Consider the following 288,358-nt stretch of genomic DNA (forward strand, 5'->3'; position numbering starts at 1 on the left):
AGTAAAATTCCAGATACACGTACACGAATTGTGCAGTGACTTAGGGGGAACCGGATGCAGAACAGCTGTCTGCCCCGCTGAGCAGGTGCTGGTCCTCGGCCAGTCCCTCCAGTGGCGACAAACTGAGGTCGCTGGGAAAGGCAGCTCTTGCTCTTCCTGTCACTTTCCCATCATCTGAAAAACGCTGCTGTGCTGTTCTGCAGGGAGGCAAACACGCCTTCACGGAATCGCAGAAGGATATGGAGAACTCACAAGTCCAAGGGGCGCTGCAACCCTGGGAAGGTACATGCGCCCTTTACCCTGTGTGCTACTGCATTTCCAGGATGAATCCGACTCAGGCCGAGCCAGACTCCAAGCTGCCTTCTCCGTGCCCAGCAGCGTGTGGAATTAGGTGGTGACTCAGCTTTTTCTTAGAGAGACAGGGCTCCACTGCAGAAAGCCAGCCTGCCGCTCGGCAGCCCACCGACCGAGACACTCAGCCACCGAGTGGATGGCAGGAAGGCATCTCTGGGAGGCAGCGCAGAGGCAGCCAAGCTCCCCTTTGGAAATAGCATCCAGTTCCATCCAAGACATTCCTCGGGCTTTTCTGCTACATGTGCAGCAGTGAAGGGGGTGTTGCAGGGGAGACAGAAGAAGGAAGATGGGGTGCTTGTTGCAAGGGGCTCGCAATCAGAGATGTTCTTTGCTTCAAAAGCGAAGAGAGGCGAGAAGAAAAAGAAGTCCCATTGATTGTGCAGCTAAAATAAGCCTTCACCTTCCTTGCTTACAAAATTATCATCTACTAGTACAAACACCAGCGATTTTCAGAAAAAGATGGAGAGCATGAATAAAGGAATGGGTACGTTTGTGGGTGTATTTTTATCAGTGAAGAGAGAAAAGGTGTAGAACAGACATTGTTCCCGAACATGGAGAGCTGGGGGAAGTCAGGCCTCTCATCCGCAAGAGATGTCTCTGGGGAAGTGTTGCTAGCTTCCGGGTGTTGACACTGCGGTGGGGTGAGCTGGACCAATGTCAGCCCAGAAAGATTGGAACAGCCCGTGTGTATCTGGAAGCAAATACTCCACAGATGGAGAGAGAAGTGGGAGGTTAGCTCAGACCACTTGATTTTAATTAAACAGCTTTCAATTCCGTGAGCTTGGAAAAGGCAAGCAGAGCTGATAACGTCCGTGTGACTTTGACTCTATTTCTTTAGCACTGTTTTTCTTTAACTCTAGTTTTCTAACCTAGGTCAAAAAACGAGAGCCTCGCCTATTCGTGCCAACCCTGGCTCTCTGCTGTGGTTCCCTTTCCTAAGGAGGCTAGTGTCTCTATGGCCGGGACCAAGCGTGAGGTCTCTGAGATGCATAGACTCATAGGAGGGAGCTTTAGTAATTGTTGGCTTGGGTCCTCAGAGAGGGTGGATGTGGCCTGGATGTGCTGTTTAGGGATGTTTGACAGAACACCATTGAGGGAGGGAACATGGTTCCATGGTTAGGGGAACAGACGGACTGGGGCACCGCCAACCTGCTCCCTCCATTGCCTCCAGCGCTCGTGGGTAGCACTCAGAGTGCAGATATCCAGGGACATCGTGAGGCCAGATGCAGGAAGCTTGCCAGGGCCCAGGTGCACACAAGGTTGGGGGTGGACTGGTGTGTTGCTTAGAATTAACGCTGGCTCAAGTTCGCTTCCTGCTGAAGGCTTTCTTAGACTCTGGGGAAGAAGAGAGAGAGAGAGAGAGACAGTCTTTCCCTCTTCCGTCTTCATTCTTGTCCCAACCTTATTAATGCCTCTTCTCCCACTTCAACTCAGATATTTCTTACTCAGAATTGATTAGCCAGAAAATGTAGTAATAGCTGTATTGACATTCTAATATTAAACATAAAATGTTGCCCTAACTGGTTTGGCTCAGTGGATAGAGTGTCAGCCTGTGGACTCAAGGGTCCCAGGTTCGATTCCAGTCAAGGGCATCTACCTTGGTTTCGGGCACAACCCCAGTAGGGGGTGTGCAGGAGGCAGCTGATCGATGTTTCTAACTCTCTATCCCTCTCCCTTCCTCTCTGTAAAAAAATCAGTAAAATATATTTTTAAAAACCCCAAAAAACAAAAACATGAAATGTCTAGACCAGTTGTCTTCAGATGGAGGCGATTAACCCATCAGGGAGACATCTAACGATATCTGGAGATGTTTGGGGTTGTCACAGCTGGGGAAGGGGTGCTGGCATGTAGAAGGAAGATGCAGCTAAATGTTCTACATTGCACGGGACAGCCCCTCACAATTAAGAATTACTGGGTAGTGCCGAGGTCGAGAATCCCTGATCTAAGTGAAGACCTGACTTTTGCAGACAGAAGCCTGGAATGGTTGAGTGAGGTTGGATGAGGTTGTGCTGCCAGACCTACTTTTATCACATTTGCTTTAGACTTTATTCCATTGGCCATTATGTATTAGCAGGCAGTTTTTATGATGTTTTTATTACCGAGATTTTTCTATCACCCTGATTATATTTTTTTCTTTTTAAGAAAAGTTGCTAATTGTACTTGTGAGAGGCATCTTGGTTCTGTTTGTGACTGACTTTGAGGTAGAATGAAATTTCCTACCTAGCCCTGTAATCTAAATTCTCTTTTTTGGCTCTGTGTGGAGAATATCCCTGTCTAATAATGATCTCTTTTTTGCTCCCAAGGAGATTATATCCTCATTGAGAATCAAAAACATATTTAGAGGGCTATTGCTTGAATACTTATTCTATTTTTTTCAATTAAATGAAAATATTTTTATTTGTAGTACCGTTATTCATACCATGAATACATTGGCTCAGTAAAGTGAACCAAACAAAAGACTTTACTTACAACCTGCAGATGGTCCTACACCTGACTTGTCTGCTCTTCCCTCTTGCTGTCTCAGAGTGACCACTGCTTCTTGGGTGGATGGATTCACTGTTCATCCTACTGGGCTGAACGCCATCATTTTGTATATGGCAGAGATTTTGAGGCTTAGTGAAGATGCCCATATATTAGTTGACCTTGAATAGAAAGCACTCTTATTGAGAAGATCCTTATTTTTTTTCCATCTTTAACATATGTTTAACATCTTTAACATGAATGTTTTTAGGGGCTGTGGATAAAATAATTAACTAACTAAGATATCCAATCAATGTAGTTCTATCTGCACACTTAAAATCTAATCATTACATAATATAATCATTGAGAAGCCCCTTTTCCACTTCTAACTTTTTCAAGACAATTGAGTCCAGCGTACCCCATGAATCTTTAAATAGTGGATCTTCATCATCACCAGAGCTACATTTGAGCTCTCTCCTATCATAGTCCATGATTTTTGAGAAGTGGTCTCTTTGAATTATATATGATGTTGTCATTGGAAATGTCACCCCATCCCATTAATGTCCACTCACATACCATTAAAATTACTTTCTTCATTTATTTTAAGTGTATATTTATAATGTTCACATGTAATTGGTCATATATCTCTAAAATAATGATTATATTTGTTAAAAATTTTAAAACAAATTCTGCAGGGTAACTTCTGTAAGCATCTAAAACTAGCCGTGATAAAGGTCATTATGGTAGAATGTATCTGCCTACAACCACACGTTGTTGCTTATAATAGAGTAACTGAGATGGCATTCTTTAAGCTAACTGACTCTAAAATCTGAAATAGAAAGTGGTTTCCTCCTTCCTAAGATGGAACTTTTAAGGGAAGAAATTTCTGACCTTAATACAGTGGGGCCTTGACTTACGAGTGTCCCAACTAACAAGTTTTTCGAGATACGAGCCATCTCTAGGCTGATTTTTTGCTTTGAGTTGCGAGCTAAAATTCAGGTTACGAGCCAGCTTCAGATACCCCACCGCTAGTTGGCGCAGCAAACATCACAGTGAACGCCACAACATCAGCCCAGCATCACATGCCATTGTAATGGTGAAAATTGATTTGACATACGAGTAATTTGAGTTATTAGCTCCATCATGGAATGAATTAAACTCGTAAGTCAAGGCCCCACTGTATTTGAGCACACAAAGCATGTAAGTGTACATCTATCTAATTTGTTTCATGAGGGGCGATTATGAGACTTATACTAAGCTCTACTATAACTTGGATACACTGAGAAGAAGCTAATTTTATAGTAGGAAGCTGGTTTCAGCAATAAAACTACATATGTTCCTATATTTTAAATTCTAAACACAGTTAACTTTTGCTTAAATAACTCTTTGCAAAGTTATTACCTACACTCATTCTAGCCTCTGTTCCAGTCCCTAAAGTGGAGAAAGACCCTTGCTTATTGCTTAAATAAAAGCTCCCTGAATGATGGCCACATGGGAAACCACAGAGCCCAGGTGCTCGCTCCTATGACTTCATCCTGGAAACGCCACATGTTTACCCCCAGAGAGGTAGCAATATGTTTCCGAAATAATATGCAAATTAAAAAAAAAAGTTTTAAGGCACAAAATGAATAAAATATTAAGCCAGAGGACGCGGTTTCCAGGTGTGTACCCAAGACAGCTTCTGACAAATGTAAATATTTTCTGAGTAATTACCCTTACTTTATGATGTGTATCCTCAAGGTCATTTAAACAACATAAATGCAAATAAGGCAGAATAAAAAGAATTCCACCTGGATCTCAATCTCATCACCACCATTTAGCACCTGGGTGATCTTGGATAAGTCATAGCTTTTCAACTTTCTTTACCTCTAAGGATGTTCCTGAAGGTGAGTGCCAAAAACACTGAGATAATATACTTGGAAATGCCTGACACACCAATGTCAGTTACTGATTAGCAGAAGTATAAAACTTTCCTTAGTTGTATCTCTGATTGCCAATCATTTATTCCTACTATTTTAATAGTAAGGGTGTAGAATTATTTTGAGGGGCTGCAACAGTATTCTATATTTATAATTTGGGAAAAATATATAAAACTTTGCTTTCAAAATCTGGAACAATGAAAACTAATAATGTATAACCCACTTCAGGCTTTTTCGAAGTGCGGTTACCCCTGGGTCCAGTGTTCAACGAAGATGGGGCTATAGAGGTTGGCTTCCAAGTTGTGGAGAGCTTTGTTTCCTGGAAACTTTTCACACTAAGGCATTCCTTGTTTTTTCCCCACCTATGACTATATCTAAATCAGGTCAGAGTAAAAAACTTTGACCAATGTGCTGAGGCTTCTGGACAAGATGACTGACTAGCCCAGTAGGCTGGCTCCCCACCCTGTGTTCAGCTTGAAATTCTACACAAGCAGCTGGGAGGAGGATGGATAACTGTGGCAACAAAGGAGGTTAAGGACATATTCTGGGAGGTGAACTGCAGTCCAAACCTGGAGAGTATCAGATGCCACTAATTGAGGATGCTATGAAGACAAGCTTTCTAATTGTCCATATCTCTTCATCCTTCATTGCCCTGGATGGATCATTGTTTCCCCAATGCCCTGGAGTGAGGGGACATAGCAGCCCCATGTCAGTAAGAGTGAAGGAGGCAGTTACACGACAGTGCTGGATGGGAGCACTACAGATACAATCTCAAATGAGGAGTCTGAACCCTCTTCTTGTTCAGTGGATAAGATAATTACAACAGAGGGAAGAAGACCCCAGAAAGAGCAGTTCCTGGGCAGAAGTAATTGGGAGTTCAGTGAGAGGCAGGACTAAGACTTGGGGTGGAAGTAGAAGTTTCCAGATTTGCAATAACAGATGTTGTCTCTCTAGGTCGTTTTCATGCCTTCTACATGTAACCAGTAGAAAAGCACATGCAAAGTGTAAGCTTTTATCCCTATTCCCAAATAAGTACTACTAACCAGGAAGAAAAATAAAAAGGTACCTGAGGAGGAATACTAGCTTTTTAAAGGAAAAATATATGTACTGGAGAACCTTATCTGATGGGGCTGAACTATGGCCCAGAGGAATAAAAAGTTTAAAATGGGTATTTTTAGAGAGGAGGAGAAGATATTGCAAGTATGAAGCAGGAATTACCAGTGAAGAAGAGTCAAATGGGGATAGGAAGGGAACATGTAATAGCAGAATGGATATAGCAAAAGAACAAATCAGTGAGATCAAGGATCTAGGTATGAACTTCCTAGAAGGTGCAATAAAGGCATGGAAGGATGGGCAATTTTGAAGAACAAAATTATATAGGAAAGATAGAAGGAGAAAGGTCAACTTTGTTCTATTAGATAAAGCTAAAGGGAACAGAATTTGTGGTTGTTGTTGTTGAAATAGTGGCCGAGAATGAAAGAAAAATAGAAAAATTAGGTCAAAAGGGCCCATAGAGCACCAGACTACATTGATAAGGAAAACCTAAAATCATGACACATTATATTTAATTTAAAATATCAAAGACCACATTTTAAAAGTATCTAGAAAAGAAATAGACACTTTGGCAGCTGCTGGAGAGACACGGAGTCCTGTGACTGAGCCTTCGAGCCCATCCTCCCCCAGGTGAGCCTTCAGATGAGACTGCACCCGATGGTCACAAACATGGACTGCAGGCTTTTGAGAGAGACCTTGAGGCAGAGACACTCAGCTAAGCACACCTGGAATCCTGACTCACAGAAATGGTGAAATAACTGTTGGTGGTTTTAACCTTTGGTGTAATTTGGTATGTAGCAGTAGATAACTAATGCAGACAATTAAAATAAAATAAACAGCAAGCTAAAGAGAAATGTTCATGATTAGGTGCTTCAAAATGAGAACTATGATTTACTTAGTGTCCTATGGGCCAAATAAATAACCAAAAACACAAAACAAAAATCTCATCACATTTTCATTAAGACCTTGGAATCATTGGGTCTACTTGATCTAATTGTCATGAGGCGTGGCAGATACTGTAGACTGACTCATTGAATACTCATTTAAACTCCCTAATTCCTTGCCTTTTTGAACCATGAAGCTGAAAAAAAAATATTGAATTTCCAGCTTTTCTTGCAACTAAAAATAATCAGGAGCATAGTTCTGGACAACAATACAAAGGCGAAGTTTCCCAGGAAAGTTTCACTTTTCAGATTAAAAACCAAATTCTTCCCAGGAAAAGCGTTTCGTTTGGCCTCTTCTGTTCTTCCTGCCTTGAACGTGAAAGTGATGCTTAAAAGTGCAGGACATGATCATGGGGAGGAAAGACCACATGCTAAGAACGGTGGAGTAGAAAATAAAAAAACTCCCCCCCACTACCCCCCCTCCCCCCAAAAAGAATGGTGGAGCAGGAAGCTGGAGGTTCTTTGGTTCCTGAAAGCATTGTTGGGGTGAAGCATTAGTCTAGACTCCTTGTTAAAGTGTCAAATATTCCACTCATTGTCTAAGCCACTGTGGTAGGATGTTCTACTATTCACAGCTGAGTGTATTCTTAACTGAAACCCGAGAATGATTTTTTTTTTTTTTAGATTTTTGTATCAAAATTTCCTATGACATATAAACTTAATTTAAACTGGATACTCTGGAGGAGGCATACATTTCTTCAGGTTATGCCAGTCATTAATGCATAAAATGAGAAGAATTTCATGATGTTTATTCCAGATACCATTTTTGCTTTAGCAGAAATTTAACAGAAAAAAAAGATATGAAAAATTAGTCAAGAAGTACTGAAGACCTAAATCTTCCTTTGGTGTTGGTTTACTTGTAGAAGGTCCAAGGAACATGGACTGAACTGTACCTGATTCCAGAAGTTTCAGATTCAATCCAGGTATATGACTGTGTTTAACTCCAGGCTTATTAAATGGAATTCCTGTGACTACCTGAAATCTGGTGTGAGAATGAGACCATTCTATCTAGTATAATGAGTCCAGCTCTGTTTTACCTGTTACTTTTGGTTGCTAAGGAATATATGCAAGTTATAAATTTAGGGTAGCTTCCAGCACTATCCAGAAAATGGTACAATGATAGTCTGAGAGTCCAATCAATCTCCCTGTTTACGCAGGGTACTTGTGGCTAGAAATAGAAACCCAACTCTGGCTGGTTTCAACAGAAAATATTTTATTGAAAGGATGCTGGGTAATTCACAGAATTGCCAGACTAGATGGAGAATCAGACAAGGGAAACGGGCAGGGACCGAGGGAGGCGATGAATATCAACCACAGCCAAACTTCCATCTGGGCCAGTCTGGCAGGGATGCTTTTGTTATCACAGGGGACAATGCACGGTGGTGCTGGTCCTGGATGGTGCCACCAGCGCAGCCCTGGGAACCATCTCTGGCTCGACTGTGCTGGAAAGAGAAATGTTCCCACTGTCTCTGGAACAAAATTGTCCTCTGACCCAGCTTCTTTGCTCACTTGCTCCAAACTCTTGGGCGTCAGCATCTGACTGTCTGAACCCAACAATAAGATTCAATAACAATTTTAAAAAATGAAAAGGGGACTCGATTTAACACTTACTCTGTTCCAAATCATGTCTAAGTTACTCCCTCATCCCCAGATTGTTTTATTAAATATGGGATGGTGGAAGAATAAGGCAAACAAAATAATTTAAAAACTATGAAAAACGATCGGTTGTTGAATAATTAAATAAAATAGTCAAAGAATGCCAAAGACTTCAGTGTATTACGCATATAGAGCAAGAATCTAGAAGGAGACTAGTGCATCTGTTGGAGTGATTTGGATCTGAGCACAGTGCTGATGCAGAAAAAATAAACAACTATCTTAATTTTCTCCTCCACCCTGTTTCAGGCAACTCAATCGCATGAGTTTTTAAAATCCCCATGGTGACTGGGCATCCAGACTTATTTTTTTTAAAAAAAATACAATTAGATTAAACAATTTAGAAACCCATGTTCCCCTTTTCCCAATACCCTTGCACGGTTATTTATACAGTTTAGTATCTTTGGCAAATTGCTTGAGCTTTTAGTTTTACTTCCTCAAGACATTTTCCCTTCCTTTTGGTTAATTTTGAATTAAGCTTCTTTTATTTTCCAGCATTTCATTTAACTGAGTTCACATGGTGTTCTGAGTAAGAACTTACTGTTCTGTCATCTGGATGACTCCTGTTTGTGTGGGAGAGTCACAAAAGTTTTTACCAGAGAAGAAGCTTGACCAAGTTTGCATTATTCATGTGCAAAGCCAATTCACAAATGCTTAGAGTTGGAGAGAAAGAAAACCAAGAGTTTGGTCTAAAGGCCTCTCTGTAGACCTGAGGAAGACAAATAGCCTGGAAGATTTTTGGTGTCAGATCTGAACTCTAATCAGTCAAGGAGCAATATTTGCAGAACTGGGTGGTCAAAACAGCACCCTAGGAATTTTTAGAGTTGCATTCTGCAATAGGAGAGCCTGAAAGACAATTCAAAGAAATGCTCACCCTCAAGCATTTTTATGCAAAACTATGCAATTCAGAGAAAAATTGGAAACAGCTAATTTCTGGGAATTTTACACAATGAACTAACTGTGGTGTGATCATTATTTGTGTTAACACCATTAAATGTTTTCAGAAATTAGGTTTGTTTGACTAAAACCAGGATTCTTTCTTTCCCCAAATGACTTAGGTCCTGTCCATATGTTTTCTCACAGTATTCCTTCATTGTGTTAATCACATATATATTTCTTTATTGTCTATCTTCCTCCACTAAGTTTGTAAGTTTTAGAGGGCAGGAACTAGTCTACTTTGTTAACTCCGTGTTCCTGTCACCTAGCAAATGCTTGGCACATAGTAAGTCCTTCATTATTTGTTGATTGATTGGCAAATAGAATCTTGGAGACAAATGAGTTCTATTTAGAAAATTTATCCTGAAGATAGGCACTGAAAGTAGAAGGCAGAGTAACATAATTCTTCTAGTTAACTTGGTCTCATTTCTTGACTCCTCAAGGCTCTTGCTAGTTTTGACTCACTTCCATGATTCTATGTCTGGTTTGTGATTTTCCACTGCAAATCCTTGGAAATGACTAACCCTTGTGTCCAATAGACTTTGTATAAATATTTATTATTTAGACTAGAGGCCCAGTGCACGGATTCGTGTGCTGATGGAGTCCCTCAGGGTAGCCTGCAGCGATTGGGCTGAAACCAGTAGTCTAACACTGCCTACTGCTCTTGCCTGCCACTCCCTTTCATCCTGGCTTGCTGCACTTGCTGCGGGCTCATGCCCAGTCTGTTCTGATCGGGAGAGGCTCTTGCTACCACAGTGGCCCTTGCCAGCCATGAGCCTTGCCTGTCGGGTCAGCTGAGTGGCACTCCCACAGTGGGAGCACACTGACCACGAGGGGGAAGCTCCTGCATTGAGCGTCTGCCCCCTGGTGCTCAGCGCCTGTCATAGTGACCAGTCGTTCCCAGTTGTTCTGCCATTAGGGTCAATTTGGATATTATCCTTTTATTATATAGGATATTTACCTTTTTATAAAAATAATGATTTTCTTGGATTGAGCATCTGGGCAAATAATGAAATGATGCAACTGGTGAAATAATGTCTACAAATATTTAAAAAAATTATGTCCCTTTTACAATATTTATACTTTACTCCTTATGTGGTTCCTACAGAATACATTAATAATGGGAAGTATATGTGTTTCATGCTTGCTTATATAAAACTAGAGGCCCGGTGCATGAAATTCATGCACTCAAGGGGAGGTGGGGTCCCCTCAGCCTGGCCTGTGCCCTCTTGCAGTCCAGGATCCCTCGCTCCTTACCGCCCGCCTGCTCGCTGCTCCTTACTGCTTGGTTGGCTGCTCCTTAGCGCAGCCACAGAGGCGGCAGAGGCTATTGCCACTGTGCTTGTCAGCTATGAGCCTGGCTTCTGGCTGAGTAGTGCTCCCCCTGTGGGAGCGCACTGACCACCAGTGGGCAGCTCCTGCATTGAGCATCTGCTCTCTGGAAGTCAGTGCGCATAATAATGACTGGTTGTTCTAGTAGTTCTGCTGTAATGGCCACTTAGGCTTTTATTATATAGATTAGACTTGATAATCTGAGAACAAAATAGAATTACATTAAAAATAGAATCAAGAATAGTGAAAGAAGTTAGGTCACTTTAATAGCAACAATTGGTGCCTGTAAGACAACATTAAAAACATGCTATGGCTATTTGCCATATATTGAATGCAGGAGCACAATGGGGTTTACACATTTATTTATTTTTGAAGTTCACTTTAATGAGCCTTAGGATGGGACAAGACACCTTTAATCTACTGTCTTTTAAGGCAAGCCCTTTGGATCACAAATTGACAATAGCATGACATGGTCTCAATAAAGCAAAAATTGATTGGGTTTCAATAACATTTCATTCAGAAATTCTTAAGGTGAAATTGATAATTTGTTGAGTCAATATCAGTTGAATGTTGGGATATCATGGATCTCTTTTTATTGGATTTTGAGAGCATGGAGAACAGAGACAGGTAACCATATTCTTCTGAATTTCCTGCTTGTGACAAGATACAACCATGGAAATATTGATCTGCTAGGGGAAATAGTATTTTCTCAACATTACCAAGCTGTACAGAATCAAGAAATAGCATAAAACCCATTAATACCTCTCCTAAAGGTTTTATATTTCTTTAACTGCTAACTGAGTTACTCTAGTAACATAAGGGTGAACTCAGCAGAGGTTTTTTCCTCTAAATTATATTCACAGGGATCCATTAAGATAGATTTCACTCTCTTGGAAAAATAGGAAGCTTCTGAAAACTATCTGTAGGTTTCTTTTTGAAGAACATGCTAGAGGCTCTTGTGATCAGCCACCTACAAACTTGTGATAGTCCTGTCGAATCAATTTCAAGGTGAGACCTTTAGAGAATAGTTGAAGAAGTGTTCTGTTAGGATAAAGATTTATTTCCAAAAGTGAGATGACAAAGACCCACAATATCAAAAGATTCAAGTAGGGCAGCTTACGTCTAACTTAAAATGGGAATAGTAGTGTCAAGTATAAAGAAAAAAATGTAACTGTGCTTAATGTTTTGTATAATATAGGCATATATGGTTCTGCTTAATCTGTTAAATGTACATATATTTAACATGTTAGTCATATATGAGGTCCTAGAAGTGGTTTTCATCCTTAAATTCTACGTATGGTAAAAAACACATTTAGGCTTTGCTCATGTAAATGGAAATGAAGAAATGAGAAAATGAAATGGATAACTACTTTTAGAAAAACTGATTTTTATTTGAATCGATTGGAAAGTGACACGATTTCCCTACTTTTATTGATATATGTAAAAAATGTTGAATGGTAAAAAATTCTCAAAAGAAGATGAATTTTTCCTGCATCTATCAGTTTGATAAACAAATTCTGAGGATAAAAGTTGAGTATTCTTAAACATCATTTATTAAGGAAATTTTCCTCTGGAGTTCTTCAATAAATTGTATAAGTCACAAGAGGTTATTTAATGTCAGGAAGCATAATTCTTAAATCTCAAGACTTTTGCTTAAATTTGGATATGCAAAATATTCTTCTGCACTGATACTGTAATATTCTCTATGTACAATTAGGAAATAATTGAGTACATTCTTATTATAACTTGGTATTCTTCAATTTAATTTACACACAATTTATTGATTATAGATTAATGAGTGTTGGTCATTGTTTGGCTTCACATAATTCCTCAATATACTTTGCCTGAGAAACCACTTTACAATGTAATCCACATCAGAAATGCTACCGATCCCATTATAGCAGCTGGCCCAAGGTTCTGCACACATTTTTCCAATGTGCAGTGAGGCAAAGGTAAATGAAATACTATACAGTGGATAGATTTGGCATGGAATAAACCAAAAGTCCTACTGGGGTATGGAAAAGCTTCAGGCTGGGTCAAATAGGAACTCACAACAATCCAATAAAGGAAAGATAAATTTCACACAGGCAGTCCCCACCCCCTCTATTTAATAAAACTTTAATGAAATTCTGTGGCATGATTGGATTGGCAGTGTATAGAGTATCATATAGTCTTTTGGGAATTAATTATTCCTAAATGTGATAGGAAGAAATTTCCTTAGAGCTTCTGTTTTCTCCAGATAGCTATAAAATGCACTATGCTTGATTACAAGGAAGTGCAATGACTTTTCCATATTCAACTGTTTCTTAGGCACAACTCAAATTTTAGCCAGTCATGGATTCCAGTGACTAGAAAGGGGATTGCATATGAACAGCACTACAATAAATGTTTCCCACTTCTTATAATTATAGAGTAGTAGAATGGACAGTGACCACAGAAATACTTTGATTGATTGATACTTTACTTAATAAGTAGTTGAAATGTTAAATAAAAGGGTGTGTGTGGTAACTCCTAACTTCACCATCTTCATCCCCTTTCATATGCCCAGTAGATATTCTGTTTCTCATCCTTTCTTTTCCCATCCAAGACCCAGATTTGCACCGTTTGAAATCAGGTCTCCATAAACACATCTGAGATTCAGGGGAAAAGACAAGGAAGTGGGGGTTCCTTGAGACTGTTGTCTTGATTTTTGGACTGAGATCAAACTGTTCACCAACTGTTTTCCTTCAGGCTGTGGTCCAGTTCCCCGTCGGAGTGGCCTTTCAGTGGAAAGCCAATTTGTGAAAACACAGTGAGAATATAGCAGGATGTCTCTGAAGGCTTGTTTACCTATCACAGTGGTTCTAAAAATGTGATCTATGGTCCTTTGCGGGTTTCTGGGAGTAACTTTCAGGAGATCTGAGAGTCAAGACTATCTTCATGGTGATACTAAGGCATTATTTTTCTTTTTCACTAATATTTACACTAGGGATACAAAAGCAATGATGGGTAAAACAGCTGGCACCTTGGTACAGATGAAGGCAGTAGAAAATTGTAGTGGTAGTTATTGTAATCTTCACTGCCATACACTTGCATTAAACACACACACACACACACACACACACACACACACACACACCTAGTTTTGCTTAAGAATATTCTTGATGAAACAGTAAAAATTATTTATTTTATTAATCTCAATCTCTGAGTACATGTCTTTTTAATATTTCTGTGGGAAGAAATGAGACATACACATAAGGCATCTCTCCTGCTTACTGAATTATGATTGTCCTGAGGAAAAGTCTTCCAGCAATTGTTTGAGTTGCAGGTTAGTTCATGGAATAGAACTTTTACTTGAAAGAGTAAGTTACAGATGGACTATGGCCAATCAGAGTTGCATACTTGGTACACATTTTTTTAAATGAATAAAGCAATTGTGGCCCCTCAGGGAAAGGAACTAATAATGTTTGTTGCCAGTGAAAATCAGAATTTTGGAAATCTTGTGTCTGTCCCTGTGAACTTGACTTTCTCCCTAATACTTAAAAGCTTTTCTGTGGCAATATTAAACGTGATTTTTAAAAATATTAACTAATGGAATGTGTCAATATTTGGAAGATTTATATATCTCATAAATTAATATTTTCCACATGGAAATGTATGACATTACAAAATCATGCCTAGGAAAAAATGCATTCAAGTTGTAAGAGGGAGCTGGGAATTTTAATATACCAGAGTATACAGAGTTCACTGGTATGGTTTCAGATTCCACATTGCCACTATCCTTTAAAAACTACCAATTGCCAAATTTTGGTGTAGCAGTATAAAAGACCATCCATAATGATCTTAAAAGGCAATTAAAATGCTCATCCCGCCCTGACCGGTTTGGCTCAGGGGATGGAGCATCGGCCTGTGGACTGACGGGTCCCAGGTTCGATTCCGATCAGGGGCATGTACCTTGGTTGCGAGCACATCCCCAGCGGAGGGTGTGCAGGAGGCAGCTGATCGATGTTTCTTTCCCATTGATGTTTCTAACTCTCTATCCCTCTCCCTTCCTCTCTGTAAAAAATCAATAAAATATATTTTTAAAAAAATGCTCATCCCGCTTCAGATATGAGTGAGGATGATTTTGTTAAACCAAACCAGTTTTTCAGCTCTTCTTCTATTGTCAGACTCTACAGAGAGTTGCAAAATGCAAAATAATACCCTTCTTCTCATTATTTTTTTTGAAAAATATGGCTATTTTGAATGAAAAGATATTCTATATGTTAACATGCATTAGGTTACTATTACCTTTAAATAAATAACAATAAATATTTAACATATTCTTGTATTAATTTCTAGCACAGTTAGGATGGGTAGATACCCACATAAACAAAAGTTTCTGTGATCCTCAGTATTTTTTTCAGAATGTAAAAGGGATGTCCTGAGACTATGAAGTTTAAAAACTGCTACTTTATCCAGATATTTTGGAAAAAATTTTAGAGTAAATTAAACAAAAAATTGTCTCATTTTAATATTCCACAATGTTATCAAACCTGAGAGCAAAGAATTATTTTGTAACATTTCATTGTTTCATTCATAAACCAAATTTCATGTCATTTACCACAAAATGAAGATACATATTTTTCTGTTAAGTTCCAAATGATTTCTATAATTATCATTTTGTAAGATAATATGTAATTATGCAAATTACAATGAGAAAGATATCATAATCAATAGACTAAACAAATTGTCTTTGGAGGTAGTTTTTATTGGTTTGTTTGTTCCCTTGATTAAGTCACCTATAGTAGAAACTATGGGTGCCCTTTGCTGTATTGGGGCTCCCATCCTCCACCTGTATGGGTGTTGGCTGCTAAGGGCCCACAGCTTCAGTCTTTTTGAAGGATTGCCCAGGAGGTTATGTGTCACTCTTGGCAGGTGACTGCCAGTGGCTGACATGATATATATATATATATATATATATATATATATATATATATATATATATATATATATATAATGCAAATCGACAGGAAGGCAGAACGACCAGCTGGCTATGAGGCACACTGACCACCAGGGTGCAGACATTCAATGCAGGAGCTGCCCCCAGCCCAAAGGCCCCAATCGCCCCTTGGGGAACTGGGAACCAGGGGTCGGTGGCAGCAGCGGTGGGCGGGGCCAGCTTCCGGCAGCTGGGGAAGATGGCCCTGGTGCTAGGCCAGGCCTAGGGACCCTACCTGTGCACCAATTTTTGTGCCAGGCCTCTGGTGTGGTATAAAAGTCCAACCCTTGCCTCCAAGCAAGACGTACTCTAGGCAGGACCTCCTCTGTGTGCAACTTTTATGTTCCAGAGTTTTTCATGGTTCAGGCTGAAGCTAGATCACAACAAAAATCACTTCTTTTTGGGTTTTTCTCTTTCCCTATCCTGTCCCCTCACTTTCCTTCAGATTCCTCCTGGAATCAATCCCTCAGAGCCTGGGACAAGCGTCCTTGTTTTAGATACCCCACCTTAGACATCCACTTTAGACAAAATTTCATTTGTTCTCAGGGGTGAGGGAGTAGGAAGAGCAGATGGTGCATTTTGGGTACCTGCGTTGAAATCAGTGGAGTGAGAATGTGCCCACTACAACCATCATCCTTTCATTCTATCTCCTAATGATAACTGTAACTTTATAACCTAAATTTTCGTTGTCATTCAAATGATGACCATAGGGGTTCATTATAAAAACAAAGTATAACTATTCAATTTGTGCCAAGGTGCCAGTTTTGCCCATCATTGTTTCTGTATTATTAATATAAATATTAGTGGAAAAGGCAAATCATGGTTCTGAAATGGAATAATTTGCTCCCCCAGAGACATTTAGCAATTTTTAGTTGTCATAAATGGGAGGAAGATGCTATTGGTTTTGTTGGCTAGAGGCAGGGATTCTGTTAAACATCCCACAATGCAGAGAATAGCTACCTAAAACAAAGAAGTATCTGGCCTGTAATTTTAATAATGCTGAAGCTGAGAAACTTGATTGAAATAAAAAAAAAATTCTGATACAGTGTTATTAATGGAGTAAGGCCTTTCCATAAAAACTATTTGGTAACTCAGACTTTATAATACTTGTCCCCTTTAGGAGAAGGTATAATAATGTATGTTTTCTTTTTCTTGTCTCAGCGCATAGAAACTCATGGGATAACATAATCAATTTCAACACCCCTACAATCTGCCCCTGAAATTGGCAAAAGTAATGAAAGCAGGAATTCTGTTTGTTAGCTTCAAAGTTCTGGTTTATGTCAAATTAATTTGACTAAAATGATGAGACCAAAACTTTAGGCAAGTACATTTCTCATTTCCTTATGTTTTTAAGACACAGCCCTGGAGAAAATGTTGAACAGGCGATAGCTTTTACTCTCAGAATTTTATGGGGCCATTCTGAGCACTGAGCATATTAGCACGTTTAGCACAAAGCCACTGTGCTTACAGTAGTTCATGAGATAATTGCCTTCGAGACCTTTCTGTTCTGGTTTAAATAAAAATGAATACTTTGAAGTGCTAGGATGCACTTAATTTTTAAAGAATAAAACATTCTTTAAAATGTTTTAAATCAATTAATCAATTAGCCTTTGCCTTTGACCTTGAATGTCTCATACTGACTGCCAAGTATTCATCATGGAAAACATGGACTTTTCATTTCTTTTCATTGTTAGCAGGGCTACTTGTTGCAGCCAGATATTTTTTTTCTCTAACTTGTTTTTATCATGGTGATATGTCCACTGCATGCTATCCTTTTTGACTCAAGGCATTTTCAGATTCTTTGAAAAGAAAGCTGTTTCTTCACCCTCCCCCACCCCCCATAAAAGTTCTTCTAATGATTTGTCCTCACTCGGTTCTATCCCTAAATCTGGGAGCAAAAACTCCTTTTGGTTTGCTTGTTCATGAATGTGTTTATGTATGAATGGTCTCACTTTTACCATAAAAGACTAATTGGCAATGGGCCTTTTGGCTCAAGTGTTCGTCTTTTGTTCTATTATCTGTCCTGGCCCAAGTTCAAGCATGTCCTTTAGCATCTCCTTCTGTGATGTGTCCTGTCTTTGCAGGTAAGAACTCTAGATGTCTGGTCTTAAGCCAAATATTCTCACCCCGAGTAGAACTGGTCCCACAAATGCCTTTGATCCTTCTTAAAGAAGCTCATCTTCACCTCCTCTTGTTTTACTGTGGATTACATATTGCAAGGGTTTGGGTAATGGATAAAGCATGAACATGTTCCAGGCATTTTGAAAGGAAATATACTCTGTAAGAATTGAATGGTGGTCACATTTTTTTCCCCTGCAAGAAATTTTTCAGTCACGGCCTTTCAGCAAATTTGCAAAGAAAAGACGATAAATACAAATGGAGTCATGGTTATTTCAGCGCTTTGAAATGTCTTTTTTTTTTTTTTTAAGCAAAGGTTTGCAGTTTGAAACATTGACAATCTAGTATTTCCCCCCTTAATCTCTAAATATAATGGGTTTCTGTAGCACTTTCTAGTTCACAATTCAGAAATGGATTAGAGATCATTACATTTCCTGTATTATTTAAAATGTGCATTGGTGATACAAAGCTTACCTATACTGGTCATGCTCCTAGCTATGATTTGTGTAGTAATATATAAATTATAGGAGTTTGTTAAGGTTGGAATATTAGAAATATTTTTGTAACTCTAACAGTATGCCATTATGGGAATCATCGATAAGCTGTATTAGAAATAAAGTGTATTTCACATGGATGATTAGCTATGACCATTTGAGACAGAGACTGCGTCTGTCACATTGTACAGTCTTCTCTCTCACCATGTTTAGTAACGAATAAACTTTACTATGTAAAGATTTGTTGATTTAAAAGTCAAAGCATGGCAATCTTTCCGATCCATTTTCCCCAGCAGCTCGTTGATTTGGATATTGCTTATTTTGCAGTTCTTCCTCTTTTCCCTCCCCGACAAATGATCAAAGGCAAATGATGGATGGTTGCTCAACTTCTTATAAATGCAGCATGTTTTAGCACTTTTTCATACCTGACTTTCATCGCTCGTGTTGATTGATGTGATGTTATTTACCAGACAGTGAGGGGCTATAGTTTCTAACATTCAAGGTGAAACATGTGAGGCGGTAAGCAAGGCGGAGATGTCCTGCTGGGGCAGGTTAATGGCCCATCGCGAACTGTGCACGCTGGGAATGCTTCCTATCTTCTGAGGCCAAGTTTACGTGTGGGGTAATTTTTCTATCCTTTTGCAGATTTTCATCTTTAATTGCCTTCAGTTTCTTTAGAAGGGGGATTTGGGACGATTGGTCTTGAATGGTCTGCCTGCTGAAAACACCTATACATAACTGGTATTTAGGAACCAGATTCCTCTTTCTCTTTCCCTGTTTTGGCAATATTATTGCATATCAGCACCTACCCAGTATTTGTGCAAAAGGGAGTAAATTTGTTGTTTGTACTGCAGAGCCAGAGAACCATCTACTTCATTGATGTTCTCTGAGGACTTAACATAATTTTGGTTACGTGCTGAGAACAGAACTCCTAAGCGCTTTGCGGTTAAATGAATGACAGGCAATGAACAACTTAAATTCTAATTTGTCAGTCTCACTTTGTCTTTCCATTTTGAGAAAATGAGAGAGGGCATCAAACATGTAGTTAAAATATGATGTATAGACTCTGGATTTAGCTTTATAAATTGTTGTTTGCTTTGGTTATACCATGACGACAGAGAGATGTTTGTGAATCAAAGCAAGGAAAAATAGAAAATTTATGTATGTAGGTTGAAGTAACACACAATCTTTTGATGGGGTAAGTGTTGGGAATAACAGTTCCATTAGTCTCTGCTTTGTTAATCTAGAACTTTGAATTTCTTTATAGTCGGTTTTAAGGTCATATTTTAGTTTTATGGTGTGTTTTTTTATGATAACAAATTAATTGAGCATTAGAAAACATCATTCATTTTTGGATGATATAGCATTTCATGTAATCATGCTTAGATCCTTGAAACCAAAGCAGTACAAACAAACCAGAATTTCCATAAGATTGACATAAACGAATGAAATATCATTTGTTGATTTTTAAATGAACTTCAGATTGGTTTGATTTTGGGTAGAAGACCCTTTAGTAGGCAGGCTAAACAGAGCATTTGCTGGTGTTTCCAAGAGTTTACAACAGAGAGAAATTAATATTTAGTGTGCCACTTCACAGGCATGCACAGATTTAAAAGCTGCAAACATACTGAAATAATCTAATATGAATTTATCATCAATTTCACAAAATGATGAAAATTGGTTTTGTTCTGTTTTAAGGAAATACTATCACAACATAATGAACTGTATGCAACATTAAAGCAGCATTCTGTAAATAAATTGTCAGGTATGTAGTTACAGGTTCAAAGAAGGACTAAAGACCAAGGAACTTTCATACAGTGGATAAGAATTTATAACAAGTTCTAACAGCATTGTAAACTGCTTAAAAATACTTAATGAGGTTGCTAGATTTATTAATGGGCACTTTTAAAGAAAAATTGGCAATAAAACAATAGCATTTGTTTAAACAGAAAAAAAATCTCCTCTGCATTCCTTCTTTTGAAAGGAAACAGCCGCGTTATGGGTGTTCTCATAGTTTTATGTTGAAACAAGGCACCTTTTCAAAAACTGTCAAGTTTAGTGTTTCAAAGACATGTTGAAGAAACAAGACAGCAGGTACCTAAATAAATGTGCTGATTGCATAAAAACTGCTTCTAGTTTTGTTTAGGTGATGTGAGAGCTTCTGAATGGAGTGTGGTTTTAAAGGTTAAATATTCAAAGGCAAAGTTTTCCTTTTGGAATAATGTATATAACAAGTGACCTTAAGGATTTCTGTTGTCTAGGTAAGAATTCTGGTCAATTCAGAAATGTAGTTTAACCCCCATTCTTTAAATTTCTAAACAAGAGTATTACAAATATTCCAAAATATTATCCATTGATATAAGAGATTACAGTTTAAGTTTAGTTACTTTCAAAATAGAAGAAAATTGGGTTATCAAGCAAAGCTGGTTCTTAAAACACCCACTATATTTCCACAATGACATGAACGACCTGAAGAGAAGTAAAAGACACTGTTCTTTCACTCAAGTAACTTGTCATTTAATTGATAACATGAGATTAGTATACAAAGCCATTAGGGAAATAAATGAGTAAATAGTCAAGTAGTAGTTAAAGCTTTGGAAAATATATCTCAGAGATTCTATCTGTTGTATGTCGTCTAGGAAGTTCAGAAGATCATTTTATGTTCAGTTGATTCTAGCTTGCCTTAAAAATTAAACAAACAAAAATCCAATCAACAATGAAAGGGGGGTCCCTCTACCCCTTGGCAAAACAAACCAACAAAAAATCCCAACAATAAAAATAACAACAAAAAACAAAGTGCTCAAACAAATGACTGGAACAATTTTAAAAATTGAAAGTTTGTGGGCTTGTAATTAAATTTAACTTCACTAAAAACAGACAAAAATAATCTCAATGGACAGGGTTATTTCTAATGAGGTTAAATCCACTAACATAGAATTGACCTTTTTAATGTGTATAATTCAGTGGCATTTAGGACACTCACGATGTTGTGCGCCCATCAAGTCCGTCTGGTGCTAAAACATTTTCATCAGCTCCAATAGAGATCCCGGACCCATTAAGCAGTCCCTTTTCATTCTGCTCTCTTTACAGTCCCATCAACAATGAACCTGCTTTATGGCTATGTGGGTTTACCTAGTCCAGACATTTGAAATAAATGGAATCATCTATAATAATAAAAGGGTAATATGCAAATCAACTGAAGGGCCGAACAGTGGAACAATCATCCCGACAACCATGCTATGACAACCACTGGCGCCAGGCCAGTTAAGGCTGGTGCTATGCAACTGGTTGGGGGCCCCGCCATGCCCCATGATCGCCTTGCAGAGGGAGACTCAGGCCACCAGCTGGGGGGGTGATCAATTGGGGGGCTCCAAGATTGCCTCAAAGAGGGAGGCCCAGGCCACAGACCTGTGGGCTACGGTGGGTGGGCAGGGCCTACTTCTGTGGGTGATTAATTGCGGTACTCCTGCACTGCAAGAGGGCACAGACTGGCTGAGGGACCCACCACCCCAGTACACACATTTTGTGCACAGGACCTCTAGTACACTATATAATCTTTTGTGTCTGGCTTCTTTCACTTAGCATAATATTTTGAAGGTTCATCCATGTGAAAGCATTTATCAGTACTTCGTTCCTTTTTATGACTGACTAATATTCCATTGCATGGATAAGTCATTAATAGACAGATGCTTTGCAAATATTCTCTTCTATACATCGTTTTTCACTTTCTCGAGAGTGTTCTTTACCACATTGTAATTTTGATGAAGGCCAATTTATCTATTTTTTTCAGTTGACTGTGCTTTAGGTGTCCTATATAAGACTTTATTGCAAAATCCAAGGTCTTCAATATCTGTTTTTTTTTTCTAATTTTGGAATTGTTCATTTTTAGTCCATAAAAACACAAATGCTTCTTGCCTGTTGATCTTGTAACTTTGTTGAATTTATTAACTCTAATACATTTTTTGTGACTTCTTTAGGGTTTTTCTACATATAAAATCATGTCATTTGTAGAATGAAACAGTTTTACTTCTTTCTTTCCAATTTGGATGCTCTTTCACTTCTTTTTCTTTTCTTTTTTTTTTGTTTTGTTGTTAATCCTCACATGAGGATATTTTTCCATTGATTTTTAGGGAGAGAAGAAGAGAGGGGGAAAGACAGAGAGAAACATCAGTGTGAGAGAAACACATCGCTTGGTTGCTTCTTGCAGGCCCGGACCAGGGCCTGGTCCAGGGAAGAGCTGGAAACCAAGGTACATGCCCTTGACCGGAATCAAACCCAGGATCCTTTGGACTGTAGGCCGACACTCTATCCACTGAGCCAAACAGGCTGGGGCTCTTTTTCTTGTCTAATTACACTGGCTAGAACTTCCAGTACAAGGCTGAGTAGAATTAGTAAAAACAGCCTCTGTATGATTATTGATCAGAAAGTTTTCAATTTTTCACCATGGATATGATGTTTGTAAGCTGTGAGCTTTTAATAAATGCCCTTTATCAGAATGAGGAAGTTCACTTGTATTCCTTGTTTGTTAAATGTTTTTTATCATGAAAGGACGCTGGATTTTTTTTCAAATGCTGTTTGTGATCACTGGAAATGGGCACATGATCCTCCCACCATTCTATAATGTGGTGTATTGTATTGATTACTTTTTGTATTTTGAACCACTCTTACATTTATGGGACAAATTCCACTTGATCATTGGTTATAATCCTTCAAATATGCTTCTGGATTTGGTTTGCTACTATTTTCTTGTGTATTTCACATCTATATTCATGAAGCATATTAGTCTATGGTGTTCTTTCTTTGGGATGTCTTTGCCTGGCTTAGTATGAGGGTAATTCTGACCTAATAGACTGAATAAAGAGATATTCCTTCTTCTTCGACTTTTTGGAAGAATTTGAGAAGGATTGGCATTAATTCTTCCTTAAATGGTTTGTTGCATTTACCAGTGTCGTCATTTTTAGAAGTTTACTTTTATAAGTGGGTAAATACTGATAATTAAATTGAAGGTATGAAAATTTAAATGAAAATGTTTGGGATTTGGCAATAATAAAAAATTCACAAACACTAACCCTTTCTGCCAAAACAATGGCTCATACCACTTTCAAAATGAAATGATATATTTAGAAATATAGGAGAGGGGGATAAAAATAATTTTATGCCATAGACAAAGCTTAGCTTCTATTAGGTAGACTCTGCACATATAAAATATGTTGACAATATGAGGTAGTTATCCAAATAAATAGGAATATAATTGAGAAATGAATGTTATAATGTATTCAGACATCTACCTTGATTTTCCATTTCACTTAACCATACACAAATAATCAGAGTTACTCTTAATTGGAAGTTTGTTTAAACTAGAAAGAGAAAAATATTTTACAGTTTATTTTCTCAGTTAGATTCATTTTTCTGAAATGTCAAGTTAATGTTTTTAAAAAGCATATATATATATATATATATATATACACACACACATATAACTATATATATATAAATATGTATATAGTTGGTCATATTTAATAGTTGGTCATTCAGATAACAAACTAACTCAATTTGAAAATACAGAGCTATCATTTATATGTCACATATACATCTCCTAGATACCAATATTGATATTATCATCGTGAATATTAGTTTCAGAAAGAATGTTTGAAAAGACACATGGATAGTAATGCTTTCAAGGTTTTGAGTGATGATGGTGGACAGCCATTAGAATAACGCAACTGCATACCAATTTATTTTTGAGAAGGTGGAAATGATATTAATGTTCCTTTCAGAATTAAAGAGATACATAAGCACAGACCAACCTTTAAAGGCAGGAAGTTGGTAATTTCGCCACCTCTTAACATAAGTATACCATACGAAAAGCAATATATGCCTGCTTGAAATTTCAAAAATGTAAGCACCCTGAATTGGCATAATGTTTTGGTTACTGGCAGCCCTTTCAGAGGAAAACATTTAGAGGTAGCTCCTGGGTGAATTATACTAGAATTTCTCAAGATAAGGGATTTGTATCAGAAGGTTTGACTTACTATGACATTTTATGTAGTTTTTCTATTATTAAAACAACTGTGAATATCTTTTGAGCCTTCTTTTCTGGGTGTTACCTGGTAGTAACATATTTCAGTCCTTGGACTTTAAGGTACTTATAAACCAGGATTACTCAGTAGTTGAAATGTCTGGCATACATACAGGCAAGTGTGCAGTAAATACGTATTGAATGAATAATCTTATAGTGAAGACAAAGCATGAACTGGACAGAATCAGTAAATTTTAGGGTCATGTTATGAACTATGACCATTTAGATCTGAAATCTTAACTTGCCTAGACTTAAATTTCCTTGAATTAAGGAGTTGGGTTAGTGTATTTCTTAAGCCCCTCTAGCTCCTAAATGCTATGACATGGGTTCAACACTAGACTTGTTAGTACCTTTTCAACTGAACTCAATTCTCAATGTCTTACACCAAATCTTATAAGAAGTAAGGCATGGAGTGGTCTTACTATATCACCTGGATTTATTTTCCTTACTTGAATTGCTATAAATGTATTAAAATTAATCACCTATAAGTGCAGGTACTATACTCAGACATTTTCTAAGTATCATACATGGTCTCCACTCTCAAGGAACTTATAATCTAGTGTAGAAAAAAGAAATTTACAGAGTGAGATAAAAGGAGATTTACAGTTGTTTGGATGGAAAATAATAATGCTGGAATAAACTCTGTGCCTCATGTACTCATGACTGTAGACCTACTTTTGCCCCACCCTGCATACAAAATGATGCAACTAACACAAGGAAATACGGGGAGATGGACATGTTTCATAATTTCTTTGTTGTGAGTCTAGACTTAGTTGAAACTTGAAATGAGTAAATTACCTATGAAGAAGGAAATAGCAGAAGCTTTAGACAAAAACAAAACAAAACAACTTTGTGAAGAGAAGTAAGGAACCTTGTATTTTAAAGAGCATACCCCATACTCTGGTTTCTCTTCAGATCGCATAAATCTTTCGCCTTTTACTAAAGAGCATACCCATTTTCCCCTGAATCCATTCTAAACCCTTATTTTTCCTGTCTAATCTTTCTCCAGATAAAACAGCCTTTAGGGCAGTCTGTCCCACATTTTGATATTTATGGTCCCATTGAATCATAGCCACGATTTTTTAAAAATATATTTTTTATTGATTTCAGAGAGGAAGAGAGAGGGAGAAAGAGATAGATACCTCAATGTTGAGAGAGAATCAACATTGGCTGCCTCCTGCACGCGCCACACTGGGGGGTCAAACCCACAACCCAGGCATGTGCCCTGACTGGGAATCGATCCATGAACACAGGTTCATAAGTTGACGCTCAACCACTGAGCCATGTCGGCCGGGTGCCATGATTTTTGTTATACCTTTCCCCTATGCACTTAATGTTTCCCTATACACTTTCTTATGTACTAATGTTTTCCTTCAATTGATTTACTATTTTTACTTAAGCAAATGCATTTGAGAAGAAGTTTGAGTAGAAACCCAAATCATTATATATGGAGATGATTATCTATATATATATATATATATATATATATATATATATATATATATAAAAGCCCAAGTGACCATCTCAACTGAACAGATTACCGAACAGGATGCATGGGCGACCAGACCAGCAGGGGCGTTAGTGAGGGCTGACCAAATGACTGAGCAGCAGGCTGTATAGGGCGACCAGGCTGGAGAGGATGCAGTTGGGGGCTACCAGGCCAGCAGGGGGGCAGTAAGAGGTGACCAGGCCAGCAGTGGATGCAGTTAGGGGAGACCAGACCGGCGGTGGGGGCAGTTGGAGGTGACCAGGCCAGCAGGGGGAGAAGTTAGGGGCAATCAGGCAGGCAGGCAGGTGAGCAGTTAGGAGCCAGTGGTCCTGGATTGTGAGAGGGATGCCCGACTGCCAGATCGGGCCTAAACCAGCAGTCAGACATCCCCTGAGCGGTCCCAGATTGGAGAGGGTGCAGGCTGGGCTGAGGGGACCCCTCGCCCCCATGCATGAATTTCATGCACCAGGGGTCTAGTTATAAAAATAAAAGAATTGCATTATTTTATTTCTGTGTCCTGATGCCTTCTTGAAGCTTCTGCACCTGAGACCTGCTCTTCTGTTTATAAAATGGAAACTTACCATACACTTAGGGAGGTTATTAAAAATGTACTGTTCCCAAATGGAGACTTCCTCCTAGAAGAACTCAGAACTAATGAGAAGCACTGAAAAAGAATGGAAAGAGGGTAACTGTGGCTGTCCTCTTACAATACAAGGCTGTGTTTATGCATATTTCTTCTGAAAGGAAGACACTGCTTATCTTCTGGGGAGGCTGGAGGAACCATTGTTAATAGTCTTTCCTTGGCTTTTGTCAGATGTTAAACTTGCAGAGATACTTTGTGGTTTAGTGACTCACAGATTGAATATCAGTATTAGGGCTACTACCAGTCAGGTTTTCCAGGAAAATATAATTGCATTGGACTCTCTACCTGAAGCTGAGTCAAATGGGAAAATGTGCTGTTTAAATTCTTTTTCTTTTGTCATCTGTGGTGAATTTTTCCAATGATAAAATGAATTGATTTTACTGTGTAATCTATGACAGTAGGAGAGGTCAGGCAATAAATAGAAGAAAACCAGGAGCTGAATGTGATTTGCAATGCTTGCAGTTCACAGAGAGCAGTGATAGAAATTTGGGCTTTAAATAAATACAGTTTAAAAGTTTAATTTTGTTAAAAGCAAGATATACACATACTAGTAGGTCATAAATAACTATCCCAACTACATTTACTAGCCCCTGATCAGCAAGAGCCCGCTTGCTTAGAAATAGCTGTTATTCTTATTTAACACTAGTAATCACCAGCTGGGAACTTGAATTCAAGTCCAATTATAATTGTTATCATCATTGTTATAGAATAAATTAAAATATTATCTTATTTATTCAATTTGCCTTTCAACTCAATTAGGTGACTCACATACATTATATGGTTTAATTTTCACTAAAGCTCTGTGATATGGATATTATCTTTATTTTTTACAGATGATAAAATAAACCCTCTTAAGGAGCTTGAAGAAACAATTTATATCAATCTAGCAAGACACTTATTTCTGTTTATTACCTAGGTACCTTTGAGAAAGAGTGAGCTCATAAATATTGCATAGTTACATGCAAAGTCATAGAACATCTCCCACATGAGAGTCCTAAGTAGTTCTTCCAATCCTTAATATTTGGTAATAAAATGCAAATGATAACAAGAAAAGGGCCAGGGGCAATTTAATTATTATTGTTAATAACAAATTATAAATGTTTTCTATAAAAAGCAGCATATTAAGAATTGCAGTCATACGTGAGATGGTCATCAACCATTTTTCAGGATGCCACATTTCAAGTGGAGCTATTAATAATTCCATTTCTTGTGTATTTCAATCTCATTTCACAATGTGAAATTGTTAAGAGATATACATTTATCAAATATGTCCCATAATATTACTTGTTTGTCATTACTTCCCTCAGTACATAGGATTTTTGTTACATGATCAATAGGACAGTCTTCTCTTGAGAGAAGGCAGCTAATCTCCCTGCCTAGTTTGAGGTGGGTGACATAAAAACATTAAAAATTTTTCTCTGGTTACTTTTCGTTAATCATTGTTTTTTATTATCTTCAGACCCCTTTATCAATAAGTCTGCTTCTTCAATGTGTCCTCAAAACATGAATGTTTACTGGACCATCATCCTATATAATAAAAGGCTAATATGTAAATCAACCTAATGATGGAATGACTAGTCACTATGACGTGCACTGACCACCAGGGGGCAGATGCTCAATGCAGGAGCTGCCCCTGGTGGTCAGTGCACTCAGTCAGAAGCTGGGCTCACTGCTGGTGAGCACAGAGGCATTGGCGGGCATCTCTCCCACCTCCATGGCAGCGCTAAAGTGGTCCGACTGATGGCTTAGGCCCCACATCCCCCGAGGGCTCCTGGACTGCGAGAAGGCACAGGCCTGGCTGATCCCACCCTCCAGTGCACGATTTTCATGCACCAGGCCTCTAGTATTTAGATAAAATAGCTGTTACAGTAATGTAACAAAGCGACCTCAGTTTGGTCTGGACTCAGAAAATTATTTTTAACCTGACATGAGGAGAGATTAGAAAAATGGTTCATAAAAATTATAAAAAATGACTTTGCTAAGAGAAGTGTATTAGTCAGGGTTCTCCAGAGAAACAGAGCCAATTGGATTTGTATATATACAGAAAGAGATCTATTTCAAGTAACTGGCTGCTCATGTGATTGTGGAGGCTTGGCAAATCCAAAATCTGATGGGCGTGACTGGAAGGTTGGAGACTCAGGAAAGAGTCGAAGTGTGATTCCAAAGGCAGTCTTCTGGAGAATTCTCTCTTGTTCAGAGCAGTCAGTCTTTTGTGTTATTTGGATCTTCAACTGATTGGACTAGGCCTACCCACATTACAGTCTACTTTACTCAGAGTCCACAGATTTAAGTGTAAATCTCATCCAAAAACACCCTAAGAGAAACATTCAAAATAATGTTTGTCCAAATATCTTGGCACTGTGGCCCAACCACGTTCACACATAATTAGCCATCACAAGGAAGAATCCATCTTTGAGGTATATTTTCCTGGAAAATCATTTTATAGTTACATTTAGAGAAAATTCTGATCTGGAATAGAGAGGTTTAAAGTGATGCCTCCAAAGAACTAAACTGCTCTGAATTCTATTGTTCAAGGCAATCTCCACAGATTTTGCTTTCTTTTCAGAACTATTTGTTTTCAAAATCTAGATTTAGACGGTCATACGTATTTTTATTATTGCTTGTTCTTGGTCTGTGTGTCTTGTCTGTCTAGCTAATGTCTGAAGTCATTGTTCCCTGGAGATTGAGAGCCAAGTATCCCAGGGAGGTCCTTGAGGTAGTCTTGGGAAAGGGGATGGTGGTATGGGACTGCACCATCTTTGTAAGTTATCCTTTGTGTTACTTTCCCCTATTGTAGGAACTTCAGCAGATCCCCTTACAAATAACAGCCCCTTGTTGGTTGTGCTGTGGAGGTTTAAGTGGGAAGGACAACACTAGATGGAAATACTCCCTGTGAAAGGTATTCCCTGGACAAGAGTATAGTGGATGCAGATTTTGGATTGAATCTTCATGTTTTTCCAAAATTCAATGTTGAAATTATAACCCTTAACATGATGGTACTAGAGGTCCAATGTATGAAATTTCATGCACTGGAGGGCGTGTCCCTCAGCCCGTCCTGCCCCCTCTCACAGTCCGGGAGCCCTCAGGAGTGGGAGGCAACCCGGTGATCAGGAGAAGGCAACGCCCCCATCACACCTCTGCTGCTGCCACTGCTGGCCCTGGTTACCTGAGCCTCAGGTAGCCCTGGGCGGTTGGGGGGCTGAGGGTGGTCTGGCTGCACTGTGTGCCTGCTGCCCCCTTGGCTAGGTTGAAAGGACTGTGGGACTCCGATGAGGCTGAGGGGACTGGGTGCCGCCATCTTTGTGACAGTGTGATGGTTAATTTGCATATTCTGTCATTTTTCGATGGGATTAGGAGATAAGGCCTTTGGGAGGTAATTAGTAATGAAGGTGAAGTCCTCATGAATGTGATTAGTGGCCTTCTGCAACTCAGGAAGCAAGCCCATCAAACACCAGATCTGAATGCTCTTTGATCTTGGACTTCCCAGTCTCCAGAACTGTGGGAAATACATGTTTGTTAGTTAAGCTCCCAGTCAATGGTGTTTTTGTTTTAGCAACTGAATGGATCCAGACAGCGCAGCAGTGGCGGTTACAGGTGTAGCCGACACATTCAGACATTGAATACATCTTTACTATATTTTGTCCCCTCTGCTTTAGGAAGAGCACAGGGGACAAAAACAGAACTAAATAGAACACAGTGTCTATGCTCAGGAAATTTGAATTCTAATGTGGAGATACAGAGAATAAGCAAACAACAAAAAAAGTCAAAGAATAATGAGTGCCGGGAAAGAGAAGCAGAGTATTGTGGTCAGCACACTAGAGAGGCGCTATTCAAGAGAAAGTAATTTGAATTGGCTTCTCTCAGAAAGAGAAGACGTTGAGTACAGACTTAAGTGACGTAAGGGAACAACCTGTTGGACTATCTGGGGCAAAAGTAAACTGTCGATGCAAAAGCTCTAAGACATAATAATATGTCGTAATGGTAATGATATGGGGAAACCAGATAGTGGAGCCTCAAGCAGCACTTTGGGTGGGAGATGAAGTAGACTTGTCCCCCACCTCGCCCACCTCAGGTGGTGCTATGTAACTAAGTGGGAAGGTCTTTTGTTTTATATGGTTTTGTTGGGTTAGTAAGGGCAAGGGGTTAGGGATCACCCTCTCATGTTGGATCAACTGTAGACTTTACTGAGAAATCTGCTCAGGAAACACAAGTGAGAAAACAAGTCACCCTGATGTCAGCAAAGACTGATTTTCTGAAAGTACACGCTTACCGACCAATGGAAAGTGTCCACCTCCCAGCAAGACTGGTGGTTCAGAGAGAGAACCTCCTGGGATTTAAAGACATGGCGTGTGTGTGTGTGTGTGTGTGTGTGTGTGTGTGTGTGAGTGTGTGTGTTCAACATCTTTTTACAAATTACAAAATTCGGTGCTTTCTTAAGGAACAAAACAAATCGTGGCTCTAGAAAACTATTTACTTGTATTTTGCTCCATATCTCTAGTGCATCTCCTGCATCTGAAAATCACAAGCATCTTTCCTTCAGATCTTTCTTTGGCTTATTACCCCATAAGCACTGAAAAGTCCAGGCTGTTCTTACTTGCAATTGCGGGGCAAATGTCAGCCTTTTTTCTATTCTGAGGGGAAATGTGCAATGTGGAAAAGAGGTCCACTTTGGCGCAGGTTTATCTTAACCTAAATTGAAGGGTTTTTGTGAAGATTACTGAATTGATGTTTTCAAAATTCTTTGGCATCTTCAGATAAAAACACAAGGGTTATTTTTACTATGATGGCAGTACTATATTAAGCAGACTTTTTCATTCTTTGCTATTAAATTTACTGGGGTGACAGTAGTAATAAAACCGTACATGTTTCAAGTGTATAATTCTATAATACAAGACCTGCATACTGCTTCATGCCCTCACCACCCAAAATAAAGGCTCTTCCTGCCACCATTTATTTTCCCTTTGCCCTCTCCCTCCTCCCTTCATGCGTCTATCACCATACTGCTGTCTTGGTTGGGTGTTTTTAAAAAATATATATTTTTATTGATTTCAGAGAGGAAGGGAGAGGGAGAGAGAGAGAGAGAGATAGAAACATCAATGATGCGAGAAACTCATTGATCGGCTGCCTCCTGCATGCCTCACACTGGGGGATCGAGCCCGCAACCCAGGCATGTGCCCTTAACTGGAATTGAACCTGGGACCCTTCAGTCTGTAGGTCTATGCTCTATCCACTGAGTCAAACCTGCTAGGGCTTGTTTGGGTATTTTTTGAGTTTCAACCCCTCCCACCTCCAATGGAGCAGTTGTGGTTAAAATGACACATGTTCTCACTTGTGAGGTTATGAGAATATTTTGAAATATTTAAGATTTTGAAGGTAAACTATGCATGCATATAATGCCTTATTAAATTTGGAACATAATTTAGGATGGGAGATAAAGTAAATATCTATTTCTGCCACTTACACCATGCTTCAACAAAGAATTTTCTTGGCCATTGTCCTCAGTGAATTTGAGCTGGGATGTTTCACTATATAGAACATACTGTAGTTATCAAGTGAGAATTCCAATAGGATGGAGCTGTTCCATTCTACTGCCTCTCTAACCACTCCAAAGTTTCTTGATGCATCCAGCTCATGACAGTAAAGAGAAAAACACGCACCCAGAAACCAAAAGGCAGCTTTAGGAAATTATGTACATTTTATCTATTAAAACCTTTTAACCTTGGGGGTTGAGAAAACTTTCCTTTTCTTGTCTTTTAAAGCTGTGTTAAATAGTCACGCTGACCCACTTAATGAATCTTGAGCATATTATGCTGTGTTAGGTAAGACATACAGAGAAAGACAAGTATTGCATGATGTCACTTATTTGTGGAATCTAAAAAACCAAACTTATAAAAGTGGAAAATAAAATGGTGGTTGGGGGATGGGGAGGAAGGGCGGATGTTTAAGGGCATACACTTGCAAAGAGTAGGAAATAAACCCTAAAGATCTAATGCACAATGTAGTGGATATAGCCAGCAATATTATATTGTGATCATCAAACTTGTTAAGAGACTAGCAGGTAATGATTCCAACCACAAAGAGGAAAGTTTGAGTTCAAAATCCATTGCTGGCATATTCAAGGGATAGGAGGTGAAACTTCAAGCCCTAAATTGTAGGTCTATTGCTGTGTGGGATCTCTTCCTTTTCCCTTCCAGATACCCTCTCTACCCTGCTCTGGAGGTTGACCAATGGGTTACACATCAGTGAGTCTCTCTTTACTTCAGACTTTGAGTTGGGCCCAACCTATAAAGAGAGTGGAAGGAAAGCAGTAAGCTAGCTGCGCCTCTCCACAAAATTTCTCTCTCTTGCCTCCCATCCCAGGACCTCTGTAAGCCTGGAAATGGTAATTGAACGCCACCATTCCTATCTCCAGAATACTGCTCTGACTCTTATGGTTTCCTATCATCTTGCCCTCACCTTATAAATAGTCCCTTTATTACACTTTTGGCAGATTTATTGCCTCCCCACTGACTGCTTGATACAAACTTCAATCACAAAACTTCCTACTTATTTGGCCCAAGAGCTGATAACATCTGTTATGCATCCATTGTCTTTGAGGTGAACTACTTATTTGCAAGATAATCAGAAAATTTATCATCATCATGGGACAGGGGAGGAAAAACAAACATTAATTTGTTCAAAAGAGTAAAATTAAACATGATTTTAAATACGAAATTAAGATTTTCAATAAAAACCTTAATAATATGGTGTTGGGTACAATTTATTTCCAATTTCAAAAGCACCTTAAACGCAACCATATCTCATGGTTCAGTTGAGTTCAGGTGAAACAAAGATCTGTATGAGAACACATCTTGAATCAAAGAAGCTGATGGATAGTTCTGAAGAAAGGGATATTAATATCTACTCTAAAAACAGATATTGACAGCATAACTATACTATAATATTGTGATATGACAATATGGAAACCATAGGCAAAGTAATTCTATTCAAAGTGATTACGGGGCCATTCTTCACTTATCCATTGGCCTGGAAAAGATCTTGAGACATAGGGCTACCCTTAAGGATCCCAGACACATTAATAGAATTTTAGAGTTTGCTAAAAACTTAGAAAATATTATACACTGAGTTGGTGTGATCTGATATTGCATACATGGTAATTAGGTCTGTTATGTTTGATCCAAGGAAGGCTTTCTGACACTGCTCAACTGAAAAATCTTGAATTTTTTGAGGAATGCCCATTAAATTGTATAACACTAAAATACAGACTTAAAAATATATACCACTTATCTAGTGTATTTCTTTTCTTGAACCTAATGATTGGGGATATGATGCTAGTCTAGTTCTCATTATACTTTTGTTGTAGAAAATAAAATATGTGTATTCATAGCACTGTGGCATCTCAGTCAGCAAATGAAAATGGGACTTCTCGGGTCCTCCTTCTGAGAGGAGATTCAGCAGCATTTTCCTTTGAAAATGGGACTGTAATTGAAACAGGATATTTTTCTTCTACCACATATGAAGATGAGGGCTGATATTTTCTAGAGCTAAAACAAGTACTGAGAGTTGCTCTAGTGTCCATAACTTTACACATTAAGTTTCTTTCTCCTGTGGCAGGAAGCAGAGAATATGTGCCATTAGTCAATGCCCGCTTGCTAGAGGCAAATATCTCTGCAAGTGCCACACCTGGACCCACTGTGGCACTACCCTGAGAAAATGCATCCTGGCCTGGAGTCCCCAGTCCTTCCTCCTCTGCACAGTCCACTCCAGCTTCTCAGTCTGGCAAATCGGTCCCAATGGCCCTGAGGACAGAAGTTGTCATTCGGTGCTTTGTCTCTGGGTGTGCCAAATATTTCTGTGATGGCATTCTCACACTGCATTTTTATGTGTCCATTTCCAGACCACACTGTACATTTATTCATGGGACTAACCCAGCCGTGGGCAAACTACGGCCCGCGGGCCTGATCCAGCCCATTTGAAATGAATAAAACTAAAAAAAAAAAAAGACCGTACCCTTTTATGTAATGATGTTTACTTTGAATTTATATTAGTTCACACAAACACTCCATCCATGCTTTTGTTCCGGCCCTCCGGTCCAGTTTAAGAACCCATTGTGGCCCTCGAGTCAAAAAGTTTGCCCACCCCTGGACTAACCCTTGTCTTTGATGATGAGCAAACTCATTAGCAGGCCATATTGCTGACCTATTCAACACGACTCTGATTCTCATTTATCTGCAGAAGAAATGGAGTAAAATAACTTGTACTGAGTTGGTGGGGACCAGAAATTTGACAGCAGCGTAGTTCTCAAACATGTCAGCTGACAAAGAGAAACTGTCTTGTTGCTGATTGTATCCTCAGACAACTGTATGTCCACTGAGCACCAATAAATATTTGTTGACTAAATTAAGAGAAAACAAAACAAAGGACCCCCAAACCTTTACATGTATCTTGCCTCATGCTATAAAAGCCATCAGAATTTCCACTAAAATAACAGTTTTTAGCCATTTGCTGATTTGTGCTTTCTTTCAAGCTTTGAACATTTCTCCGGGGACAGGTTCACTTTCCTTTCAATATATTTATTTTTTTTATATTGAAATTTGGGGGTGGGGTCCCTCAGCCCTGGCTGCACCCTCTTGCAATCCGGGACCCCTCGGGGGATGTCTGACTTGCCTGCCTGCCTGATCGCCCCTAACCGCCTCTGCCTTGGCCCCTGCCACGGTGGGTTCATCTTGAAGAACTCTGGAATGATGTCTGGAAAGTGGTTTAGCTGTATGGTCTAATTAGCATATTATGCTTTTATCATTATAGATTAAAAAAGAAAGCAGTATACGTGTGTGTATGTGTTGTGTGTATTTGTGTGTGAGTGTATGTGGAGTGTGTGTGTGTGGTGTGTGTGTATGGCATGTGTATGTATGGTGTATGTGTTTGGTGTGTGTTTTTGTGTATGGTGTGTGTGGTGTGTGTGTATGGTGTGTATGTGTATGGTGTGTGTTGTGTGTATGTATGTGTTGCATGTGAGTGTATGTGGAGTGTGGTTATGTGTGTTGTGTGTGTGTTGTGTATGGTGTGTGCTGTGTGTATATGTATGTGTTGTGTGTATGTGGAGTGTGGTTATGTGTGTTATGTGTGTTGTGTGTATGTGTTGTGTGTGTTGTGTGTATGCATGTATGTGTTGTGTGTGTATGTGTTGTGTGTGTTGTATGTGTTATGGGTTGTGTGTGTGTATGTGTTATAGGTTGTGTGGTGTGTGTGTGTGTACACACACAGTCTACCAAAAAGGAAAAGCAGTTCTTCCCTTGATCATACTGAGTTCACTGCAGAGTCCTGATGGCCACTCAGTTGACATCTGTTTCATGAAAGCAAAGGAGCGAGCAAGGTTGTCCCCATCTTTCTCTGCAGGTCTTTCCTTCTGTGTCACAGAGAGTGTCCGCCACTTCTGCTGCCCGATGAGCATCTGTTTTCTTCTGCTCTTGACTTCCTTGGTGAAGCCTCAGGGTTGGAAGAAGCTGGGCGTGGGGGAGGGTTTGCCCCTGAATTTACGAACTGTCCATGGGAGGAACTTAAGTGCTGCAGTTCTCCAGTCACCATCGCTGATACAGGCAAAATAACCCTTGTGATCACCCCACAGTCCATAAAATGAGTGCCTTTTAATGGTGTGGGCATAGGAAAGGAAATATTAAGTTAATTGGACAGGCACCCAGGGGAGGTCTCAGTAGTAACTGCCTGTGCGTTGCTTTGACTTTCTCAGACGTTGTTGAGAGAACTCCCAAATATATTCTTGACAAATGTGATTTCTTTCTTTCATTTCTTTTTTTTTTTTCAAAGCTCACCCCTGCCACTGAACCTTAACAATGACATTAAAAAGGCTTTTTTTTTTTTTTTTCATGTTCTTGTGGCCTCACTGAAAACTGTTTGCTCTTTTGTAAGATTGCAACACTTGGCACCAGGACAGAGGATTATGGCGACTAAATTCCAAGACTTCTTTTATGTACTTGCTTCAAAGCGGGCTTGTATTTTCTTAGTATCCTTTACTAGTAGACCAGTCACCAATAAAGTAGAAGAGGATAATCCTGACCAAATTAAGAGGCGGTTTTCATGGTATATCTGATAATGCCCTTTACAGATAAAGGGCAATATGCACTTAAAATAATCTCTTAAAACTCTTTCTCCGAAACTTTTTTTTGGATCAAGTCTTACATTACATTTCCTGTATAAGAGTCTGTAGTGTGTATAATAAAGGCATAAACTCCCTTTCCAGTGACTGCTCTGTCCAGGCTTCTCATTTTATTTTATTCCTTCTGTTTTATGGACTTTACAACGCTGACTTTCAGTTAACCTTGTGGCCCTGAGGCTAACCTTTTGATTTAAAGGTTTGACACTTAGAACTGTGTGGATTCTGTAGTTGCCTAGAGATCCATCTAAGGATTCGGGGGACTCAGTGTGAGGAGGAAGTGGAGCTTTCAGATCTGATGCGGGTGACCAGCTCCTGGCCCCACGGGGTGCAGAGAAGGTAGCACCAGATGGCTGGGAGTTTGAGTGTGTTCCCTGAAACTCCATGATGGGGCCAGAGAGCGCCTCTTCCAGGATCAAGTGATGCTATGGACGCACTTCCAATAGCATGCAGCCCATTTCTCTAAGCTTTTGGCTGAGCCATGCATCAGAGACCTTCCATGTAGCCAAGCTTCTCTCTGCTCACTCTGCATGGTGGGTGCTAATGTGTTAGGGCAGGTGCACCCTGAACTGCCTTCATGCTCTCACCCTCCGGATGCTTGACTCTTTCCATATTCCCTCAACCCAGGAGTCTTCTTAGGGCTTCCTTCCAGGCTCTGCCTCTTTAATCAGTCAAATAATTCTCACCAACACCTCCTACTTATTTTCTCCTTACTCTTCGATTGTGATCACTGATCCAGTTCTGAAGACTAACCCCCTTTTCCTCCCCATCAATTCTCTCTGCTATTACACCAAGTGTAAAAGTCTCGAGAAATGTCTATCCCTCAGTGGATTGATTAGACCCAGTAGCCGTGTCTCCCTCTGTCAATAAATAATTTGTAACCCCACGTCACACAAAGACTGATGTCTTCTCTAGAAACTCTTGTTTTCCTAACTTGCCCTGTCAGCTCTGTCTCTAGGTCTTAGCTTGATTCTGAGTTTGATCCCAGCTACTGAGAAAATGGTGCTCTGTTGATACTCTTATCACTTCCATCGTAAACTCATGTGTAAATTCAAATTTATCTCTCATTTAATACAATGCATTTAACATGATATATAGGTAGAAGGAACCCATAATTTGAAGGCAGAACACTTGAGTTTGGGACCTAGCTTAACTTCTTGCAAATTCTGTTCTATAATCATTGAAAGTGAATAGCATTACCTGTATGACATGTGTTATCATAGTATTTTTGTAATGTTTTTCCTCTTCCCTTTTATTCTCCTTATGAGGGCTCTAGGTCATCTATTTGTGGAAATACCAGACATGTCTTTGTAAAATACTGCTTTGATAAAGTACTTGCCCAAAGTCGAACTCCTTGGTGTAATGCTTAAGAACTACCACATACTTATTCTAAATTCTCTGCTCTCACCAGACCTCATTTCTGAGCCCAGTAAGGAACTGGGATAATTCTCCAGTCATACCTCCGCTAACTGCCCTCTTTTTGCCTGTCTTAATCTAATCTATTATTCAAGTCCCCAAGCCCCATCTTACCTTGATTTCCCAGATATCAATGTATTCATTTCATTTAGTAACAAATTGAAGCATTCACACCATCTAGAATTTTGCCTTGTTCATAGTCTAGAGGCCTGAATTATGTTAGTATTGTATTAATTGTTTTGTAGCCCACTGATTACTGCTTCACAACGTATGCTTAAGAAAACCTTCATTTTCTTTGCTTTGGTTTTCTGATACATAGAATGAGGAGCATTTCCTTTTTCTTTTCATAGGTCTTCATGAGATTTTATCAGTTAATGAAAGCATTATGAAAGGTTTCATTTTTTAAAAATCCTTACCTGAGGATATGTTTTTTATTGATTTTATAGAGAGGAAGGGAGAAGAGAGAGAGAAAAATGGATCCGTTTCCTCGCATGCATGCCTCAAACTGGGGATTGAACTCAGCCTGCAACCTGGGTATGTGGCCTGACCAGGAATCAAACCTGCAACTTTGCTGGTCTATGGAGTCAAGGCTCCAACCAACTGAGCCAACTGGCCAGGGCGGAAATATTTCTTGAAGAAAGATTAATATACATATTTATATTTGGCTGCCAGTTTTATTTTTCTGTTTCTTATTATTATTTATATCAAACTGCTTTTGAGAAATTTATTCTTTTCTCAGCTTTAAAAAAAATGGAACAGACTGTGGAATCTCAGAGGGAAGACTGGGGAAGGTGGGTGGGTGGGAAGAGATCAACCAAAGAACTTGTATGCATATATGCATAACCCATGCACACAGACAATAGGGTGGTGAAGGCCTGGGGCTAGGGGGGCGGGGTGGAGGCAGGTTAAAAGAGGTCAATGGGGAAAAAAGGAGGACATATGTAATACTTTCAACAATAAAGATTTAAAAACAAACAAACAAACAAGGTATTAATTAAACAAATAATTTTTCAATAAAAGGTCAAATTGTGATCATTGTTGTGTAGAGTAAACCAGAACAGTGCATGATATGAAGTTCTTTCTCTGTTTATGTGCATTTCTTATAGTAAAAAAGGAAGGAAGGAAAGAAGGAAAGGAAGAAGGGAAGGAAATAAGAAAAAAGGAAAGGAAAAAGTTCTAAAAGCAAATGATAAAGAATTTGCTAGCAAGTTTTTGAGGAACTCATTTACTCAAACTGTGAGTTAAAAACAGAATATTTTATAATAGGACCATATCGGTCTCAGAAACCTAATTGCATCTTGTGTCCTGGAATTAAGTAGATACAGTGGTGCCTGTTTAAATGCAATCTTAAAGAAAAGAATTAAATTGCAGCTGAGTAACAGCACCCAGTTCTTAAAAACCTTATTTTTCCCAAGATGAAAATCTTTTCTATTCTTCCAGCAAGCTTTCTTTATCTGGTGACCAATGAAGGAATGTGATGATTTCATACACTGAAAAGTTATTGGGAAAATATACATTTCAAATGGAAGGCCTATAAATAGGATTAGGTTTGTCTGAGCAAAAGGAGCTTCTCTTTTCTGAATCCCCCTGCTCTAGCCCTGATGCTAATTTTGGTAAAGGGAGGCAATGTATGACCTCTTATTCTCTTTGGGTCTCTGGTCCCTTCTGGAGGTAAAGTTCTATGATGTTATGCAATAGTGATTCTCAGCCTGGTTGGGAAATCAATATTTATAGGAATCTGATAAATGTTATGAATTGTCTTCCCCATAAAAATATATATACACGGAGTGGCCAGATTATTATGACCACCCCATCAGTACTTCGTCTTCAATACTGCAGTATTCAACACTGATTCTTCTTGGCATTGACTCCACGAGACGTTGAAAGGTGATGAGAGGAATCTGACACCATACCTGATGAATAGCACTGTCCAGTTCTGTGAGATTTGATGGTTGTGGAACCAGCTGCCTGATGGCTCTTTTAACTTCGTCCCACAAATGCTCAATTGGATTGAGATCTGGTGATTGTGGGGGCCACCTAAGCAAGGTTAAGTCTCCCTCATGTTCTTGAAACCACTCCTGCACAATATGAGCACCGTGGCATGGCGCATTGTCTTGTTGGAAGAAGCCATCTCCATTGGGATACGCCATCAACATGATAGGATGAACTTGATCAGCAATGATACTTAGGTATGTTATCCTATTCAGATGTTGTTCCACACCAGTGGTTCTCAACCTGTGGGTTGCGACCCCTTTGGCGGTCTAATGACCCTTTCACAGGGGTCGCCTAAGACCATCCTGCATATCAGATATTTACATTACGATTCATAACAATAGCAACATTACAGTTATGAAGTAGCAACGAAAATAATTTTATGGTTGGGTCACCACATGAGGAACTGTATTTAAAGGGCCAGAAGGTTGAGAACCACTGTTCCACACAGATTAAAGGGCCCAAATCATGCCAGGAAAACATGCCCCAAACCATAACACTGCCCCACCAGCTTGAAGGGTTGTACTCATGCATGTCGGGTGCATGCTTTCATGCTATTTCCGCCAAATTCTCACTCTGCCATCTGCATGATGCAACTGGAAATGTGATTCATCGGACCACATGACTTTTTTCCAATGCTCGACTGTTCAATCCTTGTGTTCTGTGTGAATTGGAGACGTTTTATTTTGGTAACTGCAGGCAGCAAAGGCGTTCGAACAGGCAAACAGGCCTTTGGCAGTTTTGCTGATACTCGCTCCATGGCTCCTAGTGCCAACAATCATCCCACATTCAAAGGCTATTAAATCACATTATTTACCCATATCTTCAGAAAAAAATTACTCATACTGTCGTGGTAAACAACCTGCTTCCCTATTTATAATGGTCTTGCCCTCTAGCAATTTCAGTGCGAAATTATAGCCGATTTGCCTACAAACGTCAAGTGGTCATAATAATCTGGCCACTCAGTCTGTATATATATATATATATATATATATATATATATATATATATATGTATTTCAGAGAGGGAGAAAGAGATAGATACATCAATGTTGAGAGAGAATCACTGATGGGCTGCCTGCCTCCTGCACACCCCACACTGGGGATTGAGCCCACAACCCAGGCATGTGTCCTGACCAGGAATCGAACCATGATCTCCTGGTTCGTGGGTCAACGCTCAACCACTGAGCCATGCCGGCCCTGCAAAATGTACTGTTTCTTAAACAATAAGTATATGTATGTAATTATATTCATATAATTATGTTAAATACATGTGTTTCTTTTCTTTAAAGCTGCCAGGTGATGGTGACTTCTGTTGGGTGAGCAGTCTTTGTGCAAGTTTTCATGCCAATCAAGCCCGCCAGCATGGAACCCAGAGTCTGCCAAGGCCCTGGTGCTCCCTAAGCCTGCATAGGTGGGATGCTGGCATCCTGTCCAGTCCTGGGACTTTGAGTCCATAGCTACTCTTACAACAAGACAGAGATTGCTTTGCCTTTATTCTGGAGGCACAAGTGGGAGCAGCATTCAATGTTCCAGACCAGCCAGAGCTGTACTGTCAGTGGTGAAACATTGTGTCTGTCAGCAGTGGGGTCCAAGCCAGTCTCTTCCTGTGGTCTGATTTTCATTATTGTTTTGGATGCCTAGTTTCACTTGGTTTTATAATTGATTTCTAGGCTCGACAGTATTTTTCCATGAAATTCTGCAAACTATCGGATATCCTTTCAGTAAATTTCTTTCCTGCTTAAGTTCACCGAATTGGTTTCTGTTGTTTACAATTCACCTAATATACATAAAGGTAAGAAAAAAATTTAGCCTATAATTTCAGTGTTTGAATGAACCTCCTTAAGTCACCTATGAATTCTGCCTTTCTCATTCAATCCAGCTTTGGGGGCTATTAGGATAGAGAAGTAGCAGGGAGGGCTGTGTAGGGAGTGGCTGTAGGGCCAAGCCTCAGACTGACCTGTGGCAGCACCACAAACAAGTCCCAGCTTGGAGGGCAGAGCCTTCCTAGCATAATTAAGCTTGACCTTATAGTCCTCCCTAGTTCCTTCCTAGGTAGCTAATGGGCTGTGGGAGGTGCAGCAAGTGCTGCCAAAACAAGTTGAAACTGATAAGAACATTGTAAACATGTTGACCACTTCCCTTGTTTTGCTTTTTGTGCTCTGACTGTAAAATAAAGCTTCGGTTTTCAGGCTGAGTCACTGTTTCCTCATCCAGGCACAGTGATCCCACCTAGCTCCAGCTGTATTCTCTGTGTGTCTTTAATCCTTCACCACTCCTCTTCAGGTTCACCCTTGGCCGTGCTGGCACAGCACAAAACTAGTTAAAAATGCCTCTCTGAAGGACGTCAAGTTAATTGCTAAAGAATTAGGGGTCTGAAAACTTGTCTTCTCATTGTATTAATATAAGGTGAAGCATCATGAGCTTGTGCATATCAATTCTAGACAGTCAAGTTTATTGAAAAGGCATACATTTATAATCCCAATTTTATTTACTTTAAACTTCGGTTCTTCTCATTTTTGAACTGATGAATAGGGCAACTCTCTCTTCACTGAACAAAGTAAGTCAAGGAGGGAGCTTCATAAATTCATTCTTTGTAGTATGTAATGAGGATATTTTACTAGTGAAGGATAAAAAAAAAAGGCCTGATATGTGGGTTATCAGGGGACTCGCCTTCATCTGACCCAGGTCTCCCACACTGAGTCTTTTCATGAAGAATTTTAGAGGTTCTGCTCCGTATGTTAGTCTGCCCAGTATATTCCACAAAGATGAATTGTAAGAGTCCACCTCAGAATGTCTACAGAGCAACAGATGGCTTGCAGTTGAAAGCCTGACTTAATATATAATAACATAATATATAACATATAACACATAACATGTAATATAATATAACATATAATATAATGAGCCTACTATGTATTTGAGTGGCCAGTTATGCAGAGACATTTGAACATTTTGTTAAAATATAAATGACTGACACTGAAGCTAAGAAGATGAATCAACAGTGGAGTGTGTGCTTGTGTGGGTAAAAACTTTTTTCTCTTCAGTCATCAAACCCTCCTAGTACCATGAGGCAGTCATTCCTAAAAATATTATTCCAGAATAATTATTCCAGAATAACCAAGAAATGAGAAGGTATGGGATCCAAAGAGTAAGTGAGCAGGGCAGGTGAGATGACTTCAGAAAATGGAGACGAAAGAAAATCAAATCTTGGTTTTCTTGAACCCCTTTTGTGCTTTCTCATGTTTTGATTACGTGTTTTTTTTCAGACAGTCCAAAAAAAAAAAGTTCAAAAGTAGACTTTCCTTTTTTCCGTTTAGAGGCCAGTTTCTTTTGAAACACAGAGACAGAATGCTGGCTGTACTATTTGCTTATTAAAATCCACTGTTGTATCACAGCATCATCTTTTGTGTTCACTGTACTCCTTGTCTGCCACCAGCAAAGTCAAAGTCACTCCCAGGGGCAGCAGAGGAAGCTTTTGGTGAGAATGAGTCGTTCTGGAAATAATTTATCTTTATGGCTTATGTTAGTCTCCGAAGTCAAGTCTATTCTCCAGACGGGCATTACGCAGAGCAGAGCAGACCTTTCCACTCGGGCTGGAGTTGAACGGTCATCTCCATGAGGGAGTGTTTTATGGCCATTTACACTTTTTGTAAAATCAGGACACCCGTTTGAAAGAACTGAGCTCACAACACAGAGTGTACTACATGGAAAACAGTGCAGATCATACATATACCCAGATAAACTTCTTGGTACCTTAAAGCCACAGCTTTTTAAAGAGGCTAACCCGACTTACAGATTTTCTAGTATATATTGCATTCATTTTAATAAGGAGTTATTATAGCTGAATAAATAATTACTTTATAGCAGGTGTAATGGATATCCTGGGAGTGGCATCAATGAAAGTGTTTTATCCCTGCTTTTCCTGTGTCACGATGAATAATCAGAGGCAGAGCTTAAAGGAAATAAATGAGTTCCATTAGTGAAGCAAATGGAAGCTTCAGTGAGACTCGATAGCAGGAATGAACTAGCCTAGGTGAGAAACAGCAACTTCATTGACGTGATTTGTGTGAAATGAGTGACTAAACCAAAAAGAATATCTGAGTCCGCCCGGGGCGTCTCCCCCCGGAAGAGCCCAGTGCGTGGGTTGCTTTTCTCTTTTACTGGTTGGCAGGCACACAGGGAAGGTGAAGGCTTTCTTTCGTCGTAATTTGTGACTGCCACAGAGGACGTGACTGAGAAATTAAATAGGTCAAGTAGGAAATTTCTCAGACTTCTATGGGTCTAGATGGAGGTAATATTTAAAATTAAAGACTAAAATCAGAATGTGAAGGTATTGATTTTTCAAATGCCTGCAGCTAGGAATGTTGACTCATATTTTTTTAGAAGATTAGGAAGTCAAACTAACTGTAATAGGAATTTACTAGTTCCCCAGGGTCATTGATAAGTAGAACTTGATGCAAAATATCAAAGTAAAAGGAACCATCAATCAAAGTACTGAACTCCGAAATTACCAAATTACCAATCTTCTCTTTGATTATACACATTTTTTGATTATATCTGAATATATATATAATTATATATATATATAATTATATATATTTGAATGTATACGTACAATCAGATATACTTTTTATATAATAATATATATTTAAATATATGTATCTTTAAATACATACTCTTAGAAGCAGTTGACAGAATCATAGAATATTTGGAATATTATAATTTATAGAGGTTTTAAGGGTCACATTATCACATTATTTATCTTTCATTTTGTAACAAAAACTAAGGCCAGAGAATTGAGTTGAGTTGTTTAGTTTCCATAGTTAATGGCCAGGGGTAATGCTTCTTTAAAGTACAATTATGATATTTGCACATCAATGATACTCTTTATGTCTCTCCTTGAAAACTTCAGCTTAACTCACTGTGAAAAACACATTTTAGTTTGGCCTCAAATTTAATCTCTTTATCACCAATATAGAGGACATCTGTGTCGTCATGCGGAGTAAAAAGTTAATAGAAATTGCTTCTGAAGTTCATTTACTAGTTAGTATGCATATTCAACCTTCATTATCTTGCAAGTAAAAATGTGATCATATTAACATTGACACTCAATTCTAATTACTCCAATGCCCACCTGCCCACACAGAACCTCAGGGCCAGTCCCTTCCCAAGCAACCTCAAGGATCCTCAAAACGATGACTTACTCAGGAACACAGCTCTTAATGTTCTTTTCTTCCAGATTCTTCCTTGAGATCTGCGGTTCCCAAGTCCAAAGCCGCTGCTTTAAGATGCTGCTGTTATGTTCCGTGTTCTGTGCCAAGCAGGGCCACTCTCTGTGGCTACTCACTGTGTGACCACTTGGGTCCCAGGGCAGTACTTTTAAAATGTATTAGAGAGAGAGAGAGAGGAAATAGGAGAGAGAGAGAGGAAAGAGAGAGAGAGAGAGAGAGAGAGAGAGAGAGAGAGAGAGAGAGATCTCAATTTGTTGTTCCTTTTATTTATGCATTCATTGGTTGTTTCTTGTATGTGCCCTGACCAGGGATCAAATCCACAACCTTGGAGTGGGATGATGCTCTAACCAACTGAACTACCAGGCCGGGGCAGATCCACATAACACCTTCACACACTTTTACTGAATCCTTGAGAACCAGTACTCAGATGCCATTTTTCTCCTTCCTTTTACTCTCTCTTTGTCCCCCAAAGCCTTCCCTTTTCAGAAAGTATTATCAGGCAAACGGATATTTGCAGAGGAGGATGGTGTTGCTTACTCATCTGTCACCTTTGCTGACGGTAACTGGCAAGATGACTTTTCAGGGATATTTTGAGATACATTTTACTTTCTGAGAACTGGCACTAAAGATGGGTCATCAACACTCTAATCACTTCTATTTGTAAGAAATTAAGAAATGCTTACAAAAAATCTATTAGTTATTCCAATAAAAACCCATCTCTGCTCCTAGTGCCTTACTTGCTGTAAATCCTAAATGGACCCCAAGCCTTTTTCTGAGCTGTAGACATGGAAAATGATAGTTGGCAGTTGACGGTCATTAAAAACATTCTTGGATTGCTGCTGCAGCATTGGGCCCTATTACTGTCATGTCTTGAGTGGAAAAGGAAGAATCATAGTATTTCAAAAATGGATGAGAACTTAGAAATAATTTTGTGCAACTCCATTGCCTTATAGATAAAAGCAGTTGTGAAACAATTTGTCATTGTATACCCAATTTAGAAGCTTGCAATATTCTTCTGTAAAATGAAAGCATGCTATCAAATAAGGCACTATTCCTTGCAGACACCTACATCAGCACCGCGTTTCTATTCTATTTACCCCCTGCACTGGTGGATGCAGTGGTAATTCCCACCTGGAATTTATAACAACCCCAGGTGCATTTTAGACTCCATCCATGAAGTTATTAAAACATCTCAAAAGGAATTCACATTCCAGTAAAGAATCCCGCAAAATATTTTCATAGTAAAGGAATATATTGCAGTAAAATCAGACTGCGTAGATAAAGCAGCTCCTAAGATAGTGGGATTCTTAGAGCACTGATACAATTAGTTGAAGTCTGAATGAATAACTTGAGTGGGTGAGGAGAGAAAATAAAATAATTTAATTTTTAAGAATAAATGCAATAGCATTTAAGTTTATGAAAAGTCTATTTGGATGTTCAAAATCAACTCTAACTGGTTTGGCTCAGTGGCTAGAGCGTCGACCTGCGGACCAAAGGGTCCCAGGTTTGATTCCGGTCAAGGGCACATGCCCAAGGTTGTGGGCTTAATCCCCAGTAGGGGTGGGGTGCAGGAGGCAGCCAATCAATGATTCTCTCTCATCATTGATGTTTCTATGTCTCTCTCCCTCTTCCTTTCTCTCTGAAATCAATAAAAATATTTTTTTAAAAAAAGATGTTCAAAACCATTTTGAGCTCAACTGATTGCCTTGTTTCCTTTGTATCATGTGAAAGCAGCCCTGACTTTTCATGGCTCCCCATGAATTTCCAATTCCTTGTCCTTTCTAAGAACCATCTGTTGTACGTAAGTTTCCACTGGATCTGCCATAAACATGTATGTGGGAAATTCATCTTGAGGAAAGCCTCTGCATAATAAATCCCTGAAACTCTGTGCCACCTAACACATAGTTACTATGTTTATTTTGCTGAAAATCTCTTCTCTGACAAAGCAGATGCTAGCACACTAATTGTTTCAATTAATTAAAAATGTGAAAATTGTTATTAAAGCATTAGTGGTCATCTGAGAGCCCAAGATGGTAAGAGCTCTTTTCTAAGGGATTGAAAAATCTCTAATCAAGCAAGCAAAAATGGTCACATGAATTGAAAATAGACAATATTCTTCCCATGAGTCAAATTCAGATGATGGAGATGCACTAGGGCAGCGATTTTAAACCAGTGCACTGCAAGAATCTTTAAAAGATGCAATATTAGTCAGGGGCACTGACTTCTTTTCCCTTAGATTGTCAAAATTTTTTTAAAAAATGACAATAGCCAACATAACCATAGCTATCTGGTATGAATGAATCAAAATCATACCTATTTTTTTTTGTCAGATCAGCAAAAATTATATTTTTTTGATGTGCTGCAGAATTTAAATAATTAGTTTATGTGCCATGAGATGAAAAAGGTTGAAAAATCACTGCACGAGAGAGATTGTATTGACATAGGGGGCCATCAAGGTACCATTGACCAGAGGCAAATTGGTTATAATTCACTTGAGAATGTTGTGGTGCCTGTGTTCATTGTCTTGTGAAGTGGCCTTATAAAAGCAAATCCGTATCCTCCTGGACATACTTAATAAAACATTCAAGCAGGCATTTTGGCACATCCCTTTGCGACAGCATTAAACAGAAAGATATTTTAAACATTAATTTTGATGAATGGCATGTAGGTAATGACCTTGTTCAAGCCACAGAGCCTCATCCACAATAAAAGCATTGGCTATGAGAAAATTTATTATTGTAAGATGGAAGTCATTGTTGCTACATTGGACATTTATTTGGCTCAGTGTGTTATGTCAATTATAGAGAGTTTTTTTTCCTAATTATAAAATTAATACATGTTTATTGTAAAAATTAGGAAAATACAAAAGAAAATATAAAGGGAAAATAATTTAAAAAAATAACTTGACTCTAAAAAACCCCACTATTTCTATTTTGATCTAAATCCTTTTAGATAAAATATGTAGATATACATTTATTTTTTAATTTTATATGTATTTAATTTTATTTTTAAAATTTAAACAGAACATACAATTGTATAATTTAGCATTTGTATACAGTGTATTTAATGGAAGTATTATGTGAATCCTATACAATAAAAGCCCAGCGACTGAGATCGTGGAATGACCAGAATGACCAGAGACCAGAATGACAGCGGCCCCTCGCCCCGGCCAGCCCTGCCACCCAGTGGGGACCCCATCCTGATCTGGGACCCCCATCAGGGCAGGCTGGCCAGCCCCCACTAGTGCACTGGGCCTCTATCCTTTGTAATAAAAGGGTAATATGCAAATTGACCCTAATGGTGGAATGACCAGAACGACTGCTTGACCATTCACTATGAAGTGCACTGGCCACTTCTTGGTTCCTTCCCCTGGCCAGCAGGCTCTGATCGCCCAATGGCAAATGGGGAACTGGGGGTGGGTGGTGGCAGGGGGCGGGGCCAGCTGCAGGCAGCTAGGGAAGATGTCCCTGATCACAGGTCAGGCCTAGGGACTGTACCCGCACACGAATTTCCTGTGCCAGGCCTCTAGTTAATTATATAAAAAGATAATTTATTTCTCTAACTATAATTGGGCATTTATGTAGTATTTCTTTTTTGTTGCTATTATGAGTGATTCTTTGATAAACATTTGTGTACTTAAGTCTTATTAGTCCCTTTTTAATTATATAAAATTTAAGCATACCACATTATGATTAGGTCTTATGTCAACTTCCTAGAAACAGATATTTGGATAAAAGGATGGGAGAACTGCCCTGACTGGTTTGGCTCAGTGGATAGAGCGTCGGCCTGCGGACTCAAGGGTCCCAGGTTCGATTCCGGTCAAGGGCATGTACTTTGGTTGCGGGCACACCCCCAGTGGGGATGTGCAGGAGGAAGCTGATCGATGTTTCTCTCTCATCAATGTTTCCAACTCTCTATTCCTCTCCCTTCCTCTCTGTGAAAAATCAATAAAATATATTTAAAAAGAAAAAAAGGATGGGAGAACTATTAAAACACTGTATACGTACTAAGTGGACACATTTGTAGGTTTTATTGGTTTAAATTGCTGTTTTCTCCTCAGGTTTCTCTGCCACTCTCTCAGTCAAGTAAATATCTCTATAACTACTCTTTAGACTACTTTCACACCAAATAAAATGGCTAACTTTGATGTCATTCACTTCAGCCACTTGGACACTACAATTGCATTCTTTTTTCTGTAGCTACTTTCAGGTCTAAAAGTTGGTATTTCTTCAGATGTTATAGTACCAATAGTACCTTTAATAACATGGTAAGTTTAGAGATGTCTTCTGGGGCTACAAAAGAGTTTTGTTATAACAACTTTTCATTTTAAGAACACCAAAAAAATTAAACTACTGAAATATATATGAACATATGTATATATAATTAACAAAGTATGTACTTGTAGGTAAGTTATGGTTCATGGTGGGTCTTCATAATAACATCTTTTTTGTGTAGCAATTCATAAAACACTTAGTGTACAATATTTCATTTACTTATGGCAATAATCTTTCAGAGGCAACATAATTCATATTTTATAAATGAGGAAATGGAGGCTCAGGGAAATCAAACTGTTTGTCTTAACGTACACAGCTTATTAGCAGCATAATCAGAGCCAAAATTCAGTTATTTTTTTGCTGTAAATCTAACATTCTTTCTACTACATTCTACTACCTTATGAGTTTGATATTTTTGAAGTTTTTAGTATTGACTACAAATAATAATTATAGTAAGTTAGTTTTAAAAGAAAATGTTTTAAAGGGTTTTGTCAATTTTTGATAGACTAAAAGCCTCTGACTTTCAGAATATCATAAAAACTTAATTACGTAAATGTTGAATAGTTAGGTTCTATAATATTGAATCACCATTTCCATCGACAAAAATGTATCAATGCCTTCTAATTCTCTTATTTTACATCCCATTTTCATCAACAAATCTGAACTGCATGATGTGGTGCAAATTCCTCTATGTATTTGGTAGCCCATTGAGTTTTGTGCCATGTATCCAACAACTGCCACCACCTCCAACCTGCAGAAGCAGATGCCTTATGAATTATAGATTTTTGCATAACAGAACTCAAGGGCCACATGTCCATTTGGACTTTAATAATTCAGGAATTATCTTCAACAATTAGAGTAGGACAAATCCACCTTACATGGCAAAAGAAGAAAAGGTAGGCAAACAGGATTAATTTGGCTTATTCAGAAATATTTAGTAGAGGTAGAAATTAGAGTCTACCAATTTCATCCATCAGTATAAACACTGTGTTTCCAAGACAAAAAATCAGGTATACATGACAAAGATTTGCTTATTTTATTTCCATTAATAGTAAAATATAGACTCTTTTGCAACCCAGAAATCATTTGCTGTATATCTATAGAATATAAAATGTCGTTCAGAATATAAAATGTCTCATAGTAGTGTGATTGTTAATTTTATGGGTCAGCTTGACTGAGCCAAGGGAAGTCTAAGCTAGTTAAGCATTATTTCCTTATTATACCTGTGAGGGTATTTCTAGAAAAGATGAGCGTTTGAATTCATGGACTGAGTAAAGCCGATGGCCCTCCTCAGTACTAGTGGGCATCATCCATTCCATTGAGGGCTTAATAGAACAAAAAGGTGGAGGCAGGTTAGATTCGTTTTCCTCCTGATAGCTTGAGCCCAGACATCAATCTCTACTCCCTTTGATGCTCCTGGCTCTCAGGCCTTCAGACCCAGACTGGCATCTGTATAATAAATTCTCCAGCTTTCAGGCCACCAAACTACACCACTGGCTTTCCTGGACCTCCAGCTTGCAGATGGCAGACTGGGGGACTTCTCAACCTCCATAATCATGTGAGTCAGTACTATACATATATACACATGCATATATATATACATATATATATATATATATATATATATATATTTGTGTGCATATAAAATAATACAATAATTAAAAAGTAATAATACAAGAATAAACTCTGTGTTTTGCATATTCACAACTGTAAACCTACTTTTGCTCCACCCTGTATATACATGGAGATTTAACATACATAGTAAAGTATTTAATTAAAACATTATATATATTTTATTAGTTCTGGTTCTTAAAGAACCCTGCCTAATCCTATCTAATAATAGACAAACATGATAATTGACCATACCTTCACTATGCCTCCCATTGGCTAATCAGCACGATATGCAAATTAACCTCCAACAAAGATGGCAGCTAATTTGCATACTGCAGGCATGCTGCAGGACAGCGCCATCCTGCCTGCCCTGCCACCATCTGGGCCTGCTATTTGCGACCCGGGGCGGTGGGGCGGGACAGCGCCATCCTGCCTGCCCTGCTGCCATTGGGCCAGCTATCTGTGACCCAGGTGGCGGGCATTCATGTGCGACCAGACCCGGGGTGGCTGGGTGGTGCAGCAGTGATCGGCCAGCCTGCCCGGCCTCCATCCGGGCATCCCGTGTGTGACCCACCCGGGGCATCCCGTGTGCGACCCAACCCGGGGCGGCCAGGCGGGGCAGCAGTGATTGGCCACCCTGCCCGGGCGTCCCTTATGCGACCTGCCCAGGGATCGGGCCTGCCATCTGCCACCCTGGAAGTGGGCCTAAGCCAGCAGGTGGTTATCTCCTGAGGTGTCCCAGACTGTGAAAGGGCACAAGTGGGGCTGTGGGGCTGAGGGACACACCCCCACCTCCCCTCCCCAGCCAGTGCACAAATTTTTGTGCACCGGACCTCTAGTACAACTATAAACACCCTGACTTGGTGGTTGTGCTGGGTTGAACAATGATCTTGCAAAAAAAAAAAAATCCATATTTTAACACCAGAAAACTGTGAATGACTTTATTTGGCTAAAAGGACTTTGCTGATGTGATGCAGGTGAGAATCTCGATCTGGAGAGATTATCTGGGATGCTGCTGGTGGTCTCTACTGCAATCACAACAGTCCTTAGTAGAGAAGGGGATAAGGAGATTCTATTACAGAAGGCACTGTGGTGACAGAAGCAAGATGGAGGGAGGGTCACCTGCCAAGGGTAGGGGACACCTGCCTCCAGAAATGGGAAAAGCAAGGAAATAGATTTACCCTAGAACTGTGGTTGGCAAACTGCGGCTCGTGAGCCACATGCGGCTCTTTGGCCCCTTGAGTGTGGCTCTTCCACAAAATACCACAAAATACCACGTGCGATACAGTGCGATTGAAACTTCCTGGTCCATGCGCAGAAGTCGGTATTTTGTGGAAGAGCCACACTCAAGGAGCCAAAGAGCCGCATGTGGCTCGCGATCTGCAGTTTGCCGACCACTGAAGAAGAAACCAGTCTCTAGAAGGAATCAGGCTGCTGACATCTTATCTTCAGTCCAATGAGACTGATTTTGGCCTTGTGACTTGTAGAACCGTAAGAGAATACATTTCTATTGTTTGAAGCTACTAAGTTTGTGGCCCTTGGTGATATACAGCAACACCAGAAAGCTAACACAGTAGTGGAGCCTATTCTGAACTTAGTTCTCTTCTCTTCTCCATAAAATCCCTATACTCTGTGTCCCTTAGGTATTTCACATGATGCATTTGCTTCTGGACATCCCAATCCCTTACTCTGAGCACTCACCCTGACAAGAAGGCATGTGGATAAAGCCAGGTATAGGTCCTGGAGCTTGGTGAAAATTTCACTCACAGCTTCTGGAAAGGTCCAGGGGGAGGCAATCAACAATCTGTGGGTCCGGCTGGGCTCTAGGCAAGCCTGCCTGTGGGAGCTGGACATGGCATTCTGCTCAGCACACGAGGTCAGTGGCCAGTCCTCAGGAGGGAATGATACAGCCTGGGTCTTGGCAGCTGGTCTCCTGCTCATTCATGCATATGTATAAACAAGCAGATGATGGATAAACCAAGAGGAGAAGCTACATTCTCCAGTGAAATTCCCCTACAAAGTGCAGTAAATTCCTGAAAACATTTGATCAAAGAAGATAGACAGCCAGGATGAGGAAGCCCAGAAATTGTCCAGGGAAGGAATTTAGCATAATGTAAGAACAGGTTTGGGGGTATATTTTAACAGGCAAGAGGTGGAAAAATTGGTATAACATCTAAAGTCTGAAGTTTGGACATCTACTCTTTATTTATCCTGGGTCACATCCTTAGAATCCTCACAGGTCAGAACTGACAAGACAATGGCGACCCTGAGTTGCTCTCTTGTGAAGCAGGTTGGCCACAAGAGGCTCAGTCCACCAAGGTAGAAATACCAACTCTCACTTCTTTATGGGTGGCTTAAGACTTGGTAAGTTGTTTCATAAACCAATACATCTCAATGACAAGCACAGATCTTCATTTCTGATCATAGTCTGTTTATCCGAGGCTGTTCTGATTTTGGCTTGACTCACCTCTGCTCTGCCTTGCTTCCCTTTGAGTCCTAATTCACTTGAGGTGACTCTGCTGTAGATAATTCTGGTGGTGCACACACTGGAGAGGGCAAGAACTGAATGGTTATACCAGTCTCTGGGTCTCGGGTCCCTGGGCATTTGAAATTATTGCCAATGGTTATCAATCAAGATATGCCAAGGAAATGGTCATCATTTATAGATTGAATAAATAATATATATCATTTACTTGTGCTACTAATTTTCAATGATACAAATTTAATCTTAAATGCTAATAAATTAATATAAATCCATTACTGTTCTGTTGTTTATTTGTTCCCCAATTTGCCATAGTAAAAGTAATAGTACCATCATGTGGCTAGTGGGAAATCAAAGAATTCTTATTCCTGCAAATTTTTTTAAAAAATAAGAATAGGCAAACTCTGATACCTTGAAAGAAGTGAATGTTTTGTTGAATAAATGGAGCCATAATTTTCCTACAATCTCTGTCCACACAACATAAACCTGTCATTGGATGGATTTTGTTCATTCATGAACATGTACATTTGGGAATTAGCCTATTTTATTTATTTCAAAACCATTTGTTTGTCATCAGGTAAGCGTGTCTTTTAAAATTAAGACATAAAAATATATTTTTTTTCTGCTTAGAAAAACTGTACATATTCTTAAAAATTTATAGATAAGGAAAGGGGGAGGGATCCTTTTAGAACTTTTAAAATAAACATGCTTTTATATATTATTTGTAAAAAGAGATCTTTTTCTAGACTCTATTTAAAGCCTGCTGTCTTTTTTCTTTCATTTACCAACTTAGAATCAACATTTTCCCATGAGAAGACATGTTCCTAAAATTTAGAATTCCTTACTAACTCATTTTCAAAGGAATCTGTGATGGAGGTAAATCCAGTCTTCTAAAGAGAGGAAGGGAATTCTTATGTTTCTCTTTGAAATCATGCCTGGAAGGTATGGCAAGCTAATGTGACTGCACAGATATTTTTTCAAGCACAGCTTCCTTCCAACTAAAGAATGATGATTTTTTGCCTTATGTCACATCTATTTTTATGCTCTTTAGTCTTTGTCTGTAATTAAAACCTCTTTAGTTAGGAGCTAGAAAATTCACTCTAATTTAGGATTCATTTAAAATTTACTGGAGTGGACTTAAATTCTAGTCTTTCACTGCCTGTGTCCATGTACTAGTGTGCTTTAAAGAATACATAGCTTCCTATTTCTAAAAAAAAAAAAAAAAAAAAAAAAAAAAAAAAAAAAAAAGGTTCCTCAAAAGCCTATTGAAAAGGCCCTGAGGAGTGCAGAGATATTAAATAACATGCCAGTATTTTATAGATTTTAGTTTAAATGACATAGGACCATGTGAAGCAAATTTCCTTTAATAAAAACACAAGCTTACAAATTACAGACGCTTGTTTCTATGGGCTATCACCCCAGGAAGGGCAAACTACATCTTTGTAGGATACACTTCAGACTGAAAGAACAATGACATGGACTCAGGGGAGAGTAACAAAATAATTAAAGGCTTAGAGAAGAATATCTATAGAGCAATTGACAATTATATTCATTGCCTTTGGTAAAGTGGCTATTAGGTGATTACAAACAGCGTTTGCAACGGTAAATACATTTTATGTTGGAGGGTGACCAGCTGTTCACCAATGTGGTGAATGAAGTAAGAACTGGAAGCCTTAAAATACTGACTGAGGCAATACACTTAAAATGGGACTTGGGGACTTTAAAAAATAAAACCAAAGTCATTTCTTAGAAAGACAATGAATCTGATGGAAAGAACATTGACCAACTGGAAGTCAATAGGTCTGAGTTCTCTTTGGGCACGGCCACTGACTCACCAGGCCATCCTCCATCCATCTTATCTCCCTGGGTGAGAGCTGACTCACCTTAGCATGACTGATGGGACTGAGGGATCGCTCATGTGCACCTTCCATCAGCCCTCACATGCTCTGATCTGTGTCATATTCTTATCCATGTGGCAGGGACTGTCAGCTGCCTTTTCTAACACTATCTTTCCCTTCCACTTCAGAAACAAATCCTGATATTTTTATCTGGGCATATTTTTTTTTCCTAGAAAAAAAAACCACACAAAAGCCCACACTTCTGAGTTTTCCTGTGGCATACCTAGGGCAGTGAGTAACTAAAATCAGGGAAGGAAGTGGAAGCAGACGAGTTGCAGGGACTTTGAGAAGGTAGCTTACAGGGAGCCCACTTAGTTTTAAGGGGCCCTTTTGTCTTTCTTTTTTTTTCTTTTAAGCTCATGACTCAGATTACCTAGTTTAAGCTTTAGAAGCCACCTTGCACCAACAGCTGACCTTGACAATCAAAGCCATTATTCAGAGGATGGAAACATCTTGGGCTTCCCTTAATGACACCCCGGAGTCCCCACATCTGTCTTGGAGGCCTGCTTTGTGCTGCTTTTTGATGGAGAGAAGTTCCTATCTATCGTCCGTAAGCACCGCTAATATTTCCCCCGAGGGGCAGCTATGTCAAATCCTAACTGATGCGGTCAATAAAATGTGATTGCTTGTTGTTTTAAAATATCTACAGCTAACAATTATTTCACACTTAATAGATGTCAGACACTGTGCTAAGCGTTCCATGAACATTGTCTGATTGGATTTGCACAGTAAGAATACGTTTGAATTAGGTCTTATTATCTATAATTTACAAATGAGGAAGTGTGAGCTTAGAGAAATTAAATAGTATCCAGAGGTCCTGTAGCTCAGGGTGACAGATCCTGGGTTTTACAGCAGGTTGGGATGACTCCAATACCTGTTCTCTCAGTCACTGTCATCAGCTTGATACAGTCATTATTTCCTACGGGTGAAACATGCACAAGAAACACACTCGGCTAATATTTCCAAGGATTGTCAAGAGACAGACCACATGCAGTCCAAGCTGGTCCCTGAACAAAATGAGGAAGCAAAGGCCTGGCAAAGATCCATCGTGTCCACTGAACACAGGTAATGACGACACCAGGAGGGAAGGGGAGCGCTGCTCCATGCTTGCTGGGAGCACAGAGCACAGCTCTCGTGGGAGCGGTGGGCCAGGCTAGCTGTTTCTCTACAAAGTGGGCACTCCACGGAGCACATCTTCACAGACAGCTGTCCATCACTCTCTGGGCAAATGTTCATTCTTTGGAAACCTTGTTTCATAAGAAAGAAATAATAAAACAGTGCAGCATGAAAACACGAGTGTTCTTATACAGATAGCATTCATTTAATTCATTCGGTCACTAATCATTTATTTAGAACTCTATTGGAAAGCTGTCCTCAATTTTTAGAAGTGCACAACTTTGAAAGCCTCATGCAAAGTTTTAAACGAGCAGAAACACTTCCCCATCTTCCTCATTTCCTTCCCCTCCATGTCAAGTCTTATCTGAAGTTAACAATACTCATATGCCACTTTTTCCATTTTTTAAATACCCCACATTTCCCCCATCTTGGATGGAAAGTGGATGGTGCTACCCTCCTGCTTTTAGGCTACTAGTGATGAAGGATCTATTGGCAGCCTTGGAGGGCATTGCTCACTGTCTTTAACCTTACACAGTACGTTCTCTCCCTCCACTTACTGCCCCAGGAAAGGAATGCCCTGCCTGGCGGGCGGGAGCTTAGGAAGTCTGTGCAATCCATGAGAGCCTTCGGAAAACATCTTCCCAGGTGGCAGAACAAACATGTAGCCAGTCACTATATTGTTTTCCAAAGAGCTGGGTCCTTTCTTGCTTACTAACTGCCATTTAAAAAACACTAAACAAAAAACAAGCTATTGAATAACTCTCTTTTTTTAAAAAGATAGCTGTTGGGGGGTGAGGAGTGGAGGATGACAGTGGGTATGTGTGGGTGAGTTATTAAATTGTGGCTTTGAAATCAAGGTCAATTTTCTTTGATAATAAGGTGTGTGTAAATCAGAAAGGCTGTGGTTGCTACAACAGAAAAAAGATTATAATGGATTTGGTGGTTTAATTGTGCTTATGTTCTTTTTTTCTTTCTTTTTTTTTTTAATAACTGCATTCTTTGAAGGAAAATATCAAGTTCTGTTTAGGTCTTGTAGAAAATAATTTCAGAAGACCTACTATGTCCCTTACTTGAGTATTTCTCTCCCCCTGCCTTTTCTTTTGCCATTGCCCTAAAATTCCCCTGCTTCCCTGCCAGGATGATACCATACATAGCAGTGGCGTTAGCTCAAGCTAATAAGGCAGAGCTGCTAGACTCCAGGGCCTGTGGAGTTCCAACTATAGCCCCTGTATACAGTTCCACACCGGCCATCACATCCAAGTCTGTTATTGCAATGCCTGTCTGATTACTTCTTCCTCTGGGCTCCTATAGCAATTGGTATGTAACTCTATTGTAGAATTTATCAAATTGCTTAATAACTAGCTGTTTATATGTCTTCAATGCATACACATTTTGGTGTCAGGGAACACTATTGCAGTAAAGTTTTTGTTCCCAGTGTCTAGAAGAGTGCTTGGCACATAGTAGGTGTTTAATAAAATTTTATTGAATGAATGAAAGCTCTCTAGTCCATAGCCATCACTTGCAGCCAAAGATCTTAGGGTGTGATTGGATTTAACATCTGGTCTTTGGAAGTAGTTAGTGAAAGCAGCCCAACAGTAAGGGAGTGCAACACTCCACTTTCTTTAATAAAATAAAGTGGGAAAACATTTAGTGTCACGTACAGGAGTGCGTTCAACCCAGAGAATCGCTTCCTTTTCCACAATGCTGTCTGGATGTGATGCCCTAGCTCACACTGGGTTGACACCAAATCCTTCTCCTCCATTTTTCCCCTTCTCGGGTGCTCTTGTTAAGCACCAGGCCAAAGAGAGAGCTGGGTGCCACGTTCCCTTGCACAGAGCATCTCTAATTTGAGTGTGGACCACCAACCCCCATCAGTTCTATCAACGTGTACAGTAAAATCCTTGCTAGTGCCTTTAACTTTGTTTCCTTGCTAGTGTGTACAGTTAAATGTACAGCTAAATCCTTGCTAGCACCTTATCTCTGGGTTTTTAAGAAAGGGAGCACTTTGTAGGTGTGGCATTGCTTCTGGGAAGCCGTGGCTCTGAGTAAGCTAGGGTTGCTCCTTGCACTGCTGGCAGCTGTTGGCTCAGAGAATGTCATGCTTGCTGAATTAGTCATGTCTCTGCTTTGCTGAGTCAAGCTGGTCTAAGAGGATGCCCAGAAGGCTTCATTGTTGTGGAAGCCATGAGTGCACACCCATTAGGACAGAGAGATATTTATTTATTCCACCAACTTCCGGGAGTGCTGGCAGCTGAAGGATTGGCAAGCCTTTGCTGCAACTCACACTCATACTTTTCTATCTACCGGATCCTACTCTCTTGAATTCTCCAGGGGTATCAATCTTGCAGGAACCTACCAATAAGCTTCCTGCCTGTAAATCTCCATCTCAGACCTGTTTTTCAGAGAACCCACCAAAGATGGAGAGCACCTTGAACCTTCCTGTGTATTGAGACTCAATGAGGGAGTTAGAGAGTAAAGGAGGGAGGAGGGAATCCAGAAGTCAATCCCATTTGGAATCCTCACAATTAGCTCTGCAGGCTCATGCTCACCCTCTGGAATTGACTCTCAGCCCATAGTGGGAGAGCTCTGGCCTCAGCTATAGCCAAAGTCCCTGCCTCTCACAGGCTAAGATTGTTTAGTCAGGGCCATAGCAAATGTCCCGAGCTGAGGCCTATAAAGCATTTACCAAAATCCAAATCTTTACAAATCACAGAGAGAAATAGAAAAGCAAAGTTTTTAACATCAAGAAAACTCAGGTTTCAAATCCTTGCTCTTGTAATCATGGAATCAAATATATGAGGTTACTTATTTCACCTTTCTAATTTTCAGTGTCTTTGTCTGAAAATAATAATAGTGAAAACCACCTCAAATGACCATTGTGATGTTTAAGACAGAAAATTTATGCAAAGCATATATCACAGTGTCTAACTTATAAGAGTACACAGTCTCTTTTTAATTGAGAGATTCTAGCTCCTGGCTTAAATACAGTATACCATTTGCTTCGTGTTTAAAGACTTTGTGGGATATGTTTAGGAATCCTCATCTCAAATCAGCCAAGTTCTTGTGACTTTTATTATAGAGAACTTGTCTTTGCAGCTAACCAAAAATCTCTGTAGCAGTTCGTGCCCTTTCTGCTTTATCCTTTCTTTATATTGATGTTCTTCTAGCTTTAACCTGGAGTTATGAAGCCTTATTCAAATCCTCAGTGAATTAACCAAACTCCAAAGAGACTATTTCCTTCTCTGTTCAATGAGTTCTCTCTTTTCTGGAAACTCATGAAAACCAATTATTTATCTTTGGTTTTCCTCTGCTCTGAATGCTGTTACTTTTAAGGCAATCAAATGTTTCCATGCCAGTTAATATCCACACTTTTGATAGAACTCTATAGTTGCCTTTGTTGTAGCTTAAGACTGGCCTGGGAACATTGTTTCTGTGCCCATGAAAAAGGCACATGAGTGCCAAGCCCACATACCAAATGCTCCAATGCCTGTCATTTCAAGGAGACATCCGTCTACTCCACCGGGCAGGATACACAGCCCCTGGGATCCCACGTGAGCAAAGGGAAGCCCTACTTTCCTTTACTCTTGGGCATGAGTTGGTTGTGGTCACAGGCATCCTCACTGGGGTCACCTATCTCCCCAGGGCCACATCTCCAGGGTTCCCCATTCCCTTAAAAAATTATTATGTATTGGTTTCAGGTGTATAGCTTAGTGGTTAGATAATCATCTACTTTATAAAGTGTTCCCCTGATATTTCCAGTATCCCAATCGGCACCATACATAGTTATGACAATATTGTTGACTATACTCGAGGCCCAGTGCATGACATACATGCACTGGTAGGGTCCTTAGTGGCTGCTGGCTGCCAGCTGGGGCCTCTCTCCCTTCCCCTGGCCAGTCCCGTCTCCTGGTCGAACTCCCGGATGAACTCCTGGTCGAGGGGACAATTTGCATACTACGCTTTGATTATATAGGATTTCCTATGCTTTATTTACTTCCCCAAGACAATGTTGTAACTACCAATTTGTGCTTCTTTATCCCTTCAACTCTTGTTTGTTTATTTATTTTGTTCTTTAAATTCCACATATGAGTGAAATCATATGGTATTTGTCTTTCTCTGACTGACTTGTTCCACTAAACATAATACCCTGTAGGTCCATCCATGCTGTTGTAAATGGTAAGATTTAATTCTTTTTTATGGCCCAATGATAATCCATTGTATATATGTACCATCGTGGTTTTTTGTTTTTTTTTTACCTACTCATCTATTGATAGGTACATGGCTTGTTTCCATAGCTTGGCAATGGCTATCATCAATGAATTCACAAATAACAAGTGTTGGCAAGCTTGTAGAGAAAAGGGAGCCCTTATGCATTGTGGGTGGGAATACAGGTTGGCACAGCCACTGTGGAAAGCAGTATGGAGCTTCCTCAAAAAATTGAAAATGGATCTGCCTTATCACCCAGTGATTCCCTTCTGAGGATTGATCCGAGGAAATCCAAAACACCACTTTGAAAGGATATATGCACCCCATGTTCCTCATTCCCTCTTAACGGTAGATCCACCTGGGTTGCTTCCTGACTGAGAGAGTTATGAAGACATTGGCATTGTCCCAAGGCACCGGGCTGGAAGGCCGCTTCTTCCCATCCACCCAGCACTGCAGACTGGCTGGCGTCTCCTGCTCCCAGCATGCTCCTTTTCTTCTTTAAAGATACCATATATATGACTTATAAGGAAGTCAGACGGGTAATACCTATGCTAATATCTTTCCGGTGAGATGGCAAATGTAGGAGAGATAAGGGTTAATGTTTACCTTAGAACTCATCTTTGGAGTCTTTATACATGTATTTATTTATTAGCTCTTGTCCACGTGGGTGGGGCTGAGGGACAGGAGGGAGGTGGGAGGAGAACCCAGTGGGGACTCCTGCAGAGCGCCCTCTGCTGGAGCTCAGAGGCCCTGCTCTAGGCTGAGCCACAGCAAGCTAGCTCTTCCTTCCTGTGGGCTGTCCCCGCGCCCCCCACCCCCCCCCCGCCCCCGCCCCGCCCCGCATGCACCCAGATGTGGGGAGTAAGCTTGTTCTCTCACTGCCAATGGGCATTTTTAAGCTGACTGGTTGTCTGTGCCTCTCCTCTCGTGTGTGTGTGTGTGTGTGTGTGTGTGTGTGTGTGTGTGTAAATCACAACTGGAAGTGGGGGAAATCTTCATTTTTAGGAAGTTAGTTTTTTTTTTCACAAGGTCAGTTTATGCCCATTAGTCACGGAGAGGAGGGCAATTTGAGCAAATGATCACATTTAATTAGAAAAAGAATGAGGCTTGGTTCATAATGGCAATGGGCACTTTGAGTGATTAAAATTATTTTAGAAAAGCATTGACTTCTTTTAAATTAAAATATGCCCAGAGCTTATTTATAGTTTATATATATATTCAAATAACTTTTCTGTTACTCAGCCTTTCTCATTTTAAGCCACTTGTGAGCTAACTTTTCTATTTATGCTGGAGGATGTTCTGTATCTCAGAATAATAATTGGGGATGCCCCATAAATACTTTACATTTATGAGACTTTCTCTCCCTAGCTAAACCACATTTCCTTTGGTGGGCTACCTGGGGAAAAGCAGAGCAGAATTCTAGAGGAAGCAGTTCTTGGCTTTAACTTCTTTATGTTCAGCAGCCTTATTATTGTTGAAATTCCCCAAATTAAAATGCAAAAGTCGGCTTGGCTGGGCTCGCTTACTTAACCTTAATAAAATATAAGGGTCTGTTTCATTAATCTGAAACACACCAGACACGGTGCATGAATTTTATCTCCCGCTTCGTCCTTTGTATTTCAGAACGATGATGATAATAATAAAAATCCTCGGATTTGGCAGCCAGAGGGTTGTGTTCTCTTTGTTTCTACCATGTTCCTATGCAAAATGAATTTCTCAGACAGACTAAATGCCTTCAGGGGCAAAATTCCTATGATCCTCTCTCCTGGAAATCTTTAAAAATAGAACAAACTTTCATTTGTCTGGGTGTGGTTTAAGCACAGTCTGTCTTTGGCGAGAGCTGTTTAGTTGACCTATTGACGTTGCTTTAAGCTGTGTGATCACTTAGGGGGAGAAGTTTCCCCCTAATCCTTGCCAGATTTAATTTATCACAAGAATTCATGTTCTTATGGATGTAGTAAAACAAAAACGGGGTGCAATCTCCTTTTCCATTGTAAAGTAATAAAACAGTTTATTTCTCAAATTAGAGAAAGTAAGATTAAATCAGAAAAATGTCTGATGTGTTTCCCCCTTTTAAAACTTCTATGGAAAGATAGTGAAAAATGATAAGTAGCATGTTACTGAAGACAGTAGGTTTTCAAACAGCTGGACCAGACCTGCAAAACGGAACCATATGTTACATCAGGACCACCTTCACATTCCTCAGGTGACTTAGAAGCTGGGAACCTGGTCAGAGGAGGGGACTGGGGACAGAGATATGGTCACAGCCTGGGTCAGCCCAGGCCCGGTTCTGCATACATCACCCCTCCTGCTGGCCTCCAGACACTGTGCGCAGGCGTGAGTTCTCTGCTGCCCAATCTCTCCCTCCCCACCCTACATTGTTCAGAGTGATTATGTCATGAAAGTTTTCATTTCATATTTCTAAGAAATGCCAAAAGAAAAGAATAGTGTTATCATTTCAGGACATCGATCATCAATACACATAGATGCAGAGAGGCATCGTGGTGAGTCAGTGTTTTAAAACTGCATTTTATCCATAGTTGAATTCCAAATCATACTAATTCAGGCATTTGTCAATTCCTTTTCCCCTTCTTTCTTTCAAGAGGGAATCTAAAGTTTGTTTTAAACAGATCAGTTTTATTGAAGTACTAGAGGCCTGGTGCACGGATTCGAGCACATTGAAAGGAAATTAATTAGAAGGTGGCCAGACACACCCTGGAGCCAAACTCCTGTGGTTCCTCCCTGGATGGCCGAACCTGGGGTGGTGCTGGGGCTCAAAGGGCATCTGTGGAGTGAGCAGGGCCCTCTGTCAGGTGGGGTCGCTCGGCCTGTCCTGCGGGGATCAGGCCAAAACTGGCAGCCCTACATCCCCTGAGGGGTCCCAGAGTGTGAGAGGGCACTCTGCAAAGTTGCTGTTGCTCGGCAGTTCCTGCGTTAAGCGACTGCCCCTGGTGGTCAGTGCACATCAGACCTACCGGCTGGTCAGCTGGTCACTTAGTCTTTTATATATATAGATTATTTATTTACTTACCTGAAAATGCAGGTATGCATTCAGATCAATGTTTTGTAGTGAATTAATGAAACTGTCATCATTCCTACACCCCAGTTTTAGGGTGTTCCCATCACCCCAGTAAGTTTCCTGTGCCCATTTGCAGTCAATCCCCTCTCCAGACCCAGCCCTAGGCAAGAAATGACTGCTTTATACTCTATAGATTTGCTTCTGCTAAAAGTTTTAAATAAATCAAATAATCCAATATGGGGTCTCTTTTGAATGCTTCTTTCACTTAGCATAATGTTTTTGAAGTTCATCTGTGTTATAGCATGGTTAAGTAGTTGTGTCTTTTTATTGCTGAATAAATATTATTCCAATGCATGGTATACCATATTGGGCTTTTTTATTAATTCACCAGTTGATAGATGTTTGGGCATTTTCCAATTTTTGGCTATCATGAATACACTGCTGTGAACATTCAGGTACAAGTCTTTGTGTAAATGTCAGTTTTCATTTCTCTTGAGTGTATGACCAAGAATGGACTTTCTGTATCATATGATAAGTTTATATTTAACTTTTTCTAGGAAACAGAAATAGTATTTCAAATTGACTGTATCATTTTACATTCCCTTCAGCAATACTGAGGGTTCAATTTTTCCTTGCCAATGCTTGTATAGCCAGACTTGAGGGTATAAAAGGTATCTCACTGTAGTTTTGATTTGCACTTACCTAATGATTTATGATGAGCATTTTTTCATGTGTATATTGGAGATATAATCTTATTTGGACAAATGTTTATTCAAATCCTTTACCCATTTTTTAATTTAGTTGTTCATTTCTTTATTATTGAGTTGTAGAATGTCTTTATATATCCTGAATAAGTTTTTTAAGATGTATATTATTTGAAAATATTTCCATCATCTGTTACTTGTCTTTTAATTTTAATGGTGTCTATTGAAAAACAAAAGTTTAAAAATTTTGATGAAGTCCAACTTATTAATTTTGTTTTATAGATCATTACTTTAGTGGCATATCTAAGAAATCTTTGTCTAACCCAATTTTAAAAATATTTTCTTTCATGTTTCCATTAGAATTTTTAGTTTTATCTTTTACATTTAACTCCATGCTCCATTTTGAGTTGACTTTTGTATATGGTGTGTGATTTAAGATTATTATTAATCTTTTATATGCACTCTTTAGCATATGGATATCCCATTATTCTAATATCATTTGTTGAAAATATTATCCTTTCCCCACTGAATTTCTTTGGCTCTTTATCAAAAATCAATTGACCATAAATATAAGGTTTCATTTCTGAACTTTCTATTCTGTTTCATTGATTTACATGTCAGCCTTTATGCTAATCACACTGCCTTGATTACTGTAGCTTTATAGCAAATTTTGAAGTTGGGTATTGAAAGTCCTAATACTTTATTCTTTGTTTGTAAATGAAACCAAATAATTAGCCTAATATTACTCCTCCCACTATAGGCCATGGTTTAATTTCCACTCCTGAAAAAACCATAATGAAAAAGGGAATCGTCTTTGGCTCTGTAAATGTTAGGCTCTTTTTATTGACTCTTGTATAAGTTAGCTTTTGCAACATAATAGTCCTCAAAACTAGTGGCTTAAAAAGAGCAACCATTTATTTAGCTCACAGTTCTACGAGTCAGCAATTTGAGATGTGCTTAGCTGAGGATTTTTTCTTCGACTCTCTGTGATGTGTCTGTGGTCAGCTGCCAGTCATCTTGGCAGTGCTGCCCCTGGGGGTTAACTGGATGTCAGTGGGAGCAATGGTGGGTGACCAGGCTAGGTGTTTCTCATTATCCATCTGACTGGCTTGAGCTTGTTCCCATGGCGGCAGGGTGTCAACAACATCAACAGGGAAGGCTTTTCAAGTCTACTATCTCTCCTTTTCTGATTGTCCACTGGTCAATGCAAGTGACAATGCCATAACAGAGTCAACTTGGAAGAGTTCTACTGAAGATGAGTACAGGGAAGTATGGACAAATTGAAGGCAAAACTGGGGTCAATTCACTACAGTTTTCAGCAACAGGGAAAAAGTAGCTGATTTGAATGTGAAGAGAACCAAGTTTCTGGTGAATTAAACTAGTTTACCAAACCAGCTATTTCAAAGCAATAGTTTTCGGTCATTGAGACTTACTCTATATTCTACAAATTCCCAATCCATACAGCCCCACATCCTATTCATTAGTTAACACTAGAGACTAGAAACTAAAGTTAAAGAGAAACAAAATGGTTCCTTATGATTTTCCTTAGGATCATAAAACTTTGGGGAAACCAAAAGAACCCCCACTATTTCCTCAATAATCACAATTGGGAACCCCAATTCCACCCCTTCCTAACGTAACATTATTTACTTTTAGAACAGGGTAATTTTAGAGATCTTAGTAGTCATGTAGCTGATTCTGAAGGTTGAAACTTGAGCTGCATTGAAGGTGCGGTGCTCTTTACATGAGGAAGTCCAAGCGTCAGAGCATCCCGACATTAGGACACACTAACTCCTGTATGAATGACCACATCACACAAGTGTTCTCCAGTAGTTTTCTGGAAAAAAAAAATACAAGCAGTTGCCTTGTTTTTAGTGGGTGACAAAGCATTATTTCCAAATCCAAAGTAGTCAAAATTAATTCATTACTGGCTCTGTCTGTGGTGTGGATCCCCATCTGCATTAGAGTCTCCGCTGCCATGGTTGTTATGAGAACACCTGAGATATTCTAGCAAAGAGGTGGGATTGAAAGTAGAGGAGGGGAAGGAAGCTGAGTAGTCTGGGCACTGCCCCGTAAGTATTGGTGACCTGCTTCCAAGCTGTAGAGTTTGGTGGGTAGTTTTAATGTTAGTTATGGATTAAATATACTCTTTGAGACAACCAGGAAAGCCCACTGTCAGTGGCATTATATTAGAAAAAGATAATTGAGCAAATAGTTTTACAAATACAATTCCTTGGCAAATTGAGCTTAATCTGAGATGTGTTTATTTCAGAATCTATACTAATAAAAGGCCAGGTGTCACGCCCAGAATGACTATGAGGTGCATTGACCACCTCTCTGTCCCTCCCCACAGCCCGCAGGCTCCTATCGCTGGATGGCCAATGGGGAACACCGGAGCGGTACTGGGGACTGGACTCACTGGGTGGCACCAGAGCGGTACTGGGGACTGGACTCTCAGGGCAGTGGCAGCTTCGTGGAGTGTCGTGGGGCAGCGGCAAGCAGCATCGCAGAACGTTCCAGGGTGGCAGCTAGCAGCATGGCTCTGATCGCAGGCTAGGTGATTTCCTGTGCTGGGCCTCTAGTATATTAATAAAAGCTGAATCTATATGAGAATTTAGATAGACTCTTTTTAAAATACATCTTTAGTGTTGAAAGTATTACAGATGTCCTCTTTTTTTCCCACCATTGACTCTCTCTACCCTACTCCCACCCCCTCTCCAGGCTTCACCACACTACTGTGTTTTTAGCTAAACCAACCAATTAATTCAATTCCATTCCGGCAATGCAAACAAGGCTTCTTAATTTTCTCCTTATCTGTCAAGCTTTTGGTTAAAATGATTACTTTAGTATATTATGTTGGGATCATGGATATGGAATGTGACCAATGACATTTAAGTTATTGCAAGCCCAGATCACTTCAGGTGCTGAATAAGAGAGTAGTTTCTTTGTGCTTATGGTCATAGCTGTCATTATATAAAGAAGCTTCTGAGGAAATGAAGGCTTGCCCTTGGTCAGAGATGGGTGTAACTCCTGCCTTCTAAAATGATACTTAATTGATTCACCTGCAGGCTTCAGACTCTGTTTAAATAGGTGGATGAAGCAAGAAAGATGATGCCTGACAAAGATGAGTGGCTTTGTTAATTAAATTAGCAGTGGGAATTTTACTAGCTTTAATTAGTGTAAAATAAACCACAGAAATAAAGATAGTAATTAACACATGCTAATCTGATTAGAATCACAATATGTGTTATAGGCTAATTGACAACACAGAATCTGCAGAGTAAGGCTGGGGAGACGCAGAGACCTGTTTGAAAGAAGCGGGTAGCTGCATAGGGCACCCAAGCGTGGAGCTGCTGTTGTCCGATGGACAAATCATTTGGGGGCATTAGGCCCGATAAACACTTGAGATTATGGGGCATTGTTGAACTGATAAAAGCCTTCTTTCTAAGAGAAGGGCTTTAAAATACACAACCCTCTGCAGTGAAGGGAACTAAATCTACCAGTAATTCAGTGTTTTTGCTAGCTGAGCAAGATTTTCACTGATATTGGCCCAGCCTCTTAAAGTTTCAAATTTATGGGAAGTCTGTAGTTGAAAAATGGCAAGATGTCCATACATTTTCCCCCCAGACGCACACAATGAAAGCAGAGTCCCTGGGAGACAATATAGATGCAGGATGTCCAAGCATCTTGTATGTTGAGAGAAGTGCTATTTTGTTCAATTCAAGACAGTGCAAACCATACCAAATAAATTTCCATGTATATCCTCTCCAATTTTCAGTTTCTTGGTCTAACTGAGCATAGAACTAATTTTGGTTTATGAGTGTAGAGAGATGGAACTACCCGTTTCTTTCCACCCATTCCCAGTCCTCCTCCCCCACCCCCCCTTTTTCTAGTTTGTCAAAGTTCCAATCACCTCAAAGCCTGGATGCTAAAACAGGTCATTGTCTTCATTATTTTCTATGTGAGTATGCAGTGCATTGTCGATGAGGTTTCCATAATATTTAGATAAGTCATAAACCCACAAAAACCATAGCAAAACTTCGCCACCAAAACCAATCATAACCAAAATTCTTAGAAGGTACCCAATTATAAATTAAATTAAAATGGCATAGCTTATATTGACTTAGGCTTCTAATATTTGGCATCGACTATTTAAAACTTTTATTCCTTCAGTGTGGGCTTATTATAAGAATAGATTTTCCTTCAGTTTTACAAATGCTGAGGCATAAGAAGAAATTCATTTTAAGTGGCCAGTGTTATGACAGAAGGTTATGGCCATTTCAAATCAAATCGTTTTTTTAAAAATAGACATGTTATTGTCAATTTGATGGCAAGATTTAAACCACAATTGTGTCACCCTGCCTATTGAAATGATTTAGTTCAAAATAAAACATTATTCACTACAGATTTTTCATTAATATATCTACTGAAAGAAAATAACTTTCTTTGGTTCTGATAGCCAGAAGACAAAAGGGTGATGTGAACAATTGCAGAAATATACTTGAATTGAATTTATTAATTCAATCACTTGTATGCATCTAATTCATTAATTATAATTTATAATACATAATTTATGGCTCTCACAAAATATAATGTGAAGTTCAATTTCAATTGAACTAGTATGTATTTGGTAACAGAAATTTTTTTCTCAACTAATTAAAATTTTTTGAGAACCCAGAAGATGCATTATTCTGTCCAGTGTGTTTGATATCCTTTTTCAAGAATTATATATGATGTGGAGGCAGATAGGATACTTGTCTTTCTTAGATTTTTAATAGAGACATACTGATAATATGTTTTCAATAAAGACACTTCAAGATACAAACAATTAGTAGGTAGAACACTGGCTCTCCTCTAAGTCCAGAGTCTGTTCTTTTCCATTCCTCCTTCCTTCTCAGTCTGAAAGCCTTTAGATGGGGTTGAGCACGATAGTCACTTGCAGTGACACGTACAGGTGTTGTTACTTGAGCGGGTTGTGGATGTCTGTGTCCACTAAGGTGGGTTACTAAAGCCCATTCAGAGCAGCAAGGTTTCTGCACTGGGAGGGGCAGGTGGGATGCTTGTGGAAGCCCCAGTGAGGGTGTTGGAGTCAGGAGTGGCGAAGACTGACTCCTTGCAAGGAGACAGAGGTCCTGGTGGCCCAGTGATGTGTCTAGAAGGGGGAGGACGGGAAGTCCACATGTAGGACATGGGGAATGAGTGTGGCCTGGCCTGGGGAGGTGGAGCTCCAGTGGGTGCAAAGGGCAGGTGCAAAACTTGTCAAGGTGTATCAGAGCCCAGAAGGGAGGAGGAGGCTGCCTGTGTACCGGCGCTGGTGGGATGCCCCACCGAGGGTCATCAAGCCCGAGAACTGGGTGACGAGAGCATCCTGATGGAAGACAAAGTTGATGGCAGCAGCATGGTGCATGGGTATTGGGGCCGAGGCTGTGTGTGTCTCAGCGTTCAGGGAGCGTAGCTGGGAGAGGTGAAGAGAGCAGCCACATGGAGATCGGTGGTGGGGGTGGTTTCGTGGGAAATGGGTTACTCTCAGGGGACTAAGTGAATAAATAAGTATGATGAAGATAAAGAGAGACGGGTTTCTCATTGTAGAAGGAAGATAGCGGAAGGGAGAAAACCGGAGCAAACCCTATGGTGTTAGTTTAGAATTCAGGTATGTTCTGAAGTCATGGTTTTCAATATATAGAAATAGATATACATATGTAAATACATATTGATATGGATGCATGTGTGTGTACATATACATGTGTAGTATGTGCATGTACATACGTGCATGCATTTACTAACTCTGTCTAGAGAGAGGGCCTGAGAAGTTACAAAATAAATGTGAGGCACTCATTGTGCTAGAAAATAAAGAAGCACTCAAAGGATGATGGGGGCATATCAAAACGACATAGAAGACAGTGGCCAAAGAGGGGACAATTTTAATATCAAAATAAATGATACCAAACCTTTTCCTTATAGTAGACTACCAACTGATTAATGTATAAGGAACAAGAAAATCATTTGGAAGCCATAATAACTCAGGTAAGGAGCATCAATGCATGCTAAAATTAGTGGTAGAAGTTTGTTGAGGAATGGGACATTGTCTTACAGTCTCTTCACAAAGGGACAAAGAGTAACAACAGCGGAGGAATTTGGCAGACAGCAACTTAACCAAGTTACCAAGGGGCAATTACCAAGTGGGACAAAGCAAAATTATGTAGCACCTGAGAGTGTGCAAGAGGACACAGCATCACATTTATGATATTCCTGCCCCAAATATACAACCTCAGTGTAGTCATGAGGAGAAATCAGACAGCCAGAATGAAGGACATCCTTCTACATAACTGGCCTGCAGTCTTCAAAAGTGTCAATGTTGTGAAAGCTAAGAAAACTTTGAGGATCTATTTGAGATTGAATGAGATGAAAGAGACCAAATAGGGTCCCAGATTTGGACCTTTTTGCTAAAACACATATTCCTGGTCAATTGGTGAAACTTGTATGTGAATTAAATGGTAGTAATATGTTAATACTAAATTCTTTATGTTGATTTTTAGATTGGGGCTTTGTAGGAAAATGTATTACTTGTAGGAAATACATTCCAACATATTTGGAGGCAAGGAGGCATCAAGGCAGCAAAACTGTTTTGCAAAGTTTAAATCCTTTCAAAGGAAAAAGATAAGTTAGGATTCTAAAACAGGCTATTTTCCAGGACTGGCTGTGTTATGATCTGGCTGTTCCCATTTTTTCATCTCTTAAATGAGGGATAAATTATCTTAAATCCCCTGCAGATCTAATACCTAAGGTTCTCAGGTGCCCATCAAGAACATTGTACTTAGGGGTTAGGCAAGAATGAGACAAGTGGTAAAAAATCTCTATGGTTGCATTCTGTGAGGATTGGATGAAGGAGTGTGAGGAAAGAAAATGCTCCAAGCAAACAAGTTAAGGAATGTTACACAACAGGAAGACAAGAAAATTTCGTTTTTCATTGGCAGGTTTCTTTCTTTTCTTTCTTTCTTTCTTTCTTTCTTTCTTTCTTTCTTTCTTTCTTTCTTTCTCTCTTCCTCTCTCTCTCTCTCTCTCTCTCTCTCTCTCTCTCTCTCTCTCTCTCTCTTTCTCCCTTCCTTCCTCTCTCTACTTCCTTCCTTTATCGAGCAAATAGTTATTAAGCATTTTCCATATTCAAGGCACTAAGTGAAATACTGTGGGGAGTAAAGGCAAAAAAAATTAATAAATTAATTTCTGTTCTTGAATTACTAGTATTTATAGTTCAGTAGGAAAGGAGAGACACATAGACAAAAACAAAACAAAAGAAAACCAATGAACAAAAAAGTTTGATTAAACTAAATTGTTCTTCTGCCACTCTGATGGTTATGAAACAGGAACTTTAGGGGGCTATAAGGCAGGGTTAGGGAATTTTTAGAATTGGGGTCCATGGAAAACACAGGGCTACAGACTGGGAGAAGGTACATTTCCATAACCCAAGGAAGCCCGGGGCAGCTACATTTCCATAAGACAAGGGAACTGGAAGTAGCTAAGAAAGGCCTATATTTACAAAATAAAGAAGGAGGAAGAAAGCCCAGAAGGAATGGAGGGATGATGAGGGAGGAGGGCCTCAGGAGTCACCATAGTAACCAATTTGAAAGGGCATATTGACCAATCAGAGAGGATATCAGGGAACAGGAACTGCAGCCATAAACCATGGAGACAGGAAGTCCGGGAGACTCTTTCCCCCTCCCCTGTGGGAGTCCTTTCTGCTGGACACTTTTCCTCTCCCTATGTGGGCATCTGTACTTGTTCTTCAGTAAATCTCCACCTTTGCTATACTACCCTCTGTCTGTAGATTCACTCTTCAACGCTGGTGGACAAAGAATCCAGGTTCGAGACCAAAAATTTCGTTTCAGTTAGAATTGAATCAACCCCTTGATCAACAATCTTCACCCCTTCCCTCCCCCAACACATCCTTTCCCCACTCTTTGGTTTTTATGGACTAGGTGGCCTGGGCCAGCTTTTCATTGATGGCTATAAATATTATCAGGGAAAGGAAATGCCTGAGTCACGCTAGCAGAACTCCAGGGACTTTATTTGCCTAATGACTACAGGGATAAAATGGAATTTATTTCTTTGATTCTTAAATCTTAAGAAACTCTGCATTCCCTTTCCTATCATAGGGAAGGCTGCAATTTAACAACTTTTGTGTGAAATGAATAATTTTATTAGCATAAAATTGTGAAATACAGTATGAATTGGGCTCCTCTTTAGGATGCAAACTACCTTTGTACGCTGGTAAAATATAGAGAATGTGTAGAACATGCAATATTGGTTCTATTATAATATTCTATTATGACATTGTATTAAAATGTCAGTGAATTTGTATGTATGCCACTGAGAATCAGTAAAGGAGTTAGTTAATCCTTAAAATCCATGTTATTTTCTTCATGGGTAGTTTGGGAAGAGACATGGAAAATATATTGCTTGAATAAAATATGTTTTCTTAAATGAATTTCCAAATAAATTTCCCCTAATGTGCATCCTTGTTCATTAAGCCTACATAAAAGGGACTGATGCAGCCATTAAGTGGGTTCAATGGCCCTCTGTTCAAAGAGCATGCTACTTTCCAACCAATAATGTGTCCATTGTCTTGGAAAATGCTAATTGTTCCATTGATTGTGATATTCACGTTCCGACACTCCAGCTGAGCACTCCACAGAGTCCCCCATGATGACAGAAAAGAGCGTGTTGCTTGATGCCCTGTGATAGCAGGTCCACATCGATCTCAATTGTGAGAGGTTGTTTCAGGCCATGGTTGTTTTCCTAAATGTGAATGGCTTGCACCAGAGAAGGGCAGTGCAGGATGTTAAATTATGCTTTATTCTTTTCATTAGTGAAGTTGCCCAGATTAAAAGATGCTGAGCAAGGCAATTACATTTTGCATGTCTATAATGGATTCCGAGAGCAGCGGAGAAAGCCAGCGTGGCATGAGCGTGCACGGGGCCGTAGGAGTTGGGAACATGATTCTGGTCCTGCCCTGGCCCTCTTTGGCTTTGTGATATTGGAGAGTTATTCTTTGGGATTTCATCTAAGAAGAAAGGATTTGGACAAAATGCTTTCTGAACCCCTTCCAGCATTTTTAAATATAAAATATCACTATGGCAGGCTTCTTGCTTGGTACTCAAGTGAATATGGGAAAAACTGACAAACAACTTCCAGCTAGTCTTTCATCAAATAGTTATTAAGTCCCTTTTTTGTGCTAATAGATGTGCTTATACCAAAAGTACATTGATTAATAAAATATAGCATGTGTTATCAGGAGTTTATAATCTAGCCCAATACTGGGAGACTAATAACAAAATTAGCAAAGCAATGTTATAATACATCACAATGTAACTAAACATAATTTAAGATCCTGGATTTGATGCTGAATCAGAAAAAAAAAAATGAGCGCTATAATGAAAATTGTAGAAAAACTGTATTTGAGTGAATGTTAAATTTACTGCATGTAATAATCATTATCACGGTTATTTAAGAGAATATCCTTGTTTTTAGGAAACATGCTGAAGTATTTGGGTTACAATATCTGCAACTTAGTCTCAAATCATACAGCAAAATAATATATTCACAAATATACATATATACACATACATATAGGTATATGTCTACTTATATTTGAGAAAGAGAGAGAAAGCAAATGTGTCAAAATGTTACAATTGTTGAAAGTCATATATTGGTAGTTCTTTATGATTTTTACAACTATTCTGGATTTTTGAAAAATTTCAAATTAAAATAGAAAAAAATGTGATGTACTGCTGCAGGAGTGCAAGATAATTACATTCAAGATAAGTATAATAGCTAGTCCAATGAAGCAAGATATTAAATTATATTATTCTATAAGTTTGAGGCCTTAAGATGACACATCATGTTGAAAAATGTCCAATGATTCTGAAAAATAGCATTTATCACACACCTGCCCAGGACCAGGTATGAGGTGCCATGATCTCATTCAGCTCCTCAGTCTCTCCCAGCTCATTGAGAAGAGGAAGGTTATTCGGAGGCACGGAGTGGTTATGTAACTTGCTCAAGGTCACATATTAGGCAGCGGAGCTATGGAGTCAAAATCACATTTTGCCAAGCAACTTCCTGCCTCACCTCTTCTCTATACTGCCTGTAAACATGGGTTAAACTCAGGATGTTTCATGTTAGACTGTTTCATTTCATTATTTTTGTCTACTTTTTCAATTGTTATTTGGAATGAAGATTCCAAAGGAGCCCAAATTATTGCTTGATTATTAGTGAATTAATCAAACTGAAACTTTGCCTATCTGATTTACTGTGATAGTCCTAATTATTGTGATTTGTCCTGTCATAATGATGATAAGTGACTATAAATGATTTGTCTGGTCATTGATTTTGAAGACTTTCAGAGCAATCGGATCTGCTAGGTGCAACTTGGATCTTTAAAAATGTTATATATTTTAGTACAGGTATCTTAAAGGAAATAATAACCATCCGATTTATAATAAAACTGACATTAAAATACAAAAAGAGTGATATTGAGCAAACCTTCTGCATGCCCTCATCCAAGATGCTTTTCTCACAGGAACAATATCACAAGAAAGATCCACCTGAGGTAAGACAAGATTTCTTGTGTTTTTTTGTTTGTTTGTTTGTTTTAAATATATATTTTTATTGATTTCAGAGAAGAAGGGAAAGAGAGAGAAAGATAGAACTATCAATGATGAGAGAGAATCATTGATAGGCTACCTCCTGCATGCCCCCTACGGGGATCGAGCCTACAGCCCAGGCAAGTGCCCCTGACCAGAATTGAACCAGGAACCCTTCAGTCCACAGGCCAATGCTCTACCCCACTGAGCAACCGGCTAGGGCAAGAGTGCTTGTTTTGAGTTTAGGAGAATATAAGACAAGGCACAGTTACCTTGTTAGATAAAGATATTTTGGGGAGAAAACTGAATACCATAATACGTTTAGAAACATTTTCTAAAAGAGTGCTTTCCAATTAGAAAAAAAAGAGGTGACAGCATAGCATAGGATGAGAGAGGCTACTAGACTTTAAGATGGCAAGCTTTGGATTCTGCAATTTGGCATAAACCAGTCTTGCATTTTGTTCCTCTGATGTTTTGTTTTGTTTTTCATTGTGAAATTCCAGCCTTCAAAGCTGAGCCTGACAGGTTATGCTCTGTTAATCTAGCCTCTGGGAAACTGTCTTCAGTTGAAAAATAGCAACACATCTATGAGCTCCCTCTTGCTCTCCATGCTCATTCATCTCAACCAAGTGGCAACGGAGAAGTCCAATGAGTCACACGGAGTGCCTCTCACAAATAACTTCAACTTGGAGTTCTGAACAGTGACCTTTAGGTTCTTTATAAAAAAGTTTCATTATGTTCATCATGGAGCCTAATAGAAGGTATTTTGCATTTTGAGAAGAGGAATTATAATGTGAAAAAGTTTCCGACTCTAAGTGATTTCAATGGTAATCTGAAGAAATTTCTTCTCAGAAGTAACATAGAGGCTCCATTGTGCATCATCCCAATCAGAAATCTTGCACAAATGTCCATAATGCAGAGTGCTGCCATGAATTCTTTATAGATCATGTGTTCCTTATGATATTATCCTGTGACATCTGTAGGCTATAACATGATGTCGGCTTTGGTTGTATTGATTTGGTCATTTACTAGATAATGTTTGCCTTATTTTCTAATTATTCTATGTATGCAAGTATTGTTTCTCCTCAGTTGTGAGACATGCTGGGACCTCAACAGATAGGGAGAGAGAAAACAGTGTAGTCAGAATCCAGGCTAAGGGGATTCTCCTTGTCGAGAGCTGGTCTCTGTGTGGGGAAGGCTGGTGTTTCACACAGTAGTGCCCGGGGAACACTGGTGACTCTGATGACAACCAGGGTTGGGTTCTTGTCCCAGAGATTTAATCTGTTGAACAGGAAATCAAGCAGGAAAGGGGTAGGAGGGGTTAGGGAGTGCTCACAAGAGAGGGGTAGGAGGCAGTTAGGGAGTGTTCTCGCCTTAATTTCAGAGAGTTCTAACTTTAGGGAGGGTCCCAGCTCCTGGTACAAGGACAGAGGGAGTAGGTCTAACCTTTGAGGCTAGAGGGTTGATAAAAGCTTTATGGGTTCATAGTCCAGCCCAAAGAGCTACATTTCAGAGCAGAACTCCAGCCCCAGTGGCAGGAATAATAAGTTTTCTCAGAAAGGCAAAAGGTCAGCCTTAGGAGAAACTGAGGCCTTATTCTAACCCTAGTGGACACTGGATTATAGATACGGGGTCTGGGGCAGAAAAATAAATTCATTCTCTTCTGATGATAGTCCTGGGCTTCATTGTCAATTAGATTTGTTTAAGTGCTTGGAGAGGCTAAATTTTAAAATAAAGAATCATTGGTACTGGGTAGCCCTTCAGCAGGCGTGAAAACATCTATATATATATAAAAGCCTAAGCGACCATTCAACAATTCAACTGTTCCAGTAGCTATGATGCCCACTGACCACCAGGGGGCAGATACTCAATGTCCAGGCATGGAAACATGAAACAGACTGATGAATCTCAGAGGGAAGGGGGGGAAGGGGAAGGTGGGAAGAGATTAACCAAAGATCTTATATGCATACTAGAGGCCCAGTGCACGGATTTGTGCACCAGTGGGTTCCCTCGACCTAGCCTGCAGGGATTGGGCTGAAACTGGCTCTCTGACATCCCCTGAGTGGTTCTGGATTGGGAGAGGGAGCAGGCCAGGCCGAGGGACCCCACAGATTCGTGCACCAGGCCTCTAGTCAATTACAAGAGTTCAAGGATAAATGTATCTATTTCTGTCTCTGCTCCCAGAGCCTAGCACAGTATTAGTACAAGACAGATGCTCAGAGGAGGTATTGAGTTGATATTTATGAATTGTGCAATGTGGTTCCCTAAATATTCCCAGGTATCTTGTCTATTTAGGATGGTTTAGGACCAATTCATACTAAAGACATAATTTGTCCTCTTAATTTTGAAAATGGTCTTTAAAAATATTTCCTTTTAATGTTATATTTACTACTCTCATAAAATAATATCAATCTTCTTTAAAATTAAATTAATCCCCAATACTCACTTCTCTGCATGTGTGGATTGGTTACTAAGAATTCAATCATGGTGAGGTTTGCCATGTGGAAAAATTAACATTACTGAGGCTATAGTTCTGCAAAGTTAAAAGTTAAGATACTTCTGTCTTTATTACAATGAGTTATTTTTCATAAATCCAAATGATGCTACTAAAAACTAGTGAAAGAAGTGCCCCTTGAACACTACCAGTGGGGATTTGTCTCATGCTATTCATATTCCCTCCACTTGCTGGTCTTATGAATATTGGGTGGACTTATAGTTAGTGGTTAATTTTGTCATCAGGGGATAGTATAGGGTGGGACAATAATTACTAAATAATAATACAGGTATAAACTTGTGTTTTGTGTACTCACAACTGTAAACCTACTTTTGCCACACCCTGTATGCTTCTTTCCACTGGCTCACATTACCAATTCACAATTAAGTACAACCAAGCATATATATTTTCCATTTCCTTCCTTTTTTCTTCCTTCCTTCCTTCCTTCCTTCCTTCCTTCCTTCCTTCCTTCCTTCCTTCCTTCCTTTCCCCTTGCATAGTGGCTCTGTGAACCAGGGTTTTCTTTATAAAATCTGCACTTTCTGAAAATTCCTTTACATATATGAAACCGATACTTTTGGCTAAGAACCAACAATTACCATTGCATGAATCAGATTTACTAGTTTCAAAACTAGGTTTCTTTGTTCATTTTTTAAAATATCACCTATCTTCGATTTGCAAACCATTGATAATGTAAGTACTTGTTTGAAATCTTTTTTTTTTTTAATATATTTTATTGATTTTCCACAGAGAGGAAGGGAGAGAGATAGTCAGAAACATCGATGAGAGAGAAACATCGATCAGCTGCCTCCTGCACATCCCCCACTGGGGACGTGCCCTCAACCCAGGTACATGCCCTTGACCGGAATCGAACCTGGGACCTTTCAGTCCGCAGGCCGACGCTCTATCCACTGAGCCAAACCGGTTTCGGCTTGTTTGAAATCTTTATCATCATCTACAACCAGTAGATTTTCATAATCCCTACTGCATGCTTCTCGCCTTTTGGACTGTTTATTGTTATCTAATTAAGTCCATTGTCAATCTATACAAAAACATACTGCTTGTTTTTGTTTTGTGGGAGGCATCAAAAGTTATACCAGAGACTGATTTCTGTCTTTGCCAATAATTTATTTAGCATAAGTTTGCTGTGGGAAGGCATATAATTTCACAAGACAATTGCGTACAGGGTAATCTTTCTTAATAAGCCAAATAAAGAAATAACGTACTCCAAACAAATGACAGATTAATCACACCACTGTTCCAGGTGAGGGGAGATGGGAGGAATGAAGTCCAAATTTTAACAGAGGTGTACCTTTTATATGAGGAGGCGCTCAGGAGAGATGGCAAGCAATATAGAAGTGATTTTCTGCCAGCTCTACAGTAAAAGCACCCTGTTGCTAGAGCACATTGCTAGGGAACTAAGACACAAATGTGGCAGGTGTACTCATCTCTTCACATGCACTGTGGTGCTTATCACCACTGTCTACAAGGAGCACCTCTCTAAAACAGGAGTAAATGCCCCAAGGATCTTCAGAGCATTTTTTAATGTTAGCAATGAGTCTCCTGGCCCCAACCACAACTCTTTAATAGTCCTCTCAGGATTTATCATCTAAATGTCCCCTTGCTGTAGTTGCTTCTCCACCTGTTCTTCTGGATAAGTCCCGAGTGGGCCCCTCAGCAGCCTTGTGCGGCTGCGGAGATGCTTGTCAGGGACAATAGATAAAGAATGATGACATTCTGGCATGACTGACTTTATTTTTTATATAAAAATGACTTTACTTCTAATAAAAACCAAACCACACCCTTTTTTCTGTGTCATATTCATATTCAAATGGATTTGAATCATTTTAACCTATACACAGCCAAGCTAGATATCTTAACTACTCTGTAACAGGTTTCCTACATATCAACATGTAGCAGCACAGCTTCATGAAATTAAATACTCAAAGGAAAACTTAAAAAAAAATCAGGCAAATATCCAAATGTCTTATAAATTCCCACATTTATGGCATTTTGTGGAGGAACTCTCCTCAGCGCTTAAGGTCTTTGCCCTTCTCGCGAAGATGCCATCCATATAGATTCTTCCGAAGTCTCCCCCATGTTCTTCTGTATAAGACACTGAAGACGAATGCTGCCTCTCCAGAAATATGAGGTAATTAATGGTTTAAAACTGATCTTTCTCATTACCTCATCTCTTACAATGTAACTACATTTACATTTATATGGGCATTGTGTTCTCAACGGTATCTTCAGATCTGTCTCATCAATTACTTACATGGCCATTAAGCCTATTATTAATTTAATACCAGCAGAAAGAAGATGAATAATTACCAAGCATTACCAATTAATATGTACCTAAGGCCACAAAGTTATCTATATCTATATCTGTCTATCTATCTATCTATCTATCTATCTATCTATCTATCTATCATTTATCTATCTATCTTTCTCTGCCTACCTATCACTTCCTCATAGATGATATTGTGTTAATATCATCCTAAAACTTGTTTCCTTTATTTAAAATCATATTTTGGCCCTAACCAGTTTGGCTCAGTGGATAGAGCGTCAGCCTGCAGACTGGAAGGTCCTGGGTTTGATTCTGGTCAAGGGCATGTGCCTTGGTTGTGGGCACATCTCCAGTAGGGGGTGTGCTGGAGGCAGCTGATCAATGTTTCTCTCTCATCAATGTTTCTAACTCTCTATCCCTCTCCCTTCCTCTCTGTAAAAAAAATCAATAGCATATATTTTTTTAAAAATCATATTTTATATGGCAACATACCCAGCAGTTGACCTTGTTTAAGCATCTCTTTTAAAGGGATACTAAAATTGTCACAATTGTTATTTGAGTTGAATTCAAATTTATGTCTTTACTAATGCCTCAAGGAGTTATATTGTCTCAGGGTTTTATAAATTATTTTTATCAAAGTAAAAAATAGTTAAACTTATACCACAGCATACTGAACAATACTTAGCTTATTAAAATGTTAACATATATATATATATTATCTTAATTTATAAAAATTATATATGTGATTCATATAACTAAACATGTATATGGCCAATCATCTATATATGCATACTCTTGATTATATATTCAACACATATTTACTAAGCACTCACTGGATTCCAGGCACGGTGCCAGGTCAGGAAATATAGCATGAACAAAACATGGCGTCTGCCCCCATTGATACTGCCAGCACCAGGTTTTCTGTTTCTAACTCCTGTTCCCTTGGAAGACATCACTAATCAACAAGGGCACTATGACTGGATCAGAACTGGCATGGGGATGAATACCTATTTGCCATCCCTGGCTGGGTTTTTACATGTATATGTAAATGTTTCGCCCTAAAAAGCCAGGCACAGTAGACAACAAAAACCTAAGTAAAGTTTGACACAGATCATTAAGAAGAAAATTACTGATTCAAATTTAACTTTATTTGTGAGAACAAGTTACACGATTTTGGGTGTCTTTGCAGAGGCTCTTTAACAAGATCAAAAATCAAAAGTTGAGCAAAGCTGGGAGAGAATTTTGTGAGCTCAAATTCTATGTAGAGGTGGCAGGAAGAGCCACACTCCCCATGCGGAGTGATAGCTCCTTCACCCTCATGTAGGCTTCTGAGGGGCTCTTTCATAGACAACTTGGCAGATTTACAGTCAAAGGGCACAATCACAATGGAAAGCCTAAGTGACTTGCATGGAGGAGGAGAACTCTGCCGCTTGGGAGCAAATGCATTACCCACCAATGCAAGTCAATAGGGGTGGAAACACGGGGTAAGAAGGCATGAAACTGATGCCATTTACAAGTAAATCTTGCCCAAGGGGTTTTGCTTCCAAGGTAAGGGGACTCAAGTGGTAACAGGCTAAAAGGTACAGAAGCTGAAGTGAGATGAGAAGCTATAGACTCAAGGAGAGACACTGCCCATGTCACAAAGTTGCAATGGATGGAACCTAAAGGAGGGAACTTCAAAGAATGCACAAGAAAGCCAGCTTTAAACCCACTGCAAGGTCTAGAAAGCATGACATCGACCTATGGATTTAGGCTGGGGAGGAACAGAGATTTAAATTCCAAACAAGTCAAACTTGATTTAATTTTATCTGGGAAAAGAAATTTAAATTACTTGAGATCATATTGTTACTTAAAGTTCCCATAGGCTTTCTAATATCTAAGAGTGAACAAAAAGGTTGTACGAATGTCTTCATTGTCACGCCAGGGCAGGGGATGGACTACAAGTAATGACTAGGTTTAATGGGACAGAGGTAAACAAACAAAAAAAAATGAATAATTCATTCATCCATTTATCCACATGTATTTATTAAACACCTACTACGTTCTAGGCATTGTTCTAGGTACTGTATATATGTCAGTGATGACAACATATTAAAAAAAATCTCCTGCTTCACAGAGGTTTATAGTTAGGGCATGTATGGTTAATGTCCTGGAGGTGTGTACATGTAAGCATACATAGACTTCGTGAAAGATAATAAAGTAAATCATCCAGACATTGTATTTATTGTCTATTACTTTTTTCAAGTATTGGTGAGACTCTCTAAGCCAGTGATGGCGAACCTTTTGAGCTCGGCATGTCAGCATTTTGAAAAACCCTAACTTAACTCTGGTGCCGTGTCACATATAGAAATTTTTTGATATTTGCAACCATAGTAAAACAAAGACTTATATTTTTGATATTTATTTTATATATTTAAATGCCATTTAACAAAGAAAAATCAACCAAAAAAATGAGTTTGCGTGTCACCTCTGACACATGTGTCATAGGTTCGCCATCACTGCTCTAAGCTATGTGGCCAAAGGAAATGTTGTGTTTCTGGTCCTCTCTGTTGACTTAATTATATGTGAGGTTGTCCTTTTAGTTTCTATGCTAGTCTGCATTCTAACGGTCATATTCTTGTTTCATGGTTGCTAAACTGATTATAGAACTTCTCTATTCTGTCTGTGAAGTTCAACTTTCCTTATGTTATGTATATAACTCAATTATTTTAGAATTTTCTGCAATGTTACAAGTTTTGGCTTAAAATTGTTTCTGAATGATGTGTTACATAAAAATAGGCCATTTTCCTGCTCTTTAGTATGCAAGATCATTGAGAAAAAAAATTGGATTCTAGTGATAATTTTTTGTGGGTTTCCCAGCAGGGATGAATGGGCAGGATTTGTATTATATGTGATATAGTCAGGTTCTGGGCTGGTAATTTACTTTGGCCACTCTTGAATACTCACACCAATCATCCCCAGGCACCTACCAGTACATTTATACACAACCTGACTGGATCCTATTTATACAGGACTAGAAGAAAGATCATTTTGACTTACGCTGGGAGAGAAAAATGTTCATGTCCAATGTTCTTCCACTGTGTAAAGTCTGTATAGCTGTCTCTCTGAAAAGTTTGCTATGTAATTATTTTGTGCTCATCTGTGTGTGGTGGGTCAGACACAAGACTGTTGGAGTGTAAATTTTAAAGTTGAAAGATTTTTACTATTTAGTGGAAGGAAAATGAAGGCATCTTTTATGAAAACATTAAAGTAATTATTAATTGGTATTTAAAATAATAGATTTATGAAACATATAATGCTTTAAATTCTACCATTAGGTATTTACTTACTAAATAACCTTTTAGAAAATATTATGCCAATTTACTCATAACATTTTAGCTGTTGCCTAGTTTTGATTCCATAAACTTCTTGGAACACCATGTTGATGTTCTTTATGCTGTCATTATACATTTTTAAGTTTTAGTTCTTATGTGTAAAGTAAGAGCCATTCAATGTTTAAGTTAATACAATTTAGCCATTATTAAAAGCCAATTTGGCTGAGCAGTGTTTATTGTATTTGGGCACTTCCACCTGAGAGTAAAGATAAATAATCTCTTACCATCAGTTTAAGTTAGTTCAACAAAAGCATTCTTGCTTTCTTGCTTTGTGAACACAGTACTAGTTTTTGTGTTGGCTAAAATGTAGCACCTGCCTTCAATAAATTTATCATCTAATGTGTGGTGAGAAAAGATATATGTAAATTTATAATGCACACTCTATAATGCGTAGGATATAAATGTATAATTTCAACAAAATGTGTTTAGAGCTATGGTAAAAACACACAAATTATGACCTATGTCATTCTAATTTCTTTTAAAAAATATTTTTATTGATTTCAGAGAAGAAGAGAGCAAGGGCAAGAGATATAGAACATCAATGATGAGAGAGAATCATTGATTGGCTGCCTCCTGTACACCCCACAGTGGGGACTGAGCCTGCAACCTGATTATATGCCCTGACTGGGAATCGAACCATGACCTCCTGGTTCATAGGTCAATGCTCAACCACTGAGTCACAATGGCCGGACATAATTTCTAATCTTTGCTTAATTCCTATTAATATCAGAGTGAGCACTTTGACATGATACAAGAGGTTATAAGAAAAGGTTTCCCATAGAATTAATAGTGGGATACCAGAAAGATTATACATGCTGATGTAATATATGTAAACTGTGAAGTGTGAATGTTAGTCCTCAAGAAATATGTGTTAATAAACAACATATAAGATCACCAACTCACACCATACACAAAAATAAACTCAAAATGGATAAAAGACTTAAACGTAAGACGGGAAACCATAAAAATACTAGAGGAATCCACAGGCAGCGAAATCACAAACATATGCTGAAGAAATTTCTTCTCTGATAATGCTCCTAGGGCAATGGAAACTAAAGAGAAAATAAACAAATGGGACTACATCAAAATAAAAAGCTTTTGCACAGCAAAGGAAACCATCAAAAAAACAACAAGAAGACCCACTACATGGGAGAACATATTTACCAATGATACCACCGATAAGGGTTTAATTTCCAACATATACAGGGATCTCATGATACTTAACAAAAGGAAGATAAACAATCCAATAAAAAAATGGGCAACGGACCTAGATAGACACTTTTCGAAAGAGGACATACAGAAGGCAGAAAGACATATGAAAACCTGCTCAAAGTCACTAATTATACGAGAGATGCAAATCAAAACGACAATGCGTTATCATCTCACACCTGTCAGAATGGCTATCATCAACAAATCAACAAACAACAAGTGTTGGAGAGGATGTGGAGAAAAAGGAACCCTTCTGCACTGCTGGTGGGAATGCAGACTGGTGCAGCCACTGTGGAGAACAGTATGGAGCTACCTCAGAAGACTAAAAATGGAACTCCCATTTGACCCTGTGATCCCACTCCTAGGAATATATCCCAAGAAACCAGAAACGCCAATTAGAAAGGATATATGCACCCCTATGTTCATAGCAGCACAATTCACCATAGCTAAGATTTGGAAACAGCCTAAGTGCCCATCAGCAGATGAATGGATTAGAAAACTGTGGTACATCTACACGATGGAATACTATGCTGCGGTAAAAAAAAAGGAACTCTTGCCTTTTGCAACAGCATGGATGGAACTGGAGAGCATTATGCTAAGTGAAATAAGCCAGTCAGAGAAAGATAAATACCACATGATCTCACTCATTTGTGAATTATAGAGAACAACATAGACTGATGAAAAAGGACAGACCCAAAGACTGAGAAACAGCGATCAGGCTATCAATCCCCAGAAGGAAAGTAGGGGAGGGCGGGGGTAAGGGGAAGAGATCAACCGAAGGACTTGTATACATGTATATAAGCCAAACCAATGGACATGGACAACGGGGGGATGGGAACATGAGTTTGTGTGTGGGGGGGGGAGGTTGGGGGTTAAAGGGGGGGATGAGGACACATTTGTAATACCTTAACTAATAAAAAAAAATTAAAAAAAAATAAACAACATATATTAAATATACTGATTAAAACTCTGATGAATCATAACAGAAAATGCTCTAAAGGCATTAAATTGAACTTTTAAAGAATTACTACCTGCTTGAACCTTTTTAATTTCTCACTGCTCCTAATTTATTATGTACTACTCACTAGTTTTTGAAATCACAAGAGTATTTCAGACATTTAAAAAACACATAACTAGAGACAAACTAAGAAAGTGATAAATCTCTCTTCCTACAACAATCCAGCTTACCTTTTTTTCTCATCTTAATTGATAGTTAACTATTATGCACAAGTAAATCTGTGGAGACATTGTTATAGCACAGTGCCTAATTTCAGAGTGTGTATTCACACAAAATTATATACATCAAAACATATTTCAGGAAAAGAGAGTATGTCAGCCTGCTACCATAGAAGATATTTACATAGTAAATGGAATCCATAAACTCAAGTCGTGTTCTCAGGGCAATAGAAATCTATTTGTTATGGGGCCAGGAGACTTGAGAACTTAAAATATCTGCAGACCTTGGCTTCATCTAAACATCCGTATTTTATAAACTATAATGATACATACTCTCAGTTTCATGAGTAAAGTTAAGAGATTTTTGGATGGGGGGACCATGTAGAGATTGAAGTTAATGTCATCCACAGACTTTTGAAACCATGCATTTCTACCCACAGAGCATAAGTAAAATGGAAATTTTCAGTTTAGTGTGTGGGTGAACATTTCAACATAAATAATATTACATCAGATGGGGCTACTTTAATACGTATTGCCATATCTTTGTCCTGCTCACTTTCCATTTTCTATTTCTATTACTTCCCCTCCCACCCACCCCTCATGGAAACAGAACCAGAGAATCTGAGAGGGTACTATATGTCTGTGCAAGAGATGGGAAAGGGAAGGAAGTGAAGTGTAAGGGTGGTCCCAGGAGAGAACAGAGTCCAGTATAAACAATAGGAAGATGGAATCATACTTTTTATTTTTACATATTTCAAGGTTGATCTTGAGTTCTATTTTTAAAGAGCCTTTGTGGTATTCCTTAGATCTGAACCAATGGAGCAAATGTTTTGAGGGATGTTCTATGTATAGTGCATGTAAATCTTCATTCTCGTACAAATATTTTTAAAACCACTAGCCAGCTGACTATGTGTGGATCACAGTCATTATTGCCACTTTCCCAATGTTGGATGAAAATATGAAGTCACTTGATGCTCAGTCATCTGGACTTTCATGCTTCCTTTCTCTAGCCTAGGAGATATTTTAAAATATGATTTATTAACCTAAAGCTGAGAAAATATTATTAAGCAGCTCTTAAATAGTTTTTAAGAAATGTATATTATAATGATTCAATGCTACTTTTCTCATCTAACCCTAAAACACTTTCTTTTAGCCTGTTGTTGCCAACAGTTCTTTGTATATAACATTTAAGCAAAGGACTATAAGAAGGAAATGTGAAATTAGTTGTAGAGATAAAGGCCATTAATGTAGATCTTAGTGGTTTGGGAAGTTGGATGTTCTGGGCACATTCAACAGGTAGAATTCTGTTAGATGGAATCAAACATCTCACAAATAAACTATCCCTAAAAATATGTAAGTTTTATAGAGGAAATGGCTAGGTTTGTGGAGATTCAGTTGGACAGAGACTCATTTGGGTGCGTATGCACTCACACAGAGAAATAAACTCGTCATCTGAGCTAAGTTTTAATAATAAGACTGTGGAAATATCTTTGGAACATATAAACATTCTTTGTAGAGGACGTATTCATTTTCCATGTCTATTTAAATTACTCTCTTGCAAAGCATTCGGTAGACTTTCTGGACATGCAGGATGGTAGATAAAAACCTAAATTATATTCTAATATCTTTGGAATGTGCCTATCTTGGACATATCACAATCACTTCAAAAGAAGTAATTCATGTTGCCTCATTTGGAGCTGTGTGATGTAAATTCTGAAGTTGCACAAATTGACCATGATGGTTATTACAGTATTAACATCGCTGTACATCTCTTTAGTTAGTTTACATGATTAATTAATCAAGTTTCATTTTCTCTCTGGCTTTTAGAGCAGTTTCTCTGACTTTTAAATTAAATGATTGGTGAAAGCGAACATCCTCTGAGGACTCACGACTTCTCCCATCTTTACAGAAATTCCTTCTCAGAAGAGACAAATTGGCTCCTCATTGAAGCCAAGACCTGCACGAGTGGGGCTGGATGTGAAAAGTCAATGCTGACAGCAACTTCAAGATCAAAACTTTTGAAGGATGTTTCTGACACTTACTGTGTGGCCTATGGGACTGTACTTCACCTTTCTTTGCTTCATTTCACTTGTCACTTAAAAAGGGCATAATCTTTATATCTGCGGTGCCTTGTAAGTCACTTTTTGATTTTAATGAACACTTTCTTCATATTAAAGCAAGGCTGCATTATTAACAAATGATACAGTCACAGGGAAAACTCCCTGCCTACTTGGGGAGCCCAGGGGACAGCTTTCTCGCCCATCATTCCACTTCACTCCTTTGCAAATCCATCAGCCTTGGACCGCACTAAAGGTCACTACACAGAGGATTTGCAGACTAAGCCCAAAAGGATCAAGTCCTAGATTTCAGTCTACCTACTCAAAACACCTCTCTAGTCCCCAGAAGAAATAAAACCTGGAAACACTTAGGGAAGAATAAAATCTTATTTTTTATTATTATCTTTTTATAAAATATATTTTATTGATTTTTTTTTTTTACAGAGAGGAACGGAGAGGGATAGAGAGTTAGAAACATCAGTGAGAGAGTATCATGAATCAGCTGCCTCCTGCACACACCCCACTGGGGATGTGCCTGCAACCAAGGTACGTGCCCTTGACCGGAATTGAACCTGGGACCCTTGAGTCCGCAGGCTGACGCTCTATCCACTGAGCCAAACCAGTTAGGGCTAAAATCTTATTTTTTATTGAGAGCCAAAATGCACAGCATCTGCTTCCTGGGACATAGCACTCAACAGCCACACAAGAGAAATCCGGCTTTGGATGTAACGCTCCAGGTTCACAAATGTTCTGAGAGCCAGTCTTCATCACTGTGAACAGCTCCAGAACCAGTCTCTTACATCTGTTTCTTCACATGGAGTGATTAATTAGACTCAGAGAATCTAATATTTGAAATATCTAGCCATTCATTCCTTTTCTTACCTTCTATCTAGCGTTCCCACTCTAATGGCGAATACCAAAAAGAAAGATCTTAAATCCAGATCTGTCAATTCTAATTGTCATTCACAGAGCAAACATATTTTAGGGAGGCAAAGACTTGAACAAAAGACTAACATTAGATTTGGGAACTATTTCCCTTAGGATCATAAACTTTCTTCACCTTATTATTAGCCTACATTCTTTAGTCGTAATGAGTATTACTATGACTATTGCTGTCAGTCCCATGACTTCAAATTTATTTATTGCTTTTTATGTAGCACCAAGCACTGAACTAAGAGTTTCACATGCTGCACAAACCCATCAGGTGGCCATTGTTATCACCCTCCTTTAATAACTGTGTAACGAGGTTAAAAATACTTTTGAGATCTCACCACTGGGAACTGGGGGCAACAGCATTCAAATCCAGCTTTCTAACTTGAAAATTGTGCTCTCTTAATTACTAGGCAACATCCTGTCTGCTAAATAACACAATGCAGTATTTTTTAAATATCTTTTATACAAAGGTTTGCAGATGTAGGATTAAAATCATTTTATAAAATAGATTTTTGATGTAATAAAAATTACCAATGTATTCTGCAAACTTTATTGTTTAAAGAGTAGAAGAAACCATTCATCCTTTCCATGAGCAGGAGTGAGTATTGCTCTTCTTTTTGCAGTTTTCTTCTGCCAAGTTGTCTCAAATCTGTAGTTTCTGTGTTTAAAAACTCCAAGGAATTCTCTAATCTTCTGTGGGGACAGGAGGAGGAGCTGGGAAGAAAGACATATTGACTATGTGAGAAGAGGGATTGAAATGATAGACACAACTTGTCAACATTTTATATTATTAATTATGAATACCCAAACATTAGTCAGACATTCTTTTTTTTTCTTTATTGATTAAGGTATCACATATGTGTCCTTATCCCCCTATTGCCCTCTCCCCCCCACTCATGCCCTCACCACTCTGGTGTCTGTGCCCATTGGTTAAGCTTGTATGCATGCATACAAGTCCTTTGGTTGATCTCTCTCCCTTCTTCTCTTCCTCCCCTATCTTCCCTGTGAGGTTTGACAGTCTGATCAATGCTTCTCTCTCTCTGAATCTGTTTTAGCAGCACAATTCACCATAGCTAAGATTTGGAAACAGCCTAAGTGCCCATCAGCAGATGAGTGGATTAGAAAACTGTGGTATATCTACACGATGGAATCATTTGCAGCGGTAAAAACAGAAGGAATTCTTACCATTTGCAACAGCATGGATGGAACTTGAGAGCATTATGCTAAGCGAAACAAGCCAGTCAGAAAAAGATAAATATCACATGATCTCATTCATTTGTGGAATATAATGAACAACATAAACTGATGAACAAAAATAGTCAGACATTCTTTTGTGTGTTTCTCAAAATGTAAGTTTCTAATAATTTACTTTTAAAAGAAATTCTTATTTTCATTTAAGTAACACATGCATATAGTAAATACTTAAATAATGAATATAAAAGGAGATATAGTAGGAAATGTTTATCTCCTCCATTCATCTTTCTCCATTCTCTAGAATTACTGTCTAGATTGAAAGACATTTGATTCCTTTAGCTCATTCCATTGGTGGCAGGCCTTCATATCTCTCAATAATATGCTTATGAGGCCAGCACTTGACTTTTTAACTGCTGACATCTATTTCCATCCTATTATAAGAAGCATGACATGAATATAATTATTTCACAATTTGGGCTAAGTCAGCATAATATAATATTGGTCACTGATGAATTAATTATTCTCTAGAAAACTAGTACATACTTTGTATGTTTTTTAATATAAAATTTTCTTCTCAATTTTCTCTATCTCTAGAATGCTTATTCTTTTGATTTCCTAAATCAATTCTCAAATTAAAAAAGATTATTTTATCTTTTTAATATGTATTTTTAGAACTATTCTTTTCTTCCCAGCTTTTCTGCTTATTAATTTTATGTATCCATTTTCAAGTACCATTTCATGATGGTTCTCTAATGGTGGTCCCCTGGTCAGCAGCATCAGCAACACATGGGAGGTTGTTAGAATTGCATATTCTCAGACTCTAACCCACACCTACCACTGAATCAGAAACTCAGGGAATGGGGGACAGTAATCCAATGTGCTCTGAAGTTCAAGAACCACTGACCTTGAGAGTTCACAGTGCAGATGATAAAAAATATAAAAAATTGTACTTTATAATTATGTTATAAATTATAGTACAGGGAAAGAAATAAGGAGCAATAGAGGATGTGACCAAATGTGTGCATACTAGACATCAGTAATTTATTCAGGTACTTAGTAAGTTATATTAAAAGTGATGACTGGAATCGTTATATATTTTTCCAAGTGGCTAAGACAAACTTCCATTCTTGACTATAATTCCCCAAAACCAGACTGTTGGACAATGCTCAGAAATGACAACATGATGTTTGCTGTCTCCTGGAAAATTAGAAAAGTGAATACTTTTCATTATAGGTCAATGAATAAAGATAAATGCCAAAATGAGATCTTAGTTTAATCCTGGTGTACTTGTAGCTTTCAGTAAGAGGAAATACTTAGACTGCTGCCTTTATCCCTCCTAAAAACTCGTGGGGAGGTTCAATAGCGATGGAATGATACCCCTTTTGGTGCTGAGTATATGCTGGACAGATGCAAACACTTTCCATCATAATCTCTTACCATTGCTGAGGGAAAATTGCATTCTTGGCTGTTTCTCTTTTAGTTATACATCAAAATTATATTTCCTTTTTACATATAGTAAAAACCTCAGATTAAGAATATGGAGAATAGAATGCTTTAGACGCTGTGCTGTTTCTTAATAAGCTGGGCATCATTGGGAAAGTCACTGCTCCCTGGTCCTCATATTTTCTCATCAGCAAAAGAGAAATTAGATTGTATGGTCCTCCAGCATCTAAGGTCCTGAATATTAGTGATAAAATATAGAAGGAACCTAAACATAAGAAGGTGCCTCCAGGACATTGGTTCCTCACTCAAGTTGGAGAAACTCCAGAGCCTACAACATTCTATCCTCTCGCCTTTGGGAGAAACCCATGACTCACAACTTGTCTTATCTTTCTTATTTTCCTTCCACAGCAGGGTCACATCTCTTGAGCTGCACCTAATAAAACTCATGCCAGAGAGGCAGTCAGCTGGGTGGTTCTCACCGTGGAGGAGTGACCAGGTCACCCCAAGGGTTCTGCTGTGGCTCCTGGTTAGTGAGGAGGGATGCAGCTGGAAGGTGCTGGCCTGACTAATCCTTAGCATTCTCTACAAGGCAAGCTTTTAAATCGACTGTGCCATGCTGGCTAAAACTAGGAGGGCAGGCAGCACCGCCCCAAGCACACTTCAATCTCCTAATTTGAAAAGCACAGGATTATAGAGGGAAAATGTGATGTGATGATATTTCTCATTAAGCTCTAGGCATCTTCGGACTCATAATTTGAGTGAGAAAGATGCAATTATTTTACAGCCCAATGAGCTCCAGATTGTTTATTCTACTCAGATCTTTGTTGCTTTGCCCTTACTAATTTAATAAGCAATCTGTACCATTAATACAGAAGATAAATAAGTTTTATAGGGAAGACCTAAAAACTGAAGTAGTAATATAAAAAAACACCGAGAACACAATTTATTTTTCTCAGTGGCAGATTGTATTTTCTGCCACTTCCACATAAACAAGACAACATGGTCTTCTGAAAGCCAGAAATGGCGAAAGAAAATGGTAGAGTCTCCACTGACTGGACTACTGGGGCCACGGTAACTTGATTTTTTAAAAATGTAAATTCTTTATTGTTTAAAGTATTACATAAGTCTCCTTTCCCCACCCCACCCACCCCATTGACCTCTTCCAGCCGCTCCCACCCCTCCAGCACATACCCTCACCCTGCTACTATTTGTGTCCACTGGCTATGCTCATATGCATGCATACAAGTCTTTTAGTTGATCTCTTACCCCACCCCTTCCCTTTTAGGTTGGACAGTCTGTTTTATTCTTCTATGACTCTGGCTCTATTTTTGTTCATCAGTTTATGTTGTTCATTATATTCCACAAATGAATGAGATCATGTGATATTTATCTTTTTCTGACTGGCTTATTTTGCTTAGCATAATCCTCTCCAGGTCCATCCATGCTGTTCAAATGGTAAGATTTCCTTTTTTTTTTTTTTATAGCAGCATGATATTCCATTGTGTAGATGTACCCCATTTTTTAATCCACTCATCTGCTGATGGGCACTTAGGCTGTTTCCAAATCTTAGCTATGGTGAATTGTGCTGCTATGAACATAGGGGTGCATATATCCTTTCTGATTGGTGTTTCTATTTTCTTGGGATATGTTCCTAGAAATGGAATTACTGAGCCAAATGGGAGTTCCATTTTTAGTTTTTTGAGGAAACTCCATACTGTTCTCCACAGTGGCTGTACCAGTCTGCATTCCCACCAGCAGCGCACAAGAGTTCCTTTTCTCCACATCCTCGCCAGCACTTGTCATCTGTTGGTTTGTTGATAGCCAATCTGACAGGTGTGAGGTGGTACCTCATTGTTGTTTTGATCTGCATCTCTTGGATGATTAGTGACTCTGAGTATGTTTTCATACGTCTCTTGTCCATATGTATGTCTTCTTTTGAAAAGTGTCTATTTAGGTCCTGTGCCCATTTTTTTTTATTGGATTGTTTATCTTCCTTTTGTTAAGTTGTATGAGTTCCCTATAAATTTTGGAGATTAGGCCCTTATCAGAGATAACATTAGTAAATATGTTCTCCCATGCAGTCGGTTTTCTTGTTTTACCAGGAGCGACTATTGGAGAAGGTAACAAACACGTGGAAACATCTGCAATACTTTCCCTTACATAGTTTTCCCTAAACACATTGCTTCTGCTATGGAAAAATCACTTTTCTGAAATAGCATTTAATTAAAAAGCATCTGTTCCTTTAAACAACTGTACATTGAACAATAACTACATTAATATGAGTAAAGCCTCCAAAGAATAATTCTTTGGCATCATTTTCTTTGAAAAGGTCTCTGGGAGCCATGCCAGGAAAATACAATAAAATTTACTAGCTTAAAAGTTGTGTCCTTTCTTCCCCTCTCTACGTATCCATCGTCTATGCAGTTCTTTTTTTTTTTTTTTAATCTTCATTATTTTATCGGAAATTTGAGAGCCTTCTTTTAGTTCATTTGAAAACTGCCTTATATTTTCAGTGTTATTGCTCTGTTTCAATGGTATGATATTATCATCTCTTTTCAAAACCATCCTCTTCCTTTGAAGTTGATTCCACACATTTCCAATGGCCTATATTTTCCAGATAGTGATGCAAACCCTTCATCACTGAACTTCACAGGGCTCTCACCCCCGCCCCGCTACATTTCTTCACATGATCTCTTCCTCTCTTTGAATCATAAGTCATGAGGAGGCAGGGCCATCTCCAAAATCAATTCCTGGCAGAAGAGAAAGGGCCTCCATGCATCAGGAAACCATTTCAAAGGTTAACAGTTTATCCAAGGGCATTAATTAAACCTCTTTAATAAATAACGATTCCGCGCTGTCAGAAGGTGGAGTGCATGAGCAGACAATTCCAGGGCTACAGCTTCCCTTGCAGAAAAGAAGCAAAGCTCTTCACAGGGAAAGCCTATTAAGCACATTCACTTCCAGCTTGTTAGACGTAATAAATGAGGAGGAGAGACAGGCAGCGGAAGAGCCTTTAATTCAAGGAACAAAGGGCGTCTTCTACATTCTCTGGAATTGTCTTGTCTCTGAAAAATTCAAAGAGCACCAAAGATAGGGATAATTAAGCAAATGATTGATACCAAACCAAAGATGACTTTTTAGGTTCATTTGCTATCAATTTCCTTCAGGGAGAGTTTCTGTTTATTCCTTCTAGCATCGATCCCCACGTATTAGATTAAAAATGACACAGCCTTTGTTAAACTGTTTAAAAGAATTAGAAAATTTTCTTTCCTAGGCATTGACTGATGAGATTCTTTGTCAATTTATGAAAGGAGAACAGTGAAAAAATTATAGAATAAACCATTATAGTAACTTTAGTTAGGGAATTTTTATATTTATGTCCCCTATCAGCACTTGACAAAATAACATCAAAGGCAAGGAAATCAACAGCAGCCTGATTTTTGTTGGCACATGGTACTAAGACATATCAAGAGGAAGTGTAGGCATTAGAAAATTGTAAGGGATTGTTGGATAAACAGAGACCCAGAGTAGTGAATCTACTCATTGCTCTGTACAATGTCACATATTTTTGAGAGGTGAGTAAGAGATATGTCATAGGAAGTACATGATGCAGAAAGAAAAGTCAGCTTAAAATATACTTAATAAAAATTCAAAAACTTACGAAGTATACTTTCTGTATTGAAATTATTCAATCTAGTTTTAAGTGGAGACATGATAGCCACTAAATCTATCTATCTATTATCTATCTATCTATCTATCTATCTATCTATCTATCTATCTATCTATCATCTATCTATCTATCTATCTATCTATCTATCTATCTATCTTCATCATCATCATCATCATCTATCTATCTATCATCTATCTATCTTTATATCTATCTATCTAATCTATCATCTACCCATCTAATCTAGTGTAGTTGATACACAGTTGCTAGAAGGAAGCCAAAAATCTTTTCTCTAAGTTAAAGAGCCAAAGCAAAGAGAGATATGACCATTTACAAGAAATATAGCTTCCAGACAATGAATACAACTCAATTGTTTAGGAGAATCAATAGTTTTCCTTCATTTTGAAGCCTGAAGAAATGTTTTCCATTAGTCCTCTTAAGGTGATCCCTGCTGATGTACCAGGCAATGTCTTTAATATGATCACCTCAGTGAATAGTGATTGATGAGCTTATTCTCAATACTCAATGTCTCTCAGTGTGTCTTAACAGCAGAGTGCTGATGCTTTATTCAGAGTGTCTGTACAAAAGTCTACAAAAACAGTATACTGGTAAACACACATTTTCTGATGGTCAGTCATGGCCTTAGGATAAAATTTAGAATATGCAGATATATGGATAAATTCTAGTTCCATCTTTAATATGAATTGGAAAAGCATAAACTTCAAGATTTCAATCAAAGGCAAGAACTGAAAAGTTAAGATATTTTGTGTTGCAATTTTAAAAGAGGTCCATAAAGTTAAAAAAATATATATATATCAAAAGGACAGAAGGTAGAATCAAGGTTCTTTTATTCAAATTAAGCATGATATTAGATGCTTTACTAGTACCAATGTAGACAAACTATGACATAAAGAAGTCATTTTTGAAAGTGGGGAAAGGTGAGTAGCCTCATCCTCCAGCAGTGGTTTCAGCCAATGCCAACTGCTAGCTGTGCATTATAGTCTTGTCTGTGAATACAAAGGGCTTGGATGGCTGCCATAGCTCTCCAGTGCCCATGGTTTCAGTTGTAGTGAGTTCCTCTCCTTGCAACTGTTCATTTCATTTTGAACTGAAAATTAACTATGCAAGGTGATCAGAAATGAATAGCATCTGTTTACCTTTTCTTACTAGTAGCATATCTATTGTCGGAAGGACAAGTTTTACTTTCTTCAAACCCAAATAAACTTAAGGGAACCTTTCTTCCATGTGCTATTAATGACTAGATAATTATTTTCCAATTAAAAAAGTTTTTATTACATCTACTCTCTTTTCCTTTTAATTCCCTTTAAATTTCTGAAAATATATTTTTTTCTGTCATAGCCATCTTCTTTATATATTTGATCTTCTGGAGTACTTGAAAAACAGACTTTCTGTTTCTGTAGCCTATTGGCAGAGCAAAACCTCATTTTCTGCTCTGCATTCTCCCCAATATGACCAAAAGGAACATAAAATCGTGGGGATTTATCGAGGGAGATTGTCAGTCTTTTCTTATTTACTTGGACTGTGAGATATAAATTGACTTTGGGGCCCTTTCTTCAAGAATAAGTTGTTTGTTATCAAATATGTTCACGTTAGTGGATCAGGCATGGCTAATGTGTTTCTACTGCAACCTTGTTAAGTGTGTTAGAGTGCTCTGAGCTTGGGAATAATGGTTTGCTTTCTCGAGCAAACTTGGCTTTCATTTCTGACTACCTCATTTCAACACCCTTGGTCTAGTGGATAGTAAATGCCTTTTCATATAAAACTGAACAGTTTGAAGAGAGCTGAACTATGTATTGCAGCCATTCTAATAGACAGCAGATTATTACATGATTGCCTCAGCTGTTGTAGTCATTACTGATTGAAAAGACAGTCGAGGAGAGCCGATTATTAATGCTGTGGCTGCTCTGTGGCTTGCCCAGCTCACGTGACCTGACTCAGTAGTAATTATGGTGCTCTGGTGTTCAAGCAATAATCAAGACTTAAAATAAGCACTGACCAGTTTGGCTCAGTGGATAGAGCATCGGCCTGTGGACTCAAGGGTCCCGGGTTCGATTCCGGTCAAGGGCATGTACCTTGGTTGCGGGCACATATCCAGTAGGGAGTGTGAAGGAGGCAGCTGATCGATGTTTCTGACTCTCTATCCCTCTCCCTTCCTCTCTGTAAGAAATCAATAAAATATATTTTTAAAAAAAGACTTAAAAGAAAAATGAAAAGATAATAAAAACTACTTTAAAATATGAATGTGGCATAAGTTCCGATAAATCAGTCATCCAGATTCTTCAGCTGACTTATGCAGTATTTAGGTAATGATTCCAGTCACAAATGGAAATGGTAGGGCATCTGATATTACTTTAAAAGTGTTGAAAACATTCACATATGTGAATAAAGGATTAGCCAAAATAATTAAAATTCAGCTGCAATTACAGAAGAGCATATTGCCTCCTGTATCTCAGCACCGTTATGTTTCTTTGCTATGGGACTTATTTATGTAGTGACTAATCTGGGGTATTCAGTAATTTACAGTGGGACTCCTCATCATCAGTGTGAATTAACAAAGAGGTTCTGTGGTCCTTAGTAATTAGTTTGAGTAGAAAATGAGGAAAAGACAACACATTTTGAGGGCTGCTTGATACTACCTTTATCTTTAGTCAACGTCTGTTAGCTAAATATGGAATTTTAATTTCCTCCCTAATTATCGAGGAGTCCTTTGCTAAATGGGCATAGCTCCCTGGCACAATTGCTTATTTTTACCTCACTCTTTTGAAATGTGTTATTTATGAACTTGCACAGTAGTTCACGAACAGTTCTATGGATAAAAAGGGAAAAAAACTAACCAGTATTAAATAGCGACTAAAATTATTTAGCCTGTTCTGGGCATCTTTGGTGATGTTATCTCATTTGGTCCTCCCAATAGCCCTTCAAAAATGAATATAAGGAAATGTGTTTTGCCAAGAGAAAACACGATTGTTAAAGTCGTTACATCCTTAGCATCCCAGGTCTGGATGGGTAAACTGAGATTTGAACTTATGTCTAGTTCTAAAGCCCACAGTCATTGTGACAAAGCAGCACATTCTTTCATTTATCCTGAATTGGCTTAGATTTGACCATCTCATCAGCATTTCCTCTTAGTTGCCACTTGGAATATGATGCTTAATAGTTTTCTTGTCATGGAAGGGATATTGAAGCTCATATGCTTCTATCTCCCCTAGATTCTATGAAGACTAGTTCTGTAGTAATAAACATTCTTCTTATGTTGATATCAATCAGTTTCAGTTCAAATTGAATACCTGAAACTTGTCTTAAAATTCTTTTTAAAGTGTGTACCTGCAATCCAAATTAATCTAGCAAGTTAGGTAAACACTTGTCATTTTGGTTATTGCCAACATAATAACAGTGTTGACACTTCACTGCTTGTGAAGTATATTCTAGGCTTCCATCACACAAAAACATGGCCACGTTGGTTATGATCATCCAACTTTCTCAAATGAGAGAAATGTGGTGTGGGAAGGTGAAGAAACGCACCCATGGTCTTACAGCTGGTAAGGGGCAGTGTTAAACTAATATTTATACTTGACCATTGTTGGTTAACATTTCCTATTTTTCTGGTATTAGTTACATGTAATATTCTCTCCAATTTGGTATTGTATTTATTAAGACTTGTTTTTGTTTGTTTTACCAAGAATTACAATGGAACTGCAACAATTCTTTCTACAAGGAGAATGTTAACAATCTACAATACTTCATCAAACATATTACTAAGAAATTAAAATACAGATCCTAGTCTTGCTGTTCACAGGAAAGGAAAACAGCCCCTTATGCTTTCTAACATGTTCTCCCATGTGGTGTCCACTGCAGACCTTGATAGACTATCTCTGAATTTCCAGACAAGTGCTGTTCAGACCATGCTTTTTGTGTCTTCCCCAAATCTCACAGATGAAAAGGTTGTGGTGCCATTCACATGGATAACCAGCAATGAGGAGGAATTGATGTGAACTTAGATTAAAGCAATGAAAATGCCATCTGCTTTGTGGTTAGATTATTAATCTTACTATGATCAATAGTCACATACAGCGATCTCTCTGTAGCTTTAGAAGGGAGATTCTGATTAAGCCCAAGTGTTGATGATGACGTCTGTAAATAGCCAAAGCTTACTCCAAATTGCCATTTACCAGCCCCAAAAAATCTTGAAAGGAGAAAATTATCAGAAGATTTATTTAAAATGGCTAAAAATCATATTTTAGGGACAGAAGATACTCTTACCCAATGGTCTTCCAAAACTAACTGTACAATGCTAGTTTACACATATTTTTACATTTTCTCATTCATGCACATTATTAAATATAAACAATAATAGAAAGTAAAAATTATGAAGTAAAATATAATTTTCCAGTACTCCTACTGGGTTGTTTTATGACCTCTTTCCTCTTGGATTTTTACATTCCAATATGGAGACTATTGCTTAATCCAAACTTTCACATAAATTAATTAGCTCATACAGCCGGTATAATTGGGTATTTTTAGTCCTAATCTCATCATGTTAGGTAAATTGTAGATTTTTCCTAGGAAAATAGCAGGCAGGAAATAAGCCACTTGTTTTTACAAATTCCCCAAACTGTGATATAAACCGGAGTGGAGCAAAATGTTCCTATTAATACTCAGCATCATTCATACACCTTCTGTTGAATGTGTATTATGCCAGCTTCAAAGAGATGATTCAGCCAGGCTTTGTAAAAGAGAAAGGCATTTGAATGGTATTTCTCTGCCAATTCATAGCCACCACTTCTAAATCATATTCTTTTCTCTGAGATAAATGCTGGAAGAAAGGAAGATAGAAAAAATGGGAGGAAAAGGACAGAGAAAGAGGAGAGGAGTGAGAACAGTTGAGGGCATTGTGAGGACATTATTTACTCTAGAGTAGGGCAAAGTGGAAGCAAGACCCAGACATTCCTCCCCTTTAGGAACCTTCAATGAGCTGATGGCTTTTCCCAGTTGAGTGGGCAAGCCAGTTGCATGAATTGCCCAAAGTGCTGTTGAAATTTATCTCCTGGCGGATTCTGGAACGCGTCTCTATTTGAAGGGGCTCCTAACTGTGACAGTGACAAATATCCTCCCAAGTCATTGAGAGATGGTGGAAAACGAGAAATCCAGAGTTTTCTGATTCACAGAATACAGAATGTATGCCTATTGATTTTTCTTTTCTTCTAAGAAAATGTCCCTTTGATACATTGTGGCTGCAAAATTGGAATTGTGCAGCTTGTTTTGTTTTGTTTTGTTTTGTTTTGCATTGATTTGATTGATTTTCCCAAAGGAGAACTGATTTATGGATTCCACTGAGGACGGATAGTTGTCATGTCAAGTGTGACACGCCTATGAGTTATCTGGGCCTTAAGGCAATTGGCATCTTTGACACATGAGTGATGTACACATCCCATAAAAGATTTACTGTTTTCTTCCCCCCAAGTTTCAGAGGGATTAAAAAGTACCATGAGACAGGAAATGGTAATAATAAATTTCACTATATTTTTAAGATAAATATTATTCTCATTTTCATATAAGGAGACTAAAACTCATGAAAATAATCCACATATTAATGCTGGTCACATCTTTCTCATCCCATATTTTGTGAGGCAAATTGATCTATCATCTATCTATCTATCTATCTATCTATCTATCTATCTATATATCTATCTATCTATCATCTTTACCCCTATTTCTAAGTTCATAACTGCTATTCTTGGCAATTTTTTTTTAGTGGTTGAAAAGAAATAAATAATAGTCAGATTTTTTGTTTGCTTTAAAATGTAGTATTTTAATGCAACATAAATACTACTTTTATATATGTGATTTATGGCATTTGAAAATCACCTTTGCTGGCTGTTTTTAAATGTATGTACTCTTGATGCTAACTGAAATCTAAGTGAGAAAATAAACCAAAAAATTGAGACTAGTTATATTAAGACAAGTATTCACAGCCCTTTAAATCGTTATCTACATGATGAATTGCACAGAAAGGAGCAGCGGCCATTGAATATAAATTAAGAGGTTTCTGCAATAGTTACATTTTATAATTCCCCTTTGACACCTAATTCCTAGTGTGAAGTAACTTTGGCTCTTTATTAGCTAACTTGAATATATTTTGTGGCCTATATGAAGTAAATTCTCTTAGGAGTTTAGAATCCAGAAAGCATTCTTGGTACTTTAAAACCTCTTTGGAGTGATGGATGTTTTTTTTTCATCCAGGGCTAGACTTTTATAAAGGAAATTATTATCAAGTCAACTGTTCTGTGAATGCCAGAAAGAGAATGAAATCTGATTTGCTGAAATGACAAAGAACTCAAAATTTTGTTTTAATCTCAGGTGTTCTTAAACAAATAAACTTTAAAACAACCTTGGAAAAATCATTTAATATCCTTTACCCAATCATTAAATAGAGTGGGATTGTACTTAATTTATAGCACAAAAAATTTTGTGAGACCCATAATTATTAATAATATAAATCAGGATGAAAACAAAAACTAGCTCATGTATTACACCTTAGAAATCAGAATTTGCTGACAATTAAGTAGGAAATTAATTTTGTAGCTCTTTTCCCCTTTATATCTCATGAGTATTTGTGATTACAAAAGACTCATAAACTTTTGTAACAGGAGAAACCTTAGAAATAATCTATTTTACAAATGAGGAAATTAGAATAAGTAAAATGGCATGTTCAGATTCATACAGATAGTTGAAATGGAGCCTATGTAAGTTTGCTGTCTTCATGCTGAATTTATCCTCTTTAGCACTCAAAGACGGTTGAAATGATGATCACATGCCACCATGCCTTCTTTGAGCAAATCCCATGCAAACCTTATGATTCGGAATTTGGCGTGGCAGAGCTTCCATGTTCTTTGGTGCAATGCCTTCTTGGCAGTAGTTGGTTGGTCTAAAGATGATGATGATGATGATGATGATGATGATGATGATGATGATAAAAATAGCCATCACTTGTTCAGGGCTTACCACAGCCTTACAATCTTTGAAGCCTTTATGATGCTAACTTGTTCAATCCTACAATGCTTTGGGATAGCTGCTATATTCTCTACATTTTCCAAATGGAGAGATTGATACAGAGAGGTTAAGTACTTTATCCAAGATCTGGTTAAGGGCGCAGCTGAAATTCAGTGTGTCTCTAGAGTTTGTGCAATCTCTCTCTCTCTCTCTCTCTCTCTCTCTCTCTCTCTCTCTCTCTATATATATATATATATATATATATATATATATATATATATCTCCTATATAATAAAAGCCTAATATGTTAAGTGTTCAGTCAGCTGGTCGGCTGTTCAACCAATCAAAGCATAATATACTAATGATATGCTAAGGCTGCTCAACTGCTCGTAGTGATATACACTGACCATCAGGGGGTAGACAGTTGACGGGTTGATCAGTCGCTATGATGTGCACTGACCACCAGGAGGCAGATGCTCCAACCAGTAGGTTAACTTGCTGCTGGGGTCCGGCAGATTGGGACTAAGTGAGATGGGCAAGACACACCCTGGAGCCCTCTCATGGTCCCTCTCCGGCTGGCCAACCTCTCAAGTCCCTTCCCTGCCCCGATCGTGCACCAGTGGGGTCCCTTCGCCTGGCCTGTGCCCTCTCACAATCCGGGACCCTTCGGGGGATGTCGGAGAGCTGGTTTCAGCCCAATCCTGCAGGGCAGGCCAAGGGATCCCACCAGTGCACTATCAGGGCTGGCAGGCCAGGGAGGGACCACCGCAGGAGGGCTCCAGGGAGTGTTCAGCCCTTCTCACCCAGTTCCAATCTGCCAGACCCCAGCAGCAAGCTAACCTACCAGCCTAAACATCTGCTCCCTGGTGGTCAGTGTGTGTCAAAGCACTGGTTGAAGTGTCAAATGGTCAGACACTTAGCATATTAGGCTTTGATATATATATATATATATGAAAGCATATATATGAAAGCACTATGTTATAGGGCAATCACAGTACACACTCCTTATAGGATGGACCTCAAAGCAGTATTGAGAAGAAAAATATGTCATATTTTGAAGTGCTTGGCATTTTATTATTTTTTTCTTTTGTGTTCACTCATTTAACTTATTCATGACCACCTCCTCTGTGCCAGGCTCTAGGTTCTGGGACTATTGGCAGTGAGCAAAAAATAAACATGGGCCCATCCCAACAGAACTCACAAATTCCTGGGGAGAAGCTAAAAATAAAGAAACAAGCGAGTAAGTACATGGTAGTTATAGGCACTCTGATGGAAATTGTGGTGGGAGAAGACAAGGAGGCTGAATTTGAATGGTGAAACAAGCCAGCCACCTGAAGAGCTAGGGCAGGGATGTTCTTGGCCCACAGGGTGTCTATAGCAAAGGGACAGTGTCAGAAAGGCACGTGCTGCATTTGAGGAACAGGAGGTAGGGCTACGTGGCTATGGATAAATGAGCTCGCTGGGAAGGAAGGTTGGAGGAATGAGGACGGAGAGGGAGGCTGGAGCAACAAATTCAGATTTAATTGTGATTGAAAGTCACTGGGGGGTTTGAAGTGGGAAGTAATGTGACTTGATTTATTTCTAGAACAGAGATAGATATGCATTTTTTGTAAAGAACCTGATAGTAGATATTTTAGGCTTTATGGAGTCTATTGTGTGGACTTCATTGTAACTACACAGTTCTGCAGCTCTAGTGCAAAGGCAGTTAAGGGCAATATGTATATAAACAGATAGGGCTTCATTCCAGCACAATTTTATGTACAAAGCAGTATGCTGACCCCTCTTCTAGAAGATCATTCTGGGTGCTAGGTAAGTATGATGATCTGATAATGAAAAAGAATCGGAATCCCCTACGTAGTTCAGCAGGCATGCTCTCACTGTGGGTCATGTTCAAAGAAATGTCAATCCCACTCCAAAATATACTTGTAAATCTTTGCTGAGGTGCCTCAAAAAGGGCCAAGGAATATTTCCATTCAAAATAAACAAACTCTCCTAAAATCCTTGATCATCATTGTTTTTCATGTATCTCACATACAGAGCTGCCCAGGGATTGGTCAGGAAGAGACAGACTTCTCTGCACCCATAGTCCATGATTACATCCCTATTTTATTCCAATAATTAAGAATAAAGCCACTTTTACTGAGTTTTCTGATGTGTTTTTTTTTTTTTAACCAATCATCTAATTTACCCTTCCAACCACCTTGGAGTGTGAGTTATTATGATGGAAACTGTATTTAGCCTGTCTGCTATCCTCTCCTTCAGAGAGCAACCCTTCCTTATTCTGCAGTAATTCATCTGGAACCTTGTGGGCCAGTGGGATTGATCCTGACTCCCTGGACCAAATGCTAGACCCATGGCCTGAGCAATCAGAATTCTCCTTCTCCCTGGAAACCATGATTGGCTCAAGGCTGGCCCCATGATCAAAGTGTGACTAATTGGTCCTCCCTGGGAATTTAAGAGTAGAAAAGTGGCTATATTTTTCTCTGACAGTCTTGGAATTATATAGAACATTACAGCTTACAGTACAAAAAAAAAAAAAAAAAGGAAAACGAAGAAAATACTAGCAAGCTAGCAACATTCCCACCGTGTGTTAGGATCCCTGGCTCCTGGCTGGGAATGAAGCCAACCTGGAAGGAGAGAGAGAAAGAGCCATTGTTTGAGCACATGGATACTGCTGAGGAAGTTAGCACTTACCATCTTTAGCACTTTTCAGTAATGGACAGAAATAAGTTCCTTTTTCTGCACTTATTTTGAATTGCACTTCTAAAACTTACATCCTATAAAGTCTTAATTAATTCAATTACTTTTCTCATTTTACAGTTTGAGAAAATGAAGCTCAGAGAAGATAAAAAAATTTGCCAAAAAGGAAATATTTGAGCAAGTCTCTCTGATTCCAGGCCCTGTGCTCTTCTTACTCATTATACTAGATTTCAATATGCCTGCACACTCAGGAACTCTTCAATGATTATAGCCTGAAATGCTCCTTTGAAAATTCGATTCTAATGATAAATAGTATCTGTTTAATATGGACTAGCATTTCAATTGTTTTGATGATTCTTTTTAGATTTTTTCTTCTACTTTAAATAAAATATTTTATTAGATATTTTTTTCTTTGGTGTATATCCAAGTTTTCACACAGGAGAAAACATTAGCATGATACTTTGAATTTTATATATCTTTTATTCTAATTATCTCAAAACTCATTGTTTAATCACTGGAAAGAAGCTCAACTAAACGATGGAATTAAAGCAATTGGAAATTATGCAGAATTATATGAATATGAATTATATGAATATCAAGAGAAGGGTTTGTAAAATTTGAAAATCAATACAACTGAAGTAAATGTGCAAAGTTGATTATTTTACTAGGAAAGTGTACTGTCTTTTAGGGAAGTAAAACATAAAAAAATCATCCTCTCCTATATTGGGGCATTCCAAAGTACATAGAATGAATATGAAAGACGAATAGACTTGTAGGTAGGAAACAATGAAAGGTAGTTAAATTCTCATTTCACACTACTGGTAAGTATGCCAGAATGCACAAATAAGCAAAACCAACACTAGGTAATGCAGGGATGATTATGCATACGCAGACTAAAGTGTTCTTTGACTCACAGGAGAGGTTGTCAGAACTCAAAGGTTATGAATATTGAATCGTACCACATTAGCAGCCCCACCATATATCTCATTGTGCTTTTATAGATGGATATACTGAGACTGTCCAAGCAAGCAATCAAATCAGAAAATGTGGCCACCTTAGATTTCTCCCTTTTGGGGTTCACCTTCTCTTTCATTACCTTTTCAACCTGTCCCTCCTGTCTTATGAATACCCCCCTTTTTTTAGCTTTATTGAGGTATAATTGACAAAATTAGTGTTAAATATTTAAAGTGTAGTGTGTGATGATTTGATATACATTTTAAAAGGATTCCCCCATTTAATTAAGTAGCACATCTACTGCCTCACATATTTATTCCCCCCCCCCTTTTTGGTGAGAATATTTAAGTTCTACTCAGCAAATTTCAATTATACAATACAGTGATATCAATACAGTCATCATGTTATATACTGATTGTCAGCTATTCAACTGAAAGTTTGTATCCTTTGGCAGACCTGTCCCTATTTTCCACACCCCCTACTAATTCTCAATGTGATTGGCATTGCCTTCATTCAGCATCTCTTGCTGGCGGTCTTGTAGTGTTTCATCTTCTTATTAAGCTTTAATAGGTTCTGCCTATTATTACACCACTGATAAGTGGTTATTTAAAAGCACAGAATTGGCCATGTTACTTTCATGTTTAATATTCTTGAAATCCCTGTTACTTGAAGAATAAAGTTTAACAATATGATCATCCAACAAGTATCTACTTACCATGCACCTTACTTGGAGATAGGATACAATATGGAATAAGATATGGGCATTCCCCTGAAGGAAAATGAATATACATGTGTAATGGGAAGTCAGTAAAAAATAGATCAATCCTGCATAGTAGGAGGTTACAGTTCAGTTCTTGGTCAGGGCAAGTGCCTGGGTTGCCAGCTTGATCCCCAATGTGGGGCATGTGGGAGGCAGCCAATCAGTGATTCTCTCTCATCATTGATGTTTATATCTCTCTCCCACATACTTCCTCTCTGAAACCAATAAGAATATATTTAAAAACACACAAAAAACGAGATCATTCCAATACAACATGGAAAGTGTTATTGCAAAGGGAACCCAGAGTGTAATACAGCTCAGTGGAGGCCAACTTTGCCCAGATAGATCTTCAGGAAGCTTTCTTGGAGGATTGATGCCTGAAATGAGGCATCACCCAGGCTCAAAAGTAAGGGGAGAATAGATGGTTATCTAGGCAGATAAAGGAACAGGAGAAAAATGTATCAAAGGGTGTAGCATAGAATTTCTCATAGTCACAAGCAATTCAGTATTCTGAAAACATAAAATATGAGGTAGGAAGTAGAAGTTCAGAAGGATGAAGAAGGAAGTAGAAATGAGGTATTATGAAGATTACATACACCATACAGCCATTCAACCACTATTGATTGAATGCTTACTGTATAACAGACATTCTGCTGAGGACACAGAGTGAACCTGCAAAAAAGCTACCCCAGCTCTCTTTTAGCTTGCAATCTACAAGTTGAGCCAAATACATAAAATTGATGAGATACAGAAGTACCTCACTTGCAAGGCCTTGTAAGTGTTAGTGAACTAAACAAATTTTATTTCAGTGACGAACCTTTGGGTGGTCTTAAACAAGCAAGCATAAGCATGACATGGAGTTTGGATATATATCTTGAGTAATGGGGAATCAATAATAGATTTTAAGCAGGGAAGTTTATAGTTATATTTAAGATGATTCAATTTTAGTGGTTGGCTGAAGAGTGGAATAAATGTCTGGAGGTAAAAACATTGATTGGGAGGATTTATCAGTTGTGCAATGAACAAATGATGAGATTGGTATTTGTATAAAGGAAGAATAACATTAAGAAATATTTAAGAGTAAAACCCAGAATTTTGTGATTAATTTTCTGAGGGATAGTACACCAAGGAGCATGATGCAGTCTAGCATAATAATAGGTTTTGTTATGATACAGTGAATATATATATATCAGTTCAAACCGTAAGTGAATATGAAATTACTCATGCAAAGTGTATAAAATGAGAAGAAAGGTGAACAATGGGCTGAACTCTAATGATACCAAAGTAGTAGAAAGTATAAAGAACATCTGTGATACTAAGAATTGCAATACAAGATCCCACTGAGATAAGGATATAAAGGTGTCCCTTTCCTAGAATTGGCAACAACAGTTTAGTGATGATATTTGTCTGAACAGAGAGGGTGTGATGGTGGAGCAAAATTTCAATTGCAGTGGAATTTGGAGTGAAGAGCGGAGAAGAAACAATTATTCTAAACATGGATCAATCTTTATGAAGTGAAATGTAGAAAAGAGAGAGTGTGATGACTGGTGAGGGCCACCCAAATGTTTTAATTTTGCAAGATATTTGGCATTTAAACACAGGAACAAAGGAAAGATTGATGATAAAGGAGATAACTCATTAAGCATGATCCCAGAGAAGTAGCAAAGGGTTGGGAGCAAGGTCCCTGGGAAGGATGGCAAAGAACATTGATCTGGAAGTAGAAATTAATCATAGAGTAGCATTGAGAGGTTAGCAGTCCAAACTCCTCAACATAGTAGACAAGAACATTTACAGTCTGTTCCCAGTATACCTTGAAGTCTCATTTTCCACCACTGTCCTCTGCAAATTTTATACCCCTTTCCTTACCTGCACAGTCTGCTTTAATCACCAAAGAATAAAGTTTCCAGAAAATACCATACATTTTCATGCTTCTATTATGCTATATTATTTACCTTGTTTTCCTTTGACTGTCCCCACTTTTATTTCTACACATACCCAGCTTAGCCTAATATCCACCCCCTCCCAATCAAATGTCATGTGGAGAAATATCCTAACCAGCCTCTATAGCTTATGAAAATGCTCCCTCAAATTGCTCATCTAGATGTGTATGAAAAACTACTGTTTTCCCTACATTCCCATAGATTTGTAGATGATTCTGTCCAATGTTTGTACACCTTGCTAAAATAGAATTTCCATAAGGCCAAAAGGCATACTTTCTCTCAACCCTTGATGTCTAGTACCATGCCTGGAACACAAAACTTTTTTTACATTTTGTCAAATGACTAAATAAATTGCCACAGCATCCATGTTAAAGATGGAAGCCTTGATATAATCTCTTAAAATTATTCCTCTAATTATTTAGACATATTCTATAGCTTGGAAACTTTTTTTAAAAAGTCTTAATAACATTCAGATCTCCTTGGAATTCTACTGGATGAATGCTATTCTTTTGCATCTTCTCATAGTATTATTTTATGATATTGAGTTAGATAAGAGTCTGTGTAATTAACAAAATATGCAGGTAGTTGTGTCATTATCTTTCAATTACAAATCAGAATGAATAATTGTTACACTTAATGTATTTGGTTGTATATATTTCTTCAAATGATTCTTATCTCAGAAATTAATTGTATAGATCACTGCTCCATGCACTCATCAAACATTTATTGCCAGGCATACGCTATCAGTAAGAATAGACCTTCTTTGTCATACATTAGATCCTTAGATTTTGTTTACTTTATAGCTGAAGTTTGTACCCTTTTCCACTCTCTCCCTATTTTCTTCACTCCCCAGCCTCTGGCAACCAATTTTCTCTCTCTGTTCCTATGAGTTTGACTTTTCTTTTTAGATTCCACATATAAATGATACAATGCAGTGTTTGTCTTTGTTAATGTGGCTTATTTCATTTAGCACAATGACATTAAGGTCCATCCATGCTGTCATAAATGTCAGGATTTCATCCTTTCCCATGGCTGAATAATATTCAATTATATGTCAACTCATGTGGTGATGGACACATAATGACTATAATTATAAAACTGTATAATTAAAATTTGCTAAGAGAATAGAACTTAAATGTTCTTACAAATAAAGATAAATAGGTGAGGTGATGGGTGAGATAACTAAATGGGGAGAATTCTTTCACAATGTATATGTACTAGTATATCAGATCATCATGGTGTACCCTTTAAACATTTTACAATTTTATTTGTCAATTATACTTCAATAAAGATAGAAAAAATCGACCTTCCCCCCTCCCCCCAAGGAAAGTGCAGCTTGGCAGAGAGCACTGGGAAATAATCTTGAAAGTGTTCTATTTAGTAAAACTTCTGCCTTCTGAGCAAAGTATTCCAATTCTAGGTGGTTGCCCTGGAGATTCTTTGTTGGTGAGATCCCCCAGATGGGTGGGAGTCCTTGTCTGGAGTTTCCTAATTCCCCCTTTAGCTGCTACAGAGAAGACATATGAAACTTGGGCTGTGGTGGGACAGCCTGGAGGGAAGCGGGCACCTCTGTCTGTCATTGCAGGGGAGGAGAATAGGGCTGAATTCTCCAATACCCTGTAAACCCGCAAAAGAGGAAGGAAGGTCCTGCCCCTCTGTCCACAACTTCCTTTGTTCAACAAGTGGATAGAATACTAATTTGATTGTCTCAGATGTAAGAGATATCTGTTGGCCATATTTACCTATAAATGTGTCTCATTGGCTTTCTATAAGATAGTAGAAAGCTATCTTTCATCTCTCTCTCTCTCTCTCTCTCTCTCTCTCTCTCTCTCTCTCTCTCTCTCATTCATGAGTGGAGCGGAGTGACTTGCAAACCAAGAATGAGTGGAAACAAGGCATCTTGATGGCTGATCCTCCCTGAAGAACTCAATGCTCCCAGGATTCCTTTTCGTTGTTGTTGTTAATCCTCACCCAAGGGTATTTTTCCATTGATCTTCAGAGAGTTGAAGGGAGAGTTGAAGGGAGTCAGAGAGAAACATAGACGTGTGACAGATACATCAATTGGTTGCCTCCCACATGAGCCCTGACCAGGGCCAGGGATTTAGCCTGCAACCGAAGTACATGCCCTTGGCTGAAATTTAACCTGGGACCCTTCAGTCCATGGGTCAATGCTCTAGCCACTGAGCAAAATGGGCTAGGACATTCTCTTTTTTAATTTACTTTTGAACACTGGCTGCTTTAATTTCTTGTGGCCATCTGGCAGGGAGGAATAGATTCTACTTGAACCTAGCTTTAGCCACCAGCTCAGTTCACTTTATCAAATTATTGGGTTTTGTGGTTTAGCCTAGTTAATAATAAAATGACATTTTGATTTCCCTTTTATTTCTACCTCTTAGGTATCCCAACAGAGAGGGGATGGTCAGACCATGACAAGAGTCAGGTGTCCCTTGGAACTTTGGGAAAAATAATAACTTTTTGACCTCAGAAGCTTTAAATGCTCCCTTATCAGCAGGGAGTGATAAAAAATAAATCTTGTTATAGTTATGCATACATTGGTGTAATTATCCAATCAAAACAATTAGACTGATACACAGTCCATTTTTTATCTGTCAAATTTTTCAGCCCAGCCAGTGTGGCTCAATGGTTGAGCATCCACCTGTAAACCAGGAGGTCACCGTTCAATTCCTGTTCAGGGCACATGCCCGGGTTTCAATCTCAATCCCCATTAAGGGACATGCAGGAGGCAGCCAACCAATGATTCTCTCTCATCATTGATGTTTCTATTTCTTTCTGCCTTTTGCTCTGAAATCAATAAAAATATCTTTAAAAAAAGAAAAAATTGTTTCATGTTATATATGTGACTGATTTGATTATGATTAGTGATTCATATGGGGTTCTTCTCCCTTACCCACTGTAATAGACTAACAAAGACGGCCCATTTGAACAACGTGGAGACCAGGCCATGGTCACAGACTATCCTCACACTTGTTATAAGACAGAAACATTTACCCAAAAGCCTTTTAAGGCATTCAAAAATGGGAATTAATTATTTCTCTTCTGGGAGAAATGATAAAAACTGGAGTAACTATTTTATTACATATAACAAAAGCTCTTAAATCCAGCTATTGTTAGAGTTTAGCAATAATTATCAAGGGAAATGTTAAGCTTCCTTCATTAAGAAGTTGTCGAAATTATCTTAGTTAGATAGAGTTCTTTCTGAAATAAACAGCATTACTTCTATGAATTTCTGTGTTTCCTTCCAAAATCAAAACACTATGTCATATTAATATTCTTATGATTACATTTGATACTCCATATTCCAAGAAAAAATTATAACTTAAAAACCTATTTTTCTCAAATATATACACTATATGTGTGTGTATATATATATGGGGATCTAATGGGGATCTAATCTATGTACTCCTTCCCCAGTACAGTTAATGCTGGCTCCATTCCCTGAAGTGCTCACTAAACCAACTGTTTCATTATGCTGATGACTTGATTAACAAACCTGCTAACTTCACAAAATGTAAAGGTTTAAACATACACAGAGAGAGACTGTGGATTCTAGATGGATTAGTTTCTTCACATCAATTAAGAAAAATCTTCACAGCTCCATGCATATACTGAGGAATAAATGTGTGTCTTTGTTGGGATGTGGGAGGTGGACAGTAGAATGATGGCTATTAAAACAGAGTTTAGTTTTACCTTTGTTTCCTTGGAAAACAACATACCTGCCTTAGTTTCTCCTTTAATCTTTGAAGTACTTCTTTTCATACAATCACATTTTATGATTATGTGGTGACTTTGCAAAATAGCGGGTGGGTTCTACAGATTGTACATTTCATTTTAATTCCAAACCTCAAATAGTACATGATTTCTTGGACTATTATTATTCTGAAGCTTAGCAGTTTTCAAAGATTTGCTGCATTATAACAGTGTGGTTACTTAATATCATGATAAAAAGTTTTCAATAAGTTGGATAAGAACATGAGCAGCATTAACGTAACCTCTTCCCCCCTGAAGCTCTGTTGACTTCATGAAGTCCTTTTGTGTTCATAAATAAAACACTATTATACCCATCACAGATTGACTTGAATTTTTCTATATTCTCTTTAACAAAAATTGAAACACCAGAGCATATAAATTTCATACCTAATGTGATATAGCCACATATAAATTTTAGACTTCAAAAATTATATTACAGCAATTGGTATGACTGATAAATAATTACAAATAATTCATGTACATGCATGTGTATGCATACATGTGACAAGTTCATAAAATGATATGAAAAATATGGAGATTCTTTGTGCCAATCTGATGAGTAGGCATACAGACAGAAAAATAATTTAAGGTATTATCTTTGATAAGAAAATGAACATTTAAAAATTTACCTAAATCCAGATGAAATATTTAGAAGGTTGAAAGGAAAAAATGGCCATTTACTTTCTTACATTTGTACTCTATCCAGTTCAAGATTGGAAGCAAAAATTAGGAACTACCGAGAAATCATTACATTGGGTTATGAAATCTAACCCCAAATTATATAGTATCTTTTTCTTGATCATCACCCCCTATTTACTAACTAAATGACTTCCAGAAGCCAAATCATTCTTCTTCAGTAAACCAGGCGCTTAGGAAGATACGCACATTGTTTGAAGTCCCTGAAAGAATTCTATGCCCTGTGTGTGGGGGGGTGTTCTACATGGTGGGCATTTGAAGCAAACGCTCAAAGATCTCTCACTGCTCTGCTCTGCTCCAGGTCCTCTCCAGAACTCCTAGAACTATCGACCCAACCTGAGGCACTGTCATGATGCCAGGCCTCATGGGCATGATCCACCCAATAATGTGGTCTCTCCAGGTTTTACTCCTGCATGCTGAGAGGATCTTACTCATCTTAGGGTCGAGCCTCACCCTCATGCTTTGTGCCAGACCTGGTTGTAGCAACAGGGCTGTCTCTTGATGAGCTTCTCCCGATGATGATCAGAAAGCAGCTCTGCAGCCCGTGTCTCTAAAAATAAAGAACAAGAGAGCAAAGAAGAAACACGCTGTCTGTGCTGCAGAGCTTTTGTCAATATGTCCTGTGGGTTGAAAGCACTGTGCCATGTGTTTGGACTAAAATAAGAAACATTGATTTCATCACCGGATTCCAGATGTTTGTCTATTTGTTGTCATGTAGTCTTCTCTAAAAGTGGGCTTTTAAAAAGAAGGTCCTTTTTAGCTCGCACCTTCATTTTTCTAATTACTCTTCCCTACGTGTTCAGGTTTCATGGCTCTTGGGAAACAGACCTGGAGAGCTCTACAAAGATTTTTGACTGTTTTGTCTTATGATAACATATTTTAGCTTTCAAATGTCATGCTTTACTTTGAAAAAGTACAGTCTAACATCTGTATGGTCTCTGCTTTTCCTCCTGTTTTCTTCAATCTTTTACTCTCCCCCAACCTAGGACCTCCCCGAACTAGAGAAAATTGAAGGTTTTATTAGATTCCAAGAATGCCTTCTTCTTTCTTCTCTCTCTGTCTCTGCATTTTAATGTTCACAGGAGTAGGAAACAAATTCGTTTTACTGTACATGGAATTCAAATTTTTAAATGTGCTTGGAAATAAATTTAATGTCTAAGGGTTAAACAAGTTCAATTTGAACATTTAAAATGTGTGAAAATGAAGAGGACTAATTAATTCTATTCAGAGTGTGTGTGCGCACGCGCACGCACGTGTGTGTGTGTGTGTGTGTGTGTGTGTGTAAAATGTCATTTTAGAATACAATTCAAGACTATTTGCTCTGCGTGTGTGTGTATTGTATTGTGTTTCCTGCACATCAGAGTGGTGTTTGCAATAGATCTTTTGCACCAATCAGTAATAGGCCACAACAGAAAAACCTTTGTTTGTCTCCTCTGATTCTGCCCTATTTGCCCTCCCTCGGATCTCATGAACATGAAGGACAAAACAGAGCCAACGCTGGGTCAAAGCACACAGAATCCTTCTGAGAGGACCACGCCGCACCCCGTCGGATCCCTGGCTCCTCACTTCTCTGACTACTCGAGCGTTTTCTGGGGATATGTAGGCAGTTTTTGTTAGGGTCTTATCATTGGTGCTGCAGAGTTAGGAGGAGAGAAAGAGAACAGCATTTTGTCTGCCTCCTGAGCACTGCAGTCTTGAATGAGTTTGCAGGTTACCAAGAGCCTGAGTTGCACATCTTGTTTTAGCTTCCTGCAAAGATGCTTTCTTTCTACAGCTCAACTGTTTGGCCCTGGGGCTGCCAGCTGTTGTGCACTGGCTGGGCAAAGGTCATGAAGGGATGAGTTGAACTTAGGGAAACTGTTTAATATATATTTTATATACCGCAGATCAGTAATGGGAGCTCCACCAACATATCAATTTGAATATTTACCCCCGGGGCTGTATTTCTGTTATGAGTGTTCTGGTTAAGAGCAGGGATCAAAAAACTAAGACTGCATTTGTTTAAACACACCTGACTGACCGATTGGAAACAAAAAGTGCAAGTATTCTGCACTGATTTTGTCAGACAAAGAGAAAAATTGACCACAGTTCCATGTATGTCCTCAAAAGAGTAAACATAATTTTTTTTAAGCAACAGAAAAATATTATCCAAAAGGAAAAGATACCCATTTATAAAAGCAATCTGCAATTAACTTTATTTTTGTAGAATGTGTCTTTATGGCATGATTTTGAAAGTGTTCAGATGAGGTCAAAGTGACCAAAATTATATTTTAAAAAAATGTCTATGTGGCCACTTGAAAAAACACTAATATGTTGATACTTCAATGAAATCCAAAAACTTTAATACATCGCCTGAATTTTACATGTTGCTTTGGGTAATTATTACATCGTCCCTTTCACATGAGAGAAAGCTATAGCTCACAAGGGCATTTGGTTCAGGTCACACTGTTAGTCAACAGTAGGCCGAGGACTAAGGAGGTTCTGTTCAAGTCACCGAAACTCTTTTCTGTGTTTGGAATTTATTGAGAAATTCAATTGTTCTTTTTTCCTCTGTGATGTGACGTGGCCACATCGACCACAAAGAAAGAGACCGACTCAGAAGGGTTTCTTCTAAGACTTTCTCCTTGGACTTGACCACGGACATATGTGCTTGTCTCTGAGCTCTCTTCACACCAGGACTGAGTGAGTCCCGGCAGCTCCTACAACTAAAAGGCTTATAAAGTGCCATATCAGAAAAGAAATGAAACATCCAAGAAGCATCTATGAGCGGCAACCTGGTGATACAGGGGACGCAGTCCTTTCCCATCCTGCCGGCGTCTGCCGCCTCTCGTGCCCATGGAGGATGGTTAGACAGTCGGCACTTCACTCAGCCCAGCTACTTGGTTGGAAGCAAATTCTGAGAGAAATCCAAACCCTGAGAAGTAGAACCCTTTACAGCAAGATGGGGAAGTCAAAGGGAGAGAAGTACTCTAGGCAGCTCAGGCTTTTCAGGTGAAAAGAAGATGCTTATAGGTAGTAGCTTCTCAAAAAATGAGAAAACAACACAAAACAAAACTGAAGAATCCTTGACACTTCCTCACTTCAAATCGACCCACTGGCTCGAGTAAAAAATGACTGCCATGTCGACTGTAATGGAGCTGAAAGTAAAATCCAGCACTTGTGTCTTTGCATTTTGCTCAGTTCCCCAAACATCACTGCCTCTTTGGATCGCACCATTTTATCCCTTCTGCTGCAAATTTTAAATGACAAAGGTCCTTGCATTGTTTGTTTTTCCTTTGAGCTACATAGCCATCCTAGAAATAGCAAGGCAACATGAAAGAAAATGAAAATAATTACAAATCCAAATGAAATTCCAAGGAGTAGAAGCAAGAGAGAAACTTCTCTGCATTGTGTTCACATTTGAGCATAATATTCCAATGAAAACATACTAAAACTGACATATACTATTTTTAAGAATAATAATATAGAAACACTGATGTGGATGGTTTAAAAAGCAGCCTTGTTCCCTAGGAAAAGCACAATTAGTTGAGAGTTAAAGTGTCATAGCACAAGCAGCAAGACTTGCCCTCTAAGCCATGGATCTGTTAGCTCTGCCTCTTTCTAAGTGATTTGAAGCAAATCACTACATCTCTTTGAGCCTTGTTTACAATATATATTAAAAAGGGGGAGATAATACATGGGAGAGTGTAGATTGTGGGACACATACTTATGTGTGGTTCTATTATTATTGTTTATCAGTAGGTACCTGAACTCCCCTATTGCAATGGCCTGAAAAATTTAAAGAAGATGAACTCCTGGCTTCATAGTTATTAGAATTTCTGGACAACTAGTTACAGCATTCTTGTCCCATAACAATGCCACATCTTGGTCCATTCCTGCAGCTGAGTGACAGAAGCTGGGAGGTGTTTCCCCAAAGCCACTGAGTGGAAAGTGCTCTGCAGAAAGCGTTCACCCCATCACTTTTGCCAGGAGGGCAGCAAACACCCACAGCCCTGTCAGGCTCAGGCTCTCACCACCCACGCCCACCTCGCCCATGGCCACCAGAAGAGGCATGCTTCCTGGGCCACCTGAGATTCCCTGCCACTTCTTCACTGTGCTGTCTGGTGTGATATGACATTTGGATGAGCTCTTTTTCCATAACCCAGACTACAGATAATGAGGTTTCCCAAGGCCCTCCTGCTTAACTCCCCTGTGGTGCATGACCCAAATTGCACAGTCTTTCAGTGCAAATGAGACATTCTTTCAGTAGGGGTGTGTGTGTGTGTGTGTGTGTGTGTGTGTGTGTGTGTGACACATTAGAAACCCAAGACATGAATAGGCATATTTTTTTAAAAAGCAACTAACCTGAGAAAACACTTAAAACAATTAAAACCTGTTTAGAATGATGAAATAGGCCTAGAGAGGGAATGCTGACTTAAAGGGCCACCTGCCCCATCTGTGAGCCCTGGGAATGATGCCTCCGCATGTGCCAAGCTCTCCCCATCTGAGTGAGCTTGCTGCTGATTCAACCCTCCCTGGTTACACATGGTGAGAGGAACGTTAATTATTGCCTGTAATCTGCACAGTGCCCTGGAGAAAATAGCAAGGGTAACCGTCCTCATCTGAGAGAGATAAACATTTAGAGACGTAAGTGCGTACTCAAGGGTAGGGGTGTTTCACATGCATGAATTAGGCAGGAATGTGGGCCCTCCCATCTTATTGGGACAGGTAGGCACCTGAGACCCAGATGCACGCAGCCAGAGAATGTTAATGCTGGTGCTCTAACGCTACAGGGATCTGAGCACCCATCTATTCTCCCAGCTGAGGACCCTAAGGCTTGGAGAGGCTGTGCCATTTGCCTCATTTCACAGAGATAATAACTGTTTAATGGAGGAGCAAAAGGGGGAACAATTCTGAATTTTTTCCTTAAGGAGAGTTCTTCCTTAAACAGTTTAATTCATTTTCGTGCTTTGCTGACATTACAACACATGCATCCTTTTCTCCTGTTTTGTTGGCATCTGAGACACGGATGTAATTCTCTTGCCTGGATGTGGTAGATGCTGAAATCCAGTTCTCGGTGTGCATCGCCCACTCTCAGGGGATGGCTGGCTGATCTCATCCTTGTCGCTCTGAACTTTTTAGCTTCAAGATGTGATAAATTAGGGGACAAAGGGCACTCCCCCACCGGACAGCAGCACTTGGGGAGGCTGACATGCCTCTGACTCAAGGTCGTCATTACGAGAAAAGCAGGATAGGAAGGGAGGCTTTACCTTCCCACCGTTGAAGACAGTTTGTCAGGACGAGAAGTAGACCTGCAGGACGTGCACAGACCTGCACTTCTGTTCAGCGATGAGTAGGGTGAGGGTTTCGCCCAGGCTCTCTTCCAAACTCGGCCTGGATACAAAATGACAAGGCGTTCCTGGAAAATGATTCTGTTTGAAAGGCCAAGAAAATGTGATGGGTTTTTAATGCCCTTTTGGGCATCTTCAAGCTTTCCTATAACGAGAATAGAGATGTTCCTGAAAAGTTGTCTATAGAGAAAAAAGCAATCTGGTTAAAATCCCATTATGTGTTTCTTTGGCCTGCACTGGATAATTGAAGATGTCTTCAAAACAGAAACAGACCATTCCCTTATGGTGATGGAAGCGGGGCGGGGGGTAATACGTCAGACTGCATAGAAACAGAGAGTGCTGTCACACCCTAGGTAAGGAATAAATCACTTTCACCCACAGAGCTCCTGCTGCTGCCTGTGTCTCCTTCAGAAACCGATCCTTCTGACTTCCTGTCACCAGAGTCACCTTCCCCAATTGATTTGGACTGGTTTCTATTCTCAAAATCCTTTGCTGCTTCTTTTCAGTAGAAAATTCAGAACCAGCCCTACTATTTCCCCAATGCCTTTCCCTCCCTGATTGTCCAATCACTCTGCCCTTGTAAATCTCACTTAAAAACTATTTCTGGGGCTTGGCACAAGTTATTTCTTTTGCCCAAACTGTTTTAACCATTCTTTCCAAGTTCTTTCCATCTTCAAAGTTTCATTCAGTTCCCAGGTCTTCGAGCAGCCACACTTCTCCAATTTTCTTGCATGAAATGAACATGCCCATCCAATCAGGACCAGTCGCCTGGGTGTGTGGCTGACGGAGTCACGCCGGGCCCTATGCTCAGAAGGGCCAGGCTTGGTTTGATGCTCGGCTGTTGCCATCTTGAAAGTTGAACAGGTGCTTTGCGTTCTGTTTTTTCAGTGGACCTGCAAGTGATACAGCCTGGCCTTTAGTGCTCCTGAAGTTAGCAATTCCACATCTGTTCCAAAATGATCATCCACACGCTGTTTTAAAGTTATTTTTGTGCATATCTACTCCCACTTCTGAGAGAGTTCTAGGAATCCTAGGTCTCCTTGTTTGGTGCCCACAAGCACCTGGAAGAGCAGGCTACAGAGTAAAGGTGTTGATGAGAAGGCCAGAATACACCTCGGAGTTCTTTGGGAGAGAAATGAATAAACCAACATCCATTGGGAATAATAGTAAAATAAATAAAAAAAATAATAAAAAAGCTAAAAAGCTTTGCATACAGAAAATGCACTAATCACTGTGCTGGGCACCGCACAAGCAAATCTAATCTAATCCTCCCAATGAGGGATAGCTACAATTATGACTTTGTTTTCCAGACCAGGAAACTAGGGTTTAAGGGGAAGGAGTCAGCGGTCACAGAGGAAGTGGCGGAACGCAGAGTCAGAGTCAGGCCTGGCTCATATAAAACTCAGTGAATCCATGTTCTTAACTCATAGAAAATAGTGAAATTTTCAAGCAGTAAAAAACCTAAGTATACGCTTACTGGAACCAAGGCCAAGGCAACGGCAACAAAATTGGCCTCTCGAGCTGTTCTAATCCTAAATTTATAAAATCTGGCTATACACACCCAGACTTTTAAGTTGTCAAACCAGTTTCTAAAAAGAAGTCATTTTTTTAGTTTATGTAAACATTTTACTAAGTCGGCCTGCTGCCCCTCCCTGAGCCATTCCTTCAAGACATGTACTATCTTTGTACTTTAAAGTTATTTTTAGTCATAAAATTTTATATGTAGGGAGAAAAAAGTGTTTCAGACCATAAAAGACAGAAAATCTAAGGAAAAAGGAATAATATGGAAATAGCTGAGCAAGCGAATCTAATGGAAAGTCAAACCCATGCCAGCTTTCCTCACCAGGGCCCTCAGCCAGATCCATAGGAAGGCCACAGTTCTCCTTCTAGACAAGGGCCCTCAGACACATCCATAGGAAGGCCAAAGTTCTCCTTCTATACAAGGGCCCTCAGACACATCCTTAGGAAGGCCACGGTTCTCCTTCTATACAAGGGCCCTCAGACACATCCATAGGAAGGCCACAGTTCTTCTATACAAGGGCCCTCAGACACATCCATAGGAAGGCCAAAGTTCTCCTTCTATACAAGGGCCCTCAGATACATCCATAGGAAGGCCACAGTTCTTCTATACAAGGGCCCTCAGACACATCCATAGGAAGGCCACGGTTCTCCTTCTATGCAAGGGCCCTCAGCCAGATCCATAGGAAGGCCACAGTTCTCCTTCTATACAAGGGCCCTCAGACACATCCATAGGAAGGCCACAGTTCTTCTATACAAGGGCCCTCAGACACATCCATAGGAAGGCCACAGTTCTTCTATACAAGGGCCCTCAGGCACATCCTTAGGAGGCCATGGTTCTCCTTCTATACAAGGGCCCTCAGACACATCCATAGGAAGGCCACGGTTCTCCTTCTATACAAGGGCCCTCAGACACATCCATAGGAAGGCCACGGTTCTCCTTCTATACAAGGGCCCTCAGACACATCCTTAGGAAGGCCACGGTTCTCCTTCTATACAAGGGCCCTCAGACACATCCATAGGAAGGCCACGGTTCTCCTTCTATACAAGGGCCCTCAGACACATCTGTCATAAGGTCACTGTTCTCCATCCTCACCAAGGGCCCCAGACATACCCATAAGAAGGCTACAGTTCTCCATACTCTCCAAATATTCATAAACAGCCCAAATTTGGGGAGACTCACTACCAAAGATTAGTGTAAATGAACATTTTTCCGAGTTGAGTCCATTAGTAGCTTTTACTTATTTATTGTTAAAATGATGTTTCATATAATGAACCAAGTAGGCCTTCTGTTTTACTGCTCAATCAAAATAATATACCATGAATGAGATATATGCAATACTTTGAATATGTTTTACTTTAAGAATCTGCATTAAACATATCAAGACTACTTCAAATCCAATATATGTATGCCATCGCCTTGAGTATGTACTATTTTCTTTAACACAACGTATTATTTTTAATAAAGAAATCTGTGTGTCTGCCTTTCATGTTCTAAGCTAATTAAGAGTTCAGAAGCTGGAGTTTTCTACTACCGTTATCTACCTTAATAGTTTTCCGTAAAATATTCAACTTTTTTCTCTTGTTCTGGAGGGACTGTTATTGCCACATTCCTGAGCTTTCTGTAACTTTGAGTTTTTTCCAACATTATTTTTTAAACTCTTAAATGAATTTCTTCTCCTCCTCCTCCACCCTCCAAAGAGCATGCTATGAAGAAATAAGAGGTTTGGCTTTCTACTTAGATAAAAAGGGCATTGATACTGCCTATGTCCACTTTTGCAGCCTTGATCTAAGCTACCTAGATGCCTACTTTGTCTCAACCCATGAAAATCAAAGTTCTCTTTTGATAGTGACTCTAAGGACAAAGTACCCTAGTTTGATTCTTGTTGGGTACTTAATTTTAGTAACTTGAAACTATGTATATAATGACTGACAATAGCTAACACTTAACAAGAAATGATTTTTATATCACATTAATGTTAATTTTGTTTGCAATAGGAAATTTATAAGAAGATCCATTACTATCTTACCCAAGTACCTTTGGTGGTTTATATTTTTTTTTTTTCTGGTTAACTAGTCCTCTTGGAAACAAAGACTTATTTTACTACAGAATCAAATTTACCTGGACTCCCACTTGAGATAGTAAACAGGTCATAAGGCACCCAGAAAAAATACTGCCATATAAAGAACAGCTATGGTTGTTGTATATATTTTTATTAATGCCAAACCAATTGTAATCCAATTTACATCCACATTTCAAGATCACAATAAGAATGTCAGAGATATATTTCCCAACCAGACTTTGGATAATGTATTTGCTACCTTGCCAATGCATTATTTGAAGGAAATCTTTTGTAGAAAAGGACAATTAGAACCTGAGATGCTTTAGACCCAGAAATGAAAAAAAAATATTAAAACTGTAAGTTTGTGAGAAGAACCATTCAGAGAAAAAAGAGAGAAGAGACCACACATTTTATTCAAGATCCACCTACTATTCTTCTGGGCGCTGCAGATGTTAATTTAACTTTAGAAGAACCAAAGGGCAGGGATTCTTAGTTCTTTTTGCAGAAAGAGGAACTGAGGCTGAAATTAAGTTACTTGCTCAAGACAAGACAGAAATCTGGTTTATCTAATTCCATAACTTAAGGTTTTTTTTTACCACACACTGGCAAGAATCATTCGATCTTAAAATTGCTTCGGGTTTTTTAGCACATTGATCTTTACCTTCATAAGTAAATAAGAACTATGATATTCTGTATGTGTTTATCTTTACATGGCAGATAATAAAAGGTTTTTATTTGTCTATGAATTTCTTAATGGCCACATTTGTAATAATAATCTGGACATGATGAGGATAATGCCTTTTAGCTTTCCATGCAAGCATCCAGACAATTTTTCTTTTACATCTACATTCTTCATCTACAGGTGGTATTTAAATTAAAGTTATCAGCAGTTCATACTGGGAATCAGTCTGTGCCACAAGGCAAAATAAATCGACTGTATTAGAAGAAAGGTTAATAGTCACCTTTGCTAACCCCAGTTTTCACTAGGTTTATTATCATTGTTGAAATAGAATCTGCACGATCAATTCAAAATATCAGAGCATAGCATACACTCTACAGGGAACCTGAAAAAAAAGAAACAGAGGAAGCAATAGGTCTACCGTTAAGAAAACCACAGTTCTGATCTTTTGTGGAAACCATCAAATTAAACCTGGTCTCGGTGTTGACTCAGCTTCTCCCGAGATTCGGCTGAAGTTGAAACTTCTGCTCACTCCCTGGAGTGAGGCCTTTCTTCCCCCCTGTGGCACCTTTGTTGGCAACACAGAATTGAACAGGTGCAGACTTTCGGGGAAGCTTACTAGTACTCATTTCTTCAGATTTTCAAAATAATTCTTGCATCTTAAACAACTGATAATTTGAAAAAATCAAGAGAGTATTCTTTTTTTTTTTCTATTTTACAAAGTAATCTCAGGGCTGAGAACATTCCATTACAGAAGGATTTTTTTTCCCTATGTTCCCAGCGTGGTCTTTAGTCTTCTGTCAAAGTCTTGCTCTCATCTGCTTCCTTATCTCTTTTATCGCTGCATGGCTCTGTATTCCTCACACCCAGGGCGGCTTCACCACATCACCTGTGTGGTCTGACGCACACTGCTTCCGCTACACCCACGTCGAAGGGACAATCGATTTCTCTCTGTGTGTAGGAAGGTTGGAGACACAGAAGGTGATGTTGAGAGGGTCAATGTTGTCAGAGTGGGTTGGAGAAGTCGGCGACTTACCACTGACAGACCCCAGATATACTCTGGAATTCCAGGAGAAAACATCATTGCACAGGTGGCAAAAATGGTGCATTCTGAAACCACTGGGGTAGCCAGCAATTTGGGATCATTATTTCACCATGTGAGTGGTGCCAAGAATTTGTATTTTGAGTGGATAAGGTTGTCATAGTTCCACAGTATCTGAGGGAAGCAGACTTGCTGAAAGAAGGAAGGGCTGTGGAAGAGATACGGATTCCATAGATATAGGCAGACTTCTAGAGAACACTGACACATAATCTGACGCCATGAGAAAAGCTCAGCCAGCAAAGCTTGAGCAACCAGTGGAGCTGACATTTCCTCATCGCCTACTGTGTGCTTGGCGCCGTGCCAGGGACTTCGCATATATGATTTATTTAAATACAGACAACCCTCTTATTAAGTATTTTCTGGTTGCCAAACTGGAAGATGATGGCCCCCAGTGATCCTTACCTCCTGGTGTTTGCGCCTTTGTGTGGTCTCCTCTCTCAGTGACTAGGGCTGATCCATATAACTCAGAGATGGTGTAGAAATGATGTGTGTGATTTCCTAGATCATTCAAGTCACATGGTTCCAGCTTACTACTCATTTTTTTTTAAAAAAATAAATCTTTATTGTTGAAAGTTTTACATATGTCCCCTTTTCCCCCCCATTGACTCTGTCTAGCCTGCTCCTGCCCCTTTCTCCATCCCCCCACCCCTGGCTTTCCCCACCATATTGTCTGTGCCCAAGGGTTAAGCATATATGCATACAAGTTCTTTGGTTGATCTTCTCCCACCCATCCATCCACCCACCCCTGCCTTCCTTCTGAGATTTGACAGTCTGTTCCATGCTTCTATGTATCTGGATCTATTTTGTTCATCAGTTTATTTTATTCATTAGATTCCACATATGAGTGAGATCATGTGATACTTGTCCTTCTCTGACTGGCTTATTTTGCTTAGCATAATACTCTCCAGGCCCCTCTATGCTGTCTCAAAGGGTAAGAAATGAACCACTCTCCAATGGAAGCCGGCTGCTGTGGCAATAGGTCACTCAGGCAACTTTACGAAGAGGACCACTTACTGAGGAACTGAGCCAAGCATATGAGTGAGCCGTCCTGGAAACCATACTCCAGCCCCCGGTAAGCCTTCAGATGACTGCTGCTCTAACCTATTTCTTGACTGCAACCTCATGAGAGACCTTGACTAGAAGTCCCTGGTTATAGTAATCCAGCCAAGCCCATCCCAGATTCCTGACCCAGAAAAAGTATGCAAAATAATACATCTTTTTGTTGTGATAAGGCACCAATTTTTTAAAAAATATATTTTATTGATTTTTTACAGAGAGGAAGGGAGAGGGATAGAGAGATAGAAATATCAATGAGAGAGAAACATCGATCAGCTGCCTCCTGCACCCCCTCTACTGGGGATGTGCCCGCAACCAAGGTATATGCCCTTGACTAGAATAGAACCTGGGACCTTTCAGTCCACAGGCTGACGCTCTATCCACTGAGCCAAACCGGTTAGGACAGGCACCAAATTTTGAATCAATTATTACTCAGCAGTAGCTAACTAATAAAACCTTGATTACTGTCGTTTTATGGATGAAGACGTCAAAGCTTTGAGAGCTACAGGTACAAAATACTAATACTTTTGTTTCTTGAGCACCTGTCAATGAAGACTTAGACATTAGACATTGGCTAAAACACAGTGCCGGAGCCAAGGAGGAGAGCAGTAACAGTGGATGAAGAGGCAGAGCTCATTTATTCATTCATTCAACAAATAATTCTTGAGAATCTCCTATGTTCCAGGCTCTGTTCTAAGCCATGAGGATGCAAAGGTGACTGACCGAGATAAAATTCCCTGCTATCTCAGAGCTTACATTCTATTGATGGGTGATTGATGATTTAAAAAGAAACACACTAAAAAGATAAATTAGGAAATGTAATAGAGTTGAAGGAGAAGCAGGTATAAGAAAGAGCAAGACTCTGAGAAAGGCAGCCAACTATTGCCGCCTCCTTCCTGTACAACATTCTTACAACAAAGTCCTTCCTCTGAGGTTGCCTGAATGCTCGGCTTTGCCCTGAAACACGAAGCATATTAGATGGGGATCATTTCTCTCTCTTGTACTCTCATGTATCCCCTGTGCCTAAGAGCTAAGCCTGGCGCATAATATGTGTAATGTAAATATTTATTTCAGTGACTTCAATTCTCAGAAGAGTAGAATTTTTAGTGAATTTAACTGCCTAAAATGTTTAACTTTTCCCACTCTTTTAGAGTCAATATGTTATTTGAGAATGAGTGAATTCTGCCACTGTAACTCCTTTTCCAATACTCATTGTATAATAAATATGATTTTATTCTCAATGGCCATGCTAGAAATTAAAAGTACTCAAGGTTTTACATTCTAAGACCAATGTGCTCCACATGCGGTAAGGATCCTAGGTTCCTCCTAGAATCAAAATAGGACGAATAGTTACAAGATTCCAAAGCAAAATGATCAGAATTAGGCATCATTGAGATGAGAATGGCTTCCGCCCAGGAAACAACATGGGAGTGGATTTAGCAACAAGAAATAAAAGCTGAACCCCTGGAAATCAGGATGAGAACGCTTTCCCTCTGCCAGACTGTCAGAGAAGCTTTAATCTAGAAACCTGGTTAGTTGCGTTGTGTGTGTCCATAAGTGGATTTGTGTGTGCACAACTGTGATAATATGCCTTTCCTTTTAGGAGAAGGAGTTGCTGGTCAGCCCTTGATTAGAAAAGGAGGCTGAAGTCAGGCAAAGCCAGTACATCTTGTGTTTACTCTTGCAAACATAATACATGGCTTGCTTTATTCAAGCTCACTATCCCTACACATCTATGATAAAAAGTGAGATTCATTTGTATACCATAGGTCATATTTGTGCTCAAATAGCCATCATTGATAGATATTTAAATCTCTAAAATGTCTACATCTATGAGTGAAAATGTCTGACTACTAAATATTTACATCTTCGATTGTATTGGAGTGGGATATATCACTATATGTTTGTGGTTGCAGGACAATGGCCCCTAAAAAAGTCCCTGTCATTATCCCTGCAACTTTATGAATATGATAAATTACATTGCAAATGGGAATAAATGTAGAAGATGAAATTAAAATGGAATCTACTGATTTTTAGATGGAAATTATTTTGGATTATTCAGTGGACCCAATGTGCTCACCAGGATGCTCAAGTGCAGAAGACGAAGGCAGAAGAGTCAGAAGCAGAGTGACAGAGTGTGAGAGCGGCTTGACTGGCTGTTGCTGGCTTTGAAGAGGAAGGGTGTTTTGAGCCAAGGATTGAGGATGGCTTCTAGAAGCTGGAAAGGGCAAGAGAACAGATTTTCCCCTGGAGCATCCAGAAAGGAACAAAATCCTCCTGACACCTAGACTTTAGCCCAGAGACCCATTTCAGACCTTTGATCTCTGTGATATCCTATATAATAGAGGTAATATGCAAATTGACTGTCACATCCTCACACAAGATGGCCATCCCATGTGTTCACAAGATGGCCATCACAAGATGGCTGGCAGGGGAGGGCAGTTGGGGGGGGACCAGGCCAGCAAGGGAGGGCAGTTGGGGGCAACCAGAACAGCAGGGGAGAGCAGTTGGGGGCGACCAGGACAGCAGGGGAGCAGTTAGGCGTCGATCAGGCTGGCAGGGGAGTGGTTAGGGGGTGATCAGGCTGGCAGGCAGAAGTGGTTAGGGGCAATCAGGCAGGCAGGCAGGCAAGAATTTGGGAGCCAGCAGTCCTGGATTGTGAGAGGGATGTCCTGTAGGATCAGGCCTAAACCGGCAGTCAGACATCCCTCAAGGGTTCTAGATTGGATAGGGTGCAGAGTGGGCTGAGAGACACATCCCCCCCCCCCCAGTGCACAGATCTCATGCACCGGGCCTCTAGTTAATTCATATTGTTTAAATCACTAAGTTTTTGGTAATTGTTTACAGCAGCAACAGAAAATCAGCACAATTATATGCATGTTTTAATTTCATGAAAATACAAGTGATTTAGAAAAGTGAAAAATTCAGAAGATATTTAGCCCATATTCTGAGAAGTTTCATCTGCAAGTCAGCATCCAGGAATAGGCTTTTCCACCCCATCCAATACCATAATAAATAATACTTATGTTATCCGTGTATACTCATTGACGCCTCACAAGCTGCACACCATACCATATATTTCCTCAACAGAACATTTAGAGCAATGCTTTCCATTTAAATGCCACTTTTTACACACATCTGTTTTTTTTTTCTTTCTTTAATGCATTTTAATTAAAGGTAAGAAGAGAATAAAAAAAGAGATAGGAGAACTAAGGCAGCTGTAATGGGTGAGTGTAAAATATTGCAATCTAAAAGCCTTATGCTCAATTTGAAGATAGAAAACAGTGATTATAGATGTATTTCTAAATGAAATTCTGCATAAATTCTAGCTTTGAACATGAGACTTTATAGAAGTAAAAAATATACTGATTCTTTGAGTATACATTCTGGGTGTGTGTGTGTGTGTTTGATGTTTAATTAATTCTAATGATGGAAAATTATGTCATAAGTGCTCACTCAACAGAGAGACATCTTATTTAAAAAATATAAACAATTACACAAATAACTGTTGGGTAAGTGCTTGCAATTATTAATAGCAGTGGCAATTTTGAACATAATATTATTATGCACAGAATTACTTGCCCTTGCTGAACAGCGAGAAAAGTGGCAAAATAAAACAATCAATGTGAGAATTAAAAACTATACAAAAGGAGAATCAATTTAACACTGGCTTCCTTCAGGGACACTCTCTTGTATTTAGACCAGTGGGAACGTGCTCAAAGAAAACAAACTCATTTTAACATTAGCATAAGCAAAACAATCTACCTCAAAAACATTCCACTGTAAAACCTCTGAGTCATCCACTGCTTTAGGGAGATGTTGGTATCTTTTAGTTACCACAAGGGATCATAACCCGGTTAGACACATTACCAGTAAAATGGAGAAGCCAATAGCAAAACTAGAATAAATACTATTTTGTTTCCTTCATCATTAGGCTAACAGAAAAAGGCAATTTGGGGGAATTGCAGTAATAGCTGGTGTATTACTGTCATTCATTATTAATAGTAATAATTTTCTTGCCATGTAACCAGTAGCTAAGCCCTTATCTTAAAATACGATAAGTCTCTCTGCTCTGTATCTCCCCCATATACAACTCTGGTATTTCCCATCATTTCATTCCTCTCTGTACTGTAAATTCTACTTAAGCCTTTCAATATCTGTATAGAAATTAATATCTTACTGAATAGAGCTGAGGGGGTTATTTTTTTTAATTTATACAATAAATATATATAAAAATGAAAGTGAGGCAAACATACGTACTTCAGTTCTGTTATTTTAACAGTCAAAAAGGGAAATAATACATTAACTTATTACAAAGAGTGAAATGATATAGAGCAACAGAATCTTGCTCCATCTATTCCTATCTTGTTGCATGGTCTGGGGCAAGTTACTTGTTGTACTTGAACCTCAGGTTTGTTTGTTTTGTCAAAAGGTCAAAATAGTTGCCTACCTCATAGGTCCATTGTATTACACATGTCCATCTAAATTAGACTTATCTACACTGCCTACCCCTGACCCTCTTCTCTCCAACAACACCTCTGACTTTGGTCTTAGGGTGTGAGGCAGGAACGGTAATATAGGGAACAGAGGCCCTGGGCCTCCCTCCCTTCCCCCCCTTTTCTAAGTTAGAAGACTGCAGGTATGACTTGTAGCTAGACACCTGTCCCCTTGCTGCCCCCGCCCCAATTTCCTATGGTAAAAATAGTTGAGACAAATAAAAAACCAGTCTCATCCAGAGTGGGCAGCCATGTTGACCTATGTCACATTTAAAAAAATGTTTTTATTGATTTTAGAGAGAGGGAGACAGAGAGAGATAGAAACTGCAATGATGAGAATCATTGATGGACTGACTCCTGCACACCCCCTACTAGGGATTGAGCCTGCAACTCAGGCATTTGCCCTGACAGGGAATCTAATCATGACCTCCTGGTTCATGGGTCGACGCTCAACCACTGAGCCACACCACCCTCCAGATCCAGGCCACCATTCAGGGACGAGGGACTGAGATGAGCTACAGCACCTTCCCCCACCCTCTCATCTCCCCCCAGTGTCAGAGACCATGAACCACCCCACTCCCTCCTCTTGCTCATAGCTGATGAAAACCTCCTCTGCATGACCTCCTCTGCATGACTCACACTCTGAGTTCACCTGAACTCCCCTCCTTGTGGAGTGCATACTTCACTGTAATAAATCTGTGGGCTTCACTGAATCTCTGTCTCATTCCTGAATACTTTCTTGCGTGGTGACAAGAACCGGGACACTGTCACTGTGCTGAGGCTTCCCTTAGCTTCCCCGTGAGCCCTCTGCATCAGTATTAGAGGTATTTTCTAGAGGTGGGTCTGATGTTCACTGGGCAATGAGATATACGGGGAAAACTTCTAGAGCCTTCCTACAAAGAGAGAAGGGGACAAGGAGACTCTTTGCCTTCCATTCTGCCACCTGCTGCCTGCCTTTGCACACCACTGCATGAAAACATGGTACTTAGGATTGCTCCCCCTTGTAGCGACTGCAAAGGTGAAGAGAGGTCACAAAAACTGCCTACTTCCAGAATCGCTGTGTGGTGGGGGGAAGCCCGACTTGCTTTAGGGCTGTTGGTAGAATATTCTGGTATTTTTGGCTGAACCCCACACCCAGAGGGGATTCATGGATTTTCATGCACCACACATGGTAAATGTTATTTTAATATACTATTAACTATATCACAAGATGTGTTGATAATATGTTTTGGTAAGTTCCCATATGCAAAAGAGAATTCCAGTAAGGAAATCATGGAAGACTTGAGGAGAGCTCAATCCCCTTGGCCTGTGATGGGCCTTCTGTCTTTGAGCATGGAGAGGTTAGAAAGGGCATGTGGAGGCATTCCATTAGGAGGGAGCAGATCCTTCCCTGCAGGTGCTACCATGCTCCAAACTTCAGTGGAACTAGAAGAAAAAGGGAGAAATGTGAAAATTTGGAGCTTCTTACTCAAGACTACAGGGTTGCCTTCTCTGCCAAAACTCTTCCAAATATATTATCACTAGAGGCCCGGTGCATGAAATCGTGCGTGGGTAGGGTCCCTAGGCCTGGTTGGCGATCAGGGCCGATCTGTGGGGCGACGGGCAGGGCAATCAGGGCCCCCGTCCCCCCCCCCCACCCCTAATCCCCCGCTCGAATCTGCCTTGGCCTGGCACCGCCCACTCATCTGTTCTGCCATCCTGCTGTGGTCCTGCTCTCATTGGGGTCCATTGCCAATGCCTGCCACATTCTGCACTGCCCCCTGGTGGTCAGTGTACGTATAACTCTTGGTCAGTCAAACTCCAGCCCATGGGGACAATTGCATATTAGCCTTTTATTATATAGGATTGGGTTATCTAGGGACTTCGATCAAATGATGCATAGGTATAGTTTGGCTCCATATTGAACATTTTGATAATTGACTCTAATACGTTTAGAACATATGTCATTTTGCTTGAATTACTTTCTGGTTTTATTTTTTAAAAAAGAAAAAAGTTGTTAATTTAGTTTGTAAATTAGTAAAATATATGCGGGATGTCTCCCCAAAGTGTATACACACTTTAACAGCTGGTAGTTCAATTTTGAAAATGAATTGTGTTTTAATAAACACTGTCTTTATAATTATTCAGAATGTATGTATAATATATACGTATTTTGGGGGACACCCTATATATTGTCCAGGGCTTATTTTTTGTCCAGCAAAATATTCAGAGTATTATGATTTGTGCCAATGTGCATAGTCAATTAAAAAATTAGTGATCCTTAGAGCTTACACAGCTGATTTCAATATCACAGTATAGATGTAAAAGAGGGAAATGGGCAAAGAAGTATTGGAGTACATGTGCCTCCATTCAGTTATCCCCACAGCATCAGCTGGGCACGGCTGCTCTCATGCACCATGGCTCAGGCTCCAGGCCAGAGCATCCTCCAAGGCTGATAGGCTGGCATTAGGAGCCAGAGCACTCTGGTGCCAGGATGAGACCCTCCCTCCACCATGTTGTAGGGGAGCCTAAAATTGACCAGGGCACAAGTAGCAGGAACATAGAAAAAGATCTTCAGGCCCAGCAACACAGCTAGCGTGTATGAGATCACGTTAGCTGTTGACTTTTTTTGTGCTCTGGCTGGGCCTGAACAAAGTCAGAAATAGAAAAATGGGACTTGCTCACTGCCACATAGCATCTCATTATCATGTCATCTATTTTGGAACATTTCAACTCTTCTTCAACTTTAAAAAACATGTTTATATTTTGGGATTTTTTCCAATGAACATTTTTAGAGCTTTTCTCTATTTTGTGGATATCTATTTTTGGAAATAATCTTTGATTGCCTTGAATAATTAGAAATAAAAATAATGGTAAGAAGAAATTACAGAGTACCTAATAGACAGGATGGTGGCAGTTATTAAATATTATTTTATTAGGTAGTCTCATTTTTTAGAGGGTGGTACTATTAGGTCCTACTATTTTACAGATGGATAATTTGCTTAGAGTTACCTGTTAGTAAGAGGTAAAGTTAGAATATAAGTTAGTTCTGCCTTTTTCTATACATCATGCAAGTCTACCACAGCTCTGTGCTTATGGGCATAGTGGAACTAACAACAGAACAATACTAGTAAAATAAAAGGACTACAGTTTAAACTAAAAAAAAAAAAATCTGCTTTTTAATCAAAGGGAGTCAAAAGAGGTCAAGTACAGAGGAATATTTGATTGTTATCAAAATAATTAATCTTTTAAGCCTGTGCATTGTAAATACCTCCTGTGAGAAACTTAGTGACACACAGGCATGAAAACAAAAAAAAGTTCCCAATCTAATATATTTACCTTTAAATAGAAAATACATGCAACAATCATTGGTTGTGTGTCTACTATGAACCAGGAACACTGCAGATAAAGATGTAGTGCTTGTCTTTACTTGAATATATTTTGTCTCTACGTTATAAAGTATAATTTTTACAGTATTTTGAAATAGGTAAAATAGGTATTAATTTAAGACCAGAAAATATATATTTGGGATCAATTCTCACTTTATAACAAGCAATTAAGGCCTGGGATAATTAATAACTTTAGAAGAGTAATCAATGTTTAGTTTAAAAAGATTTTCATATAAAGACTACTTTAGGCTTAAAAATTACTGTTTAAATTTTTAAAAAATTAAATAAATATGACATTTAAAAACAGTGTGATTTTCCTTTTAGTGTTGGATTGTATTATTTTTGAATAAAACCATTAACTAAAAATCAATTTTAATTGGCCTCAAATATTTGCTATAATTTTAAGAGCACTCTGTAAGAGGGAAGTCATCATCTTGAAGAGCATTGCTTGGGGGATGCAGTGTACACTTAAATTGCACCCACCCATGATTTATTCCATAAGTTTGATGAACTTAAATGCATAATTCTCTCTTTTTAATATAAATGGAAGTGTTCTAAACTGAAGGGGAAATAGAATTAAAGGAAGCAACACCAATATCCTTATCTGGGCTGTTTTGAAATGCTTTGTTTCTTCTCTTTAATTAAGTGAAACTTCCTTTCTATAATTGAATAAGAATGGTTATACTTGAATCATTTCATTCCCCCCAATGTATACGTTTTGTTGGTAATGTATACACATTACAGCATAATATATACTCTATGAAAGTCTTTTAGAACAAGTAGAATTTTATGCTTTTCATTTCCTCCCTGACCCCATCAGATTTATAACAATATGAAGGTAGAATTTCAGACTAGTCTCATTTTTTTTTCCACTGTGTCTTTTCTACTTCCAGAGGAGGAGATCATATAATTTACTTTTTCTGTGGTTTTTATTTTTGTGTTTCCTGAACTTTTAAAACATCAAAATATACACATTGTTTATAATCTGAAAAATAAAGCTCTTTAATTTTGAAAACAATCGTTTTATTATTAAAACCATATCAGAATGAGGGTGAATGCTTGCCCCTTTTATTGTGTAAACACATTATTCATTGAGGATGACTTCTTAGGGAAGACTAAGTCCATTATGCTCTGAGGTTAACCACTTATTGGGCTGGGTGCGTGATGGATAAGCTCCTAGGCCCTGGCATGGGAGCTCTGAGGTTGAGAGGGATTTCTGCTACTTGTTAGCTGTTTTACCTTGGGTGAAACAGACACTCAATGTCCCTTCTCCTCCACCCACTTTCTATAAACGGCTATAAAAACAGTTTCAACCGCATAGGGCTGGTATGGGGATTCAATGCATTAAGCCATACAAAGCCCCTAGAATAATGCCAACCCACTGTAAGCTCTATAATGCTGTATTAGGCATTATTATGAGTCACCTATAGGAAACACTCTAGAAAAATCAAGTTCAAATAAAGGGAATTATAGAAATCTTAAAAATAACCCAACACATCCAGTGGCGCTTTCACCCGGCCCTGCTCTCTGTGGGATCAGTAGGGCCAGGGAGTGTTTGTGCTGGGGACAGAGATGGATGACGCCAGCAGATCCATCCATGAGCACCCACATGTACAGGTAATTCAGAGAAAAGGAAAAGCAAATAACTAATTAACAATAAAAAGTTTTCAAGCCGCCCTGGCTGGTTTGGTTCAGTGGATAGAGTGTTGGACTGCAGACTGAAGGGTCCCGGGTTCGATTCCGGTCAAGGGCATGTACCTTGGTTGCGGGCACATCCCAGTGTGGGGTGTGCAGGAGGCAGCTGATAGATGTTTCTCTCTCATTGATGTTTCTAACTCTATCCCTCTACCTTCCTCTCTGTAAAAAATCAATAAAATATATATTTTTTAAAAAAGTTTTCAACCCTATTTTTCTTTTTTTATTGATCTTTAGAGTGAGAAGAATTGAGAGGATAGAAAGATAGAAACATACACTATCGATAAGCTGCTCCTGCACGCCTCCTACTGGGGATCGAACCTGCAACCCCTGCATGTGCCCCGACCTGGGTAGAATCACTGACTTCTTTGTTCATGGGTTGATACTCAACCACTGAGCCACACAGGCTGGGCTCAACCTTATTTATAATCAAGGAATTGCAAATTGAAATAACAATGCGATTCACTTATCAAATTAGCAAAGGTTATCAAATAAAGGCTAACATCCCAAACTTTAGAGTCAGAGGCACATTTTTATATGTTACTGATGGGAGTGGACTTCGTCAAACCTTTTGAAAAACAATTTAGCAACATACAGAGAAAACGTTTAAATGCTCATGACTCTGAGTGAGTAACTCTCTTTAGGGGGAGTTATGCTAAAGAAATACAGAAAAAGACATGCATGGCAGCAGTACTTATAACAAAAAATCCGAAATAATCTAAACTTCTAAGAAGAGGTGATTAGTTTAATAATTTATAATACATCCACATGATGGATACAGTGCAACCATTGCAATGATATTCATAAGTAGTTGTAATGACTCACATTAGGGAATACTACTTCATCAATTATTTTAGGTGCAGGGACTCTCATATATGTGGTCTCCTGTCTTTCATCTGCCCCGTTACTCATGCTGCTCCTTGCATAACAGGCAAATATGGGATGAAAAACTAGACATGCTAAGCTCTGTCTTTTTTATTCTGTCCCCAGAGACAGAATCTTTCTCTGACACATGAGAAAGGCTATTCCATCAAGTGCTGCCCAAGACAGGGTCCAAGTCTGCCTACTGCTGAGAGTCAGTTAGAAAGATGATTTGGCTATCACACTAAGCTTGGTTTGTATGAATAAAAGTGAAATATTGATTTCCAAGCTACCAGTCCTGTTTTAAATTATTTCTTTTTAAAAAACATGTGGAGAAAGAAAGTGTTACACCCTAGGAAGACTCTCCAGATACTCCAACATTTGAAACTGCCCATTTATAAAAGCTACATCATAACTTACTCCCTAAGGAAGAAGTAATCTGAAATCAACAAACATTTATTATCTATTAGTTGCTGTGGGTTCAGGAATCCATGAGTGGCTTTGCTGAGTGCCACAGCCTTAAGGTTTCTCACAAGGTTGAAATTCATTTTGGGCCAAGGGTGTGGTCTCATCTGATGGTTTGATGGGGAGAATTCATTTCCAAGATCATTCATGTTGCTCTTGGAATTTATTTTCTTGCTGGCTGATGGCAGGACACCTCCATCAGGTCCTTGGCACATGAGCCTCTCCTTAAGGTAGTTTGCAACATGGCAGCTGGCTTCCCTCAGAGTCAGCAAGAGAGTAACTCTGGGTGTGCAAGTCTGAAGCCAGAGCCTCTTTGTAGCCAATTATTAGAAGAGTATCCATCCCTATTACTTTTGCCATAGTTTGTTCTCTAGCAGTGAGTGCCTGGAAGCAATTCATATTAAAGGGAGGATGAGTTGAAGGTTCACTGAGGGGTGCAGCTAGAGAGGTAGGAAGACAACCTATCAGGTGACAGAATGAAGAAATTTCCAGATGAAAAGAGCAGGCAACAGTGTTGAATGAAGGTGAGAGGTTGGGTGAGTTAAGCAGTGACGATTGCCCTTAGCATTTAGTGCAGCCGTGGGCAAACTACCCGCGGGCAGGATCCGGCCCGTTTGAAATGAATAAAACTAAAAAAAAAAAGACCGTACCCTTTTATGTAATGATGTTTACTTTGAATTTATATTAGTTCACACAAACACTCCATCCATGCTTTTGTTCCGGCTCTCGGTCCAGTTTAAGAACCCATTGTGGCCCTCGAGTCAAAAAGTTTGCCCACCCCTGATTTAGTGACAAGAGTATTGGTAAACTTACAGTCTTTACAGGTTGGAGTGGATTGACAAATTAATGGTAAGAGGAAACAGAGACCATATTTACAAGTAAAATTTAAAAGATATTTGGCTGAAAAGGAGAGAGAAAAAATAATACAATATGTTGGTTGTTGAAAAGTGAAGTCAAAGATGGGTTCTGTATGCTTTTATTTTTTTAATATGAGAGAAACTGCAGTTGTTGACATAATTATTTTGATCTTGTAGAGAGAAGGGAGGTTGGCTGAAATGGGGAGCATGAGGCAAAAAGTGGCCCAGTGCCTGAGAAGGAGGCAGGGGGAGTCCACAGGAATTAGAGGAGACTGAGCTTCATGAAGGTCCTGTTGAAAGGCCTATTCCTGTGGTCCTTCTCTCTTTCAAGGAAGCAAAGCAAACATTTAAAATGTTTAAAAATGCTTAGCATTTGGGATCCATGAAATGCAAACATCATGCCTGAAGATATTGTCATTACTCATCTCAATTTTTGAAGCACTTTTATATGAATTTATAATTTTTATCCCCATGACAGCCTGGTGAGCTTGCCAGAACATATGCCAATCATTCATGTGACTTATCTATGGCAACACATTGTCAATCTTACTATTTATAAAGTATCAAGAGACCCAGGTCTCTTGACTGTCACGCCAGTGCACTTTTTGAACCACATGCATCGCCCTAGTCTCCTAAATCCATTAAGTATAAACACAAAGTTCAGAGCTTGAAAATACAAGCTGAAGACAGGGAAGGAAACACCAGAGAGAAGGTTTAGCATGCTGACATCTCCAGATCCAGTTAAATGTTTTTCTTTGTCTCACCTGAAAGAAATTACTTTAAAAATAATATATAAAATATGCTCATGAAACACACATACAGTGTCTTCTACATGAATTGGAGCATATTGTAGATAACTGTCTACTTTTGTACTTTTTCAAAGATTTGCCTTCCCACTACTGTTGATCTATACCAGTCCTGGGAGACAAGTTCTTGGAGAATTGATTCCCTCAGGTTCTGAATCAAATTTTGAGCCCCCTTATGCTTCTTGTTTAATAATATAAGCTACCCAAAGTTTAGGCAGCCTTTGTAGTTTGAGGGAACTGTATATTTTTTTCACTAAGTTTGTGTGTGATAAAATGCTGAGCTATTTGGAGGTAAGTGATAGCGTGAATAAAATTAAATAAATGATATCAACACTTATCGGATACCTACTATTTTCTATTTTCAGCATATTGAGGCAATCTGTTATCTATTCTATTTTTAATGCTTCACCAAGAATACAGCATTAATCCTACTGGCCCACATATGTAGATCAGAAACTTTTTGGAAGCACAGGTAATGTAGAGCATAGCCAACTTTTTAGAGACAGTTAAAGCTTTTTTTTAACACATGATAAAAGGGCCGGGAAAATAACATCTTATTATTTTCAACTCATCACTTTTCTCTAAGACATTCAAAGTGTACTCAGTTATCCTCCATCCTCTTCTCTAGACATTTGGAACTGAGCCATGTTCTCTTTTAAGTTCTTGCAGTTGCAAATCCTGTTTCTACCCCTTGGGATGCTCTTTGTCTCAGCTCTCACTTTTAAACCCCACCTTAACCTTCATTACTCTCAATAATTCCAACTCACCCTTCAAGGCTCTTTCTGGAAAGTTTCTTCTAAACAGTTATCCTAACTCCAAGGCTGCACGAAGAGTCTCTGATGCCTTCCTAAGGCACTCTCTATCTTCATACCACCCCCAGCAAGATGCCTAGAAGCTTCTTGAAGACAAAACTTTTGTCTTTGTCACTGTTGATTGTCCAGAGCCTAACACAGTGCAGGTGCAGGCACATTTAACATTTGAATCCAGGACCATTGTTGGGCATTGGGCCATTGGCTGCTCCGTCTTATACTAATTTTGTTTCCTATTTAAATAATACTATCTACTTTGCAAGGCAACATTAGTGAATGTTCATTGTGCAGCAATTTATCATCATTTCATGTGAAAATTATTTTACTTTGGACCAGTGGTTCTCAACCAATACAGGTGCCATTTGCTAATGCCTGGAGACATTTGATTGGCCCAACTGGGGACTGCTGGCATCTAGTGAGTGAAGGTCAGGGATGCTGCTAAACATCCTACAATGAACAGAACACAAAAATTATCTGAGCCAAGATGTTGAGATGGAGAAACTCTGCTTTAAGACTGTTCTCAGTCTTTTTTATGTGAGGCCATTATTTCTTCTCTGCTGTAACTCACCAGCTTTTCACAGCACTCACCGACATTATTTCACTTTGCACCTACGCTGCTGGTACGTAACAGGGCTAGTGTGGTTGGCAATGGGATTTAGTGCCTAAGAACAATTCTTTTAAAACTTTGAACTGTGGCTGTCGAATCAGGCATTCATTATGAATGGACTAATTAGCACACTCTAATATTTTAAAATAATCACATACAAAATGTTGTAGAAACTTATCGAAATAAATTATTAGTAAGAATTCCATTGATTTAACTGTTCTTAGTTACCGTGGCAGTGTAGGGAAGAGGGAAACAGCAGAGGTCATGAGATACAGTTTAATCTTTCTTTCCATGCAGGTTTGGGACTGGGATTTACCTCCAAATGTTGCTGCTGTGCTAAATTTTTCAAACAAGCATGCAGATATGTACTCAAATCTCTGGAAGCACTTGAAAGTACATTTTATTTGATCTCAAGTCATGTGAGGAGTTCAGTTACACATCATGCACGTAGATATGTTTGAATCCTGTCCTGAAATGATTTGGCTGCTAATCATCTTGCAGTGATTTTACAGTCATTCTTAAATTTTTTTTTGCCCCATTGTATGAATTGTATAGAACTTCTTTTGAAGAAGGCAACATTCTGCCTGTGAGGATTGGATATTCCACTATAAACTCTTGCTCACGATTTCTAAGGTATCATTCTTCTTTCTCCATTGATTCCTTTTTTCATAACGAAATATTTCATAAGGCAACACCTGGTAGTTCAAACCAGGTTGATATCTGATGCCCAAACTACTGTGGTTTGGTTCATTCTACCAAACAATTCTAAGATCCAAGTCTACTTCCTACAATTTGTTCTAACTTAACTGACTGGCCGAATGGGTCAAAACAGCAGTTTTGTTAGCCAGGGCATGCAGAAGAATAAATGAAATAGAATCCTTGGGGTCTGGAGTCTGTGTCCCATTTTCACTTGTAATTAATTGCTTTCAAATATAAATCACGGAAAGTAGGAAGAAAACTGAGATAAAGGAAAGTCTAGTTAAAATGGGAAACCTAGGGAAGGCACAGCTTCAGGGTTGGTTTGATTTGGCAGCTCATCCTTGCACATGAAGTTACTGGTTCTTTCTATTTCTCTTCTTTGCTTTCCGTAGAGGTAGATTTGTCCTAGGACTGACTGCTTCCATGATGGCAAAACGCTGCAGTTCCAGGCTTTGATCTGTGCATCACATAGATCAGAAGAGAGACTATTTCTTTTGGTAGCTCCCAAAGCCTGAGAAGACTCCTTTTCCAGAAATCCCAGCAAAACGCCCCTGGTGTCTCATTGGTCCTTGAACATGGCACATAACCTTTTCTAAAACCAGTGTTTTTATTTTTAAAGAATTTTCTCCTTTGTTCTATTAGGGTTTGCTGCCCTTCATTGTAACAATATAAATTCTATACAAACATAAATAAAAATATTTCTCCCATCACATTCTTACTTTTTATTTGTTTTCTCTAGCTTTGGACGGCCACCTCCTTGAGGACAAGAATTAGGCTTTATTTATCCTGATGTCCAATTACTCAGCACAGTGCCAGATGCATAGGCTCAATACTTTCGTTTTCTTTTAATGGATGAGGTCCAGCTTGCCTACAACCAACCCTGAAAAGACTTAAAACATTCTGAAAAAAAAATGACATATAGACAATTTACAAATGTTTCCAATGTTCCCCTCTAATGATGTTGGCAATAAACTTAGCATGAGAATTAGGAGAGAATTCTAAGGACAGAGCGTATCAACATGGCCAAGGGCAAGGTGAGCGATACATGTGGCTTTTCCCCAGTCTACAGTACCAGGGACAAATTGCTAACTGATAATGACACTTTCTCACTGAGCCAAGACTAAACTTGAAAATCTTTTTCAGCCAAGCTTTCCAAGCTGTCACAGCTAATTGTCTGGGGTTGGCATGTAGGATGAAATTTAGATGCTGTCCTCAACTGAGTATTCCCCTTCCTCAGATCTTGGCCCTCTTGGTGAAGAACATGCATTCCCCTTGCCTTTGGTTAACTCACATTGTTGTAAAGAATACCAATCTTGCCACTCTAAACTTTTGTTTTAGATTTCACATTTGTTTTCGGAATCCTTTGATAAAGTCCTTTACTTCAGCTATTTCAATTTTGATGTCGTTTATTCACTTATTTTCTATAATAGTTTGTTTCATGGATGGACTGTATTGTAAAATTTGTCTATGAATGACCATCCAAATGTCTAGCTATTTTGATCTTTTCTTCTCTCAGTTAGTTCTCTTCACTACAGCGACAGCTATGCTTTTAGGTGGATTTTTTAAATTGGTTTTACTTGCATTTGTTGAGTCTCTTCCTACATCTCCAAATTGGCCAAATTTCCGGCCGGGAAAGAGAAACAGCTCTGGGTATGTCTTTACAGGAAGTCATTGAGCACAGGAAGCAGAAGTTTACGAAACCATCGGAAGCGCTGGGCTGTGTTTTCGGCCCAGGAAGTTGTCTTCAGTCTTCAGGAAATCAGCTCTAAGTGACGCCCAAGAGGACGCGTGTGCCGTCTAGCAAATGTCACCTCCGCGGTCTGCCAAGGCCACTGCCTCCCCCTCATGCAGGATGAGCGAGGCTTCTTGTTCTCCTAGCTTTCTAGATCTTGCTCAGCTGCCTCCCAGGCAGTCAGTCTAGGAATTGTAGTCTCCAGGCTTCCGGTCTCTGCATAACAAGAAGCAGAAACATGGCAGAGACACTGAGACAGTCCCACTGATTAATTCACAGTCAGGCGGGCAGGAGTGGGGTGTGAATGCCATCATTTGCTGCTCTGTGAGTATGGCTTTTTTTTTTCTGGCTTGGTCTCCTACGGAACGAAATCATATGCGGTGGAGGTATGCTGATGAGCAGGTCCTCTGTCCAGTAAGTGGACAACGAGCTAGCTGTTGGACTGCAAATCCCGCAAAGCACAGAGCAAAGAAAGATTTACTCTGGAATGTCAACCTCCCCGTTAGGAACATCGGCTTTCCCCAAACCGTTAAATCTTTAGAGAAGACCTTCTGGGGTCTGGCACTGGGGTAACATAAGCTTTTATTTGCTTTTCTTTTTGGACAAGGATTGAGGGATATCAGCAATGATTCAATTCACCTCTTTCTTCCGCTGCACGTCGCAACCTCAGCCCCCAGCAGTAGCTACTGACCCGGGCCCTTCAGCGCCTCGTGGGCGGACAGGCCCTGCCCTGCCCGAGCCTCTCAGCCGCACAGCAGGCCTGGCACGCCCGCCCTCACCGACTTCAGAAATCTGTTGAGATCATTCCTCACTCTGGTCCCTCATCTGCCATCCTTGTTTTCATAGTTTAGCTTTATTCCTTTTTGCAAATCGGGGCTCTTATGTCATTGAGGCACTGGTGCCGCAGAAGACAAATGCAAAGGACTAGTCTGCCGTTTAATTTAGGAAGTTTTGCCAGCTTTCGATGGCATAGTCAGGTCCTTGGTGTGGGCCTCTAGCTGATGTACATAGCCTGATTTTCTACAACTGTTCACTGCATGTGCAAAATCCTGTTTTTCCAAACTCGCCCGCACTGCCTTCCAAGCTGGGATGCTCACTTTTGACTCAGTTTCTTTGCAGCCTTGGAAGACATATCTCCCCATTTCTTCCTCTGAGTAGATGAATAACCCATCAAGGCCAAGTAAATGCCTATTTCCTTTAATTGTGACTTTCTCTCTTCTTTGAACTATAACTGAATTATTATTACATGATAAAGGCATATGTCTATATAAGAAAATGTTATTAAATATACTCTTTATTATATAACTAGGGGCCCGGTGCACAAAATTTGTGCACTGGGTGTGTGTGTGTGGGGGGGGGAGTGTCCCTCAGCCCAGCCTGCCCCCTTTCACATACTGGGAGCCCTCAGGCGTTGACCCCCATCACCCTCCAATCACTGGATTGGCCCCTTGCCCAGGCCTGACACCTCTGGCCTAGGCCTCCGGCCTGGGCAGTGGGGACCTGCAGTGGCAGCAGGGGGTGAGGGGGGGGGGGCCGCGATCGCGTGGGCTCCGCCCCGCCTCTGCAGGATGCCTCTGGCTGAGGCGTCCAGCCTGGGCAGCGGGGACCCACAGCTGCAGCGGCCCCACGATCGTGGGCTTCACTTTAGGCCCAGGCAAGGGGTCCCTAGCTCCTGGGACTGCCAGCTTCGACCGTGGCCAGCTCCCATCGCTGGCTCCACCCCTACTTCCTGCTATCACTGGCCAGGGCGGCAAAGGCGCCTGATTCTCTGATCATGGCTGGGGGGCAGGGCAAAGGCGGCCCCAGGGCCGCCTTTGCCCTGCCCCCCAGCTCTTAGCTCCCCCCTGGGTTTCAGATCACTGTCAGTGGCAGGGGGCTTCTTCCTGCTTTCCCTTTCGCCTCCCTGCATTGTGCCTACATATGCAAATTAACCGCCATCTTGTTGGCAGTTAACTGCCAATCTTAGTTGGCAGTTAATTTGCATATAGCCCTGATTAGCCAATGAAAAGGGTATCGTCGTACGCCAATTACCATTTTTCTCTTTTATTAGTGTAGATTATTCATGTGGTCTAAGTAATTAACTAATGCCTTGCTTGATTCCAGACATTAAGACATGCCATGTATATCCTCACTGCTATCACATTTAATCTGCTAACATCAGTGTCTCTTTTAAGGCACAGCATGGCGCTGTAGGTATGGTAACATATCAATACACACATGTACAATTTATTGCTTGCATGAAATTTATACTACAACCAATTCCCCTCTCTCTTGCTCCTACACACACTTTATTATTATTTGCTAATCTTTTTTTTTTTTCCTTTTCTGAATCTTTCAGGGGAAATAGCTGAGGTAAAAGAAACTATCAGAAGAGATTGAAAAGGAAGTTGAAACAGAATTGTAAAAGGTATTGAAAACTGATACCCAGCTGGCCTCTCTTCTCTCCTTTATTATTTTCAAGAACTGTGTTTATTTTTATTTTTATAGCAATGAGCATTAGCATTCTTCTATGGTAGGTTGGTGAGAGATCGTTAAATAAGCATTCTTATAATCTTTAGGCGATTTCATAACATGCCCTGTTAAATTAACATAATTTAAAACAGTTAAGCACTTGTTCTATGTACTATATTTTTATATATACAAAAAAGAACTGTCTCATGAAAAATAGTGAAATGAAACTATCTTCATTTTGATGGTGGGAAAAGAAGTGGGACCAGTATTTCTACTGTGTGAGTCTATCTCTCCTGCCAGACACTGTAGACATTGCTGTGGGTTTTAACAGACTTGCTGAATGATTAAAGTCAAACTTTATCATAAGAGCATACAGCACTACAACAGCAATCCCTGTAGGAAAGTCTTCTTCCTGTTTTTGGCTGGAGGCAGCCCTGCGTCTCTGAAACTATTATTTTGTTTGTTAGTAAGAAGCTCCCTGGACAGCTAGCAGCTCCCCTCTGGTGTCCGAGCACTGATCCTGAGCAATTTTATAACATGTTATTTAAGGGTCGGTAAAGCAAGCTTTGAGCGTTTTTCTCAGCTAGCATTCATATTGAAACTAAAAGCTAGAAGTTATGACTATCAAGGAAGGGACATTTAAATAGAGCCAATATTTACCACGTTTCACTCTGTTTCAAGAATTTTCTCTTCATTAGCAGAGGTGTTATAGTGCATGCATTTTCTTAGTCTTCCCTTCTTCTCTCCAGAGTGTAGATTCAAACTTTATAGAAAAATTAATGTATGTTTTAATTAACATACCATAATGGCAAAGCATTATTTATAAATTTTATATATATATTTTTAAGACAGGTAATACTACCATATAAATTATGAATATTATTTGTATATCCACCTATAATTTACTTATAACATGAATGAAAATAGACTATACAGAATACTCACATGTCACCATTTTATGTACCATGCAACTTAGATTTAGGTCTGGATGTTGGAAGAAAGCTAACTAAATCCCTAATTGAAATGAACGCTCTCAACAATGTAACTAGAGATTATCACACTTTGGCACACGTTGGGAAAAATCAGTGGGAAATATAGCTACTAGGAGTGCTTGAGCTTGAAGGAGAATTTAGTAAACTCGAACTGAAGAAACAGGAATTTGGTATAAGACATCTGGCTATTTAATATTCTGTGCAAAAAAATTAGGTCCTTTATTTTCCCTTTTCTTTTGGCCTTTGTTGTAGCAACTCCTAAAATCTATTCATTGGAATACCTAAGTGGTATACATTCATATACTTCTTTAGAAACCTTTTTTTTCTTTAAATTCTAACATTTAATGCTATAGACCAGTGCTGTCCAATAGAACTTTCTGTAATGATAGCCATACTCTACATCTGCATTGTCTAATAAGGTAACCACTAGCCACACATGGTTATTGAACACCAGGAAAATGGCTAGTATGACTAAAGAACTGAATTTTTATTTAGCTTTATTTCATTTAAATTTACTAGCCATATGTGGTTAATGGCCACTATATTAATGAAGCTTTTGACTATTCCCTGCATCAATTTGCAGATTTTAAGACTAGCTGAAGAGTAAGATGTTGCTTAATTACACAAGAACAATTTTTTTTGAAAAAAAATTAAGTACTTCTTATCATTCATGCATAGACTTAATTTTAAGGTAGTTTTGAAGTAAAGCAGATATAAGTAAAAATATTTATTTCTGGAAAGTTCATAAGACTTGGTTATACAATATTATATAAAACCTGAAAAAATTGTTATAAAGTTACATGGATAAAATACTGGTGCATATCTAGCAATGAAACACAACAAATTTAATTTTAAAATAAGTCCTACTATACATGCAATTACCCAAAAATATGGTGGCATTGCATTTCACTGTGTCTTGGTATCTAAAAAGTAAGGCAATATAAAATTAATCTGAATGAATTCCTCTTAAGGTAACAATAACTCATGAAGACAATCCACCACAAAGCAGTAGTAAGTATATACAAAGTAGTAATTTTTGAAGAAAAGTCAATGTTGTGCTCTGGCATGCATAAAAGTAAGTATATCATTCATTATCTATAATAATAAAAGCGTAATATGCTAATTAGACCAGACGTCCTTCCGGATGACCTTCCAGACGAAGCCAGGGCTGCTAGGGAAGCCAGTGCCAGCAGCCAGGGGAAGGAAGGCCTACTCTTGCATGAATTTTGTGCATTGGGCCTCTAGATATTATATAAATACTAACAGGTAAGCAAGTGTAAATTAAGTAACACATTTTATCTCTGTTCAGCTTTGTGAAATAAGATTTAATGTTTAGTTTTAAGAAAATAAAATGATGAATAAACTAAAATTCTTGTGTTTGCGATGATGCTGTGTGGTACTTTGCACCATCAGCAGGTGTACCATGTCCTCTCCACAGTTCATCGTTGATGCTGAACTGACTTCCTGTATTAATACTTGTACCTCATTAATTTTTAGAAAAGAGATCTTATTTACTGGCAAATATATTAATGTATGGATCTTTCACACCTACCTATACTCTAATCAGGGTCTAAACCAGCCGTGGGTAAACGGATTCGGCCCGTTTGAAATGAATAAAACTAAAAAAAAAAAGACCGTACACTTTTATGTAATGATGTTTACTTTGAATTTATATTAGTTCACACAAACACTCCATCCATTCTTTTGTTCCGGCCCTCCGGTCCAGTTTAAGAATCCATTGTGGCCCTTGAGTCAAAAAGTTTGCCCACCCCTGGATTGCTGTAGGTTTGTATGTCTCCATGTGTGTGCGTGTGTGAGGGGTGTATTTGGGAAAAAAGGTGAAAAATGTTTCATTTGCCGGAGTCATGAGTTAAATGATGCAGGTCTGAATCTAGTTGCAGATATTATGATAATGATGAGCAAAATCCAAGACATTGTGATAGGTTGCCGTTAAAATATCTATGGAACCACGCAGAAACTTCGCCTGCAGTTGGAACAGTCAGCAGCTAGTTCCTGTAGTTTGGAATACATTTCTTGATTGCAGCTAAATCCATTTCTACAGTTTGAAACGGTGACAAAGAATTATGTGTTTGTTTGTTCTTACAACATCTAGTTTTAAATTTCTTTGCAAGACAGTGCTTTGGAGAAAGCACAATACAGAATCCTTAATTTACACCTCACAGCCGAGAGGGCCAGAGCTCTGAAATTGTTCAGATAGTGTCATCCAATTGTGTGCTGCCTGGCATTCCACCAAAGCACGAGTCACGTGTTACAAATATTTAAGGACATAGGGTTTTGCTAGTCAGGTGCATCTAACTCTACAATAGGTAGGTATTTGCTAAGTGGTCTAGATACCGGAGTCAAACTTGCCTATCTTTACAAAATGCAATTATTTGGATCAAGTAACAACATAGAATATACCTTCTGAATTTAAAACACATTTTATGAAATTATGTCTGTTGTGGAGAGAGAGTAAGTTAATTTGAGGGGCAGGGCCAAAGAATTATATCAAAGGTCTTGATAGGAGAACTGAGATTTAAGCACGTCCATCTTTATTCTCTGCAGCTTATGCACATGCAATTCTTCCTCTCTATGGATACCAGAGAGACAAGGATCCTGAAGCAAAGTAGAATATATATATTTGGGCAATCCACATTATTAGTGAAATTAATTTTTGTGAATTCACCTACTTGCTAAAATGTGTTTGTTATCCCCAAACCAATACTCGTGTGCTGCTTCCATCGTCATTCGTGGCCATGGGCAGAGCGGCAAAACATTTGAGTCTATCTCTGCACATGTTCCTAACATCAGTGGAACAAGGTGATGCCGCCTCCTCCTTTCTGCTCAAAATACTGTAATGAAGTGTCCTTTTTTGTTGTCTATTTGGTGCTTTTAAAAAAACATGTTCATGCTTTCTGTTGGTTATTTTGCAATTTAAAATGGTCCCCAAAGTTATTGCTGAAGGGCTGTCTAGTATTCTTAAGTGCAAATGTATGTTAGCTAACAGAGAAATTCCTTGTGTTAGGTTCGCTTCCTTCAGGTATCAGTTACAGTGCTCTTTTGTTGGCTGTGGGCTCAATGTTAATAAACCAACAATATGCATGAAATAGGCAGCCTTTAAATAGAAACCCATATAAAACAAGGGTTGATCAGTTGACAGAAATATGACAGAAGACTAATCTTATATTTCCCCAAGAGCAGTATTTCAATATACCCTAATTCAACGTTCACAGTAACTGTATAAAATATAACTACCATGAATAATGACAATCAATGGGATACATATCCACATGCACAGGAATGGAGTTGGACCCTTCTCTTACACCATATACAAACATTAATCAAAATGTATAAAAAACTTAACATCAGATCTAAAACTATAAACACACTTGGAAGAAAACTTAGGGGAAAAGCATAATATTGGATTTAGCAACGATTTCTTGGATATGACATCAAAAGCATAGGCAACAAAAGGAAAAGATAATTGGACTACATCAAAATGACACAATCAATATAGTGTAAAGGCAACCCAATAAATGGTAGAATATATTTGCAAATCATGCACTTATTAAGGGGTTAATATCCAGAATATATAGAGAATTATTAAAACTCAACAAATAAAAACTTGGGTGAAGAACTTGAATAGACATTTTTCCAAGAAAGATATATAAATGGCCATTAAGCATATGAAAAGACTCTCAACATCACTAACCCAGAGAGAAATGGAAATTAAAACCTCAATAATGTACCACGTCATGCTCATTAGAATGGGTACTATAAAAAAACAAAAAAAGATGAGAAAGAAAAAAAAAGTGTGGGTGAAGATTCAGAGAAATTTGAACCCTGTGCACTATTGGTGAGAATGTAAAATGGTTAAGCTTCTGTAGGAAACAGTATGGCGACTCTTCAAACAAAAATTAAACATGGAATTGCCATATCATCTCTCACTCCCACACCTGCATTTCTAGGTATAGATCAAAAGAACTGAAAGTAGGATTTTGAAAAAATACTTGTACACTCCTGTTCATAGCAGCATTGTGCACAATAGCCCAAATGTGGAAGCAATGTAAGTGTCCATCGAGGGAGGAATGGATAAAATGTGGTATATACATGAAATGGAATATTATTCAGCCTTAAACAGAAAAGAAATTCTGAGACATGCTACATCTTGAGGACAGTATGCCAAATGATGGAAGCCAGCCACATAAAAAAAGACATATATTGAGTGATTCCACTTACATGAAGTTCCTAGAGTAGTCACATTCATAGAGACAGAAAGAGAATGATGGCTTTCAGGGGCTGGGAGAGAGAGAAATGGGGAGTTACTGTTTAACAGAAGTTTCAGTTTTGCAAGATGGAAGGAGTTCTAGAGATGGATGGTGGTAATTAAGGACAATGTGACTGTACTGAATACTATTTAACTGCACGCTAAGGATGGCTAAGATGGAAAATGTATGTTATGTATATTTTTCCACAATTAAAAAAAAAAACACGGCTTACTATAGTGGGATTTAACACAATAATACATTCTTCTCCTGTCATTTTAACCAATAAAACCACATCAGTTTCAATGGCTTGTAAAAAGATATAGAAAAAAAACCCACACAGAAAAATCTATAAAATCTAATGTTTCATATAAATATTTTCTGAACTCAATATAATATTTGAAAGGAAAAATCCTCTTAAGAAATGACACTGGGTTATCTCATTCCTAACACACTGGGTTCTGAGAATGAGGTTCAATGTTTCAGGAAAGTATATGCATTTGAGGAAAAAAATCCTGCTCTAATTTGCTGTTCAGAGAATTTTAAGAAAGGTAATACACTACCTCCTTCAAAGTGCACACAAGAAGATCAGCTGTAAAATTCTTGGAACCAAAGAGATGAAACATGAATGTTCTAATGCTTATTTGCACAGTTCATGCCTGTGTGGCCCCAATCTGCATTTGCATTTTGCAAATGTGTTTTTAAAAAGTTTGTATGTGCTGCTCTTTATTTTGCATATTTCAACTCATGTTGGGCATGCATAGCAGCCTGTTCACAGTGAGTGACTGTTATTCACGCTGATATTTGCAAGTCCTATTGGTTAACATAAACGTCCCTTCGGTCCACTGGTTACCATTCTGCTCAGCCATGAAACCCTGGAGAAGGGGTGCCTTTGAGAGCCTAGTTAGGAGTGGTGAGGGGCATGAAATGCTTTCTTATCTTCAGTTGATCGCAGGTGAAGTGCCTCTGGGAACTTTTCTCAGGTTACAGAGTAAGCTTTCGTGTTCCAGGGAAGGAGCTGAGGTGTGGAAGAAGAAAGCAACCCAGAGCCTCTGTAGCTGTATGTATCCTAATGCGCTCCCTTACAGCTTCAATGGGAGGCCCTGAAGGCGCTTTTCAGGCAAGCAGTGACATAGTGGAAAGAAGAGGGGCTTTGGTGATAGACAACTGGGGTTTGAATTGGGCTCCTTTGTTTAAGGACTTTGTGGGCTTGGTTCAGTCAATTAACCTCACTGATCTCCAGGCTCTTCAAGCTGGAGATAACAAAACCCCTACTTATGAGATGATGGTGTGAATGAAAGGACATGATGTATGAAAGCTGGTGAAGAGCTTGACATGTAGTATGCGCTCAATGAATGAGACCTGACACTGCCATTCTAATTTTACTCCTGTTGAGTTTGAGAAGGATCTCTAGGGAAGGGAAGGTGTTCTTTCATAGTTCAGAAAAGACCCTCACCCTTGAGGGATGAGACAATCACAGAGAAAACTGGCTCTTTACTTCCTGTAGCAGAGAGCAGTCAAACAGAGATTTGATAGACTCAGAGCTTTTCATTACAAGCTGATCATTTCAAAGCACGCTGAAAACAAGATGGAAAACTTCAGAGACCAGTCTCTGAAAATAGGTTCATCTCAGGGATTAAATACGAATTCCGGGAGGGCAGACCCAAGGTTGCCAGTAGCATCTAATTCTTCTCTGCCACTTTCCTATGGGGAGTCAAATGCCCCCTGTTAATTGAGTGGAATTGAGTTCCTGGGAAACATAAGATTGAATTACCATGTTTTTGCTACGAGAACTGCATGGAGATATAAACTTACTGCTCTACATGAAATCTGCTAGAGAGATTTAAATTTATCAATCCTCTTAGCTTTGCTGTTTTTAAGAGCACACAAAAAATGGCCTGTCTCCGGGAAACCTTGCATATTACAATTCAGTTTTTAGACAAGGCAGGAGCTCATTTATGGTAGAATTTATTTCACATTACATTTGGGGCATGCATGAGATTTAAAAGCAATGCTTTTTCTCTAAAGTACTCACTACAAAAGATATATCACACATACTCAGGCTATTTAAAACTCAGCAAGGGAAATATCAACAGATTTTTCTCCAAGTGTGCTCTCTGATCAGCTGGGGAAATAAAACCTTTCTTATGAAAAGCAGAGAATTGAAACAATTCTCCAGCATTGAGGCCTAGGGGTACCTGTGATATTGGGTTGGATTTTTTGGCAGCTTCAAATATAGAAGTCGTGTTAATGTAGGTGTAAATGTATTTGAATGTTATTTTTGCCCCTGTGAGTGGTTTTCTGACTTAGACACCTTCAGTGCTTTCCAGAATATTTATGAAAGAACAAAAATTCCATTAATGATTTTTTTTGGCTTGGGTTACTTACGTACTACTCAAGAGTCCCTCAGAAATCAAACTAATTTTATTTTTCTTAGAAAGAAAGTTTATAGATCCTCCAACTGGGACATTCAAGGGATATTCAAGCTTCAGACATGATATGATTTGATTCCAAATTATCATAAAAAATGCCTCTTCTCTAGGGAACCTCCTGTGTACTTTGGTGGGAGTATAAATTGGGCAGGCAGCCACTATGGAAAAAAAAAGTATAAAGGTTCCTTAAAAAGTAAAAAAAAAAAAAAAAAAAAAATAGAACCGCCATATGATTCAGCAATCCCACTTCTTTATCTAAAGCAAATAAAACAGAATCTTGAAGAGATATCTGCACACCCATGCTCATTGCAGCATTATTCAAAATGGGCAAGATATGGAAACAACCTAAGCATCCATCAACGGATGAGGGGATAAAGAAGATGTGGTGTATATACAATGGAATATTACCCAGTCATGAGAAAGGAGATCCTTCCATTTGTGACAGCATGGATGAACCTGGAGGGCATTATGCTAAGTGAAACAAGTCAGGCAGAGAAAGACACATACTGAATGGTAATACTTGCATGTGGAATCTAAAAATAAAGTCAAATTTATAGAAATATATAATAGAACAGTGGTTGCCTGTGGTTGGTGGATGGAAAAAATAGGAAGAGGTTGTTAAAAGAGTACGCGTTTTCAGTTATTAGATGGACAAATATTAGGATCTAATGGAAAACACAGTGACTATAGTTATAACACTGTGTGTATGGTTGAAATTAGTTAATAAAGTAGAACTTAAATGTTCTCACCAAGAAGAAAAAATGTTAATCAATGCCACGGGGTGATCTTTTCACAATGTATACATATATCAAGACATCACGATGTAAAATTTTGTCAATATACCTCAATAAAACAGAAGAAAAGAAATGCTATTTCTTGACTATACTCTGAAAAAAAAACCCCAATAGGAAACATATAGATAGATGACAGATAGATAGATAGGTAGACAGTCAGATACATAGATAGACATATAGATGATAGGCGAGTTATTGGTGGGGAGCGCTTCCTGTCCCCACCTGTTGCTGGGGGATGTGGGTTTTTTGAGAAGACACAAGAAGAAGAATTTTCTAAGATGTGCATGGGAGAATGAGTGACATTTATTTTCATGGAGTTAAGTCCCTGAGTTTCCAAGGTCCCATTTCCCTCCGTCCTGCCATGGAAGAAGTATCACTGTGACTTCAGTAGAGCTAGGATTAAAGCTGTTGCCCAGAATTTCCATTCCATGTTGGAGCATAGCCAAACCCAGCATCACACTGGATTAGTTTGTGTTCCCAGTTGCAGTCCATCAGTCCATTGTGTGTGGAGTTCACAGGGAACACAGGCAGGAGCAAAGCCAGAGGAACAAAAGAGCCCCAAGAGCCAAGAGCCAAGAGGAGCCAGGGAGCAAACTCCTTGTCTGGGGGATTATGAATGCCCACATTTTCACGGGTTTACAGTGGCTCCAACCCCTCTGCCCAGTCCATGGTTCCCCAGGCTAGATTGGCAGGCAAGTACCTTCCCTGTGACTCCTACTTCACTGCTCATGCGCCCATCTCCCCTTTGTTCAGTCCCTTTCCGCAGTGATCTGCAGGGAATGGACTGATGGTTCCTTGGGGAGTGTGAAATTGAAGTTTCCTGGTGAAGCTGCCCAGATGGCCATGCTTATAATGTCTGGCTCCCTTTTGCTCCTTTCCTATTATTAATAACTAGCTAATTACAACCATATCAGAGAGACAAGGCAGATGATAGATGGATGCACAGAATACTACAGGGCAGGCCAGCAGGCTGGAAACCCAGGGAGGAGTTAATGCTACAGTTTGAGTCTGAAGACAGTGTGGCGGCAGAATTCCTTGGGGATCTCAGTCCTTTTACTTTAAGGCCTTCATCTGAATGGGGTAGGCCCACCCACTTTATGGAAGGTAAACTACTTAAAGTCTAGTGAGTTCATTGTTAATCATATCTTTAAAATACCTTCACAGCACCATCTAGACTAGTGTTTGACCAAAAACGGGGTAGCATAGCCTAGTCAAGTTAACCTGTAAGATTAACCACCATGTTATCCTTCTCAAGAAGATCAGCATTTGTAGTCACACATGTGGTGACTGGGAGCCCCAGGCCTACATTGTCCTTATGGTTTAGGACTCCCAGAGAAAGGAAATGCCACTCGTCAGACGTTTGCCACAGATCCTGGGGCGACTTGGCTCATGTGTCTGAATTAAGAACAGGGGCTGGGAGCAGAAAGCTGTCATTTCCCCATTGCTGTTACAGAGAGCATCGTCATAATGTGGGAAATGTTTTCCTCATTGAAAAGGGCCTGTCCCACAAGGAGAGACATGGGGAGCCATGCTGGGCAGATGAGAAATTACTTCCTACTGTCTTTTTGGGCAGACTGTGCAAATCAAGCCAGCCCACTGTCTGTTTTTATGTGGCCCACGAGCTAAGAGTTTAAGTAGCTGAAAAAAGAATCAAAAGAAGACTATTTCTAGGTGTGAGAAAATTACATAAAGTTTACATTTCAGGGTCCTTAACAAGATTTTATTGCATCACAGCCGGGCCACTCATGATGTGGTCTCTGTGGCTGCTTTCATGCTACAGGGAAAGAGCTTAGTGGTTGTGACAGAGACATCGTGACCTACAAGTCTAAACTGTTTGCTATAGTAAATATTCCTTTACACAGAAAATTTGCTGGTCCCTGTGTTATAGCATTACTATATTACTGAAATTTGGAATATGAATCTTTTCAATTAGTATTACAAGTACTTGTTCATATACACGTTTGTTTATTTATTCTCAATTTAGTCCCCTAAGAGGGTATCAAAAATTTCAGTAGTGGAGAAAATTATAAATTGAAATGTTAACTTGTCTTCCCATTTCCATTCTCAAATCCTTCTTTGTAGATGTAATCATTCTAACCTTGTTTTAAAATTTTTATTTCTTTTTGGTGATTATGGCCCCAATTCAGTGTTATGTTTTCTTCTTTTTCCTTGTGGATCAACATTAAACATTAACTACAGGCCATAAAGATGGGAGATTTTAGTTCATTTAAGCCATCTATTCTTCTTTTCTCCTTATAATATTTTATGGAATATTTTAAAAATTTAAGCACACTTATTGGCTGTGTTTGTAGCTCCATATAATAATTCTTAACCCTTTATTTTTTGAATCATGAACTTTAGGAATATGTCTTGTCATCTTGCTCTGAAGAGAGGCTTTGTGCTCCTGTGTCTCCATCCACCTGGGCTTGTCTTCATATTCCACCTCCTGCTCTTATTATTTTAACGTTTTGAAGGTTGATGACATTTATGCAGTGTTCTATGAAATTAGTTGCACATTCTTTATCTCTAGATTGATTTCTAGCTTATTCAGTGGTTGGTGAGCCCATGTCATATAAAGATGTATATCTTTTCCAATTATTACCTTGATTATTTCCCCCCTATTTTAGTTTTCTTTTCTCTGTAATCCCCATTAGGTTAGTCTTGGACTGACATTCCAAGTTATAAATTTTCTTTTTTTCCTGGGAAATTTACTTTACTTTGATTTTGTAAACTTTTTGATATTTAAATAAAAACAACTTTTGCTATTAGAGTTTTAATATCCATAATTTTTTTCTTATTTATTTGCTCCTTTCCACAGAAGCCTATTATGATCTTCATATCTCTTTGTCAGAGTCTATCTTCCCTTTTTCCTCTTCAATCTCTTTGAGGTTGCCAATTAGTACATTACTTTAACCTTCTCTTCTTTCCCTCAGCTGCATTTCCTATGGTGTGAGTTGTTCTATCCACTTCTCTTGCTTCTTTTCTTTTGTATGACTGTTATCTCCAAACATCTGCTGATCTTTGGTTGTCCCCTCAAATCTCTAAGGCCAAGTTCAGGCCTTCAAATATTGGGAGACTCAGTCTCATCTGTCCGGTGAGGAGTAATAGATGTTTAAGTGGACTGGGGTCTAGATTAATACAGATTGTTTTCCTCTGCTCATTCTTCGCTGAATGAGAAGCTGGCTAAAACATCTGTGCGTGCTTTCTGGACTTGTGTTCTGCCAGGTTTCCCTGAATGATGCAGACAAACTGTACCTCTCAGTATCAAGAATGTGGCCTTACTCCAGTGGGCTGATTCCCACTCTGATGTGCCAAACTCCTAACAAAAATCTTGGTTGAGTTGGCGAACAAAACCTGCATGAATGGAGCTAGGTAGGTGGGTATATTACTTTGTGTAACCAACCACTGATCTAGTCTTCAGATTTTCTTTAATCCATTCCCTCTCCACGTTCCAGTTCTGGGTACCTACTCACAAACGGGGCTCTGTGTGGAAATAGCTCCTTTCTGCACCGCAGCTGTCTCCAGCATTTTCTGAGCTGTAGCTCTCTTTTCCGATTTAGCCACAGATGTACCAACAATAATAGAAATTATTAATTGAGTGCTGACAGAATTGCAGGCCTTATGCAAAGGAGTTTCGCTGGATCTTTTTTTTCTATCCTCATAACAACCCCAGGAAACAGGCCTTACTCTTATTCCCATTGTTACAGATTCAGAAACTGTGCTGTAAAGAGCTTACGTAACTTGTGGAAAGGCACACAGTGTGTGGTGGCAGGCAGAGTCCACATTTTAGAAATCTAAGTACAACTTTTCCAAGATAGGGCATTTCCCATTTCTCAAAAATATGAAATGTTAAATAAGGACTAGATCTACTGGTGTGAGGTCTTTACATAAATACACCAAGTCATTTAACCATCTATACCCTTCACTGACAGGTGAGAAAGAGTCTCAAGCATTTGAAGCCCCTTCCCTCAGGCTCAGAGCCAGTCAGTTGGGATTCAAATTCAGGTCTTTCTAGCATAAAACCACCTTCCCTGTTAGGTATGACAGTCCTATGTTCTAACTTCATACATAGAAAAGACTTCACTTGCTTTCAAAATTATTTCTTTGAATATTTATAGTAGAAATTCTGATATGCTGAAGTACCAAAAACATACATAGTATTTGGGATATGAAGTTACTGAGCTCTGGGCAAGTCATTTAGACTTTCTGAGTTTCAGTTCATTATAAAAAATAAAGACAATAAAGCTTACCTCATGTGAAGACTAAATGAGATAAATAAAGTTGGTTTATTCATTATGTTTGATTTCCAGCAAGAGTTGGACAAATGGGAGGTTCTGGTCCCATAAAACCCGCTGCTGAGTAGTACCACCCCCTACATATTACAAATGAGATTTCCTCTTGAGTTGAACACCAGATGTCCTTCAGGATACAAACATCCATCACCTGGAGGGTTAAAGATTATTTTTCATAATCTCATGGGCAAATTATTGTTATGCCATGAACATGTATCTGACATAGGATCTCTAGATGGAATTTTTATAATGAAAAAGGAGAAGAAGGGAATTGGGAGCCTAGGGTCCTGGTGATGGGGAAAGCAAATTTCCTGGAACTGGCATCTGGGCGCTATATGCTGAGTGAGAGAGTGATTTCCTAGGGAAAGCTGGACAGGGCCAGGAAACAGCTCCGTCTCCATTGCATTTGTCCAGGGCTCTCTGGTGACCAGCAGCAGACCTGCGGCACACTGCTCTGGGCTCCCCTCTGCAGCCATCACCCAGCTAGAATGGCAGGATTTTTTTGGGGGGGGGGAACATGCTGTCTTCCAATCATGAACTGGCGGTGACTGGTTCAGGGCCCTGCTTTCCACACTCTCCACTTCAGTCAGTGTTTGCCTGTCTCCACCCCTTTCCTGTGTTACTCTTAAAGAGGGAAAGGGGAGGAAACATGGGGGACAGAGAGGCGGGGTTCCCACCAGCACTTGTTCCTGGAGAAAAAGAGAAGCAGGTAGACTTCCCTCCGTGGCTTCCTTCATGGCCTTCCTCCAGGATACTGCACCCAACCTCTATCCCCGAGTACACATAAGACCATATGCATTTGTCTTGTTCTATAAAAAAGGAAAGTGTAAACAATACACATCCACTTTGTAGTTTTATGTTGTATAAAACAGCAGATAATCCACTGAAAGTTTCCTGATGAATTCTTAGCCCCGTAGTCTTTGTATATGAATGGTTTTCATCTTATAGTTGGACTGTCCTCTAGGAATTCAATTCTCAGTTGGTTTTCTAAAACTGGCAAGAATCTCTACTTTCTTGGAGTTTAATTGCAGAATGTTGAGCGTTGCCCCCCTCCCACCATGCACGTAGGTTAGGATGAGCAGGGTTACTTCATTTTTTCCCTGATCAGCAAACTATAAACATCTATCTGAAGCTCTGGAATGTCAATTGCAAATAATATTTCTTCTTCTATGCTAAACATTGGTTTTTCTATGAAAATAAGCACAGGAACATGGAGTAAATCTGACATTAAATTCTTGTGACCATTTTGCCTTTGATATCTAGGAAAATCCTTGCCCCATCTCCTATTTCCAAGAGTGTTATCTTGGGTCTACGCAGAAGGTAACCGCTGCATGTCTCTGTCCACATATTTCTCTCTCACAACACTTCTGTGATGCCACAGCAGGGGAATTCAAAACCTGGGTACCTGTTGGCAGTGGAAGTGCCTGGTGAGAGGTGGCACCCCAAACACTCATTTCTCACACACTGTTTTTGTTGTGGTTGTTTGGGCTGAAGGGTCTTTAAGTGGAAAGCCGGATTTGATGTGATTAGACCATTTGCTTTGTCCTGTTTCTAGAACCGTAGCTGTTTCACTTGGAGGAGATCTCTAGTTCAAATCCCCATATTAAAGACAAGGAGCCCAGCTGGCACCGCTCAGTGGTTGAGTGGCAACCTATGAACCAGGAAGTCATGGTTCAATTCAGGTCAAGGCACATGCCCAGGTTGCAGGCTCGATCCCTAGTGGGGGAAGGCAGGAGGCAGCCCATCAATGATTCTCTCTCATCATTGATGATTCTCTCTCACTCACCCTCTCCCTTCCTCTCTGAAATTAATAAAAGTATATTTTAAAAAAATAAATAAAGAGAAGGAAGCTCTCCTCTTCATGGAATGAACTGAGTGGTTCTGGACAGACAGGAGCCATAGTCCAAACCTGCTGACCTCTCCCATAGGCCACACTGCCATTCGCCTTCCATATACGACCCTGCTCCGTTGATGGAGAATCAGGTCAATAGCCTGTCTATTGTGAAAATGGCCAGGTTGGAAACGTTGCAACTCCATTTCAAATTCAGTTCGGCAAGTCTCGGCGACCTAAACTGAAATACTGAAATACGTAGCACTAGTAAACAGGGCTCAAATGCTCCGTCCATCACATCTGAAGCTCTTTCATCAGGGCGACTAGTGAACTTTCTTTATTCAGGAAACCTGATCAGCAATAAGGAGCTGGCCTGATCAGTGGAATATGAATTTTACTGCCGCATGGAGACAGGGCTTTATTGTTCTGTCAGGGAAAATGAGATCTAATTGGGAATGATTGACTTACTTATAATCCTTGCTGCATCATTCCACTGTCCATTAAGGTGCCGAGCCAAAGACTGCTTCCTCTTAGACTCGATCTGATTTTTAAACTGTCACTGCATTTCTTGTTTCCCTTAGATCCTGTATCCAACATTAACCTAATGCATCTAGCACACAATTTGGCTACCTAACAGTACTTAAGAAATTCCTTTTTTTTTTTTTTTGTGGCTGAAGGTTGTAAAAAGACAAAAAAAAAAAAGATATGTGTGTAGTGGAAGACATTTAGAAAGTGTCTTTTAGATGGCCAATTCAAATTGATCAATAATTCAATGTTAAAAAATGTAACCCTCTTTCACTTATGGGTCTATTTTAGGCAGAGTAGATTTGGCGTGGCCGTAATGACCCAACTTTCCTCGTCCTGAGAGCCTGGAAGGTGCTGATTCAGGCTTCACACATGGGGCACTTCTGCTTGAGCCAGGAAAGGAGTGAAAGGAAACTGACCAGAAAGCAGGTCCTTCCCAGCATTCCTTTGTCCTCTCCACTCAGTGGGTCCCCTATCCAAGTGGATGTGCTCCTGAGAAAGGCAGGATTATCAGAATGTCCCTTTCCTCTGGCAGGCTAGCTGCTCAGATGGCTTCCTCTGAGATTTATCCAAGTCCCATCTCCCTCCCACCAGCAATGCTGTTGTTTCCCACCGTGTTGACATATGCTTATGTTATGTTGCATTTTACATGGAGACATTTCTAAACAGCTATGCCCCCATTCATGTGTGTGCTGTTGGAAAAGTACAATGACTGCATCCTACTGATGAAAATAATTGCTGAGAGGGGCAAAAACCTCATTTCCAATTTTGCAAGATCAAGTTGACCATCTAATTAGCCTCGGTGAATGGGAAAATCTCTGGCTCAGGAAGCAATGTTTTCTGATCTGGAGCAGTTGAGCAGGTTTTTAAATCTCACGGGAGCAAAAGACAGAGGAGCCTTCCAAGTGCATCCAGAGAAAAAGCAGATTTCTTGTCCACAATCCAACTGGAAGGAGAACCTCCAAGGGCAGGCATGGCCATCCTCAGAGATTTTGCCGTTACTAGAAGCCAAGTTCAAAACAAGACCTTCTTAGTGGGAAATGCACTTAAACATCTTCTAATGGAATAAACAGGCAGGGACATTGCAGCTTTCTACCCAAGAACAGTAAATAAACATAACTGAACCCAACTTTGTCACCTGAGCTGACTCCCCCAATCTGAGGAGTCCCATTGGAAGTGGCGAAGGGACCCCTATCCCTGCACAATATGGGTAATGAGAGTGAAATTCGAATGAAATAGCAAGTCCAGGAAAACACACCCAAGCACTGAAACAGGGAATAGCAAGTGCCGCCTTGCCTTGCATATCCCTCACAAAGTTACAGCCGCGTACTAAAATTAGAGCTGAAAGGGGTAAGGCAAATGCTTTGTAAGACATTTGACGTCATGTGATTTTTCTCTTTGCAGTATAAAAGTAGCAATAAAAACAGTAAAATACATTTTCTTTCTTCTGTAGAATTGCACCAGATTCAAAATAAAAATGGAAGCTGTACTATCCAATTAAATTGCAAAGCAAAGCAACTAGGATTGAGAAATATCATTTTAGGAGGTAGAACATTTAAACCAGTAATCAGTAGTAGAGAAGTAAACTGAACAGGAAGGCAGCTAGTGTTAAAAAGTCCTTTTAGAGCTTAAAAGAACTCACTCCAGTCCCACTTCTATTAAAAAAGTTATTATTTGATCTTTGTAATAGCACTTAATCTTTTTAAGTCCCAGGTTTCCTTATCTACAAAGTGAGGTCAGTAGAACCAACGGCTTCCAGCTCTAGTATTTCTCTGATTTTTAAAATGCTAGATCAAACAAATATGGGCTCAAATTTAGGGAAGTTGGCCTAAGTTAATTCAGAAATCTGCTTTAATGTTGCACATCATTAATAAAGTGTAAATTAAATACTCATAAAGAGTAAGAAGTTATTAGGAGTTATTCAACAAATTAAATTCATAATTGAAATAATCTTAAATGGTGGAAAACTTCCTTCAAGCATTCTAGGAAGATAAGAAGAACATCTAAAACTGTCATTTCTGCAAAGTCTCAGTCTGACTACAGAACTGAGGATTTTGTGCGAAAGGAATTTTAGTTTCTGTTGTGAGAAATGTTTCTTCAAAGATACCTTCATTTAAAGCAAATGTTACAAAAAGAGATGGAGGAAATAAAAAGCAAGCATGGGATTTTTAAAGGTACAGCAGAAAGGTCCCAATTAACTTCTCTGACACCAAATGACAGTGTTTCATGTCACTTTTAACCCTCACCTTTAATATTTTCTTTATTAATACATACTAGAAACATTGATATTAAATGATTTTGCACATAAGGCTTTTCATTTTCTTCTCTCTTTATGAACTGGACTGGAAATACATGAATATATTTTGGTAGCCTTCTTTTTCTTCCTTAAACTCAGTAAATGAAACTTAACTTTAGATGATTCCTTACACATCTTTACTAAGCATATGACAAACTTTCTGGCATAGATTTTTCTATTTCTGATAATCCTCCCCCCGTCCCTGCCCCCCCCCCGCCCCTCCCAATCGAAAGTAGATCCAAAGCTGTAGCCCTTGGCCGTGAACTTTCTCAACTCCTGGAGGAGTAATTGATCTGATGTTGAGTTTGGAATGATCTAGACTTTTCCTCTTAACTTTCTCTTGAAAGGAAGCTTGGATACAGAACACATACATTCATTCATCTCTATCTCCTTGAGCTTCAAGTATTATGAGGGTTGCCTGTGCCTGGATAGATGTCTGTTTAAAACAGGGACTCAATTTTAAGAGTTCCACTTTCCTCCTGATTTAAGCCATATCTTTCAGCCTAAATTTTTTCCATAAAAAAATTTAATAGCCCTATCTGGTCTGGCTCAGTTAATAGAGCAGCGGCCTGCAGACTGAAGGGTCCCAGGTTTGATTGCCAGTCAGGGCACATGCCTGGGTTGTAGGTGATCCCCAGTAGGGGGTGTGCAGGAGGCAGCCAATCAATGATTCTCTCTCGTCATTAATGTTTCTATCTCTTTCTCCCTCTCCGTTCCTCTCTGAAATCAATAAAAAAAATATTTTTTAAAAAAGACAATAATTTGACCACATACAAGTTGCTTTTTAGTTGGTTAAGAAGATAGTAGTTTTGTTTGTTTGTTTGTTTTAAGAAATTGGACTCAAGAATTTCATAAAGTGTCTATATACTCCTTCATGAAAAATATAAAAATAAGAACGATGAAAAAGTCTTATTAGAAATTTATTTTTTATGGCCATGCTGTGAACACAGAATAATCTTCTAGGATATCAATTATTAAAATATATGTTTTTAATGATTAAGGAAGGACATTTGCTTCTCTCCTGATTGGCCTAGTATAATGCAATTTAAAACATGTGAGCTGTGGAATCAGCCAGACTTGCCTTTAAATCCTGACTCTTACTTACCAATTGTATGGTTGTATAGATTTCTCTTAATCTGCACTTCAGTTTCTTTCAACAGCAAAATGTGAAGAATAACAACCGAGCCTTTATTAAAATGATGCATATGAAGAGCTCAAAAAATGTTAGTCCAACCTAACCTTCTCTTCCAACATACACTCTATTACTATTAAATTTTTTTTCCTGAAACTTCTAAGCAAAATGTTAAATGGAAATTCAAAAATTTCATTAATATTCTTGAAATTCATTAGTAATACTCTGTTCTTTCAAATATAGACATAGTTTAGTTTCTCTTATCTCCACCTGGTCCACTTTTTATCTGGATAAAATTTGCTTGGAGCAGTAGGCTTATTCTACATCTTCCTCCAGATGTGATTCATATCCCATAGGATTTAGACCTGCAAAGAATTCACCAAAGTGAGAAAACAAGTTATGAAACAACACATTTGGTGAGTTCAGAAGAGCGACTTGATGCTGGCTGGCAGTTTGGGTGGTGGGGAAACGATGAGGATTCACTTATCAGGGTAGGATGTGGTTGCCCTGCAATGCTGCTGGATGGATTCTGAAAGACACCCTTCTAGGTGGTGGTTTCTTCAGGGAGGTTTGGTTAACTGAGCAAAATTGTTCTCTGTTGTGGTTTTGGAAGGACAACAGGGTAAGGTCACTGTGTTTAAAGAGCACATTTGTTGGGTCTAAATACCAGTGTCTGACCATAACTACACCCACAGTTTAGACCAGTAATTCATCTAATTTCTGACTTAAACTCATATTCTGACTCTTTAGAGAAAACTATGTCCAAGGAGAAGAAAGTTACCAGAGCATCCACCATTTCCAAAAACCTTTGCGCAACAGAGGACTTCTTGTTTAGCACGTGACTTTAGAGAAGCCACAGAGCTTGAAAATACTAATTTTTTCATTAAAGTGCCAGAAAATTCAAACCAAGAGTTTTAAACAGTGGTTTTCATATATACTATTAAAAGCTCTATAACAAGCAATGTTTGGAATCAGGATGAAAGCTAATTATAGAACTTTTTGCCATAGCTATTTCTATTTACATCTTCAAAACCACAGAAGCAAATAATGCAGACTTTCCTAACACATCAGCATCTTCTTGTCCTTCTCTTGAGTTTCTAAGTTCTTTGAAGCTGCTCTTCAAGCTTTCCCTTGAAAAAACACTGTGGTTGAATATTTCCAATTCATGGACATTTCAGTTTACTGTCTTTAGTCCAAGTGAAGTAGTCTTTTCTTAAAATCTCAAGACACTTACTCAAACTAGACAAGAGATCAAAGTTGCTGTATGCAGGGCACATGATATCCAATCTGTTCTCTATGTGTTGAATCCTTTTGTGATTGTTTGCTTCCTCAACAGCAGCAAAACACAGAAGAAGCAAAATCAAGAATGTGAAATTTCTGCGATGTTGTAATCTTTTCTACCACCATAATGCAGCTGTAACACTTGGGTTGAATTTTAAGAAAAAGACAAGTTTGAAAGTGAAAGTAATTGACCAGAGCAAAAATTTCAAGATATTGCAAAGGGTAGATGAATTGAATGGTTTGGTTTCACTCTTAGTCAGAAGGCTTTATAGCCAATTTACACTGTGGTGATTAACTCAGTTGGCCTGAAGAGCCAGCTGATTATGAAAGTCATTCTGTCTAGGGCCTGGCCTCACAGACACACCCAACTGACCCCACACTAATCAGTACCCACCTACACCACAGTTCCCAGTCTTGGCTGCACATTAGAATCACCCAGGGAGTTTTCAATCATCCCTCTGTCAGGTAATTAAATCAGGCCGATTAAATTACCCTCCCTGAGGGTGTGGCCCAGTCATCAGTGGCTTTTAAAATTCCCCAGGTGATTACAATGGGCAGCTAAAGTGGTGAAACCACAATTTCCCAGCTAAAGCATATCCATGAGATTCCAATTACTTTGGCCTTTCCACTTTTCCATTTAAACTGAATGGGGAAATAAGTTGCCTAGGACTCCTAGAAAAATTTTCATTTTAAAGAATATCACTGAATTAGCTGACTTAGACAATAGACTAATAGAAACTGAGCAAAAGAAAAAAAAATATATACATGTCAAAGATTTGTGATCTCATAAATGCAATCTCATAAATAATTAGTTTTCTGAAAGGAAAGTCTTTATGTACCTATTATGTTATAGCAATAATTATAAAGAATTTAATTCCCAATGCCTTTGGGATGGTGGGAAGAAAAGATATTCTTATATGTATCTGGGGAGTAAAGATTGTCATGCTTTAGAATAACAGAAACTACCACTATTAAATAAAATAGCAAATATTTAATAAGTGGTAATGTTATCTGTGGGAAGGGAGTTATCGGGGTGCCGAGAGGAAAAGAATTTCCTGAGGCTCCCACAAGAGGATGGGGTTTCATGGAAAGCTTTATTGAGGATGTAAAATGAAGTGGGGTTCCCCTCCAAGGCCCCATCCCTGTCTGTCTTGCCATGGAAAAAGTCCAATCTTGTCTTCAGTGGGGCCAGAATAAAGGCCACTGCCCAGAGTTTCTGCTCCATCTTAAAGTCCAGCATCTGGCTAGTTTTAGCTTGTGTTCCAAGCTACAGTCCATTGTGTGTGTGTGTGTGGGGGGGGGGGGGGGGTCCGCACAGTCATGGGCCATGTGGCTGCTTAAGGCCACAGAGCTATGGAGAGAGAACAGGTAAGCTCATGGGCAAATGCAGATCACAGAGCAAGAGAGAGCTCAAGCGCGAACAAGAGAGAGGGAACTTTCTGTCTGGGATTGAACCAGGAGGTTCTTCAAACTAACCAATTTACACTCTAAGATTTTGTGTGTTTCTGATAGGGTCCACCCCCTAACCCAGTGGTTCTCAACCTGTGGGTTGCGACCCCTTTGGGGGTTGAACGACCCTTTCTTTCACAGGGGTCGCCTAAGACCATGGGAAAACACATATATAATTACATATTGTTTTTGTGATTAATCACTATGCTTTAATTATGTCCAATTTGTAACAATGAAAATACATCCTGCATATCAGATATTTACATTACGATTCATAATAGTAGCAAATTTACAGTTACGAAGTAGCAACAAAAATAATTTTATGGTTGGGGGGTCACCACAACATGAAGAACTGTATTAAAGGGTCGTGGCATTAGGAAGGTTGAGAACCACTGCCCTAACCAATCCATAGTTCCCCAGGCTAGACTGACAGGCAAGCATCTTCCCAATGTCACCTCAACTTAACTGCGCAAGCATCCATCTCCCCCTTTGTTCGAGCCCTTCTCCCAGTGATCTATAGGGAATGGACTGGTGGCTCCCCAGTGCGTAGCTCTAGCTTCCTGGTGAAGCTGTCCAGATGACCATGCTTATAATATCTGGCCTCCCCTTTGCTCTCTTTCTAATTAATATTAATAACTAGCTAATTATGATGATAACAGTAACAATGAACCAGGAATCAATTGTTCTATGTCCTCTATTTGATCCTCATGACAATCAGTTGAAATACAAATTATGATTACCTCCATTTTCAGCAAGGCACAGAGGCCCTGAGTTACAGATTGAGACACACATCTAATAAGATGATGGACCAGAGGTGCGCAATAGATTTAGAGCCTGTATACGTAGGTACTCATAGAAAGGTAGGAAAATTTGATACACCATGTCCTTCAATAGGACCCAATATATCACAATTTCTTTTTCTTGAACTTGTCTTTAAAAAATAGCCGATATATATATAAGTATGTCCACTAGAAATATAATAAAATATTTTTAAAAATGAGAAACAAGATGAAAAACCACTAATAAGGGACTGGCTAAGTTAACCATATAATAGATATAAAACGGGGCAATTAGAAGCCCATTAGAAACCATGTTGTAGAGTGATTCTTCCCAACCCTTTTCACATCATGACACAAAATGACAATGACAGTATTTTAATCACCCACTAGGGTAAACAATCAAGTGGGTTTGAGGTGACTATTCTAGACAGTGGTGGCACATGCCCACCTAGCCACAGGAAGAGTTGAGAAGATCAATATCTCAGCATGCCTATAGCTCAGTACTGAAGACCAGTTAGAAAGCTCTCATGTATCCTATATAATAAAAGCCTAATATGCTAAGTGTCTGGTTGATGGTTCGGCCGTTATACCAATCAAACTGTCATATGCTAATGATATGCTGAGGCTGCTCAACCAGTCGCTATGGCGTGCACTGACCACCAGGGGGCAGACAGTTGACCAGCCAACCAGTCGCTTTGATGTGCACTGACCATCTGGGGGCAGATGCTCCAACCAGTAGGTTAGCTTGCTGCTGGGGTCCCGCCAATTGGGACTGAGCAAGACAGGCTGGACATGCCCTGGAGCACTCCATGGTCCCTCCCCGCTGGCCAACCTCCCACATCTCCCCCCAGCCCCATCATGCACCAGTGAGGTCCCTTGGTCTGGCCTTCACCCTCTCGCAATCTGGGACCCCTCAGGGGATGTCAGAGAGCTGGTTTCAGCCTGATCCCACAGGGGGAGTGCCTCTCAGCCAGAAGCCGAGCTCAAGGCTGGTGAGCACAGAGGCAGTGGTGGGAGCCTCTCCCACCTCCATGGCAGTCGGACATCCCCCGAAGGCTTCTGGAATGGGAGAGGGCACAGGCTGGGCTGACAGCCCCCCCCCCCCCCGCTCCCCCTGAGTGCACAAATTTCATGCACCTGGCCTCTAGTAGAAATATAATTTTCCATAGAAAAATGTTCACTAGATTTTGCTAAGTGAAGAAAACCAAGCTATAGGGAATTTTATCTTCTAGGATAATAACTCTATCAGTACAAAATGGAACAGACATACGGCCATACTGGTGGTTACACTATTGAAGGATCTCTATATCAGTTGGTAGGTTGTCACTGCACCAAGAGCACCACCACTACCACATACACAGGGCTTCCTCCTCCAGGCGACCACAGGTAAAGCATGTGCAAACATCTGTTCCATATTCTGCTCAGTAGACACCCTCAAATGTTCCCATGTTTCCATACAGATATTTATGTCATTACCTGTCAGGAACTCTTCCTTCTCTTGGAAAGAAGATATCCAACTGGTTATCTCTGGAGATTTCATGTTCTTACAGGACCCTTTCACCCCATCCTATGTGATGCAAACTGGCCAATCATAATTCTTTTTCCTTCTGGTCACAATTCATTAGCTTATGAATGGACATGTGACTCAAACCAAGCTGATTAGAATCCTTCCTGGGGTTTTTCATTTGTTTTCATTTAGAGTGTTTGCATGTGTGTGTGAGTACATGCATGTGTATGTGTGTGTGCATTTTACTGGAAGTAAAAGATTCAATTCCCTGTTAGTTTTGGAAGCTATAACATATACAACTTGGGAGCTGTTAGAGCTGTAACTGGCTCTAAGGCCATGTGTCTGCCAGTAGAAAAAAGTGGAAGCAGAGGCAAGAACTGGAGAGATGTTTCTGTATTTCTCAGGCCTTATCGTATCCTTCCCCTTGTCCTAATTTTTAATAAACATATCCCTTGGATTTTAGGAGACAATGAGATTTTTCAATTTGTATTTCTGGCATTTGGCACCTTAGGATTCTAGAATCTTCCCTGTTTTTCTCCTCCGTTTCCTTCCTGGGCTAGGATAAAGCCCTACAGGAATTAGACTCAGCAAAATAAGTTGTCCTGAGAAGTAAAGAGCAGAGGGAATTTGGGAGTGGGTGCTGCCAGCAAAGGTAGCCTGGGGCAGCGTTAGGGTCCCCAAGGGATAGGGCAACAAGAAGGGCCCTGAAAACAGGGTCAAGGACAGAGAAAGCAGAATCTGAATCTTTCAGAAGTCTGCCTCAGGTGTTGCTGCTGTGCCTGGGGAAAGCGAGTGGGCAGTGCTTTTATTTGCATGTTATTTAAAAGATGGGGAAAGCCAGATTGTGTGTGAATTTAGAGTTAAGGACTGATAATGATACTACAGGGTGCCCTTTGTAGTGATATGGAAGTTGTAGCAGGGGAATTTGAAGACACAGAGGCGATGGCGATGTTTCGCTGTGCCGGGCAGAGGAGCGCATTGCAGATTGGGGGCCCTTCTGCATGTGAACGGCATGTTCGGGCAGCACTGGCCTTCTCTGACATAGGTCACGGGGCCTGGTTCACAGCAGCACCAACCCCATCAGAAGCTGGAGGAGCCCTTGGTTTGAATGTGTGGAGAGAGCGCTCCCTAGCAATGTACTTGTATGAAACTTGGGTCCATTAGAAGGTAGACCACAGTCCTTTATTGTTTTTAAATCAAAATATCTTGTTTTTGAAACTCCATCTCAGTTATTATTGGAGACTTTTTCTTTCTCTGGGTTGTACAAGAATATGAGGATTTCTTGTAATATCTAGAAAACCAGGAAAGGGCTCTCTTATCTTTAGGTTGTCATGGTGATATCTACTATCCTCTTAGTCCCTCACAATGGGACCTGCATGCAGTTGATTTAGGAGCTCTTGGGGGGGGGGGGGGGTGGAGGCTGGGAGATATAGTCCTTAGAGCTCATCTTCCTTTAGGGCACCCACAGCGATTCCTCTGGAGCAGTCCCACCTCTCTGGAGTCACTGCCTCTGGTGAGGCAGAGGTCACTGCTGTTTGGGGAATCCATCAATTTCTGTGTCTTTTCTTTTTGTTTTCAGAGAGGAAGGGAGAGGGAGAGAAGGATAGAAATATCAACGATGAGAGATAATCATTGATTGGCTGCCTCCTGCATGCTCCCCACTGGGGATCGAGCCTGCGACCCAGGCATGTGCCCTTGACCGGGATCATACCCAGGACCTTTGAGCCTGCAGGCCGATGCTCTACTACTGAGCCATACTAGCTAGGGCTCTATGTCTTTTTATAAGATAATCTTCTCTTTCTTGTCAGCTCTTAAACCACACCCCACTAGTTTACCCTAGCAAAGCACTGTAAAGGAACCCCACATCTAGGAAAGGAGTGTCTGTAACCATATTCTGCTTTCCATCTGGAATCCAATCCTTCCCTATGAAAAGGGAGAACAGTGTGGCCCACCTGCTCATCAGGGGGAAAGAAATACCCAAAGAGCGCTAAATGAATTTCCAACTCACTCCTTTCACATGCTGCCAGTGGTGAGCTGTTTGTGAAAACCACTGGAGAGAATAATTTAGTGCCTCATTATTGTTGCTTGTATCTCTATCCCATAAAGCCCAGAGGTTCCCCCCTGCTCTGGGGAAATGGTCAGACTTTGTCTGAAGCCGAATCTCTGGGAAATTTGCTATAGTACAGATGTTGCTCTTTCTTTTGGCAAATATTTGTTATTGTGCAAACACAATCATAATAGCATCTATGTAATATGATAGAGAAATTGCAATATTTAGCCAATTAGGGAGTCTGGTATTAGGTAATTGTTTTAAATCTCTAAAATAATTTGTTTATTAAACCTTTTGCTTTGGGTGCCTGCTTTTGAGTGAATACGTGTCTTCATAATAGTTCCCATTTCTCCTGTGTTTCAGATAGGCAGAGTTATGCACAAGGCCCTATGCTACTTACTAGAGGAGGCTTAGAAGTCAGATGTAGTCCAGGAGTCTCACTTAAAACCTGCCTTAGGGGAAAGACTGGAAAAGTAAAAGAGAAGCAACAGAAATGCTCTAGCTGCGTAGCCAGTGTGCATGCCTGAATAAGCCATGTGTTGCAAGCGTGTGTATATTCACATACATACATACTGTTGTCTATTGAGTTATGGGCATAACACTCTACATGGGCCATAACTCCATGACCATACTCATTTTTGAACCTTCTCAAGAGCTGTAGGTATACATGCTTTCCCAATATTTACCTTTGAGTGAATGCATTGAATGAATGGCATTCAAGGGTATATTTGAACAAAGAAAGTGTTATCACAACACCCCACTTATTTGGAAGTTGTTTGCCCAACAAGTGAACTATCTGGAACATAGCTAAGAACTGAGAAGAAAACAAACCAGATGTCTCAGGGCTCTTCACCATCAGGGACTATATTTACAAAAGCATCATTTTAGCCTGTTTACTCTTAAGTTACCTGTAGTTCAAGTCAGTCAAGTATTTTTGGTTTCTTTGATGAAAAGCCTTGAGTTTTGGAGCTAGAAAAACTTTGACTTGAATTCAAGTAAATCAACCCTTCCAAGGCTCATTCTCTTAATCTGTAAAGTGAAATAATGACATTTAGCTATAAAATTATATTATGAGAATTAAAGAAACTAATCCTATCTAATAAAAGAGTAATATGCAAATTAACCATCACTCCACGACAAAGATGGCGGCACCCATAGTGGCTGGGAAGGACGCTGGCAGCGTCAGCCCGGCAATGTCATCCCAGCAGGCAAGGGGGGCCACAGGCAGCACCCAGCAGGGGCTGCTTGGTGGTGGCGGTGGTGACCGCGGAGCTGGCAATCAGGCCCGCAGGCAGCACCCAGCAGGGCCTGCTGGGCAGTGGCAGTGGTGACCGGGGAGCAGGCAATCGGGGCTTGCAGGAAGCACCCAGCAGGGCCTGCTGGGCATTGCCATGGCAACCAGGGAACAGGCAAGCGGTGCCACTGGCAACACCCAGCAGGGCCTGCTTGCCCATCCCCATGGTATGGAGCCGGCAGGCCTTACAGAGAGCAGAGAACCACAGGGAGTGGGCCCAAGCTGTCAGTAGCACATCCCCTGAGGGCTCCCGAATTGGAGAGGGTGCAGGTTGGGCTGAGGAACCTCCTCCCCCGCTCCTCCACCCCACTCCCCACACGAATTTTGTGCACTGGGCCTCTAGTGTATATATAAAAAGACCTACTAGAGCTTTAATAGTGATTTCTTTTCTCTTCTTTCCCCAGCCTATGGCAGGTGAGAAGCAGAAGAGGAAAAGGTTTCAAAGATGGAGAGACCAACAGTAGTAAGAAATAACAGACCCAGCCAGACCATTAGAGACAACAGATAGAAGAAGTAACCATGATCCTTACTCCCTTCTTAGGCCGTCACTGGGGCCCAGTAACCAGGAAAAATGGAAATTACAATCATTATATTCCCTAGAAGTTGGTGAGACATGCTAGCCACTCTAGAACTACCTCTCTCCAACATAAATAAGGTAGAAATTCTTGGGGGTAACAAGTATTACTTCACGCAGGTTAGAGGAGAACTGAGGTGCTCACATTACAAGAATGGATCTATTATATTAGACTCCCACCTTAAAGCAGAGGTCAGCAAACTCAGGAAAGGATCAAATGGTACATGTTTTCAGCCTTCTGAGCCACACAAGGTCTCAGTCACATCTTCTTTTGTGTGTGATTGTTTGTTTTGCCACACCTTAAAGATGTAAGAATTCTTAGCTCACATGCTGTAGAAAAGCTAGCCGAGGACGGGATGTGACCCACAGATAGTATGCTGACATTGAGCAAGGACAGATTGTACAAGATTACAGTCAAGCCTCTTTTGAAATGTATTACATAAATTAATATGTGTATATGCCGGCATTTAAATCACCCCACTAGGTTGGTGAGACATGCTAGCCAAAACTACACTCACTGTTGTTTAAAATATATTCACTCATTGGGGTTTGCCCATGTAAACTTGCCTCTACTTACAGACTGGAATTTTAACCAGCTAAAATGATAAACGTTGAAATGGAGATTCATTACACATCCACAAGAGAGATGTGAAACTATACCACAAAATAACAAGTATTTATTGTGAAGTTACTACGTGCCAGGCATGTATCTGTGCTTGCTGTGGAGTGAATTATGTCCTCTAAGATTCATATGTTCTGGCCCTGACCCTCAATATGACTGTTTTTGGAGATGGGGCCTTTAAAGAAGTAATTAAGGTTAAGTCAGATCCTAAGGGTGGAGCCCGAATTCAATAGATGGTATCCTTGTAAGAAGAGGAAGCCATGTGAGGAGTGTGTGTGCTCAGAGAAATGGCCACCTGAGATCACACCGAGAAGGTTGCCCTCAGGGAGCCAGAGAAAAAGGCCTCATATGCCAGCACATTGATCGTGGACTTCCAGCCTTCAGAATTGTGAGGAAATAAAGGTCTGTTGTTTAAGTCACATAGTCGGTAGTTTTCTTTTATGGCAGCCTGAGCAGACTAATGCAACAGTTATATAAGTGAAATCCTAACATGTCCTTATGAGGAAGGTGTTATTATTTCCCTTAGAGAGAAAAATCTAGAGGCGATTTTTTGCCTAGTTAGTAAGTGACAGAGTTGGGATTGAACCAGGCAACCTGGGTTTATATTCTTCACCTATAGCACAGTGTCTTTCATGGTGAGTGGGTTACATTGATGCTTTCCCCCACTTTATGTTAAGGATGGTTTCCCACTTAATTAACCAGAACCCATAGGAAGAGCTAACTGATGTTGAATAATGGTACTTAAATTCATTAGCACATGACCACCTGAGGACTTCTCTAAATCTCAGCCACCCAAGTTCATGGCTTCCAGAAGGACCAAAACAGAGAAAGAGCAAATGAGCTAGTAGTGCCTGGCAGGGTGGATGTTAGAATCTGCCCAAGGGAAGAAATACAAACCAGATTTGATTTTTCTTTCCTTATGCCTTAGATAATATATATGCACTTCTAATGTACACCATGGCAACTTTCTATAGACATTTTTATATACACCTTTTTGTGTGTGCAAAATATGATGTGTACTAAAGGAAAGATTAATTTCCCAAAATAAACTGGTCCAGGATTCTATGGATGGGAAGGGGATAAAGCAGACAAGTCCATGTGAGCCAACCTTCATTTTGGCCGTCCTTACCTCTCTTTTCTCCTCTGCTGCTCCTGATCTCTGAGCCTGGAATGCAGCGCTGGCGGGTGCTCAGTGGTGTTACACGAGGGACATGCTCAGGCACAGATTTCCAGCTTGATCCTGCACTGAATGAAGTTCTGACTACACATGTGCAGATTGTTGCAGTGATGGGGAGCCAGTGCTAACACAGGCAGAGAATTACCATCAAAGGTAATTGTCAACTCTTGGGTCTACTTGGTCGGCAGGTTTTTTTTAAATTTATTTATTTATTTTTATTGATTTCAGAGAGGAAGGAAGAGGGAGAGATAGAAATAGCAACAATGAGAGAGAATCATTGATCGGCTGCCTCCTGCACGCCCCCCACTGGGGATCGAGCCTGCAACCCAGGCATGTGCCCTAATCAGGAATCCAACCATGACCTCCTTTATAAGTTGACACTCAACCACTGAACCATGCCAGCCAGGGAAGGGTCTGCAGTTTTATAATAAAACTAGAGGTCCGGTGCATGAAGATTTGTGCAAGAATGGGCCTTCCTTCCCCTGGCTGCTGGCACCACCTTCGCTCCAGCCAGAGCCGCCTTTCTGCCTTCTCACACTGCCCAGAGGCACAGAGTGGCAAACATCCTGCCCTGCCCTGGCTGCTCAGCGCCTGCATATGCAAATTAACCAAGCATCTTTGTTGGGTTAATTTGCATACTCACTCCGGATTGGCTGGTGGGCATTGTGAAGGTACAGTCAATTTGCATATTTCTCTTTTATTAGTGTAGATATGTAATTTGTATGGTATTGAATGGGCTCATCTGAATATTCTGAATGAAATGTGCCAAACCAGAAAGCTTCAATAGCATATGAGAAGAACCCACACAGCAAACTGACCCTCTTTGGGCCAGTGTTCAAAAGTACGGGATTTAATTCATTGAGTCCCCAAGAACCTGTAATTTTAGTGGCATAGAAATGGCTTCCTAAAATGTCTACACAGGCACTTTTAATTCTTTTCCTGTAAAATATGCACTGAATACCTAGTATAAATATTTGGTTGGATTATTGTGGAAACAAAGTCTGAGACAGATATTAAACCAAAAGTTTGGCAGTTTGATTTCTGGTCAGGGCATATACTTGGGTTGCAGGTTCAATCCCCAGTTGGGGCACTTTTGGAAGGCAATCGATTTATCTTTTTTTCTTATATCAATATTTCTCTCTCTCCCTTCCTCTCTCTAAGCATGTCCTCAGGTGAGGATTAAAAATAATAATTTAAAAAAATGTGAAAGCACCCCACCCATTATGCCTCCTAGAATATAGCACATTGTAGGTTTTGTTGAATTAAAATGAAAACAAAGGTGAAAATATGAATTTATATATAATAAAAATCACCTTCCCTTTGGCCTACAAAAGGAGCATGAGAGGAGAATTATAATAATCTTTCTCAAACACATTAACTATGATCACAGACCCAGAGTATGAATCCTGAGGGATTGGTGGTGATGGGGAAGGGAACATCCCCACACCCCAGCACCTGAACTATGGGTGAGTCAGAACAATGGTGGCAACTCAGCATCTCCTCCTCACCTCCCACACACAGCACTGTGCTCTCTGGCTACTGGAGAGAGAGAGACTGGTTAGGAGGTAATGAAGGCCTGAACCAAGGCACAAGAACACTGACTGGAGAGGCCACATTTTCAGAAAAATATATTATGTTTCAGGTTTGTAGTTTATAAAACTCCTAAGTTTTATCTCAAAGATTTTAAAACCTAGCTCGCTTTCCTCTGCTATCTGTGTAATTTGAAATAGCTTTTTCATTGGCATGGGAATTTTTTTTAAAAAAAATTAGTCTAAGCAAAACATAATTAGAAAGATAAACATACTTCCTCTTAAGCATATGATACATGCAGAAGCCTAACAGAAAGTATTTTGCACTATTTGCTATTCTGCATTATCTGTGTTGCAGCTACCCATTCCCACCCCTCCCTCTGAGGCCCATTAGAGCAGATAATTATGAGTTGACTAGATAGAGGGAAGAGTCACATTAAGCAGTGAGGTAACCAGTGAGAGCCACACTAATTCTTTCCTTCCCACTCAGCAGTTGATCCTCTGATAGGCTCTCTATTCGGTTTGGTGATTGGACAAGTTTTAGCAATGCAGCCGTAATGAATTGCTGTGAACCTAGGCAGCTACTTAGCTAAAGAGAGATCACCAATGCCCTCCTTCTCCTCTCTTTCTTTCTTCTTCCTCCCCTCTTTCTTTCTGTCCTGGAAGTCTGGCATTGCAGTAGATTGCTTGGCATCCTGGTTCGAGGTTTAATTTCTGAGATATTCCAAATGGTCCACTGCTGGCCATCAAGGAGCATCTTATATTGTATTGCGGCTCTGTCAGGCTTCACTACAGGACATCAACATGCTAATTCTGATCACTTGACAGTGTTTGGTTACAGTCACAACAGCTGCCTTATGTAAAACACTATTCCATCTCCATGCCTGTAAGCATGAAGAAAGTTCTCTTAGATGAGCTATGTTTTTCTAGTGCAAAGTTGGAGAAAGGACGAGTAAAATTCCTAGATACACACATCTAAACTTTTCATAATAAGTTATTTCCTTAAAAAATAATCTTAAGCACATTTAGGCCAATATAAGTTACATTTTCTCCAAAGCACATTGACATACAAAAGCATTCTATAGACCTTCAAAAAATTGACATGACTGAGTCATTGTCAACAAGACCTGCATTGAAAACTATTTTCTAGGATTGAGAATGAAAGCATGTTGGTCCCACCTTTATTCCCTGCCAGGTGTCGCTTGCTGCAAAGCTCCCATTTGTAAATATGTTGTTGAGAGCAGGAAAACTGTTGCTGGAGACTTGAGAATACCGAAGAACTTCATTTACATTAGCATAATTTTTTGTTCCAGCTGAACCTAATAGCTCCACCAACAGTTACACACACACACACACACACACACACACACATATATATATATGCACACATATATATGTTTTTCATTCACTTAATAAAAAATATAGTGAAGCATTTCAAATAGTAACCTAAATACCCAATAATAAAGACAACTGGTCAAATAAATTCTCAACTAGGCTGAATATTATGTGATTAATACATGAAAATTATGAAGTTATAAAGACATAAAATGCTACAATGTTAGAAAAGGAAGTAGAATAAACAATTATGTCATTCTGTGATTGTAAATATGAAAAATTTATGGAAACAAGTTCATAGAAAAACCTTTTCATTAAAATGTCAGGATGGTTATTAACTTTTAAAACAGTGTTTCCCTTTGTGTGCCTCCTGATACGATGCACTAAGAAGGATACAACATCACTTATATCAGTGCCAGTGCCAGAAATGAATGAACTGATAATGATGCGGAAACATCAGGTGCACCCAACTGAGGGCCAGTCTACAAAATAACTGGCCTATACCCTTCAAAACTATCAAAGCCATAAAAGACGAAGAAAGAATGATGCCCCACTCTAGATAAGAGACTAAAGAGACATTAACAATTAAAAGCAAACTGTAACCTTGGACCAGAAAACAATTATAATAGGCCTTATTAGCACTGGTATACACTTGCTAACTTCAAAGAAAACTCATTTTTTAACTGGAATGATTGAAATTTCAGCTCATGCTTACTTATAATAAAACAGTAATGATTCAATAAATGATCAGATATTTTATTTTATAGTAAAAATTTAGTATCAAAATATAATATGTAAATGTTGGTAATATAAAAGTAAAAATTTACATTTTTTGATTATTTTATTGACTATCAAAGTCCCGGTGCACAAATTCATGCACAGGTGGGTCCCTTGGCCTGGCCGGCGATCAAGGCCTATGGAGGGGAGCGGGCAGGGCAGGGCTGCCAGCTCGGGGGAGGGACCCTGGATGGCAGGGGAAGGGGCCACCGGAGGTTGGCTGTGGGAGCGCACTGACCACCAGGGGGCAGCTCCTGCATTGAGTGTCTGCCCCCTGGTGGTCAGTGCATGTCATAGCGACTGGTTGACTGGTCATTCCAGTCGTTTGGTCATAACGGTAACTTAGGCATATATATTTAAATTTAAAAAATTTTATTGTACTTTTAAAATTCAAAATTTTATTGTACTTTTTTTTATCTGCCTTTCTGGTATTTTATAGTTAAAATTTCTTGAATTAAATTGCTCTATGTTGCTTCATATTTGTCAGAAAGTTTAATAATCTTTAATATCCCTGTCTTTTTCCTAGACCAGTGGTCAGCAAACCATGGCACATGAGCCACATGCGGCTCTTTGGCCCCTTGAGTGTAGTTCTTCCACAAAATACCGACTTCTGCGCATGGGCCATGAAGTTTCAATCACACTGTACGTGCGCGCCCACACATGGTTATTTGTGGAAGAGCCATACTCAAGGGGCCAAAGAGCCGCATGTGGCTCGCGAGCTGCGGTTTGCCGACCACGGTCCTAGACTATTGAATAGTAATAGCCTAAAGTTGACAAATACTTGGTCAGACATTGCTTTTTTTCTTGGCTTATTGATACTAAATTTGTAACATATTTAATTTACAATAGCAATAAGGGATGTTTTTCTTTCTTAATAAAATAACCAGAATTTAACATTTGAGCTTACCTGATGAGAAAAATCCATTTGCACTTGGGCTGAAAACAAAACAATAACAAAAACAAAGGAAAAAATATTCCATCGTTATTACGTTACATGGATGCAAAAAGATGATGACTCATTATATTTTAACTCTCTTCCTGGATTGAAATTTTCTTTATAAATTGGTCTTGGGATCCAATTCTATAATATTTTATTTTGTCTTACCAGCAATTATGTAACTCACATTTTCACTTTGCGTATGCTGACTGAATCTATTTTACTTACTCTAACAGCAAATCTAATGAGTTAGAATCAGATTTTAATAACAATGTCATTTTGCTCTGGTGAATGTATTTTTAGCTCCTCTGTAACCAAGAAAAATCCCATCCTAGTACCTCAGTTTAAGATTATTTAACGTTTTGTTTTGTTCTTTTGATTAGCTGTAATTGCAGGAAAGAAGTCTTCACAGCCCAGAATCACAGCTGTTACAGCTGTGATTGTTTCTCCCCTTGTAATGACAGGTTTAATTTAACACTGCACCCTCTTGTCACTTGGGGCATTTTGAGACCAACAGCTCAGAATGGCTGTTGGGAGTTAAGAGTTGGCCACATTATAAAGTAAGATAATTTGGTCTCCACAGGAACTCAGATTCTAATTTGGGCCTCACTGTGCTCTAATCAGTGAAACTAATGAACTATACACACCGTAAGTCTATCTACTAGGAAGCCTTGGATGTTTCCCAGAGCCAGAGACAAATGTTTTGAGTGTAAGCAAGTTTGCCTTGTCATGGTTCATAGTTGACTATTAGAAAATCATGTCTATTCATGTATATATTCAAAAATAATTCTGTGATTCTATGTGGATGCCTCTAACTTCCTGCAGAGTTATGTTACATTGACCTCCTTAATACATAAAGTGCACAACTTTCCCTGGACTCCTCTCCAATGACATTTATTTTGTAGCTAAATTTGCATTTATCTAGGGTGGTCTGAAGAATTTATTACCACTAACATTTACAGATCATTCTGTATTTTAAAACATGAAAGTTATTATAAGGTCTCTTGCTTGGGAATATTTGGTTATTCTACTCAATAACTATTTATTTAAGAAACTATTTTTTGTGTCAGGCACCATGTCAGGTTCTAAAAGATAGCAAGTGTGGAAATGAGACAAAGGAGAAGTTTGCAGACGAAACATGCATAACCTTGTGCTCAACACATATATCAATTTATCTTGTTAAGAGTTTTAGATAAGATAAATAGGAACTATAACCATCAGGAGACAACAAATAATACATGCATTTGTTGTATTTGTTAGTTAGCACTTGAAAAGAAATTCTTGAAGCTTTTCCTTCATAGAGGTTGAAATGTAAGAAAGTTCATGGAGGCTGAAACTGTAAGAAGGTACTAGGTAATCCCTCCCCAGCACTAAGTACTCCTACAAGAAAGTCTAGTCCATAGATTCATATATGTATATTTTTCCGGAGGAGTAGAATCATTTTGTTAGAGATAATTTTAAAAGGAGGAAATTGTGTGCTGAATGAATCTAGAAATAGAAAGTAGAGCAGATTTCAAAGAAGAAATTGGGGTTTTTGCATTAAGATCTTGGGAGAAACTGTTATAGACAAAGCAGACAAATTCCTTCCTCTTGCAGATTTCACATTTGAGGTTTAATATTACAATCTGTCTTTGCCATGAGACAGGGAGTGGTTTTGCAAATTATTAGATATTCAACACTAGACAATGGAAAAACTTTTGTAAAGTAAAAGGGTGAATGTTGTAAAAGATGCAATAGTGCATACAGCCAATAAAAGTGATATGAAAGAACTGCTCAGATCATAACAAACTCAATGACAAATGAGAATCTTTTATTAGCTAGATTAGCTGATAACTGAAGAAAAGGAAAGGAATAAAGCTAATGATTAATAGGTAAGTAAAATAGAATAACTTAACCATTAAAGAATTAAGAAAGATCACGGGAAAAACTGATGAAACTTAAGAATTCCTCAAGACATGATAAATGTTTTATTTTGCTTTCAATTCAAACATGAAATAGGAAATCCTATACCTTTATAATGTAATATGATGAGAACAAATAAAAGTCCAATCCATCAACTAACATTTGATTAAGTTTTATTCTTAGAACTAATATAATTATAACCTTATTTTTATTAAAAATAAAACTTATTTTATAATTTACAATTTACTGAATGTAACAGTCTCAGTAAAGCCTTTCCCAATGGCACCCTCCAATGTTTAGCTTAATATCAGTCTCTTTTAAATGGATTTACTTTAAGTGACTTTTACCCATGTTCGTTCAGATGGTTGGCATCATTCATTTTCTTGATTCTGTATGACTGATGGACATTCCCTGGCTTTTCACTGACTGTCAGCTGGAGGCTGCCCTCAGGTCCTAGGAGCCTAGATGCTGGCTCCAGGTCCTTGCCATGAGGGCTTCTCCAACAGAGCCACTTACTTCATCAAGGCCACAAAGATGAACTCTAGTCCAGGCTGCAAAACTAGTCTTATATAACACTAGAGGCTCAGTGCACAAAATTCTGCACCGTGGGGGGGGGGGGGCGGCATCCCTCAGCCTAGCCTGTGCCCTCACGCAGTCCAGGACTCCTCGGGAGATGTCCGCCTGCCAGCTTAGGCCTGCTCCCCAGCAGGCGGACATCTCTCTCATAGTACAGAAGCCCTTGCTCTTTACCGCCCGCCTGCTTGCTGCTCCTTACCACTCAGCTTGCTGCTCCTTAGCGCTACTGCGGAGGCAGGAGAGGCTCCCGCCACCAGCGCTGCACTCACCAGCCGTGAGCCCGGCTTCTGGCTGAGCAGCGCTCCCCCTGTGGGAGCACACTGACCACCAGGGGGCAGCTCCTGCATTAAACGTCTGCCCCCTGGTGGTCAGTGCGAGTCATAGCAACTGGTCATTCTGGTCGTTCCACCATAATGGTTGCTTAGGCTTTTATTATGTAGACTAGAGGCCTGGTGCACAAAAATTTGTGCACTCTGGGGGTTCCCTCAGCCTGGCCTGTGCCCTCTCGCAGTCTGGGACCCCTTGGGGGATGACCACCTGCTGGTTTAGGCCTGCTCCCTGGGAATTGGGCCTAAGCTGGCAGTCAGACATCACTCTGAGAGCCCTCAGGGGATGTCCACTTGCCAGCGGGGAGCAGGCCTAAGCTGCAGTCAGACATCCTTAGCACTGCTGAGGAGGTGGGAGAGGCTCCTACCACCACTGCTGTACTGGCAGCCATCAGCCTGGCTTGTGGCTGGGCAGAGCTCCCCCTGTGGGAGCACTCCTGCATTGAGCATCTGCCCCCTGGTGGTCAGTGTGTGTCATAGTGACCAGTCACTCCCATTCTTCTGCTGTTAGGGTCACTTTGCATATTACCCTTTTTAAAAAATATATTTTCATTGATTTCAGAGAGGAAGGGAGAGGGATAGAGAGATAGAAAGATCAATGAGAAAGAATCATTGATTGGCTGCCTTCTGCACGCCCCCTACTGGGGGGAATCAAGCCCGCAACCCAGGCATGTGGCCTTGGCTGGAATCGAACCTGGGACCCCTCAGTCCTCAGGCCAACACTCTATCCACTGAGCCAAACCAGCCAGGGCTGCATATTACCCTTTTATTATATAGGATAAAGGCCTGGTGCACGGGTGGGGGCCAGCTGGTTTGCCCTGAAAGGTGTCCCAGATCCGGGTGGGGGTCCCACTGGGGTGCCTAGCCAGCCTTGGTGAGGGGCTGATGGGTGTTTGCAGGCTGGTCACACCCCCTTCAGGGTGGGGGTCCCCACTGGGGTGCCTGGCCAGCCTGGGTGAGGGGCTGATGGCTGTTTGCAGGCTGGTCATGCCCCCCCCCCCAGTGGGGATCCTCACCCCATGGAGGTTTGGCCAGCCTGGGTGAGGGGCTGATGGCTGTTTTCGGCTGGCCACACCCCCTTTAGGGTGGGGGGGTCCCACTGGGGTGCCTGGCCAGTCTGGGTGAGGGGCTGAGGGACATTTTCAGGCTGGCCAAGCCCCCCGGCGACGGAAGCTCCCAGCCTCTCCTTTTTTTCTTTCTTTCTTTTTTTTTTTTATTCTGGGATTTATTTACCTTCTATAATTGAAACTTTGTTGCCTTCAGTGGAGCTCAGACCCAGCTCCTTCTCACTCCAGCTCCGTGGCCATGGCCAGCTGAAAGCAGGTATCTGGGGTTTGTTTATCTTCTATAATTGAAACTTTGTTGCTTTGAGTGGAGCTCAGAGCCAGCCAGGAAGCTTGGCTTCCTCCATCACTGGAGAAACCAAGCTTCCTGCTCGCTTCAACTCCATGGCTGCTGGCCGCCATCTTGGTTGGGTTAATTTGCATATAGTTGCTCTGATTGGCTGGTGGGCGTGGCTTAAGGCATAGCAAAGGTATGGTCAATTTGCATGTTTGTCTTTTATTAGATTAGACTAGAGGCCCAATGCACAAAATTCATCCTAGGGTAGGCCTTTGCAGCCCTGGCTGCCTCAGCCCTTGCAGCCCTGGCTTCGTCCGGAAGGTCATCTGGAAGGACATCCGGACGGTTGTTCCACTGTTCAGCCATTCAGTCTATTTGCATATTAGGCTTTCATTATTATAGATAATCATGGAAATGATATCTATCACCTTTGCCATATCTTATTGGTTGGAAAGAAGTCACAGGTCCTACTCACACTGAATGAGAGGGATTATATGAAGGTATGACTACCAGTCAGTGGAAAACACTAGGGATCACCTTTGGGGCTGACTGCTACAATCTCCTACCATCAAAAACAAAAATATATGACTCCTGAAATTGAAGTCCAAGTTTATGTAAAGTTGATTAGTTCCCAGTTACATCATTTTTTAAGATTCAGAACAATTGTATGAAGTTTGCTAAAAATGAGGAATGTATCTTATTTAGATTTGAAAAATTCTTAGTGTTCTGTCACGCCAACTTTTTAATTTGCTGTGCTAAAGTTTTCTGAAGACTTTGGATGTCTTTGGCAGTGATCTAACACTACAAAATGTCACTTTTTGCAAAGTCTTCAAATAATTCCAAACCAAAGTAATACAGATGAATATTTTATAGAAGTCACTGAGAGTAACCGTTGGTAGTATCTTTTAAGTATAAAGCTTAAGTTTGTTGACTTCATTAAATTTACCTTAAAGTAGCAAGTAAATAGTGTATGCTGCCACAGGATGAGGAAGCTGTTAGTAAACAAATTAGCCTGACATAAAATCTTGATAAATAGTATTCTGAATTATATATTTCTTCTGAGTTGTCTTAGATCAAAGAAAGAATACCAATGGAATGCTGCCATGATTTAGGAAGAATCTAATTGACTGATATGGATGCTATTCCTGCTCTTTATTGGTGGAGATTATTGTTAAGCTAGAACACAATGCATAATGGTCACATTAATGAATCCCTCTGGAAAGGGGAAAGGAATAAGGTGAAATTCGAATTTGAAATGGAAAACGAAGTACAAATATCTATTTATCACTACTAATTAATAAGAATACTGCAAGAGTTTTCTTTATTTCTATTTTTATTTTCTTTATTGATAGTATACAGAAAATTTTATGCATGTTATATATGTACAACATATATATGTGTGTATATATACATTTGTGAGGTAGGTAGTATTATTGTTCACATTTTAAAGATGAGAACACTGAAACACAGTGAGATTAATTAGGCCAATTAAGGTCATTCAGCTACTAAGCAGCAAAGCTCTGATTCTGATACAGGCAATCTGGCTCTATCATCCGGGTTTGTAACACCAATGCCTCCTCTTTTGTAATGTATGCAGAAATATCATTTGATAAAGTTAAATATTTATTAATTATAAGTATACAAGAACTTAGCACTACAAGAAAATATTTTTAAGAGAAAAAAGCTAAAGCTATGTTTACTAAAAATTCTCATATTTAAGATGCATTTCCTTTAATTTAAGAAATAAGAAAGACTATTCCCCTAGCACTACTTTTTTTCAGCATTTATTTACTCAACAAATTTTTGTCACTCACAATATGCCAGGCACTCTCCTAGGCACTGTGATGCAGTGGAGGAAGAAATGGACACACACACACACACACACACACACACACACACACACACAAAATCCTATCCTTAGAAAACTTATGTTCTAATAGAAGAAGTAGCAAATAAATAAAATAATTGTGTATGTTTTAGTGTATTGGTAGGTTATAACGTGGGACTTACATCTTTAAATCAATTGATGAGAAGGTAATATTTGAACCAAGAGTGAAAGGGGTAAGATAAAGCTGGAGGTTCTGGTTAATCCAAAAAATAAAAATATAACTTAAAAAATGACCAATGTGGTCAGAGAAGATGCTTGAAATGATTTCAGTCTTCTTAAATTTATTGAGGCTAGTTTTATGGCCTAACATGTGGTCTAGCCTGACAAATGTTCCATCCGCACTTGAGAAAAATGTGTATCTTGCAGTTTTAGGGTGTAATGCTCTGAAAATATCAATTAAATCCATCTGGTTTAACGTGTCATTTAAAATGACCACAAGAGATGAGGACAGAAAGTGAAGAGATATAACTATTGTTAGATGATGCTCTCCACTTGCATAGAAAACCCAAGAAAATCTATACAGAAATTTACTTATGCTAATAAGAATTTAGCAAGTTTCCAAGAATTAAATCAACATAAAATCCATAGCACCTCTTTACATCAGAAATAACAAATTAAAATGTAATAGAAAAATCAAACACTGGTTATCCAAATATCTTGAATTTAGCTTAACGGAGACTACATAAGATTTTCATAAATATATACACACGTACATGTTTTTGAAGCTCTATTAAAGAATTTTAAAGACCAAAAGAAATGTGGACTTTGTGTCAATTTTCTCCAAATTAATGTAGGCATTGACTATTCAAAATTCCCAATACAAATTCTGACAAGATTTTAGTGGGGAATTTTAAAAACCTATTCTAAAAAATACATTGAAGATTAAAAACTCAAAATTAGCTAAGAAAAGTCTGAAAAAAAAAGAAACCCAAACTATTGTATTAAGACATTACACAGGTATGTCAATTAAAAGAATAGCATTAGCACAGAAACAGATAAATACACCAATTAAATAGAAAGGTATATTCAGCAAATCCTTTTGTATATGAGAACTTGGTAGACAGTTGAGCTGGCATAAAAAATCAATGAGAAAAAATAGAAGGTTTGTTAAATCATATTAGAAAAATGGATTGACTATGTAGAGATAGATGACTCGAGCCTACCTCAGATCATATTACAAAACAAACTCCAAATGATCTGTAAGCTAAATGTTAAAAGCAAATATACAATGCTAGTGAGGGATATGTCTTCATCTCTATCAATTTTGTAAAAAGATTTCTAAAAATGTTATTGGCCCTCTAGTTATCAAATACCCAAGCTCTGAATTGCATCTCTGAGTTATTTTAGCTCTTGGTATATTTATATCCAAGAGGAGGATAGAGTTTCAAAATGAGAGTGTCCATTCATCAAAATATAGAGAATGGGTTTAGAGGAGGCCATTGGATTTGGTGTGCAGTGACTGGTTTAAACTTCAGAGCAAGAAGTTTTTCACTAGTTAGCTGGGTGCAGTCTTAAAAGCACCCAAAGCATTTTGGACGTTCTATGGGTGGACTCAGCTTAACTATAAACACTTGGCAACAAACATATCTTTCTCGCCAAGGCATTTAGAAATACAGAACTGCTCTGTTTATTTTTATTTTATTTAGAGATGCAGACATTCTGTGGCCAAAGCAAAACTTGGAATCATTTTGAATTTTGGTCTCTGAGCTTAGGTTTGCTCCTTTGTTTAATAAAAGAGTCCACAGTACTTTTGACAATCAGTGGTTTCTCCCAAAGTCCTAGCTAGCATTATCTCCCTTCCCGAAAAAGGCTCTTGAGCCAGGCTGTGGTGAACAGTTCCTGAAAGGGTAATAACCATTGCCACTCTTGCCTTCCCAATTACTGTATGGCCATCTTCTAAGCTCATGTTGTAAACATTCTGGAACAAAGGCCCTATAAACCCAAATTATTTGGTTCCATAAGGGAACAGGTCATAAAGAAAAGAGGTTTATAAAGACATTATTTTGCTTTGCCAAGAGAACTGAATGCATGCTTGTTTTTCTTCATGATTCATTCTTAATTTAAAATTTTTTAGAAAGTATTTTTGAAGACTATGGAATTTAGTAGTAAATACACAAAATAATCCACGCAATATTCCAAATCCTAGGCCAGAGAGTAGGAAGCATTGTGTATGGGTGTCATCCCGTGGTTAATTTGTACAGGGAGAATAAAAGAGGATTTTCTCATTGCCCAGCAGCCTCTTAGAGAGAAGCGCTGGAGGGTAGAAGATAGTTTCCATTTAACATGGAAAAAACAAATTCTCACAGGAAGGGATTTCGGAGGAACGGCCTCTCTCTGAGTAGTGAGTTCCATGGGACTAGAGTAATTAGCCAGGGTTTGGGTATTTGTAAAAAACTATAAAAGGATGTAGAGGGTCCCAATGCCTTTCCAACACTGAGAAATTTATTTCTAATTTTTTTATTTGGCAGCTACTGTTGTATATAATTTTCAGGATTGGGTTTAACTTCAGTTTAAGCAGACAACTTTAGCTCCACAGGGCACTGTCCAAGGCAGAACGAGAACAATATGAGAAATCAAGGGCATAAGTGTCAGGGTGGAGCATTACATTGCAGGAAACATTTGCAATCTTCCCTCTGTGACCCAAGCAAACGAGAACACTTGTCAGTTCCTTGTCAGCAATTGTGTTTATACCATTCTTCTTTGGTAAATCCCTTTCTCCCCACCCTATGTCCATGCATGGAAATTCAACCAGTTTTTGCTCCCCCAAATCAAATGGAACTTTCTCCATAAAACAATTCCCTGATGAATAACATGAAATAAATATAACAATTTCCTGATTCATGGTTCCTATATATCTGTCTCTTCATCTATTTAGTGTTAGCATCTCACAGGTATTCTCTTATAGCCCTTAGCTTATTCCATTGTCTATTACTTTTATTCTAAAGGTATCTTTTCTTACCTACTGGAATCTAAATTTTTGAGGACAGAGATCTTCTAATAGATCCTTAGACTAAAAGGTGTGATTCTCTACCTTATAACTAGTTAATCTCAACAGACAGATGTGAAAAGAGTGGATGAATGAATCAAACATTCCAAATAGAGGGGAAATGTCCATGTTGCTTTGTCTGCAGAGCGCCTCTCTCATTTTCTTAGAACTCACCAATATATTCTTTTATTTCAGACTTTGGACTGGGAAATCACAGGATCAAGACAGTAAGAGGGGGCCCTACCCAGTTTGGCTCAATGGATAGAGCGTCAGCCTGTAGACCAAAAGGTCCTGGGTTTATTCCGGTCAAGGGCACATACCTTGGTTGCAGGCTCCTCCCAGGCCCAAGCCCTTGTCATGGCTCGTGCAGGAGGCAACCAATCAATGTGTTTCTCTCACATTGTTGTTTCTCTCTGTCTTTCCTTCTCTCTTCCACTCTCCCTAAAAATCAATGGAAAAATATCCTCAAGTGAGGATTAACAAAAAACAAAGACAAAAACAAACAAACAAACAAAAAAGACAATATAATGGGCAGACAGTTGGGTAGCTTGTCAAGGGCATGAGCAACTTTGTGAACTAATTAATTCTGATGATCAAATGGCATCTTTTCCCTTTCGGGTAAGGAGAAGAGTGTGTGAGTGGAGTTAGAAAGAGAAATAAAAGCCAAGTGAAGTTTAATCAATCATCATGAGAAAGTTATTGAGAACATGACTTTCCTTCAGAAGGCAAGCCCTGTCAACAGCATGAGGTAAACCTCAGTCAACAACAGTGAGCGTGAGAAACATAAGATTTCAAGCCACTTAAATATTGTGTCGATCACTTCATAAGATATAGAAAGGTCCTAGATGCCTGAAACTAATAACATATTGTATGTGAACTATAATTATTTTTTATGTAGGCAAAAAGCTTTTGAAAGCACTAGTGAGTCTTTTCCATGTTTCCATTTAAATTCGATCCGTAAGAAAAATATTTCCCCGTATTCCACCGCAATATAACTTTTTTTTTTTTTAATATGCAGCAACTGCGAGCCAGCTAGAAGCTGAGATGGAGACGTTGAACAGCCACCTTGGCCCTTGGTTCTTAATATATGTACCAAGATTTAATACTCTGCAAAGCAAAGAGGATGATAGCCAGATAAAATAGTCCCAGTCCGCAGGGTAGGGAGAAAATAACATTGCCAGGCAAGCCAAAATATCACTTCTCCGGCGACTTTCTCTCCAGGAAGTCCTGCTGAAAAACACCTTTCCAGCACAATAGTCATTGAATCCAATTATATATTTTTAGACACCACTAACCACTCCTTTAAACATTTCTTCCATTTCGAGAAAATTCTGCACATCTGGAAAAAGCAGCAACGAAGAACAGGAACTGGAGCATTTGTGCTCAGCTCCTCCTGGGCATGTTTCATTTAATTTCCTCCGTTTTTATGACACTTTCCTATGCCGCCCCTCCAGACAGTCAATAAAACACCTCCCCGTGAAGAAACCATAAGGAAGGAAAATCTAAGGAAAGTCCGACCTGAGTCCTGAGCGTCTGATCACCACAAAGATCACAAAGGCAGCAGGAGCAGTTGGGGTTTTCTGCTCACACTCCTCTGGAGTCTGCCCTTGGTCTCTGTGTATAAACTCTCCTGCCCTCTTTCTCCTCAGAGCCATTGCCAGACAGACTGTCCTACTGCGTTTGTCTTCTATAGCGGGCCCACCTCCTTAATGTCAGAGAGTAAAACACACAGAAGGCTGAATCTGTGATTCGGTTTTCCAAACTTCCCTCATCTAGTCTATAATCAGTTTTTCCACTGGGCAAGTCAGAAGTCATTTCTTTCTATTTTTTGCATTTATAAGGAAGTAAGAACTAGTTGTGGATACTATCTAGAGCAAGATTATGGCCTGGCTGAGACAGGCAGTGATGAGACTCATGACCAAGGCTTTAAGCATGATGGGAAAGCAAAGCAAAGGTGAAGTATTGGGTGCCTGGCAAAGCCATTGGTTTAGAAAAAGATTCAAAGTAAATAAAGAATATTTAGCACTTAATATCTGGGTATTCATTAACTAAGAAGGAATTGGCTTTTGCTTACTGGCAATATGTCGGTGAGTTTCAAGTCCTTGCCTCATAGCTGGGTTCCTGATGGGGAGGGTCTGTGACAATACCAGGAGTCCACAATATGTGAGAAGGCAAAAAGCACAGCCTGGCTCTGGTTATTAGAACACAGACAAGTTGGGGACGATGCCTGACAGGAGGGGTGGGTAGTGGAGGTCTAGAGTAGAATATTGGAGCTTGAGTGACGTGAGGTGGCACCATGGGAGAGAGGGATGGGGTAGCTCTGGTAGGGTACTAAAAAACTAAGCAGATTGAGCAGTTTGTCTACACTGGAAGGGGAAAGAGGGAGGGAGGGTGATGATGGTTTTGACAGGAGTTGGCTACATATGAAGAGAAATGATCAAATAATTATATATAGATTGAGAATAACTGAGTCAGCTTTATTGCTTCTGAGTCAGCTTTATTGCTTATATATGGAAAAAGAGAAAACTGGAATGAACTCTGTCTGCAATGTTGGACTGGAAATGGAAATGTCAGTGTGAACTCATAGTTTTTAATAGATAAATAGATAGATGTAGGTAGAAATGAATATAAATATGTGGATAGATAATAAATTATATGTAATTAATTCATATATATCCTAGCTCTGTCCTGAGAAAGCCTGGAAGCATAGGTACCCCAATAGCAATGAACATAACTTTCACTCACATATAGCTTCATATCTATCATTCTCCACTAAAATAAACCAGGGCTCCTTGGAAAAATTACTGATTCCTGGGCCAGGAAAAGAAAGAAACAGATGAGTCAGGGACATCTTGTTGTATCAGAAAATAAGGAAAGGTTCCAACAATGATGGAGCCATGTCAAAAGGAAACACAAACCAATTGAAACGCCCACCGGTCAAATCTGGGAAAATTAGCACATGTTTAGTGTTGGATGTATAAAATATGCTTTCTTGGGCGGGGGGAGGAATACATTCTTCTAGAAGAAAATGGAGCATAATAAGGCAAATTAAATTATTGCTGGTTATCTCTTTTCTGGGGGGAAAAAAAGGCCTGTTCTAACACTGGAAGTCTGTATACAGCCTGTAAAAATAGCGCTTACAGAAATAAAGGGAACATTGTAAATAAAAGGAAAAGTGGCAATAGTGTAGGGAAACATCACATGTACATATGTGGAAACAAATTGAGAGACAATAAAATAATAAATCATATTAAAAATATAAAATTGAGAGATTAGATCTTCCTGGTCACAGTGAACATATTTCATTCTCTCTGGCCCTAGCAAAGAAAAAAAATACATTGTGGCATCTGAATCCATCCAGGAATGTTTAAGAATGCAATCAACTTTCTCTTCCCAACCTGCACAGACCTCAGAATTTATTCACTTTCAAGATGAAGAATCATAATAGCAAATATTAAGTGGCCATACCTAAATTTTCTAAAGTTACCAGCTGGCAAAACTGATCTGGCTGAAAATCTTTTTAAAAGTTTGGATATATTTATACTGATATTTAAAAATACTTTTATGTATTCTGTAGGCTACAACTGGAGGATTTTTAAAAATGTTATCTTCTGGGCATTATACTTCAAATTTCTATATTTACCCACTAGGTGTATGGAGATAGCAGGGTTAAGTCATCATATTAACCTCTAGCCTTTTGATAAGCATGATTAACTGAGAGATTTAAACCAGTGACACTTTTCTATTCTTTTAAAACACAAAGAGTGTTTAAAAGAGCTACACTTAGTGTGTACTAGAATTACTATCTAGTGCATTTAAATGCATAATATAAGAAATAAGACTCAAAAATGCATAATATATAATTTAGGTCAGAATTGTGCCTTTAAAAGTTAAGTATAATTAAATACATTTCCCCCTAATCTTCAATTATTATTTATGCTGGTTTTTTCTCATTCTTGAGTACAATTAGCTCATCTCAACTCTATTGGGTCATCCTGATTTTATGGTGCTTGTCACTGGCTCCTCAGCTGGGAGTTAAAGTATCATATTCACTTATTCAAATATCAAAAATTGTATAGCTTTTTTCTCTTCTTCTATAGACATCCATTTCCCCTTATTATCTCTCTATTAAGATAAACATAATTAATTTTCTCTTATAAACTATCAGTGCACAGCCATGACTTACCCTTTCAATTTCCAAGATTTCCCTCTGCTTCTTCACTTTCATATGTTCCAATAAAAATTATGCAACTGAGCAATATAATGGTCAGGACAACATGAAGATATCTTTTAAATTTTTATTTAAAGTTATTCATATACTAGTGGCCTGGTGCACGAATTCGTGCACATTGAAAGGGAATTAATTAGAAGAAATATTTTAATATCACTATTTGCCCTTTCTCTATAATAGAAGTGTCAGAGATGAAAGAAAATTAGTAAAATGTATATGAAAATAATATATAAATTTATTAATAAACAATAACATGATATAACAACAACAAAGATATGATTTAAAAACAAAAAATGATATAAAAACAACACAAACATGATATAAAAACAACAAAAACATGATATAAAAACAACATGGATACAAACAATGACTGATAAGTTGATTAAACTTATTCTACTATCTCCCTGTATACCACATTAAGAGTAAAAACACTTTCAGAGTGCTTGACTAATTTCCCTTGTGATGAAGTATTTACAACTTTAACGTCACACGCTCTTTGAACTCGAGAGAAAGCAACATATAACTGACCATGTCCAAAAACTGGTTCAGGTAGGAATATTCCTACTCTGTCTAGATTTTGTCCTTGTGATTTATTAATTGTCATCGCAAATCCTGGCATCATGGGAAACTGTCTTCAAATTAATTTAAACGGAAGTCCAGCATCAGGCAGGGATAAATCAATTCTTGGAATCAGAACAACTTCTCCTTCTGCAGATCCTGTTAATACTTCAGTTTCAATTATGTTAGGTTGCAATATTTTGATAATAAATCTAGTACCATTACAAAGACCCCATTTACTATTAAGATTTCTCAATAGCATGATGTTTGCACCCACTTTCAATTTTAATTTAGGACACGGCATTCCTGAGGTGTAATACTATTAAGAAATTCGATGGGAAAATTTTCCTTTTCAGCATCATCCTTTGAATCAATGAAATCATCGCTCAAATAGGTGTGAAAATCTCCATCGAGTATATCCAAAATTTCTTCATTTAATTTATGGACGTGCTCATTTTTAGGACAAAGAACTGCACGTTTAGATATATTTTTAATATTATCTATAGATATACTATTTCCAAAGGTAGCTTCAATAATAGATCCATTACAAATCATTTCATAAGGGATTTCAATAATATCCATTCCTAAATGAAAACTGCTATCAAGTTTGCCATATCCAGGTTTTACTAACCATTTGCTCTAAGCAGACTCCTCTGATCTCAAGGGGCAACTTTCTGAAACATCCCCAAACACTACAGTACTTTAAACTCATCTGTACTATGGCTGTTCACATAGTATGCAGCACAATACTGAGACATTGTTGAAAATTCCCTCCGAGAAGGAGAACTTTCCTACCAAATACAACATTCGAATTCATAAATTCTCTTAGTAATCTGTCTATGGTGTTTATAACATGACTGGATGCCATGGTGCATTCATTGATAAGGAGAAGTTGGGCCTTTTTAATAGTTTTAGCAATTTCACTGTTTATATCGAGTCTAGAAACTGAAGTTTCATTTAATGGAATTGGTAATTTATATTGGGAATGAAAGGTTCTTCCACCGAGAAGTAAATTTGCAGCCATTCTTGTAGATGCTGTGGGTAAAACAGTGCCACCATGACCTCTAATATAATGTATTAAAATTTTATAAAGATATGTTTTTCCACTACCACCTGGACCATCCAAGAAAAAGCATTTGGGGTGTCCAGTTTGATCTTCAATGGCGAAGTTATAGTCTGAAAGGCTGCCAACTGTTCATCATTCAGAGAATATATTAAAACCTCAGCCTGTTGTCGCTCGTACGATTCATCACATGTAGTTGTATTCATTAATAAAGGATAGTCTGGATGTTTGAAATGCGAACAGTTCATTCCATGCAATGTAAATATTCTTGAATTTCATTAAGGGCATGCATTTCACAGTTCACACAGGAATTTGGTGTCATTTCCAACAAAATCTTCAATAAAATGAGTTATTCCCCATAATTTGTGTGCATCAGGACATTCAAACATGCATATACATGCAAAAAGTTGCTGTAGTTGTTTGGGCATATTAAGGATGATTGCATCGTCAATCGTATCTTTCCAGATAGTGTCGTCAATTAATAATCCTCTATGTTTAGCAGCTTCACGAAATGTATTATAAATTACACCTCTTACAGTTTGCAGATCAGCAAAACTTATCGCACCTTTTATGTGCAGAAGCAAAAGTAATACCATTCTGGTTCTCTAAAGCTCACAGTGAGCAGTCTACCTAATACTTTATTCTCGCCCTTTTGGCGTTTTCTCCATGAAGAATTATTAAACACATAATGTGGTAGAATCTCCCAATAGTAATAATTACATGCATTGGAATCTTCTCTATTCAATAAAAACCAAGCCATCAAAGTCAAGTTATGCCTGTTAGACCTATCTATAACTTCAGCAAAATCATCAGTATAAAAAAATACAAATTCTGATCATTTGGCAAATGAATAGCTAATCTTGTGATTGCATGAGACTGGTCATGCATTTGCATTGCAAAAAGTCTCCAAACAGCCTCAGGAGCACTCACGTACCTGGAGTCAATGAAGTCCTGTACTTCATCATGATTGATAATATTTTTTTTCATAAATTTGAATATTTGCCCAATTGTGCCCTTTATAGAAGTATTTAAATAAATATTTGACACTCTTTATCGATGCACAGACCTCAACGTTTATATGACAGTTATATTTAAGCCACAGATATGGGTTATAAGGGACAATGGCTGATTCCGCGAGGAATTGGGCTCCCTCCTCCCTGCTGTCAGGGTTCGGGGTGCAGGTGAACAGGATTGGGGGCTGTCAGGGTGCAGACAGCAAGCTGACCAAGGCCAATTCCGAGAGGAATGGGGCTCCTGCCTCCCTGCTGTCAGGGTCTGGGTTGCGGGTGAATGGGATTCGGGGCTGTCAGGGCGCTGACAGCAAGGTCTGGGTCAGTGCTCTTCATAGCTACCGGCTGGTGGTCTGGTTGTTGGTCACTCTGGTCATTACGCCATAATGGTCCCTGGGCTTTTATTATATAGGATGTTACTTTAATTTTTTCTCTAAGTGGCCTTCCCAATAAGATATTTCATAAATTGTTTCTAACTCCTGCCCCTTACTGAAGTCTAAAAAATTCTCAATAAATTAAAATATGTTTAAAAACTATGAAAATCTCTTTAAATTTCTTTTTCAAAAAAAGGGGGAAGGTAAGATATTTTTTTAAAAAAAAAAACACCTGAGAGATGCTGCTAGTTAATGGGACGTATTATGCAAATATCAGGAAAATGATTTTCAGACTGACAAATGTTGACCTTTCTTGCCCTCAGATCTATCTTTACGGAGAGTTCTGAGATGCTAAGATGACACAGTCTGGTCACCCAGTAACGTCCTATTTCAGCCCTGCCCTCTGAGAGCTACTGATCTTCAGGTAGCACTAAAAGAATTCAAAAGAATGTCTGAGATCATACATTTTTTTTTATTATTTTCCTTTGCTTTTGAGGCCCCTTACCTTAAGGAGACCTTAGAAAAGTCAGGGTGGGGTTCAAGTTATAAGAATCAAGGGTCTAGATTCTTTATTCTGGTTTAGGCCTCAAGAGAAAGGACAAGTGTAATTGCGAGGCTTCCACTGTTGGCCAGGAACACTTAGTGAACAGATAGGATTTGGGGCAGAAGCCCAACCAGGAACAAACAATTGTATTTGTTGGTGTCATCCCTTCATACTGACCCTTGAACAAGTAGCTTTGAACTGAAAGGGCCCACTTATATGTGGATGTTTTCCAATAAATACAGTCTGAGCTACCTATTCTTAAGTTTCCTCCCCACAGATCCAATCAAAGGTTTCCCACCCACAGATCCAATCAAACACATTTTCAGAACAGTATTTTTTGATTTGCCATTAGAAATCTGCCGTTGGGAATCCGAAATTGTAAATGTGAAAATACTTTTTTTTTTTTTTAAATCTGCGGTTGATTGAATCTTGGGACTTGAAGGGCAGACTGTAGAGTCAAAAGTTACAGTAGATTGTCGACTGTGCAGGGGTGGTGCCCTTAATCCTTGAGTCCCAGGGTCAGCTGTATTCCATCCTTTGGAAACATAAGAGTGATCAACAGGTAAGTAGATTAAATGTAATTCCAGCAGAGGCAAGTGAAGCCAGCGGAATGTGACTCTCAAATATGGGAAACGATGGACAGCTTTCCATACTGCATTTTCCATGCTGACTTTCCATTAGTTGTTTTGAGAATAGCAACTGCCTTGACTAATAAAAAGCCTTTAGTGGGAAAATGCCAAAATGTGGTCTCATTTCCTAGATTTTTAGATTCAGAAGCCAGGCAAATAAGAAGTAAAGTTGTTATGCGAGATCGTGTCATTCACAGAGAAATGAATAGATAACTGTCATAGAAAGCTGATTCTGGGCTCAGGAAGAGAGAGAAACAAAAATAACCCCTTGCTATACCAAATAAGCCATTTTCTTTCTATTGATAAACAGTATGTCAGGGAATTTTAATTATCTGTTGCTTCAGATGGTTAAGAAGCCTTATAGAAAAATTCAAAGATATTTAAATCCTACAAATTTAAATTTTTGCTAATATTTATGCATATATTTTAGACACAATTGGTTGAAATGTACTCTTATTTTGACTTCTGCAAAGTATGACATATTTATGTTTCCATGTACCAACAATTCTATAGAGTATTTCTTCGAAAACCTTTATGCAGTTTCTCAGCTTTAATATCATAGCAATTACTAGCATGAGAAATGGTTTAAATACTATTTTGATTCTTGCCTTTTAAATATATGCTGAATGAAACATTCTTGATTTTTTTCATTTCACTCCTGGATCCCATGCTTAGAACTTGGCTGTATACATAATTAGAATTGTCAACTGTATAAATAAAATCTTTGTTTAAAATTTGGTGTCTTCTCAAACTTCAGCTCCTCGAACATTGTTGAAAATGGCAAAACATCATTTGGCCCTTAGTCATTTTTCTTGACAAAGATTTTTTCTGCACTTCTGAAAAGTGTTACTTTTCCTATTTTTACTTGACTATTATGAACATAATTTGTTCCTTTGATAAGTAAAGTTGGTGCAGATCCTTTAGACTACCTTGGGATGCATAGTTTGAGCAGTGAGTAAGTCAAGGTCAAATGGGTACATGTTCTATGTCCCAAACATTGGTTTAAGTGCCAGGAATGCAACAGTGAACAAAAGTGGTCAAGGCAGAGAGAAACAAGTTAGAGACCAGGACAATCTTCCTAAGAGAGGACATGACAAAAGAAAGAAGAGAAAACATGAGGATATACTCCTCAGAGGTAATAACAGACGGAAGTATCAAAGAAAGTGAGAGACACACATAGCAGGCCCAGATACATTCTCGAAGGCCTTGTTCTATGGGGCAGTTTCTTTGAAAATCTATGCAAAATCTTGTTGCCACTGTCTCAGCATTTGAACTCAACACCTGATATATTTCCAGAGTTACTCCCGTCAGTCTACTCTATTGCCAATGTGAGTTCTGGTCTTCTAGGGTTGGCAGACGCCAGGAAGTAGAGAGGAATTTATAGATGGATCGTGTTTTCTCAGGCTTTCTCTTTAGAACCAGGCAATTGGCATACGTGCTGCAACCAGTCATGTTATGGCAAGACTCTCATATTGAGCAGATGACAGATTTGTGTTGCATAGTCAAGTGAGATGCTGAGTGTGATGTGGTTATGCTGAAAAGGATTAACACAGAATAGGCTATGGGTTCATTGTAGAGTGGGGAGGAATTTGAGATGGAATGTATTTGGTGATCATTGTGCAAATTTCTGTTAGGTGGATGAAGCAACAATTATGGCAAGGGAGCCAGACTTAACCTTTAGTATTGGAGTGGTTCCTGGGAACTTGTCTTCAGGTGAAAAGGTTTTTTATTTTAATATATTTTATTGATTTTTTACAGAGAGGAAGGGAGAGGGATAGAGAGTTAGAAACATTGATGAGAGAGAAACATCAATCAGCTGCCACCTGCACACTCCCTACTGGGGATGTGCCCACAACCAAGGTACATGCCCTTGACTGGTATTGAACCTGGGACCCTTGAGTCCACAGGCTGACGCTCTATCCACTGAGCCAAACCGGTTAGGGCTGAAAACGCTTCTTTATTCCAGTTTTACCTGTGTCATCCCATGACCCAGTGTCTGCAGAATCACATTAAAAGGAAACACAAATCTCACTCTAGAAATGTTAAAATATCACCTTTGCTTTTCACCTTCTCAACAAGTCCAGCTATTTTTCTTTGTCCATGACATAGGAAGTTGACCTTAAATGCTTTCTAGGTATAATTCCTCTTTGTACAATTATACATTCATGAAAGTCACACAGACACAAAATAAAATAAAAAAATTCCCTGTTCCTTCACGCCATCTGCTCCTCTGTCACTCGCTCCTACCTTCCTCTAACCCTCACTTACACTCTCATGCACCCTGTCCACCACATCTTCCTCTTCGCAAACTCTCTATCCTATCAGCCCACACCATCCCCTTGTCCTACAGTCTCACAAGCAGTCTTCTGTAAGTATTTGGGCCTGCAGTGCTGAGGCCAATAGATGATCTTTTAAACAAGAATTTGGAAGTTCAGTGGGGAGAGGCTGTGAATTTTGGTATATTACTATTTTTTTTTCTATTGCATTGCTGTTGTGAGAATAACATTGTGAAGATATTGGGAACCAAGGATGAAGCAATAAGGAGGGGAAATAGAGAGCTCTTGGTACATAGGAAAAATGTATGCTAGCATCGAATTTTGCAACAGGCAGTGGAATAGCCTCACTGACTTGTTCATTGCTTATGTGGTGCCAGAAGTTTTACTTATTTATAAACTTTTATTATATTAACAGTTTACTTGAAATGTTTAATTTTCATCTGATAAGGAGAAGCAAAGGTGATACATAAAGTTTAGTTTGAAAAAAAATGACTAAAGGGATCATCCAAAACTATAAGATAAACTGAGTTTCATAGTGTATGGTCAAAAGCCTTAACAAGAGAGTAGTTCTGAAGGTATGGCATGAAGAAGGTCTTCTTCAAAAGGGTGTTTATATTCACAGAAGAATGCATGGCCCTGAGAGAGGGCTTGATCCATAAGAATAAAGAGGATCAGAGACTGAAAGAGAGAGAGGTACAGATGGAGTCAGAGACAGACAGATCAAAGAACTAAGCATGGGACAGGAATGGCTTCTAATTCCTAGAGCTGTCCTTGATAGTGGCATATGATTAGACCACGAAAAACAAACAAACACTAAGAAAAAACTTAGAAAAGCAATTTGGACAAATGGAATTTTATAGAACATTGCTGAAAGCAACTTAGTTAAACAAGTTGATCAGCAGGTCATTTAGGCTGAAATGATGATGAGAATTAAACGAAAATTTCTACACACTGGTTTTTCTAGGATTAGTTATCTTAGGTGCATCATGGGGACTTGGTAGATCTTCATACATCATTACATATTCTTTTCAATTTATGAGTATTACTCTACTATTTCTTCCTTTTTAATATTTACCATCATTTCAGTCATGTTCTTTCATGTTTAATCAACCATTTCTCCTTATTCTCTACCTTTTGGTTTTAAATTTCTAATTCATATTAAGTTATTCCTGTACACTTGTTTAAGATGTTAGAGTAAAATAAATACCTAAACCTTGGTAAATTGCCTAAATAAATTATAATAGGTTACAAAATAATGGTATGATCCCATTTCTATTGACAAATAAGACAAATATTTATGTATCATATAATAAGAACATTATATTTTAGAAAAATATAATACATAGATAATATACAGATAATATCTGTACAAATAATAAAAAGATTAATAGTTGGTTTGGATAGGTAAAATTCTAGTTGTTTTTTGTGCTCCCTTTTTCTTATTTGTGTAATACTATTTTTAAAATGAAACATTCATTTATTTTTCTGATATAGAAAACTGAAAAAATAAAATAATGAATTATTAATGACAAACAACTGAAGTTTGGAAGATGGGGCTTTTCTGCTTTAAAAATAGTAATTTAAAGATGATTATGCCTATTTTGATATCTAACTGTTTTCATTTTTGTATATGGAAAAAACAAAAACAGGTTTTTTTTCCACTAAGCTACTTTTGTTTGACATTGAATTATTCTAACGTTCCTATATAAAAAGTGAAAATATGAGCATTCTTGTCTACAATATTTCTTAATTGTATCACGTATTAGGCAACATTAGACTACTAGAAATCATTGCTAATATAGAAGAAGAATCTTGCAGAATCTGACAGAAATGACTGAATATGGGAAAAGAGAGAACTTGGGCATGAGAATTTAGTAGAGTGACATATTGAGAAGTACATAAATAATTTCAAGGAATGTGTGCTATAGATTGAGGGAGGATGTTAGCAATTTCTGGGGACATGAGTCACTGATTCTGCTAATGTAAGAATGTGTAAGTGGGGAGGTCTTGGTAGGATTGTTTTTCCCTTTGGGAAAATAGAATTTCCAAGTATCTTCTCTGACACTTGCACATTCTTATAAAAGGAGGTATGTGCAAAGATATTCACTCCAGGATGGTCTGAAGTATATACATAAGTAGATGTACATATTATACATTTTCATCAATAAATGAATGGTCAGATAATATTTCAAACTACATGAAAACTACTCTGTGACAGTTGAATGGTAAAGATCAAAATATAAACATGGAAACATCTTTAAGACCTATTATTATGAGGAAATAATTTTTCAGAGATATTAATATGATTGCAATTATTTTGAAACAACAAAAACTATATATTTCTCTATGTTCTAACTTTTTATCCATTGATGCATGCATCTATGTAAATGCATAGAAAAATGATCTAAAGGTTACATACTTCTGGAGAGAGAAATGAGATTGGGTGTCAACATTGGATGATTTGCACATTACCAAATGCAATTTGGCATTGTTATATCCTATATAATAAAAGGCTAATATGCAAATTGACTGAACAGTGGAACAACCAGTTGCTATGATATGCACTGACCACCAAGGGGCAGATGCTCAACGCAGGAGCTGCCCCCTGGTGGTCAGTGCACTCCCACAGGGGGGAGCACTGCTCAGCCAGAAGCCGGGCTCATGGCTGGCGAGCACAGCGGTGGTGGCAGGAACCTCTCCTGCCTTGGTGGCAGTGCTAAGGATGTCCAACTGACAGCTCCTGGACTGCAAGAGGGAGCAGGCTGGGCTGAGGAACTACCCACCCTTCCAAGTGCACAAATTTTGTGCACTGGGCCTCTAGTAAAAATATATTTCTGTATTACTAAACAGATGTAGCAAGTATAGAAGACTTGAGTAACTCAAGTAAGGAACTATATATAACATCTAATATTCTTTTAAATACATAGCAAATGGAGTCTTCAAACTGTTACTCTTATGAGACCTGCTCCTCCCTTCCCACCCCCAAGGGGGAAGAAAAAGAGGGAAAATGAGAAGATAACCATCATTGAAAATCTACAACATGTTCAAGGGTATCTTATGCTTATAAGGATTTCTTTCTTGTAGGAGATACAGCCAGGAATTATATGGCTAAAACTATTTTGGTGGGGTTTGTCTGAATATTACTATAGAATTTCCATGTTCTAGATAGGAATTGAAACATATTAGAATTTTCATTGAGTAAGAAAAAGAATTCTCAAAAGTATTTCCTTTGTTTGACTTTTGCCTAGAAAGTGTTGAATGATGACCATAGCTAATGAATTAGGACATAATGGTTAGCTAGTTGGAGTTTTCTTTCAAAGATGAATACATTATATACTTCATGTTGATTAATTCTTGTCTACATATGCAAGATGAATTGGGCAATTATTCAATAAATCAGGGTGAAAAACCTATTATAGAGCAAGATAGGGGTGAGGGTTGTTCCTAAGATTGATGGCTTAAATTAGTTAAACTTACTATCTTCTTAATTTTCCTTGCACAGGGACGGCCAAACAAGTAATTTGCGTAATGGGTCAGTGTCTTGCATAAACAAGGCCCTCAGTAAATATTTGTTGCAAAAAATTGAACTTAGGGATGCTTTCAAAATATTTTGCATTCAACTAAAACATTATCATTTTGTCTACCTGATAATGTTTGGTTAACGCTCTATTATATTTTATTTACTCTTTAAAAGATAAAGATATGGTTTTAACATTAATTGTTAAACATTCGTTTTGAACCATAAGACAGCAGGGAGAAACAAACCTATGGAAGAAGAAGCACTTGGAGAGTTTCTTCAAACTTGAGCAATGAATGGAGAACTTAAAAGAATCTCACCCAGACCTCTTCTAGATAAGCACCTTCAGAGACAGCCCCCTCTGAGGGTGCCTCCATTGCTTATTCATCAGTGTTATACAGATTTTGGTGTGCATCTGAGATCTAAGTAGATGTGCCCATCTCTCAGCCTTTTCCAGGGTATACTACTATACTGTCCTTAAAAGAGAAAACCCAAAGTAATCTATCAAACATTGGGGTAGGTGGCTTACCACAGTTGCTGAATAAAGACTCAAGCTACCAAAGTCAATTTTATTTTTATACACTAGCAAATGATGCTTAGAAATTGTGAAATAAACGGTGCTATGTACAATGGCAACAAAAACATGGCATAGGAATAATCTTAAAGCAATGTACACGTTTCTTATGAAGACTAGGATAAGACCTTAGCTGAAAGATGTCATAGAAGGCCTAAATAAATGGAAAGTAGACCATGTACATTGATAGGGAGAAATCTGTATTATTTGTCAGTTTCCTCCAAAATTGATCTAGGACAGTTATTTTCAACCTCTTGCATATCATGGCATACATAGACTAATTACTAAAATTCTGTGGCACACCAAAAAAAATATTTGTTGCCAATCTGACAGAAAAAAATACATATTTTTTTTATTTACAAAAAATAATAATAGTAATTACTTAACTTTTTTGCTCCAAAATGACTTTTAAGAAAATCAGGTGCCTATACTTGATTTCTGGTACTAAGACTTAGCCAATTATATGCAATCTTATTATGTGATGTGACCAATAAGATACAATCTTTTTGTATGACCTATATATTTATGGTTCAAGACAGGGCATTCACACCAGATGGCTACTGTTGTGTTGGCTGTTGTCATTTTAATATTTGACAATCTGAGGGATAAGTGGTTAGTGCCTCTGATTAAATAGTTAGGTATTTCATGTTTTAAAAATTCTTTATGCACACTGGTTGAAACTCTCTGATCTAGAGATTCTTGGTGTTTCCAATAAAATTTCCCAAATAGTTTTTCATGAAACTTGATAGGCAGATTGAAAAATATATATGAAGAGCAAAGGGCTATCAGTGGCTAGTCACACCTGCAGAAGATTAGGTCAGGAAGACTTGCCCTGCCAAGTGAAATTCTTATTAAAAAGGCATAGCGGATATTGATGCAGAAAAAGCCAGATATATGAATGCAATGAACAAAGAATCCAAAAACAGAGCCATAAAATTAAGTACTTCTGTTCTTCATAAAACAATAACAAGAAAATAAGCATACAGGTGTCAGCCACACTCAACAGTTATAATTAATAAAAGTTAGTGTCCAGAACATATAAAATTGAACATATAAAGAAATTAACAAATAACTCAATAAAAAAATGTGCAAAAAATGTGAATACGCAGTTTACAGAAGAGGAATCCTGAGTGGCTACTACATGTATGGAAAAAAAAAACAAAACACACCAAAAAGTTAAAACTCAGAAATCTAAGAAATAGAGGTAAAATCACAACCAGTTGCTATTTGACACCCCATCTATTGGAAAAATTTTTAAAATCTAAGACTATAACTGTTCACAAATTGGGATTCTCATTAATCATTGGTTCTTGGAAAGCCATTTGGTTTCACCTAGTGAAGGTAAACATGCACATTACCTAAAAACACAGCAGCTCTACTCCCTTGACTGTACTCTAGAAACAAGAGTCTATACGCACCAGGAGACATGTACAATAATGTTTATGGCTGCGTTTACACAAAAGCAAAAACCTCTGAGCAATTCATTGTCTTCTGAGACCAGAATGAACAAATGAGATTCATATATTTAAACAAACATGATTCCCAAAAAGTTAGCGTTGAGCAATAAAAGAAAATCACATGCAAATAAATGTACATATACACGTGAAATGATTCCATCATTATAAAAGTAGAAGTGAGGCAAAACTAAATAACATGTTGCTTAAGAACATTAATAATTTTGCATAACTATAAATCAATTCAACATAATGGAATAGCAAAGGTATTAATAATGTACAATGGTGGCTGACTGGCTATTTGTCTCATCATTCTTTAAATATTATATGCATTATGGGCATATACTTTTGAATAGTATAAAATAATGTGATGGGGGAAATCAATGAAGTCACATCACTTCCTTTTTTTTAGCAAATTACAAAGGGAGTTGATAATTTTTCTTCCTCTGTATCTAAAAGTGCCCTCTCAGATGTTAAATACAGACTCATACAGTTTTGTTTAAATTACTTAAACACTGTTTTCAACTACGTTTAATACCTGACTGCTTGTTGTTTTAAAAAAAAAAACCAACAACAAAACCCACAGAAATTTCTATTTTTGTTATGTCATTTCAATGTCTATAAACCAGTTTATGTCCCCTAAAACAGTAAGTTACTATAGGATTTATGCTTGGTTTCCCCTTTCTATAAGTATTTTCTTATTGGAAAATATTGTGATGCAATATCAAGTCATGAGATACAGGTGAAAAGTGGGTGGTGCCGGAATGGCTGGACCCCCCAGGTATGAGCAGCTCTAGCCTACTCAAGGTGGAGATGGGTCTTTACAGGGGATTTATGTGACGTGCATTGCCTTCCGTTGCTCCTGGAAACCGTGAGGAGGACCAGCTAAGGGAGGCCCGGAGGTGGGAGCAGAATGGCCAGCAGACTGCCAGCCAGATGGACATTGTTTCGTATGAAGTGAACGTTGACTCAGGGCATGACTCTGAACAGGCCATTTGACTGCTTTGTGTCTCAATTAATCCAGGCAAGGAGGGAGGAAAAATCACCATGAAATTGAACAACAGACACTGTATCTAAATTGAAATCTCTGAGGGTAAACCCTTGTTAATGTTGAGATTTAATGGTTGGGAGAAACCTACACTCCAAAGCCTGGGTCATCAGCAAGTTGGTTTTTCAAGCCATTCTTTTCTTCACTGGGACACCTTGGACCTGAAGTCATTGCCTTGGGACAACGGCAAGTCGCACGATGAGCTACAAGTGAAATTTGCTATCTTAGCTCTACTGTTTCATAGAGAATTTCGTTGCAGGAGAAGCTGATTTAGAGACAGTGTGATAGAGAAAACACTTATGCTGTGACTTACTAATTTTGACAGCTCTTTTAATAGCAGACAGAAGACATCATTGCTGAGATGGCTTCCAGGAGCTATTTATCATTTAAAGAAAGCATGCAGTCATCAAAAAGCGATTGGGCTAAAACGTGGAGAGCCAAGGAATTATAACACCAAAAGAGACAAGCAGGTAAAAATTCTCTCCTCTATTTCATTGGAGAAGCTCAAAATGAAATACCATCTCTTAGATAATGGAAGAGAGCCTTCTGATGCAGACAGAAAATGGTACTAAGTGTTCATTACTTTTAACTGTGCAATTTAAATACTCAAGTGCCTCAATGGGAAGATTAAATAGCAAGTTTCATTGCTATTTGCTCCTAAAAGAAAATGATCCCTACAGATTACCACATTTTGTTAAAGTCAACACGGGGATGAATAGCAAGTTTGCAGTTTGAGAAGAAGATGAGCATGTGGGAAAACTGAAATGTGAACAAAACAACAGTTGGGCTTTCTTCACTGTTTATTGGTGCTCTGGGGATTCGCTGCGGCTTTGTCTTTCATGGTTGCTTAATAAATAAAAATACAGTATACAGCCTACTTGTTTGGGGTGTGATTCACAGAATGGTACTCTTCACCTAAGGGACCCTGCCTGGCTCAGTCAGGGGCACCTCTTCTAAACATCTAGACCAGTGGTTCTCAACCTTCCTAATGCTGCGACCCTTTAATACACTTCCTCATGTTGTGGTGACCCCCAACCATAAAATTATTTTCATTGCTACTTCATAACTGTAATTTTGCTACTGTTATGAATTGTCATGTAAATATCTGATATGCAGGATGTATTTTCATTGTTACCAATTGAACATAATTAAAGCAGAGTGATTAATCACAAAAACAATATGCAATTATATATGTGTTTTCTGATGGTCTTAGACGACCCTTGTGAAAGGGTTGTTCGACCCTCAAAGGGGTCGCGACCCACAGGTTGAGAACCGCTGATCTAGACCATATTGGCGATTTTCCCAAAGGCCAAGGGCTTCAGTTATTTTGCCAATCATTTGCATAGACCAGCTGAAATTATGCAGCCATCTGTATTCTTATACATCTAGATTAATTTATAGTCTCGAGAGCACTCATCCTTGATATCTCCTTCAGACTGACTTTTATTCTTTTCAAACAAGTTGGTGTCTGAACACTGTTCATTCAGAAAGCCCATCCGTACTCATTTGCTTTGCCGCCCATCACGCTGCCGTCTCAGTATTGTCCACTCAACCTACCATGGGCAGTTTGCAATATTGCTGGGGGAGCAGATTCAGGAGTTAGGCTGTCTGGGTTACAATCTCCACCTGCTGTTTGCTCGTGTGTGACATTGAGAAAAGGACTTCATTTCTCTGTGATTTAGTTCCTCACTTCTGAACATTTCTAAGGAAAATAATATATATTCCTAAGGGCACTGTGAGGAACAAATGAATTTGGCATTGTTTGGCATGTAAGTATGTAATGTGTTAAGTATAATTATCAACATCGCATCGTTATTGTTACTCTAATCCACCCTCGATGGAATCAGTTTCCTCTGGCAGCCTGACTCTCTCAGCTCTGGTAAGTGACAGCTGTTAGTGACATAGGGGACACAGAGTAGGAGGCCACTGTGTTTCTCAGAGATGGGAGCTAATGCACAGGGGAGCTGCAAAATATGGAAACTCTTTAGACAGCATTCATGTTATTGCAACCTCGGTAATGTCATATGAGTGCCCAGAGATATCTAACTGAAACTAGAGTGGGAGAAAAGCATAGGGGAGCAATTAAACACAGATGATTCAAAAGTATGCATAACCTCAAAGGGCAACTTCAGGTAGAAGTCCCACTGATGTTTTAGAAAGAGGATGTGGGTAAAAAAGGGTAGGTGCCAGCATGTCACAGCATATCACTTCTGACTTTGAGTATAATCAGTGTTATATGAAGAATGGCAGTTAAACCTTGGGTTATTTTAGTGCATGCAAGGGAAAAATCACTCAATTAAAATATATATTACAAATAAGTTTATAAAAATTCCAAGGATGTCAGTTCATTTGTTGGCGTGAGCTAATTAAATGGCTGAGGCAAGACAACTGGTGTTTTGATGTTGTTTTGAGGAAGATGGCTTATTTAATTGATGTCAATTAAGTGTGTTGATGGAAGACATTGCCAGGCCTTATATGCATTATATAATTTTTTTTAAAAAAGGATTTGAGGTGGATCTTGCATCCTAACAGGAATTTTAAATTTTTAAATAAAAAAATCAATGTTCAACAATTGTTTAGGAAGAATTTTGATTCAATCTTGTGTTTTGTCATTGTTGTCATCCTCCTACCAGGGTATATATTTTTATGCAACTCATAGTCCCAAGACAGGAGAGAAAGTGCAGGAGAAGCAGGCCTTCCCTTCTACTTTAGTAGCGTTAAAAATTACTCACATAATGTAGCATGAAAAAATCTAGTCCCTAATATTTTACCTGCCCATTCGCCCCTTTGCATCCAGGTAGAAAGATTTAAGAGAATTTGATCTTGACCTCCTAGATTTAAGCAACTTCTTTAAAAAGGCAATTCACTAGGTAGACAATGGAAGTTGGCCAAATTATGCAGGAGCAGACACTGTAGTGAGTATTGGTTTAAGAGAGCACTTTCCTTTGACAGTGGGGGCTGGAGAAGCATTGAGAATGAGAAGCCAGCCCCAGAGGGATAAAGATAAAGAGTAATGGTGTTTTGAGGATACATCTTAACTTGAGTTAAGTTAATGTCTGACTTTAATGTTTCTAGCTACCTACATGGCTTTGGGCAACTTCATTGACTCAGCTAAGACTCTTATTTCCACATATGAAAAATGGGGACTTTAGTTTTTGTTGTGAGCATTATGAAATAAGTAATTAGCGATTATTATTAGATGATGAATTAATAAATCTGCTAATGACATGAATATAGAGTGAGTATAGACTTAGTAGCCTGACAGTATGAAGAGCATGGATATAAATAAATTGATAATGTGAAGATAGAGAAGAGGACATAAAAGTTCCAATTGCACAGCAGTAGTAAAATACCATCTACCATCACAAGAAGCATATGTAGTCCACAGACAGACCTGAAGTTTCTAGACCTGCTTCATGATGCTTAATTGCCTTGATTAGGGACATCTTGGTGCTGGTGACTGTGTGCTCAGCTGCCTCAGGCCTTGTTGCAGCTTCACAAGTCTCAGAGACCATGCATGCTTCTACTAGTGTCTTACTATATTTGTTTTTCTCCTAAATGTTGATCATTTGGTGTTTGACAACTAAAAGTCAATTTGATTTTTGTTTCTTTTTAATGCACTTGTTTCTGCTAACGCCATAAATAAGCACATTTTCCGGCTATTCATCATATATAACAAAGCAAAGAGAAAATAATAGAAAGAAATTAAAGGTCTACTTTTGTTTTCTTCTAATTCTTTCTTACCTTTCCCCAGTCCTCTTCCTCTTTTCTTTTCCTCCTTTTGATAGATAAATAGTTTCTCATCAATTTACTTCTGAATATCTTGAACACTTTAAATGAAAAAAAAAAAAAACCCACATATTTTCTGAGTCACAATAACTGGATAACCAAATATCTTTCTTTAATATTTCACATTAGCCATAGCTTTGGATTAAATTATCCTGGAAAATTCTACCCTATTGAATTAAATATCACACTTCAATATCAACCCTGCACTGAAAGCTCTGAACTTGAACTGGTGTAATTTTAACCTTCGAAGAGAAGTGGTTGGTATGGAGTTTCCATCCAGCCAGTACATGCTTTGACTTTAAGAAACCCTCTTTGAAGCGTGTCTGATTACTTTCAGGGGTTAGGCCTGTCCTTTTGTCCTGACAAAGCTTACTTTTCCATTCTTGCTGCCAACATTTTTTGCCATTGTGGGATTTTCCAAACTATTGCTCAGAAGTCAAATGAAAGGTCTTGGGCAATTTCAGCTTAAAAAATGGCATGTAACAGATAGAATGAGGTGAGAGTGAATTCTACCAGTGAGCAAGTCAGGTCAGGTCTACACAGCTACTGGAGAATATGGATAAAACCAAAATATTTGGGCTTTTTACTTTGCTCTTCCTTTTTAAGAAAGCCTTCCAAAAAAATTAGAATACATCTTCCTATAGGCAGAGGAACATTTATTGTAAAATTTATTTTAACAGACTCACAGACCCTCAGCATTTTTAGGAAAATCAATGGATGTTTAGTTTGTGAATCTTAAACCACATTATTTTCCTTTTTATATGCTGAGTGGAAGTAACTCTTTGAGAGGGTCAATCTAACCTTCCTTTATACTTCTTCAATGTCCCATCTCAGGATGTCTTTCTACAGTCCATCTCTCCCTACCCAATGGCTGAGTTGGCTGATAATTAGGACAAGGTGGGAAATGCAATTTGACTGTGGATGGTGTGATTACTTCCCACCTGCCCGGTTCCCCCTCCCCACAGCTCTTTGTAGCTACTCATGAAGAGAATTGTAGAGGTGGACCTCTGAATTCTAAAAAGCAACCGTGGGAGTAGGTGGCCAGAATAAAGAAGAGCCACAAATCAGAGATCCCTACTACTGAATGGAGGGAGGGATAAAAAAGGGGGGAGAGACTTTGGAAAACACAGTAAAATGCAACAGGGAGATTGTTTTCTTCAAACAATGTCCAGGCTCATAGGATAAAAACGGCTCACAAGTGGACCAGTTCAATAAGGAATTTCTTGATCTTTCTTTCGGTTTGCACTTGATCCCTCCTGCCCAACAACCCTGGAAGGGCAGAAGTAGTAGCTATTGAGGAAGGAAGAGAGAAAGGGAGAAACTGACCTTCACCGTCTTCTTAGCTGTATGACAGAGAATTGTCTTTGAATGAAGATCAAAGTGTTCAAAAAATGAAAAAAAAATCAAAGTGTTCATTATTTCATGGAATTAAATATTTAAAAAATAAGCGTGTATTTTGTGTCTTAAAAGTCAGCTTTGGAGCCGAAACCGGTTTGGCTCAGTGGATAGAGCGTCGGCTTGCGGACTGAAAGGTCCCAGGTTCGATTCCGGTCAAGGGCATGTACCTGGGTTGCGGGCACATCCCCGGTAGGAGATGTGCAGGAGGCAGCTGATCGATGTTTCTCTCTCATCGATGTTTCTAACTCTCTATCTCTCTCCCTTCCTCTCTGTAAAAAATCAATAAAATATATTAAAAAAAAAAAGTCAGCTTTGGACTCTGTATTATATAAGAATGCTCAGAAAATAAGAAGACTGCCTTCTTTTTTTTCCTTACGCCAGGAATAGAATAAAATAAGCTCCTACAAAACTTAATAAAAATAAAAATTCAGATGAATTTGCTTTGTGATGAGCACTCCATATACCAGATTTACCCTCTGTGCTAGTTATGGATGACACCATGAAATTTGGCCATACCCAGAATCCTAGAAATCTAGGCTCTCCATGAAATATAAAAGTGGAGAGAATCCAAACTATTTATAATAGTTCATATTAAGGTGTAATTATTTGATAATCTGCAATAGATTGATCAACAATCAACAGCTGATGTGCAAGATTTGAAAGAGAGCTGAAAAAAATGGTAGCATTGTGGCTGATATCACCAATATCTGATGTACCTCAAGTCAGGAACACTTGCAAATCCAGATGGAGATACAAAAGGACTCTGTGGCATCTTGTTGCTGACTCTTGAATGTGGTACAACTTCTCACAATTGTATTTACTGGAACAATCAAGATCACTTGATACATAAGGTCATAGGGCATATTACAATCCTTGAGCTTTGTTTTTAAATAGTATGTTTCTTCTTGCTGAGTCTGCATCTAATTTCCTTAAAACAGGAAGCAATGTGTGGGTGAGTATTTTCATACCTGAAAGCATCACAAGTCTTCCAGTGTGTGATACCGACTCTTTCCCAAGAAAGTTCTAATGCGAGAAGAATTTAGAGAAGAAAGTGGTTGTCACCACACAGAAGGGATGAGGAAGGTCAAGGATTATTTCAAACATGTGCCAGCAGGGGTATAGGTGCCACTTATCCAAACAGAAAGATGAGAGAGATAAAAGTATAGTGGAGTTTGAGTTCAATTTTAGGTGGAAATAACACTATTTTTGAATTGTAATGTTGATTAGGCAGTTGGAGATGTTTTGAGCTTTGAGGAGACATCACTGTTTGAAATCAAGATTTAGACATAGTCAGCATAAAGGAAAATCGAGTTGAAGCTATCCGAAAGACACTCACTTTGAGGTTGACCACAAGAAGCCATTTCCAAAGCCAGTGTTAAAAATACAATAAGAAGATAGAGAGCCTCAAAGTTAAGAAAAGAAATAAATGTTCCTTATTTTGAGCACTTGAAATCTTAGGAGTCAAAAACAAAAATGTCTTCTTGTGAAAATTAATAAATATTAAAGAACTTAATCATCATTAGTAAATGTTTTGGTCTTCATATTGTTTCCCTTAAAGCAAAACTGAGTAAAAGTATTTGAAAATAATGATGGGAGGCTTTCATATTTGGAGAAAACATGGTCTAGTTATTTTGTTTATAAAATATAAATATATTTAATTTAGAAAATATCAAATACCTTTGCAAAATATTAGAAAGTTAAAACCAGAGAACATTTTTATTAACTTATTTTAAAGTATTTACCATCATACGCTCAACTTCTAAAAATACATTTTATCAGGAAGGTTTGAAATAGTTTTGCTAATTTCACTGCAAAAATCAAAAGTGTTATGTTCATTGAAACCTTTTCATGATAGCCTTGCCTAGTTACAATTAAGCTTATTTTTAACTTTTGAAAACGTGTAAAATAATTAATAAAAAGTCCAAAAGCCTCTCTTCCCTCCTTCCATCTCTCCTTCCTCACTTCCTTCCTTTCTTCCACTTTCCCTCCTTCCCTTCCTTCAGCGAATATGTGTATATTCATTTCCAAAGTTCTGCATTGAGTGCTTTGACTGATGACAACAAGATAGAGTCCAGAGGTGATATAAAACATGTACAAAAATAATTAGAACACAAGTTAGAATATTTTCTGGTTCATTAGATATGAATTATTGAATAGTGGTTATAAATGTTGAATGAACAAATTCTCCATTCATTTCTGATTGATTATTTTTACATAGTAGTGTAAGATGAATTAGGATAGACTGATGGCTAATTTCAAAAATCACAATGCTATGGTTTTCATACAGTAAATAGGTGTATTATGAAGCAAATAAGTTATTATGAAGCAAATAAGTGGGTTGTGCACTTTTGCATTTCATATTGACTTGGATTTCTGCAGAATAGTCAGAGCAATGTAATTAATCTTTAATGTTCAGATAATGTTATTGTCAGGCCATACAGATTTAATTCATAGCAACCTCTTAGAAGTGAGAAGTACATAAAATCCAAGCTGTTGACTATTAGTTTCAGTAAGTGCAATGAGGCAATTTTTAACGAGTGCTCTTTAGTTAATTCAGATTTTCAGACTTGATCATAAACCTTTCCAGAGCATTTCTATGCCAATGAAATTTTAAATATAAACAGAAAAAATTGTAGGCCAATATGTCAATAAAGTCTAAACTGGCAAGTCAAGAGGAAAAATAAACATTCATGAGATTTTAAAAGTTACAACATTTCTTACTATGCACTCGTCCCAGTTGAAAAGAATTTCCTGAAGATTATGAATGCACTTAGCCGTGCACACACATCTTAATTACATAATTACTTGAACCAACTACTCTAATTCATCTTGTTCATTTTACACTGTATAAGGAAACAAACTAATTATGGTTTTGCATTGAAGAAAAACACAAACCAGTACCATATTTACTGGGTTCATTCAGTCATATACACTCTGCTGCTCAAATCCCCAGGAAGTGAAAAAAAGTGCTTTTTCAGTGCATGTTGTAATACTGTTTTTAAAATGTGAACGATATCATTGAACCCACTCTCACTAAAGGCTGGAAGGCAGACTGGTTTTCTTCTGTGTTGGAAACTGGCAGCAACATGCTTATCAGGAAGAATAACTTGGAATGGGCTAATTGGATAGGGTAAAGATTTATGTGCAGTGAGGGAAGAATGAAGAAATTGTTAGGGCAAGGCACAGGCCAGCCTGATGACAAGTAAGACATTAATCTGAGCTAACGGTCAGACAATATACAAATGAAGAGCATGAGAGAAGAAATATTTGAACATCTACTTATAAAACCATACACTAAAAGAGCACAAGTTGACCTCTATAGAGGCCTTCAATTGAACTATAATAACATGGTATGTGGTCCCTTACACTTATTTTTAGAAAGAAAAGGCAAATATGGAGCAGAGGAACCAAAAGAAACTGCTGGAGTGTGGAGTATTTAGAACCTGGAAAACCACAGATACTGTCATAGACAATAACATGGAGCATAGGTGGTCCAAGAGGTTCAATCTAGTCTGAAGTCCACCAAATGTTGGTTTAGTGGTTGATCTGTAATTCAAATGATTTATATTAATTCTGTGGTGGCTCCTAAAAATGCCTCTCTTGTTTGGGGTTCCCTACAAAAGGCACTAACCTAGAAATGATACAACCTTGCAGCTATCAGAGCTGGCAAAGCTCAATTTGCACCCAAAGTGAGAGGTGAGGGTCCTTCCTAAGCAGAAATAAGCTAGGAAGTGGGTCATCGCTTGAGCCAGAACAGTGAGCAAAGCTTCTCTGTGAGTCATGTGCATGGGGAAAGGCATTTACAAACCTGACAAGTTTACAGTCAAGATACTGGAATCACTCTCATCACCTGGTTAAATATATTGCAGGGTAGTATATGTAAAACTTTATTTCTATTCAGCAATACTGGTACTTTTAAACTACTACTTGATTACAGATTTGGATGATTAAAATCTGAAGTGAGTTGCCATTTGGGGGTACAAATATATAATGTTTATTTTAATCAATTACATATCTTAGCTAAAATAAAGCTGGTTTTCTGGGTCACACACAATTAATTTCCATATTTTTACGCATTTGTTACAAAGGCAAACCAATGTCCAATATGGTGCTAGCCACTGTCAGAGAAGCTGTCTACTGTTAGCTCTTGGCAACCTATTCGAAGCTGCAAGCAATCCACAGTTTGTGGCTGCACCAACCCCTCCTGCAACCCCACACTTCCTACCAGTCTCAAGATGGTTTCTGCCCTTCCTTTAAAGTCTCCTCTTCGGCTAGTCATCCGTTGGTATTCCGCGTCAATGTTCACCATTTAGTTTTATTTCCAGTTTAGTTCTGGGAGGAGGTGTGAGAAAGATCCACCTACTCCACTGCCATCTTGAAAACCTCCAGGTGATTGATTTAGAATAGATGAAGCTGTTCCTCTTATAAGATTCTCCGCTGACATTTCCAATGTATTTACCACTCTTGGAATAAGATAGAGAGAAAATGGAAACTATTTCCTTTTTGAAATTTGATGTTTTTTTGAATTTATATATTGGCAGTATTTCTTCCCCATTTACATATCAGTAATCAATGAATATTACACTCAACAAATTCTCAGTGAGAACATTTATCATGAAATCTATTGATCACTATTAATAAAATTGAATTTATATATTTTTTTTTACTAGGAAACAAACCATATTGACTAATAAATAAGAATTTGTCATACTCCTCTGTTGGGAGATATTTCTCCAGGTGTCTCTTTTGTTCTTATGAGCAGTGGCTCTGACTTATATTGTTCTGTGCTCCATTTTTCAATAGTTTTTATAGCAAACAGCCTTGAAAGATGTAGTGTCTCTCTCTGTACAGCACAAGGCAGGTTTTCTAGATATAATAATAATAATAATAATAATAATAATAATAATAGAAAACAGGTAATATAAATTCCTTTAGAACAGATGGGTAGGCAGAATTACTGCCCATTATAAAATACTTGAGTTCCATAAGCTCAGGGTTCCTCTCTTCTAACACAATGGGTTAGAGGAGGTACAATGAGTTATACCCTCTTTGAGCTGCCCTTTGGGAAATAGGCTTATGGAAGTGAAGCAAGAAAATGCTAATATTCTGGCTACTAAATAATATAGTCCTTTGTCTCTGACCTATGAGTCTCGAGACTTTTGACAGAATCTATGAACTTGCGTCAGGCTAACTTATTAGCTTCTAATTAGGATAACATCTCAGACCCTTCATTATTCTCGACAACATCATGAAAATGGACCATGAACTATGGGAATGCTTTGAGAAGGGAAAGAGAATACGAAGGTTTCCCCCCATGCACATTTTCTGATTTACTGCCCTTGGCATAAACATGTGTTGTGTGTTAAATTAAGTTAATATGTTTCCTTAGTTTGTTATTATCTCCTTAATTTATATTTATGTGTGTGTGTGTATATATTTGCATGTGTGTGTGCATGTGTGTGTTTCTAAGAGACCAGACTCCTGACAGTTGTTGCAAGGATTCAGGAGCTCAGATTTTAGAAACAGCTGGTTGATTCACCCCCACCACTACCTCAGCTAAGAGAAATGGGAGAATCTACTAGGAGGAAAATATATATATATATATATATATATATATATATATATATATATATATATTAATTTTTAACTCTAGGTCCATAAAATATTGAGGGATATTGAAATAATATTTGACAGACGCCTGAACTGATCTATAAAATGAACTGTGTGCAGTCTTAGCCTGTTTGTATTATACTTTAATGAATCAGGTCAGACTTTCTAATTCTCTTTGTCTAGAGTGGGCCTGGTGGGTGGACTATGGGTGGTGTGTCTTCTGAAAAAGTTGGATTAGTCCCAAACACATGGTGGGCTTTGGGGGACTATGGGAAAAGTCTTCCTGAAATAACTTTTCCATTTGCTCTCAGATGCCTGGAATTCCTTATCACCAAAAGGAAAGCTTTTCATCCAATGTTTGTAGGAAAGGATTAAAATGCACATGCACTGGGAAAGGTGACTCCTTGCTGAAACTGACACTGTGGCACACATGAGCAATAGATTTCCTGAAAGCAGGCCTTTAGTCTTAAACTGGTAGTTGAGTCTAACTTTATCTGAAAGAGAGATAAGGGGTCATAATGATTTTGTTATTTGAGATCATTATCACTGACCTAATCCAGGGCTGGCAAGTAGATTTTATTTTGCATGCAAACTCTACTTAGTGGTCAGCAGCTTCCTAGAGGGCTATTCATGAAGAATTCTAGGGCATAGCCAGGGTTAGTGAAATAGTTCTGTTGTCAGTGAGCTGTGGCTACCAGAAGTATCCAGGGAGATGGTACACAGGCTAGATACTTGGTATCCCTGACCTATGTTATTAGTTGCACATAGCTTTCTAAAAGTATATGCATCCATTTAGGGTATAACCACACCAAGTGGCCAGCAGCTCATTTCTTCCTGTTCAAGTGTCCCTTCCACAGCCCATGCACATGGTTGTTGCTTCTGAATTGGGAATCCAGGTTTCAGGTAAACCAGAAAGTCAGAGGTGTCAGATGACTGACAAAGTCTAGTGACTTAAAGGAGCCAGTGAGAGTCTACCTGTCTGGTTAAACTAGCTAACCCTGGTACTGTTAGGAATATTTTGCTGCAAGGGACAGAGACTCACCTTTGACCAGCTTAAGCCAAAAGAGGAAATTAATGGCTCGTGTTACCAAATTACAAGAAGGGTCAGAGTGTGGCCTCAGAGATTGTTAGAACCATGGATGCCCTTGGTTTCTTACTGCTGCCGACGTTTAGTTCTCCGCTTAATTTTTATAGACACACATTCTCTGTGACACTGGCACCAAAACAGAAAGGGGCTCTCATGTGTTGCCATCAAACAGAAAGGGGCTATCATGTGTTAGTCCATATGAGAGAAAAAAATAAATGATGACACAGGGCCAAAGACTTTGGACAGTATCCTCGCATACTATGATGGACTTCTCTTCATTCAAGAATGTCCCTAATGATACCTGTGGCCTGGGAGGTAGGCCTGTAACACTATGTCAGTTCCCTCTTCTACAAAGTTAAAAGTAACCTTTTACAGAAAGGGAAAGAATTTTCCACTGACTTGATCGTTGGTCAGGATCAGTTAACCGTCCCATTAATTCCTAGATTCCATTGACAATTTTGATGAGGTGGAAATCTTATCAAACAGAGTTGTATTTTCTTTATTTAAAACAAAAAAAGATATTTATGCCAATTTTCTTATTAATAAACTTTAATAATTGTCTGTCATCTACAAGGAAGTATTATCATTCCTTAGTGTCACCCTTTGGGTTCTTCCCCAGTCTTGTTTTCTATCTGCCTTTTTTTTGGTCTTATTTCCTATTCCTAGCATTCTTTATTATATTCCACTAATCTGCTTTTTATGTGTAGTTTTGCCTATTCTGGATATTTTATACAAGTAGATAAATATATGTGGTCTTTTGTGACTGGCCTCTTTCATTTAGAATATTATTTGGGGTTTATCCATGTTCTAGTGTATATCAATACTTCACGCTTTTCTGGCTCAGTAATATTCCATAGTATGGATACAACCCATTTTATTTATCCACTTATCAGTTGATGAACATTTGGGTTGTTTCCACTTTTTAACTATTATGGGTAAAGCTGCTGTGAATATTCATGTACAGGGGTGTGTGTGTGTGTGTATGTTTATTTCTCTTGGTTAAATACCTAGGATTGGAATTGCTAGATAGTGTTAATCCTGTGGTTAACTTTATAAGGAACAGCCAACAGTTTTCTAATCTGGTTGCACCATTTTATATTCCCACCAGCAATGTATGAGGGTTACAATTTCTATACATTTTAGTTTGTCTCTTAATTATTATATTATTACTAGGGGCCCGGTGCACGAAATTCGTGCACTGGGTGTGTGTGTGGGGGGGGGGGGGAGTGTACCTCAGCCCAGCCTGCCCCCTCTCACATACTGGGAGCCCTCAGGCGTTGACCCCCATCACCCTCCAATCGCAGGATTGGCCCGTTGCCCAGGCCTGACGCCTCTGACAGAGGTGTCAGGCCTGGGCAGGGGACCCTCATTTCCCCCCATCACTGGTTCTGCCCCCAGCCCAGGCCTGATGCCTCTGGCCCAGGTGTCAGGCCTGGGCAGGGGACCCCCAGACCCCTCCGATTGCTGGCTCTGCCCCTTGCCCAAGCCTGATGCCTCAGCCAGAGGCGTAGACCCCCATCACCCTCTGATCACCTGATCGGCCCCTTGCCCAGGCCTGACGCCTCTGACAGAGGCGTCAGGCCTGGGCAGGGGACCCCCATCTCCCTCTGATTGCTTGCTCCACCACCTGCCCGAGCCTGACGCCTCTGACCCAGGCTTCAGGCCTGGGCAAGGGGACCCTCATATCCCCCCAGTCCCCGGCTCAGCGCCCCGCCCAGGCCTGATGCCTCGGCCAGAGGAGTTGACCCTCATCACCCTCCGATCACCAATCACCGGATCGGCCCCTTGACCAGGCCTGAGGCCTCCGGCAGAGGTGTCAGGCCTGGGCAGGGGACCCCCAGCTCCCCGCGGTTGCAGGCTCCGCCCCTGCCCAGGCCTAATGCCTCTGGTTGAGGCGTCCGGCCCGGGCAGCGGGGACCCGCAGCTGCAGCGGCCCTGCGATCGTGGGCTCTGCTTTAGGCCCAGGTAAGGGACCCCTAGCTCCTGGGCCAGCTTCGACCGTGCCCAGCTCCCATCACTGGCTCCACCCCTACTTCCTGTTATCACTGGCCAGGGCGGCAAAGGCACCTGATTCTCCGATCATGGCTGGGGGGCAGGGCAAAGGCGGCCCTGGGGCCGCCTTTGCCCTGCCCCCCAGCTCTTAGCTCCCCCCTGGGTTTCAGATCACTGTCAGTGGCAGGGGGCTTCTTCCTGCTTTCCCTTTCACCTCCCTGCATTGTGCCTACATTTGCAAATTAACTGCCATCTTGTTGGCAGTTAACTGCCAATCTTAGTTGGCAGTTAACTGCCAATCATAGTTGGCAGTTAACTGCCAATCATAGTTGGCAGTTAATTTGCATATAGCCCTGATTAGCCAATGAAAAGGGTATCGTCGTACGCCAATTACCATTTTTCTCTTTTATTGGTGTAGATTTACTTACCTCTCTCCCAATAGACTGAAGACTGAGCTCTATTGTGAGCTGGTTTTCACTCATCTTTATATCATCAGAATACCCTAAAAATATAAAAGATGAAGGGGAGAAGGAAGACTGAGTTTGGATATAATTTGATGAATAAAAACTAATATAAGATTTTGTTTTCCTTTAAGTAATTTTTCTGACATTTGTGATGGTGTGGATTTTAGTGAACTCTTTAGCCTGATTTCCACACATTTTATTACAAGTATTTAATAACTAAAATTAATACCTTTGAAATGTTTTCTCAGGAAACATTTCAAGGTGCCATGAGAATGTGTATTATAATATTGCTTTTCGATTTGATTTTTTTAAAAAGCTAATCATACTCAAATGACTATGTCCTTAGCAGTGATTCCATTAAGGGAATGGCAAGTGTATGTTCCTCAAGGATTGTGAGAAAGTGAAACAGGAAAACTTAGAAAATATAAATAGTTTAAGCTCAAAATCATTTAAAAATAAAGCTATAAAATTAATGGGACTTTTCCTAATTAAGAACTATTGAATAATATTTTCTTGCTCAATATACATTAAACTGGTCTTGTTGGTTTTATATAAAATTTTCAGAATTTACATAGATGTTATGAATTGCACACAAGTCCAGAGGAGTGACTTTATAAGATGCACAATTTCACACTCCATCTTCATCATGCAAGAGTCATGTGTAACTCAAAACTCTTCTGTCCAGAAACCAGACTTCAGTCAATCAATCACGAACACCTGTTGATCACCCCCCCAGGTGTTAGTGCTTCTTGGCAAACATATTTTTAGTAAATAACTAAAAATTTCCTTGATGAAGTGAAAAGAAGGCTCCAGAATTGTTTTGACTGACAACTTTACATTTTAAAAATATTTCAAAATGCTTTTACATTGTGATTACTGAAAAGTCATTGCAAAGCTCCAGTTGGCTTATACTGGATATACACCAAGAAGTCTCCTTGCTGTTTCACGCTGACTTCTTTAATGGGTTCACAACCTGTGTTATTGATTTTAAAAAACGGACATTTAACTTTACAGGTTCACTGTCTCCCCAAACCATCAGCTACAGAAGGATATGCTCTTGAAAGAGAATCCTTAGTGTGATCATATGGAATTCCAGCATGGGTATGTCAGATTTTCACAATCAAATTTTTTGGAGGTCTGAATGGGAAAGACCAAAATGGTGTACTAGTTAAAAAAACATAATTTTTACATGCTATGTTTCTATTAATACAGTACAGAATGAATCATATGGTTTGTTCTATCGTAAGTATAGTGAGAATGCCTACTGTGAGTTGGCAACTGAAGTTTTCTAGTTTGTAGCCACTACCTAGAGGTCTGCCTTTTAGCAGATTTGATACTTGGCAAAGAGAGGAAAAGTATTCTAGACAAGTATTTTTGAAAAATGATTTGATCAAAATCCCTTCAAACAGTCATTTCTGTTAATTATATTATGTTTGTGAATCATATAATAATTTATCACATTTTGTATAGCAAAAAGAAGATTAAGAATGTACTGTAAGAGTGTTATAACTCACAATTTAATTTTATGGCTAAGAAGATACCATTTATCTTTTAACATTTTATTTTAATGAGAATTCAAAATCAAATTGTGAAACATTTAACACAATTAAAATGTCTATGAAAATAAACAATTTATATGTATTTCTGTATTGTATTACTTAATTGGTTGTCCATAGGTGACCACTGAAGAACTGGATTATGAATTTTTATTCTTACAATCTACTTTGATTAGTTTATAGTGGCTATGTTTCAGAGATTATAATGTAGACAGAGTTAGTGTGTCTCAATTTGCAACTTCTTAAAAATGTAACTTGATGCTAAGTCAATTACTTAGGAATTCAGTTTTGAGCCACTTGTCACATAGAACAGCCTGGATTTGGTGATATTACTTCACTATGATACTTTCCATCAGCCATTGTTATTTGTGCATTCATTTGTGCATATTCTCCACACTTGTATAAAATGGCTATTATACATAAAATTTCAGGAAGACTAACACACAGAGCTCTTAAAGTTCAAGTGTAGAATAAGTATTGTCTGGGAAGCACTGAATAATTTCATGTAAAATTAGTTTTGAGCTTGGTTTGCAATTGGTCACCCTTGTATGTATATGCAATCCTTTTTTTTTCACAATGGAAAAAATAAGCACTTCATTTATTCATCCATTCACTGATCAGATATTCAGAGAGCCTAGTGCAGGGGTGGGCAAACTTTTTGACTCGAGGGCCACAATGGGTTTTTAAACTGGACCGGAGGGCCGGAACAGAAGCATGGATAGAGTGTTTGTGTGAACTAATATAAATTCAAAGTAAACATCATTACATAAAAGGGTACGGTCTTTTTTCAATAGTTTTATTCATTTCAAACGGGCCAAATCCAGCCCGCGGGCCATAGTTTGCCCATGGCTGGCCTAGTGTATACCAAGCATTAATGTAGGCACTGGAAATATTGAGGTAAGTCAAGGAGGCACACTTTCAGCTCTCATGGAGTTTACAGATTAATGGGAGAGCCAGCTAACCAATTAGGCAACTAGTAATAAATAAATATCAAAGCGCTATAAATACTGAACAAGGTAACATGGAAAAGGAGATTTAGGAGGGCTTCATGAGATGGGTAAGTTAAGAATGGCCAGTTGATGACATTTGAGCCCTCAATAATGAGAAGCAAGAAACCATGCCATGATCTTAAAAACTCCCTTCCAGACAGAAGAAACAGCAAGGCAAAAATTCTACGCCTGGGATTGATCACTATTTGCATTTACTGAGTGAGGGTTCTTGATATAAGCATTTTAGCCATACTAACAGGGTGTAATTGTGTCTGTTCTTACTAATTTTACTCAGAGATTGTGTAGTTGGAGGAAGAATCAATAGATGAGCCTTCTCTGTATTTTATTTGCCAGGATAGCGTACTGTGTTTTACAGGTACAATTAGCAGTGAGGGTTGAACTTTCTTCTGTGTTTTCAAAACGGATCCCCTCTTGGAATTAGTGGTGCTGAGAGTCCTCATACAGAGAGCAGTGCGGGGGCGGGCGCGGGAGGCGGGGGGGATGGCCTTTGGGAATGAGAAGAGAAAGCAGAAGTGTTGGCCTCTGGCCTAAAACTACAGCAACAGTCATGTTTCAGTTTTTGTTTTATAAGGAAAATCAATGAGTCTATTTTATTTTCTGATGTCAGTGTTATGCTGAATTGTCATTTTTTATTTCTATCATTAGGGGCCAGAGATTCATGACTACTTTAAATTCAGAGATTTCTGACTATTGTTCCAAGAGTTCTCAAATTGTCCTTTGTACTCAGTAAAAGTATAAAAAAACAACATGCTTATTATAAGCCTACCTAATTATATATATATATATATATATATATATATATATATATATATATATATATTATATATGGACATACACTTATACACACATCGATATATGTAAATACATCCATATTTATACAAAAAATTACTGAAATGAACTAGTACCACCAAATGAAACAAACAAAATGAAAGTGATACTCCCCAAAAAGGTCAAGGCTAGGGTATCAGGTGTCTGATTAGCACACCCCAATGCTTGCACATGCACACTCAAGCTCAAGCACTCTGAAGAGATAAGACTGGTGAGACCTACGTGCTTGGCTGAGGTCACATTGAATCATAGAGGTTATTGGAGAACAGAACCTAAGACTTTGGGCTGCCAGTTCAGTTGAGAGCTCCCTTCTAGGGAAAATGACAAGCCAATTTAGATGTACCTGCCCAGACAATGGCCTTATTCTTCTTTTACTCTCCTAATTTGATTATTTGACTTGCCATAGTAGATAAGTAGGATTTTTGGCAGGCAGTTGAAAAGTGGGGTGCCAGGTAGAAATGAATGGGTTGGTGGGTGATTCTGCTGCTGAGTTGAGGAGAAATTAGGTATTGACAATGTTTAAAGGCAGAGAGGGCCCTGGCTTAATGAGTTCCCAGGGTTGCTGATAACTCTGACCTTCTTGTTTCTCTGTTGGAAAAAAATTACAGGTCTGAATTGTTCTTTAACCATTTTCAACGGGGACAAAAAGGACAGTGTCTGAAACATTGAAGTTTTTATTTTATTTTTAAGTTCCCCTTAGTGTTACAGCTTTTTACATCATGGTTGTGAAAATTGTCTGAAAATGTCAGGATTTTCTGCGTGTTTTATTACCTTGAAGAATAGTAATTAATCATGACAATTTCCCCCCAGTTGCTTATCACTCTACTACAATGAATTTTATCTAATCACAAGCCACCTTTTTAATGCATAGTGCTTTTGAATATCAATAATCTTAAATTAGTTATCCTATTTCATAACAAACTTGTTGTGACTGTTTTTGAATATTCTCTGAAACATTTCTTATAACTCAAATATGGCTAGTCAACGCCATTGTTCTTTTAACTCTTCCTTACACTGAGATTCTTTTGTCAGCCTCCTGAACTTTAATGTGGCTGGTAACTGGCAATTAAGAGGACACACACACACACACACACACACACACACACACACTTTGTGTGAAGGACTGGAGAGGACAATACATGCATTTTCAAATTTGATATCCTTGTAGAGTATTTCTTGATCAGACAGTTCCTCACTAGGTGATTATTGCTAATCTGGGGCAATGTAAACTCAGCTATAAACTGAACTCCTAGAGAAAAGAAGAGGCTTATTCAGCTTTCATGCCTGATGCACAGCCAAAGCCTGACCCAAGGGCAGATTCCGAGTAAATGTTTGTGGTTCATATTCATACATGTTCTATCTCTCTTCTTATGGAACAACTTTAATCAATCACAGTAAATGCATCTTTGTAAGTGAAGCGTCTCATAAAATCAATTATCTGATGTGTAATTTTGCGTGCATATTCCATTTTATGTAGCTGAAATGATGCAATAAACAGTAAGGTCAATAAAATGACATTAGGTAATGTTTTTCTCAGTGTTTCAGTTACATAGTTTCCAAAACACGCAGCTGTATTTACAGTGCCATTCATAGGCCTATGATAATTTAGTAAAAGATCACAAATATGTTTCCCATCACCCTGAATATCTTCCAGAGCTCACCTTATGAGGAACTTCTTAAACACTGAGCCTCTTCTGACTTTTCCCCACCAGCCAGAGACTTCCTGTTTCATCCAGACTAATTTTACAAAGAAAATACTCAGCATCAATTGGTAAGTGATTACAAGTCTTTAGCTTCTTGCTGGGCTAATTAGAAGTCATTAACTTTAAGATTTAAGACACACACAATACCCTTGCCTTGGGTTTCGAACCCAATTTGAAGTTGTACATGAAAGAGAACATTTAAATAGCCTTCCCAGAAGATATTTAGAATGTAGTCAGAATTTAGTTTCTGAAAAGCCCCAGTGGTGTTGCAAAATAAATAAATGAACATACAAAACTAAAAACTCGCTTTTGAAAAATGTGACCTCCCACTGAGTTGGACTCTAGCCCAAAAGCCTGTTGGATCGATTCCTGTAATCCAGAGTAGTGTTCCCCAGGGCAACCAGGTACTGGAGTTCCAGTTCCCTTGACCTAGAAATGTCTTGGCTACTGGAGCACTGTCATTCTGTCCAGCATTACCTGCAGACCACACACACACACACACACACACACACACACACACACACAGGTACACACACGTGCACCCTCACAAACATACATACACACCTAATTACTTCATAACATGAGGATAAAAAGAATAGATGCTAAAGATGCAAAGCCAACCTTTAGAAAGTAGTCACCTTATTCTAAGTGCTTAAGTCTATAGTAAATATTTGATCACTTGTATATTCATTACTAGCATAGTAAAGCTAACTTTGTTAGGCATTCACTGGGCATTTAAATTAACCTATATAATAAAAGCTCAGCGACAGAATGGTGGAATGACCATAATGACCGATCGACCAATTGCTATGATGCCCACTGACCACCAGAGGGCAGACACTCAATGCAGGAGCTGCCCCCTGGTGGTCAGTGCGCTCTCACAGTGGAAGCAGCCGCTAACAGGGCAGGTCCACAGCTGCTTGGCTGAGTGGGATGAGCGGTGCTCCCACAGCAGGCTGATCCCTGCAGGCCACGCTTCCCACCAGTGCACTGGGCCTCTAGTATTTAATAGTTCTGTACTAACATTAATGTTTGTATGCTAAGAAATCTATTAATTCCAAGCGACAGTTTGTATAAAAATATGATAAAGAGATTTGAAATTGCAATGATTTCAGACATTGAAACCACATTATGAAAAATTCTAATTTTGGTTAAGAACTTACCTAGATTTAGAATTTTGAACGTCACTCTAACTCAACATATATATAGTAGGTCCTTGAATAACTCTTCATCTTTGTTTCGTTCTAACAGTGATGAGGGGGGAAAATCAATTCTCAGAAGGACACTGTCTGTGTAAAGTTTGCATGTTCTCCCCATGTGATTTTTTTCCTGGTACCTGGGTTTCCTCCCACATCCCACACATGTGTTTGTGGGGTGAACTGGCATGTCTACACACTCCCAATCTGCGTGAGTGTTCATGTGGGTGTACTTACATTTAAGGCAATCTATAGTCCTTACATTTAAGAGTTCTTATTCTTTTAAATATATTTTTATTGATTTCAGAGAGAGGAAGGGAGAGGGAGAGAAATAGAAACATCAATGATGAGAGAGAATCACCAATTGGCGGCCTACTGCATGCCCCCTTTGGGGATAAAGCCCGCAACCTGGGCATGTGCCCTTGACCGGAATCGAACCGGGGACCCTGTAGTCCACAGACCGATGCTCTGTCCATTGGGCAAAACCTGCTAGCACCAGACATAAAAATTTTTAAACAGACATAATTTATTTCTGATATCAATATGTATGATGTTAGCAAGTAGACATTTTTTGCTGTTACATAGTCTGTATCTAGAGCAGTGGTTCTCAACCTTCCTAATGCCGCGACCCTTTAATACAATTCCTTATGTTGTGGTGACCCCCAACAATAAAATTATTTTCGTTGCTACTTCATAACTGTAATTTTGCTACTGTTATGAATCCTAATGTAAATATCTGATATGCAGGGTGTATTTTCATTGTTACAAATTGAACATAATTAAAGCATAGTGATTAATCACAAAAACAATATGTAATTATGTATATGTTTTCCGATGGTCTTAGGTGACCCCTGTGAAAGGGTCATTCGACCCCCAAAGGGGTCGCGATACACAGGTTGAGAACCACTGCTCTAGAGAGAGAAAAGGTTACATCCTCATCTAGCCTTATTGATAATGGTTTATGTGATTTTCCCCACTCCCATTTCCTTTGTCACATTCTTAGTGACCACGGGTAACTTACACATTTGATTGGATGTCACAAAATTAAAATCTATTTTTAGCAATGTCCTCAACTAGTGTGTAAACCTAAACGAGTAGTTTAACCAATCTGAAGGTAGTACTGATAATAAAACTAACCTTATCTCCCACAAAATAAGTTGTCTCAAGAATATAATGGAAACATGTATGCAAGAGTACTTGAAAATAAAGATAAAAGTTTAAAAGTAATACTATCAAAAACATCAAATACTTATGAATAAATTGAATAATCGATATGCGGTCTCTACACTGAAGTGTATAAAACATTGAAAGAACTTAAAGATGACCGTAAAAGCAAAATTTCCAGGTTGAAGATTATAAAGATGTCAATTCTGCCCAAACTGATTCTATGGGTTGACTATAATCTCAGTAATATAATGGAAAGAGTTGCAAAAATAAAAAAGATTCTAAAGTGTGTATGGAAATACAAAAAAGCTAAACATTACCATCATAAGCTTAATCTTATTATTACTTTATTAATCTTTTAACCTTAATTTTACAAAATAATGTTTTAATTTTAAAAATATGATTTAACCATTTTAAATTTTTGATGAAATGTTTAAGTTAAAAATTATAAATATATGCAATTTTAATTAAAATTCAGTTTAATTTAATTTCATTTAAAATGCACAGGTTAATTTAAATTAAATTAAAATTCACAGCTTTAATTTCAAGTGCACAGCTTGATGAATTTTTACATGTATGTACGCCCTGCCCCCAATAATATAAAATATAGATTATTTTCAGAAATCAAGATGACTCCCTCCTGTCCCTATTTGGTCACACATGCTAAGAGATAACTGCTCTTCTAATTTCTATCACCATAACATAGTTGTGTCTCTTCTGGGGCCTCATATAAATGGAATCAGATGGAATATATTATTTTGTCTGGAATATACTTTTACTCAATACGGTATCTGAGATGCATACATATTGTTGTATATAGCAGTGGTTAATTGTTTTATGTTGCTGTGTAGTATGCTATTGCAAGAATTTATTACATTTTATGTATGCATTCTACTGTTAATAAGCATTGAAATTGTTTCCAATATACACTTAAGATTAGAATTCTAGGGGGTAGAGTAAGCATATGGTAAATGTTGTCAGAATCTGTCAAACAGTTTTCAAAATGCTTGTAACAGTTTGGTCTCCCACCATAAATATATGAGATTTGCTCCAAGTTCTTGCCAGGACTTGGTGTTTTCTTTATAACTTTAGACATCTGGTGGGTGCATAGTGGTATCTCATTATGATTTTAATTTGCTTTCCCCTGATGAATAATTATGTGAAGCACCTTTGCATATGCTTTTGACCAATTCTCTCTCCCTATATTAATGCATCAGCCTCTCATTGGTCACCAGATTTCATTTTGCCTTGGCCTCCTTCAGTGCATTCTCCAGACAACTAAATACAAATCAGATTGTCACTGACAGAGAATGATGGCCTGAATTCAACACATAGCAGTAAAGAAGGAAAGAAATGTTCAGATTCTGGATATATTTCAGACTTGCTGATGGATTGAAGTGGGTGGAAAGAAAAAAGAATAATCAATGATGCTCCTACGATTTGGGTTTGATGGATAGTGGTGCAATTTACTGAGATGATGGAAAGTAAGAAAGGTGGATTGGTGGTCTTATTAAGTTTCAATTGAGACCAAAAAGAGATGTTATGCCCTAACTGGTTTGGCTCAGTGGATAGAGCGTCGGCCTGCGGACTGAAGGGTCCTAGGTTCGATTCCAGTCAAGGGCATGTACCTTGGTTGCGGGCACATCCCCGGTAGGGGGTGTGCAGGAGGCAGCTGATCGATGTTTCTAACTCTCTATCCCTCTACCTTCCTCTCTGTAAAAAATCAATAAAATATATTTAAAAAAAGAGAGAGAGAGATGTTATTTGACAAGATATATATGCATCTGGAAATCAGAGGAGAATTTAAGGCTAGCGAATGATCAACACAGAGATACCTGGGCTTTAAAACTCATAGGCTGGGATAAATAGGCTTAATTATGCCTAAGAACAGAAGATTGGGGACGGGGGGAAGCCTAAGACTCAGCTCTCACTGGCAGAGAGTTATGTCTGAGAATCCAAGAGGATAAAATATTTTAAGAAGAAAGTAATAATCAGGGAAGAGAATGACCATTGGATGTGGCAACATGAAACTCATTGGTGACCCTGGCATAAGTCATTTCCGTGGGTTGGAGAGGACAGACCCCACTAGGTGGAGGCTGAGAGGAGAGACAGCAGGTAGTGGGTACAGACAAAAATTTTGGTACATTTTGTCCTGAAATGAAGCAGAGAAGTGAGGCAGTAGCAGGAACAGGATCTGGAGCCGGGTTCCCTAGTTTTGAAGGTGGGAGATTGATAAAGAATCCAATCGTAAAGGACTTACTGGCTAGAATACAACCGTATCCTAGAAGGGAAAAATAGTTCTATCATTTAAGATTGATGGCTTCATGGCTTCAGAAAGAGCAACCCCACCAATTTCAGGATGTGTGAAGGCTGTGGTCAGTTGGCCTAATTTTACGCTTAGAATTCTTTTTAAAATTCTCTTCCACTGAGACTTCTCAGTGTTTCAGAAATGACTGCCAAGCCCCTTAATTTTTACTAACAAACTTGAGATCAAGAATTTAATCTTAGAAAATTCCCATGGACACAGAAGTTACTAAAGGGTAAGACTGTGTGAAGGAGTAAGAGGGTCCTTTACCTGTCTAATGCAGTGTATAGATAGCAGGAGAAAGGCTGTTGATTTTGATCTAGGAAAAAGTACAGGCTTCAGTAAAGTAAGAAAAATAAAAATCAAATTGCAAAGAAAACAAGATGGTGAGTGGGAAGAAATCGCCTGTTTAAGGAACTGCAGGCGCCATATGTAGAGGAGGATTAACTGGTAGAAGGGAGGGGAGGCAAAGTTAATTAGTCATTATCGCCAAATAAGTGCGTACTAAAATAAGCCTGCTAACTTTTTAGAATGCTTAGAATCCTTGCTTCTCACTGAAAATGTCCATAAAGACCCATATCATCAAGTGAAATGGAAAGTAGAGTTATGTTAAAAAAAATTTCTAAGGTTTCCTCTTTATAAATAACTAGAGGCCTGGTGCACAAAAATTTGTGCACTCGGGGAGGAAGGGTGGGTCCCTCAACCCGGCCTGTGCCCTCTCGCAGTCTGGGACCCCTCAGGAGATAACGCCCTGCTGGCTTAGGCCTGCTCCTGAGTGGCAGAGGGCAGGCCCAATCCCTAGGTGCAGCCCCTGGTCGGGCTCAGAGCAGGGTCGATTGGGGAGTTAGGGTGCAACTCCCTGTCATGCACAGAGCAGGGCGGATTGGGAGGTTGCGATGCCACCCTCAGTCACGCTCAGGGTAGGGCCGATTGGGGGGTTGGGGCACCGCCCCCTGTAACACTCAAGGCAGGGTCGATGGGGAGATTGCAGCACCACCCCCTGTCACGTACAGAGCAGGGCCCATCAGGGGGGTTGGGGCTCCGTACCCTGTCATGCACAGAGCAGGGTCGATCAAGGGGTTGGGGAGCTCCCCCCGTCATGCACAGAGCAGGGCCCATCAGGGGGTTGGGGAGCTCCCCCTTGTCACAGAGTAGGGCCGATAGGGGAGTTGGGGCACTGCCCCCTGTCACACACAGAGCAGGGCCGATCATGGGGCTGGGGCGCCGCACCCTGTCACACACAGAGCCGCAGGGCGATCAGGGGGTTGGGGTGCTGCCCACATCACGCTGATCCCGGTGCCGGGAGGCCTCTTGACTCCGCTGATCCCAGTGCTGGGAGGCATATTACCCTTTTACTGTATAGGATAGAGGCCTGGTGCATGGGTGGGGCTGGCTGGTTTGCCCTGAAGGGTGTCCTGGATCAGGGTGGGGGTCCCCACTGGGGTGCCTGGCCAGTCTGGGTGAGGGGCTGAGGGCTGTTTTCAGGCTGGCGGGTGACTGAAGCTCCCAACTGATCCTTTTTTTCTTTTTTCTTTTTTATTCTGGGCCAGCTTTAGCTTTGAGGCTCCAGCTCTTAGGCCTCCGCTCCTGAAAGCAGGTATCTGGTTTGTTTCGGTTCTATAATCGAAACAATGTATAACTCCAGCTCTGAGATCCCGGCTCGCTGAAAGCAGGTTTCTGGGGTTTTGTTTAGCTTCTATATTCGTTACAATGTTTCTTAAACTGCAAGCTCAGAGGCCGGCAAGGCAGGCAGGGAATGTTGGAGGCCTCCGTCACTGAAGCAAGCAAGCCTCATGTTAGTTTCAAGCTGCCTGGCTGCCGGCTGCCATCTTGGCTGGCAGTTAATTTGCATATCTTGCTGATTAGCCAATGGGAAGGGTAGCGGTCGTACGCTAATTACCATGTTTTTCTTTTATTAGATAGGATGATGTTTTAGAGAGCAGGTAGACAATCAAATTCCAAAACAATCACTTGGTGTAATGAAAATATAATTGAGCTGTGGGTCAGAAGATTTGAGTTTACTACAAAAGAACTATAACCTTGGAAGTTTGAGTTTTTCTAATGTATAATGTGAATGAACTAGATAAAGCATTTTCAAAGTCTAATTCAGAGCTGAAATGAATTCTATAGTAACTATATTTCCATTTTGGAAGCGGGGTCCAAGGGTAGGTGAAAAATATAAAGGAATCATCTTTCCTTGCCTAAAGGTATATGATATGGAGGAACCAGAACAGAATATCTTGATTCTTAATTTACTTTTTTGTGTGTAGTTCCTGTGGTTGTCTTATGATTAGTAGCATGTGTGGGCTAGCATGAAGGGATTTAGTTTTTTGAGAGCTTGGAGACATTATCTGATTATTTAATACTCCTTTGACTGATGCTGAAGGGAGATAATGGTAACCTGGTATTTGTCACGATTCAAATCTTACTTCAAGTGCTCAATGTAATCCTCATAATCTTAGCAAAGAGTTACAGTAAAGATCAAGCTAACACCTGACAACTGTTCAACATTTCATTTGTTTTTAGAACACAAAGCAAACATTCAGAATTGAATTATTGCCTTAATCCACGTGGATCACGTTAGTCACAGGCAAACTAGATGAAAGCCAACAATACTCAATATTGTAGCCCTAAAAGGATTTATGCCAATCTAATATTTAATAATATACCTTTCAGACTGCATGCAATCTTTCATATGTGAGCTTTGAAGGAGCAACTATTAACTTGTAGATCCTTCAGTCACTCATAAAGGTCACTAGGAAGAATGTAGCAGACAGAGATTATTAATATTTGTCCTGGAGTCTCTCATTGACTGAACAGTGAAATTCCCAAGGAGTTATTTTGACTCCAAGATAGTTGGGGTTTTTGTGTGTGTGTGTGTTTTTTAGCAATTATCACAGAACTAGCTGCACTTAGCCCAATTAATTGCCTTGGCCCAGAAGGGAGAATGGAAAGGAAATATTAGAAAGCGAACCCCTCAGTTTCCACCCTAATCACAGCAGTCAGATCTCTAGAAAGGCTCCTGTAAAAGCAGTGTTGTATTTCTCCAGATCCTTTCAGGCAAATAACCTCAGGGCTCTGATTTCCGCATCAACATTTCTTTAGCCACTGTGAAAAGTGCAGTCCTTCAACAAGCCCAAGTAAGGTTGCATTGCTTCTCTATCATGGAAGAAACTTTCATTTGTAAAACAAAAATGCAAATCTTAGACTTGGAGAGCTGGCAGGCACCCAGATCACAGCCCTCCAAATTTTCCCTCCACGGTGGAGATTTTCCGTAATTGTGTTCAAGCATCCAAGTGAAACAAAAGTAGCATTTCATTTTCCTCTGTGACACCAGGTCGTGGAGTTACTCCATTATGCTCTGAGAATTAAATGAAAAAAATTAGACTTCTCTTTCTTTTTTGGGTCTGCTCCTGTGGGCTGGTCTCATAGTACAGTGAATGGGCTTTGAAACAGTTCAAATAACTCAAGGAATGAAGGTACCACGATATTAACAACCTCTATGAAACTGGTAGATGGCAAAATGGCCTCTAGGTTGGTTATAAGTGTTCGTAAGTGGACAAAATGTCGCAGGAGTCAAATATTTCCAGGGGGAATGATCTAATTTGGCCATTTCCCCATTATTTTCTGGGTGCATCATAGATAACTATGGCATAATGTGTATGGATAATTTATTTTTGTAAAGATTGGCATTAGTTTTTGAAAAAGAAGTCTCTACAGTTATTTCAACCTGGTTTAAATTTTTCAGAGAGATCATTCTCCAAGCTCTACTTCTTCCTTTCCTGTGTTGGAACATTGCTGGATTTAGTTTTCTCTCAAAATATGGATCTATAATAATCAAATAAAAGTTGTTAAGGTTATTTTTTAAATAACTCATGATGAATTAATGGTTAAATTATGGCAAGAGAAATAGTAAGTTGATCATGCATATGTTGGCATCTTTAATCAATTAAAGTATATATATATATATATATATATATATATATATATATATATATATATTAGTCCCCATTAGTCTACTATATAACAAAAATTACTCACAGAGTATGAAGTACAAGGCTTTAAATTTATCATCCCCCAGTAAATAAAATCAGCCCCAAACATATGTTTTCCTTGTAATTATCACTTAATAATAATTCTGGGTCTTATTTTTAAAGCATTTTGGCAACATAACTAGATGCAGAAGTTGACATACTTTGTTTATTGCAAGTTCTTTCTAGCTTCTTTCCTATATTGTTGTTTCTTTAAACAAATCTGTCAGTTTTCACAGAATTAAATAAATCAGAGCTGAAACAATCTTTCTGGATAGTAGAGCCACTCCTGAGTCATACCAGCATGCTGTCTACAGCTTTTCCGCCCCCTTAATGTTTGGCCAGGTTTTACCACAAGACTAGGAGAAATATATGACATCTCTCTCCTTTGTCAATACTCATGTCGATGCAGGATTCCCCAGCTAAGAGATGACTATTTTTTATTTTTCTGTTTTGTTTCTCATCACGTATGTTGCCAAATTGGATTCTGTTAAAATTACATCTAATGACTTTTTTAAAAGGTTTTCAGGTTCACAAACTCCACCAAAGAAATCTGCATATGGCTGTACTGCCAGGAACTTCATTCAACAGACTTGGAAAGATCCACAGAATTATGTTATTGCAAACTAACCAGTTGCAAGAATTCCTTTCTAGAGCAAAGTGGAATAGAAATGCATAAACAGATAAAGCATTTACACTTATGATGTGAGCCAAAGTTGTAGAATTGATTTCCCCACTTTGCTCCTTTTTTCTCCCCATGTCCCCTCCTCCCAAACCTACACTGATGTCACATTGATATTTATGCTACTTGAGGGACCCAAAATTCCTCTCTCAAGCTTCCATGGATTTGCACATTCTTTGCTTTCTTCTTGGGACAGTCTTCCTTTTGTTATTTTTAAGCATCTTCTTTATTCATTTTTAACAGCTTTACTGATGTATAATCTATAATAATAAAAGCATAATATGCTAATTAGAGCGGACAGCAGAACGCCTTCCGGACATCCTTCCAGACGACCTTCAGATGAAGCCGGAGCTGCAAGGGCTGAGGCAAGCCACCATGGCTGCGAGGGCTGAGCCCCTTGTATGAATTGGTACATTGAACTGGGCCTCTAGTTGGTAAATAATAAATTGTACATAATTAATATGTGATTTGATGAGTTTTTGTCAACTTTATTGACATATAATTGACAGATAACATTAAGTTTTAGGTGTACAACCTAATGATTTATATATATTATAAAAATATTACCACAATATGGTTAGTTAACATCCATCACCTCATTTTTTTTATAATAGCCATTCTAACATTTGTGAGGTGATAGCTCTTTGTAGTTTTGATTTACATTTGCTTGATGATTGGTGATGAGTACCTTTTCATGTACTATTGGCTATTTAAATATATTCTTTGAAAAATATCTAGTAAGCTCCTTTGCACACTTTTTTAATCTGACTTTTTTTTTGGCTATTGAGAAGTATAATGTCCTTATATATTTTGGATATTAACCTGTCATTAGTTATATAGTTTGCAAATATTTTTCTCCCATTCTTTCTTTATTTTTTATTTTTGGTTAATCCTCACCTGAGGATATTTTTTCATTGATTTATAGAGAGGGTAAAAGGGAGAGGAGAGACAGAGAGAAACATCAATGTGAGAGAGATTCATTGGTTAGTTGCCTCCCTCCCATGCCCTGATCAGGGCCAGAGATCAAGCCTGTAACCAAGGTAAGTGCCCTTAAAGGGAACCAAACCTGAGACATTTTCACAGGTTGACACTCTATCCACTGAACCAAACCTGCTAGGGCTTTCTCCCATACTTGAGGTTGCCTTTTCATTTAGTTGATTGTTTCTTTTGGTGTACACAAGCATTTTAGTATGATGTAATCCCACTTATTTATTGTTCTTTTGCTGCCTGTGCTTTTGGTGTCATATTCATGAAGCATTGATAAGACTAACTTCAAGGAGCTTCTTTCCTATTGTTTCTTGTAGGAGTTTTGTGGTTTCAAGTCTAAAATTTAAGTATTTGACCATCTGTGTATATGAAAGCCAAGTGACCAGAATGCTGGAACGACTGGAATGACCGGAATGACCAGAACGACCATTCACTATGAACGTGCACTGCGGCCAGTCAACCGTCCTGATCTCGATTGGGGGGGGGGCGGCCCCTCCCCACAGCCAGCCCCAGCTGGATTGGTGGTGGGGCCACTGGCCAACCTCTGGCGGCTTCTTCCCCCCACCAGCCCGGCCTGACTGGCCCCCATCGGGGCAGGCCATCTAGAAACCACCCGTGCACGAATTTGAGCCTCTAGTTTTAAATAATTGGTTTAAAACTGAGCCTCTAGTTTTAAATAATTAGTTTAAGATATGGGTCTAGTTTCATTTTTTTGCATGCGAAGATAACGTTTTCTCAGCACAGTTTATTAAAAAGACTATCTCTTTGTTAATAATTATTCTTGGTTCCCTTGTCAAATATTAATTGACATATATGCCTGGGTTTATTTCTGGTCTCTCAACTCTCTTCCATTGGTCGATGTGTCTGTTTTTTATGCCAGTACATAAAATAGTATGTGATTGCTATAGTCTTATAAAATAGTTTGAAATCAGAAACTGCAATGCCTCTAGCTTTGGCTATTCAAGGTCTTTTGTAGTTCCACATGAATTTTGGGATTGTTTTATCAATTTCTGTAAAAAATGCCATTGGAGTCTTGATAGAAATTGCATTGACTGTATAGATAGCTTTGGGTAGTATGAACATTTTCACTATAATAATTCTTTTTATCCAAGGATACTAAATATCTTTCCACTTATTTGTGCCTTTAACTTTTTCAATATCTTACAGTTCTCTGTGTACAAATGTTTTACCTCTTTGGTTAAACTTATTCCTAAGTATTTTAGTGTTTTTGATGCTATTGTAAATGGTATGTTTTCTTTCTTTCTTGTTCAGATAGTTTGTTTTTAGTATATAAAAATGCTACTGATTTTTGTATGTTAATTTTGTATCTACAACTTTATTGAATTTTTTTTAAATAAGTAGTCTCTATATCTTTTCTAATATATATATATGTATATTTTTAAATATATTTTATTGATTTTTATTTTTTATTTTTTTTACAGCGAGGAAGGGAGAGAGATAGAGAATTAGAAACATCAATGAGAGAGAAACATTGATCAACTGCCTCCTAAACACCCCCCACTGGAGATGTGCCTGCAACCAAGGTACATGCCCTTGACCGGAATCGAACCTGGGACCCTTCAGTCCTCAGGCCGACACTCTATCCACTGAGCCAAACCGGTTAGGGCTTAAATATATTTTTATTGATTTCAGAGAGGAAAGAGGAGAGAGAGAGAGAAAGAGAGAGAGACAGAAACATCAGTGATAAGAGCCTGCAACTCAGGCATGTGCCTGATGGGAATTGAACTTTGACTTCCTGGTCCATAGGTTGATGCTCAACCACTGAGCATGTTGGCCAGCATTTACTGAATTCTTATACTAGTTCTAATAATTTTTGGTAGAGCCTTTAGGATTTTCTATATAAGGTCATGCCACGTGCAAACAGAGACAATTGAACTTTTCATTTCTAACTTGGATGCCTTTTGTTTCCTTTAATTGCCTGATTGCTCTGGTAGGACTTCCAGTACTATGATAAATAGGATTGGTAAGAGTCGTCGCCCTTGTTTTGTTCCTGATCTTAGAGGAAAAGCTTCCAATCTTTCTCCGTTAAGTATGGTGTTAGCTGGGGGCTTGGCATACATGGCCCTTATTATGTTGAGATATGTTTCCTCAATACCTAAATCATTGAGTTTTATTATTATTATTATTATTATTATTATTATTATTATAAATAGATGTTGGATTTTGTCAAATGCTTTTTCTGTTTCTATTGAGATGATCATATGATTATTATCTTTTAATCTATTAATCCAGGAGTAAATCCCACTAGATTATGGTGTATGATCCTTTTAATATGCTGTTGAATTTGTTTGTTAGAAGTTTGTTGAGAATTTTTGCATTTATATTCATTAGACACATTGGCCTATAGTTTTCTTTTCATATAGTGTCCTTGTCTTTCTTTGGCATTAGGGTAATGCTGGCCTCATAAAATGAATTTGGGCCTATTCCCTCCTCCTCAATTTTTTGGGAAGAGTTTGAGATGGATTGACATTAATTCTCTAAATGTTTGGTGGAATCCTACAGTGGAGCTCTCTGGTTCTGATCTATTTTTTCTTGGCAGGTTTATGATTACAGCTCAGGGCTCCTTACTCATTATTGGTCTGTTCAGATTTTCTATTACATCATGATTCATTTTTTGCAAGCTGTATGTTTCTAAGAATTTACCCATTTCTTTAAGATTGTCTAATTTGTTCATAGTAGTCTTTTATGATCCTTGTATTTCTGTAATATCAATAGTAATGTCTTTTTCCTTTATAATTTTATTTATTTAGGTCAGCTTTTTTTTTTCCCTTGGTTACTCTAGATAAAAGTTTGTCTATTTTGTTTATCTTTTCAAAGAACCAATTCTTAGTTTATTAATATTTTCTATTGTTTTCTTATTCTGTACTTCATTTGTCTCTGCTCCAATCTTTATTTTGCCAATCAATGATTTATTTGCTCATCATTGATTTTTCTACCTCTCTTTCCCTCCCTCTCCTGTCCTTTCTGAAATCAATAAAAATGTAAATGTAAAAAAGAGAATCACCCCCTCTTGCTCAGCCATGGAGCTAGGTCTGAAATCAAGGTTCCTTCTGCTAACTTTGGCACACTGACATTAAAATATTTTTTCTTTATTATATTTTTTAATGCTACAGAATACAGTTGGCCTAGGTTTGCATAGGCCAACCTGAACAGATTATTATTGCCACAGAAGTTTTGTATAAATATATGATTTGGGGACATAATATATTCCCTCTCAAATAGGTTAAAATCTATTTCAAGGGTTTATTTGACGGAAAATAGATTTTATAAACAGGTAAAAATGTATCTTAATGGATATTTATGGAAAAAATGAAATTGCCCATATAGTTTGTCCTTTGTGATGCTAATATATAGAGGTTTAGAGATATTATTTTTATCCATCTTTTACCCTGCCACTTAGTGATTCCACCTCCTTCTCCCTAACCAGCTGCTATTCTAAGAGACTTCAATAAATAAAATTTTAATGTAATGTCCTCAACCTGTTATATTCTAGATAAACTATACTAACAACACGTGCCACATACAGTTTTTATAATAGAACTAGAAAAGAAAAGTCAATAATGGAATCTGCATGGTCTTTTAGCTAACACTTCATACTGTTCTTGTGGTGGGTGCTCTTCCATACTTTGAATTATCATTCATCGTACATTTATGGGTTCCCTAATAGATTATAAGCACCTTGTGAGAAAGGATTTGATTTCTATCACAAAGTCTGACATATAGAAGGACTCAAAAAATGTTTAGCTAAACTGAGAGACAGGACCAAGGAAAATGCACACCACTCATACTGAAGGCATGGGTTGAATGGACTGAACTGTAGTACTGACTCTAGAATTAGAATCATTTCCTCTTGCCCAGTCAATGTGGCTCAGTTGTTGAGCATTGTCCTGTGGACCAGGAGGTCCTGGTTCAATTCCCAGTCAGGTTGTGTGCCAATCAATGATTCTTTCTCATCATTGATGTTTCTACCTCTCTTTCCCTCCCTCTCCTGTCCTTTCTGAAATCGATAAAAATGTATAAAAAAAAAGAATCACCCCCTTTTGCTCAGCCACGGAGCTAGGTCTGAAGCCAAGGTTGCTTTGAAACAGTTTAAAAGGCATTACTTAAATTTATTGGGTAGTAGATTTTCTGGATTAGAACCATATTTTTCATCTTATTCTTATATGAACATATTTTTCAGTTGATAATGTAATTGGACATAACCCAACTAAATTCTTTGGTGTTTATAAAATGTAGTTTGTTGTCATTTAGTTTATGCTGCAATATTATATTTCAATGTTATTCCTGAGCATTTAAGGTAGTGTCGAATGATTTTTCATGATATCACCCCCATGACATTGTGAAGGAAGAATGTTTGTGGTTGAACACATCATGTCTTTAAGAGCAGACTTTGAAGCCGTGTTCAACCCTCTTATTGGGAGAAGTGTTTCCCAGTGGTGAGATCCTGATGGGAACCTGTGGAGAGGACTGCCATTTCCTGCCTATTTTGCTGTGATTTCTCATGTCCTCTGTGGTTAAAAGGAAAGCTCAGTTTCACTAAGTGTTTTTTGCTTTTATGGACCCTATTGCAAAGCCACTCATTTTGAGGTCTGATAGGAAAACATGATTTGCAAAGCCCTTTTTATGGGTTACCCAGCCTCTCTCTCTGCACCTCATGCATCCTGAGAACCTAGGGAAGGAAACAGGACAAATGTATGTTGAGAGAGAAGAGGAGAGGATGTGGATTCTTTCGACACTAGAAGAAAATAAAAAGAGGAATATTCACCTTACACGATTGTGAGGTGTTTGAAGAGAAAAGAGAAAGGATAAGAAAAGAAAGGTAGGCAGACTTGTTTATTTTTCAGTTCACCCTTCTGGGACAAAAAAACTAGGGCGGGTGGGGAAATGTCAGGTCATCTGAGGGAAAACTGAAATAAAGGGGGCTTATGCTCCATTTTCCAGCCAGAACTTTGGGAGAAGGCTGCTCAGAAGGGTTCCCATAGTAACCAGGGAGCCTGCAGGGCAACCACCACCTTAGTAAAAAGTGTGGCTCATTAGCCAGGGCAGAGCCAGAACACGGAGCTGTGGTGCTCTCAGAAGCGGATGGTGTAATTAGGCAGAAAGTAGGCCTGGTTATTCTTTTCAAGCTTTTGTGTGTCATAGAAAGGATCCAGAAGCAGAAAGTCCCTGAGCAAAGGGCCTACAAGTCTCCAGAGAAGCCCCCGTCAGGAGAGACCCGTGCTAGGTGGGGGGTCCTGTGATGGACCACACTGAGGGCAAAGCTTAGACTAACCTGCATCAGGAGTAGCAGTCACCCAGGAATGGCCACTGCTCTGAAAGAGTGATTAGAACAAGCGACAATTTTACCTCATACTTAGGAGCAAAGACAAGTGAAGATGCAAATAAAAGCTCATTGGATTAAGACCCTTCCCCCCATTTGCTAAAAGGGCATGTGATTTCCTCTTCATTCACCTGGATACTATCATGTGGAGGTGCTGTGTGGATGTGTCTATGTGCATTTATAGTTCACTAGAGGCCTGTTGCACGAAGATTCGTGCAATAGGCCTTCTTTCCCCTGGCTGCCAGCACCAGTTTTCCTCTGGCACCCGGGACCCAGACCTTCACTCTGGCCACCGCCTTCCATCTTTGCTCTGGACAGTCTTCGCTGCAGCTGGAGCCTTCAGTCTTTGCTCCTCGCTCTAGCCAGAGTCCTCAGTCTCTGGCCAGAGCTGCTCCTGTAGCTCCTTCTGCCCCCCACCTTCCTCCTCATAGCTTGATCACTGCTTCTCCTACAGACCTCGCTGACGGGCTCCTGGGTCCCAGGGGGCTGCCTTGCCTGCGGCCTGGCTTTCTGATCAAAATCATGATCACGGGCTGCAGGCAAGGTGGCGCCTGGGTCCCAGGGGGCCGCCTTACCTGTGACCTGGTTTTCTGGCGGCTCCTGGGGTCGCACACGGGGGCCTGTATGGTGGCTCCCAGTGTCCCGCCCTGCCTGCAGTATGCAAATTAGCCGCCATCTTTGTTGGAGGTTAATTTGCATATCACACTGATCAGCCAATGGTGATGGTAGTGAAGGTATGGTTAATTACCATGTTTGTTTATTATTAGATAGGATATGTGTGTGCATCTATGTGTGTGATGTATATGAAGGTGGGCGGGTAGCATGAACTGAAATTCAAATGACAGCCTTTATCTGAAATAGGTGAGGTTAGTGCACAATTGCTGTTTAAACACTATATCAGGGTCAGCAAACCACGGCTCATGAGCCACATGTGGCTCTTTGGCCCCTTGAGTGTGGCTCTTCCACAAAATACCACGTGCAGGTGCGCACGTACAGTGTGATTGAAACTTCGTGGCCCATGCGCAGAAGTCGGTATTTTGTGGAAGAGCTGGTATTTTGTGGAAGAGTCACACTCAAGGGGCCAAAGAGCCATATGTGGCTCACGAGCCGTGGTTTGCCGAGCCGCAGTTCGCCGACTACTGAGACAGACACTGTAAATGGACAAGTAAAAATACTCTTCTTTTACTTCCCAGTTCGGTGGCATGGAAGAAAGATTAGACCTATTCTAGAAAATAGAAAAGCAGCATTTTCCTTCCATGTATGAGTACTTGGTAGTTGTCACCACACTATCCTAAAGCTAAGTACACAGTCTATTTTAGGAAATAGGAATAAAATTATATTAACATTGTTAAATGTGCCTTTTTCTAAAAATGGAATCCATTTGGATTGGCATGTCCATTCCATTATCTTTGATGGTGTTTATGTTCTCTCTATAGAAATTGTCGTTAGTGTCTGAGAAGGAGAGAAGGGCACTTCTGTGAGAGGGGGCTGCGTTTTGCTACCTGTGCTTTGGTGGATCCAGATTATCTTACCAACTTTGGTCTTCTTGAAGGATCTATGGCACGTTGAAGGAGACAAGTTGAACAAGACAAAGTCCTTTTGCTAAGAATTTTAAACCTTACTAGAGGCCTGGTGTATGAAATTTGTGCACTTGGGGGACGGGGGGTTCCCTCAGCTTGGCCTACTCCTTCTCACAGTCCAGGAGCCCTCAGGGGATGTCTGACTGATGACTTAGGCCCACTCTTCATAGTGAACAAACATCCTTAGTACTGCCGCGGAGGCGGAAGAGGCTTCTGCCACTGCCACTGTGCTCGCCAGCCATGAGCCCAGCTCAGGGCTTCTGGCTGAGTGGCGCTCCCCTTGTGAGAGTGCACTGACTGCTAGGGGGCAGCTCCTGCATTGAGTGTCTGCCCCCTGGTGGTCAGTGTGCATCATAGTGACCAGTCGTTCTGCCATTTGGTTGATTTGCATATCAGCCTTTTATTATATAGGATTAGGGGAAATATGACACACACAGATAAATCTTTAAAGTCAAAAAGTAAGGCTGGGCATAACCACTGCCATATGAATGGCAAAAGAAGGAGATGCCTCAGGCAAAGGAGACCGAGTCTCATCGAATTTAGTTTCATTTAAGTTACATCACAAGCACTATACCTGTATATCATGGGGGGAAATGCTCAAGGAGAACTTCTAAGGCCAGGTGATTTTTCAAACGCTTTAAAAGAATCAGTAAAAACGTCATTTTTGTTTCGCAGAATAACTACATAGAGAATCTAGGTTTTGCCATATTTGATCCTGCATGCTCCAGAATAAATGGGTTTTCTTTGGACTTTGATTTCATTCTCTAATCTTTCTATCGCTGCTGACCTACGCAGACAGCCCCGAAGTTATATCTGACCCACAAGGCCTCTGGGTCACTTCAGAAAAAAGACCAGCGTGTAGAGACCAGCATCAAAGTCATCGGCTTCTCTCAAAGGAGAGGGTGCAGAATGGCACGAGACCACACTCCCTTATTGGCTGGACTTTTGACCCCAGGACTCCCATATTCATACAACTCTTATTTTTGGAATACGACGTGGCTATTTCAAAAGCAGGCCCAGTTCTTTCTAGGAGTTGTAACACCAGCCTTGCTTTTCCTGTGAGAGAGTAAGCTAATCCTCTTGGGGATGCTGTGGGAATAATAACCACAGTGATATCACTAATCTACTTTAAAGGTATAAATCTTAAAAGATGCATTTTACAGTTGTTAAAGAATATAATTTTCACAGTTGAAGCATACAAGGGTATTTTTAAGAGATTAGACACTGTATTTTGTCATAACATATTTTCCCTGTGATCTCATAGCCTTTCCCTCATAGAAGGGAAGAAAAAATGTTTGTCTTTTCTCTTCTTCTTGCTCTTGGAATCATACACAGGGGCCTTGGGGAGACAAAAAAAAGTTTTAAAGATGCTCCAACAACCCTCCCTCCCCCATTTAAAGCGTGTAGTGCTTCGTAACTGGACGGATGTCTTGGCACAAAGCCCAGTGGACATTTCGGGGACAGAGGACAGTGTGTCTCGGTACGTTGCTTGAAATAACTCTCCTTGGGTTCTTCAGGGAGATGTAATCGGCTTTCCCATTAGGCCAGAAGGTTATTAGATCTCCGCGAGGCTCCTTCCGGCTGCATGCCATGAATATCATTCTGTCAACACAAACGTCATCTGAATCTGCTCAAATTGAATTACTCCCAGCAGCTTTACAGCTGTCTTACAACATTTGACAACGACCGAGAAACACATCTTGGCACCAATGGGAATTCTCCGCTGGGCCGATTTAAGTCTAAAAAGTGTGGGAAATAAGTGGAATAACAGCATCACGATTTCCACGCATAAGGTCTATAAAATAAGTATTGAGTTATTTCTCTCGAAGGCCAGGGTGATTTTTTATGTCACCCACACACCTCTCCCACTGCCTATATAGCCCCAGTGGCTATAAATAAGTTGCAGGAAAATGACTTCTCTACTGTTTCACAGTGCTTTTCTTATCTGCCTGCCACAGCTGTCACATATCCAAAAGCTCCTATTTGAGATGTCTATGGCTGGAAATATGATTGCTTATGTTCTTCAGTGGCTGAAGAACATTATCCTATTATGTTGTGAACTTAATTCATTTCTTCTCTTTTAGTTCAGTACCTTTTCAATGTCTGGTTATCTCTCAAACATACCAAAATAGATCTTTAGTGTCTCCCATATTGTTCCTCTAGCTGCTATTAAGATTTAGCCAGAAGAAAAATTAAATTTAAAATTTTTAGTGATAGGTTTGACTTTCACAAGTTACTCATTAGATTTCAGAATTACTTATGTTAACCCACAAAAAGCGCTGACCCTTTTCAATATTACTTATAAATCTCCGAGGTCATTGCTTGGACTCTTAGAATACTAAGCAGTAAGTACTTCTACAAATTCTTCTCCATGTTGCTCTGTTTGCTTTTTTCATATAAAACAATGTCCCCAAAATGCATCAGAGGAGGTAAAATATTGCTTAGAAAAAACACAGTAGTATCCGCATGGACACTCACAGGATTAAAGACTTTGGGTGCAGTTAAATTCTATATGCCTATATTTCTTTTTAAAATTACCATAGATCAGTTTTCACTTTAGTTAATAGCATTTATTTTTTCTGAGAGATCTTATCTCATTTTCTAAAAAATAGGACTCTTGGATATCTAGCATACTTTGATGATATCCTAAAGTAAATTAAAATCATTTTTAACATTATTTTATCTTGTTATTGAGTATTAGAATGAGGTAAGAAAGATATTGAGATTTGTCACAAGATTTAGGCAGACTATTACTGAAGTTTATGGAAATGGAAGGATTTCATAGGAAGCACCACAGGGTTTCTGCTTCATAAAATGCCCACCCCATTTTTTTTTTTGTCTGAGAAATATATCATCTATCAAGAAATGCTAAATATTGGAGAGAGGGTTAAGGTCATTACATACACATACACACACAAACAAACAAATAACACTGAAAGCCATTGTGAAAAATGCCACAACTCTGACACTGGGCAAAAATGTATTATGAAATTATTTTTCACAACTCCCCAAAGACTGCAAAAAATTCCACAATGCCAGACAGAAAAATAAAAAATAGGAAACCCAGAAATTATTTTGAGGATTTGATCAAACTAGACATTCAGTTGGGCTAATTTAAGCCAAATTTCTCACCTTTTCCACAGTAGTACTATTCTTTAGTTGAGTTTGTTTTCCCTCTGAACTTTAGGAATAATTATTTCATTTTAAGACTTTCCCTTCTCTAGCTCAACTACAGATTATTTCCAACACTTAACACTTAGTTCTTGAGTATCTCATTGTTGTGTTGTGATTGATTTAAAATGACTTCCTTTCTTTTCACAACTATGTCAGACAGCATAAATATATAATCAAGTGTCTCTCAAATATTGTAATTGCTGGTTTTCCTAAAGAGGGTCCTGTTAATATTGGAGGAAGATATTGGATTCGTTCTGAAAGTGATGAAGGAACCAGGGGATTGGCCCTGGGGTTGGAGTGTCAGAGAATGGAATTTTTCTTTATTTGGAGGAAGGAGTCTTGGTTTAAAAGTAATGAGAGAAGTTATAGAAATGTATTATAAAAGGTTGGGTAAATTAAATGCAATTAAATTTCATACTAAAGGTAACTGGAACCTACTGGAAGGTCTATATTAAAGCAATAGAAAGGAAATGTTAACAGATGGTTTTTATGAGGCAAAAAAAATATGTAGCACTTTCAAGCCTATGAAAATATAAAGATGCACATCGAAGTGACTTTAGAGCATAGTACTCAGTTTGTTCTTAGAGAGATAGTCTAAGTTCTTTTTTTAAAGGCAGTGGAATCTTAACATTATCTTTGTTTATTTTAATAGTATTGATTGTTTTCAGAACCAAGAGTTGCAATGAACTAGAAAATAGATATAAGTATAAAAATTTAAAAGCTTGAATAAAAAACATGTAATGTTAGATTAAGGGAAAGTATCAAATAAAGTTCTAATTTTAAAAGATACATTTTGTAGCTCTCATCATGGGAAAAGTCCAGAAATAATCATGCTCCTTATAAAAATCACACCCAGATTTTATTTTCTAATTATCATTCACATGAAAGGAATGACGACTAGGAAATGGCTGATTATAGAGGGGGAAGCAAGGAAGCTGGGGGTTGAGAAGGTGTCAATTGAGCCTTTTACATCATGAGTGACATATATTCTGAGAAAGAACTTATTCAAGGTCTAATGAGAGTATGTCAAAAGGATACATAGCCAGCCTAAAGTGTCTCCCTCTAGTGCCAATTGGGATACGGTAAGCATCAATAATAACACCACCACAATTATAACTCACTGAAATCCATTACATAAGTACATATCACTGAGTAAATAGTAACACTAAGAAAAGAGAATATAAATCAAACAAACTCATTTGTTACCATTAGATATAAATAATATACCAATTCCTTACTTTGAAAATTGGTAATTAAAAGATAAGAACAAAACACCCCATGTTTCTAATAAGAAGTATATATTCAGGTTTGAAAAAAGTGAGCCTAGTGATAAGAGAAAGCTTCTATTTATTTACAGAAGCATAACAAATGTAAAAGCAACAACAGAATTAGAAAATCGCCATTTTGCTAATCTTACTGAAACAACTGAGGAAAGAAACTTCACTGGATGCTAACACGTTCTGGTGAAATGTCAAGAAACAGAACACTCACATAATTCAGAGTATCTCTGATTTGTGGTAGAAAGGTCTGACTGTAACAAAATTAATCGAGTGGCACCATTTTATAGTGAATGACCCAGACATTCTGTAAATGACATGCAGCAAGAGATACCAATTTTCTCCATGTACTACTTTTTGCCCAAAGTGTTAAACTTGTATCTAATCATGATGTTAGTTTTAACTTTCAGTTTATAGAAAATGCAAGGGATAAAGAGGCACATAAATTACATCATGGAAACATAAATCAACAAATGCAGAATATAAGACCTTCTAAACAATTTAGGGCCCGATGTCTTTTAAAAGTTAATAGCCTGGGCAGAAAAAAAAAAAAAAAGGAGAAAACTACACCTGATTTTGAAAGTCTTAGGAGACATACACACATTACTGAGGGCATTTTGATTGAATACTACTTTAGAAAATATCAGGAAACTTGGGGAAATTTTAATATGAACAGGATATCTGATGCTATCAGGGAATTATTGACTTTTTTAGGTGTGATAATGTTATTGTGATTGTATATTCTTCATACTGAAGAATGTAAAGAAAAGTGTCCTGATATCTGTAAATTATTTTAAACAGGATAGCCAAAATGATAGACATAAATAATGATGTAATTATATGTTTACATATAGAGTACAGATCTAGATTAACATAAAAGGCATATCATTAACAACTGTTGAAGGTGTATGGTGAGTATATGTGTTTTTTGTTATTATGCTTTTTATTTTTCTGTATGTTTTAAAATTATTAGAATAGTTTTTGTCTTTTTAGAATGTGTATAGTCATAAAGGCCCAGAAGTTCCAATAAAAAGTTCGCTCACTTTATTCCCTCAAAGCCTTTGCATTAGAGATTCAAATAGCCTGCTTCTATGATGGAAGTTCAAAGAGATAAAAATGTGCTTGGTCAAACCAGTGGTTCTAAAGACTCTATTATTGCAAACACTGCATGGATACTTGTAAAAAAATAAATGTGATTGCTGCAACATGTATCTTTAGAAGTATAAATTTTCCTGAAGGATTCTTGACTCTGGATATTCTTGGGGTGTAGTTTAAAAGTGAGATGGCCCCAAATGAATCTGCGGCCCTTTCCCTGGTCCTCCAGGCTAGCCAGGTAGGATCTTACCTCTCAACCCAGATATTTCTAAACCAAACTAAAAACACTACCTGTCTTGGAATTTCCTTTTGCTTTCGGAAGAGCAGGGGAGAGTCTAAAACAAGCAGGTCAAACTTGTGGCCCACGGGCCGCATGTGGCCCACAACGAATATTTTTGTGGCCCAGCCAATAAAACAGTATGTAAGAAACGTTTCAATAAAATTTTTGTAACAATTTTTACAATAGCCTGTTATACATAATCTAAAGCCTAAGTGACAGAACGAACGACCAAACAACTGGTCGACCGGTCGCTATGACACGCACTGACCACCAGGGGCAGATGCTCAATGCAGGAGCTTCCCCCTGGTGGTCAGTGCACTCCCACAGCGGGCGCGCTGCTCAGCTGACTGACAGGTGCCAGATGCCGGGCTCACAGCTGGCAAGCACAGCTGCGGCAGCGCGAGCCTCTCCTGCTCCCACGGCAGTGCTACTGAGCAGCAGAGGCAGGTGCATCAGGGCCTGGATGAGTGGGAGCAGCATGGTACTTGGCCCAGGCTTAGGCTCCTCCCCAGCTGCCTGCTGCTTCTCTCACTACAACATCCCTCGGGCCGACACCAGCAATCCGACCTCCCCCGAAGGGTCCCAGATTGCGAGAGGGCACAGGCCTGGCTGAGGGACCCCACCAGTGCACAAATCCATGCACCGGGCCTCTAGATATTAGTAACAAACTACAACGTTCGCTAATGCCTGATTACTATAATCATGTTGCATTCATTTCCCTTACACACCTTACATGCAAGCACACCATTTCTCTGCACTAATACTAGCAGCGAATATTTTAGCAGCCAATTGCCATGTAATTAGTCCTAAACTGACTTGTTTGGTGTGCACAACAGAAAATATTTCGCTTTCAGAGAAAAAGAAAAATAGGTTTATTTGCATTAGGCTTATTAATTTGTGCAGTTATTCAGTATCTGGTAAGTTAAAGTTCAAGGAAAAATATTAGTTTTTATTAAAATGTTCCATTATTTAATGTTAACGATTACTCATTTATGTAGGCCTTTATATTCAGCATGTCTCTATCGAAATAAACCTATGCTTCCATGAAAAGTGAAGCTTTTGTTATTTTGCAGCTCACAGAAACTTAAACCTTATTTATTTGGCCCGTGTTAGCTTTGAGTTGGACATGCTTGGTCTAAAGGTTTTATTCCCAGGCCATATACTGTCCCCACATCAGGAGTCCCTGGGGTGGCAGGTCAGTCTGATACATTCATTGGCTCAATAACACTTGGTGCGTCTGTAAATCCCCCATCAATGGGAAGACATATGACAAAAATGTCTTGACCATAAACTTCCACCTCGAGTCCAAACCCTATCAATCAGTTGTGCTTTCAATAGCCTCTTTTAACCAGTCGTGTCTTAGGACTGATTCTCTGCTTCTTAGTTCTTTACTATGAATTTCCGTGAGAGTCCGTTATTTTATAGGAAAAATGTTTTTCCGTAGGCAAGATTTTTTCCCCATCTTACTAAAGTTGGAACGTAATACTTTAGTCATTTTCATTCCCTAAAACATAAAACATCTAGCTCATGGTCATTACCCCAAGTACTGAGTCAAAATGCTCTTCTAATGTAGAATGTGTTAGTGCTTAGAGAACTCATTAACTCAAGAAGTATTTGCTGAGGTCCTACTGCCTGAAAAGTACAGCTTTGATCACTCAAGCAAATTGTCAATTTTAGCCTCATTCTATGTCCTTAGAGAGTTACAGATATTTACGAGAGAGAAGATAATCAGCCTGGTTGGTTTTTCTTGAATTTAGCCATAAAATTAATTTTGCTCATAGACGTGTTTTGCATGGTTTCTTCAAAACTTAAAAGTCTGAAAGTTAAAACAATGAATGTCACTTCTGATAATGGGGTGGATACGTTCTGGAATCTCTCATGTTATTTATTTTTTTAAAGTATTTTTATTTAAACATAGTTGGTATTTCTTATTTTTAAATGCTATGTAAATGTAATCTTACCAAGTGTCGTATTCACTCACTGAGACACCTGTGAGTAATGCCTCGGTTTCTGGCACTTGGATGCTAGCATTAAAAAGTAAATTCTCATTCTTCTAGACCAGAGCAGTTGAATGCAGCTTGCAGTTTCAGAATGAGGATTGCTTAGTCATTGTAAGCTGCCTTTCAAATTCCAAATCTATCAATGTTTGCTGGGTCATATTTGTTGAAGCTTCTAAGCAGTCTCTCTTATCCAGTGCAATAACTTCTAAATAAACACGTTTGTGCCACTCCCCTGTTAGAATGCTTTGTGGATTTATACCGATGTGATATGGGTTACAAGGAAATCTCTTTACCGTCGCCTAGGGTTTACCGCTGTAGCTGGGTCCCGACTACACTGGCTCCCACTCCCTCACTCTAGCTCCCCAGGCTCTCTGTGATAAAGACTTGCCACAGTCCTTTGCACATAATGTTTTATATACTTGAAAGGGTATTACTCGTTCTCTCACCTGGTTAGCTCTGCTCAATCTTTAGCCCTCAGCTGAGTTATCTTTCCCTCAGTGGTTGTTCTAGGTCAGTGGTCAGCAAACTCATTAGTCAACAGAGCCAAATATCAACAGTACAACGATTGAAATTTCTTTTGAGAACCAAATTTTTTAAACTTAAACTATATAGGTAGGTACATTGTTATTAACTTAATTAGGGTACTCCTAGGGCTTAGGAAGAGCCACACTCAAGGGGCCAAAAAGCCGCATGTGGCTCATGAGCTGCAGTTTGCCAACCATGGCCTAGGTCAGGGGTGGGCAAACTTTTTGACTCGAGGGACACAATGGGTTCTTAAACTGGACCGGAGGGCCGGAACAAAAGCATGGATGGAGTGTTTGTGTGAATTAATATAAATTCAAAGTAAACATCATTACATAAAAGGGTACAGTCTTTTTATTTTTTAGTTTTATTCATTTCAAATGGGCCGGATCCGGCCCGCGGGCCATAGTTTGCCCACGGCTGGCCTAGGTGCATCACAAATGCAAATTGGGAGGTCCAGGGGTCGGAGGGATTATGTAATACCCAAGAATCAGTAGTTCTACTTTGGAAAGTTTTCAGTGGACATCCCATCATGTGGGGGATTTGGGGCATAAATTGACTCCGTAAGGTGTCTGCTATTTAAAGGCATAGTTCTGTTTTGGGAGTAAAAATCAGGCGGTATAGTAGAAAGGAGATTTCCTAAGGCCGTGCAGGGACAGGAGTTGGTAAAAGCTCTATGAGCAGCGGTTCTCAACCTGTGGGTCACAACCCCTTTGGGGGTCGAACGACCCTTTCACTGGGGTTGCCTAAGACCATCGGGAAACACATATATAATTACATATTGTTTTTGTGATTAATCACAATGCTTTAATTATGTTCAATTTGTAACAATGAAAATACATCCTGCATATCAGATATTTACATTAGGATTCATAACAGTAGCAAAATTACAGTTATGAAGTAGCAACGAAAATAATTTATGGTTGGGTGTCACCACAACATGAGAAAGTGTATTAAAGGGTCGCAGCATAAGGAAGGTTGAGAACCACTGTCTTAGAGCCTCTGTCATAAGATAGAAGAACGTGTTGTTCATTATAATCCACAAATGAGTGAGAACATGTGATGTAGAGATAGAGAAGCATCTATCAGATGCTCAAAACTCAGAGGGAAGGTAGGGGAGGGTGGGGGTGGGGGGGAGAGATCAACCAAAGGACTTGTATGCATGCATATAAGCATAAGCGATGGATGTGGACAACAGGGGTGAGGGTGAGGGCAGGATTGGGGAGATGAAGGGACATTGGGGGGATAAGGACACATTTGTAATATATTAATCAATAAAGGAGAAAAAAAATAGAAGAACTTGTATTATCTGTAACGTAGCTCCTAAATCCTGCACTGAGATCGCTTCCCTGGAGCCTTACAGTGGCTGTCCACAGTACTCATGGCTCAGGGAGGCTCACCCTGCCTCGGCAGGAGGAACTAATGCTGACTTTGCGGATCAGCTGCTCCTGTTCATGCTGTTTTGAAAGGCTTTTTCCACCCCTCTATGCCACCCCTCTTTTTTGCTACCTTCCACTATGATAAAACGGGAAGTTTTAGGTCCACTTCAGGAATGCAGTTAATGATAGGGATGACTACTCTGTTGGATTCAGACTTTGTAAAGTACCCTGTGAGGACCTACTGGAAAACAGAATTATTTTTTATTATAGATGGAATTCATCATCTTGAGAGTATCTAATGGGATAATATCTAATAGGATACATCTATAGGAGAGTATCCAATAGGACACTCTCATGATGATCTTAATGTATCAAGAGAAAAAGGAGAGGATAGAAGAGATATTGCTTTTGGTTCCTGATTCTTATGGAACTAGTGGTAATATTAAAATTTAATTTTAAAATTTACATGCACTTTTTCATAAGATGAAAGGGAAACTTCAGTGCCCATCAGATAAGTTTTTCAAAGACGAATTCAATGGAAATATGTAAGATGAATGCTTTGGACTAATTTGGTAAAATCAAATACATGCAACAGCACACTTGGCCAGAGTCCTAAAAGCAAATATTCAGTGTGCTCTTCATACATTTACAATGTGAATAATTCCTTTACTGTGGAAGAATGTTTGATTCTTTTGTCACAAGACTTTGTAAATTAAAGCAATGCTTTGTACTTTCAGAAATATTTACAAGACTTTGTTATAATTTGACCATTTTGACTATTAGAAAATCAATGAAACACAATAATTATATCTATGGTTCCTAAATAATAGCAAAAACTATTTTTTTACTACAGTGCATTGGCATTTAACTTTATTTGATGATTTTAATTTGATTGGTAATCTCCCTGTTTGTTTTTTCCAACTTTGTCATTAAGTATTGGGATCACCCCCTAGGCCATAGAACCAGCATCAAGAGAAAATTCTCCCTACAATCAAAAGAACCCCTCTAGAAGATTTCTATTTGCCTGTTGCTGGTTCTGCTATGTTTATTCCACAGCTGTAGACGGTAGCAGAATCTAAACATCACAACGCTTGTTTATATATCAGACTCCCCATGTTAATTAATCTGCAAGCTCTTTTGATCAACAGATTCCGCTTTTATAGTGATGAACTGATCAAAATCATCTTTAAAGAAAGTCAGCTGGCATATTTTATTCCTTATCCATATGGTTTTCTCATTATGATTGATAAATATTCTAAGAAGTAAAAGCAATATTTTACCATATACATGCCACCGCGTATTTCTAAGTCACTTCTTCTGGAGTTCCGTGCTATGTCAGATCCAATATTCAGTGTTTTGCATAAAAGATTCTGTTAATTCCGATAAGATCCAAGACTATTAGGTATTAATAATAGGTTCATTTCACTGATAAAGAAACAAAGTCTCAGAGAGGCCTTCCAGTTACCTGCCTCTCCACAAAACCAGAAGTCGTAATTGAAGCAGAATCTAAACCTACGTTGGCCTGACTTCAAAATTGTGTTCTTCCAAATACAACAGTTAACATAAAATGATTCAAAACACTGGCAAAGAAGAAAGGTAGTTCTTATTTAAATAAGGTAGTTCTCAGGAAGTGCTCAGTATAGTACCTAACATAATCATATAATTAAAACAAAAAGCAGTCACAACTTTTAATTCAAGAGTTAGAAAAGTTGGGTTTTATGTATGTATATAAGTCAGGAAAGGCTAATTGATATAAAAAATAATCCAAGATTTCAGTTATTTAAGAAAATAAAGGTTTAATTGTTATACCTGTTGTAGTCCAATGGCGATCAGCAGGGTCATGGTGAAGGGTGGTGGCTCTGTTCCGTGAAGTTGCTCAGGGACCTGGGTTCCATCTGTGTGGTGAACTGAAATCTTTGGATTCCTCCACTGGAGGACTCCACCTCTATCCAGAAAAGGAAAGAGAGGAATCACAGGAGATCTCATAAGATGTTGCAGGGGTCAAACCTGGAAGAAACATAAGTCACGTCCATATACATTACATTGACCAGAAGTCAGTCATATGGCCCCACCCTAACTGTAAGCAAGGCTGGGAAATAGTAGCCTTGTGTATCCAGAAGGAAAATAAAGGAAGGTTTGGTGAACATATAGCTTTGTCTCTGCTCAGGAAGCAAAATACATCATTGTCCAAATCACAAGTGGGGACTAGAGTTTGGCAGTGAAGTTGAAACCCCAGAGGATAGGGATAATGTCAGAGGTCAGGAGGAAAATCCTCCCTTTGAGAAGGAACTTAGTCTTGGTTACAAAATTATAAAGAGTTACCAAAGATTATTATTATTTAATTTTAGCCATAGAAATATGTCTCACTAGGTTGTCCACTTCTGCAATGCCCTGGTAAGCTAGGCATGAGTGTTTTAACTTTAACAGTGATTTTGTAGCAAATTGAAATAAAACTGGAGTGTTTCATAAACGTCTACATAATGACATCGTTTTTAGGTGCTGTTAATTCACACCTTATAAAATGTGTAGATTATGAAATTAGAGCTAATGTTTAGGAGTAAAGAACTAATTTCTTAAGGTTGAAAATTGTGTCATTCTTGAAAGGAAGAAAATGACTAACGATACTATCTCATGCCCAAACACAGTAGAAGCAGCAGTTGAAAAGTGTCTTCTTCCAACTTTGCCAATGTACACAGTTTCTGAATTATATTACTACACTCTGCTGTCCCTGGCTCGGCTTCAACAGGAGACTGCCATTTCCTTCTGAAACAGCCAGAAATTTGTGGAAACTTTATTAGAAATGGTCTAATTTTTTCCCCATGGAAATATTTTACTCCCTATATTTTTCCATACTATGACTTTGAGAAGAACCTCATTCCAAGATGGTGGCTGTTAGGTCTACTATTACACTTAACTACTAAGCTCTCAGAAAATAATGTCTAGAAGGGAATTTGTAGGTTTAACATTTGACATTTTTATTCAAATTCTAAATTTCATTCATCCATGCATTTACTCAGTCACTCCAGGGTATTTTGGGAGTATATTTTAGGAGATAGGTACTGTGTTTAATAGGAGGAATCTCACTTGAACGCATCCTGTCTCTTGACTGATGTTCCCATGGAGATGAAACAATTAATCAGATAAATATAAAATCCAGGCTGTAAAAAGTGTTGTAAATATCACAAATGGGGTTTCTGGGTCTTTATATAATAACTGGACCTTTAAAAATAGACTAAAATCAAGAGAACCTCTTAGATGACATGGGGAGCAGAGCACTTTATTGAGGTGAGGTTTAAATTGAGATTCAATGGATGAGGAAGATCCAGTCACATAAAAGTACACAAAAAGAGGAAATATGGGGCCCTGATGTAGAAAAGAGTTTGGTATATGACTGGAGTACCTGAGAAAATGGGGGATTACAAAATAAGGCCAATTCATGCAGGGCCCTCTCATGGGAAACAGGGATATAAAGTAGGAAGTGTCATGCTCCTATGATAGGATTTATATCTTTTTAAAATACTTTTGTTAATTTTTAGAGAGGGAGAAAAGGAGAGGGAGAGGGAGATAGAAACATTGATGTGAGAGCAAATCACCAATGGGCTTCCTCCTGCTCTCCCCTTCCAGGGATCGTGCCCACAGCTTGGAAATGTGACCTGACCTGGAATCAAATCAGCCACCTTTCAATGCAAGGGATGATGCCCAACCAATGAAGCCACACAAGGCAGGGCAGGATTTACATTTTTATAAAATCATTAGAGGCCTGGTGCACAAAGTTTGTGCACTGGGGGTGGGAGGTGTCCCTCAGCCCAGCCTGCACCCTCTCCAATCTGGGACCCCTCAGGGGATGTCCGACTGCCGGTTTAGGCCCGATCCCACTAGGATCGGGCCTAAACCGGCAGTTGGACATCTCTCTCACAATCTGGGACTACTGGCTCCGAACCGCTCACCTGCCTGCCTGCCTGATTGCCCCTAACTGCTTCTGCCTGCTAGCCTGATCGCCCCTTGCCCACTTTCCTGCCAGCCTGATTGATGCCTAACTGCTCCCCTACTGGCCCAATAGCCCCCAACTGTCCTCCCCTGCTGGCCTGTTTGCCCCCACCTGCCCTCCCTTGCCAGCCATCTTGTGGTGGCCATATGGTGACCACATGGGCGTGGCCATCTTGTGACCACATGGGGATGGCCATCTTGTGGCCACATGGGGGCGGCCATCTTGTGACCACAAGGGGGCGACCATCTTGTGCAAAGGTATGATGGTCAATTTGCATATTACCTCTTTATAATATAGGATATTTTTGTGTGGCTTCCTGGGTTAGTAATTTGAAAGGATAAGTGTGGAAATTGCTAGGGTAGTCAATGAATAGTCCAGGTAAGACATAACTGGTTTGAATCAGAGTGATGAGAGTAGAAGTGGAGGAAAGTAGGTGAGGGTCTATATCAGTGGTTCTCAACCTGTGGGTCGCGACCCCTTTGGGGGTCGAATGACCCTTTCACAGGGTTGCCTAAGACCATCAGAAAACACATATAAAATTACATATTGTTTTTGTGATTAATCACTATGCTTTAATTATGTTCAATTTGTAACAATGAAAATACATCCTGCATATCAGATATTTACACTATGATTCATAACAGTAGCAAAATTACAGTTATGAAGTAGCAATGAAAATAATTTTATGGTTGGGGGTCACCACAACATGAGGAACTGTATTAAAGGGTCGCAGCATTAGGAAGGTTGAGAACCACTGGTCTATATGGAAGCACCAAGATGGGCTGAGGAGTAGATGTGAGGGATGAAGGGAGAGGGTCAAAGTGAATCTTAGGTTTTTGGCTAGTGACAAAGTGAATAATGGCACCATTTACTGAAATGTGGATGACAAAGCCAGGAACAAGGCTGGGTGGGTCAGACAACATATTTGGGACAATCAAGCTATTTTAACTCCTAAGAGGCATTCACTGTAGCTTTCAAAGAAAGGTTAGATATAAGTCTAGCTCTATGAAGAAAGTTTGGGTTAAGAATATAATTAACATTTATAGATTATAGATGGTATCTACATCCATGGGAATGGTTGAGATAAACTGGGAAAGAATGCATATAAGAAGAGTGCTTAGAACATAGTTGTGAGAAACTCCAATATTTAAAAGGTAAGTAGAAGAAGAAGCTGATGCATAAAGTCTATATCCAAATAGCAGTGACGAAAAAAGTATTTCATTAAAATAAAGCAAATATTCTCTTTACAAGAAACTGTGTAAATTGTAGGTGCTTGAACAAATAGCGGGGATATGCCCACCAGATATTTGGATCAGGTTCTTTATTATAAAAATTATATATAAGATATTGCTTTAATGTTCATAACAGATTTCCTACCTGATATATCTTAAAATGTTCATGTGTATTAAAATTTCCACAAAACCATTTCCATTTTTATTTATTTTGTCTAGATGTAAAGCAGACAGCATGTCACATTACACATATTGCTAGAATTCCTGAAGCCTAATGTATACAGATTTGCGAGTTTTGAATGATTTAAAGTTCATAAATATCTTGAGGTTGGTCTGTTTTGTCTTTTTCGAACCTTGGACATCATGTTTTTGCAGTTTAATATATTTCTTGAGAGGAAAGAAATGTTTAGACTTCTAGTTAGATGTAAAATTGTCAGAGAAAATAAAAGAGTTATACATATAGAGAAACAAAGGTAACACATCTTGGAAAATATTAGGAAAACCTTCAAACAGTCTAGGCAAATGCATTCAAAGTGTTTTATTTTTAACTAAAACTAGAGAAAGCATGGTTAGCTTTTTGGAAAATTAATAAATATTTAGGCGTAGACATAAAAGCTAAGTGCTTCTTTTATTGGAAAGCATATAACAAAAAATGTGATCAGTAATATAATAGTAATATTGCATAGAGATAAAGATGTATAGACATTTTCATTATAATGATTTTTATCTCAAATTTCATTTCCATAACAACCAGATTATCCACACCTGTCAAGCTGATGGGCAGGAAAGTCAACTTGACCTTGAAGGCCCTTGAGTTGTCCCCTTAATCTAATTCATTTTGCATGCTTCCTCCATGCCTCTTAGACGTCCAATTTGCTTATATTCTTTTCTTAAAACCTATGTAATAGAGTCTGCATTTATTAGCTCAGTATCCAGGGCCTTGTTCTACAATCTTGCCATTTCTCACCTTAAATCTACTTCTCCCACCATCCACCATTCCCAATGCAATCGCTGTTATAATATACCCAATTTAGTCATGATTCTTTATGTATTTCATGTAATTCTATTCTTAAATTACTGTGATCACTCATTTGTGTCATCTACTCAGTGATGTGTTTCCTTCTTTTATTATTATTTTTTAAATATGTTTTTATTGATTTCAGAGAGGAAGGGAGAGGGAGAGAAGGATAGAAACAATGCTGAGAGAATTATTGATTGGCTGCCTCCTGCATGCCCCCTACTGGGGATTGAGCCAGCAACCCTGTGCCTTGACTGGGAGTCAAATTGTGACCTTCTGGTTCATGGGTCGATGGTCAACCATTGAGCCACATTGACCAGGCTGTTTCCTTCTTTTATACAAGAAAAGAGAAGGCTTGGGGTTTTGTGTTTCTACGTGTCCCCTGCAGTGCCTAGACAAGTGCCATATTATAGACAGCAGGTTACCAATAAATGTTCCTTGCTTAATTAGACGAGTAATTACAGAATGCTTTTAATGAGGAGGATGAATAAACATGATCAGAGAGGTTAATGGAATTAGTTTAAATTTGCCTTCAAAATTCACATCCTTTACCCTATTCCACACTAACTCCCATAAAGAAAGGGAGTAGTGTCATCAGTCATCTCCAAGATTCTTTGTGTCTTCCCCTCAAATACCTTGATGGGTAGAGATGTCCTGGTCAGTTCCTGGTGTTTCAGTGGGTGGACAATCATAGATAGATATTAGACTTTTGAGACATGTCTATTTCTTCCTCCCTTCAGTTTTTCCAAACAGTTTCCGTTTTTTATTTTGTGTTGTTTTGTTTTAGACTGAGCTTTTAGTGCCTGCGTAAAAAGGGAGCCCACTTAGCCAAGAGGTGAAATTACAGTGGATGTCGTCATGTGATGCCCAGATCACCCTTTTAGGATGGAGAGAACGGATTATCTTAGGTGCTGGGGCTATTAGGTACTGGCATCTCATAACTGAATCCTCATCTGAAAAATCTCCTTAGTCAGAAGGGAATTCCTTGGTCCAATGCTATGTCCCCATCCCACAGGAGGCCTGCATCAGTGCTGATCAATGTGGGAATAGAAAGGCCTGTGCCCTTTGCCTCAATAGGGCAGCTCTGTAGGGGATCTCAGCTCTAGGGTTCCCTGAAGAATCACTGAGGTCTGTGTTGCCACTACATCATTGTTCAGTCCTGCCCCGTGCTGTGTCCTGCTTCTTTCATTCCTTCACATGTATAATTCCCCAGACCAACCCCCAATAAATCTCCAGTGCACGGATCTCCAATTTAGAGTCTGTTTCCAGGAAACCAAGCTAAGAGCATATATTCACAAAAGGCCTTAGTGACAGCTTCTTCTTGCTCTTACTAAGGCATAGGGGAGAGATCTGTGTGCATGTTTGTTTGAGTCCTTCGGAGCTGTTTCTTTTCTGTTTCCTACTATCTCTCTCAGATTTACTGGAACTAATCTCAGTATTTTAGGGATGTATTCAATGTTTCCTCACAAAATTATTTCTGTTCCCTGTACCCTTGAGAAGGAGCTTGGTTTAAAAGAATAAGCAATGCACTAGGACTCAGAAAACTCGGATTTTGACTGTTGGTCTTGCACTTCTTAGTTTTTCCATCTTTCTATGCCTCAGTGTCTGCATTTAAAAGTCAGTTTTAATAGCATCTACCCTGTGGATTTCTGATAATGTACCATTTGAGATTAAACACATAAAAATGAATTTTTAAATTAGAAATAGGTTATTAAAAATACACAGTGAATTTCACAATCATACTCTATTTAACTCCGATTTTTTTTTTCAGTTGGAATGTGTATTAAGCAACTTAAAACTAAATACATTTAGAGTCTCAGAAGACTTTAGGCATTGTCTATTCTAATTCTCTTTCTCCCCCATGAGGAAATGGGCATACCATAATGTTGAGGAATTTGACTGTTGTTGTATGATTAATTAGAAAAATACAACTAGAATCTAGGCTCCCCATTTCCACAGTGCCTGAGAGGTATTTTCTAATTTCTAGGAATAATAGAGATTTGATCAATTTTTTTTTAGTTGTAGTCCTATCTACTGGTATTGGTTGTTTTGTAAAAATTATTCCATTGTTTCCATTTTGAATAATTCAGTTTGTTTTCTTTCTTTTTCCTTTATTTTTCCCTTTTGACTTCAATATAGCCCATCAAAGTGAGCTTACATAGGATTGCACTGAATATTGGCTCCAAAAAGAGCAGGTGAGCCCCTTTAGTATGAAGTTGAGATAGTACTAAATATGGGCTTAATTCAGTAAACTGACATCTCAGCAAATGGTCTTGTTGCCTGTGTGGACAAGTTGTTGTTGTTGTTGTTGGTGGTGGTGGTGGTGGTGGTGGTGTGTGTGTGTGTGTATGTGTGCGTGTGCATTTTTAAGAATGGCATTTTCATAGCCACACAAGCAGTTTGCATAAGAGCATAATTTACATTTGCCATGTAGAGGTAGAAGCTATGGGCCTGGTTGTAGCCAACTCCTGTCTCTGATTTCTCCCTTCCCATTATCCTCTTTGACATTTCTGAAGCCAGTTTTACTTTTTTTGTGGAGCCATAAATACTGGCAATAAGCTAGAAAGACTGGGATATACAACCATGGAGAAAAGAGATAAACAACATGTACCCGTTCTTACACTGAAAGGGCAAGGCGGCGTTACATGTTGGGTTCACCCGTTCTGAGCAGAAGAGGTGCTTCTCAGCAGCCAGCCCTGCAATTCGGTGGCAGGTGGATCCTTCCCAGCCCTGGGGCTTCTCTCGGGGTGTCCCAGCAAGGCCTGGGCATTAACCGTCATTCAGGCAAGTGTAAGGTAGGAGGGTATCTGTCTCCTACCAGCGGACTCTTCCAGAAGCTCTCCCCAAGCCCCGCCCCCAAGGGGGAGCCCCTGCTTCAAACAGCTCCAGGGAGAACCATGCACTTCTTGCCTTGGTCTACATGGTCATTGGATGAGCGCCTCCTGCTCAGTCCTGCACTAGATCTTGTAGAACAAGAACTTATTCCAACCTGCTCTGTATTGTCTCTTGATTACCCTTTCTCTTGCTCTTCTTGAGGAGTAAATATTTAAATTGTAGATTTTCCTTTTCCGCTACAGCAAAACATACACAATTCATTTACAATGGATGAGCTCTGCAAATCCCCCACTGCTGGGCGCTGCCTTGTCTTTGGTTTTAAAATCTGGTTCCGCCGAAACCGGTTTGGCTCAGTGGATAGAGCGTCGGCCTGCGGACTGAAAGGTCTCAGGTTCGATTCTGGTCAAGGGCATGTGCCTGGGTTGCGGGCATATCCCCAGTGGGAGATGTGCAGGAGGCAGCTGATCGATGTTTCTCTCTCATCGATGTTTCTAACTCTCTATCTCTCTCCCTTCCTCTCTGTAAAAAATCAATAAAATATATTTAAATAAATAAATAAATAAATAAAATCTGGTTCCGAAAATGGCTCTGCTCAGCTTCTGTTTGGGCTTTAGTGGCAGCAGGGTCGTTCCAAACAGCATAACTAAGGATTTGGAGAATAGTCACTACTCTCTCCCAAGCAGCGACTGATTTCAGCACGGGCTGCCGGCTTCCGGTGAGAAATAAAAGCATGCACAGATCCACCTAAAAAGGGGGGAGATAATAGGAGCTCCCATTCCCTGGATCTAAACATCTCACTTGCAAGTTAGAATGAGGGAAGGATTGATTTGCATGTGGCTCCAGGAAGCAACCACCAGCCAAGGTAGAAGCCCTCAGGGAAGCCTCGGGGATTTGCTGCAGGGGACAAGGATCTTATTGGTAAACCTGAAGACTCAATATCCAAGATTTGGGAGATTAGAAGTCAGTGGTTATAAAGATTACAGAAAACACAGTGGGCCTGTGTTGTTGTTGTTGTTAAACTGCATTCCTGTCGGAATAATGGCAAGATTATTAAATCCGGAGCATCAACCAGTGGACATCTGTCCAGCATCACCCCTCCGCTGGACGCTGAGGCCAGATAATTAGATTCTCTCCCCTCGTTCCAGTGTATCTTTCATCAGAAAGCCGCGTGACCCATCCTGTCAGCGAAACCCACAAAGATGGCTGGGAAGTAAGTGACCAGACACTGCGGGTCTCCCCAGACCAAGGGAATGACACAGTTCAGCTGCTGGGCTGATTTTTGTTTAATGCCAAGTTTGCAGCTCGGCTGTCAGACCAGTGAAGTGAAAAGAAAATTAGGGGCCAAATGCCGAAACCCTCAAGAAATGTCACAAAGAAGAAGCAGAAACAAGTAAAACGGTTTTCCTTATTATTATTTTTTTAATGTTTAAATATATGGATTTTGTTATCAGTACACTGAAAATGGAATCAGCGACCCGTGGGACCAAATGCTTACATTTAAGAAATGCCTTGAACTTTAAATAAACACCATTTTCTTCTCTTTCGGATTAATTTACTTGCAGATGTGTGACATGGCTTGGGAATATATACCCGGCTGAAACATACAGACAAGGGCAGGGCAGAACCCAATTTTCTTACTGTTCAGCCTTTCTTGAACAGACAACATTGCTTTCAAAAGAAACATTAACTTCTCTTTTTTATTCTCTTCAGGGACAAACAGAATGAATTGAAGGCAGAATTTAGAGTTTTCTCCAGTGACCACAAAATAGTATTTTAAAATCTTTTCGAGCTTTGGCTTTGCTGCCGTTTTGATGGTTTTCCTATCCCTTGGCCGGCCTGTGCCTTTCTACACAGCCCAGCCCCACCTTCTCCTTAGTCCTGTTTTTATTAGCGGTCAAGATGCCTTAACTAGTGATGCATCTCTAAGGAACTCACATCCCATCTCTGGGCCTTAGCTCTCTCTCTGTGCCCTGAGAGAGTTGTGTGGCCCTGCTATTATTGGTCTAGTATGCAGATTTACTGGGGAGGTGGAATCTCTTACTACACCCCACATGCTAAAGACTCAGCTGGTTAATGAGCTGCTCCCAAAAAGAGCATCCCCAACCTTCTGAAAGGGAGCATGGGTGGTGATTCCAGTCTAGAGTCCTGACTGCATACATATGCCTCTTTCCCCCACTCCCATTCAACGCCTTTTCCCCGTTTTCAGTTTAATATTCTATAGATTTTTTTCTGCACTTTGGTGTACAAAGAACAAGCTATTACCACCCCCCTGGATGATTAGGAAACAAAAGTTTGAAAAAGCTAATTCATGCAAGAATCTTCACATCTTAGAATATTAGGTGGGAGATTCATTTTGGATGTTGAGCTTATGTCAAATAGCCAAACATACAGTTATGGGGAGGTTATTGTCCTAGCTATATATTATCTCCTTGTTATGATTCAAGAGTTTATTGAATATTTTAAACTTTATTTTTATAATATATTAATTGTTCTATAGTAACAATTTTAAAATCGTGTTTGTGCAGTAACTCTGACATTTAAGAATAACCTCTTTGCCGAAACCGGTTTGGCTCAGTGGATAGAGCCTCGGCCTGTGGACTGAAAGGTCCCAGGTTCGATTCCGGTCAAGGGCATGTGCCTGGATTGCGGGCACATTCCCAGTGGGGTTGTGCAGGAGGCAGCTGATCGATGTTTCTAACTCTCTATCTCTCTCCCTTCCTCTCTGTAAAAAATCAATAAAATATATTTTTTTTAAAAAATAACCTCTTAAATATTCATTATCTTAGTGAATGCTTGTTTATTAGTAAAAGTAAATATTACTCATGTTAGTGTCAGCAGAAGGAATTATAAGATTTACAGGGCGTATTAGATTCCTAGGGCTACTGTAACAAATTACCATATACCAAGTGGCTTAAAACAATAGAAATGTATTCTCTCAGTTATTATGGAGGACAGAAGTCTAAACCAAGTGTCAGCAGGGCCACCTCTGAAAACTCCAGGGGAGAATTCTTGCTTGACTCTTATCTAGCTTCTGGTGGCTGCATAGCAATCCTTGCCATTCCTTGGCATGTCTAAGCCTTATTCTAATCTCTCCCACGGTCTTCTCTGTGTCTCTCCCTTCTCCTCTTTAGTCTCTGAGAAGGATACCTATCATTTAACTTAAGGCCCTCCCTCATTCAGGATGATCTCATCTCGAGTTCTTTACCTTACATCTGCAAAGATACTTATTTCAAATGATGACATATTCTGAGGTTCTGCAGGGCAGTGGGCGGGGGGGCTGTTTGGAGTGACATCATTTATCTTAGTCACTTTGAGCTGCTAAAACAAATTACCATAGACTGGATGGCTTAAACAACAAACACTTATTTCTCACAGTTCTAGAGGCTGGAAAGTCCAACATCAAGGTGTCAGCAGATCCAGTGTTTGGCGAGGGCCTGCTTCCTGTTTTGCGAATGGCCATGTCCTTGCTGTGTCCTCACAAGGTCAAAAGCAGGGAGAGGAAGCAGACTCTCTAGTGTCTCTTCTTATAAGGGCACTAATCTCATCCATAAGGGCTCCAAATACCATCACATTGGTAATTAGGCTTTTGACACCTGAATTTTTATGCGGGAGGGTTAGGAGTGGCATCACAAACATTCAGTCCATAACACCATTCAACTTACCATAGGGGGAAAGTTCATGGAACTCAAGTCCAGAAATAGCAGCTGGGCTTCAGAAGCCATGGGAAATAGCCATTAGGAAGCCCCTTAGGAACCAAGCTCATTCTCTGAGTCATCCTCTCTCCCTCTAGAGCTGGCAGAATCCTCATTCTGCATCTCTTTGCACATCATCTTCAATAATTTTTCCCCTGTACCTGGCTCTCCTTGTGCTAGAATAGGACCCTATAGATCTCAGACTGATATACCTTTAGCTTAAGAGGCCCACAGAGAGTGATTAACGTCTCTTGGTCTAGATTCTAAATTCTTAAAAAAGGATAATCTCATGGGCCAGTTTAGGTCAAGCATCGATCATGAGTTCCTTCAGCTGTAGTTGGAGGAATGGTCAGATAAGTGAGGTCCCAGAAATGAATAGAAGAAATACTAGTAAAATTACAATAACTTGAAGATCAGTGATAAGAAGTCTTTATACTCTCTCCAATGGTGATTGAAAAACCATTTACGTTTTTAAAACGATTCCCCAAATAACTCAAAGCCATCTAAAATGGATTCTAGGTTTAGACTTACCAGCACCTATGATCTAGATCAGCCGTGGGCAAACTACGGCCCATGGGCCGAATCCGGCCCGTTTGAAATGAATAAAACTAAAAAAAAAAAAAAAAAAAAAAAGACCGTACCCTTTTATGAAATGATGTTTACTTTGAATTTATATTAGTTCACACAAACACTCCATCCATGCTTTTGTTCCAGCCCTCCGGTGCAGTTTAAGAACCCATTGTGGCCCTCGAGTCAAAAAGTTTGCCCACCCCTGATTTAGACCATAATTTAACTACCAATTTTCATGTCCTTCTTTCATGGTAAGAGCCTGCAAAGACCTTCAAGGTCATTTGAAGTGATTTTCTCTTCAAATCTTTAAGATTTTTAGAACAGCCCAGTAGGCTCTGATCTGAAGGCTCTTGTGAGTTATGGGGAATTTTCTAAATACATCTTTCGGAGGTGGTCTATGGGCCTGTGAGATATGATCCCTTTCTTCTGAAAAGAGGTCACTCTATGGCAGTAGTGGAGGATTACTCCACTCCATCCCAGAAAGGAGGATGTCTATGTGTTTGGAGGTAGAGAGGTGGTGAGGGAGGCGTGTGTGTCTATTGGCAGGACAGCAAGAGAAGTATTCAGAAAACTTAATGGTAGGAGAGGGAAATCAGAGTGTTATGCTGGTTGGAAACCAAGAAACCTCAGGGAGAGAGAGTAAAATGGGATGACCATAATGAAATAAAATAAGCCCTTTTTTCCCTTGACAAATCAGTGAGCTTTGAGAAGTGTGTGAAGCTGGGTTTCAGACGTGAAATGTGAATGCACATATGGCTGTCAGGTGGCCAGCACCGATGGTACAGCTTCCAGCTCTCAGGAGGATGGGAGAATAAATAACTTTTGGAATCTTAGTGTAAAATGAGGATATTGGACAAGTATGAATAGGAAAAGTGCCACAGTTTAAATCTCATAAAATAGAACTGGCATGTACGAGGTAAGAAACTGGCTGGCATGGAAAAGTGAGGCTGTTGATTTCATACACCAACTGCTGAAATAATGCTCTATGTGTTACCTGAACTCACCAGGAGAAAAATGTGATAAGAAAAGCTATTTTATTATTGGGATAGCCATGGAAGTAAAACAACAACAAAAAAAGGTGTTCTGTGAGGGCTATAAAAGAAGTAGGATGACCTGATAATTATACATTTATATTAATTTCCTGAACAAATGAATACAAGAGTGGTGTTAATAGTTGCTATACAGTATGGACTGAATCACATGTCTCTCCCCCACCCCCACAATTCATATTTTGAAGCTCTTACCTCTAATTCAAATGAGTTTGGAGGTAGGGCCTCCAGGAAATAATTGAGGTTAAATGAGGTCATAAGGGTGGAGCCCTAATCTGAGTGGATTGGTGGCTTTATAAGAAGATGAAGAGCTCGCTCTCTCTGCATGCACACTTACCAATAAAGGACATGTGAGGACAGTGAAAAGGCAGCCATCTGCAAGGCAGGAATTCCTCACCAGAAACCAACCCTGTGGGTCCTTATCTGAGACTTCCAGCCTCTAGAACTATGAGAAAGTACATTTCTGTTGTTTACACCACCTCTCAGTACTATGTTTTGTTTTGTTGTTATAGCAGCCCAAGAAGACTAATAAAAATAACCATACTATGATGATAATTGTACACATGTAACATAGGTCTACATTTTTTTTATTAAATTACCCTGACATAATGCTATATTTAAAGACATCACCTACTATCATTTTTTTTGGATGGTTGCAGCATTTTGTGGGTAATTGGATTTTTGATCAGATAAAATTCAGAACCAACCTGCCAATATTAAGGCAGAGTAAGAGATAAAGAAAAGTTAGAGATTGGAATATGGGGATGATGTACGTTGGAGCTACAGGTCAGGAACCCATGCTAACAACTCTTCATTCTCTTCCTAAATGAAGATGTGGCCTTATTGACCATTGGTTTCCATCAAGAATCAGGAGTGGCACTAATGTCTGCCCATTTATATGTAAATTGTTAGCATGCTTTTCCTGAATGAGTATGAAAAGGCTGTTAAAAAGTCAGACTCTGAGATGCTCTGTTCTAACAATACCCTACCTGGTGTGAACCATGTCTGCATCTTTGGTTAAAGAGATCAGGAATTTAATCTAGTTTTGTAGTAATTGTTTATGTGTGGTTTCTTCCAGTTGAATTCTAAGCCCACTCTACATAATAAACTTTTCAATTCCTTTGCTCATTCTAACTTCTGTGCTGGGGCCAAGTGAGTATCCTTTTTATATAGATGATGTAGGCATTTTTCAGAGGAGAGTGAAATATTTGTTTTTAAATGTTTTGGAAATTTTAGTATCCAAACCCCTGTCTTAGTAAAGACATAGGAAGAAAATGGTACAGGACTGGCAAATTAAGGAAGGGTTGGGAAGCATTTCATCCTTGGTACATGTGGGAAGTTTGAGACTATAGGACAAAGAACAAGTTTGTAAAGTCAGCTTTAGAGGTTTAGCAATAAAGGAGCTTTAAAAATAATGCTTAAAACATTCCAATATTAGAGAAGCTGGGTATAATACAACTTACTGAATACATTTATTTAGCATTTACTGAATTTGCATTTTCCATTTGTGATTTGTACATTGAAGATATTTGCCAGATTATTATCTGTTATGAAGCTATAATAAATGGGCTTTTCTTCAAGCATGCATTTTACTTGCCTTTAATTGGGTCAAAGTTATTTTTCTAGCAATGATTCAGGCTCATCCATTCAAACATTATTGCTTGGTCCAATAACAGTAATAGGTAGAACTTTTTTTGGTTAATCCTCACCCAAGGATATTATTTTTCCATTTATTTTTTTAGAGAGGCTGGAAGGGAGGGAGGGGCAGAGAGAGAGAGAGAGAGTGAAACATAGATGTGAGAGAAACACATAGATTGATTGCCTCCTGCATTCACCCTGACCAGGGCTGGAGATCGAACCTGCAAGCCAGGTATACTCCCTTAACAGGGAATTGAACCTATACCCTCTTCAGTGCATGGGCTGACGCTCTACTCACTGAGCAAACTGGTCAGAGCTAGATAAGGCTTCTTGAGTACTTTTCTAATCTGATAAAATTCATTAAATTCTCACAACAATCAGAGGAAAGAGTCAATATTACCATTCCACGGTTGGCGACACTGAGGCTTAAAGAAGTTCAGGAACTTGTCCAACATCGCACACAAGTATAAAAATAGTGGAACCAGGGTATGAACCTGGGTATCCCAGGTCCAGGTCTCCTCCTTTTAACCACTTTATCAAACCAACCAGCACTGAACATTGCTTTATCAAAACTATACATGGTATTCTAGAGTTCGAAACTGATACCACATGTATTTTTTCTTCTATTCTCAAGTTTTAGTCATCTAATCCATTTCCATGGGTCAATGTATTTCTGTCATAATGTCAACCAATGTAAGATCTAGGCATGAAAATTGAGTGTATTACCTTGAGCCTCCCAAATTTGGCCAGGGGGTTGAAGAGTGGTATGACTACTTCTTTTCTTTCCTCTTGATGCTCTAACACAGTACTTGAAGGTATCAGAAGATATCAGTGTTGATGTATGGCCAGCTCACAGATGTCTTGCCTTTTCTTGAATGCTCTCCAGTGCCTCAGTGTTGGCTAGAATGGATATTAAGCAAAGCAATGCTGCTGCCAAACCATAAGGAGAAGAGGGCTGGAAGTGTGGGAAGGCTGCCATGTATATGAGATGCACAGCAAACACAGGAAGCCTGGGGTCGCAGTGGCCCCCTGGGGTGGGAGGTCACTGCAGCTATTAGAGATTACAAAGGCAACTTGTAGAACTGAAGTCCTTTGGGCCTGCTATATGAACTACACATAGAGTTTAGAGTCAGAGGTTGTGGTTTGTGGGCCAGCTATGGCAGCACTACCGGGAGAGGACCATATTATCAAATAAGTGCTTGCAGCTATGATCAGGGGTCGTCTTTGATAGACTAAATGCCATCTTCAGAGATCTGGAGTGGATTCCACTGAGAGTGTGTATGATACCAGTTAGAACCCTCAGTTCCTGGTAATAAAAACAGGATGAAATGATTGAGGGCCTGGAATTTTGCTAGATAGCCAGCTGACTCTTCTGCATCCACCCGCTCATTCATCTCCAATAAGACAGGCAGGAGAGAGTGTAACTCGAACAGGAGGAGCTGTGTTCAGAGCAGTTTCTCCTGTGCCTCTGCCTGGCCTTCAGTGATATACTAGAGGCTTCATTTTGAGCCATAAATGCTGTTTGACATCCTCAGTAATGTGGACATCAAATGTAAAGCTATATGTGGAGGTTTTGATTTGAAGCCATGTCATGTAGGTTCACACTTTTGTTTCCTGGTGATTAGTATTTTCAAGGTTGTCACCACAATGCCTGTGCAGTGAACAAAATGAAGCTGTCGGGGAAGAGATGACTGGGGCAAATCCCAATGAAAATTTAAATTACTAATAATCAAATAAGGTAAAAGACATTACCAGCTGCATATTCAGCACATTATTAAAACACCCACTCTGGTTTTGAAATATCCATTCAAAATAATTTAATTGAAACTCAATTATAGAAAGTTTCCACACTAACAATGGAACATCTATTTTATTATCATTCTGCATGTCAGTGGCCTTTAAATTTTAAAGATTAACTGCAGTACTTTGAAAAAGAGCACAAAAAGGGAAAACATACCTAATAATCTCTAATGTCGCAAGGATATTTTTGACTTGATTTGAGAACATGAATTCCAGTTGGTCCCTGTAAAATAGAAAAAAAAAAAAATTTTCAGTTCCAAGTAGAGGATGCCTGTTAGTATTTTTTCTGTTTGAAGAAAGATTAATCTTAGGCACATTAAGCAACTGAACTACAAAATTAGAATTTTGACAACTATGTAAAAAGTATATACATATTATGCATGGTGAATAACTTAATAACTTAAATTCCTAAAATTTTAGGAGCCCTGAGAAATGTAGTAATCTATCTATATCTATATCTATATCTATCTATCTATCTATCTATCTATCTATCTATCTATCTATATGTATATATATATATATATGTATATATATATATAGATATAGATATATATACTAGGGGCCCGGTGCACGAAATTCGTGCACTGGGTGTGTGTGTGTGGGGGGGAGAGTGTCCCTCAGCCCAGCCTGCCCCCTCTCACATACTGGGAGCCCTCAGGCGTTGACCCCCATCATCCTCCGATCGCCTGATCGGCCCCTTGCCCAGGCCTGACGCCTCTGGCCCAGGAATCATGCCTGGGCAGGGGACTCCCATCTCCCTCTGATCGCTTGCTCCACCCCCTGCCCAAGCCTGATGCCTCTGACCCAGGCTTCAGGCCTGGGCAAGGGGACCATCATATCCCCCCAATCCCCGGCTGCACCCCCCACCCAGGCCTGATGCCTCAGCCAGAGGAGTTGACCCTCATCACCCTCCGATCACCAATCACCGGATCGGCCCCTTGACCAGGCCTGAGGCCTCCAGCAGAGGTGTCAGGCCTGGGCAGGGGACCCCCAGTTCCCCGCGGTTGCAGGCTCCGCCCCTGCCCAGGCCTAACGCCTCTGGCCTAGGCGTCCGGCCCAGGCAGCGGGGACCTGCAGTGGCAGCGGGGGGCGCCGCGATCGTGGGCTCCGCTTTAGGCCCAGGCAAGGGACTCCTAGCTCCCGGGACTGCCAGCTTCGACCGTGCCCAGCTCCCATCGCTGGCTCCACCCCTACTTCCTGCTATCACTGGCCAGGGCAGCAAAGGTGCCTGATTCCCCGATCATGGCTGGGGGGGCAGTGATAAGGCGGCCGCAGGGCCTCCTTAGCCCTGCCCCCCAGCTCTTAGCTCCCCCCTGGGTTTCAGATCACTGTCAGTGGCAGGGGGCTTCTTCGTGCTTTCCCTTTCGCCTCCCTGCATTGTGCCTACATATGCAAATTAGCCGCCATCTTGTTGGCAGTTAACTGCCAATCTTAGTTGGCAGTTAACTGCCAATCTTAGTTGGCAGTTAACTGCCAATCTTAGTTGGCAGTTAACTGCCAATCTTAGTTGGCAGTTAATTTGCATATAGCCCTGATTAGCCAATGAAAAAGGTATCGCCGTACGCCAATTACCATTTTTCTCTTTTATTAGTGTAGATATGGCTAATATGCAAAGTGTCCCCCGGGAGTTCAACCAGGAGACCAGGAGTTCGATCGCTCCCTATGATGTGCACTGACTACCAGGGACTGGCACGAAATGAAGGAAGGCCCTGGCCGGCAGCCAGCTGCCGGGGAAGGAAGGCCTTGGCCAGCAGTCAGAATGCCCCCATCGGCCCTGATTGCCAGCCAGGCCTAAGGACCCTACCTGTGCACGAATTTCATGCACCGGGCCTCTAATAGGAATATAAAGCAAGATTTCCAGAAAGTCATTTCCATTCTGCATTTTTGGTCAGAGGACTCATTTAGCAAATATAGAAGGAGGCAGACCTCACAATGTGATGGTGATGCCTTCTGTTCCTGGCTCACCAAAATTTGGTGACTCTTGGCTTGTCACAGCCCTTAATTCTGTCCATCATCCACATGAGTGTTCTGCCCAGCAGCTCCTCTTGGAAGCCTGTACCCGTCACAGCTAACATGAGTGACGTTTTCCTAAACTTCCTATCAGATTCCGTTAGATTGTCAGCCCTTTACATTTCTTTTGATTGTGTGTCTGAGGACTTCACAAATCAAATTATAATTTCAAACCAAAAATAAAGTACCAATGGCAATCTTACCTAAATGCACACAGATAAAGTAACTGCTGTGCTGTTTACTATGATCATTTTCACGTTGTCACTGGGGCTGTCATAGCCATTGTCAGAATCAAGTGAATGAAAAGATTATAAGCAAAAATAGAAGAGTCTATCCAGGCAGGGGTGGGCAAACTTTTTGACTCGAGGGCCACAATGGGTTCTTAAACTGGACCAGAGGGCCGGAACAAAAGCACAGATGGTGTGTTTGAGTGAACTAATATAAATTCAAAGTAAACATCATTACATAAAAGGGTACGGTCTTTTTTTTCAATAGTTTTATTCATTTCAAACGGGCAAACTACTATACTGTTCATGTTAATGCAAATTGAGAGATTATGGGTTTCTCACTGAAGAATGTCAATAACCCATTTGTTGATTTTCTCCTTCCCCCAAAGTTTTCCTTATACAATAAATTAGTAATATATGGATGCACAAATCTGTCAGTAGTTACACATTGGAAAGTCATGGTTCTAATGTGGATGTGGCCTTTCATCAGGCTTTTCCCTTACTCAAAAGCATTTGGGTTTTCCCTGTTTTCTACATTATCAATCCCAGACTCCTCTGTCTGGTGGTCAAACCCCTCTCCCATCTGGCTCCCCCTTATCCATCGAACAATATAGTCTTTGAGTTCCCAATGTGTACACTCTAGTTAAGCCCACCTGCTCTTCCCCTATGCTCACCTCAACCAATTTTCAGGAAATTCTTGCTATTTCATCAAAGATGAAACATTCTCCAGGGGCGGTGGGGCGGGGGGATGGAACATTCAAATACCTCAGTCCTTACACACCCAACTGCCTAATCTAGCATTTAATTTGGTGCTTAGGTATATAGTACCTCAATTTGGGATATGATACTATCCATTAACATTTTCAAAGTGTTGCTTTATTTCCCTCAACTGTTCTGGAAACACTAAACCACTCAGTAATGAAGAGCTAGGTATGAAATTCAGAAATGATCAAAGTGTTCACAATGCCATTTCCTGAGTCACATGCCAAGTGGGTCTGGATGACTGAAAGCACAAGGCACTTCCAGAATCCGCTGATTTCCAGGAGCTAGATCTGCTCCTCTTAGCAGTAGTTCCTACCCACAGATATTCAAGCCCCCAGCCTACCATGAGGTGTCATCTTGCTACAGTCTTGCTGCCCTGACAGGGTCCTGAGAAATCTAAGTTAAGGAAGTAAAAAGAGGAAAAACAGTCTACCATCAACTTAGAACTGTCCATTGTTATAATCTCATTATTCAGGATGTTATTTTTAAATATAGTTAAATGGAATTAAGTTTGGCCTTTATTTTTAATCCAAATGGAGTTACAAGTGAAACATCATAAAATATAAATCTAAGATGACTTTTTAAAAATTTTATTTTTATTTCTGGAAATGGCAGAGCAAAAACTATATTAAAATGTTTATAGAATTTTAACATATTAAATTTAAATAAAATGGAGACATTTGAAATATATTTATCATAATTTTATATAGTTTTATAAAGTTTAACATATATATTTATACATGTGCATATGTGTATATATATGTTATATATATATATATATATATTTATACAGATTTCTTTGCATAGATCTATCCAGAATGATACCATCTTTTAACTTTTATATATCTTAATCTCCAGTGAGATATACTGAAGTGAAGTAGGTCATTACTTTCCACAGTGGAATTGACAGCTGACTCCAAGCTGTGACCAAATGATCTCTCTTTGAGGTCAGATAAGAAAGATGAACATGGAAATTTTTTCTCCTGTAAGCGTGTCTTCAGGAGCCCATTAATAAATCTCCTTTCATGATGTGAAGTTAACTTTGAAAATCATTTATTTTATGCAAATATTTGTAAACTAAGAGAAGAGCTTACCTTTTCAACATCACAACTTTGACTGAAGAATTTTTTTAAATATTAAAGAATAATTGTGTGTTTGGGAGAAAAAATGGGGACTGACTCGAAATTCTATAGTTAGAACATCTCCAATTACCTTTATAAAATCTATACTCTGAAGGTAGAAAATATGCTCCAAATGTTGGAAAATTAGTTAAAACTGATTTGTGTTTTTCTGCTCAAAATCATTAATTCAGTTGTTAGACCAAAATTCTCTCTGTTTTAACAAAGTGGAACATAACTCAGACTTCCCTAAGAAAACTGAAGAGGGGTAGAAAATTAAAGAGGAGTATATAATTTCTAATATTTATTCAGACCTCTTCTATATCCTGCACTGTGCCAAATTCTTTTTATGCATCATCTCATTTAATCTTCACAGCATTCCTATGAATAAATACAATCATCATCACCATTTTCTGAGGAGAGGACAAAGTTTAGAGGGTTTAAACTGCCTAATGTTATAGAACTTCAGCACATCCAAAACTTACACCTGAACATTCTGACTCCAAAGCTAAAACCTTTAATCACAATTCTACTTTGCCTGCCAGAAAGAAATAAGCCTTCTCTGTGAGCTTATTTTGGCTGAAGATGAGAATCTCCTTGAGAGCATAGTTATATAGTGACTAAAGGCCCAGTGCACAAATTCGTGCATGGGTGTGGTCCGGCCAGCACACCTCGATGGGAGCCCATTGGGCCAGGCGGTGCAGGGGAGGGGCTGCAAGAGATGGGGGGGAACCAATCAGGGCCCTGATCAGGCCGGTTGGCCACCGCAATGCATGTCATAGCGACCAGTGATTCCAGTCATTCCACTAGTTCCGATGTTCTGGTCGCTTGGCTTTTATATATATAAACTAGAGGCCCAGTGCACAAAATTCGTGCACTAGGTGGTGGGGGGTGGGGTTTCCTCAGCCCGGCCTGCACCCTCTCTAATCCAGGACCCCTCAGGGGATGTCCGACTGCGGGATTGGGCCTAAACTGACAGTCGGACATCGCTCTCACATTCTGGGACCGCTGGCTCCTAACTGCTGACCTGCCTGATCACCCCTACCTGCCTCTGCCTGCCAGCCTGATGCCCCTAACTGCTTCCCTGCCTGCCTGATCACCCCTAACCACCTCTGCCTGCCTGCCGGATCGCCCCTAACCCCTCTGCCTGTCTGATAACCCCTTAACTGCTCCCCTGCCAGCCTGATTGCCCCCTAACTGCTCCCCTGCCTGCCAGATTGCCCCTAACCACCTCTGCCTGCCAGCATGATCTCCTCTAACTGTCTCTGCCTGCCAGCCTGATCACCCCTAACCGCCTCTGCTTGGCTCCCCTCCCAGCCTGATTTCAACCTAACTGCTCCCCTGCCAGCCTGATTACCCCTAACTGCTCCCCTGCTGCCCTGATCACCTTCTAACTGCTCCCCTGCTGGCCTGATCACCCCTAACTGCTCCACTGCCTACCTGATCGCCCCTAATCACCTCTGCCTCGGCCTCTGCCACCACAGCTTTGTCCGGAAGGACATCCAGAATGATGTCTAGAAGGTTGTTTGGTCTAATTAACATATTACACTTTTATTAGTATAGATTAGAGGCCCGGTGCACAAAAATTTGTGCACTCAGGGCGAAGGGGGGGGGGGGTCCCTCAGCCTGGCCTGTGCCCTCTCGCAGTCTGGGACCCCTCGGGAGATAACGCCCTGCTGGCTTAGGCCTGCTCCCGGGTGGCAGAGGGCAGGCCCAATCCCTAGGTGCAGCCCCTGGTCAGGCTCAGAGTAGGGCCGATTGGGGAGTTGGGGCACTGCCCCCTGTCATGCACAGAGCAGGGCGGATTGGGAGGTTGCAATGCCACCCGCAGTCACGCTCAGGGTAGGGCCGACTGGGGGGTTGGGGCACCGCCCTCTGTCACACACAGAGCAGGGCCCATCAGGGGGGTTGGGAAGCTCCCCCCTGTCAGGCACAGAGCAGGGTCGATCAGGGGGTTGGGGAGCACCCCCCTGTCACAAACAGAGCAGGGCCCATCAGGGGGTTGAGGAGCTCCCCCATGTCACTCACAAAGTAGGGCCGATAGGGGAGTTGGGGCACCTTCCCCTGTCACGAACAGAGCAGGGCGGATAGGGAGGTTGTGGCCCCACCCCCTGTCACACACAGAGCCGCAGGGCAATCAGGGGGTTTGGGCGCTGCCGCCTGTCATGCTGATCCCGGTGCCGGGAGGCCTCTCGGCTCCACTGATCCCGGTGCTGGGAGGCATATTACCCTTTTACTATATAGGGTAGAGGCCTGGTGCACGGGTGGGGCTCGCTGGTTTGCCCTGAAGGGTGTCCTGGATCAGGGTGGGGGTCCCCACTGGGGTGCCTGGCCAGCCTGGGTGAGGGGATGATGGCTTTTTGGAGCTGATCACACACCCTTCAGGGTGGGGGTCCCCACTGGGATGTCTGGCAAGCCTGGGTGAGGGGATGATGGCTGTTTGCAGCTGGTCACACACCCTTCAGGGTGGGGGGTCCCCACTGGGGTGCCTGGCCAGTCTGGGTGAGGGGCTGAGGGCTGAAGCTCCCAAATGCTCCTTTTTTTCTTTTTTCTTTTATTCTGGGCCAGCTTTAGCTCTGGCTCCAGCTCTGAGGCCTCTGCTGCTGAAAGCAGGTATCTGGTTTGTTTGGGTTCTATAATTGAAACAATGTATAACTCCAGTTCTGAGATCCCGGCTCACTGAAAGCAGGTTTCTGGGGTTTTGTTTAGCTTCTATATTTGTTACAATGTTTCAAACTGCAGGCTCAGAGGCCAGCAAGGCAGGCGGGGAACGTTGGTTTCCTCCGTCACTGAAGCAAGCAAGCCTCATGTTAGTTTCAAGCTTCCTGGCTGCCGGCCGCCATCTTGGCTGGCAGTTAATTTGCATATCTCGCTGATTAGCCAATGGGAAGGGTAGCGGTCATATGCTAATTACCATGTTTCTCTTTTATTAGATAGGATAGCCCAGAGAGCAGCCTAAGATCTTGCACCCAATTTCAAGGTGCCTCTCCTCCTTCCATACCAAGTAGTTTCCCAGCACCAACTGGTATCCTACAATTCAACTCAATCCCCACACTATTCACCAAGTTATCTTCCCTTAGGGGAGAGGGTGGAGTGCTATCAGGCAGGCAGATTTCCTCAGCTTCCTTTTTTTTTGGGGGGGGGGGTACATGAAAGAGTACCTCTTTGGTATGGAGCAGAACATTTCAGATTGACCATTAATATTATTGCATTCCTGTCATCTTAATGGTCAGCTGAAGGTTGAAACTGCAAATAGGCTCAGTGTAATGGGCTTCAGCACAAGAGACTTCCTTTTGGGCTGGTGGTATTTTCTCTTTAACAGGATCGTAGCAACACATCAGTGTGATCACTTTCTTTTGTGTTATAGCTCCTAAGATAAGTGGGAACATTTTAGATAAAGAGTTATCTTGAGCTACCAAAAAAATTAATGGGAAGTTTGGAGATGCCTGGAGGTGTGACTGTATGCTGGGAGGGAGGACTTTGGAACAGGGGAGAGAAGAAAGGAAAGGGACTCACAGGAGGGCAGGACTCCTGGACCAGCAGAGGGACACCGGGAATGACACATTCTTCAGCAGAGAATGATTAATAAATTCCTAGGAAAAGCAACCTTCTGCTATTTGTGCTCAACATTCTCAGTAAAATGAATGAAGAAACACATTTGCCTCATTTTGGTGGTACTTTGGGGAATACATAAAGGAGGCAGGACTCTTCGAGTGCAGACTGGTCAACAGTAAAGCCAGCAGGACCCATGGCTGAGCTTTGAGCATCGATCATGGCCCAGGGAAGCATGGAACATGAAAGCCAGGCTGAAGTGTGGACAGATTCTCAAGTTGTTGAGAGAAAGCCAACCCCATTTCCAAGTCTTAGAGGAGGATGATCCACCAAGGAGAAGTGAAAGATTCTGTTACGATGGAGGGTGGAGTTTAGTCACTTTATTTGAATCCTAAAGAGACAGGGCCATCTATATGGATGACCTCACATTACATTTATTTTAGGGCCTTTATTGTGCCTGTATGGCACTTTCAGCTCCGCTATCTGGAGTGACTCAAAGTTAAGCAGAAATGCTTCAATTATATCTCTATTGTGGTTTCCAGTCATTGCTGATGGTCCAGCCTATAAGGGGCCATAAAAAAAGTCATTCTTCCATGTGAACCTGAAAACATGGGCCACAGTCTCTGGTTTCTCTCTCTAACCCAAAAAGAGTCTGCTACACAGCCTTCTGCTCTTGAGCATCCTCACTACTCAGTGTCACCAGGAGTGACTTTATAGATGGCCTTGGATGTTTGAGGCAGCAAGACATGACCTTCCAGCTAAGCACAACTTGAACGAAGTTGTTGACTTTGTCGTTGGCTGTGACATATTGGCACACTCCTCCAAATTCATCCTCACAATCCTACTTCTGGCTCACACTGCAGTCACACCAGCTCCCTGTTGCTCTCTTCCATGCACCCAGTTCTGACTGTCTCAGAAAGAAGGATGGTCTTTCCCTTCATTCTTCGTATATTTGTCTTTTGTTCTTACTCTTTCTGAAGTATTTGCCTTCTCTGGATTATCTTTCTATACCACTTTATTTAAATTAACTTATTTTTTACCACTTTATGCTTTTGGTGGTAAATATACATACAAATATATTACTTTACCATTTTTAAAATTTTAAATTACAGTTTACATTCACCATTATTCTGTATTAGTTTCAGATGTACAACATAGTGGTTAGACAATCTTGCACTTAACACAGTGGTTCTTCCAATTTCTAGTACCCACTCAGCTCCATACATAGTTATTACATTATTGACTATACTAGTGGCCTGGTGCACGAAATTTGTGCACATTAAAGGGGAATTAACTAGAGGGAATATTTTAATATTGCTATTCACCCTTTCTCTATAATAGAAGTGTCTGGCCAACCCTAATCCCATTGGGTGACACCAAGACCCAGCTGGCCTTACCCCCGTCAAACCCCACTGGGGCAGTGGCGTGGCCTCACAGGGGCACGGCCTCAGGTCCCCCCAGCCCCAGTGCCAGGGCTGGGGGCATGGCCTCAGGGGAGCGGGGCCTCAGGTTACCCCCCACCCCCCGGCCCGGAACCATGCAGCCTCAGGTCCCTGCTGAATGGTCATTACAGCGTCATGGCGTGACAACCATTTGCATGTTAGCCTTTTATTATTAAGATTCCCTATGCTGTAATTGACATTTCTGTGACTATTCTGTAACTACCAACTTGTACTTCTTAACCTCTTCACCTTTTACACTCAGCATTATAACTCCACTCCCCTCTGTCAACTGTCAGTCTGTTCTCTATATCTATGAGTCTATTTCTATTTTGTTTCTTTGTTTACTTTTTCTTTAGATTCCATATATAAATGGAATCATATGGTATTTGTCTTTCTCTATCTGACCTATTCCACTTAGTTTAATATCCTCTAGGTTCATCCATGCTATGATCAAAGGTACATCTTAACCATTTTTCTAAATATACAGCTCAGTGGCATTAAGTACATTTACATTGTTGTGCAACCATCACCACCATTTTTCTCCAGAACTGCTTCATCTTCCCCAACTAAAACTCTGTACCCACTAAACCAGGGGTGGGCAAACTTTTTGACTCGAGGGCCACAATGGGTTCTTAAACTGGACCGGAGGGCCGGAACAAAAGCATGGATGGAGTGTTTGTGTGAACTAATATAAATTCAAAGTAAACATCATTACATAAAAGGGTACGGTCTTTTTTTTTTTTTAGTTTTATTCATTTCAAACGGGCCGGATCTGGCCCGCGGGCCGTAGTTTGCCCACGGCTGCACTAAACACTAACTCTTCATTCCCTTATGCTTAGCCACTGGCACTCACCATTCTACTTTCTACCTCTATGAATTTAATGATGCTAGGCACCCTGGGTACTTGCCACTTTTTATCTACCTGGTTTATTTTCTTCATTAACACAAATTGAAGCTTAGTTTATTGTAAAGTTTATCACCCATACCTACTAAAATGTACGCTACTTGAGGTTAGGAACCTTATTCTTCTTATTTATCCCTATATTCCCAGATACTTTGCAGTCCTCCAAATGTGGGAAATGCACAAAAAATACTTATTAAATTCATGAGTGAGTAAACACACTTCCTGTCTTCCTCAGGTTTTTCTCATTTGTGATTGCATTCCCAACATATGTGAACTATGATTACGCTCACCTAACCTACTGAATGAGACAAATTATTAAAATTAATATTACAAAAGAATGAAAGTTACAAAACAGAGCAAGAAATATCATACAATAGCTAGCCAAGCTTTTTGAAAACATATATTGCATATAGTTCTATTTTCTATTTCTTGAAGAAAAGTTTGTTAACCAAAACAAAAACTCCTGGAGTAGATAAAACTGAACTTGCAAATGCATTTTTTACAAGCTTGCAATACAGCTTCAAAATGGGGCATTATCAATAATCAATCAAAGGTCTGACATTATTTAGTAGTAAACAGACAAGTCACTGTCTTTTCTTGGTCCAGAAATTTCTTCACATATTTCTATACTTTTTTTTTAATGTGCTTTGACTCCCAATGATCAATAAAAATTCAGTTTGAATATATACAGTAACAAGGATGCCACTGTGTCTCTTTCTTTCTCTTTTGTCCTTTCTTTTGACCAAATAAGTTGGTCATTCCTTGAATCAAGTTACTCAGTAACTGAAAGTCAAATGGTTTCACCTAAAAAAAAAAATTAAAAGGCTCTTGAATCGTCACAAGTGCACACAAAAACGTGAAAATAAGTTTGGAAGACATGATGGACTTTATCTCAAATTCAATACATTCAGTTTGCCTTTTTATTATGAGACATTGATTTATGTGAAAACTGGATGACGACGATTATTAATGATAAAATAAAAAAAGAATTTTTTTAAAAAAGTAAATCTCATGTCTTTAAAGCATCATGAATCATTCATCACCATAGGAAGCCCCTCTATGAATTTACACTCCACAGCTGAATTGTTGGCGAATTCCGTAATAACGAGCCTGTGTAAGTGAAGATAGTCAAAGTGGGCAGATCTCATGCTCTAGAGCAGTGGTTCTCAACCTTCTTAATGCCGCAACCCTTCAATCCAGTTCCTCCTGTTGTGGTGACCCCCAATTTCATTGTTACAAATTGAACATAATTAAAGCATAGTGATTAATCACAAAACAATATGTAATTATATATGTGTTTTCTGGTGGTCTTAGGCGACCCCTGTGAAAGGGTCGTTCGACCCCCAAAGGGGTCGCAACCCACAGGTTGAGAACCTCTGCTCTAGGGGATTATCTTAGCAGCTGAGGGTCCCAGGGAAGCATCTGTCTCCTTCCTGTTGTTACACAGTGACTATGCTATCTGCATGACGACTCTTCCACCCGCGTCCCAAAGTTCAGGTACTGCTTATGTTTGTCCAGCATCTTGAAACCCAGTGAACAATATCTATATTTAGGAACATGTACTTCACTAAATGGCCTTACTAAAATTAATTCATGTGCGAAATGTGACACTTTGTATTTAGAAAAGAGTGGATTTTAAAAGAAATAGGAATATGAAGCAATTTCCAATCCAGATATGAACAATAAAATCAAGTTGAATGTGAACTATTTGGTAAAAGACACACTGAGATTTATTTGGATGCTATTAAATTAAGGCTTTCCTGAAAAACAAAACACAACTATTTTGATATGTATATCAAATAAAAAATGTTAATTACATGTATTAATGCTGGAAGTAATACGTGAGCAAAGGTAAATGAGTGGTCTTAGGATGTATTTTATTCCATTTTAATAATTGGAGTATTTTTTCTAAATCATGACAATATGCAAAGTTTTATCTATTTGAACTAAAAGGCAATAATTTGAATAATACAAAACATTTAAATTTTCCTGCATTATAAGGGTGTGTAGGGTCCTTTCAACTAATTTTGTGAGTTAATGAGCCATAATATTTTTCCTTAAAGAACCATATTTAGAAGCATCAAGTGGATTTAGATGATGAATTATTTTCAAGTAGTACAAGAGTTCTAAGAGCTAAGTGACTTTTATTTTATTGTCCAAATAAGAACATAGGAATGAAATTCATTGCTAGAGAGAATCTTCTAGTCCTTGTTTGTAGTTTCATATATTTTATTTATAGTGACTGAGTGTCATAACCCCAACTAGGTTTAGGGTTTGGATGACCACCTGTCCCTGTTAGCGCCAAAAGTCCTGAGTTCAAGGAAACCCTTCAGTGCCAGACAAATCTGGAAGGTGGTTCGCTCTAAGCTGGCCTTGGAGGCATTCCACTCTCTGCTTCATCTACTGTGATCTTGGCAGGTTTTCCTCACAGAGACCTTTTTTTCTTTTTCTTTCTTACCTCTTGCTGCCTTCTTCCCAGCACCTCCCTCCCCTCTCAGATGCTTTTAGTATTCTTCTTCGAACCAAAATCACTTCATGTAGCATCCTACTTAGGAAGCATCTGTGTCTAGTAATAGCTGAATTTGCAACAGTCCCATCAAAACCTAGTCCTGGCCATAGGACCTTGCTCTCTGTGAGGGGACTACAAATTGACACATTAAGCTGTGCTACTTAAAGATAATGCAAGGTAATCATTTGTATTTCTGGAGAAACTAGCTTAGCATGAAGATGTGTCTACTCCATAAGCAGCATATTAGGAAAAAATACACTCCATAAATGAATGCATGAGGAATTAAAAGATTGAGTTGAATGAGTGCTAGGATCTTAAAGCACAGCATAAAAAGCCTAAAACTCTTTTGAGATCAGTAGATACATACACAGGCATAAATTAATGATAGCACCCTCCTACAGAACTTAAAGATATTTGCAAACTGGGGTAATCATCTCTTTCAACTGCATGGCTGTGAAGAAAGAAAGGCCTGTTTTGCACTATGTTCATTAATTTTCTTAATCAGTTGAGTTTGGCATTTGGCATTATGGTTTATGTGTGAATCTCCAGTAGACTACATTGTCTTGGTCTTCTGATTAGGGGAGCTTAACCCATAGAAACTGTCATTAGCATTGCAGTGTCAGTAAAATTAAGACATAATCTTATATGTATAAAACAGAAAAGTGCTTCATGTTTTAAAAAGCAAACAAAAATTGTCAAATATTAAAATCCTCCAAAACATTATCCTTCATATAATATTAATTTCTGTTACCTTATACATTCATTGTTCAATTTAATTAGGTATTTAATCACTTTTAAATTCTAAAGTTAGTTATATATCAGGTTTCCCTGGAGGTAAAAATTGAATGACTAGTACAAAATTAAATATAATCTTCAAAGGAATCAGCCCTCTAATTCACATTAGATTTTGTAGAAGTTGAGGAGGTATTTTTTTTAAAGATGCCGAATGGCACTTAGTAACTCAGACATTCTACATTAATACAAAAATGAGTATTCACTTTTTATCTGATAGCCTTCTCCCAAACCTCACAATTATGCAGATGTATGGGAAGTACATGGGGGATGATAACATGCTAATGCTGTCAAATATAAAGTCTTTGTCACATTCAAAACTACATTCAACTTTCTTTCATCTATTCCTTTGAATAAAGACGTCACAGAAATAGGACAGGACAAGATGACAGCAGTATTGTAGGAGCCAGCCCTGCTCCACCTTCATAGAGCATTCTGCTCGTTACCTTGTAACTTCTCTTTGCAATGATTCACCCATTGATTTTGTGTTGATTTCTCCCCTTCTTACCGCCGCCCCCCGCCCCCCGAATTTTTTTCAGGTAGAGATGCTGAGCTTATAAGTTAGACATTTCAAGGGTCATTTCTTTAAACTATCTAACAATAAGCACATACAGAACACAGGCAAGCAATTGCATCATCATGAGGATCATATTGCGAGTCCCATTTACCTTCAAAGTAATTGACCTTGAACTTTGCCATATTACACTGTGTTTCCTGTCCTCATCCATACAGCCATCTTCCCTCATCCAATGCATTCACTCCCCTCCGCTTTCCAAGCAACAGTAAATAGAGGGGAGAATGACATGAACAAGACAGAGGTGAGTGTGAAGACGCACCTGTGTACAAGCAGGGACAGATCTGAGGGAGATTTGCTGCTCACCTAGTCCAGGGTCAGATCACTTGAACTATTAGCGCCTCACTGTCTTGCAGATAGTATGGTGCAACTAAACATCTTACTGTTTTGTGGCATTTCAGGCAAATGACTCATTCATCCAGCATCTGCTGGATTGCTACAGTTGCTAAAAGACACTGCTCCATACTAATGCTTTCCACTGCCACAAGCAGAATGAATGAGAGAATGAAAAATTGTGGGAATAATTTCTTGTCACATATATCCATCTGTACGAGTCTTCTTCTAGACATGTTGCTGAGTCTATAAAACTGGTCTATAATTATAAATGTAGTAAAAGAGTATCTCTCTGTATGTCTTTGAAGGAAATTATGCAAGAGAGGTCATCTCATTAAATTTGATCTAGCCTGTGGGCATCACTTAAACAGGGTAGAAGTGATTTTTGTAAATCAGGAAAAATAGTGATGATGTATGGCTCACAGATGCTCCATCATTTGAAAAACAAACATGACAAAAGGGGTCAAATGTTAACCATTATACATAGCATAACTACAGTACATGTTATGTGTTAATAATAAAATAACAAGTCAGAACTTCTAAGCTGAGATAAACACAGGGTCAGAAAAGCCTGGGCTCACTGTTGAATTTTGTTGCAGCCATTTACCCAATTTTAATTCAAGTATTACCTTCAGAACTGTATTGAATGCATCATTTAAATCAGTTTTTTTGGTGCATGCACACAAGATACCAGATGTCCTTTTTCCTCTTTAAGAGTTTGTAGGAGTCATTGCAAGATATTTAACATTGCCTCTGAAAATATGGCGTCTGCCCTTTCTGTTCCATTTTTTTTCTATAAGTATGAATACTGTCTATTTTCTAGTACATATGGATGTTTGTGGTACAAGGGAGAAGGAGAGGTTATCTATTTGGCCTTAAATCTTGTGTTAATTTAAGTGTATTGATTTCATCAAGCCTGAAAAAATTAATCATTTCACAGCTCTCAGTGAATTAAAAAAGTGTGCCATGTCATTACCAAAATTACGACTACATCGCTTGAATATTAAGTCTATTTCAGACTACAATTTACAAAGTGACATGAATTTATATTTTGGAAAATATGTACATATCTTTCATTGATAGTCACCCTTAGGTAATCATAGGTTACTGAGGAATCAGGCCTTTGTGGAAGGCTGAGCAAGGAAGAGTGGCTGTCCCTCTGTTTCCACTCACTACATTGTCCACCACTCCCCTATCCCTGGAATTTAACTCCCTAATAAAAGAGCAGCCTATGCCATTACAGCCTTTGCTTTATGGGCTCCTGGGTTAAGGCAATGATAATTTCTTTCGTATGTTGTACTGGTCCACAGCCATAGTGAATCAAAATAAGTAAGCATAGCCAAATTTTGCATAGTATTTTTAGTATGGTGACTAAACTCTTCCCTCACATTGCAGAGTTTCTTATCTTGGTCTGTGGAAAACGAAATATATCTCCCATCAGAGATGGGGATATTTTAACACTTGCTCAGCCTTGATTGTAAAAGCACTATAGAAAGTCACAGAAGATACGAGGAAATTTTGAAAGAGAAAAGGAGAAGGTATTGATTGAGAAATAATCTCATAAAAACTCAGCATCATTAAAAATACCAAGGATTTTATTTTTTATTTTATTTGTTGATGAGATGAGAGAGAGAGAGAGAGAGAGAGAGAGAGAGAGAGAGAGAGATCAATTTGTTGTTCCACTTATTTATGCATTCATTGGTTGCTTCTTATATTTGCCCTGACCAGAACTCAAACCCCCAACCTTGGGATATCAGGACAATGCTCTAACCAACTGAGCTACTGGGCCAGGCAAGGGTTTTAAGAAAGACTCTTAAAAATATAAGCACATTTCCATAGACTCTGAGCAGATTCCTCTAGAATTTTTATCCTTTTTAGGGTACAGGTGGAGATTCTGGTGCAGAAGTGTAACCCCTGACTCTAGCCTTGCTCTGGGGTGTTGGCAGTTCTAACCTGCCTAAGCCATCCAGAGATGCCTCAGGAATGGTGCAAGATGACACCTGGCACTGTCCCAGTAGCCAGGCCTCTGTGAAGGAGGAGAGGGACCAGTGAGGCAGGGAAGAGCCCTCTAAAAGCAGGAGTGGCTTCAGCCAGGCAGCCCACATGTGCTCCATGGATTTGTGCTGCGTCTGCTACAAAAGTCACCACTGGGTCTTGCTTGGGATTTTCAGTAAAGAATGGCTAGAATTTAAAAACCCTAACAACAGCCCGGCAGCAGCATGACTCAGTGGTCAAGCATCAACCTTTGAACCAGGAGGTCACGGTTTGATTCTAAGCAGGGCTCATGCCTGGGTTTTGGGCTCAATCCGCAGTGGGGTGTGCAGGAGGCAGCCTATCAATGATTCTCTCATCACTGATGTTTCTCTCTCTCTCTCTCTCTCTCTCTCTCTCTCTCTCTCTCTCTCTCTCTCTCTCTCTCTCCCTTCCTCTCTGAAATCAATAAAAATATATTTAAAAATAAATAAATAAATAACTACCCTAACAATGTCTTTAGACATAAACAGACACTAAAACACTGCTTGTGAACCAGTTTTGTAAAAATAGGTTAGGTCAGTATCCTAACCTTGGTCAGTGTTCCCTGCAAGCAAGGCAGCATCACTTTGTGTGGCTTCATGGTAACGTTAAAGCACCGTTAAACCTCGGGGCCAATGGCTTCTCAAACAATTCCTGGTGACTCTGCTCCTGGGAGTACACGTAAATGTGTTCGGTTATCATAGGGCTGCTCTGCATTTTCCAAGAACACTCATGGTTCTGACCACTAGAGATTCAATGTAAGCTCAAATGAAATCTTGCACGTGGCTTCATCATTACGCGGTCAGCCAAAGCCCATTGCAGTAAGGTGGCCCCAGGAAAGTGGAAGGGAGAAGAAGTAAAGTGATAGGATGATTAGACATAGAAATCTCCCAAAGCAGCAGCCAAAGTCAACATATGTCGGACGTATAGATTCAGTGTAGTTTTGCTGTGTGCATGGATGGATGTTAACTATCAGAACATTTAAATAACAGTTTCTTGTTTTCTTTCTTTATATTTGTGAAAAGAGTAGCCAATTTTTGTTAGACAGATAACGATGAATATTTTGAGGCAAGAAAAACATGGCTTGATATTATGGGACAGGGTTAAGAGACAACAGATGCTATGACATTGAGCAAAAAGTTTAAACTTTTGGAATTCTAAACTGCCTAAGCCATTTTAGGTTTTCTTATCACTATTACATAGATAAATGGCTATTTTCACACTTTCCCAAATCAGATCAATATTGTATCAAGAATTCATTTGTTTAGCTGCTCTCCAAGGGTTATTGAAAAAAGTAGCTAAAATGGTGTTTGTGAACCAGTTTTGTGTAGTGCACTGAAGTTGGTTATTGTTATTGTTGTTACAGTAATAGTTTTGGTTATATCCCAGTCTTAAGGGAAAAATTTTAGAATATGAATGCAGTTATTCTTAGTAGCCTAATGACAACTTTTGTGAGATACGCATCCCTTTTCAATCTCATTCTACTCAGTCTTGCTATTAAATACTTGGAAATTGAGCTGAGAGGGTGCTAATTGGATTTGTGGACAATCCAGAGCCAAGAATAAGTGCTTTAAGAGAGGATTAAAGTATAATAGGATTCTGATAAACTTTAGGAAATAGGCCAACTGTCCACCAAATGAAATTTCCTAAAAGTGTCTACAAAGGTCCAGACGATAAATAAAGTAAAATGCCCACAATAACAAAATGCATTCCTCTCTGAGCAGTATGATGTACATGTACACTTAGTAAATTTTTATTCTTCTACCTTTTCTTGTATTCTAAATTCAAGTTTTCTATCTTCCATATTTCCTCTTTGTTTCTTCCGCATCTCTGAGTATTTCTCCTATACTGAAATGTCTCCATTGTTGCTCCTTGTCCTACTTGAGGTAAACCTTTATTCTGTGTAGACTGTAGTATTTATAGTGAAGGATAGTATTGGCTATTTCAAGGAAAGCTGCCATGTGGTCCTGATGGAAAGGATCTCATGGAAAACTTCATGGAGACTTTCCACACATCCTGTGATGAGGAGAGGACAATCCCATAGGACTTACACACGTGGGGGCCCTGGTTAAGTAAAATAAGGGTGGCTTGAACACAGGTACTGCAATACCGCGACAGCTGATGGGATCTCTGAGACGACTACTTAGTGACTAATGGTTGAGGAGCATCTACAGCATGGAGACACTGGACAAAGGGAGAAATCACATCGCAGGTGGGAAGGAGTGGGATGACGCCAGATTTCAACATGCTACTCAGAATGGCACAAACTTTAAAACTTATGTATTGTTTATTTCTGGAATTTTTTATTTAATAGTTTTGGATTGCAGTGGGCTTCAGATAACTGAAATCTTGGAAAGTGAAACTGTGGCTAAGGTGGGGGGAAAAAACCTTATGAATATTCATAATTCTTCTACATCACGAAAATGTTTAGGCAGCTGGTGAACATGGGCAAGCCAAGACACACCAGCCAAAGTCAAAGATAAATGAAGGCAATTGCACCTCCTGCTATGAATTAGAAAATGCAAAGCATCTTTGGGATTGGAGGCTGCATATTCCACACCTGGAAGTGCTGGTCTGGCTCGAGCACTTGGTGACAAATGTAGCTGTCAGCTTAGAGTGGGCCTGAAACAAGAAGCTCTTCTGCACCATGCTCAGACTCTGGTGTCACAGCCCTGCCACTTGGGCCATACAAGTCAGCAGACCTGTGATGGAGAGGTTTCTGTGGTAGGAATTTAAGGCAGCCCAGGGGGGGCATCACCATGCAGCCTCCAGAAGGTCTGGAACACAGCCAACCTACCTGCCATAGGGAATTATATGCCCTTTTGAAAAACATCTCCTGGCATATTACTGAGTGCTGAGACAGACAGAGCACCTGGCCCTGACACAGTCATGCCCCTCATAGCGACACTGAGGGATTGAATATATGATGGTAGTCTCCTAAGAGTATAATGAAGCTGTAAGAAGTGGAAGGACATGTGGTTCAGGAGGAACATTTTTTCTCTGGCAGGAGCAATATCTGTGGGTCTTGGCAGTAGATTCCCTCTCACACACAGCACCTCAATCTTGAATGCATAGATCACATCCCAGTCTGTCAGCTACTGACCTGTTTCAGAAAGAGGAGCCTGTCTCCAAGCACTATATATTCAGAGGGCTAGAGTCCTCTATGCCAAGTCTGATGGTCTTCAGAGAATGTTGCTGTAAATTCACTGCCAAGGACCTGAGGTCCTGTACAGGCACAGGGTTCCCGGGAGCTACCTTAACAGGTATGAAGTGCCACTGCCACTTTATAAAAGCTCTCTGTGGTCATGTGGGGCTAGGGACACTAACCCTTCTCTGCGAAGTTTCTTTTAAGCAGAGAGGCCTACCTTTGACCTTAGTTTCTGCTCCATAATGTATTTAAAGGAAGGGTTCTGAGTAGCTCCAGGGGTTGACCGTGATGGACAATAGGACCTGCTGCACAGATAGTCCTCCAAGCAGGACTTGTCTCAGATGTTGGGAGTACTGTCAGAGGTGGCCTCCATTTGTAACCTCTCTCAGTTATCCCTTCATCTTCATAAAACCAACTCACCCAAGGTCATGTCCCTCTGAGTAGCCCACATCTAATGCTAATGAAGATGATAACATAAATGCCTTGTCTTTAGCTCCAGAGCTCAATTTCTCTATGCCACCGGACCCCACCTGCTGCCTCCCCTTTCTTTCCTGTCTATTGGTGTTGATGCCAAAGACACAAATAGACAAGCGGCATCTTTAACTCCATCAAAATCTAGTAGTATTTCCCAGAAAACCCAGCCTGCAACAGTGGGCTTTCAGCACAAGACATCTAGTTAGGTCCCAAAGATAAGGTGACTCCTTTTATTCTAAGGAAAAATGTGAAAAATAAATAGTGGTGACCAAAAAGCATTACACTTACCCATTACGATATTCATGTCGTGAGGTCACTCCGTGGGCACCAGTTAGCTGGTGGCACAAAAGGCTCCAGCTCCTTCTAGTCATCTTCTAAATGGGTTCAGGTCATCATAGTGGCACTAGATAGTGACAGAAGTCAGGCATTGAGTCTGAAAATAAATCATCAAACACAAAATTCCTCCTAACAACAGGGCTCCTAACAACAGGGCTATTGCCCTCCTAACAACAGGGCTATTTAATTAACCACCAATTATTTCATCCACTGTCATACAGCCTACGCCAAGCCTTCTCTCTTATGTGGAAGAGGCAATGCGATGGAGGAATTTC

The sequence above is a fragment of the Myotis nattereri genome (assembly GCF_964212035.1).
Source record: "Myotis nattereri genome assembly, chromosome: 2".
Taxonomy (NCBI): Eukaryota; Metazoa; Chordata; class Mammalia; order Chiroptera; family Vespertilionidae; genus Myotis; species Myotis nattereri.